Genomic DNA, 288,358 nt, shown 5'->3' on the forward strand with positions numbered 1-288,358 from the left:
TTATTTAAGACCGAAATTAGCTTTGAAAAAAAGCTTTGTGTTCGGTAGTAGGAGAAACCCTTAATTCTTATTGTTCTCTTTTAGAATGGCGCTAAAAACATAACCGTTGCGGTCGAGTGTCAGTAGCACCTTCCGGGTGCCTAATCAGAAAACAGGTCACGTTTTTATGAAATAAAGTTAACGTTAATAACTATTGGGTTGAGGAAAAAGAAATGTCGTATATTGTGAATATATGGCAACACATAAACATATCTTGTGTTGTACTTCATACTATACGGCTATTTAAAGACGACAATCTGTGCTACAAGCGTCGTTTTGATTGTCCTTTTCAGTCTCAAGTTATAACGCGTCAAAGATGGAGTTCACCAATCAAGAAATTCGCCATATTTTACGTTTTTACTACTTGCGAGGTAAAACTGCGACGAAGGCGGCCGAAAAAATTCGTGTTGTTTATGGACCCAATACTGTAACGATTCGCACAGCACAGCGTTGGTTTGATCGATTTCGTTCTGGTGGAGTGGCTGTCAAAGATACACCCGGACTGGTAGGCCAATTGTCGATAAAATCGTTGAAATCATCGAAGTAGACCGGCATGTGAGCACTCGCTAGATTGACCAGGAACTGGGTATAGACCATAAAACCGTTTGGAACCATTTGCAGAAGATTGGATTCCAAAAAAAGCTGGATGTATGGGTGCCAAACGAGTTGACGCAAAAAAATCTTCTAGCCGAATCAACGCTAAGTATGCTAAAGAAAGCGTTAAATTTCGATCAGAAATGCGACATTTCTTTTTCCCCAACCCTATATTTTTGCCGCGAACGGATTTTGGCGATTTATATACCAAACGAATCGGAAATTACCTAAGATTTGTTTGATATGCTATACTAATATGACCAGATGGTCAGAGGTCTAACGCGGGACACAAAAAACAAAACGTTATGTATATACGTTATGTGAACATAAACCATAGTTTAGCGAGTCTAACCTGATCAGTATTATTTCTTTCTGAGTATCGGCACTCAGTTGTGATTTTTCGGTGATTTAGATTTTTTACGCCCGAAAATCACTCGCTCAATCAGAGCATTTACGCCTGGCAAGCACGATTCAAATTCTACAATTTTCTTCAAATTACCGAAAAATTCCAATTCGTTTTCATCGATTTTAGTGTTAACGCATGCATTCAAAAAAATGGACTAATTTCGGATGGCGATGAAAGATAATTTATAGGAACAAATTTTCTTTAAATCTCACGTTTATTAAGTCTACAACAAAAATGATTCAAGGATGTTGATTCCAGCAACAGCACTGTCAAGCAACTTGATGAATTTTCCATACTGCAAGCTCCACTCCACAGTGAAGGAGTTGAACATTCTGAGGCACTTCGCGTCCGCCAGATATAGCCGATCTGGTATTTACAATATCATCTCTTTGCCGCTCCTTAAGCCGGGAGATCGAAGCAACCGGCCAAACGGTGGAGAAAAATAAGGCCAAAATAGACAATTTTATGCGGAAGCGTCAGACGAGACAGGCCGTATCTGAGCAGCAGGCAATCACCCAGATGGAGTAGCTTGAGGTGCTGATGAAAAACTACCTTCCGGCGAAAGAAGTGAAAAACTTCTTTTCGTTCTCATAATGAAAGACGAGATGTACTTGATGCTAGAATTCAACGAATGGCAGGGGACCGGGTACTTTACGTTCCCCAAGTAAGCGATGACGTCGAATATATCATTCACATCAAGTTCTCGAAGAAGGTCCTTCTCTGACAGACGTGAAGGGAATGTCCAAGCCGCTATTCTTTCGAGTCATATGGTGAACGGGGAGATATATAGTACGAAGTGCTTGCCGAAGTTGGGAAGGTGATGTGATCTTTATGCCGAACCTGCGATCAGACCATTATGCCAAAAGATTACTGGAGGATGGATCGGCTGGAGATAAACATTATCGCGAAGACCACCAGCCTTCCCAGCATTCCCCAGCTGCACCCGATAGAAAACTTTTGGCCAAAATAGAGAGACAGACGACCACCACAGCCACGAACACGCCGAAATCCATATATTCATCGGCCATAGTTCAGGTTCCGGCCAACTTCCGTAAGATCGCCTTCATTTACGATAGTTCATCAAACAACACTGCCTCTTCCTGTCGAGTATACACAAGTTTTTCTGGCTTATTTAAAACGTTAAGCCCTGACCGAGCTAGGGGACCAAAGATGAACTTTTCGTCTGACCAACGTTGGTCCCTGCGGATCAATAGGGGACTTTCATAAAAATCATTTTTTTGTTGCTGTCGCTCCCAGTTGACACTCTAAACAAAAGCCCAATGTCGGTGCGATGAAACCAGCTCAACGTATTCATCTTTGGATGCATTAGAAGCGCTCTTGAAAAGTCTGCCAAATAAAAGTTTTTTTTGAGGTTCATCCATTTAAGAAAATCAACATGATCAAATTGTGATATTGAAATATATTGATATCGCGGGACATTTTCGTTTCTATTGCCTAATGCGGGACGTTTCACGGGACAAAATCTTACGCGGGACATTTCGTTGAAATGCGGGACTGTCTCGCGTAACGCGGGACGTCTGGTCAGTTTATGCTATGCATTACAATCCCATAGTCTGTAGTCTGTGTCTGTATATGGTTTAAATTTAAATTTTTAAATTGGAAGCATTCCCACTTCCTCATACATTTGTTCTGACCATTTGTGTGCCTTCCGGAACAGAGCTGTCAATAACGAGCAACGAAGGGGAAATCATAAGATGTTCATTCTTTGTGTGGACACCGACTGGACAACATCGTTGCTGGACGGGCTGGACGGCGAGGGATCGAGTGCCTTTCTCAAGGCAAGAGGGTGCAGGTGGTAGCGCTGAAGTAAATAGAGTAGAGTTTTCAAAGGGCCTTTCTCAAGGCTAGAGACGAATGAACTGCAAAAGTTTAAAGTCTCTATAATACAAGACCTTCCTTCCTTCCTAAGATGTAAATTGAACAAAGGAATAGAAGAAGAACGAAGGGGAATATTTGCCTAGAGTATAAACAATGGATCTCGCTGAGGCAAACTCTCTTCTTCGTGAGAAATCGATTAAACAACATCGTTGCTGGGCGAGCTGAACGGCGAGGGATCAAATGCCTTTCCCAAGGCAGTGGGGATGGAGGAGTAATATGATGTATAAAGTAAAGTTTTCCAAGGTCCGTTTTGGAGGTTAGATACGAATGAACTGAAGAAGTTTGAAGTCTCATGCAAGGAAGGAAGGCAAACTTTCAGTATCTTTCTGTATTCAAAAATGACAATCGCTTGTTCATCCTTGTTTTGCGTCATCACATGTGTTCGATTCGGATTGAGCTGTGGACGCCACCAAATTACTCACTCGCTGATGTCTCTAATCATTGCCATCATTGCATCAAACTGACGCCGTTGCATTAAGGTTCTGAGCTACACAATTGTGTGGGGAATCATCAAGCTAGGCTATCATCAGCTCACTAAGGAAATAAATGTTCTGGAGTTTTGTCAGTGATTTTGTTTCCAATGACGGTAGGCAGACTGTTCAAGAGCGATTCTAGTGCATTCAAAGATTAATACGTTGAGCTGGTTTCATCGCACCGACATTGGGCTTTTTGTTTAGAGAGTGTCAACTGGAAGCGACAGTAACAAAATTGGAAAATGATTTTTATGAAAGTCCCCTATTGATCCGCAGGGACCAACGTGAATCAGACGAAAAGTTCATCTTTGGTCCCCTAGCTCGGTCAGGGCTTAACGTTTTCAATAAGCCGGAAGAACTAGTGTATACTCGATAGGAAAAGGCAGAGTTGTTCGATGAACTATCGTAAATGAAGCGCTGGGCGGTCTTACGGAAGTTGGCCGAAACCTGAACCATGGACGATGAAAATATGTATTTCGGCGTGTTATTTTATCTTTTCGTGGCTTTGGTGGTTGTCTGTCTCTCTATTTTGGTCTTTCGCCCAAAAGTTTTCTATCAGGCTAAGCTGGGAAATGTTGGGAAGGTTGGTGGTCTTCGCGACAATGTTTATCCCCAACCGATCCATTCTCCAGTGATCTTTTGGCATAATGGGCTGATCCCAGGTTCGGCATAAAGACCACATCACCTTCCCAACTCCGGCAAGCACTTCGTACAATATATCTCCCCGTGCACCATATGACTCGAAAGATGCGGAAAGAGCGGCTTGGGCATTCCCTTCACGACTGTCAGAGAAGGACCTTCTTCGAGAACTTGATGTGAATGATATATTCAAGCAATTCAAGCATAAAGTACGTCTCGTCTTTCATTATGAGTACGAAAAGAAGTTTTTAACTTCTTTCGCCGGAAAGAAGTTTTTTAACAGAACCTCAAGCTACTCCTTCTGGGTGATTGCCTGCTGCTCAGATGTGGGGTGGAGCTTGCAGTATGGAAAAATCATCAAGTTGCTTGACAGTGCTGCTGCTGCTGTAAATCAACATCCTTGAAGACTTAATAAACGTAAGATTTAAAGAAAATTTGTTCCTATAAATTATCTTTCATCGCCATCCGAAATAAGTCATTTTTTTTAATGCATACGTTAACATTGAAATCGATTAAAAATTAATTGGAATTTTCGAGCATTCCATTCGATAATTCGAAGAAAATTGTAGAATTTGAATCGTGCTTGCCAGGCGTAAATGCTCTGATTGAGCGAGTGATTTTCGGGCGTAAACAAAATCTAAACCACCGAAAAATCACAACTGAGTGCCGATACTCAGAAAAAAAATAATACTGATCAGTTTAGAATCGCTAAACTATGGTTTATGTTCACATAACGTATATACATAACGTTTTGTTTTTTGTGTCCCGCGTTAGACCTCTGACCATCTGGTCACTTTAATTAAACTGACACTATAGTGAAGCAGGTGTTAAGGTTGCGCTCCAAAAATTTTTTTGTGAAATACCAAAGTATTCAATAAGTTATATTAAGTTATTAATATATTGGGCTCGCGTACCAGTCGCAAAACTGCTTTCAACTAGGATTGTATTGGCGCTAATCTTGATCATAATGAAGCAGTGCTACTCTTTTCAAGGTTGTTATTATATTCACGTGAAAGTATATTTGATGCCATTATGTATGACTCAATTTCTTTTGCATGGCCACCACGGGCACGTATGCAGAAGCTTTCACGTTCACGTTCGATATTCGTACGAAGTTCATCAGTCGTCGCTGGCTTGTTGGCATAGACCATAGCCCCATAGGAAATGAGCCTCATTCGCTGAAGATGATTTTTCGATGATCATTTTCAAGTTGTCCGGATCATTTTCAAGTTGTTGCTCAGTTGTTGCCCAACGCTTGAGAATGACTTGTGAGATTTTGAGGAAGACCCAAATCAGTATCTCTGTGACGTAGTTGTGGCGAATTTTACGAAAAGATATTGGCCTACATCCTTACAAGATCAATTTGACGCAAGAACTGAAGACGCTTGACCACCAGAAGCGTCGTATGTTCGTAAGTTAGGCTGAGCAACAACTTGAAAATGATCCGGATTTTCATCCAAAAATCATTTTCAGTGAACGAGGCTCATTTCTGGCGTGTTATTACACGAAAAGGCCCAATCAGTTGGCCGCTTCGGTCGTGCGATTTGACACCGTTAGACTATTTCCTGTGTGACTATGGTCTATGCCAACAAGCCAGCGACGACTGATGAACTTCGTACGAATATCGAACGTGAAATTGCAGCAGTATCGGCAGATTTATGCTTGAAAACCGTCGAAAATTGGGTCCAGCGGCAGATATTCTCGACACTTCTTTGTCTCACTGGCACAGGAACATTTTGTGCTGTGCCTGTGGATTAAAATTTTACCACTAGACGCTCAATTGTTGATTTTGATGACCAGAAATTGGACGTAGCGCTCTTAATCCTTTCGCTACGAGCGTCGTCTATAGATGACATCCGCGCGACGACCTATGTGTACGTCGATCAATCACATCACAACAGCAATCGATTCGCTGTACCAGCTGATGCAATTCATACAACGGCAACTTCGGCAACCAACAAAGTTAATTACGGCGAAGAAGCATCGACGAATCAAACCTCTATGAAGCAAAAGCTTCCACCGCTAGTAGTGGATTCAATCCCACTGGATAAGCTTAAGCGAACGATGCAAGCGATCAACGTTATAGCAGTGTATCAAAATGGGCATAAAAGTAATCACCTCATCTCGCGAGCACTATAATAAAGCGAAAACGTACCTGACTAAGACGAGTGTACACATCACGCACAATGTTGCAGCAGAAAACTGTAATCAGAGGACTACCATCCACATTGAGGAAATAGTAGCTGAGCTTCGGGAAAAATTTAACCCTTTCGCTACGAGCGTCGGCTATAATCGACATCCGCGCGACGACCTGTGTGTACGAGTGTCGTCTATAGACGACATCTGCGCGATGAGCTGTGTGTACGAGCGTCGCCTTTAGACGACAAGAAAGTGATACTGCACATCGATCACACCAGCGCTAAATGCATACCTTTCGGCGCAGTGCTCCGTTCAACGGTAGCACTCCGGCGGAGAACACTGCCGTATTGAAAGGGGCCATTGATTCCGAATTTCGGTAGTAAATTTTAATAATTTAATAATCTTTCAATAATCGACTCGTTGTTGGATCGTATATCTTTCCATTATAAAATGGCAAATCTTACTGAAAAGAAATGTGCGGGAAAAATATAGCGTCGTCTGTTCCTATCGGTTTACTTTTGTAGCGTTCCTATTGAAATACCCTTTATTTGACCGGACAAACAGTTTACGGCCACCTTTAGTAAACAAAATCCGATTGAGCTGAAATTTTACATGGGATATTTCATTCGCTGGAATCGACATTTTGCGCAAAGTCCGATCCGTAAATTCGAGATTGATGAGCGAATTGGGCAGAACCAACAACCGAGCAACGCAACGGACACAATCCCGACGGACAAGAACCGTGGACTTTCGGATCGCGTGTATGGTAATGAACGAGCTGAATACTTTTCACGTCTTGTATTTGCGAGTAATGAATATGAACTGAATATAAGGTTAGCAATGTGTATGAGAAAGGTATGCACTTTTCGCCCCGCCGTACCACAGATATGTGGAAAGATATCGTACATTCTACAGAGATGACCATTTTCATTGGCACCCTATTGCACGGTCACTTTTCATTGAAAGACTCTCTCCGACTTTTGTAAAGATCCTGGAACCAATTAATAAGAATTGGATATTGTTATCTGTAATTGGATAGTGTTATGTGTCTGCAATTGAACTAAGCTTAATGTTATCATCATTTCAGAAACTCTAAAATTTCTTCTTTAGACAGAATGGTATCCGATTTTATAGATCTGTACTGCGTGGAAATGCTCACTGGTTTAAGTAATGGAATTGTATTGGGACTATTATTTTGAAAATCATCATTAATTGGAAAGGATGTTAGTGGTTCCATAATGTCATTTCTTCTTCGCATGCAGCTTGTCGTTTCGATGTTATCATTCTGTTGTGACCATACACTCGAAATCTGTCTGGGGTACGTTAATGAAAAAGGTATTGTAGTTGTGAGAACTTGGGAGTTGGTTGATATGACCGTCGTTGATATGGTATTCATCCTTGAGGATCTGAAAGAATAAATAAAAGGGTTTATGTTCTGTATTACTATACCTATACCACTATACCAGGTGTACAAATGCGATATTGAACTCAATTAGGTCCCTTTTTGAAGTGAGGAACGCTCACGTAAAAAATATAAATTTAACACATTAAGGACCACTCACGAGTTTCCTCCTGTTTCGTGTCCCGTCTGTTACGGATGGATCACGAAATAACCCGTGTTTTCTACACTTGATGATAAATCCTTGGTCTGCCAAGAATCTAACAAGGCTTATTGTTCCGTTTGCTGGGAACTGTGGGGTGGACTGTTTTTTTGACGTAGAACTACGTCTTTCATTAAGGGTGTCAAATCAGAAAACAGGTCACGTTTTTATGAAATAAAGTTAGCGTTAATAACTATTTTTGCCGCGAATGGATTTTGGCGATTTACATACTAAACGAATCGGAAATTCCCTAAGATTTGTTTAATATGCCATACAACAGAATCCCCTGGTAAGTAAGTGGTTACAATTCATTAAAACTTTAAGTGTTTCTATTTTCCCATACATTTGTTCTGTCCATTTGAGTGCTTTCCCGAACAGAGATATCAATAACGAGCAACTTATCGACGACCAACGGAGGGGAAATCGTAGGATTTAAAGTCTCCGTGAACAAAGGAAAAGAAGAAGAATGAAGGGGAATACTTGCCTAGAGTATAAACAGTGGATCTCGCTGAGGCAAACTTTCATTCGGCATCGGACTGTTGAGCAATCCAGTTCACTTTGCTTTCGCTGCGCTTCGATCTAAGATTGGACCCCACCAGTGGTAATCCAACTTGGATATCGTCGTTTGGTTTTGACGTAGGACTACGTCTAACCGGAAGATATAGGGGGTGAAATGGAAATCTAGGCACTGAACAAGTAGGAAAAAATGCAAGATTTGGAACGCTTATAACTCGAGCATTTCTCAATAGATCGCAAAGGTTTTTGCATCAATTGATAGGAAATATATCTACGCATCTATCATAACGAATAACATTTCATTTTTTCTTGAATTGAATAATTGTGAAATATCAACCATTGTCAAAATGCACTATGTGCCCATTTTTGATTGGTCCATTTTGTGCTCCTCAAATCGTACCGACCAAAACGGGCAACCAGAGCAGCAGCGAAATATAATGACGCACGATTGGAAAGGAAAAAGAAAAAAATGAACGAAACATTGGTCGCAGTCTCACACATGCGTAATTCTCGAGCCAGCCAGTCAGCTTAAAATTCCCCGCTCCGCTGCCGTAACGATCATTCTCATTCAAACCGTACACCACATCGGTTCGCATCACAACACATCAACAAACCAACCCAAGCAGCCATGTCTGGACATGGTAAAGGAGGAAAAGTGAAGGGAAAGGCAAAATCCCGCTCGAACCGTGTTGATCTGGAGTTCCCCGCAAGGGTAGCTAGGCCGAGCGCGTTAGTACCAGTGCACCACTCCACCTAGCCGTCGTTAAATAGTTTCGGCCGCCGAAGTGATCGAGTTAGCTGGCAAAGCTGCTCGCGACGATAAGAAAACCCGCATTCGGAACAGAACACATTCGGTTCGGTGGACATCAAGACAACAGGCAGTTGCAGCGAGTAGCGAGTGCCAAACGCAATCGCAAAACGGCAGCTGGTAGCAGAAGAAAAAAGTTTGTTCTTTATACAATCTGCTTTGGTGGCAAATCCAGAACAAGGCGGCATCAAGGGCGTTCGAAATGTTTTTTTTCAAAACCACGAGTACTAAGTTTTCTAAATTGGAACCATTTCATAAAACAAGGCGCTTTTCAGGGCCATTAAACCTTCCAAAAAAGAGTTTAGGAAATACAGTTCAATGCTTTCTAAAACATTATGCAAAATAATAATAAAACACAAATTGATTTTTTCATCATTTGTTTGCCAGGATCTGATGAGTATGTGAATTTGGCAGTTGTTCTGAGCTTATTGATAGTTGGGGATTTTCCTGATTATTCAATTTTCACCCATTCTTAAATTGTTTTCCAGATTGAAAGTACAGTAATTTACAATTAGTTCGACATTTAGCTAATTGGACGGACATGTAATGCGACTTATTTAGTAAACATTTTTGTAAACATAGAGATCCAAATTATGACCCCACATTGAAAGTCGACACTGTACCACTGTCATCGCAAATGTTCAATTACAGGTTAAAATCGCCTCCAATGCGACACTGAGTGGCGCGTCGGCACGTCGCATTGAATGTAATTTATAGTACAACATGTCACAAAGCTGGATGGGAAGAAATTTTCCAACTGTGAAAGCTGTGGCGAGTGGCAACAAATCGCTAAACAGGAAGGTTTAGCCGAACAAGATGGGGATATCGAGTGATAACAAAGCAATAAACTCTTTAGATTGAAGATAATTTTGTGATCCTGAAAAGGACCCTTTTTAGCCTGCATGTGAATCCAACGAGCGAACAAATCGTAATGAATGTATTTTTTTGCCATCGCTCCCTTTTAACACTCATTGGTTCGTCTCGTTGGACTCGCCCCTCTGGCTGAGTCTGCCGATTTGTCTCTACGCTGTGAGTGTGTACCGCTGGAGTATAAAACACGCGGACCCCAAAAAAATAACTTATTTTCTTTCAAACCGTAAACCCGTGTGGTTGTACGGCATCGGCATCGTGGGCGTAACAAAGGAGGACAAGTTAAGGGAAAGGCAAAGTCTCACTCGAACCGTGCAGGTCTCCAGTTCCCTGTTGATCGCATTCACTGATTGCTCCGCAAGGGTAACTAGGCCGAACGGATTGGTGCCGGAGCACCAGTATACCTAACAGCGATTATAGAGTTTCGGCCGTCGGAGTGCTCGAGTTGGCTTGCAAAGCTGCTCACGACAATTAGAAAACCCGCATCAAGAACAGAGCAGGTTCGGTTCGGCGCTCATCAGGCAACAATTAGTTTCAGTGAGTGGCAAAGTGTTTCTCCGGCACGTCGCATTAAATGTAATTTACTGAACAACATGTCACAAGCTGGATGGGAAGAAATTTTCCAACTGTGAAAGCTGTGGCGAGTGGCAAACGCAATAGCTAAACAGGAAGGTTTAACCGAACAAGATGGGAATATCGAGTGATAACAAAAACACAACACCAAAGGTTCTTTTCAGAACCATCACCATATTCATAAAGAGTAAACAGTAAACTAATCCATTTTTCAGGTAGATAGGTAGGTATTCACATAGGAGAAGAAAATAAAACAATATATTTAAAATATATATTTAACAAAAGCTGTCCCCTTTGTATAGTCCTACGTCACTCCGGTTATGTCCCCGACATTACCCACCCGTCTTTTTCTGTTCGTTTTTTGCGTTATTCGTATCGTGTGTTTTTCTTTCCGCGTCATGAATTGGACGCTTCGCGTAGTGTGCGATGAGCAAGAAGAAGAGGAAGGCAGGCTCGAGCCCTGCAGAAAACGAACGCATTGCCAGGGGCAATAAAATTTCGAGGTAAGCGTCATCTAATGATGCACGCGGTGTTGGTGCAGTGAAAAGCGCTCGCACTGAACCGAGCCTTCGCAAATGTGACACCGCACCGAACAACAGCGAAGTAGGCGATTTCGGCGCGTCGGTCGAAAATGGAAACGCCCAGGCAGCAACCAAAATCAAGCTCCCCCGCTGGTGATGAAGGCAGTCGCTCTTGACAAACTCATCAGCGAATTCGCGTCGATGGGTGTTACAGCCGAGTACAAGCTGTGTGGCATAATTCAGTCTTTTTCCAAGCAGTTAACATTGTTTATTTTCCGTCTTCATAAGGGCTTCGTTGGTGCCTTTGAGAATGCATCAATGCATTAAACTGACGTTATGGCGAAGCAGACGTTAAGGTTGTGCACCAAAAAATCATTTGGGAATACCAAGCATCTTGAATGTCTCACTGGAATGTTATAAGTTATTTGGGTTCGTGTGCCAGTCGCAAAACTGCCATCAACTAGGATTGCATTTGCGCTAATATTGATCATAAAGAAGCACTGCTACTGTTTTCGAGGTTGTTATTAACAAAAAGAGTTTATTTCTCTTGTTTAGTCATCAAGAAAGTAAATGTTCTGAAATTTTGTAAGTGATAAGGTTTCGCTTACCAGTAGCAAAACTTCCTCCACTAAGGGTGACAGCTGCGCTTCTCTCGAGCATGAGAAAGTAATGCAACTGTTTTCGAGGCCAGTAATATTAACAGAAGCGTTTCTTTTGAGAATAGCGCAAAATGATGAGAAATGTTTATATCGCTAGTAGTTTCAAGCCACCAATGTATGGCTCTGTATGCATGCTATGGTGAACGCTTATTTGGCGCTTGGTTTACGCTTAGTTTGTACGAACGATATCTAGAGGTGCGATTCCTTTGAGGCAATACTAAATAACATGTAGCATGATATTTGATACTTGCAAGTGTTGTCATTGTTGTTGTTTACATGCGGTGCCAAAGATATATTGATGTAGTTATGAGATATGGAATAATGGTGCTGGTGCAACATGTATATAATCGACTGTAGCCGAGTCTATGTCAATTTCGAAAAAGGCCACCGGAATAGCCTTCGAGGTAAATTCTCAATGCATTGACATGAAATAAATTGCGACATGCGATTGTTTTGCGAGGGCATGAATGAATCATCAATCAATTATCGTCAACTGATTCTACAATGAAAAAATCATTTCAGATATTATTCTACTAAGCAGTTGTTTCTAAAATTTCACAGCATTATAGAATAATATCTGAAGGTATAAACAAGCGACTTATATAAAATAACAGCGTAGTTCTACGTCAACAATGCGGTCGTATCTTACGTACAACCTCCTATAATTTTTTATGTTGCTCCACTCATGGAGGCAACAGGTGCGTGGAAAGAACCCTCGTGTTCCTCACGCTTTATTCGACGGGTGGGAGCCCCCCTGTGGCTCCGCTCCGTGCTATGAAATGCCTAACCTTCTGGAATATGCTTCGGAAAGGCAAATGCAAAGTGCAAAATTAACTCTTTCGATATGGCAACGTGCTTTGTCGGAGTGTTATCGCTGTACGGAGCACTGCGCCGAAAAGATGTCGTCTATAGACGACGCTCTTAGAGAAGGGGCTCGCCTTCGTCTCATCCACACCGAAGTGTGGATGGAATGGAATGTCGTGGAATCTGAACAAATGAAGTGTACAAGTTTGCCCCAAAACGAGCGGTCATGGCGGTGGAATACTATTCACACTTTGTACATCGTTTAATCTTTACTAAATTTTCCATTATTCGCACGATGTTATGTTGTTGATGATATTTGTACACTTGCAATTTTGCTGCTGTTCTTATGACTACTTTTGCCCTTGCTGATGAGATCGCACTTATGCGATGGCGTTCTTTTGCTGCTTGTGTTGTTGCACTTGTTCTAGACTTGCACTTTTGCTCTCGATGATGGTTGAATGAAGACTGATCTTATCGCGTTCGGGTGACTTCTTTTACTCTCCATCGCTTCGTCTCGAATGAGAAGGGGTGGTACTTAAGATGGGATGTGTTTTCCCCTTCCGTACGTTTCTCGTTTTCTTATCGATGGCTCGCCTTCGTCTCATCCACACCGAAGTGTGGATGGAATGGAATGTCGTGGAATCTGAACAAATGAAGTGTACAAGTTTGCCCCAAAACGAGCGGTCCCAGCCGAATTCTTTGCGATCCTTAATGTGTCAAAACCTCTTGGATCACTCATAACATTGCAAATTGCCGAGAATAGGATCGATGTAAGCTCACACTACATTCTATTCAAATCGGAAGCGGATTTTATTTTCAAACTTATGATATCTTGAATTGTAACGTAGAACGGGGTATGACGGCCACCCTAAGCAGTACAGTCAAGCACAATGAACACAAAATTGAAGCATTTCATTGTGTCAGCAACGATATTTAGGATGTTTTCCACAATCACTTTGATAAGTTTTTTTTTTGTTTGTTTTTGTGAATTATTATTATTGTGAAATATTATTTTAAAAAAAATACTTAGAATATAAGTGCCCATTTTAAAATGGCAGAGGGTAGGGGACCTTCGGATATTCGGATAGTTCACCTACAACAGCAGTAGTTATTGAATTTCTTGAGGAATCATTTGCTCGTTTTGGAATTCCAATCAAAATTGTTTCCGATAATGGTACCCAGTTTACTTCGGATCAATTTCGCTGAATTATGCAGAAAAAACGGAATCAGACATATGCGCACTTCCCCATATCATCTGCAATCAAATGGGCAAGCCGAACGGTTCGTAGATACCTTCAAGAGATCACTGCTCAAGATCAAAGAGGGGAGAAACATCTCTGAATAACTCAATATTTTCCTTCAAGACTATAGAACCACTCCAAGTCGTTTTCTAAGCAGAACAACACCCTCCCAAATGATGATTGGACGAAATGCGCGAACAACTTTAAGCCATCTACAACCACATCAGCCGATTAGTCAAGAAATAAACAATCAACAAAACGATCAGTAAAATTGCAAGCATGGTGCCGTATCACGAGCATTGAAAGCTGGTGATTCTGTTTATGCGAAAATATATCGCAACAATACCAAGTGGTCCTGGGCTTCAGGAGTGATCATTGAAGTCATCGGTCAAGTTAATTATAACGTACTATTGGATAATTGGCATGGTAGACGAAAACTAATACGTTCTCATGCGAATCAAATCAAACGTCAGTTCATTTCGCTATCTGGATAGTGAGTGAAGTGCCCTGCCTGCAAGTGGATAGAGGCTTTCATCCTCGGAAAGCCAAGCATTGGTTTTTGTTTTGTCGCTGCTTCGCCGACATTGGAGATTTCGCCGAGTCATCGTGCCAACAGTGACAGTGCGGGTAAGCTTTCACCGACGACTGTATGTAGTGGTGTCGTAGGCACATTCCCACCACCAACGAGCTTTCAGCACGCTCCCGTTCATCTGCACTGGAGTGCGTTCATAGGTGAATAAGATTGAATATAGTGAGAGAAAATATTTATTAATTATAAGTTTTTTTTTTGTTTGTTTTTGTGAATTATTATTATTGTGAAATATTATTTTAAAAAAAATACTTAGAATATAAGTGCCCATTTTAAAATGGCAGAGGGTAGGGGACCTTCGGATATTCGGATAGTTCACCTACAACAGCAGTAGTTATTGAATTTCTTGAGGAATCATTTGCTCGTTTTGGAATTCCAATCAAAATTGTTTCCGATAATGGTACCCAGTTTACTTCGGATCAATTTCGCTGAGTTATGCAGAAAAAACGGAATCAGACATATGCGCACTTCCCCATATCATCTGCAATCAAATGGGCAAGCCGAACGGTTCGTAGATACCTTCAAGAGATCACTGCTCAAGATCAAAGAGGGGAGAAACATCTCTGAATAACTCAATATTTTCCTTCAAGACTATAGAACCACTCCAAGTCGTTTTCTAAGCAGAACAACACCCTCCCAAATGATGATTGGACGAAATGCGCGAACAACTTTAAGCCATCTACAACCACATCAGCCGATTAGTCAAGAAATAAACAATCAACAAAACGATCAGTAAAATTGCAAGCATGGTGCCGTATCACGAGCATTGAAAGCTGGTGATTCTGTTTATGCGAAAATATATCGCAACAATACCAAGTGGTCCTGGGCTTCAGGAGTGATCATTGAAGTCATCGGTCAAGTTAATTATAACGTACTATTGGATAATTGGCATGGTAGACGAAAACTAATACGTTCTCATGCGAATCAAATCAAACGTCAGTTCATTTCGCTATCTGGATAGTGAGTGAAGTGCCCTGCCTGCAAGTGGATAGAGGCTTTCATCCTCGGAAAGCCAAGCATTGGTTTTTGTTTTGTCGCTGCTTCGCCGACATTGGAGATTTCGCCGAGTCATCGTGCCAACAGTGACAGTGCGGGTAAGCTTTCACCGACGACTGTATGTAGTGGTGTCGTAGGCACATTCCCACCACCAACGAGCTTTCAGCACGCTCCCGTTCATCTGCACTGGAGTGCGTTCATAGGTGAATAAGATTGAATATAGTGAGAGAAAATATTTATTAATTATAAGTTTTTTTTTTTGTTTGTTTTTGTAAATTATTATTATTGTGAAATATTATTTTAAAAAAAATACTTAGAATATAAGTGCCCATTTTAAAATGGCAGAGGGTAGGGGACCTTCGGATATTCGGATAGTTCACCTACAACAGCAGTAGTTATTGAATTTCTTGAGGAATCATTTGCTCGTTTTGGAATTCCAATCAAAATTGTTTCCGATAATGGTACCCAGTTTACTTCGGATCAATTTCGCTGAATTATGCAGAAAAAACGGAATCAGACATATGCGCACTTCCCCATATCATCTGCAATCAAATGGGCAAGCCGAACGGTTCGTAGATACCTTCAAGAGATCACTGCTCAAGATCAAAGAGGGGAGAAACATCTCTGAATAACTCAATATTTTCCTTCAAGACTATAGAACCACTCCAAGTCGTTTTCTAAGCAGAACAACACCCTCCCAAATGATGATTGGACGAAATGCGCGAACAACTTTAAGCCATCTACAACCACATCAGCCGATTAGTCAAGAAATAAACAATCAACAAAACGATCAGTAAAATTGCAAGCATGGTGCCGTATCACGAGCATTGAAAGCTGGTGATTCTGTTTATGCGAAAATATATCGCAACAATACCAAGTGGTCCTGGGCTTCAGGAGTGATCATTGAAGTCATCGGTCAAGTTAATTATAACGTACTATTGGATAATTGGCATGGTAGACGAAAACTAATACGTTCTCATGCGAATCAAATCAAACGTCAGTTCATTTCGCTATCTGGATAGTGAGTGAAGTGCCCTGCCTGCAAGTGGATAGAGGCTTTCATCCTCGGAAAGCCAAGCATTGGTTTTTGTTTTGTCGCTGCTTCGCCGACATTGGAGATTTCGCCGAGTCATCGTGCCAACAGTGACAGTGCGGGTAAGCTTTCACCGACTATTGTATGTAGTGGTGTCGTAGGCACATTCCCACCACCAACGAGCTTTCAGCACGCTCCCGTTCATCTGCACTGGAGTGCGTTCATAGGTGAATAAGATTGAATATAGTGAGAGAAAATATTTATTAATTATAAGTTTTTTTTTTTGTTTGTTTTTGTGAATTATTATTATTGTGAAATATTATTTTAAAAAAAATACTTAGAATATAAGTGCCCATTTTAAAATGGCAGAGGGTAGGGGACCTTCGGATATTCGGATAGTTCACCTACAACAGCAGTAGTTATTGAATTTCTTGAGGAATCATTTGCTCGTTTTGGAATTCCAATCAAAATTGTTTCCGATAATGGTACCCAGTTTACTTCGGATCAATTTCGCTGAATTATGCAGAAAAAACGGAATCAGACATATGCGCACTTCCCCATATCATCTGCAATCAAATGGGCAAGCCGAACGGTTCGTAGATACCTTCAAGAGATCACTGCTCAAGATCAAAGAGGGGAGAAACATCTCTGAATAACTCAATATTTTCCTTCAAGACTATAGAACCACTCCAAGTCGTTTTCTAAGCAGAACAACACCCTCCCAAATGATGATTGGACGAAATGCGCGAACAACTTTAAGCCATCTACAACCACATCAGCCGATTAGTCAAGAAATAAACAATCAACAAAACGATCAGTAAAATTGCAAGCATGGTGCCGTATCAGGAGCATTGAAAGCTGGTGATTCTGTTTATGCGAAAATATATCGCAACAATACCAAGTGGTCCTGGGCTTCAGGAGTGATCATTGAAGTCATCGGTCAAGTTAATTATAACGTACTATTGGATAATTGGCATGGTAGACGAAAACTAATACGTTCTCATGCGAATCAAATCAAACGTCAGTTCATTTCGCTATCTGGATAGTGAGTGAAGTGCCCTGCCTGCAAGTGGATAGAGGCTTTCATCCTCGGAAAGCCAAGCATTGGTTTTTGTTTTGTCGCTGCTTCGCCGACATTGGAGATTTCGCCGAGTCATCGTGCCAACAGTGACAGTGCGGGTAAGCTTTCACCGACGACTGTATGTAGTGGTGTCGTAGGCACATTCCCACCACCAACGAGCTTTCAGCACGCTCCCGTTCATCTGCACTGGAGTGCGTTCATAGGTGAATAAGATTGAATATAGTGAGAGAAAATATTTATTAATTATAAGTTTTTTTTTTGTTTGTTTTTGTGAATTATTATTATTGTGAAATATTATTTTAAAAAAAATACTTAGAATATAAGTGCCCATTTTAAAATGGCAGAGGGTAGGGGACCTTCGGATATGGAGGTCTCTGACTCTAGTTCCCTCCTAAGTGATAAAAAAAAGTCACTCAAACGCGTACCAAATACGGAAGATACTTCTTCTGGGGACGAGTCAGCTAACCCTACCAAGCCTCCCTCCAAAAAACTAGCAAATCTCCCATCTGCCCTTAACGATCCCACTCTACCTTCAACCTCGTCTTCTCCCTCTGTTCTTCCCGCTCCTTCTCAACCTTCGTCTTCCTACTCTCAATCCCCGTCCTCGCCTTCCCCCCTGTTATTCCCACTCCCCGTGTAAAGGTCTATCCAGAAGATGCGCCCGGAACTGGTCCCTGGGTTGTTTTCTTCAGGCCTAAGCCAAATGGAAAGGCGTTGAGAGTCATGCAGATCGCGAAAGATCTGGCAAGGTATACCTCCGTTTCGGAAATTTCGAAGGTTAGACCAAACAAATTGCGAGTTGTCGTGAATGATCGAAAAGACGCAAACAAGATTGTTGTCGATCAGCATTTTACAATTGAGTATCGGGTCTACATTCCCTCTCACATAGTCGAAATTGAGGGTGTGATAACCGAAACGGGCTTGACGTGCGAATACATTACGAGTGAAGGTACCGGCCGTTTTAAAAAACTGCCCTCGACGACTGTTAAGATCTTGGGTTGCCGCCAGCTCGGAACAGTCTCCCATGAAGGAGAAGAAAATAAATTTACGCCGTCCAACTCGTTTCGAGTCACCTTCGCTGGTTCAGCTCTCCCTGACTACGTGATGGTAGATAAATTGAGGTTAGCCGTGCGACTTTTTATTCCAAAGCCAATGACTTGTCTAAAGTGCAAATCAGTTGGTCACACGGCTGCTTATTGTGCCAATAAAGAACGATGTGCCACTTGCGGAGAACAACATGAGGGGAAATCCTGCAGTGCGACTGAGCATAAGTGTCCATATGCGGGGGATCCCCACACGTGCTCTCAGCTTGTGAAACATACAAGGCTCGCTGGGAGAAACAGAAGCGCTCTTTGAGGGAACGCTCTAAACGCACTTTCGCAGAAATTTTGAAGGGCGCTTCTCCACTGGCTCAAGAACAACAACCAATCAATACACACAATGTCTTCGCTACGTTGCCAGTTGATGAAATGGAAGCGGATACAGCTAACGGGGGCACGCCGTTTATTTCTCAAGGGAATCCCCGGCGCAAAAATGTGACCACTCCCAAAGTTCAAGGACAAGTCCCTCCGGTGATACCCCCTGTTAGCTTGCCCAAAAAATCGAGTGCAGCGGATAAGCAAAATCAGGTCCCTCCTGGCCTCCGTGGTAATAGTTCACCTTCGAACGACCCAGCACTCGAGGGGACATCAAAAACCCCAACTGTCCCTGTTTTTCCGTCAAGTTCAACTTCCCAATCGGGATTTATAAAGTTGTCTGACCTTGTGGATCAAATCTTCACGTGTTTTAATGTTTCCGACTCCATCAGAACCATTGTCACCGCAATGCTTCCAGTACTAAAGACAATTTTGCAGCAATTGATGCAAACATGGCCTCTCCTTGCAATGATTATCTCTCTTGATGTCTAATTTAAATAGAGAGGTCGGAGATATCACTGTTTTACAGTGGAATTGTCGTTGTCTTATCCCTAAATTGGATACATTCACTCACTCCTTCCTGAGCTCACTCCTTCCTGAGCCACGATTGCTCACTCCTTCCTGAGCCACGATTGATCTCCTTCCTGAGCCACGTGCTCACTCCTTCCTGAGCCACGATTAATCTTGGGAGACTTCAACTCTCACGGAACTGCCTGGGGGGAACCGTACGACGATAATCGTTCATCGTTGATATATGACCTTTGTAACAGCTTCAATATGACCGTTTTGAACACTGGGGAAACAACACGTGTACCTAAACCTCCTGCTAAACCAAGTGCTCTTGACCTCTCGCTTTGCTCGAATTCACTATCGTTAGATTGCAAGTGGAATGTAATCCAGGATCCCAACGGTAGTGATCACTTGCCAATCAAAATTTCTATCACCAATGGGTTGAATTCTTCTGAATCAATAAACATGGCATACGACCTCACAAGACACATTGACTGGAAAAAATATGCGGACGCGATTGCTCTAGCCATCAATTCCAGAGATGGTTTGCCTCCATTGGAGGAGTATAACTTCATTTCTCGTTTGATCTATGACAGCGCGGTTCGCGCTCAAACGAAACCCATCCCAGGTTCCACTATTCGTCGAAGGCCTCCCAATCCATGGTGGGATGGCCAGTGTTCCAAGCTTTATGGAGATAAATCGAATGCATTTAAAGCTTTTCGGAAACGTGGAACCATTGAGAATTTTCAAACGTATTTGGGCCTTGAAAATCAATTTAAAAACTTGATCAAAGGGAAAAACGTGCTTATTGGCGAAATTTCGTGGGAGGTTTATCACGAGAAACGTCAATGAAAAAATTATGGAAAGTGGCTCGAAACATGAGAAATCGCTCTTCATCCAATGAAAGCGAGGAACATTCACATCGATGGATTTTTAATTTTGCACGAAAGGTTTGTCCCGATTCCGCTCCAGTGCAAAGAATTATTCGAGATATACCACAAGATAGGTGCGATCTTGATTCCGAGTTTTCGATGGTAGAATTCTCTCTTGCTCTCCTTTCATGTAACAATTCTGCTCCGGGATCGGATAGAATTAAGTTCAACTTGCTGAAAAATCTCCCTGATGTGGCGAAACATCGCTTGTTGAACTTATTCAATCGGTTTCTGGAGCATAATATTGTTCCAGATGATTGGAGACAAGTACGAGTTATAGCTATTCAAAAACCCGGAAAACCCGCGTCCGACTTCAATTCGTACCGCCCAATAGCAATGCTGTCTTGTATACGGAAATTGTTGGAGAAAATAATCTTGTTTCGCCTTGATCGATGGGTTGAAACGAATGGCCTACTCTCAGATATACAATATGGATTCCGCAGGGGCAAGGGGACGAATGATTGTCTTGCGTTGCTTTCTTCAGAAATTCAAATGGCTTACGCCGAAAAAAAACATATGGCTTCAGTATTCTTGGACATAAAGGAGGCCTTTGATTCTGTTTCAATAGAGGTTTTGTCAGACAAATTACAATCTCGGGGTCTGCCGCCTCTATTGAATAATATGTTATATAACTTGCTTTGTGAGAAACATTTGAACTTTTCTCACGGAGATTCGGCAGTAAGTCGGGTCTCTTACATGGGACTCCCCCAGGGCTCATGTTTAAGCCCCCTTTTGTACAACTTCTACGTAAGCGACATTGACAATTGCCTTACACAAAATTGCAGCCTAAGACAACTTGCAGATGATGGAGTGGTGTCTGTCGTTGGATCAAACGAATCCGACCTGCAAGAATCCTTACAAGATACTTTGAACAATTTTTCAACCTGGGCCATTGGGCTAGGGATCGAATTCTCCACGGAGCAAACAGAGATGGTGGTTTTTTCTAGGAAGCATAAACCAGCAAAACCAAAGCTTCAACTTTTGGGTAAACCGATCACTCATGCTATGTCATTCAAGTATCTTGGGGTCTGGTTCGACTCCAAATGTACTTGGGGGGCCCATATTAGGTATTTGAGTAAAAAATGTCAACAAAGAATAAACTTTCTCCGTACAATTACCGGCACCTGGTGGGGAGCCCATCCCGAAGATCTTATAATGTTGTATCGAACAACTATTCTCTCAGTGATGGAGTATGGCAGTTTCTGTTTTCAATCAGCTGCCAAAACACACCTCATTAAACTCGAGCGAATTCAGTATCTTTGTCTCCGTATCGCGTTGGGATGTATGGCCTCAACGCATACCATGAGTCTCGAGGTTTTGGCAGGCCTACTCCCACTAAAAGATCGCTTCAATTTATTATCTCTTCGGTTCCTCATCCGGTGTAAGGTTATGAGCCCATTGGTGATCGTAAATTTTGAGCAGCTGATCGAGCTAAATTTTCATTCTGGATTCATGAGCTCATATCATGAATTCGTCTCCATGCAGGTTAATCCTTCTTCGTATATTTCCAACCGTGTTTGTTTTCCTGACTACATCAATTCCTCTGTGCATTTTGATCTGTCCATGAAACAGGATATCCATGGAACATCAGACTATCTTCGATCGAGGATCGTTCCAACGATCTTCGATGCAAAGTATGGGGATATCAATTGTGATAATATGTACTTTACTGATGGGTCCTCTATGAATGAGTCCACAGGATTTGGAGTGTTCAACGAATTTTTTAGCACCTCACACAGTCTTCAGAATCCTTGCTCAGTGTATATTGCTGAATTGGCAGCGATACACTGGGCGCTGGACAGCGTCGCCTCACGACCTGTTGAACACTATTACATTGTAACGGATAGTCTTAGCTCTGTCGAAGCTATCCGTTCAGTGAGGCCGGAAAAGCACTCGCCGTACTTCCTTGAGAGAATACGAGAAATTTTGAGTGCTTTATCCAGACGCTGTTATGTCATTACCTTTGTCTGGGTCCCTTCACATTGCTCAATTCCGGGTAATGAGAGGGCTGACTCATTAGCAAAGGTAGGTGCAATTGAAGGCGATATTTATCAGCGTCAAATCGCCTTCAATGAATTTTATTCTTTAGTCCGCAAAAATACCATAGTTAACTGGCAACGCAAATGGAACGAAGATGAATTGGGCCGGTGCTACCGATACTCCGGACACATCTTCACTCAGCATACTCATAGATGAATTTGGACTGAAACGCAAACCACATCCTCTGGTGAATATCGTTCCAGATCCGACTGAAGCTGAAGGTGAAGCTGATCCTGAAAATTCTTCTGTAGATTACTCAATATAAGAACAACAGCTTCAATCCGATTCAGAAGATCTAGAATTGTCAGCAATAATCAATAGTAATAACCCATCACAAGAGGTGCATCCCGTAGCCCGTTTCGAAGAGGAACCCACTACAGTCATAGCTCGATATGAGGCAACGTCGATATAAAGCAACCTCGATATAACGTAACTTTTTAAGATGTAAAAACAAACAATACAGAAATAGTTTTTGAAGTATAAATTATTTCGAATGAGTGTTTCTAGTCAGTTTTCAAACAAATAAGTACCGTAAAATGGTGTAGCATTGGTAGTTTTCATTTTGGATCTCAATTATATTTTTTGATAAAAACGAGCTTGTGGAAAAGGAATGTACGGATTGTTTTGTATTACAGCCCACGACAATTTCCCTTATGAAGTACGTCTTTCCACTTGGTATTACTATGGCATTTTTTGACGTAGAACTACGTCTTACATTAAGGGTGCCAAATCAGAAAACAGGTCACGTTTGTATGAAATAAAGTTGACGTTAATAACTATTTTTGCTGCAATCCGATTTTAACGATTTGTATATCAATCGCATCGGAAATTTTCTAAGATTTGTTTGATATGCCATATATTACAATTCCATAGTCTGTATATGGTTTAATTTTATAAAAAAAATGGAAGCATTCCAATTTCCCCATACATTTGTTCTGTCCATTTGTTTGCATTTCCCGAACAGAGCTGTCATTAACGAGCAACTTATGCAGCCGCTAGAAAAGAAACAACGAAGGGGGATAGCGGAAAGAGAATATTTGCGAAGTAAGTAAGCTGTCGCTAGCGTATAAATATTGCATCTCCTCTGAGGAAAATTCTCAGAATCTTTCTGTGCCCGAAACAACAAAGGTCACTTATTCTGCTCGTTTTGTGTTTCATGTTTCCCCTCGAGCTGTGAACGCTAGCGAATATTATACTTGAATTTTATCGCTGCAACTGTGTGCATCTGTTAGACGCGTGTTTCATGCTTGTTGTATGGTGATGCACGGAAGATGCCTCTCGTTAAATACTCAGTGCAATGCGTGCATTGATATAAAGAAACAAATTGCGGCATATGACCAAATAGTGTATTGTTCTCGCAAACTTTCTCGCAATCGTTGCTTCTCGAAATGATTCTACAAAACCATGCAAGTCATTGAACCTTTCCAGGGTCCTCGGAGTTTTTTTTACTAAAGAGTTATTTATGAACTTTCGATGTATTCGCAAATAATATCCGAAATGATAAACCAACAAATTAAAAAAAAAAAGATTGCGTAGTTCTCTGTCCTAAGCGGTCGTGTCTCGAATACAACCCCTCGTTTTTTTAACTTTTAGCATAACTTTGAACATGTTTCAAGAACAAAATTCAGAGGAATTTCCATTTGGAGATAAAGTAAGTCAAACATAGAAATTATAATATAAACATTGATACTAGAGATGAAACGGATATCCGGCCTATCCGGCCAGTATTTGCTATCCGACTGGATACCGGATATTGGAAAAAATGTACAATTTCTCATTAACACAACTTAAATAACGGATGGCGCCAGTGGTTCTGTGGGTAAGACCAACAGCCTCACAATCCGATCGGCCTGGGTTCCCAGTTGGAGTCGTTGGGATTTTCTGAGGTAAAAAATCTCTGATCACGTCTTCCTTCGACAGGAAAGTAAAAGAAATTGGCCCGGCTCATTAGTTGTTGAGTCTGATTGGTAGGAATAGATGTAGTCGCCTTCCTGATGTCGATGATTGGCAATGAAGTGGCGGAAGTAGGCCGACAAAAAATAAGCGAAGATAAAAAAACATAATTCATAACAAAAAAAATTAATAAGATAGCTAGCATAGCATAGCAAAATCATTTATCCATAATTAAAAATAAGAGAACAGTCTTCGCTGTACTACTACTGCAAGGAGATGGAAGATAAACTCTAGCAATCCTTGCCCTCGATTGACTGCTTAGAATTTGATGTCCACATTTCGTCGATTTCGTTAGCAACGGGATTTGTTTTCCTGAACGCGACTCTAACTATTATTTTCATTTGCCCCTTCGTTGAAACAGTCCTAAAAGGTGTGTCGTGAGTTTCGTGTATAAGATTTGATTCAGTTTCATCTCTTTTCTTTCATTTACAGGTCTTGAAGACATTCCTCATCGATCAATTGTAAGAGCCGGACGTCTATTGTTCGTGCTCTGTTAGCAATAAATCGAAGCTGTTTTTTTTCCTTTTTCTAAAGTGGTTTTTAGTTGGTTTTTTTTTCTGCTTTCGTCGCAAGTGAAGTGCACCAAAATCAACAGGAAGCGCCTCTCTGGCAAGCCCGGATCGGTGGCCTGTTCATTCGTTCCACTGAACGCCGTCAACAAAACAGAGAAGTACAACAATAGATTTTGCCGTCGCGCTATAGTGTTTACCTTGTAGCGCGCGGCTTTGTATCGCTCTCTGAATAGGGGTGTTTAAGGTTGTTCGGACACTTAAAATTAATATTTTTTTTTTTGAAGAATTTTTTTTTTTTTTGGAAAGTAATTTTAGTTTTGAAATATTTTTTTTAGTTTACGTTAATTTTAAGTCTAAGTTAGTTTTAAGTTGAGTTTTTGCCCGCGCGTGTGTGTGTGTGTGCGTGTGTGTGAGAAAGTTTTTTTTTGTTTTTCATAGACGGTTGCGCACCGTTTGCGCAACCGTTATGGCGTCTGCTGATGCTATTGTTGCGCGGACGCGCTATTACCAACAGTCCTCAAAGGCACCATGGGTTGTTTTCTTTCGGCCCAAGGAGAAATCGTTGAGAACTCTTGACATTTCAAGAGATTTGCTGCGTAAGTATCCGGATGTCTTGATACGTAAAGAGAGACCGGACAAACTGCGTGTAGAAACACCGACTTTTGATGTGGCGAACAAGATTGTTGACCACGAGATCCCACATTTACATCCCTTCTCGAGATGTGGAGATAGAAGGCGTAGTCTCCGATGCGAGTCTGAGTGTTGAAGAATTGAAAAAAGCATCGGGTTGTTTTAAAAACTCCCTAATTGGTGAGCTTGTGAAGATTCTGGATGTTAGGCAACTACATGCAGCATCTTTGGAAGACAACCAAAAAGTCTATAAGTCTTCACACTCGTTTCGGGTGACTTTCGCTGGTTGTGTTCTCCCGAACTATGTGAAAGTAGATAGTGTTTTTTTGACGTAGGACTACGTCTAACCGGAAGATATAGGGGGAGAAATGGAAATCTAGGCACTGAACAAGTAGGAAAAAATGCAAGATTTGGAACGCTTATAACTCGAGCATTTCTCAATAGATCGCAAAGGTTTTTGCATCAATTGATAGGAAATATATCCACGCATCTATCATAACGAATAACATTTCATTTTTCTTGAGATAAATAATTGAATAATTGTGAAATATCAAGCATTGTCAAAATGCACTATGTGCCCATTTTTGATTGGTCCATTTTGTGCTCCTCAAATCGTACCGACCAAAACGGGCAACCAGAGCAGCAGCGAAATAGAATGAAGCACGATTGGAAAGGAAAAAGAAAAAAAGACGGGTGGGTAATGTCGGGGACATAACCGGAGTGACGTAGGACTATACAAAGGGGACAGCTTTTGTTAAAGATATATTTTAAATATGTTGTTTTATTTTCTTCTCCTGCGTGAACCTGAAAATCTACCTGAAAAACGGATCAGTTTACTGTTTACTCTTTATGAATATGTTGATGGTTCTGAAAAGAACCTTTGGTGTTGTATTTTGTTATCACTCGATATTCCTATCTTGTTCGGTTAAACCTTCCTGTTTTGCTATTGCGTTTGCCACTCGCCACAGCTTTCACAGTTGGAAAATTTCTTTGCTTTGCTTTTCAGCTTTGTGACATGTTGTACAGTAAATTACATTCAATGCGACGTGCCGAAGCGCCACTCAGTGTCGCATTGGGGGCGATTTTAACCTGTAATTGAACATTTGCGATGACAGTGGAACAGTGTCGACTTTCAATGTGGGGTCATAATTTGGACCCCGAACTCTATGTTTACAAACATGTCCAACTAAATATGTCGCATTACAGGTCCGTCCAATTAGCTAAATGTCGAGATAATTGTAAATTAATGTACTTTCAATCTAGAAGCAATTAAAGAATTGGTGAAAATCAATAAGCTCAGAACAACTGCCAAATTCACATACTCATCATATCCTGGCAAATAAATTATGAAAAAATCAATTTGTGTTTTATTATCATTTTGGACAATGTTTTAGAAAGCATTGAATTGTATTTCCTAAACTCTTTTTTGGAAGGTTTAATGGCCCTGAAAAGCGCCTTGTTTTATGGAATGATTCCGATTTAGAAAACTTAGTACTCGTGGTTTTGAAAAAAGCCATTTCGAACGCCCTCGATGCCGCCTTGTTCTGGATTTGCCACCAAAGCAGTTTGTATAAAGAACAAACTTTTTTCTTCTGCTATCTGATGCCGTTTTGCGATTGCGTTTGCCACTCGCCACTTGCTGCAACTGCCTGTTGTTGTCTTGATGTGTTCTGTTCTGAATGCGGTTTTTCTTATCGTCGCGAGCAGCTTTACCAACCAACTCGATCACTTCGGCGGCCGAAACTATATAACGAAGGCTAGGTGGACTGGTGCAGTGGTACTAACGCGCTCGGCCTAGCTACCCTTGCTGAGCAATTGGCGGATACACCTACGGGGAACTGCACACCTGCACGGTTCGAGTGGGACTTTTCCTTGCCCTCAACTTGTCCTCCTTTGTTACGTCCACGATGCCGATGCCTTACAACCACACGGGTTTACGGTTTGAAAGAAAATATGATATTTTTTTGGGGTCCGCGTGTTTTATACTCTAGCGATACACACTCACAGGATAGAGATAAATCGGCAGACTCAGCCAGAGGGGCGAGTCCAACGAGACGAACGAATGAGCGTTAAAAGGGAGCGATGGCAAAAAAATACATTCATTACGATTTGTTCGCTCGTTGGATTCACATGCAGGCTAAAAAGGGTCCTTTTCAGGATCACAAAATTATATTCAATCTAAAGAGTTTATTGTTTTGTTATCACTCGATATCCCCATCTTGTTCGGCTGAACCTTCCTGTTTAGCGATTTGTTGCCACTCGCCACAGCTTTCACAGTTGGAAAATTTCTTCCCATCCAGCTTTGTGACAGTAAATTACATTCAATGCGACGTGCCGAAGCGCCGCTCAGTGTCGCATTGGAGCCGATTTTAACCTGTAATTGAGCATTTGCGATGACAGTGGAACAGTGTCGACTTTCAATGTGAGGTCATAATTTGGATCTCTATGTTTACAAAAATGTCCATCTAAACAAGTCGCATTACATGTCCGTCCGATTAGCTAAATGTCGAACTAATTGTAAATTACTGTACTTTCAATCTGGAAACAATTTAAGAATTGGTGAAAATTGAATAATCAGGAAAGTCCCCAAATATCAATAAGCTCAGAACAACTGCCAAATTCACATACTCATCAGATCCTGGCAAACAAATTATGAAAAAATCAATTTGTGTTTTATTATTATTTTGGATAATGTTTTAGAAAACATTGAACTGTATTTCCTAAACTCTTTTTTGGAAAGTTTAATGGCCCTGAAAAGCGCCTTGTTTTATGGAATGGTTCCAATTTAGAAAACTTAGTACTCGTGGTTTTGAAAAAAACCATTTCGATAAGTTTGTATAAAGAACAAACTTTTTTCTTCTGCTACTTGATGCCGTTTTGCGATTGCGTTTGCCACTCGCCACTCGCTGCAACTGCCTGTTGTCTTGATGTCCACCGAACCGAATGTGTTCTGTTCCGAATGCGGGTTTTCTTATCGTCACGAGCAGCTTTGCTAACTCGATCACTTCGGCGGCCGAAACTATATAACGCCGGCTAGGTGGACTGGTGCACTGGTACTAACGCGCTCGGCCTAGCTACCCTTGCGGGGAACTCCAGATCAACACGGTTCGAGCGGGATTTTGCCTTTCCCTTCACTTTTCCTCCTTTACCATGTCCAGACATGGCTGCTTGGGTTGGTTTGTTGATGTGTTGTGATGCGAACCGATGTGGTGTACGGTTTGAATGAGAATGATCGTTACGGCAGCGGAGCGGGGATTTTTAAGCTGACTGGCTGGCTCGAGAATTACGCATGTGTGAGACTGCGACCAATGTTTCGTTCATTTTTTTCTTTTTTCCTTTCCAATCGTGCTTCATTCTATTTCGCTGCTGCCGCTGGTTGCCCGTTTTGGTCGGTACGATTTGGGGAGCACAAAATGGACAAATCAAAAATGGGCACATAGTGCATTTTGACAATGCTTGATATTTCACAATTATTCAATTATTTATCTCAAGAAAAATGAAATGTTATTCGTTATGATTGATGCGTAGATATATTTTCTATCAATTGATGCAAAAACCTTCGCGATCTATTGAGAAATGCTCGAGTTATAAGCGTTCCAAATCTTGCATTTTTTCCTACTTGTTCAGTGCCTAGATTTCCATTTCATCCCCTATATCTTCCGGTTAGACGTAGTCCTACGTCAAAATGAACGAAACATTGGTCGCAGTCTCACACATGCGTAATTCTCGAGCCAGCCAGTCAGCTTAAAAATCCCCGCTCCGCTGCCGTAACGATCATTCTCATTCAAACCGTACACCACATCGGTTCGCATCACAACACATCAACAAACCAACCCAAGCAGCCATGTCTGGACATGGTAAAGGAGGAAAAGTGAAGGGAAAGGCCAAATCCCGCTCGAACCGTGTTTATCTGGAGTTCCCCGCAAGGGTAGCTAGGCCGAGCGCGTTAGTAGCAGTGCACCAGTCCACCAGTGCACCAGTCCACGGCCCCCGAAGTGATCGAGTTAGCAGGCAAAGCTGCTCGCGACGATAAGAAAACCCGCATTCAGAACAGAACACATTCGGTTCGGTGGACATCAAGACAACAGGCAGTTTCAACGTGTGGCGAGTGGCAAACGCAATCGCAAAACGGCATCAGGTAGCAGAAGAAAAAAAGTTTGTTCTTTATACAATCTGCTTTGGTGGCAAATCCAGAACAAGGCAGCATCGAGGGCGTTCGAAATGGTTTTTTTTTCAAAACCACGAGTACTAAGTTTTCTAAATGGGAACCATTCCATAAAACAAGGCGCTTTTCAGGGCCATTAAACCTTCCAAAAAAGAGTTTAGGAAATACAGTTCAATGCTTTCTAAAACATTATCCAAAATAATAATAAAACACAAATTGATTTTTTCATAATTTGTTTGCCAGGATATGATGAGTATGTGAATTTGGCAGTTGTTCTGAGCTTATTGATTTTCACCAATTCTTAAATTGCTTCTAGATTGAAAGTACAGTAATATACACTTATCTCGACATTTAGCTAATTGGACGGACCTGTAATGCGACATATTTAGTTGGACATTTTTGTAAACATAGAGTTCGGGGTCCAAATTATGACCCCACATTGAAAGTCGACACTGTACCACTGTCATCGCAAATGTTCAATTACAGGTTAAAATTACCTCCAATCCGATACTGAGTGGTGGTAATGCGACGTGCCATTGAATGTAATTACTGTAAAATATGTCACAAGCTGGATGGGAAGAAATTTTCCAACTGTGAGGCAAGGCGCAAATTGAGACGCATATAGCGCGAGTAACTTGGCGCGATATAGCGCCTGTTTTTGTGGCTAATGAAAACAGATAGAACGGCGCAAATTGGCCAAATGACGCGAGATGGTGGAGCGCTCGTAAGACACGACTCGCGCGACGCTGTGGCTGAACCACAGTTTCTCGTGCTGGTCATGCCGGTTGTGGTAGTTGTGTTGGTGAACAATCATATAGCGCCGTGGGTTTGACACTGTATGGCTGTACTGGTCGGGTGATTGTGTTAGTAAATAAATATATCGCGCAACTCTTTGTTAATCAGTCATTGTATGCGAGTGGCATGTTATTTACACCAAACTGCGACTCAATATGCGCTCCACCACGCTACGTTCGTGGCACGTATGAGTCGTGTTGGTAGACTCGCGTTCGCTTACGAGCGCTATACGCTTCTCAATTTGCGCCAAGCCTGAAAGCTGTGGCGAGTGGCAAATGCAATCGCTAAACAGAACGGCTTAGCCGAACAAGATGGGGATATCGAGTGATAACAAAACAATAAACTCTTTAGATTGAAGATAATTTTGTGATCCTGAAAAGGACCCTTTTTAGCCTGCATGTGAATCCAACGAGCGAACAAATCGTAATGAATGTATTTTTTTCCATCGCTCCGTTCTAACGCTCATTCGTTCGTCTCGTTGGACTCGCCCCTCTGGCTGAGTCTGCCGATTTGTCTCTATCCTGTGAGTGTGTACCGCTAGAGTATAAAACACGCGGACCCCAAAAAAATATCTTATTTTCTTTCAAACCGTAAACCCGTGTGGTTGTACGCCATCGGCATCGTGGACGTAACAAAGGAGGACAAGTTAAGGGAAAGGCAAAGTCTCACTGGAACCGTGCAGGTTTCCAGTTCCCTGTTGGTCGCATTCACTGATTGCTCCGCAAGGGTAACTAGACCGAAAGGATTGGTGCCGGAGCACCAGAATACCTAACAGCGATTATAGAGTTTCGGCCGTCGGAGTGCTCGAGTTGGCTTGCAAAGCTGCTCACGACAATCAGAAAACCCGCATCAAGAACAGAGCAGCTTTGGTTCGGCGCTCATCAAGGCAACAATTAGTTTCAGTGAGTGGCAAAGTGTTTCTCCGGCACGTCGCATTAAATGTAATTTACTGAACAACATGTCACAAGCTGGATGGGAAGAAATTTTCCAACTGTGAAAGCTGTGGCGAGTGGCAAACGCAATAGCTAAACAGGAAGGTTTAACCAAACAAGATGGGAATATCGAGTGATAACAAAAACACAACACCAAAGGTTCTTTTCAGAACCATCAACATGTTCATAAAGAGTAAACAGTAAACTAATCCATTTTTCAGGTAGATAGGTAGGTATTCACGTAGGAGAAGAAAATAAAACAGTATATTTAAAATATATATTTAACAAAAGCTGTCCCCTTTGTATAGTCCTACGTCACTCCGGTTATGTCCCCGACATTACCCACCCGTCTTTTTTTTCCGGTGCGCTTGTTTGTACCGCGGGTCTATAATTGCACCATCTGTAAAAATTTGGGACATTCTTCCAGCCATTGCGGCAAAAAGTTCCGCTGCGGTAAATGTGGTGAAAAACACAGTGAGGATTCTTGTACACAAACAGTGGAAAAATGTATCCACTGTGGCGAGAATCCTCACGCACTACAGGAGTGCCCAAGGTACAAACAGCACTCCGATAAAGTGAAGCGTTCTATCACAGGACGCTCCAAGCGGACTTATGCTGAAATGCTCAAGGCCGCATCAGCTGCTCATGATGAAAACCAATTTTCGGTTTTGTCAACTCAAGAATTGGACTCTGATTCTGATGAGGATCACACTACGGCTGCACCAGAATCTTCGACAAAGGATGATTCTCAAAAAAGAAAACTCTCTTCACCAATGATGCACCGTAAGAAAGCTAAAATGATCCTCAGAAGATTGTCTAATTCCAAGGATAATGGTAAAAAAACTAATCCGAAGACTCCTTCTCAGCCAATTCCTGGTTGCAGTAAGCATTATACGCCGTTACCCAGAAGAGAGAGAAACAAAAACGCTGCCCCTCGATCTTCTCATAGAAAATTCGCGTCCAATCGAGGATTGATAGCTTTTTCGGACATTGTGGACTTTATATTAAACACCCTCAATATTCAAGACCCCCTTAGAAGCCTTATTTCTGCCTTGCTTCCATCTCTGAAGTCTTATCTTAAGCAATTGACTGTTTCATGGCCCCTCCTTGCATCAATCATATCTTTCGATGGATAATTCACCTAACGTAGTAGGTGATATGATCAATGTGCTACAATGGAACTGCCGTAGTCTATTGCTTAAACTAGACTCGTTCAAATTTTTACTTCAAAATTATGACTGTGATATATTCGCCCTTTCTGAAACATGGCTTTCTTCTGATACAGAACTCAACTTCCACGATTTTAACATTATTCGTCTGGATAGAAATGATTCTTATGGAGGAGTACTTTTGGGGATCAAAAAGTGCTACTCTTTCTATAAAATTCCTCTCCCAGCTCTATCAGACGTCGAAATTGTCGCGTGTCAAATAACGGCAAAGAGTAAAGAACTTTGCATAGCTTCAGTATACGTTCCTCCAAATACTAACATTAGCCGTAGTCAACTTTGGAATCTAGCCTCGATTCTCTCATCCCCAGTTCTAATACTGGGTGACATGAACTCCCATGGTACTGGGTGGGGTGATCCTTATGATGACGCTAGAGCGGCTATTTTTTACGATTTATGTGACGATTTCAATTTGACTATCTTGAACACTGGTGAAGCGACACGAATTCCAAAACCTCCGGCTCGAGAATGTCGACTCGACCTATCTTTTTGCTCAAGCTCGCTATCATTAGATTGTCAGTGGAAGGTCATCAATGATCCCCATGGTAGCGATCACTTGCCAATCAATATATCAATCAAGTGTAGCCCGCAATCCACTGAACCATCTCGAGTTCCAATTGATCTAACAAGGAACATCGACTGGCAAAAATTTGCAACAGCGGTAACAATTGGTGTCGAATCAATAGATATACCATTGGAAGAATATCGATTTTGTAGATTTGATGTATAAAAGCTCATTGGAAGCACAAAAAAGAAAAGTTCCAAGTGCTCCGTTTAAAAGAAAACCAGCCACTCCTGGCTGGGACGACGAATGCACAAAATTGTATTTGAAAAAATCTGATGCTTTCAAAGCTTTTCGTAGACATGGAACATCCACACACTTCGAGGAATATTCAAAGCTTGAAATACAGCTGAAACAATTAATTAAAGCAAAAAAACGCGGTTACTGGCGCAATTTCATTGAAGGTCTTTCTCGTGAAACCTCAATACGTACCTTGTGGAGCGTAGCTCGTAACATGCGTAACCGCTCATCTACTAACGAGAGTGAGGAATACTCCAACCGATGGATATTCGATTTCGCTAAAAAGGTCTGTCCAGACTCAGTTCCAGCCCAACATATTCTTCGAGAAACGTCTCTAAGCGGTGGACCTCTGGACAGACCATTCTCAATGCTGGAATTTTCTATGGCTCTTCTTTCATCGAACAACTCTTCACCCGGAAGCGATATGATTAAATTCGTTCTTCTAAAAAATCTTCCCCATATCGCGAAAAGACGCATGCTAGACTTATTCAATACCCTACTAGAAAACAATATTGTGCCACCCGAATGGAGACAGGTCAAAGTAATAGCAATTCAAAAACCTGGCAAACCAGCGTCTGACTATAACTCATACCGTCCGATTGCTATGCTCTCGTGCATTAGAAAATTGTTGGAAAAAATGATCCTTCGAAGACTCGATCAATGGATCGAGACAAATAATTTGCTATCAAGTACACAATTTGGGTTTCGTAAGAGCAAAGGAACAAACGATTGTCTAGCGTTGCTTTCTACGGATAGTCAACTGGCCTTTGCGCACAAGGCTTCAATATGCTTGGATATTAAGGGAGCTTTTGATTCGGTTTGCATAGAAATTCTGTCAGACTGGAATTTTGAATAACTTCTTGTACAATTTGTTGTCAGAAAAGCGAATGAACTTTACCCTTGGACAACTGACAACTTCCAGAAATAGTTATATGGGTCTACCCCAAGGCTCATGTCTCAGCCCCCTTCTTTATAATTTTTATGTAAAAGATATTGACAGTTGTTTGGCAGAACAATGCACGCTAAGTAAACTGACCAGACGTCCCGCGTTACGCGGGACAGTCCCGCATTTTAACAAAATGTCCCGCGTAAGATTTCGTCCCGCGAAACGTCCCGCATTTGGCAAAAGAAACGAAAATGTCCCGCGTTTCTGTGATATTTCAATATCAAAATTTGATCATGTTGATTTTCTTAAATGGATGAACCTCAAAAAAAACTTTTATTTGGCAGACTGTTCAAGAGCGCTTCTAATGCATCCAAAGATTGATATGTTGAGCTAGTTTCATCGCACCGACATTGGGCTTTTTGTTTAGAGAGTATCAACTTGAAGCGACAGCAACCAAATTGGAAAATGATTTTATTAAAGTCCCCTATTGATCCGCAGGGACTAACGTGAGTCAGACGAAAAGTTCATCTTTGGTCCCCTATCTCGGTCAGGGTTTAACGTTTTAAATAAGCCGGAAGAACTAGTGTATACTCGACAGGAACAGGCAGAGTTGTTTGATGAAGTAACGTAAATGAAGCGCTGGGCGGTCTTACGGAAGTTGAACCATGGTGCCATTGGCCGGAACCGATGAAAAGATGTATATAGGCGTGTTATTTTACCTTTTCGTGGCTTTGGTGGTCGTATGTCTCTCTATTTTGGCCATTCGCCCAAAAGTTTTCCATCGGGCGCAGCTGGGGAACGTTGGGAAGGTTGATCCCAGGTTCGGCATAAAGACCACATCACCTTCTCAACTCCGGCAAGCACTTCGTATTATATATCTCCTCATTCACCATATGACTAGAAAGAAGAGCGGCTTGGACAATCCCTTCACGTCTGTCAAAGAAGGACCTTCTTCGAGAACTTGATGTGAATGATATAGTCGACGTCATCGCTTACCTGGGGAACGTTAAGTACCCGGTCCCCTGCCATTCGTTGAATTCTAGTCACGTCTTTCATTATGAGTACGAAAAGAAGTTTTTCCCTCCTTCGCCGGAAAGAAGTTTTTCACCAGCATCTCAAGCTACTCCTTCTGGGTGATTGCCTGCTGCTCAGATACGGCCGGTCTCGTCTGACGCTTCCGCATAAAAATGTCCATTTAGGCCAGATTCTTCTCCACCGTTTGGCCGGTTGCTTCGATCTCCCGGCTCAAGGAGCGGCGAAGAGATGATATTGTAAATACCAGATCGGCTATATCTGGCGGACACAAAGTGCCTCAGGATGTCCAACTCCTTCGCTGTGGGGTGGAGCTAGCAGTATGGAAAAATTTTCAAGTTGCTTAACAGTGCTGCTGCTGCGAATCAACATCCTTGAATCATTTTTGTTGTAGACTTAATAAACGTAAGATTTAAAGAAAATTTGTTCCTATAAATTATATTTCATCGCCATCCGAAATTAGCCCATTTTTATAATTGCATAAGTTAACACTAAAATCGATGAACAATGAAATGGAATTTTCGAGCATTACATTCGGTAATTGAAGAAAATTGTAGAATTTGAATCGTGCTTGCCAGGCTTAAATGTTCTGATTGAGCGAGTGATTTTTGGGCGTAAACAAAATCAAAACCACCGAAAAATCACAACTGAGTGCTGATACTCAGAAAGAAACAAAACTGATCAGTTTAGACTCGCTAAACTATAGTTTATGATCACAAAACGTATATACATAACGTTTTGTTTTTTGTGTCCCGCGTTAGACCTCTGACCATCTGGTCACTTTAACGCTAAGACAACTTGCAGATGATGGTGTGGTTTCCGTCAGAGGTCCCCATGCCGAAAACTTGCAAAGACCATTGCAAAATTCCCTAGGTAACTTGTCTTCCTGGGCAAGGAACTTAGGATCGAATTCTCGCCGCAGAAAACAGAACTGGTAGTGTTTACTCGAAAGCGGTTCCCAGCCCAACTGCAACTCAAGTTTTTGGGCAGAAGCATTACCCAATCATTGACCAGACCTTGGTGTCTGGTTTGATTCAAAATGCACTTGGAATACCCACATTACATTACGTGAAGCAAAAATATCAAAAGAGGGTCAACTTTCTCCGTTCGATTTGCGGCACGTGGTGGGGAGCTCATCCGGGAGATCTCATAACGCTTTATAAAACAACTATTCTATCTATTCTGGAGTATGGCTCTTACTGCTTTCTCTCAGCAGCTAAAAGTCACCTTCTAAAATTGGAACGAATTCAATATCACTGTCTGCGTATAGCCCTTGGCTGTATGCACTCAACGCATAACATGAGTCTCGAGGTTCTGGCAGGAGTAATTCCTCTACAGAACCGATTCTGGGAACTTTCTCTCAGAATACTGGTGAAATGCGGAGTCACGAACACACTTGTGATTGAAAACTTTGAAAAAATTCTTCATCTAAATATACAATCTCGGTTTATGAGAATTTATTACCACTATATTTCGTCAGATATTTGTCTTCCATCGTTTACTCCAGATCGTGCTCACTTCACCATCAGCAGTTCCTCAATTGAATACGATCTGTCGATGAAACAAGCAATACTTGGGATTTCAGATCAGCTTCGACCAACTTTCATTCCCCGTATTTTTAACCGAAAGTACCAAAAAGTCAATTGCATGAAAAGATACTTCACTGATGGGTCTCGCCTCAATGGATCCACTGGCTTCGGTGTTTTCAATGAAAATTCGAGCGCCTTCCGTAAACTGCAGGAACCTTGTTCCGTTTATGTTGCTGAGCTGGCAGCAATCGACTTCGCATTGGGGATGATCTCCAACAAGCCTGCAGACCATTACTTCATTTTCTCGGATAGTCTCAGTTCGCTTGAGGCTCTCCAGTCGATGAAAACTAGTAGGCAGCAGATGAGTGCACTGATCGAAAGATCTTATAAGTTAACCTTTGTATGGGTCCCCTCTTATTGCTCAATTCCTGGCAATGAGAAAGCGGACACTCTCGCAAAGGTGGGTGCCCAGGAAGGCGAATTGTTTGATAGACAGATTTCATACGATGAATTTTTCCAATTACTGCGTCAGAGTTCCCTCTTGAGTTGGCAAACTGATTGGAACACTGGAAGTCTTGGGCGGTGGTTATATTCAATTATTCCAAATGTTTCTTCGAGAGCGTGGTTCAAAGGTCTGGACGTAAGTCGGGACTTCATTCGTGTAATGAGTAGACTTATGTCCAACCACTACTCGCTAGATGTGCATCTCCACAGAATAAATCTTGTACAAAGCAACGTCTGTCGGTGTGGAAACGGTTACGATGACATCGATCACGCTGTTTGGCAATGTACGGAAAATTACGCAGCCAGAGAGTACCTTTTGAATGCCCTTAGGGCCCAAAGAAGACAACCCTATGTTCCTGTTAGAGACGTGTTGGGAACTCGCGACATCTGCTATATGCAGTTGATCTATATGTTTGTGAAACGGACTAGCATAAGAATTTAATGCTTTTGTGTGTTTTTTTTTCTTTTTCGTTATTAGTTTGTTTGTCTTGTCCCCTCATCTCACCGTCGCCCACCCTCGACAGATAGTCGAACACCAGATGCTATCCCTGGTCTTTATGCACAATGCTACAGTGCGTGCGGCAACTCTCGGTTGAGACAACGATACCTCATATCCATATCCCTAACCTGATCCATCCCACAAAAATTGTTGCCCCTCTAACCTCGAGTAAACCGCGAGTAATCGGTCGAAACCTACTAAACATAGATTTAAGTTGAAATTCTGTAAAAACAAATCATGAATTAGTGGCTCCGCAAAGCACATGCGATTGAGCCTTACAAATGAATGAACTGGAAAAAAAAGGTCTTGAAGACGATTATGAGCTGTTACTCTCAGAAGATTCGTCGCAGGATATTACATGTACTACAATAACATTGCAGGCAAGACTGTTTACGTTTCAAGAACTCCTAAATAGTCTGACTTGATCCTCAGGTCTAAAAAGGTTGTGAATAAGTAATTCTGATCTTCTCCTAAGTAGTTGAATCCTTATCAGAAAAAAAAACCCTGTTGAAGATTACTTGCAGAAAACTTGGATTTCTATTAAAGGATATCCACGGAAACGGGAAATTTATTCATAGTTAATTATTTCAGTGTTTTTTTTATAGTGTTTATTTCTTCTAAAATGTAATCCGTTATTCGTTTCATGCAGTGTCATCCAGTTTCGTATTCGCGAATAAAAGCCGAATATCCGACTGCCGGATATCCAGCTATCAGGCCTTGAAGCTATCCGGTATCGGGTCAAACTACTATCCGTTTCATCACTAATTGATATTAATTTCACTTCAATTTTTTCAGACCTTTTCCTTTACTGAAAACTGATCATGTTTGTCTACGAAAATTATCTTAAATAAGCATAAGAAAGATTTATAAATACTGCCGGGTGATAGAAAATTAGTTTTTGCGCATTTTTGTGTAATCATAAACATTTTTGCATCAATAAAAAAAAGACGGGTGGGTAATGTCGGGGACATAACCGGAGTGACGTAGGACTATACAAAGGGAACAGCTTTTGTTAAATATATATTTTAAATATATTGTTTTATTTTCTTCTCCTACGTGAATACCTACCTATCCACCTGAAAAATGGATTAATTTACTGTTTACTCTTTATGAACATGTTGGTGGTTCTGAAAAGAACCTTTTGTATTGTGTTTTTGTTAACACTCGATATCCCCATCTTGTTCGGTTAAACCTTCCTGTTTAGCTATTGCGTTTGCCACTCGCCACAGCTTTCACAGCTGGAAAATTTCTTCCCATCCAGCTTGTGACATGTTGTACAGTAAGTTACATTCAATGCGACGTGCCGAAGCACCACTCAGTGTCGCATTGGAGACGATTTTAACCTGCAATTGAACATTTCCGATGACAGTGGTACAGTGTCTACTTTCAATGTGGGGTCATAATTTGGACCCCGAACTCTATGTTTACAAAAATGTCGTATTACAGGTCCGTCCAATTAGCTAAATGTCTAGCTAAATATAAATTACTGTACTTTCAATCTAGAAGCAATTTAAGAATTGGTGAAAATTGAATAATCGGGAAAGTCCCCAACCATCAATAAGCTCAGAACAACTGCCAAATTCTCATACTCATCATATCCTGGCAAACAATATATAGAAAAACTTTTTCCTTCTTCTACCTGCTGCCGTTTTGCGATTGCGTTTGCCACTCGCTGAAACTAGTTGTTGCTTTGATGAGCGCCGAACCGAAGCTGCTCTGTTCCTGATGCGGATTTTCTGATTGTCGTGAGCAGCTTTGCAAGCCAACTTGAGCACTCCGACGGCCAAACCTCTCTAATCGCTGTTAGGTATACTGGTGCTCCGGCATCAATCCGTTCGGCCTAGTTACCCTTGCGGAGCAATCAGTGAATGCGACCAACAGGGAACTGGAGACCTGCACGGTTCGAGTGAGACTTTGCTTTTCCCTTAACTTGTCCTCCTTTGTTACGTCCACACGTCCACGTTGCTGCTTGTTTTCTTTTTATGATGTGATGCGATGCGATGTTAAACGATGCCGTACAACCACACGGGTTTACGGTTTGAAAGAAAATAAGATATTTTTTTGGGGTCCGCGTGTCTTATACTCTAACGGTACACACTCACAGGATAGAGACAAATCGGCAGACTCAGCCAAAGGGGCGAGTCCAACGAGACGAACGAATGAGCGTTAAAAGCGATGGCAAAAAAATACAAAAATAAAGAAGAAGAAGAAGAAGAAAAATACATTCATTACGATTTGTTCGCTCGTTGGATTCACATGCAGGCTAAAAAGGGTCCTTTTCAGGATCACAAAATTATCTTTGATCTAAAGAGTTTATTGTTTTGTTATCACTCGATATCCCCATCTTGTTCGGTTAAACCTTCCTGTTTAGCGATTTGTTGCCACTCGCCACAGCTTGCACAGTTTGAAAATTTCTTCCCATCCAGCTTTGTGACATGTTGTACAGTAAATTACATTCAATGCGACGTGCCGAAGCACCGCTCAGTGTCGCATTGGAGGCGATTTTAACCTTTAATTGAACATTTCCGTTGACAGTGGTACAGTGTGGACTTTCAATGTGCGGTCATAATTTCGATCTCTATGTTTACTAAAATGTCCAACTAAATATGTCACATTACTGGTCCGTCCAATTAGCTAAATGTCGAATTAATTGTAAATTACTGTACAATTTAAGAATTGGTGAAAATTGAATAATCAGGAAAGTCCCCAACTATCAATAAGCTCAGAACAACTGCCAAATTCACATACTCATCAGATCCTGGCAAACAAAATATGAAAAATCAATTTGTGTTTTATTATTATTTTGAATATTATTTTAGAAAGCATTGAACTGTATTTCGTAAACTCCTTTTTGAAAGGTATAATGGCCCTGATAAGCGCCGTGTTTTATGGAATGGTTCAAATTTAGAAAATTTAGTACTCGTGTTTTTGAAAAAAACTGGATTTGCCACCAGAGCAGATTGTATAAAGAACAAACTTTTTTCTTCTGCTACCAGCTGCCGTTTTGCGATTGCGTTTGCCACTCGCCACTCGCTTCCTCCTTTGCCATGTCCACACATGGCTGCTTGGGTTGGTTTGTTGATGTGTTGTGATGCGAACCGATGTGGTGTACGGTTTGAATGAGAATGATCGTTACGCCAGCGGAGCGAGGATTTTAAGCTGACTGGATGGCTCGAGTATTACGCATGTGTGAGACTGCGACCAATGTTTCGTTCATTTTTTTTCTTTTTCCTTTCCAATCGTGCTTCATTCTATTTCGCTGCTGCTCTGGTTGCCCGTTTTGGTCGGTACGATTTGAGGAGCACAAAATGGATCAATCAAAAATGGGCACATAGTGCATTTGGACAATGCTTGATATTTCACAATTATTCAATTATTTATCTCAAGAAAAATTAAATGTTATTCGTTATGATAGATGCGTAGATATATTTCCTATCAATTGATGCAAAAACCTTTGCGATCTATTGAGAAATGCTCGAGTTATAAGCGTTCCAAATCTTGCATTTTTTCCTACTTGTTCAGTGCCTAGATTTCCATTTCACCCCCTATATCTTCCGGTTAGACGTAGTCCTACGTCAAAAATTGTTTTGCTTCGATATAGCGTAACTCGATATAACGTAACGAGAAAAAAAATAAAGTTGGCTTATATCGAGGTATAACTGTACTAGTCGACCAGAGCGAATGATCCAGATGCCATCAAGACTAGAACCTTTCCCGGTATTCTAGAAGAAGGGAGGAATGTTGCATATCACATAGTAGCCAACCAACCACTGTCTCGATGTGTTGACAACCACCCTGGCAACCACGCATGGATAGAACTGACGACCCAAGCAACTACGACTATAAAAGGATGACACCAGCGCTTTTCATCTCCACCATTCTTTGTGTGGATACCGACTGGACAACATCGTTGCTGGACGAGCTGGACGGCGAGGGATCGAGTGCCTTTCTCAAGGCAAGAGGGTGGAGGTGGTAGCGCTGGAGTAGAGTAGAGTTTTCAAAGGGCCTTTCTCAAGGCTAGAGACGAATGAATTGCAAAAGTTTAAAGTCTCTATAATACAATACCTTACCTTACCCTTTTCATTTCATTCTGTATTTGGAAGTCATAGAATAAAGAACTCCTATAGTAATATAGAAGCCGTTTTGACGTAGGACTACGTCTAACCGGAAGATATAGGGGGTGAAATGGAAATCTAGGCACTGAACAAGTAGGAAAAAATGCAAGATTTGGAACGCTTATAACTCGAGCATTTCTCAATAGATCGCAAAGGTTTTTGCATCAATTGATAGGAAATATATCTACGCATCTATCATAACGAATAACATTTAATTTTTCTTGAGATAAATAATTGAATAATTGTGAAATATCAAGCATTGTCCAAATGCACTATGTGCCCATTTTTGATTGGTCCATTTTGTGCTCCTCAAATCGTTCCGACCAAAACGGGCAACCAGAGCAGCAGCGAAATAGAATGAAGCACGATTGGAAAGGAAAAAGAAAAAAAATGAACGAAACATTGGTCGCAGTCTCACACATGCGTAATACTCGATCCATCCAGTCAGCTTAAAATCCTCGCTCCGCTGGCGTAACGATCATCATTCATCCATTCGCTCCACTCCCGTGTTAATCGGTAGCTTTTCTAGTGAGCTCGTGATTTTTAATACAGTTAGTTTTGTTGTTGTGTGCGTGGCGCGTTGCATTCGGCAAGTGCATTTACCCTCGATATGGGAAAACAACGCTCTAATAAAGAGCAACCAAACACTGCGAAGAGGACTCGCTCTCAGGCAGAACTAAGTGATGAACAGTCTGAAGAAACACAACAGCTGCTTGCAAATAATAAATTTGCGGCGCTTTCAGTGGAAGATGGCGGAATTATAACCAAAAAAGAAAAGATGCCACCGTTTTATACAAAAGGTTTTCCGGACAAATTCCGCGAGCAAATTAAATTGCTCATCTCTAAGGGCCTTCAACTTAAATATAGCCTATGTACTGATGGTTATAAAATAATGGTTCCGGGATTGAACCATTACAGGGCAGTTCAGGAATATCTGAAAAGAAAAGGGGTGGAATATTTCACTCATGATATAGTGGCAAACAAACCATTCAAGGTTGTTCTTCGTGGACTGCCGGATTGGGAAACCAAAGAAGTGCAAGATGGTTTGACCGAACATAACCTGAAAGTGATTGCAGTACATAAAATAAATAGACGGAATAAAAACATCACATATCGCGATCAGCTGTATCTTATCCATCTCGAACGAGGCTCCATCAACATGGCTGGGTTGAAAGAAATCAGATACGTAGAACATATGGCCATTAAATGGGATCGATACAATCCCGTTCATCGCGATGTTACTCAGCGTACGAACTGTCTGAACTTCGGGCATGGTGCCAAGAACTGCTTCATTAAAAGTAGATGCAACTTATGCAGCGGTAATCATTACACGAGTGCATGTATGAAGGAGGATGCAACCACAAAATGCATACACTGTGGCGAAGAACACTCATCTACTAGCCGTGTTTGCCCTAAGCGGGCAGAGTTCATAGAGAAACGTAAAAATATATCGATGAATAATAACTCTATTCGGAGAAGTTCACACATCCACCATACGGTTCCACAGCAAACTAATACACGGAGACCCATTCCTGTTCTTGAGCCTCTTCCGCTCTCCGCCGTGGAGAAAAACAAAAAGGTCACTCTATCAAACCGAATTCCAAATACGCCGGATCTGTAAACATCGCGCGCCCCTCCTCCTGGAATAATGAGCTTTGCTCAGGTAGTAGCTGGCGCTACTCAATCAACAGCAGCAGATTCAGAGGATCTGTATACCGGCGAGCAAATCAGTGCCCTTTTTCTCGAATTTTCGCGTCAGTTTCGTGCCTGTAAAACCAAACAGGACCAAATCACCGCGATGATGAATTTCCTGTACCAGTATGGCCAACCATCCAACCAATCTTAAAATCATCACGTGGAATGCCTGCTCGCTTGCAGCAAAACAGATGGAGCTCGCAGAGTTCCTTAGAAACTATAAGATCGACATCGCAACTATCACCGAATCTCACCTTAAACCCAACATCAACTTCCACCTGCCTGACCATACTATTGTTCGACTGGATCGCTCCACAACACGAGGGGGTGGTGTCGCTGTAGCAGTTAGGCGAGGTCTGAAGTTCCTTTCATTAAGAAGCTTCAACCTCAAAATTATTGACGCTATCGGCATCGAACTTATAACAACAACAGGGTCAATCAACATCATTGCAGCGTACTGCCCCTACCAAGTGAAGGAAGGAGACGGCTCCAGTCTGCTGTTACGCAGAGACCTCATCGCACTTACCCGGAATCGTGGCAAATTTATCCTAGCTGGAGATTTGAATGCCAAACATGAAGCCTGGGGGAATCTTCGACGAATAATGAATGGCAGAGTTCTCTTTAGTGATCTTCCTTGCGGGCACTACAACATCCGAGGAGGCAGCATACTTTTCTCCGGCTGGGGTTCCATCAACTCTCGACATTTTTGTCACAAATTTGACCAACATCCAGCAGCCAACGGTGGTGCACGAGCTAAGTAGTGACCACTACCCGGTAATGATAGTTCTTGGTGAACAGGTGGAGACCAGGAGGTTGCAGCGCAGGAATTACCATCGAGTCAACTGGCCAGCTTTCCAGCAACTGGTCGACGCTGGCGTGATTTTTGACCATTCGCTGCATACCAAGGAAGACATCGATAGTGCGCTGAGTGGCGTAGAAGAGGCACTGTGTGTAGCTCGCGAGCAGCATGTCCAACAAGTTCCGTGTGTAAGTAGTTTTCTCGAAATTGATGATCTAACCAAACAACTTATCAGATTGCGAAACATCTCTCGAAGGCAGTTTCAGCGAACTCGCCTTCTAGAAAAGAAGTTGGCGGCGAATCAGCTTTCCAGAGTGGTCCAAGCCAGAATCTTGGATCTCAAAAACAAATTTTTTTCTCAAAAATTGAACCAGCTCCCATCCCATTCCCGTCCCTTCTGGAAACTGTCAAAAATACTAAAAACCAAACCCAAACCTATACCTCCTTTAAATCCCTATGCTCCTGGTCCTGATCTTTTAATAACTCCTGCTGAGAAAGCTGATGCGTTGGGCCATCACTTTTGTAATTCACACAGTCTTGGGCAAGCCATGCTCAGTCCCCGGGAGGCTGATGTTGCGGAAGCTGTGGCTGAGGTTGATCGGACCCAACCAACTTTGGATGATGAGCAGAGAATAACCGCTGAAGAGGTTGAGGCTAAAATTAAAGCCTCGAAAAATATGAAGGCCCCCGGCTTTGATAATATCTTCAACCTGGAGCTGAAACACCTAAGCTCCAGGTTATACGGACATTTAGCATCGATCTTCAATCGATGCTTACAACTTGGTTACTTCCCCTCGAGGTGGAAGTTAGCTAAAGTTGTACCCGTCCTAAAGCCGGGGAAAGAAGCATCCTTAGCCGGAAACTATCGCCCAATCAGCTTATTGTCTGCTCTCTCCAAAGTTTTTGAGAAACTGATCAGCTCCAGGCTCACAGTTTTCGCCATAGATAATAATGTTCTCCCTGACGAGCAGTTTGGATTCAGGAGAGGTCGATCAACAATCCATCAGCTCGTCAGGGTAACGAACACCATCAGGCGGAACAAAACTGTCGCCAAATCAACTGCAATGGCATTATTGGATGTCGAAAAGGCATTCGATAATGTCTGGCATGATGGTCTGGTGTATAAGTTGCATCAGCGTCATTTTCCAGTGTTTCTGATTAAAATAATCAGAAATTATCTTTCAGACAGAACATTCAGGGTCTCACTGAATAATATCTGCTCAGAGGAACTGAACATCATGGCAGGGGTGCCCCAAGGCAGCATCCTGGGACCCTTGTTATTCAATATATACACGTCGGATATTCCTCCCTTACCAGATGATGGTAAGTTATCTCTGTTCGCAGATGATACGGCCATTATCTATAAGGGACGAATAACACGTGCTCTGACGGAGAAGCTTCAGCGAGGTCTTGATGTCCTGTCTGAATATTATAACAACTGGAAGATTCGCGTGAATGCGACGAAAACCCAGACCATCTTTTTTCCATATTCGAAATCCCCGCGACTTGTTCCGCCTGAAAACCTCAGGATCAGCTTGGGAAATAATGCCTTAAACTGGTCCAATGAGGTAACATATCTTGGGCTCACCTTAGACAACACATTGATAAAATAGTGACTAAGTGTGGTATAATGATCAGATCATTGTACCCACTCATAAATAGAAAGTCTTCTCTGTGTCTGAGTAACAAACTTGCTGTCTACAAACAAATCATCTTTCCGGTGATTGAGTATGGCTTGCCTATTTGGAGTACCTGTGCCCAGACGCATCGGCTCAAACTCCAGCGAATACAAAATAAAATCCTCAGAATGATCCTCAATCTTCCCCGCTGGACAAGAATAACAGAGGTCCATGATCTGGCTGAGTTTGAAACACTGGAAACCAGATTCGCCACCAAATTAAATAAATTTCGAGAGGACTGCTTACACTCGGAACAAACCATTATAAACAACCTGTATAGGTGATTAGTTTAGGTAGAGTTTCTCATTTATGTAAATAGTTAGGATAACAAATTTTATTATTTCTTTTCTTCTCCAAAAAAACAATAATGACTGCGACTGCGGTTAATGTAGAATAGTTATCCATAACAGAAAAACAAAAATCAAACAAAACGAAAATCTTAATTTTGAAACGAAGCTGAAAAGAATGTTTTGACGTAGGACTACGTCTTTCATTTCTATACCGGTGTGTAAAATCAAAGTTTCGAAAACGAAAGCGTTACGCCGGAGACCGAGATTTTGAGCGTTAATAGCTCCTAAACAGCTGAACGAAATGGTATGATTAACACTTCATTCGAAAGATAAAATGTCTACGCGTTATATACTTGTTACTTTTTGATCCAAAAACTTGTTTCAATAGTCTTAAAATTGCTTTCAAAACAGGCTATTGAAATCACCAATCGGTATATAAGCGAGCGCCACTCGGAAATTCACTCAGTTATAATTGAACAGTGATTGGAGCATGTTGTCGCTGTTGTGGTGAAGCTCTTCGTTTATCATGAAAGCGCGGATGAACGGTGTCACCAAGAGACTGTTTGTGCACCTTAGGCCGAAAGGGAATCCATCAGGAGGAGAGTGATGCCACAAACGGTTCCGCTTGAAACATCGGAGCAGCCAACACACACACATACACGCGCGGAACTATTTTCGTTTGGATGCCATTCAGCATCGAGAAATTTCAGGAAAGATGCAACCGTTGTTGAAAAATAATCTGCCAGTTCCCCTGAGAACTGAAAAATACATTCATGCGAAAGAGTTCATTTTAATGTTTTTTATCCATGTAACACTGCGACCAAATATTTTTTCAATTAAGTGCTATTAACAGGTGGTTATTGAGTTAGCATTAACCACTGGTGGGCTTCGAGTATCGAGAAAAATCAGGAAAGAACTAATCGTTGCTGAAAAATACTCTGTCAGTTCCTCTGGGAATTTAAAAATACATTGATGAGAAAGAGTTTATTCTAATGTTTTCTATCCATATAACAATGCAACCAAATACATTTGGTTTTGTGATTTTTTCAATTGATCGCAATTAACAGGAAAGCTTCTGAAAATTATTCTTTTTCGGCGAGGAATCAAGGGATCGAGGGATTCATTACCTAGCCTGACCTGACCTGAAAGACATGCAGTTTGTTTGGAACTGTGAGGGAGGGCAGAAAAGCCAGGAGGCAGGAGGCAGGAGAAGAAGAGAAGGTGACCAAGAGAGTATCAGCACCGAAAAACGGTTCCGATTGATACATCGGAGCAGCCACCACACACAAATACACGCGCGGAACTATTTTTGTTTGGTTGTCATCCAGCATCGAGAAGATTCCGGAAAGATATTATCGTTGCTGAAAAATAATCTGCCAGATCCCTTGGGAATTGGAAATTACATTCAAGCGAAAGAGTTTATTTTAACGTTTTCTATCCATATAATACTGCGACCAAATACAATTGATTTTGTGGTTTTTCAATCATGTGCAATTAACAGGTGGTTATCGAGTTAGCATTAACCACTGGTGGTGGACTTCGAGAAGAATCCGGAAAGATATCGTTGCTGCAAAATAATCTGACAGTTCCTCTTGGCATTGAAAATAACATGCAAGCGAAAGAGCTCTCGTTTTCGAAGTGCCTCAAATATTCATTTGGTCATTCATTCAGAATGGATTCAGATTCAACTTCAAACAAATGATCACTGAATCAACGATAGTCCTACGTCACCATTGCAGTTATACCATAGATATAACCCACTTCCTGTTTTTTCTGTATCACTCCTACTGTAAATTATAGCTTAGCTCTAAGATTTCTGAATAAAACAAATTTTAATGCAACAACAAAAAATGCGTAACGATCATTCTCATTCAAACCGTACACCACATCGGTTCGCATCACAACACATCAACAAACCAACCCAAGCCACACCCAAGCCATGTGTGGACATGGCAAAGGAGGAAAAGTGAAGGGAAAGGCAAAATCTCGCTCGAACCGTGTTGGTGTGGAGTTCCCCGCAAGGGTAGCTAGGCCGAGCGCGTTAGTACCAGTGCACTAGAGGTGTGCAAATCAGCTCATCATGATGAACAGCTCTGATCATATCAGCTCATCTAAATGAGCTGTTCTTTATGAACAGCTCTTCAGCTCAGTTGTCAGTGCCGACTTTCAATTTGGGTCCCAAACTCGATAGCCACGAAGCCAGTTTGAAAATGTTAAAATTCAAATGAAATTTTTCACACCATATTATTAATTACTTGAAACACGTATTCCAGACTATTATTTACAACAGACTCGGCGAGTACAACATTTCCGACATTTTTACTGAGGCTTTACATTACAATAGAAAGTTTTCTTCAAAAAAAAAAATCTTATGAGATTTTTGCACCGCCTGCAAACAAAGTGTTTTTCATTGAAATAGAATACTCATTTGATACACAGAAGTTAATTTTCATTAATAATTTGAATTTTAAAAACGTGTTCATTCTGCCTGAGAGCCAATTATTATTTTTGGCGCCCCCTAAACTGGTAAACAAAGCTCAATGCCGTCAACGCGAATATAACAGTTGAAAAGACGAGGGACAAATGAAACTAAACTGATGTCTTAACACGAAGAGCGAGAGACGGTCAGTTCATTTGAATCTTACAGCTCAAACACTCTCTTCAATTCTACAGCTCTTTTCTCTCCTTCATCATCATCAAAGTGAGCTGAAGAGCTGTTTGATTTTTTTTGCGAGCTGTTCCGCGTCAACTCACTTCAAAGAGTCGATTCTTCGGAACAGCTCATGAGCGGATGGCACATCTCTACAGTGCACCAGTCCACCTAGCCGGCGTTATATAGTTTCGGCCGCCGAAGTGATCGAGTTAACTGGCAAAGCTGCTCGCGACGATAAGAAAACCCGCATTCGGAACAGAACACATTCGGTTCGGTGGACATCAAGACAACAGGCAGTTGCAGCGAGTGGCGAGTGGCAAACGCAATCGCGAAACGACAGCTGGTAGCAGAAGAAAAAAGTTTGTTCTTTATACAATCTGCTCTGGTGGCAAATCCAGTTTTTTTCAAAAACACGAGTACTAAATTTTCTAAATTTGAACCATTCCATAAAACACGGCGCTTATCATGAAAGCGCGGATGAACGGTGTCACCAAGAGACTGTTTGTGCACCTTAGGCCGAAAGGGAATCCATCAGGAGGAGAGTGATGCCACAAACGGTTCCGCTTGAAACATCGGAGCAGCCAACACACACACATACACGCGCGGAACTATTTTCGTTTGGATGCCATTCAGCATCGAGAAATTTCAGGAAAGATGCAACCGTTGTTGAAAAATAATCTGCCAGTTCCCCTGAGAACTGAAAAATACATTCATGCGAAAGAGTTCATTTTAATGTTTTTTATCCATGTAACACTGCGACCAAATATTTTTTCAATTAAGTGCTATTAACAGGTGGTTATTGAGTTAGCATTAACCACTGGTGGGCTTCGAGTATCGAGAAAAATCAGGAAAGAACTAATCGTTGCTGAAAAATACTCTGTCAGTTCCTCTGGGAATTTAAAAATACATTGATGAGAAAGAGTTTATTCTAATGTTTTCTATCCATATAACAATGCAACCAAATACATTTGGTTTTGTGATTTTTTCAATTGATCGCAATTAACAGGAAAGCTTCTGAAAATTATTCTTTTTCGGCGAGGAATCAAGGGATCGAGGGATTCATTACCTAGCCTGACCTGACCTGAAAGACATGCAGTTTGTTTGGAACTGTGAGGGAGGGCAGAAAAGCCAGGAGGCAGGAGGCAGGAGAAGAAGAGAAGGTGACCAAGAGAGTATCAGCACCGAAAAACGGTTCCGATTGATACATCGGAGCAGCCACCACACACAAATACACGCGCGGAACTATTTTTGTTTGGTTGTCATCCAGCATCGAGAAGATTCCGGAAAGATATTATCGTTGCTGAAAAATAATCTGCCAGATCCCTTGGGAATTGGAAATTACATTCAAGCGAAAGAGTTTATTTTAACGTTTTCTATCCATATAATACTGCGACCAAATACAATTGATTTTGTGGTTTTTCAATCATGTGCAATTAACAGGTGGTTATCGAGTTAGCATTAACCACTGGTGGTGGACTTCGAGAAGAATCCGGAAAGATATCGTTGCTGCAAAATAATCTGACAGTTCCTCTTGGCATTGAAAATAACATGCAAGCGAAAGAGCTCTCGTTTTCGAAGTGCCTCAAATATTCATTTGGTCATTCATTCAGAATGGATTCAGATTCAACTTCAAACAAATGATCACTGAATCAACGATAGTCCTACGTCACCATTGCAGTTATACCATAGATATAACCCACTTCCTGTTTTTTCTGTATCACTCCTACTGTAAATTATAGCTTAGCTCTAAGATTTCTGAATAAAACAAATTTTAATGCAACAACAAAAAATGCGTAACGATCATTCTCATTCAAACCGTACACCACATCGGTTCGCATCACAACACATCAACAAACCAACCCAAGCCACACCCAAGCCATGTGTGGACATGGCAAAGGAGGAAAAGTGAAGGGAAAGGCAAAATCTCGCTCGAACCGTGTTGGTGTGGAGTTCCCCGCAAGGGTAGCTAGGCCGAGCGCGTTAGTACCAGTGCACTAGAGGTGTGCAAATCAGCTCATCATGATGAACAGCTCTGATCATATCAGCTCATCTAAATGAGCTGTTCTTTATGAACAGCTCTTCAGCTCAGTTGTCAGTGCCGACTTTCAATTTGGGTCCCAAACTCGATAGCCACGAAGCCAGTTTGAAAATGTTAAAATTCAAATGAAATTTTTCACACCATATTATTAATTACTTGAAACACGTATTCCAGACTATTATTTACAACAGACTCGGCGAGTACAACATTTCCGACATTTTTACTGAGGCTTTACATTACAATAGAAAGTTTTCTTCAAAAAAAAAAAATCTTATGAGATTTTTGCACCGCCTGCAAACAAAGTGTTTTTCATTGAAATAGAATACTCATTTGATACACAGAAGTTAATTTTCATTAATAATTTGAATTTTAAAAACGTGTTCATTCTGCCTGAGAGCCAATTATTATTTTTGGCGCCCCCTAAACTGGTAAACAAAGCTCAATGCCGTCAACGCGAATATAACAGTTGAAAAGACGAGGGACAAATGAAACTAAACTGATGTCTTAACACGAAGAGCGAGAGACGGTCAGTTCATTTGAATCTTACAGCTCAAACACTCTCTTCAATTCTACAGCTCTTTTCTCTCCTTCATCATCATCAAAGTGAGCTGAAGAGCTGTTTGATTTTTTTTGCGAGCTGTTCCGCGTCAACTCACTTCAAAGAGTCGATTCTTCGGAACAGCTCATGAGCGGATGGCACATCTCTACAGTGCACCAGTCCACCTAGCCGGCGTTATATAGTTTCGGCCGCCGAAGTGATCGAGTTAACTGGCAAAGCTGCTCGCGACGATAAGAAAACCCGCATTCGGAACAGAACACATTCGGTTCGGTGGACATCAAGACAACAGGCAGTTGCAGCGAGTGGCGAGTGGCAAACGCAATCGCGAAACGACAGCTGGTAGCAGAAGAAAAAAGTTTGTTCTTTATACAATCTGCTCTGGTGGCAAATCCAGTTTTTTTCAAAAACACGAGTACTAAATTTTCTAAATTTGAACCATTCCATAAAACACGGCGCTTATCAGGGCCATTAAACCTTTCAAAAAGGAGTTCAGTTAAATACAGTTCAATGCTTTCTAAAATAATATTCAAAATAATAATAAAACACAAATTGATTTTTTCATATTTTGTTTGCCAGGATCTGATGAGTATGTGAATTTGGCAGTTGTTCTGAGCTTATTGATAGTTGGGGACTTTCCTGATTATTCAATTTTCACCAATTCTTAAATTGTACAGTAATTTACAATTAGTTCGACATTTAGCTAATTGGACGGACCAGTAATGTGACATATTTAGTTGGACATTTTAGTAAACATAGAGATCGAAATTATGACCCCACATTGAAAGTCGACACTGTACCACTGTCAACGGAAATGTTCAATTAAAGGTTAAAATCGCCTCCAATGCGACACTGAGCGGTGCTTCGGCACGTCGCATTGAATGTAATTTACTGTACAACATGTCACAAAGCTGGATGGGAAGAAATTTTCAAACTGTGCAAGCTGTGGCGAGTGGCAACAAATCGCTAAACAGGAAGGTTTAACCGAACAAGATGGGGATATCGAGTGATAACAAAACAATAAACTCTTTAGATCAAAGATAATTTTGTGATCCTGAAAAGGACCCTTTTTAGCCTGCATGTGAATCCAACGAGCGAACAAATCGTAATGAATGTATTTTTCTTCTTCTTCTTCTTCTTTGTTTTTAAGAGGCTTTAAACATTGCAGTTCATTCGCCTCTAATGTATTTTTTTGCCATCGCTGCCTTTTAACGCTCATTCGTTCGTCTCGTTGGACTCGCCCCTTTGGCTGAGTCTGCCGATTTGTCTCTATCCTGTGAGTGTGTACCGCTAGAGTATAAAACACGCGGACCCCAAAAAAATATCTTATTTTCTTTCAAACCGTAAACCCGTGTGGTTGTACGGCATCGTTTAACATCGCATCGCATCACATCATAAAAAGAAAACAAGCAGCAACGTGGACGTGTGGACTTAACAAAGGAGGACAAGTTAAGGGAAAGACAAAGTCTCACTCGAACCGTGCAGGTCTCCAGTTCCCTGTTGGTCGCATTCACTGATTGCTCCGCAAGGGTAACTAGGCCGAACGGATTGATGCCGGAGCACCAGTATACCTAACAGCGATTAGAGAGGTTTGGCCGTCGGAGTGCTCAAGTTGGCTTGCAAAGCTGCTCACGACAATCAGAAAATCCGCATCAGGAACAGAGCAGCTTCGGTTCGGCGCTCATCAAAGCAACAACTAGTTTCAGCGAGTGGCAAACGCAATCGCAAAACGGCAGCAGGTAGAAGAAGGAAAAAGTTTGTCTATATATTGTTTGCCAGGATATGATGAGTATGAGAATTTGGCAGTTGTTCTGAGCTTATTGATGGTTGGGGACTTTCCCGATTATTCAATTTTCACCAATTCTTAAATTGCTTCTAGATTGAAAGTACAGTAATTTATATTTAGCTAGACATTTAGCTAATTGGACGGACCTGTAATACGACATATTTAGTTGAACATTTTTGTAAACATAGAGTTCGGGGTCCAAATTATGACCCCACATTGAAAGTGTCTACTTTGTCTGTCTTTGACTTTGTGTCTACTGTACCACTGTCATCGGAAATGAACAATTGCAGGTTAAAATCGTCTCCAATGCGACACTGAGTGGTGCTTCGGCACGTCGCATTGAATGTAACTTACTGTACAACATGTCACAAGCTGGATGGGAAGAAATTTTCCAGCTGTGGAAGCTGTGGCGAGTGGCAAACGCAATAGCTAAACAGGGAGGTTTAACCGAACAAGATGGGGATATCGAGTGTTAACAAAAACACAATACAAAAGGTTCTTTTCAGAACCACCAACGTGTTCATAAAGAGTAAACAGTAAATTAATCCATTTTTCAGGTGGATAGGTAGGTATTCTCGTAGGAGAAGAAAATAAAACAATATATTTAAAATATATATTTAACAAAAGCTGTTCCCTTTGTATAGTCCTACGTCACTCCGGTTATGTCCCCGACATTACCCACCCGTCTTTTTATCTCTTTCTTGAAGAATACAACATACTGTATTTCAAAACATGATTATAGCCGTATAGAGGATTATCGTTTCCTGAAAAATTGTACAAATATCAAGGCCATTGTACTATAGATCAAGTGTGACCAGAGTGCAGAGACGTCTCGTCCGCCTGTTCAAACTGTTCATAGGACAGGTAGGCAATCTCAGAATAAAATGTATATTATTTCACATTTGTAACATGTATGAGGAATTATCGAAGGTAATTTTTTTTTGTGATTTCCATGTTATTCCGAATATCCTTATTATATTTTCTTTTTTGGTGGAACTCAAACCCACCGTGAAGAATGTAATCTGATAATTACATTTGAATACACCCCAACCTGGCGCAACACAGCTTCAACGCTACGAAATAAGCAGTAATGACTACCGGGTTCAAACCATTCATCTGAACCCGGTTATTCGGAATTATAATGATGACTGTGGAAAAAAAATACCTTAATGACATAAGGCAGATGTCTTTATTTTATGAGGAAATCATTGATAAGTTTGCGCTCATAGTTGACCGTAGGATTCTTTTGTTATACAGGCAAACCTGTTTTAGTTCCGGGTAATAGGGACAGCACAAAAAAAATCGTGTTTGTTAAACAATTTGAAAAAAAACTTTTTGTTATGTGATGGATAGGGACCGCATGAAAAAAATTTCCTTAAGAAAAAAACGGAACTGTGAAAAGTATTTGTTAGGGTGTTCTTTACAAAGTTTGAAATGCCGAGAGGAAAAAAGACGGGTGGGTAATGTCGGTGACATAACCGGAGTGACGTAGGACAAAGGGGACAGCTTTTGCTAAATATATATTTTGAATATATTGTTTTATTTTCTTCTCCTACGTGAATTCCTACCTATCTAACTGAAAAATGGATTAGTTTACTGTTTACTCTTTATGAACAAGTTGGGGGTTCTGAAAAGAACCTTTGGTGTTGTGTTTTTGCGTTTTTTTACTTGATTCTTTATTTTTTTCTGAAGGCTTTGTACTTATTAAATGTTCAACGTCGGGCATCTTTCGGCGTATACACATATCGTACAATCAAAATTATGGCTGTGATAGGGAATGCACAGGTGGTCATCAGCTCGTTCACTATCATATATTTCACTATTGAGCACATTACCGTACATTAAGCTGTGGTTTCGGAGACGAATGAATTGTAAGATTTGTAGTCTCCGCAAACAAAGTAAATAAAAATGAAAAAGAACTGAGATTTTGGAGACGAACTCTACGATCTGTCGAGAAATAAACGAAATAAGCGTTCTGAAAAACCAACAGTAAATACAGGGACGGATGACCTTCGGATTAAAGTCCTTTAAAATAAGAACAGAGCAGCAGGAAATACATAGCTCATCGTGTTGCTCCTTAGTTATTTCTCTATGCAATGCAGATGTAACGTCAGTCAATTTTCAACATCAGTTATCATCAGTTATCTCTATAATCGCTGTTAGGTATACTGGCACCAATCCGTTCGGCCTAGTTACCCTTGCGGAGCAATCAGTGAATGAGACCAACAGGGAACTGGAGACCTGCACGGTTCGAGTGAGACTTTGCCTTTCCCTTAACATGTCCTCCTTTGTTACGTCCACACGTCCACGTTGCTGCTTGTTTTCTTTTTATGATGTGATGTGATGCGATGTTAAACGATGCCGTACAACCACACTGGTTTACGGTTTGAAAGAAAATGAGATATTTTTTTGGGATCCGCGCGTTTTATACTCTAGCGGTACACGCTCACAGGATAGAGACAAATCGGCAGACTCAGCCAGAGGGGCGAGCCCAACGAGACGAACGAATGAGCGTTAAAAGGCAGCGATGGCAAAAAAATACATCATACTGATTTTAACCTCCGACCGAGAAGGTCGCTTTTATTTTCAGCTCAGCAGTTTGACGTTTTGAACAAGCGGACTAGGACGTCTCTCGTTGGCGAGTTTTGAAGGAGCATCGTTTCGATTATTGCAGGGCGGCAGCAGAAGAAGAAGCAGATAGCAACGGCTAGTGTTGACCGTTAGGAGCGGGCGCTTGCCGGCAAACCGGAAAAGCGCGCGCTTTTCGGCGTCACCAAAGCCACGCCCCCTTTTTTCTTTTGGGCAGTGTTGGCAGTTTAATTGTAGCGAGTAGTGATCTTAAATTAAAATATAATTTAAAAAGAAGACGTGCGCATACGGACAGTGAAGTGACTGATGAAAAGCAATTTCAATAGCGTATTCGCGATATTGGTGGTTTTTCAAGTGCTTTTGTATAAAAAGTAGTATTTTCTGGGAACATATCCCCAAGTGTCAAGCCCCCACAAGAATTATTCAGTGCTTTAGTGTAAAGTTAAACCCACTTGTCGGCTATACCTAGGGTGTAGCCAGACAACAAAATGGCTTCCAGTAGCTCCGGGCCTCCTAAAGGCCAGGCTACAAACCTGTACGAAGGGAAACCTACCCAACGTACCTCTCCAAAGTGGGCCGACCCACTCAACGGCAATTTGCAGATTCTGCTCCTTCGTGCAACAGGAGAGAACGTGATCCCTTCCAATCCGTTCATAGTTAGTAAAACTATCTCCAACGTTGCGGGGGATAAATTTAACAGCGCGAGACCACAACGAGACGAAAAAAAGAGGACGCAGTATATTCTTACAACCAAGGACAAGGATATTATTGGTAAGCTCCTTTCAATAACTAAATTGATAGATGAAACCCCTGTTGAAGTTATCTTTCACCCAACATTAAATCAACGCAAATGCGTTGTCACTTGCCGTGATGTCATTGACATCAAAGAATCTGAACTGGTTACTGAGCTTTCCGATCAAGGTGTGATCGATGTCAAGCGTATTACCAGGAAGGATAACAACATCGTTGTCCCAACGGCAACTCAAATTTTGACCATTCGTGGAACGGTTGTTCCCGATTTCATTTATTTCGGGTTCATTCGAGCCGGGACTAGAAACTTCTATCCTAATCCCATGCAATGCTACAAATGCTACAAATTTGGGCATACGACCAAACGATGCAAACGAAAAAATCCGCTTTGCAGAAACTGCGGTCAAGAACACCTGGAACAACAAACAGAAGCAATCAAAGTATGCAATGCTTCAGCTTTTTGTGTCAACTGCCAAGGGAACCACTCCTCTTCCAGTAGGAATTGTCCCGTATGGCAAAATGAAAATAAAATTACCAGAATAAGAATCGATAATGGTATTTAACACAAAGAGGCAAAGGAACAGTTTCAACTTCAAAACAATGGCTCTTCATTCGCAAGTGTTCTGCAAAACAGACTCACCAACTTGCAAAAGCAGCACCCACATGTAACTGCAAATGTAACTGCGCCTCGGCCGCTTCGGCCTCTTCTAGCCGCGAAAGCACCCCTCCAATTGACACCACATTCGATACAACCATGACAGATTCAACAACTGGTAGGTCATCAACTGAATCTGAAAACGAATCAGTTGTCTCTATGGATACGTCTGATGTTCCAAACAAAAACAAAAACAAAAGAAAAATAACTAAAGGATCATCCCAGAGTCAGATCAAAAATCTGAAGATGAGACCCAAACAAACAAGGACAAGAAAAGAACTAAGAATGAACAAAGACAGACACCAACAACAAATAACAATACAACCCCAACAGAAAACAACAACAACAACAACACACATCAAACAAAAAACAACAATAACAACAACAGCAACGCACATTCAACAAAAAACAACACAAACACAACAAACACTCCAAAGACTTCTACACCAAACAAAAACAACACCAAAACCTCAAAGAAAGCTTCTCTTTCCAAGGGTAAAGGACCATCGAACTAATTCTCTTTCAATAGTTCAAACATACACACAATTAAGACTTAGGAATTAGAGTTAAAAACACCAACACATTCACTCCAACACAGAAATTCGGGATACAATTGAACATCAGAAGTATCCAACAAAATATTCTAGAATTGAAAATGCTTATTTCGAACTCTAATCCCACAGTCATAGCCCTTCAAGAAACTATGACACCAAACAATTTCAATAAACACTTATCTAAAAAAAATAACATATTTCAAAGAGGGTCCCAACTTCTCAAAACACGGAGTTGCAATCGCAATCAAGGATGGCACTCCACATGATCTTCTTCCCATTACCACCGACCTTCAGGCAGTGGTAGTGCGCATTAAACACCCCTTTCCAATCACCGTCGTTAGCATCTACATCACTAATGATTCCGATCCGAACACTCTACGCGGCCAACTGGACCATCTGTTCGCCCAACTTCCCGCCCCAATCATGCTTATGGGTGATTTCAACGCCCACTCATACGCCTGGGGAGGTGCATACCTCGATCGAAAAGGATCCATCATTGAGGATTTCATACCCGACCATTCTCTTCTCCTTCTTAACAACGGCCAACACACCAGAATCCATTATTCTGGTACTACTTCAGCCATCGATCTCACTATAGTATCAGACAAACTATCTTCAAAACTTTCTTGGAACATCCACGATGATACTTGCGGAAGCGATCATTTTCCAATCTTCACTTCCTTCGGCCAAACTTCTCCAGAGTTTTCAACAAGGCCAAGATGGAAATTTGAATACGCTGACTGGGCTGGCTATCAGTTTGACATTGAAAACCGCCTCTCCGCTAAACGAGATTGGACAGCCGAGGAATTCTCCAAAGTTGTCCTAGAAGTTGCAATGGTGCACATCCCCAGAACCAGTGGCATCCCTGGCAGGAAATGAGCCGAAGGCAGCGATCAAAGGTCGACGTAAGGCCTTACGCAAATTAAGAAAGGCCCATCCGGACAGCCCACTGAGGCCCACTCTGCTTACAGAGTTTCAAAGGGCTCGCAAAGAAGCTAAGACTGTTATCAACACAGCCAAGCACAACAGTTGGGTTAAATTTGTCAGCGAAATTAATCCCAACTCGTCAACAAAGGAGTTATGGAGTAAGATTGGCAGGCTTCATGACAAGAAAAGGAGCAAAGAATATAATCTTCTAATTAACGGTCAATACACCAATGACCGGAAAACCATCGTCGAGGCGTTTGGAGATTTCTTTGCATCCGCCTCCTCCAATCAAAACTACGACCAAACCTTTCTAACCCACAAAACGGAATGCGAAAGAATTCCCATCGATTTTCATACCGATGTGGAATTTGACTTCAACAAAAACCTCTCCCTCAAAGAGCTCGATTGGGTACTGAACAAAGTCAAACAAGGATCCACAGGACCTGATGACATCAGCTACCCTATGCTTAAGAATCTACCCCATCTCGGGAAAAAAGCACTTCTGAAGCTCCTCAACAAAGTCTGGGACAGTGGAACCCTCCCCAGTTGCTGGAAAGAGGGTTTAATGATCTGTATCCCGAAACCAGACATGAACAATCATCTTCTTGACAATTTCCGCCCCATCACTCTCCTAAGTTGTGTTGGGAAAGTCTTGGAAAAAATGATCAATCGACGCTTAACGACTTTTCTAGAGTCAAATAAGCTGATTGATCCCAGACAATTCGCCTTCCGTGCGGGAAAAGGTACAGAAGATTGCCATGTAGCAATCGAAAAAATCCTAGACGACGCAACTGAAAAATTACACCACATTGATATTGTTTCCCTGGATTTATCCAAGGCCTTCGATCGGGCATGGAGGAACCCAGTGCTGAAAAGCCTTTTCAACTGGGGGATTCGTGGGAGATTAGGTCTCTTCATTAAAAGTTTTCTAGAACACCGGTCTTTCAAAACCGTTATTAACAACCACCAATCTTCTCTAAAAATCCCAGAAAACGGCTTCCCACAAGGCTCAGCACTTTCACCAACCCTCTTCAACATTGCCATGCAATCTCTGTTCGAGATTATCCCGGACCATATAAAGATCATAGTCTATGCAGATGACATCACTCTTATCTCTACGAGCTGCTTCGGCTTAATTCAGAGAAAGAGGCTTCAAAAAACCTTAGACTCCATCCAAAACTGGGCCCTAAAACCAGGTTTCATAATTTCCCCGGAGAAATCCAAACACATACATATCGGAAAAGCTCTCAGAAGGAGAACCTATCTTCAGCTCAACAAAATCCCGATCCCTACAATGAGGACATTGAAAATACTAGGGGTCACTTTCGACAAGAAACTCAACTTCCTATCACATTCCCAAAAGACCAAAATAGCCACCAGAAAGAAACTGAACATCATCAAGGCTATCGCAGGCTATCGCAAGACTATCGCAAGCCTCTGGTCATAGAAAAACGCTGCTAAATGTTGTAAATGTTTGGTTGGTCCCACAAATCCTGTACGGAATAGGCACCTTCAACCGTGGAGGGGACAGGGTGTTAAACACCATTCAACCAATTTTCAATAAAGCAATTAGGCTCGCAATTGGCGCTTTTCCCTCCAGTCCTACTCTTGCTATAATGGCAGAAAGTAGGCAACTTCCCTTCACCCACCTGGTAACAAAAGCCATCACCAATAAAGCCATCCGTCACTTGTCACTCCCCGAAAGCGACCACAATGTCCCATTAATACATAGGGCTAAAACATGGTTCAAAAATCTCACGAACAAAGATCTTCCCGATATATGCAACGGGAAGAAATTGGAACGTCAAACCGCCGAACATTAACCTTGAACTTCTCAAGGCAGTTCGGGCGGGAGACCCTTCTCCAAAAGTCAAAGCCTGCTTCAATAACCTCGTTGCATCCAATTTTCAAATTAATCACCAGGTATACACAGATGGTTCAGTCAGTGCCGATGGAGTTGGATGTGGAATCTTTGAGAGTAGTTACACTGGTAGCTTTTCTCTTCCACCGCAATGCTCCATCTTCAGTGCGGAAGCTTTCGCCCTTTTAATAGCTACCCAAGAATGCACCCATGATTTCCTTCCTACCACAATATTCTCCGACTCAGCTAGCTGTCTCCACGATCTTCTGAGTGGAAACAGCAAACACCCATGGATTAAGCAAACAGAAGAGGCTGCTTCAAATAAAAACATCTCCTTCTGCTGGGTTCCTGGTCACTCAGGAATCCGCGGAAACACAGCCGCCGACATACTGGCCGTCAAGGGCGGCAAAATAGAACCCCAAGCCTTGCCCTGTCCTCCATCTGACATTGTCCGCTGGGTAAAAAAGCAAGTCCGTGAAAGTTGGGACATAGGCTGGATAAACAGCCGTCCCACTCATCTTCATATAATCAAAAATTCCACTCTCCCTTGGGAGGACCGTCTCAATAGTAGGGAAAGGCAAGTCCTTACCCGTCTTCGAATTGGGCACACTAACTTCACCCACTCACACTTGTTCTGCAGAGCCGAAAAACCCCAATGTGCTTGCAACGAAGCTAAGGTTTCCGTTAGCCATCTTTTACTTGAATGTCAACATACCAAAGATGCTCGAGTCCGACACAACATAGGTCAGAGTCTCCGAGATATCCTCAGTAGAGACGAGACCCAAGAAACCAATTTAATTGCGTTTCTGAAAGAAACCGACTTCTTTGGTAAAATCTAAATCGAAATACTAAATACCTTGGAAATTGCTTATTAAAGTTCGCCACTTTACAGTCATGTATGCGTGTTTATGTGTGTATACACGCGTTCAATAATAATAAATAACAAATAATATAATATATACTTTCATACTCACATCTATCTTCTATCCATTACATTATACTTTAATCAACTTCCTATTCCTACAGCCAAACTCACCAAGGAGGATAAATTCATTAAATAAACCTCTCCATTTTTCAGCTCTACTATATACCATTAAATTCAAACCCACTATATTTTATTATCTATTCAAACTGTATTTCATTTCATTTCACCACACCCACTCCTCCCCTCTTTCCTTCCCATACCACTCCCACCCCCTTCCACTCCACTAATCCCACCCAAATCCTTTCCACTCCTTTCCTTCCTATCCTCCTGAAGGGGGCCTTTTTGTTTTTTTTTGTTTTTGGATCGCGCCTTTCGCTGGGTCACTTGTGCTCCGTTACCGCTTTGGTCCTCGGATCATTAAATATTTACTTCCCTTTACAGCTTATATTAAATACCTTATGAAGCATAGGATCCCTTCCTACCTTCTTCTTGATTCGAAAATCGAGCGGACAGATCTGATGGATGTTATTTTGTTTTTGGTCTCCCTTTCGCCAGTCCCCTCTGGGCTGGTCTTATTGTGGCTCTTCACTGGGCTAGAGGCGAATGAACTGCAAAGTTTAAAGCCTCTTAAAAACAAAGAAGATAAGATAAGATAAAAATACATTCATTACGATTTGTTCGCTCGTTGGATTCACATGCAGGCTAAAAAGGATCCTTTTCAGGATCACAAAATTATCTTCAATCTAAAGAGTTTATTTTTTTGACGTAGGACTACGTCTAACCGGAAGATATAGGGGGTGAAATGGAAATCTAGGCACTTAACAAGTAGGAAAAAATGCAAGATTTGGAACGATTATAACTCGAGCATTTCTCAATAGATCGCAAAGGTTTTTGCATCAATTGATAGGAAATATATCTACGCATCTATCATAACGAATAACATTTCTTTTTTCTTGAGATAAATAATTGAATAATTGTGAAATATCAAGCATTGTCAAAATGCACTATGTGCCCATTTTTGTTTGGTCTATTTTGTGCTCCTCAAATCGTACCGACCAAAACGGGCAACCAGAGCAGCAGCGAAATAGAATGAAGCGCGATTGGAAAGGAAAAAGAAAAGAATGAACAAAACATTGGTCGCAGTCTCACACATGCGTAATTCTCGAGCCAGCCAGTCAGCTTAAAAATTCCCGCTCCGCTGCCGTAACGATCATTCTTTGTGTGGACACCGACTGGACAACATCGTTGCTGGACGGGCTGGACGGCGAGGGATCGAGTGCCTTTCTCAAGGCAAGAGGGCGGAGGTGGTAGCGCTGGAGTAAAGTAGAGTAGAGTTTTCAAAGGGCCTTTCTCAAGGCTAGAGACGAATGAACTGCAAAAGTTTAAAGTCTCTATAATACAAGACCTTCCTTCCTTCCTTCCGTAACGATCATTCTCATTCAAATCGTACACCACATCAGTTCGCATCACAACACATCAACAAACCAACCCAAGCAGCCATGTCTGGACATGGTAAAGGAGGAAAAGTGAAGGGAAAGGCAAAATCCCGCTCGAACCGTGTTGATCTGAAGTTCCCCGCAAGGGTAGCTAGTCCGAGCGCGTTAGTACCAGTGCACCAGTCCACCTAGCCGGCGTTATATAGTTTCGGCCGCCGAAGTGATCGAGTGGCTGGTAAAGCTGCTCGCGACGATAAGAAAACCCGCAATCAGAACAGAACACATCAAGACAGCAACAGGTAGTTGCAGCGAGTGGCGAGTGGCAAACGCAATCGCAAAACGGCATCAGGTAGCAGACGAAAAAAGTTTGTTCTTTATACAAACTGCTTTGGTGGCAAATCCAGAACAAGGCGGCATCGAGGGCGTTCGAAATGGTTTTTTTCAAAACCACGAATACTAAGTTTTCTAAATTGGAACCATTCCATAAAACACGGCGCTTATCAGGGCCATTAAACCTTTCAAAAAAGAGTTTACGAAATACAGTTCAATGCTTTCTAAAATAATATCCAAAATAATAATAAAACACAAATTGATTTTTTCATAATTCGTTTGCCAGGATCTGATGAGTATGTGAATTTGGCAGTTGTTCTGAGCTTATTGATTTTCACTAATTCTTAAATTGCTTCTAGATTGAAAGTACAGTAATTTACACTTATCTCGACATTTAGCTAATTGGACGGACCTGTAATGCGACATATTAAGTTGGACATTTTTGTAAACATAGAGTTCGGGGTCCAAATTATGACCCCACATTGAAAGTCGACACTGTACCACTGTCATCACAAATGTTCAATTACAGGTTAAAATTACCTCCAATCCGATACTGAGTGGTGGTAATGCGACGTGCCATTGAATGTAATTTACTGTACAATATGTCACAAGCTGGATGGGAAGAAATTTTCCAACTGTGAAAGCTGTGGCGAGTGGCAAATGCAATCGCTAAACAGAAAGGTTTAGCCGAACAAGATGGGGATATCGAGTGATAACAAAACAATAAACTCTTCAGATTGAAGATAATTTTGTGATCCTGAAAAGGACCCTTTTTAGCCTGCATGTGAATCCAACGAGCGAACAAATCGTAATGAATGTATTTATTGCCATCGCTCCCTTTTAACGCTCATTCGTTCGTCTCGTTGGACTCGCCCCTCTGGCTGAGTCTGCCGATTTGTCTCTATCCTGTGAGTGTGTACCGCTAGAGTACTTTCTTTCAAACCGTAAACCCGTGTGGTTGTACGGCATCGGCATCGTGGATATAACAAAGGAGGACAAGTAAAGGGAAAGGCAAAGTCTCACTCGAACCGTGCAGGTCTCCAGTTCCCTGTTGGTCGCATTCACTGATTGCTCCGCAAGGGTAACTAGGCCGAACGGATTGGTGCCGGAGCACCAGTATACCTAACAGCGATTATAGAGTTTCGGCCGTCGGAGTGCTCGAGTTGGCTTGCAAAGCTGCTCACGACAATCAGAAACCCCGCATCAAGAACAGAGCAGCTTCGGTTCGGCGCTCATCAAGGCAACAATTAGTTTCAGTGAGTGGCAAAGTGTTTCTCCGGCACGTCGCATTAAATGTAATTTACTGAACAACATGTCACAAGCTGGATGGGAAGAAATTTCCCAACTGTGAAAGCTGTGGCGGGTGGCAAACGCAATAGCTAAACAGGAAGGTTTAACCGAACAAGATGGGGATATCGAGTGATAACAAAAACACAACACCAAAGGTTCTTTTCAGAACCATCAACATGTTCATAAAGAGTAAACAGTAAACTAATCCATTTTTCAGGTAGATAGGTAGGTAGGTATTCACGAAGGAGAAGAAAATAAAACAATATATTTAAAATATATAGTTAACAAAAGCTGTCCCCTTTGTATAGTCCTACGTCACTCCGGTTATGTCCCCGACATTACCCACCCGTCTTTTTTGTTATCACTCGATATCCCCATCTTGTTCGGCTAAACCTTTCTGTTTAGCGATTGCGTTTGCCACTCGCCACAGCTTTCACAGTTGGAAAATTTCTTCCCATCCAGCTTGTGACATATTGTACAGTAAATTACATTCAATGGCACGTCGCATTACCACCACTCAATGTCGGATTGGAGGTAATTTTAACCTGTAATTGAACATTTGCGATGACAGTGGTACAGTGTCGACTTTCAATGTGGGGTCATAATTTGGACCCCGAACTCTATGTTTACAAAAATGTCCAACTAAATAAGTCGCATCACAGGTCCGTCCAATTAGCTAAATGTCGAGATAAGTGTAAATTACTGTACTTTCAATCTAGAAGCGATTTAAGAATTGGTGAAAATCAATAACCTCAGAACAACTGCCAAATTCACACACTCATCAGATCCTGGCAAACAAATTATGAAAAAACCGATTTGTGTTTTATTATTATTTTGGATATTATTTTAGAAAGCATTGAACTGTATTTCGTAAACTCTTTTTTGAAAGGTTTAATGGCCCTGATAAGCGCCTTGTTTTATGGAATGGTTCCAATTTAGAAAACTTTGTACTCGTGGTTTTGGAAAAAAAACCATTTCGAACGCCCTCGATGCCGCCTTCTTCTGGATTTGCCACCAAAGCAGATTGTATAAAGAACAAACTTTTTTCTTCTGCTACCAGCTGCCGTTTTGCGATTGCGTTTGCCACTCGCCACTCGCTGCGACTGCCTGTTGTTGTCTTGATGTTCACCGAACCGAATGTGTTCTGTTCCTAATGCGGGTTTTTTTATCGTCGCGAGCAGCTTTGCCAGCTAACTCGATCACTTCGGCGGCCGAAACTATATAACGCCGGCTAGGTGGACTAAGGTGGACTAACGCGCTCGGCCTAGCTACCCTTGCGGGGAATTCCAGATCAACACGGTTCGAGCGGGATTTTGCCTTTCCCTTCACTTTTCCTCCTTTACCATGTCCAGACATGGCTGCTTGGGTTGGTTTGTTGATGTGTTGTGATGCGAACCGATGTGGTGTACGGTTTGAATGAGAATGATCGTTACGGCAAGGAGCGGGGATTTTTAAGCTGACTGGCTGGCTCGAGAATTACGCATGTGTGAGGCTGCGACCAATGTTTCGTTCATTTTTTTTTTCTTTTTCCTTTCCAATCGTGCTTCATTCTATTTCGCTGCTGCTCTGTTTGCCCGTTTTGGTCGGTACGATTTGAGGAGCACAAAATGGACCAATCAAAAATGGGCACATAGTGCATTTGGACAATGCTTGATATTTCACAATTATTTAATTCTTTATCTCAAGAAAAATGAAATGTTATTCGTTATGATAGATGCGTAGATATATTTCCTATCAATTGATGCAAAAACCTTTGCGATCTATTGAGAAATGCTCGAGTTATAAGCGTTCAAAATCTTGCATTTTTTCCTACTTATTCAGTGCCTAGATTTCCATTTCACCCGCTATATCTTCCGGTTAGACGTTGTCCTACGTCAATAACCCAAATCCTAATGATTCCATTCGTGATCAACGTTCGATTTCCTTTTTTCACTCTCATAAGCGCCCTACTCGCTTGCGCAGATCATAAAATCAGTTCTTTGCTCCTACTGACACCTTAAAACAAACAAAACAAAAAATGAGAATGGGAACTAACTGACACAGTCCCTATGTAGAGCGATAAAATAAAATAAAAGATAGAAAAAAATGGGTGGGTCAGTATCTAGATGCACCTGTGAGCAGGCGGTTGTTCGTTTTTCCGTTGTTCGAGAAGCTACTTGGCTCATTATAAAAACGTTCCCAAAGCAGTATTATCTAAATTATTTGAAAATTGTTGTTGACCGGGGAAATTGTGTTGTCGCGGAATTCACATAACTGCGAAAGAATTAAGTGAATAAAAAGTGAAGTCTTTCGAATTATAATCGGACTTTGTTTCGCGAGTATTTTACTCTTTTATATCGAGTGTCGGCAGAAAAACAAAACCCAACGGTAGCCGTCCAACATGGCAACGGGGGGTTTTCCCCCCCTCAATCCTCATGAGGATCCTGGGGATCCCGGCCCAACAAACAAATTTGAAGGGTCATATACGGGACGTACCTTTCCCGAGTATGGTGGTTCCAATGGCGATTACGGTGAAATGCAAATACTGCGACTGGAGGGTGTGTCAAAAGCACTCCCTAAAAGACCTTTCGAGATACGCAAATCAGTAGAGACATTCTTGCGCACCAAAATTGTTGACGCGAGGCCCGAAAATAGAGGGACTTCCTACATCATAAAAATGCGGAATCAAAAGCTTATCGATACCATTAAAACAATGACCAAACTTATTGATGGAACGGAAATAAAAATAAACGACCACCCCACACTGAACCAATGTAGATGTGTCGTCTACTGCCCGGAAACCACTAGCTATAATACGGAAGAGATAAAAAAAGAGCTACAAGATCAAAGAGTTAAAGACGTCCGAAGAATCACCAAAAAAGAAGGCGACATGGTAGTACCTACACCCACTTTGATCCTGACTCTCAGTGGAACCGTGGTACCGCAAACCATCAATTTTGGTTGGATCAGAGTTCGAACCCGGCCATACTATCCAACACCAATGTTGTGCTACGGTTGCTATGATTACGGTCACCCTCGAAAGCGTTGTCCTATCGAAATTCCAGTATGTGGCATATGCTGCGGTAATCACCCAATTACTCCAGAGACCCCATGCAAAGCTAATCCCTACTGTAAACACTGCTCAAGCAACTCACACGCGGTAAGTAGCAGGAAATGTCCAGTTTACATGAAAGAGTTCGAAATTCAGCACCTCATGGTAGACCAGGGTATCGGCTACCCAGCCGCTAGAAGAATGTACGACTCGTCCCATTGAACTAAGACCACTGCTGCCGTAGTCACCGAAAGCAACGATGCTCGCTTTGCAGAACTCAACACTAAATTTGAACGATTACTTTCCGAAACTATGAAAAAGGACCAACAAATTAAACTCCTCCAACAGGAAGCTACGAAACGCGATAAGAAAATGGATGCCCTCATAACGGCAATGAAAGCAAAATTCGAACAAATCGCCGAGAAGGATGCGCGGATTGCTGAGTTGGAGGCCGTCCTAAATGCCACCAATACACTTACTTCAACCCCCAAAATCATAACTGCCTCGAAAAAACAGAGTACACCAACGACGAAAGAATCCAAAAAGGAATTAGTTTCAATTGAAAAAACCTCGACCAGCAACATCACTAGTAACCTGATAACATCCAACCGCAGATCACGATCCCGATCTTCTCAACGATCAAACTCGCAGAAGCGTGGCAAGGAAGGACGTCGGACCGACGAAAATTCCAATGCGGAAAGACCTCCAGAGCTCGCTTCTTGCAATAATGGTACCACACAAAACAATTCATCGTTCAACAAACCCGCCCCCAAAAAGCACAAGAAATGCACATCTCCTGCAGCCGACCAGGCCATACAAATCTCTGACGAAGAGGCAGAAAACTCTCAATCAGTCAGACATTTCGGCATGGACTTCAACGTCTCTTCTGATGATCCAGAAGACGATGAAACACGGGAACATATAGAGATTTTGCCGTAACTTGCAGTAGGAATGTCCTCTCCAGTCAATAGAAAGACAATAGACCACAATTGAGCAATCATCAATGGTCCTCACACGTAACATAGCGAAAAGCCACACTAGAGAGCACAGAGAGGACAATGCACACACCCAAACCGACGAAACGAACTCCCATTTCACCACTGGCAACACAACCTTGGGTAGCCGAGGCCCTGCCAGTGCGGAAGTCTTTGGAGGACCGGAACTGACAGACAATCCTCGACACCCAACGGAAACAAGCGAGACGGACAAGCGGGTTTTACTCCCGTATTCCTCGCAGGACAGCGAGGGAAACATGAATATACAAATCGAAAGCGAGACGGACAAGCGGGTCTCAATCCCGTATTCCTCGCAGGACAACGAGGGAAGCTTCAGTAAACAGATCGGAAGCGAGACGGACAAGCGGGTCCATCTCCCGTATTCCTCGCAGGACAACGTGGGACAAAATAAGAGATACGTAGTCCCGGTCAGCCGGAGCGCTCCTAGCGCAGAAGTCACAGAAACCAAACCACCCCTCCGACGACCTGTGAGAATTACGGGGTGGAATACCATGCCACCAGACGCAACAGTTGATGCCAAAAAGTACGACCAATGGAGGGCAACTATCGGAAACTACACAACACCAGTTCCTGGACCTTCACGAGTACTTTCAACTTTCTCCGCGGCTCCCTCACCTCTGCCGGTAGCGGGGTCTTCCTGGACTGCTTCCATCGGTGGAGCTCTGTCGGGGTCCGCAACTCGTTCGACAAGCCACAATATATGGCGAGCCATAGAAAGCGAGACGGACAAGCGGGTATCACACCCGTATTCCTCGCAGGACAGCGAGGGAAGCTCCTATGAAAGCGAGACGGATAAGCGGGCCACACCCCTGTATCCCTCGCAGGACAACGGGAAACACATCAGGAAGAACACAGTCCTGGGTAGCCGAGGCCCCCCCTAGTGCGGAAGTTATAAACAAACCGGAACTAGGGACCACCCCCCGGCGCCCGGTGGACTTTCTCGAATCATCGAAAGCAGAGTCTAAAAAACCCCTCCGACGCTCAGCAAGAATTGCGGAGCGAATGACCGCTACAGTAGATAAACGGAAACACAACTCGCGACAGGCAAAGACCGGCAATTCCACAACACCTTCAAAACCATCAACACTTCTTTCTGCGGCTCCCTCACCTCTGCCTACAGCGGGGTTCAATCAGACTGCTTCTGTCGGGGTCCGCAACTCGCCTAACAAGCTCGAACGTCCAATCGCCAAGCTCACAGCGGAACCTCAGAAACAGCCACCTTACAGGCTCAACGCTAGCCATCCAATGGAACATGAACGGCTACTTCAACAACTACTGCGATATTGAACTTCTGGTTCAGAAGTACTGCCCAATTGTGTTCACAAAGTCCACAAAGCCGATACCATCAAACTTAACAGATCCCTAGGTGGCCGATACAGATGGGTCCTAGGGGTGCACCCCAATTTTTACCATTCCGTCGCAATAGGAATTCGTCAACCGTTTCAGTTCACCGAAGTGAGTCTATACACAGAGCTTCCAGCGGTTGCAGTGAAAGTTCACCAACCATTTCCGGTGACTATCGTTTCACTATATTTACCAAATCCGAGAATCCTCAACCTACGAAATGAGCTCATTAACACACTGCGCAATATCACCGGTTCAACCCTCGTCCTAGGAGACTTTAACGGACACCACGAGACGTGGGGAAGTCCCAACCACAACCAGCGTGGAGTTACCATCACAGAAGCCATGGAGGAGGTGGAACTCGTAGTGTTAAATGACGGGTCTCCTACCTTCGTACACGGTCGTATCGAAACAGCCATAGACCTAAGCTTTTCTAGCCGAAATCTTCTTCCCCGCCTATTGTGGCGAACACACTCTGACCCGATGGGGAGTGATCACCACCCGATTATCATTCGGACTGATGACAAACCCTCAGTGCTCACCAGGCGGCCACGGTGGCAGTATGACCAAGCGGATTGGACAGCCTATCAAACCAACGTCGAAAGTTTCCTGGATCAACTCAACCGGGAGCCCGGCCCAACAACCATGAATCAACTCTCGAAAGGTTTGTTTAACGCAGCTCTCACATCCATACCGAGAAGCAGCTCAGTCCCTGGCAGGAGGGCAACCCGATGGTGGTCCCCCGATGTAAAAGCAGCAGTTAAATCAAGGAGGAAGGCTCTACGGGCGGCAAAACGAATACCCGTTGGGCACCCCGACAAAATGAAGGCGGTAGAACTCTATCGGACAGCTCGGAACGAATGCAGGAAAACGATACGCAACGCAAAAACAAACAGCTGGCGAGAGTTCATCGACGGTGTGTCTAGTGAAAGCACATCGGCTGAGCTATGGCGACGAGTTAACGCCCTCTCAGGGAAAAGGAAATGCAAAGGCATCACCCTGTCCGTGATGAACGAGACTACCACTGATCCACTCGTAGTCGCAAACGCGCTGGGAAACCACTTCCATACTATATCAGCGTTGGAGGGCTACTCTGAAGACTTCAAAAGAAAAAACGATGTCAAGACAGACTCAATACGGAGATACAAAATACCAGACATAGACCCAAACCTGAATCTCAACCAACCATTCCACATCCGCGAACTTAACCTGGCGCTGGCCGTCGGAAAGGGCAAATCAGCGGGACCGGACGATGTTTGTTACCCACTCCTTGAGAAACTCACCGCAACAGGCAAGTCGAAATTGCTGGAGGTTTTTAACCGGATCTGGACTGAGCGCAATTTCCCTCGAGAATGGTCCAGCAGCTTGGTTGTCCCGATTAAAAAGCCAAACAAAACCGGACACTCGCCAAAGGACTATCGTCCCATATCACTGACATGTTGCGCCTCCAAGGTCATGGAGAGAATGGTGAACCGACGACTGACTCAACACCTATCCGAAAACCATCTGCTAGACTTCCGACAACACGCGTTCCGATCTGGCTGCGGGACCAACACATATCTGGCCATCCTGAGCCATGCTCTAAAAGAGGCAAGGACGGAAAACCTGCACACTGAACTAGCGGCACTGGACATTGCCAAAGCATATAACCGAGCTTGGACCCCGGCAGTTCTGCAGCAGCTGTACAGATGGGGCATCGCAGGCCACATGCTTCACTTCGTGAAGGGTTTCCTGAGCCATCGTTCTTTCCGAGTAATAGTTGGAAATCAAAAATCGAGAGAATTCGCCGAAGAAACCGGAGTTCCCCAAGGGTCCGTGTTAGCCGTGACACTTTTACTGGTAAAAATGAACAGCATTTTCGAGAACCTACCAAGGGGCATCCGTGTTTTCGTATACGCGGACGACGTGATGCTAATGGTAATGGGCGCCTCCATCAAGCTTGTTAGACGGAAGCTCGCCCAAGCCATTTCATGGGTGGCGAAGTGGGCCTCCTTAGTGGGCTTCCAACTATCTCCATCTAAGAGCGAGTTTACCCACATATGTAATACAAATCACAGAATTAGTAACACCCCGATCCGGATCCAAGGAACAATCATCCCAAGACGAAAAACAATCCGGATTCTCGGAGTCACCGTAGACCGTAAATTGTCTTTCAGCCAGCACTGCGATAGAGTCAAAAATGGTTGCCAAAGTCGTATCAACTTACTTAGATACCTTGCCGGTCGACACACGAACTCTAATCGGAAAACGAGGATGAACGTCTATAATGCTATAGTAAACTCCCGCCTATCCTAACGGTATTGGGTATCCAGACCCTACTGGACAAATTCGATCCCACATACAATCGCGCCATCCGCACTACCTCCGGTCTTCTCCCGTCTACCCCCGCAGACGCAGCTTGCGCTGAGAGTGGCATACTCCCGTTCCGGTTCTATATAAGGAAAACATTATGTCACCGTGCGATCGGATTTATAAATAAGACAGAAGGATCGAACGGGGAAGGTTTTCTCCTTGTCGAGGCTAACCGCCTCCTCCAGGAAACAACCGGTCAGAAACTTCCGCCGATATTCGGAATCCAATGGAATGGATCGAGAAGCTGGAATATGAAACGATTAAAAATGGATACAACGATAAAGGACCACTACAAGGCCGGTTCTAACCCCATAGCCGTTCGGAAACATACTGCGGAACTTTTAAATACCCGGTACGCGGAACACACTGTTCGCTACTCGGATGGCTCCAAAGCCTCAAAAAGAGTCGGGATAGGAGTGACAGGTCCAGACATATCTACCTGTCATCGCCTTCCAGACGCTTGCAACGTCTTTTCAGCAGAGGCGGTCGCAGCGTACATTGCTGCAACCCATCCATCGGACAGTCCCGTCCTGGTGCTGTCCGACTCGGCCAGTGTGATATCAGCGATTGACTCGGAAAGACCGACACACCCGTGGATTCAACAAATCCTCATGGACACACCTCCAGATACCACATTCATGTGGATACCGGGCCACTCTGGACTACCCGGGAACGAAGAAGCGGATCGTCTTGCAGCATCGGGTCGACGAAGGGCACACTTCACAAGTCTAGTTCCGGCAGATGACGTGAAAACATGGGTGTCCAAACAAATTGAGCAGAGATGGGCTCAAGAATGGTACGACGCTGGTCGACGTGGAACTCGGGAATTCTTTCTACGCAAGATTAAAGCGACAATCTCTAAATGGGAGGATCCCCGGGGACACCGCGATCAGCAGATTATTTCCAGACTCAGAACCGGGCATGCCGCTTTTGCCTACAACATGGGCGGAAACAGAGACAGCTTCCGAATTCAATGCGGTTTGTGCCGCAGTCACCAGTCAGTAGAACATGTTTTATGTCACTGTCCACAATACGATGGGTCAAGAACACTACACGGGGTCCCTGGAAATATCAGAGACGCTTTAGGCAATGACACATCCACAATTGCTGCAGTGATTGCATACTTAAAAGATAACAACATGTACAACCGGACGTAAATCACACCACCAAACACACACCACGCGAATGGAGGAGGGTGATGGCCCGACCGGCAGTAGACTCCTCTGTGATGCCACTTGTAGACACGATAAACGGAAAGGCAACGACGGCTCAATAAAATGAAGACGAGACATGAACTAGAACAACGAGAACGGAGACAAGTTTCAATGGATAAGCACGACGACGCGAACAATAGAAAGGACACGCAAAGGAAACAGCAACAACGAATCTACAAGGCAAAGACCAGGCATGGACTACGACAACGAGAACGGAAACCAATATAAAAATAGAAAATATGAAAATTTGATGTCCCCAATTCATAGGTCTAGCCCACTCATGGCTCCATGTTTAGGGTGTAACATAATAAGGGGTACAATTACCCACTATTTGGGAGAGTCCCCTCAGGCCTCTCCACTCTCTCGTTTAGAGATGAACCAGCCTTTGGCTGAAAATCTCTTTAATAAAGAAAGAAAAAAAAATATGGGTGGGTTATATCTATGATATTACCGCAAGGTTGTCGTGGGACTATCTTAGCGTAACAATCATTTGCTTGTATTGATTAAACTTTTGATTGAATGAAACAATTCCCGAATTCAATTGAATTCAATATATTTGTTTTGTGAGTAAAAAGATTGTATAATTCCATATAAGGTCAATTCATGCATTGTGATAGATTATGTTCTTCGTTACAAGTAAATTTAATGACAATCCTTTTACGTTTGGTATGATGCCTAGGACAAAACAAGTGAGCGGAAGAATTATCAAACGATTATTTTATTTAACGTTTCCTTCTGAAGTTTGCATCTCTCAAGTGTACGTGCGAATTTGCTTGATTTGATGAACTTCAGACACTTAGTTTCGATTTTGACATGTACGTCGAACGCATATTGTTGAACCAATAGGCATCATCGCAAGCAATTGGTTATCAACATCTTGCCTGATCATCAAATGGTATGCGTAGAAATTCAGTGAGCAGAAGATATGAAGGCATATCCTTTAATGCAATCTTGAATAACCGAGCCAAAGCGTGGTGTTCGTACCCGCTTTTGTAATCCGTGTTAGGAAAACACTTTTCGGAGTACAAAAAAAACATGCGAGTGCAGAAGTACCCCCGGAAGACCGTTTTGAGGAAACATACTCTAGTTTGCACAAAGGTAAGCGAGTACAAAAGTACTCGCAGTTTGCATTTATTTGCTGAGCCGATTTCACATTTCAGTCGGAACAAAAATGCCCCCGACTTGCATGAATTTGCAATGCCAATTTCCTCAGACACCTTGGTTCTAAAGTCTGTGTTGGGGAAACACATTTCAGTCGGAACAAAAATACCCCCGACTTCCATGTATTTGCAATGCCGATTTCCCCACGCTCCATGGATTTGAAGTCTGTGTTAGGGAAATAAATTTCAGTCGGAACAAAAAAAACCCCGACTTACATGTATTTGGAAGGCCAATTTCCCCACGCTCCTTGGATTTGAAGTCTGTGTTAGCGAAACACATTTCAGTCGGAACAAAAACACCCCCGTCTTGCATGTATTTGCAATGCCAATTTCCCTAAGCTCCATGTATTTGAAGTCTGTGTTAGGGAAACACATTTCAGTCGGAACAAAAATACTCCCGATTTCCATGTATTTCCAATGTCGATCTCTCCAACGCTCCAACGCTCTCTTGAAGTCTGTGTTAGGGAACATATTTCGGTGAGAACAATGGTCCCATACTTTCATGTATTTGCAATGCCGATTTTCCCAAGGCTGCTTGGTTTTGATGGCTGTGTCAGGGAAACCGTAGATCGGGCCAATCAAAATGAGGCAGTTAGGGCGTTTAGATAGCGCTTTACATTTTAAAGCTATTCAATTGTTTATCTACTGAAAAATAACATTTTATTAATTGCGATAGAAGTGTAGAAATATTCCCTATCAATTGATGCAAACATCTTTCCGATCCAGTAAGAAATGTTCGAGTTATAGGCATTCGGAATCTTTCATTTTTTCCTGCATGTTCTGGGTTTTCATTTTACCCCCCATATACTCCGGTTAGACGTAGTCCCACGTCAAAAAAATGAGCGATTACTTCATTTTCTTTCAAATAGCGCACAAAAAAGTCGCACCAAAAATTCGCACAAAAACTGGTTTTACTGTATATATAAGTGTAGAAATATTCCCTATCAATTGATGCAAACATCTTTCCGATCCAGTAAGAAATGTTCGAGTTATAAGCATTCGGAATCTTTCATTTTTTCCTGCATGTTCTGGGTTTTCCTGTTGGTAGCTCAGTTGGTCACGCGTCGCCACTGCCAGAGTGGGAGGTGTTATTTTCCCTGAATTACGTATAAAGTGCTTAATACGCAACCCATATTATAATAAAACATTATTATATGTGGCATCTGAAAGCAAATTTATCATGAATGCCCGTGAGTTATGCAACAAACAATACAAGAAGAGTCATTTTCACAATGAATTCGTCAATTAACTGCGTTCAAAAGATATCTTTGACGGCGCCAGTGGTTGTATGGTTAGCGTAACAGCCTCACAATCCGATCGGCCTGGGTTCAATCCCAGCTGGCGTCGTTGGGATTTTCTGAGGCGAAAAATCTCTGGTTACGTCTTCCTTCGGAGCGGAAGTAAAAGAAGTTGGCCCGGCTCATGAGTTGTTGAGTCTGATAGATAGGAACAGGTGGAGTCGCCTCCCTGATGTCGGTGATTGGCACTAAAGTGGCGGAAATAAGCGAAGATAAAAAAAAAAAAAAAAAGATATCTTTTATGGCAAATCACATCTCTTACAATAGTGGCCGTCTTAACCCAGGTATGAATAGAACAAAATTGCCTCAATAATTCTATTAAATGCTTGAAAAACATGCCGTTTTCTATATTAATACACTTAACAGATCTGTTTGTTTACTTTTATTACATTGGTTTTACGAGACATGTACTTTTCACCACTGAAACACTAACTTCCCAGCGCGCAAAATAATAAATCGGTGCTCGTCGTCAACTGAAAATTTTATTTTTGTTATTTGCTCATAACGTTACACCTATACACACACACAAATGCCACAATGAATATACATAATTGAGGGTAATGCGATATACTAAAATAATGTATTATAACTGTCTAATAGTTGATTGTTTCAATAATCTAGAGAGTGGACATCTTATCCCGGGTTATCCCCGCCTTCCCCTAATTGTGAACAGGTGTCAACACATAACAATTCACCATCGATAGACTTTCAATCTTTTGTATTAACTATTAATGTTTGAATTTCGGTTTCATATTTATGAGTTGAAATTTTCCAGTGAAGAATACGGCGGGTGCGTCGACGTTAACAGTTTTTATTGTATATTTTGCAGCTTTAGCGGCGTGCGTTGTCATGCTGTAATATAACTTTACCGTGTCTCTGGGACCATTCCGTATTCGTGTATCTTTTCCATCAATGAAAATTTCAAATTTATTTTTTGTTGTTGGTGGCGATCTGTATTCATCGTTTTATCCGGTTTTAGTAGCTCAAATCAGTGACGCCGAACCGTTTTCTCCCACCGTCGGGTCAAGTGAACGAACGCTGGATGAGACTTACTCCCAGTTGACCCTTGTATTGTTTGTTGCATAACTCACGGCGCATTCATGATAAATTTGATTTGCTTTCAGATGCTCCATATAATATTTTATTATGATATGGGTTGCGTATTAAGCACTTTATGTGTAATTCAGGGAAATAAAACCTCCCACTCTGGTCACACTTGATCTATGAACGAACGCTGGTTGAGACTTTTACTCCCAGTTGCCGCGAACCGCTGTTTCGTTCGACAACATCGCATATCGTTGCCACTGCGATCCATCAAGCTACCAACACAACACCATCCACAGTTGATGTCCCAATCCGTCCAATGATGTCCCAATTCCCCAACGAATCTAACCACGTTTTCTCGGCTGCTTACGGGTGGAAAGGCGCTTCACCGGGAATCGTAGCATCCAGTACCACTACACCTCTGATTCCCTATCACATCGCCCATCAGCAGCAAAGTATGTCCACAAACCTCGCTCTGTAATAAAACATCATTGGGCTGTACAACAACTTGGGAGAGCTGGAGATCCTTGACTGAGAGCTATGTTCGTCCATCTTCGCACTCCAACAGATAAAACGAGTTTCCCAAACAAATATACAGAAAAATGTCGGGGGTAAATTCCACTGGCACACGTTAGGGCACTGGGCACGTTAGAGTGGAACAAAGCCGACTGCATCAGCTTCAACGACCCGCCGCCGCTCACGACTCGCAGACCCAGATGGATCTTCGAAATAGCTGACTGGACAGCTTTTCAAACATTCTCCCACCATTGCCACTTTCAAGAAAGCCATTTTGGAGGCGGCCGAAGCCTCCATCCCAAGAACGAAAACCACTCCGGGGGAAAAAGCGCTGCATTGGATGAAATCAAAGAGAACGTCAAGAAGCGCAGAAAGTTTTTGCGTGCGGCCAAACGATTACCAGTTGGATACCCAATGAAGGAAGCTGCCATGAACAGGTATAGAGGCCATCACATCAGGGTACGGCGATCAATCCGGAATGAGAAGAGAAGGCCACACAGCCTCATTCTTCAAGCGGATGGTATACCACAGCGATTCCGTAGATACTTCGAACACGCTCGGGGAATATCTTGCGAGATTGTCCTCAATCTCCGAATATGAGCCCGATTTCATCCGTCGACAGGGTATCACTTCGGTCAACAACTTTGTGGTGCCTGTGAGTCGTCCTAATAATCCTCTCAACCGGAACTTCACCATCGAGAAACTTCTGTCGCTCTACGTTCCGCCAAAGGTGAGTCAACTGACCCTGACGGTATCGGCTATAAGATGCTGAAACACCTGTCCCTGGAAAAGGCTCTGCGAAACCTTCATGGAATCAGCGGGAGTGTAAGAGACATCTTGAGGGACGATTCAGCAAGAGTAGTAGCGCTTTTCTGCAACCTAAAAGATACCGAACTATTTTTCAAGATCTAACGTTTGAACAATAGATCTGTTCGGATATTGAACTAATTTTTTGTAGCAGCCCGTGATTTATGGCAGCTCAAACTGTAATTTTATATTTCACAATTATTCAATTTTATATAATTTTATACTCATAACTTACAAGAAGTAGTTCACTTCACCCTCTTGCGCGCTACGGTATCCTTTTCCCTATTTCCGCGATTCCTCAATTATCGTTGAGTTTTCTCGATCTACACCTGAATTTCAATAATAATTTCTCTTTTTTCTCAATTTTCAGGTTGGAACGTTGAATGGACTTTTCGTCGCCGGTAGACTTTCTATCTGTCTTTAGAATTATTCGAAGATTTTTTCTAATCTCTTTAACCCTTTTGTTGATTCGAGCTGTTTTGGTTTGTATTTGTTTTTGTTTTTCTTCGCACTGTTCGTACTGACATGGAGCAAGGATGCTATGACCGAAGATACGGTCATTACAACTTTGTCATTGTATTGGGTTTGCTGTCAGCGGTGTTAACAAGATCAGTCAAGAAAATCCTTGTCTCCACGATGAAGGGGAATAATAACACTTCGGCATCTTCAACGTCACGGTTTCCTTTCCGAGGACAACCACAGAGCATCGTCTTTAGGCCGAAACAATTTGTGGAAGGGCCGACTTCTCCAGGTAAAAGAAGTGATGTTTTAATCCCCGGTGACATTCCGATGCAAACTCAAATTTCTTTGATACCTTTGAAGATAGATTTCATAAATGGTTTAGCGATGTTCCATTTGTCTACCGCTCAATTTGTGTGGCACCTTATTCCGAGTTTCAGGATCTGGTCTGGTTTTCAAACGATGGCCAATTGCTGTTTGGGACACATACAGTGTTTCTGCCTATTTTTGTTGTGCTTGAGATGGATTCAAATTAAAAAACAGGAAGTGGGTTATATCTATGGTATAACCGCAAGGGTGACGTAGGACTATCGTTGATTTAGAGATCATTTGTTTGAAGTTGAATCTAAATCCATCCTGAATGAATGAATAAATAAATATTTGGGTGACTTCAAAAATGAGAGTGTTACTTTGAAGACTCAAGGTTTTATGCATCCAATATTGGATACAAAAAACCTTGTTCTGAAGAATAATCTTCAGAAGCTTTCCTGTTAACTGCACTTGATTGACAAATCACAAAACCAAATGTATGTGGTCGCAGTATTATATGGATAGAAAACATTAAAATAAACTCGCTTGAATGTAATTTTCAATTCCAAGGGGAACTGGCAGATTATTTTTCAGCAACGATCATTTTTTTCCAGGTTTCCTCTCGATAACCAGCAAACGAAAAGAGTTGCGCGCGTGTATGTGTGTGTGGCGGCTGCTTCTATGTCTTCCCGAGGAACCGTATTGCTGATACTCTGTTGGTCACATTCTCTTCTCCTTCTGATCGATCGGCTTTTCTGCGCTCCCTCACAGTTAAAACAAACTGATTGCATTTCAGGTCAAGTCAAGCCAGGTAATGAATACCTCGATCCCTCGCCGTTCAGCTCGTTCAGTAACGATGTTGTCTTGTCGATGTCCTCAGGCGTCGTGCACAAATTACGTAACGCAAAAATCCGGATTTTGAACCTCCCCCCCTTTCGTAACGCAATTTCCTATCTCTAATAAACAGAAAGTAACGCAACATCTAACCCCTCCCCCCTTATCGCGTTACGTAATTTGTGCACGACGCCTCACGAAAAATTAATGGGTTTCACCACCAGAATATCATTTCAGTATGCTTTTCGTGCGTGATTGAATCGAGAGAAGGTGTGGTTTACGATGGCAATTTGGAAGGCAAACTAGAGGAGAATGAACTCTCTGAGTATGAAAATTTCGGCGACTGAGCAATAATCGATTGAAAATTATATAATTTTGGCAATACGAAACATTTTCCGTTTTTCATGTTATGCATCCATTATTGAATACGAAAATATCCTACTGATGGGAAAGAATAATCTTCAGAAGCTTTCCAGCTAATTACACTTGATTGAAAAATTACGAAATCAAATGTATTTGGTCGCTGTGTTCGCCATATAATTAGAAAACATTAAAATAAACTCTTTCGCATGGATGTATTCTTCAATTCCCAGGGAACTGGCAGATTATTTTTCAGCAACGATTAGATCTTTCCGGAATTTTCTCGATGCTGTATGGCATCCAAACGAAAATTCTCATTTCAGTTTGGCCTGCAAAAAACTTTTCTAAACTCTAATCCATCAAATTTGGAGCCCTGAAAAGGGCCGTTGATTATATGCTAAGCTAATATAGCACCCTCTCCTTGGATTCGACGGGCCAGCTGAATGTCCTTGGGCATGATGTGACGCGTTTTACGTGGATAGCACACAAATTTGTATCTTCGAATAAGCCTCCTGCAGCGTCATAACCGCGGAACTTTGGAAGCGCAAGTCGGTTTTGAAGTCCTGAGCAATTCCACGATCCAAAAGCTGCAAAGGTAGCTTGCGGATCAGCAATTCGGTCGACTTCCGATAGCGATGAATTTCACGCAAAGTTCCCGGTCGATAGCGATGTGGCTTCTTCACCTATCCTGCGGCTGGTGCGCTTATCCGAGCTGCTTTCGTGTGCCTTACCACTGAAAGACTAACCTGCTATCTGCTTGGTCCCAAACAAACGAGTCGTCACGGTGCGAGAGTAGAGTAAGAAATGAACGAAAGCAAAGGAAGCGTCATTTTATAACCTGTTTTCGAAGCTATCATTAAGCTATTGAAACAATTTTCCAACTCAATAAATAGCAATCATATAACTCTTGGACATTTTATCTTTTGTATGAAATGATTATCACTGTTCCGTTGATCCGAAGCAGAATGAATCACGCTTAAAGAAGGAATGGATTTTTTCTTGGAATTTACTCAGCAAAAATAATGCCCTTTCCCAACACTTGAAAACGACAAACGGTAAACAGTTTCATCAAAGTGATTTCTTCGATATGGGGATATATTCACTACATCATATCATGTATTTCATATTCTTCATTATGAAATCCATATCCATGGCACCTATCGGTATCGAATTATCATCGACACCACGATTTTCGCTAAATGCTCCTTTCAGTTCGGTCTGTAAAAAACTTTTCTGAACTCTAATCCATCAAGTTTGGAGCCCTGAAAAGGGCTGTTGATTATATGCTAAGCCAATATAGCACGCTCTCCTCGGATACGATGGGCCAGCTGGATGTCCTTGGGCATGATGTGACGCGTTTTGCATGGATAGCACACAAATTGGTATCTTCGAATAAGCCTCCTGCAGCGTCATAACCGCGGAACTTTGGAAGCGCAAGTCGGTTTTGAAGTCCTGAGCAATTCCACGAACCAAATGCTGCAAAGGTATCTTGCGGATCAGCAATTCGGTCGACTTCTGATAGCGACGAATTTCATGCGAATTTCCCGGTCGATAGCAATGTGGCTTCTTCACGCTTCCTGCGGCTGGTGCGCTTATCCGAGCTGCTTTCGTGGTGCCTTACCACCGAAGGACTAACGAGCTGTCTGCTTAGTCCCGATGAAACGAGTCCTCACGGTGCGAGAGTAGAGTAAGAAATGAACGAAAGCAAGGGAAGTGTCATTTTATAAAACATAACAGAATCGAATGTAAACCCCACCCTCTTTATTATATAAGCTTACTGTATACTCACGAATATAATAAGGATGGGATTTAGATTCTATACTTTTATGGTTTATAAAATGACGCTTCCTTTGCTTTCGTTCATTTCTTACTCTACTCTCGCACCGTGAGGACTCGAGCTCGTTAGTCTTTCGCAGACAGCTCGTTAGTCATTCGGTGGTAAGGCACACGAAGTCAGCTCGGATAAGCGCACCAGTAGCAGGATAGGTGGAGAAGCCACATCGCTATCGACCGGGAACTTTGCGTGAAATTCATCGCTATCAGAAGTCGACCGAATTGCTGATCCGCAGCTACCTTTGCAGCATTTGGATCGAGGAATTGCTCAGGACTTCAAAACCGACTTGCGCTTCCAAAGTTCCGCAGCTATGACGCTGCAGGAGGCTTATTCGAAGATACCAATTTGTGTGCTATCCATGCAAAACGCGTCACATCATGCCCAAGGACATCCAGCTGGCCCATCGTATCCGAGGAGAGCGTGCTATATTAGCTTAGCATATAATCAACGGCCCTTTTCAGGGCTCCAAATTTGATGGATTAGAGTACAGAAAAGTTTTTTACAGGCCGAACTGAATGGAGCATTTAGCGAAAATCGTGGTTTCGATAATAAATCGTTACCGATAGGTGCCATGGATATGGATTTCTTAATGAAGAATATGAAATACATGACATGATGTAGTGAATATATCCGAAGAAATCACTTTGGTGAAACTGCATTATAAAATTATTTGTGTACGAATGCCGCAATCGATAGTCGACTCTAATTTGCGCTGGGTAATTTCCTCGGAGAACTCGATTCCTCCTTTGAACATTAATAATCTCTTTCTGGCCAAACGATGTGGTATGAATCACATTATTTGAATGATAGAATGAAGAAGTTTTCTGCCAATTTCCTTCAACCTCCAAACGTATCTTTCTCCCGTTTGTCGTTTTCGCGTTCGCTAATCCTTTCTCACAACACCCATTTCTCGTTTGAGAAATTGTTGAGTAAACATTGTTTGCCAGTGCGCGTAGAGCGGGAATTCCTAAAGATTCATTGCACCTCTAATAAATTGCCGAAAGACGTGGTCTTACGTTGATCGCACTTGATTGAAAAAATCCAAAACGAAATGTATTTGGTCGCAGCATTATATGAGTAGAAAGCAAATAATCGCTCGAAAATGATTTGATTTTCGCGATGTGAAACATTTTCCGTTTTTCATATTATGCATCCAATATTGGATACGAAAATTTCCACTGATGGGGAAAAAAATATTAAGAAGCTTTCCTGTTAATTGCGATTGATTGAAAAATAACAAAACCAAATGTATTTGGTTGCAGTGTTATATGGATAGAAAACATTAAAATAAACTCTTTCGCATGAATGTATTTTTCAATTCGCAGGGGAACTGGCAGATTATTTTTCAGCAACGATGATAGCAACGAGAATTCCGCGCGTGTATGTATGTGTGTGTGGCGGCTGCTCCGATGTTTCAAGCGGAACCGTGGCATCACTCTCCTCCTGATGGATTCCCTTTTGGCCTTAGGTGCACAAACAGGCTCTTGGTGACACCGTTCATCAGCGTTTTCATGATAAACGAAATTAGCTTCACAACAACAGCGACAACATGCTCCAATCGCTGTTCAATCATAACTGAGTGGGTTTACGAGCGGCGCTCGCTTATATACCGATTGGTGATTTCAATAGCCTGTTTTGAAAGCAATTTTAAGACTATTGAAACAAGTTTTTGGATGAAAAAGTAACAAGTATATGACGCGTAGACATTTTATCTTTCAAATGAAGTGTTTATCATACCATTTCGTTCAGTTGTTTATGAGCTATTAACGCTCAAAATCTCGGTCTCCAGCGTAACGCTTTCGTTCTCGAAACTTTGGTTTTACACCCCGGTATAGAAATGAAAGACGTAGTCCTACGTCAAAAAAGGAGCAATTCCTCGTCTTCAAATCGTTTCGCTACACCAGGATGGTCTATGTCTTTCAGATCGAAATCACCACCGCGCTCATATGTTTTCAATGCTGGAGCATTTACACCATAAGCATCCACAAGCAAACGATGTGCTTCGATCGCTTTTTCTTCGAATGAGACAAAAAAAACGAAAGCAGCAAATGCCGCAAATGTTATACGTTATACGAAACGAAACTCGACATTTTTTATACGCTGAATAACCAAGTTTAATGTCAATGAAAAAAAAGACTTATGCTAAATTGAAAGACAACCTTGCCAACAATATCTAAAACATCAACCGGACAATTTTTAACTCGCACACCTGGTATATTCAATTTTCTACTTACTTGTCTTCATTATTGTTGACTTTATTCTTTGGGAAGATACATCCATCTATATTTTTCACGAGTATCGAATTTCTGAATTCTTTTGTATCATTTTTGGCATCGTCGATAGGGCTTTCTATCGCCGCGGGTGGCATTATTCCTAGTTGCACCGAATCATCCTTTATATGTAATTGCTGAAGTTTATTCATATGTTCAACCTCCACTTTCTTTGATAGTTCGTTCATAAAGGTTACTATAGAGCCATATTGCTGTAACGTGAGCCCGTTTTGTATCGATAGAGGCCATAGAAATGGCAAAACTTTGTTGGCACAAAACTCTTTCGGAATCCCAAGCAATTCGTGATGAGATGCAATTTTGTAAATACCTGCAATTAATATATGTACTGTACTGGAATTATGTAATAGAGCGACAGAAAAAGAGCAAAATAATCTATATATATATACATCCATTCCATGCAAAACTAGTATAGTGGTTCCCAGATTTTCATGAGAAATTGTAGTAAGATATTAGACCTGTTTTTGTGCGGTTTTTTTGTGCGGTGTGTGAAAAGAAGCATATTTGACGAAGTTATCGCCCATTTAGTTTTGTTTTCGATGATTTATATGAATTTCAGTGCGAAGAAAGCATATTTGCGTCTCGTTTATCCACTTCTGAAATCATTTCCCGCCTCCCATCAAATGCTCTAAGTTTTTCTAAGTTTGCGCATGACATGATTTCTAACAGCAACACGTTTCGACATGCAACTAAAAGTACAAAACAGCCACGCGCAAACGGAAAGGAAAACTGTCTCATCGCAAAGGAGGGAAACAAAAGGAAATTGAACGGTGAACGGTGGGATTTGAGTTATTTTCTTGAGAGAAACTTTTTTTATGCGGTCCCTATCTACCGCACAAAAAAAGTTTTTGACGTAGGATTACGTCTTTCGGGAACATATTGGGGTACAAATTGAAAATCGAAAATCGAGCACATCGTGAAAATTGTCTAATTTCAAACGCTTATTGCTCAGTCATTTCATGATGGATTGATGAAATTTTTACGTCAACCGACTATGGCACTCCATAACATTTTTTTAAATTGAATAGAATAATATATGTCATGAAATTAACTATCGAACAATTGAAAAATCTCAACCCCTATTCTAACGGAAATATCCACTTCTAATTGGTCGAGATTGACGGCACATGCACATTCCTAACAGAGACCTCAAAACCAAGCTGCCTGGGGGAAATCGACATTGCACATACATGAAAGTAGGGGGAACTTTTGTTCCTGTTGAAATGTGTTCCCTAACAGACATTAAAACCAAGCTGCATGGGGGAAATCGGCATTGTAAATATATGCAAGTCGGGAGCATTTTTATATTGCAAGTATGGTGAGTGATACGATACGAAATAAAATTTAAATGTTCGTGAAATTTTTAATCAATGACCAATAGTGTATTGTGAAAAATTCAGCATAAGTGTAATTGTAAAATTGTATATGGTAGCAGTTGTGTTAAAAATGACTTTATATATGAAACTATTTATTTCAATTTTCATAAATAAAAACCAAGGTGTGTTCCCGCTCGAGAACGGGTCGTTCAGTTAAAGCTGTCTGTTTTGTTGTGTTCCTTTTCACCCAAGGAATGTTCATGCGGCGAGAAAAAATTGCAGAAAGTGATATGCTCTAAATATATTAGGTGTTGTTAGTCCAATCAAAATTCGCATTGGGTTGAACAAACGCTCAGAATGTAAAAATTATAAAACAAAATTACCTTTTCCATTTCAAATATGTTTTCTCTATTTTAAAGTAACATGTTTTTACTGATGAAAAAATTGATAATTGAGTTCGGTATTGATAATTATCTTATATTCCAACAAACAATACCCAACTACCAAACAAAATTGCCCTTCTCAGGGCCACCAAACCATTATCAAAGAGTTTAACGATGTAATCCTTCAAACATAATAATCAAATCAACAGAAAGCCTAACGGAATCCTACGTCAACTATGCGGTCGTGTCTCGGACACAACCACCCTGTGACTTTTTTCGAGTGTTTTCGAGTGCCATAAATTTCCTATGCGCTTATTTGCGCTTCATTAACATTATTTATATTTGTCATTGCCGGCCCCACTTATCTGGGTTCGTAACAGGTAGAAACATGTTATTTGCAAGTGATTGAAGAGTCTTGAACGAGAATTGTGAATATTATAATGACGAGTTTTGGTAGAAGTACTAGGAAACTTATAGTAAAAGGAAATTGTAAAGGGTCAATTGAACGTTGAACGGTCGTTTATCAACACTTTGATGTCCGCACGATTTGTAAAAAAAAATTCGCTTGGCGCCGGCAGCGCTAATACGGATTACTTGGCTTGCGCCGCCCGCTCTTGACATTATCGGGAAATTGTTAAATTGTTAAGTTTTACTAATCTCATCGTTAGTTTTCAAAAGTTCTCAACCCTGTTCCCCTACTTTCATGACATTTCGATGATATACATACAAATATTACATAAATATTACAAGACTGTCCATATTCCCCCACTATATGTTCATGCGGGTAATCATCGAAAAAATGTTCTACTTTTCGGTGTTTTGATTTGGGTAAAAACATTGAAAAACATTCAGTCGATTAATTCAATGCAAGAAACTGCAATTAACCCTTTCGTTACGAGCGTCGTCTATAGACGATATCCGCGCGACGTCCTGTGTACTAGTGTCGTCTATAGACGACATACGCGCGATGAGCTGTGTGTACGAGCGTCGTCTTTAGACGACATGAAATTCATACTGCTCTTCGATCACTCCAGCGCGATGTGCATACTTTTCGGCGCAGTGCTCCGTACAGCGGTAGCACCCCGAAGCGCACTGCCGTATTGAAACCGAATAATGCCGAATTACCGAATATGCAAATTCAGGCAGCTCGCGCACCCTTTTAAAATCGAGCCTATGAGAGAACGCGTTCGAAGAATAGCTCCGAAGAATAGAATACAACGAACGAGATGCAAGGAACACTGTATGAGTAACGTACATTGGACCACTTTATGAGCAAGTGTCATTTTACCGACCAATTGCACCAAAAGGACCTCTTTTTCCCTGAAAAAAAGGGATTATGAAACCCTACATATGTGATTCATTAGGTGTCGGTGGCTCATCGCGGTATTTAGATTTAGCCATCTTGTTGAAACAGAAGTTTGAAATCAACAATGAAACATTACAGGTAGATCTGATTAGGAAAAGCATATCCAAACACCGAAACATTGCCAGAATATTCGATTGGCATCGCCCAAGAAATATGTTAAATAAATAAATCTTTTATTTATTTATATCTTAAAACATCACAATGGTTTGGTCATAATCGTGACTGTGTCAGGTGTCCTGATTTTCAATTCCTACCAGATGGTATCCCTAGATAACAAGAATACACCTCTTGCATTTTTGAGCCAGTACAGACATTTCATGCCAAACCGATATAGTGGTTCTCTGATTTAGGCGAAAATTAGTATTTTTGTTCCTTATCGCGAAATATTGGACCCGTATTGGACCCGGACCCATTTCAATTTTAGTACGTGGTCCAAAAAACCGATTATTTTCACATTTTTTCAAAAATGACTTTTTTCAAAAAATTATAACTTTTGAACCGCTGAACCAATTCAGACAATCGACATATCAAATTTATCTTACAAAAACAAACTCCAACTTCAAACAATTGAAATCTCGCGTAACTTTTGAAAAGGTCCTATGTAACAAATGTAAACAAATCGAGTTAATGGATGCACGCTATTAGTCTTCAATCATTGAATGCATTACAAAAACAATCGTTCACGTATCTATTTTCTTCATCTTTTTATCGCCGATACAAAAAATATCCAATTTTTTTTCCAAAATATATATTTTTATCAAGGCTCATATGGCGTTAGCCTGGCGGGGCCGGAAAAAATATCCAATGTACAGATTCGGATTTTAAGCACCCGGCTGTTACTTCGGACGCCACTTTCCTCCGATGCCCGAAACGTCCGAAGTAACAAAGCAGTCAAAACTACACGAAGTCGTACTTCGGTCGTTTTGAGTTTTTGTTTCTTACAGTAGTTGTTATCGATTTCAGTTCAATTCAACGGGTGATAACAATAATAATCTGTCTTTAGAACGAAATGCTGATTTTTGGATTGTTGTTTAGTAGTTAGTTTCAAATTCTTATCGTGCAACGTAATATGTCCAATGTGCAAACGCAGGCAGTCAAAACGTCCAAGTGTAACATTTTCGCTCCTTGGCTTCAACTTTAAACTCAAATCACGGAACAACAGCTACGATTGGTTTTGGAGAGCTATTCTTGATCGCTAGTGGTGAGAGGAGCGATAAAGATCGATAACTTTTAAGACAATTCGCGGAATAATGTTCGGGTCTTAAACTTCGTTTTCTCGAGTTGACGAAAATGTTACATTGGACCTTTTCAAAAGTTACGCGAGAAATATTCTTCAAAAAAACATCAATTTGATATGCTGATGATCACAATCGGTCAGCCAGTTCTGTTATAACTCAAAAACCAAAAAACGCTTCTTTAATTTTTGGATATGTTTGATAAAACATTTTTACAGTTGCGATAAAACAAAATAAAACATTTTTACAGTTGCGATACGTTTTCATAAAAACTAGCTTTAAATTGATATGTCGATCATATGAATCGGCTTCGTAGTTCAAAAGTTATGATTTTTTGAAAAAAGTTATATTTCGGACCATCCCCCTTATGAAAAAAATAATAAATACAGACAAACCTTTTTGTGCGGGGGATAGGGACGGCACAAAAAAAACGCATAAAAAAATCGTGCGAAACTTCACCAGTAGCTTTAAAAAATCGTGTTCGGTACACATTTTGAAAAAAAAAAGTCACAGGGTGGTTGTGTCCGAGACACGACCGCATAGTTGACGTAGGATTCCGTTAGGCTTTCTGTTGATTTGGGACATGTTTGAAGGAATACATCGTTAAACTCTTTGATAATGGTTTGGTGGCCCTGAGAAGGGCAATTTTGTTTGGTAGTTGGGTATTGTTTGTTGGAATATAAGATAATTATCAATACCGAACTCAATTATCAATTTTTTCATCAGTAAAAACATGTTACTTTAATAGAGAAAACATATTTGAAATGGAAAAGGTAATTTTGTTTTATAATTTTCACTTTCTGAGCGTTTGTTCAACCCAATGCGAATTTTAATTGGACTAACAACACCTAATACTATATTTAGAGCATATCACTTTCTGCAATTTTTTCTCGCCGCATGAACATTCCTTGGGGGAAAATGAACACAACAAAACAGACAGCTTTAAAAGCTAATATAAAGTCATTTTTAACACAACTGCTACCATATACAATTTTACAATTACACTTATGCTGAATTTTTCACAATACACTGTTGGTCATTGATTTGAAATTTCACGAACATTTAAATTTTATTTGCTAGAATTAATCGTATCACTCATCATACTTGCAATATAAAAATGCTCCCGACTTGCATATATTTGCAATGCCGATTTCCCCCATGCAGCTTGGTTTTAATGTCTGTTAGGGAACATATTTCAATAGGAACAAAAGTTCCCCCTATTTTCATGTATTTGCAATGTCGATTTCCCCCAGGCAGCTTGGTTTTGACGTCTCTGTTAGGAAACCGCTGCATGTGTCGTCAATCTCGACCAATTAGAAGTGGATATTTCCGTTAGAATAGGGGTTGAGATTTTTCAATTGTTCGATAGTTAATTTCATGACATATATTATTCTATTCAATTTAAAAAATTGTTATGGAGTGCCGTAGTCGGTTGACATAAAAATTTCATCAATCCATCATGAAATGACTGAGCAATAAGCGTTTGAAATTAGACAATTTTCACGATGTGCTCGATTTTCGATTTTCAATTTGTACCCCAATATGTTCCCGAAAGACGTAATCCTACGTCAAAATAATCACCAATGCCAGATGCGGCCATGTGGCTCACCGTTTTTTCATTCCTTCTCTATGCATTGTTTAGCTTCCAACAAGTTTATTAGGTCTCGATCTTTATCGCATAAGTGCGAAGGTCGGAGAAAGAAAGGAAACGAACACAGAACATTACGTCACTAGCACGATCCTCGAAATGGATCAAGTGCGGCCCAGATAGTGCGCCAGACGAAAATAATAAATATTTATTGACGGCAATTGGCCAAGTTTAGGTTCGTCCCTGAATGTGCGAAGGGCCGAAAACGGAAAAAGGCGAGTAAGCCAGAATGTTTATTTAGGTTCCTACGCGGGTGGCGTAGAGATTAGATGTTTTGTCGACTATAGTTAGATAGTGAAAATTTATTGGACCCCTTTAGCGAGAGCGAAGTAGGGAATAGGTATAGGACCGCAGAGATAAGCGGATAGTATTTACATGTAGGAAATAGCAGGCAGATAATCGATATGGGCTCGGTTGTCTGAGAAGGAAAGAGAGATCTTTTCTCTCCTTTATAGTTTTAACGCCTAGGTATGAATTCTTGCGTATATATACTAGGAATTCTGGCCTAGGAATTTAGTTCAATTTCAAATTCCAAAAGTTCATTTCAAAAATCCAAATCGAAGATCAATTCGACAGTTCAACACCTATAAGTTCAACAAAAGTTCAAGTCTATGTCTATGTTCAAGTCTAAGTTTTTTTTTTAAATAAATCAGTGTAAATCCACTTCTACAAACTTTAATCCGAAGGAACCAGGAGACCAGGCAGCCATCGCAAACAAAAAAGGTATAACCAAAACGACCAAACCCAAATTTTCCCATCTGAAAATAGTTACGAGTTTCACTCGGACGGACCAATCTGGAGCCGTCTGATTCTGAAACGTATTCGTGATTACGGGAATTTTGGAAGGGGCTTAGCCCGTAAGAGACTATCAAAGCGAGATCAGGGAAATAGGTTCTCTGGCTCAGGCATATTCGGAAGATCCATTCTTGGACGGAAATACGTGATTCTTAGGCCTCAATTGCCGACATCTAGGGAAATAAGTTCCCTAGATTAATCACGAAGCGCTCGAGAGAGGACGAGCGAAAAGTCTTGCCTTCATAGCAAGCATCTAGGGAATTTCGAGTTCCTTATGGCGGGTTTACATTAGGGAGATCTATAGCTATAGATGGATCTATTCACGTGAAATAGGTGTAAACGGGTGAAAATAAATATGATACACTTATTCGAGGTATATATAACTTGAATAAATTCAGCATATGTAAACGCTTGTGAATTTCTCACTGGTGAGAAATCACTAAAGTTGGATGCAGTTCTACTTCAGGTGAATAAATTCACCGAAAATATGAATATATTCATTATAGAAGTTCACGCTAGTGTAAACGGTTGATGCGATTTCTATAAATCTCATCATATTTCTTCATATGAATATATCACTAGTCTAAACCCACCCTTAGATTACATTTTGGTGGCTCCAGAGAGGAGTCTAAAACTCACACCTTTGCAGTAATAACAGCACGAGCCCTCGCGACTGAGCGAGTGATTGAACGAAGAGAGGCCCGGCAAGAGAGGAAAAAACTCACACGAACCTTCGCGTTAAAAGCACGAATTTGAACGATTTGATCAAACTGAACTCCTGTTTGAATTGATTTGCGCCCGTCGGAGTACGGATGAGGTTCGGTCTTGTAAAGACGAACAAGGTGAGGCTGTCATGAGGATACACCTAAAAGCCAAGAGGCATAATAGCGCATATCTCAGGAAACAGTAGATCGGTCCTGCAAGACGGACAGATCACCAAGGCAACAAATAAACAGTAATTTTGTCCTGCAAGACGGATACATAGCCAGTCAGGCAATAAAAATTCCCGGCTTTGAAAAGCGGATAAACGGCGGAGGCAAACAGGTGCCTCGCCAATTATTACCCTGTCACGAGGACCGGTAAATGATTAATTTTACTATTGGAATCCGAGCTTCGGGCTCAATTAAATAAGCGCAGACATCCAGGCGCCTTATCAACAATTAAAGTAAAAATGGCATCCCACAACGAAATTAAAATATTGCCATCCGTTGAACTAGCTCGTTTATCCATCAAATGTCTAAGACTTCTGGATAACGAATGCCAGGCCGAAAAAGTCGCGCTTTATGCTAGATGGAAACAGCATGATGAAGAGTATGCGGCAAGACATGAGCGAGGATGGATGGCCGAAGATGATCAATGGAAAGCTGAGGTGGAGACAGGAGAACACGCAAAGCAGAACGAACTCGAAGAGCGAAGTTCGAAATATAAAATTGTAATCGATGAAATAGCAGCAGCTCATGGTATCCAACTGCCTCTGATCAGAATGTATGCAGTAAAGGGTCCATTAGAGCCTGTCAAAGATATTAAATCGGTAAACATTGTGGCAGATAAAACTATTGAAACAGAGGAAGCTCTTAGTGAATCGGCCACAGGTGAAAGAACTGTGGCGAATGAAAAAGAGTCGTGTCAGATAAGCGACACCACTCCAATAAGAAAAGTTGCCAGTAAGAATGTGGACAGGCCCACTAAGGAACGGGCTATGACGTCAGATAAAGAACAATTGATCAATGAAATAAGTCCACATAAAGACTTCCGCATTAAATAAGAAATCGGTTGCAGTACAAGTCGATGAACAAATATTGGAATCTATGAGAAATGAATCGCCGTTTGTGATTAATGAAAATAATAACATCAGATCAGGCAAGCCCGACGCGTAGAAGAAAACGTAGAAACAAAATTATAACAAAGGGCGTCTCTTCACATTGGCTCAATGTATCGAAACTAATGAAATTAATGATGATGTTCGTAATGTCGTTCACCCTGATCAACGCTATGTCAATAAAACCGATCGACACTGACGGATTGATGTTTAATCACCAAGGACCGTACTTACTGCATAGAGACACAGGGCTAACACATATACAAACGAACACAATTCCCGGTGATGAGGACAACCGTAGCGAGATTAACCGAAATATGTTGTATGACGGAAATATGGGCACCTTTGAAATTTTTTGTACCCTTCGTAAGAAGCGAATTAAGAAGTCGGTGGATCAGCCGAATACTTTGGAAAATAGTGATGAGATGCAGGAAATCCATATAGACGGCATTTATCAAATGAAGGATCCGATTGGAAGCTATTGTATGCAGAAGAAGAAAATGCTAAAATTGAATCAAAAGTTTGTGGAGAATTTCCTCGAAGATTTGAATACTAAGTTATATTTATATTTGTCCGAGATTGTTGTGTATCTGTATGGGATGGATAAGCTCGATGAATGTGGCATTGAATTGGTAGAGGATTCAATCAATGAAGTGGTAAAATGGGAGCAACCATCTGAAGCAAAAGGAGTAGTTATACATTGCGACAACGTAGATTGACTCAGATGAAAAATGAATAAGGCTGAAGCAAACTAGCTCATCCTTTAAGATTAAGGATACAGTTGCCGAAACGCCCACACAGGAATATGAGGGCCGGCGTATTGAAAAATGAAGTTCCCAAGATGGAACCGAGGGATTTGGGACCACCCAAATCATATTTGCTTAGAGAAGATTGCAAAATAACAAGACTAAGGGAGAACTCCAGAAAATGTTCATGGAGGAAAGTAGCAGACCAAGGAGGTCCGAGCTCGCTGCCAGAGCATCGTATCCGAAAGTAGCAGACCGAGGAGGACAAGCTGCCATCTCAGCGTCAAATCCGAAAGAAGCAGCCAATAGATGTTAGCTCACGTGAGAGCCAATGCACGATAAAGAACCAAGGACCAAGCATTGAGATGGACAATCGATGGAATCAGGCACATGCCGAAGAAAGAATAAAAGTGTTTATAAACTCTGTTAGTATATAAGCGTATCGAATGTAAAATAAATTGAAAACTCCGAAACAATGTAACAAATCTATATATAAGATACAGATAGCATTCAGAAATTTTATAAATCGAGCAAGTAGATTTATCAGGGCCGGAATGTTACGGACCCAGATAAGCGGGGCCGGCAATGACAAATATAAATAATGTTATTGAAGCGCAAACAAGCGCATAGGAAATTTATGGCACTCGAAAACACTCGAAAAAATAATCACCAATGCCAGATGCGGCCATGTGGCTCACCCTTTTTTCCTTCCTTCTTTATGCATTGTATAGCTTCCAACAAGTTTATTAGGTCTCGATCTTTATCGCATAAGTGCGAAGGTCGGAGAAAGAAAGGAAACGAACACAGAACATTACGACGTCCCTAGCACGATCCTCGAAATGGATCAAGTGCGGCCCAGATAGTGCGCCAGACGAAAATAATAAATATTTATTGACGGCAATTGGCCAAGTTTAGGTTCGTCCCTTATCGCATGAATGGTGAAGGGTCGAAAACGGAAAAAGGCGAGTAAGCCAGAATGTTTATTTAGGTTCCTACGCGGGTGGCGTAGAGATTAGATGTTTTGTCGACTATAGTTAGATAGTGAAAATTTATTGGACCCCTTTAGCGAGAGCGAAGTAGGGAATAGGTATAGGACCGCAGAGATAAGCGGATAGTATTTACATGTAGGAAATAGCAGGCAGATAATCGATATGGGCTCGGTTGTCTGAGAAGGAAAGAGAGATCTTTTCTCTCCTTTATAGTTTTAACGCCTAGGTATGAATTCTTGCGTATATATACTCGGAATTCTGGCCTAGGAATTTAGTTCAATTTCAAATTCCAAAAGTTCATTTCAAAAATCCAAATCGAAGATCAATTCGACAGTTCAACACCTATAAGTTCAACAAAAGTTCAAGTCTATGTCTATGTTCAAGTCTAAGTTTTTTTTTTAAATAAATCAGTGTAAATCCACTTCTACAAACTTGGCATTTAATCCGAAGGAACCAGGAGACCAGGCAGCCATCGCAAACAAAAAAGGTATAACCAAAACGACCAAACCCAAATTTTCCCATCTGAAAGTAGTTACGAGTTTCACTCGGACGGACCAATCTGGAGCGGTCTGATTCTGAAACGTATTCGTGATTACGGGAATTTTGGAAGGGGCTTAGCCCGTAAGAGACTATCAAAGCGAGATCAGGGAAATAGGTTCTCTGGCTCAGGCATATTCGGAAGATTCATTCTTGGACGGAAATACGTGATTCTTAGGCCTCAATTGCCGACATCTAGGGAAATAAGTTCCCTAGATTAATCACGAAGCGCTCGAGAGAGGACGAGCGAAAAGTCTTGCCTTCATAGCAAGCATCTAGGGAATTTCGAGTTCCTTAGATTACGCTACCTTTCATGGAATACAAGCTTGATATAAAAATATAATAAAATAAAGATAGCTCAAATCGGACGATTCCTTTTTCGATTTTTGCGCTTACCAACACATTTGGCCATCCATTTTTATTTATATAGACATCAAACATCACATGGACTAACAACGCTTATCACGATATAATTGTAGAACATGGAAATTAAATTTTCCGAAAACTTTCATTTGTCATGTTTGGTTTGAATAAATTTTTGATATTTTTATGGGACCTCCTTCCTTTTCCAGAGAATGGAAGAGTGCCATACCATCATAGGAATATTTATTGTACTGTAACGTCCGCACATTACAATTTTGGTTCCATTTGTTTGATTAGTTCTCGAGTTATGCAAAAATTTTAGTTTCATTTATATGGCAGCCTCTTTCCTCTATCGCGAAGGGGAGGAATGTCGAACCACCAGAGAAACAATTATTACCCTCTAAAACATCCACATACCAAATCTGGTTCCGTTCACTTGATTAATTTTTGAGTTACAAAACCCCCTCCCCCTTTTGAGAGGGGGAAGAGTGTCCTATCACCATAAAAACTTTTGTTGCCCCCTAAAACCGTATACAAATTTGATTCCATTTGCTTGATTAGTTCTCGAGTTATGCAAAAATTTGTTGTTTGTATGACATTCCCCCTTACAGAGAGGAAGGAGTATTGAACTGCCATAGAAACGTATCGTTCCCTCTAACGCCTCCACATGCCAAAATTGGCTCTATTTGCTTGATTAGTTCTCATGAAATTTGTGTTTCATTTGTATGGCAGTATCCCCTTATAGAATAGGGAGAAGTCTCGAACTACCATATAAACGTTCCGTGCCTCCTAGAACCTCCACATGCCAAATTTGGTTCCGTTTTATTGATTAGCTCTCGAGTTTTGCATTCTAGATTCGAGCAAGCTTATCCGGCAGCTGTTGATGCAATCGTTGAAAGGCATTACGTGGACGATGTGCTAGTGAGCGTAGAGTACGTGAAGAAAGCAGTCCAACCGGTTCAGGACGTGAAAAAACATGCAGCATGCTTCCTTTTCCTTTTCCTTCCCTTATCTTGACATTGGTAAAAAGAATACAACTTGGTGCTTGGCTTGAGGTGGGACACCTCAAGGGATTACTTTACCTCTTACGATACGAACGGGACCTCGTTTCAGGAAATCGAAGAGAGATTCTTCGAATTCTAATAACGGATTTTGATCCGTTGGGATTAATCGCGCACGTCTCGATGGTCCTGAGGGTGTTGTTCCTGTAGATCTGGCGTACTCAGATTGGCTGGGACGATCTCATCGAAGATGCGCAATACGACAAATGGCTTTCGTGGTTGATATTTTTTCCCGCTCTGCCCCCGAACTGGACTTCATCGACGCAGAAAGTCATCTATTTAGCTGCGCTCAGTCCATCGCCTTCGCAGAGGTGATAGTGAATAAGAATAAGAGCGCTAAAAATCCAATGAAAAAGATTCCCAGATCAAGTCTGTTGTACCAGTGGAAGGTATTTCTTGATGAAAACAATGTGTTTCGTATCAAAGATCGAACGAAGGCATACGCGTTCATCGTTCGCGATGTAGCCGAGCCGATATTTCTTGTGGGATCACCCTGTAACTCGCCTTATCATCTCTACCACACAGGAGCGGTTCCCTCATCAAAAACATTAGACGGTAATCAATGAAATTCTTCAACGTTACCGTATTCCTCGACTAAAAGCAGTATGCTTGACCGCTCGCGCCATCCACCTGCAGATCGTTTACACATTGACAACCGACTCCTACGTAATGGCAATCCGGAACATCATGGCCAGGATGGAGATTTCGTTGGGCGCTGGACAGCGTCGCCTCACGACCTGTTCAACACTATTACGTTGTAACGGATAGTCTTAGCTATGTCGAAGCAATCCGAAGCTAGGCCGGAAAAGCACTCGCCGTACTTCCTTGTGAGAATACAAGAAATTTAGAGTGCTTTAACCAGACGCTGTTATGTGTCACCTTTGTCTGGATCCCTTCATATTGCTCAATTCCGGGTAATGGGAGGGCTGATTCATTAGCAAAGGTGGGTGTGATTGAAGGCGACATTTATCAGCGTCAAATCGCCTACAATAAATTGTATTCTTGACGTAAAAATACCATCGTTAACTGGCAACGTAAGTGGAACGAAGATGAATTGGGCCGATGGCTTCACTCGATTATCCCTAAGGTTAGCCTCAAACCATGGTTCAAAAGTCTGGACTTGAGTCGGGACTTTATCCGCACCTTCTCCCGACTCATGTCCAATCACTGTTCGTTAGACGCGCTACTCTTTCGTTTTAATCTTGTCGATAGCAATATCTGTGCTTGTGGCCAAGGTTACCACGACATTGAACACGCTGTTTGGTCGTGCGAGGAGTTGTTGTCAGATCGAGGTTTCTAAAGAAAGCTGTCTTCGGGCTAGAGGAAGTCAGTCCAATGTGCCGGTGAGAGATGTGTTGGCTATATTAGACTTTGATGTCTTCCTGAAAGTTATCGATCTTCGTGGCTGATTGTCCTTATATACCTATATTCTCCTTTTCCTTTGCCAGAAATCAAATCTCTTATTACTAACAATAGAATAAGGTGAAATGTAAATACATATTAGATATAAGATAGGCTAAGAATTGAGTGTGATGAATGTGAGTGCGAACATAATCAACATATCCTTATATCCCTTCCTTTTTCTGAAAAAATATGTCACCCTTCTAAACTCGAGTAGACCGCGAGTAATCGGTTTTATACATCATTAACATTAGAATTAAGGAAAAATGTTTTTATATACTTGTAACAATACAGTGAGTAGTTTGGCTCCTTTAAACTTACGTAACTGAGCCTGTAAAAATAAACGATTAAATAAAAAAAAAACAAATTATTAGTTCATCTATCTTTTAACAATAAAAAAATGGGTGGGTTGTATCTAAGATATAACCGCAAGGTTGACGTGGGACTACCTTAGCTTAGCAATCATGTGTTTGTATTGATTAAATTTTTGATTGAAAGAAACAATTTCCGAGTTCAATTGAATCAAATATATTTGCTTTGTGAGTAAAAAGATTGTATGATGCCATGTAAGGTGCAATGTGATAGATTGTGTTCTTCATTACAAGTAAATTTAGGACTGTCATCTTTTTACGGTAACGTAAACGTTGAGGTAAACGTTGCGCAGATTGTGGAGAGAGCCATGATGAGAATCCTTGCGCGAAAGAGCACAAGTGTCTTCATTGCGGCGGGACTCCTCATGATCTTATTCAATGCCCGGTGTACAAACAACGAGGGGAAAAACTCAAGCGTTTCTTGAAGGAACGTTCCAAGCGGACTTTTGCAGAAATGCTTAAGAGTTCCGTGCCAACGACACAGGACAATCCCTACTCCATTCTGCAGAACGACGAGCCTGTTGCTGACGCTCCCAATGCCGGATGTTCCGGTACATCGCATGGTGCCATCAGGAAAAGAAAAATTACTTCTTTTCCATCACTCCCCAGAAAGAATACCGAAACTTCCCAAGTTGGAATGAAGCCTCGAACTGAACGTGCTGAGAATAGGCCGAAGCAAGTACCTCCCGGTTTACGTGGTCATGCTACCAACCAGGGGTCCTCAGCATTTCCCGGAACAACAACGAACACGTCTGTTCCATTTTCGCGGTCGAAGCAACAGTCACTACCTGGCCTGCTTGCGCTTTCAGACCTTGTGGATAACATTTTAAATGCTTTAAATATAAATGATCCTCTTAAAAGCATAGTATTATGTTTGCTTCCGGTTGTGAGAACATTTTTGAAAGAAAAATGTGGTTTTTTAGCAGCGTTCATTTCCCTCGATGCCTAATTCATCGCAAGAGGTCAAGGATTTGACCACTGTCATACAGTGGAATTGCAGAAGCATCATCCCTAAACTAGACCAATTTAAATTTTTAGTTCACAGTTCTAACTGTGATGTATTTTCTCTCTGTGAAACATGGCTTTGTTCAGCCGACGAGCTGAATTTTCACGATTTCAACATTATTCGCCTAGATCGTAACGACTCGTTTGGTGGCGTACTATTGGGGATCAAAAAACGTCACTCCTTCTATAGAGTCACTATCCCATCGATTACAGGCATTGAAGTTGTCGCTTGCCAGATACAAATCAATGGCAAAGAACTCTGCATTGCTTCGATATATATTCCTCCCAGGACTACTGTAGGCCGCCATCAGTTTTTTGATATTATCGAGGCATTGCCGGAGCCGCGGTTAATCTTAGGTGACTTCAACTCCCATGGAACAGCATGGGGGTCACTCTACGATGACAACCGTGCCACGTTGATTTATGATCTGTGCGACATCTTCAACATGACAGTTTTAAATACTGGGGAAGCAACTAGGATAGCCAACCCTCCTGCACGGGCAATCATGCTAGACATATCTCTCTGCTCTTCTTCATTATCCCTGGATTGCACATGGAAGGTAATCCAAGATCCCCACGGTAGTGATCACCTACCAATAATTTTATCGATCGCCAATGAATCAAAATCTAGTGAGTCAGTCGATATTGCGTATGACCTCACGAAGAATATTGACTGGAGAAAATTTGCAGAATTAATATCTGAAGCAATCATTTCGATGCATGAACTTCCTCCCCTTGAAGAGTATAATTTTATATCAAGTTTGATTTACGATAGCGCACTTCAAGCTCAAAAGAAACGTGTACCGGCTACCACTTTCCGACGTCGTCCTCCATCACTTTGGTGGGACAAGGAGTGTTCAAAGGTCTACCTTGAAAAATCATCCGCTTTCAAAAAATTCAGGAAAACTGGATCAGTGGAATGGTTTCGAAAGTACCAAGCTCTAGAAGCCAAACTAAAAGGTCTGATTAAAGCAAAAAAGCGTGGATATTGGCGGAAATTCGTCAATGGTTTGTCAAGGGAGACCGCTATGAGTACTCTTTGGAATACGGCTAGGAGAATGCGTGGCTGGAACCATACCAATGAAAGTGAGGAATACTCTGACCGTTGGATTTTCAAATTTGTAAGGAAGGTTTGTCCCGATTCTGTTCCTGCACAAAGCGTCGTACGCGATATTCCGCTCCAATGCGATTATGAGAATTTTTCGATGGTGGAATTCTCAATTGCCCTCCTCTCATGTAACAATTCAGCTCCGGGGTCGGACAAGATTAAATTCAACTTGTTGAAGAATCTTCCCGACTTGGCAAAACAGCGTTTGCTGAACTTGTTCAACAAGTTTCTGGAGCTGAATATTGTCCCGCATGACTGGAGACAAGTGAGAGTGATAGCCATACGGAAACCCAACAAGCCGGCTTGCGATCACAACTCGTATAGGCCGATTGCAATGTTATCCTGTATTCGCAAATTGTTAGAGAAAATGATTCTACTTCGTTTGGACAAGTGGGTTGAAGCGAACAATTTGCTGTCAAATACGCAGTTTGGCTTCCGCCGAGGTAAAGGGACGAATGATTGTCTCGCGCTGCTATCTTCTGAAATCCAAATCGCATTTGCTCGCAAAGAACAAATGACTTCCGTTTTTCTCGATATCAAAGGGGCATTTGATTCAGTTTCCATGGAAATTCTCTCAGAGAAGCTTCATAATCGTGGACTTTCACCAATTCTGAATAATTTCCTGTACAATTTACTGTCAGAAAAGCACATGTTTTTCAATCATGGCAGCTTGAAATCTTCTCGATACAGTTTTATGGGCCTACCGCAAGGCTCCTGCCTAAGCCCCCTCTTGTACAGTTTTTACGTCAATGATATGGATGATTGTCTCACTAGAGACTGCACGCTGAGACAACTTGCAGACGATGGAGTTATTTCCATCATGGGTACTAATCCCGTCGCTCTGCAAAAGTCGTTGCAAGATACCCTGAACAATCTGTTCACGTGGGCCCTCAAGCTGGGTATCGAATTCTCTACGGAGAAATCTGAAATGGTCGTTTTTTCTAGGAAGCACGAACCCGCCCAATTCCAGCTTTACCTATCCGGCAAAACGATCCAACACTCTATGTTTTTCAAATACCTGGGTGTATATTTTGATTCTAAATGTACCTGGGGGAGACACATTGCGTATTTGAAACAGAAATGCCAGCAAAGAATCAATTTTCTCCAAACAATAACCGGAACATGGTGGGGCGCCCATCCAGGAGACCTCATTCAGTTGTACAAAACAACGATATTGTCAGTGTTAGAATATGGCAGTTTTTGCTTCCGATCAGCTGCCAGGATTCATATTCTCAAGCTGGAGAGGATACAATATCGTTGCTTGCGTATAGCCATGGGGTGTTTGCATTCGACACATACGATGAGTCTCGAAGTTTTGGCAGGAGTACCCCCGCTTACTCTTCGGTTCACAGAATTATCCTACAGATTTCTCATCCGTTGCAAGATCATGAATCCATTGGTGATTGATAACTTCGAAAATCTACTCCAACTGACTCCTCAGTCAAGTTTTATGTCTTTATACCATGAGTACCTTACCCACGACGTGCACCCTTCACCAGGCATCTCCAACCAAGTTTGCTTCCCATACTTTTGCAATTCCTCTGTCATTTTTTATCTGTCCATGCGACAAAAAATCCATGGAATACCAGATCACCTACGCTCCAATGTTATTCCGTCGATATTTTCGGAAAAATATTGGAAAGTTGGATCTGATAAAATGTTCTTTACTGACGGTTCATACATAAACGGGTCCACTGGCTTCGGCATCTTCAATGAAAATTCCAGTGCCTCTTTCAAACTCAAAGATCCTTGTTCCGTGTATGTCGCAGAAATGGGTGCGATATACTATGCTCTAGGGATCATTCAAACACTGCCCATCGACCATTATTTTATTTTTTCAGACAGTCTCAGCTCAATAGAGGCAATCCGCTCAATGAAGGTTGATAAACGCTCATCTTATTTCCTAACAAGAATAAGACATCTATTGAGTGTTTTGGTCGAAAAATTATTCAAGATTACCTTAGCATGGGTTCCCTCTCATTGCTCGATTTCGGGGAATGAGAAAGCGGACTCGCTAGCTAAGGTGGGCGCTTCAGAAGGCACACTTTTTGAAAGGCAAATTGCCTATAATGAATTTTTTCACATTCCTCGTCAGGACACACTCGTTAGTTGGCAGCGCATGTGGAGTGAAGATGAGTTCGGTCGTTGGTTACACACGATTATCCCTAAGGTCTCGACGAGTGCATGGTTCAAGGGATTGAATGTAGGTCGTGATTTCATTCGCGTGATATCTCGGCTTATGTCCAATCACTACAACCTAAACGCGCATCTCTATCGCATTGGGCTCGCAGCAAACAATCTTTGTGATTGTGGCGATGGCTACCACGACATCGAGCATCTTTTTACGTTTGGTATGATGACATCTTTGTTTTGAAGTCTTTGTTAGGCAAACACAGTTCAGTCGGATCAAAAATGCCCCCGATTTTCATGAATATGCAATGCCAATTTCCCCAGGCACCTTGGTTCAGATGTCTGTATTGGGGAAACACATTTTAGTCGGAACAAAAATGCCCCCGACTTACATGTAGTGATCCCCGATAATCGTTGATTAATCGATTAATCGAATACTTGCTACAGAAATCGATTATTAATCGAACGAATAATTTACATCGATTCATCGATCCAAACCCAGAGAAAAAAAACGTACGGCCGCTGCAGATTGATCCTGAAATTCAATTATTATCTTTGACGCTCCCCTAAACTTGTAAAAGAAGCTCAATGCCGTCAACGCGAATTGAGATTCGTTAACCATTTTAGGGGAGCGTAGAAGATAATAATTGATTTTCAGGCAAAATGAACACTTTTTTGATTCCAGATGGCTTTCTATGACGATGAGAAATGTTGAAATGAGAAATATTAGTATAACTAATTATTTTTCTCAATGTAACGATTAATCGATTATTTGGGGCGATTAATCGTATCGAATAACAAACTGCTGAAAAGTATTCGATTAGCTAATGAACGATTAATTTAAAAAATCGGGGATCACTACTTACATGTATTTTCAATGCCAATTTCCCCACGCTCCATGGATTTGAAGTCTGTGTTAGGGAAACACATTTCAGTCGGAACAAAAATACCCCCAACTTTCATGTATTTGCAATGTAGATTTCCCCAAGGCTGCTTGGTTTTGATGGCTGTGTTGGGGAAACCGTGAATCGGGCCAATCAAAACAAGGCAGTTAGGGCGTTTTGATAACGCTTTACATTTTACAGTTATTCAATTGTTTCTCTAATGAAAAATAACATTTTACTAATTGCGATAGAAGCGTAGAAATATTTCCTATCAATTGATGCAAACATCTTTCCGATCCAGTAAGAAATTTCGAGTTATAAGCATTCGGAATCTTTCATTTTTTCTGCATGTTCTGTGTTCAGGTTTTCATTTTACCCCCCATATACTCCAGTTAGACGTAGTACCACGTCAACAAAAATTTAACGGAGAAAAAAATCATAACTAGGATAGTTAAGAGCTGATGAAGTGAGAGGGTTAAAAAACAGGAAGTGGGTTATATCTATGGTATAACCGCAAGGGTGACGTAGGACTATCGTTGATTTAGAGATCATTTGTTTGAAGTTGAATCTAAATCCATTCTGAATGAATGAATAAATAAATATTTGGGGGACTTCGAAAACGAGAGCGTTACGTTGGAGGCACAAGGTTTATGTATCCAATATAGGATACGAAAAACCTTGTTCTGAAGAATAGTCTTCAAAAGCTTTCCTGCTAACTGCACTTGATTGACAAATCACAAAACCAAAGGTATTATATGGATATTTTATGGATAGAAAACATTAAAATAAACTCTTTCGCTTGAATGTAATTTTCAATTCCAAGGTGAACTGGCAGATTTTCCAGCAACGATCAGATATTTCCACATTTTCCTCGATACTGGAAGCCCACCAGTAGTTATTACTAACTCGATAACCACCTGTTAATAGCACTTGATTGAAAAATATTAGGTCAAAGTGTTACATGGATAGAAAACATTAAAATAAACTCTTTCACATGAATGTATTTTTAAATTCCCAGAGGAACTGGCAGATTATTTTCCAGCAATGATTATATCTTTCCGGAACTTTCTCGATGCTGAATGGCATCCAAACGGAAAGAATTCTGCGCGTGTATGTGTCGATCCTTAGCCTTGTCGATGTCCTCACGAAAAACGAATGCGTCTCACCACCAGAATATCGCTTAAGTATGTTTTGTGTGTGTGTGATTGGATCGAGTGAAGGTGTGGTTTACGATGGTGATTTGGAAGGCAAACTAGAGGGGAATTAACTCTCTGAGCTCGAAACTTTCGGCGACTGAGCAGTAATCGATTGCGTGCGCATACAATATTGGATACTGAACAATCCTACTGATGGGGAAGAATAATCTTCAGAAATTACACTTAGTTGAAAAATTACAAAATCAAATGTATTTGGTCGCTGTGTTATATGGTTAAAAAACATTAAAATAAACTCTTTCACATGAATGTATTTTTAAATTCCCAGAGGAACTGGCAGATCATTTTCCAGAAATGATTAGATCTTTCCGGAACTTTCTCGAAGCTGAATGGCATCCAAACGAAAAGAATTCTGCGCGTGTATGTGTCTCCTCCAGCACGTTAGGCAACGATGTTATCTTGTCGACGTCCTCACGAAAAATGAATGCGTCTAGTGATCCCCGATAATCGTTCGATTAATCGATTAATCGAATACTTCCTACAGAAATCGATTATTAATCGAACGAATACTGCAAAATCAATAATCGAAGCGAACGAATAATTTACGTCGATTAATCGATCCAAACTCAGAGAGAAAAAAACGTACGGCCGCTGCAGTTTTATCCTGAAAACAAATCAGTATCTTTGACGCTCCCCTAAGTTCGTAAACGAAGCTCAATGCCGTCAACGTGAATTGAGCTTCGTTTACGACTTTAGGAATGAGTAAAAGATAATAATTGATTTTCAGGCGGAATGAACACTTTTTTGATTCCATATGGCTTTCTAGCAAATCAGAAATATTAATCTAACTAATTATTTCTCTCAGTTTGACGATTAATCGATTAATCGATTATTTGGGCCGATTAATCGTATCGAATAACAAACTACTGAAAACTATTCGATTAGCTGATGAACGATTAATTTCAAAAATCGGGGATCACTAAATGCGTCTCATCACCAGAATATCGCTTAAGTATGCTTTTTGTGTGTGATTGAATCGAGAGAAGGTGTGGTTTACGATGGTAATTTGGAAGGCAAACTACAGGGGAATAAACTCTCTGAGCTCGAAACTTTCGGCGACTGAGCAATTATCGATTGCGTGCGCATACAATATTGGATACGGAAATATCCTACTGATGGGGAAGAATAATCTTCAGAAGCTTTCCTGCTAATTACACTTGGTTGAAAAATTACGAAATCAAATGTATTTGGTCGCTGTGTTATTTGGTTAGAAAACATTAAAATAAACTCTTTCACATGAATGTATTTTTAAATTCCCAGAGGAACTGGCAGATTATATTCCAGAAATGATTAGATCTTTCCGGAACTTTCTCGATACTGAATGGCATCCAAACGGAAAGAATTCCGCGCGTGTATGTGTGTGTGTAGCGATGTCTTCCCGGAGAACCGTTTGTGGCATCACTCTCCTCCTGATGGATTCCCTTCTGGCCTAAGGTGCACAAACAGGCTCTTGGTGACACCGTTCATCCGCGCTTTTATGATAAACACGAAGAGCTTCACCACAACAGCGACAACATGCTCCAATCGCTGTTCAATTAGAACTGAGTGGATTTCCGAGCGTCGCTCGCTTATATACCGATTGGTGATTTCAATAGCCTGTTTTGAGAACAAATTTAAGGCTATTGAAACAAGTTTTTGGATCAGAAAGTAACAAGTATATAACGCGTAGACATTTTATCTTTCGACTGAAGTGTTTATCATACCATTTCGTTCAGTTGTTTAGGAGCTATTAACGCTCAAAATCTCGGTCTCCGGCGTAACGCTTTCGGTTTCGAAACTTTGTTTTTACACCCCGGTATAGAAATGAAAGACGTAGTCCTACGTCAAAAAGTTGTGCCATGGCGTACCAGTCCTTCGGTTATATGAAACAAAAAAATCGAACAGATTCTGAATCAGTAAAGATGCCGCTAGGAAAAAACAAGAAAAAAATACCAGAACCAACAACTACCAATCTATCAACCGACCGTCTCACAACAGGCCGCTTCGCAACCATCTGCTTCATATATAATAATACCAAATACAAATCGAACAATCCCAAATTATCTAAAATTTGACCCTAGTCTGAAGACCAAGACTTCCAAAAGTAACAAACAGCAAAATTAATTTCTAATATACCTCTTTCCTCATTAATCACTTCTAATACACTCTCACACCAAACACTCAAACCCTTCAAGAGCCTCCACAATGATCCACACAAAAACAGTACACCTGTGGCCCAAGATTTGTCATCCAACCGAAAACTTGCAATTCAATGGAATTTGCGTAGGCTTAGTAGGTCAATGGATGAAATTAAATTAGTGTTAGCTGAGGAGAAACATCTCCCACTAGAAGCCAGAGTGACAAAGAATACACCGAATTTTGACCTTTCACTACAAGGTAAATACAAATGGTACTTCCGTGAGGGACTATCATCATACCAGGGTGGAGTATGCTTCGCTATTTTGAGCCATCTTCCACATACCCTCATCCAAATTTAATCACATATAACAATTACCACATCCGTTCATTATTATGGGTGATTTTAACGCCTCCCATACTGTATGGGGTGGCAAAAAATATAATTTAAGAGGCAAAATGATTTTAAAAATCGTTGAACAACTAAACCTCATCATCATAGATTCCTCGTCGATTATTTGCAAGAGACGGACACACATTGTCCGTCCTCCGCTACAATATCGAAGCTGGAAAGTTTTTTTCCCCTCCGCCAAAGTGATTTTTGGTTGTTGTTTTTTTTTCTTTCGCCCATTGGTGACAAGTTAAGTGCCAACGCATCCGGAACAGCGAGGAAGCAGCACCTCTCCAGCGACGCTGGACCGGTGTTCTGTGAATTGGTTCCATTGAGCGTCACATTTGTATCTTCACCAAACATCAAACAGAGAAGTACAATAGAATAGTTTTTGCCGTCTCGCTATTGTGCTTATACCGTAGCGTGCAGCGTTGTATAGCTCCCTGAATAGGGTTGTTCAAGTTGTTCGAACTCATCAGACTAAATTTTTTTATTGAGTTTTTATTTATTAAATTTTTTTTTTACGAAATTATTGTTTTTGACGTGGGACTACGTCTAACCGGAAGATATAGGGGGTGAAATGGAAATCTAGGCACTGAACAAGTAGGAAAAAATGCAAGATTTGGAACGCTTATAACTCGAGCATTTCTCAATAGATCGCAAAGGTTTTTGCATCAATTGATAGAAAATATATCTACGCATCTATCATAACGAATAACATTTCATTTTTCTTGAGATAAATAATTGAATAATTGTGAAATATCAAGCATTGTCAAAATGCACTATGTGCCCATTTTTGATTGGTCCATTTTGTGCTCCTCAAATCGTACCGACCAAAACGGGCAACCAGAGCAGCAGCGAAATAGAATGAAGCGCGATTGGAAAGGAAAAAGAAAAAAATGAACGAAACATTGGTCGCAGTCTCACACATGCATAATTCTCGAGCCAGTCAGTCAGCTTAAAAATCCCCGCTCCGCTGCCGTAACGATCATTCTTTGTGTGGACACCGACTGGACAACATCGTTGCTGGACGGGCTGGACGGCGAGGGATCGAGTGCCTTTCTCAAGGCAAGAGGGCGGAGGTGGTAGCGCTGGAGTAAAGTAGAGTAGAGTTTTCAAAGAGCCTTTCTCAAGGCTAGAGACGAATGAACTGCAAAAGTTTAAAGTCTCTATAATACAATACCTTCCTTCCTTCCGTAACGATCATTCTCATTCAAACCGTACACCACATCGGTTCGCATAACAACACAACAACAAACCAACCCAAGCAGCCATGTCTGGACATGGTAAAAGAGGAAAAGTGAAGGGAAAGGCAAAATCCCGCTCGAACCGTGTTGATCTGGAGTTCCCCGCAAGGGTAGCTAGGCCGAGCGCGTTAGTATCAGTGCACCAGTCCACCTAGCCGGCGTTATATAGTTTAGGCCGCCGAAGTGATCGAGTTGGCTGGTAAAGCTGCTCGCGACGATAAGAAAACCCGCATTCGGAACAGAACACATTCGGTTCTGTGGACATCAAGACAACAGGCAGTTGCAGCGAGTGGCGAGTGGCAAACGCAATCGCAAAACGGCATCAGGTAGCAGAAGAAAAAAGTTTGTTCTTTATACACACTGCTTTGGTGGCAAATCCAGAACAAGGCGGCATCGAGGGCGTTCGAAATGGTTTTTTTTTCAAAACCACGAGTACTAAGTTTTCTAAATTGGAACCATTCCATAAAACAAGGCGCTTTTCAGGGCCATTAAACCTTCCAAAAAAGAGTTTAGGAAATACAGTTCAATGCTTTCTTAAACATTATCCAAAATAATAATAAAACACAAATTGATTTTTTCATAATTTGTTTGCCAGGATCTGATGAGTATGTGAATTTGGCAGTTGTTCTGAGCTTATTGATAGTTGGGGACTTTCCTGATTATTAAATTTTCACCAATTCTTAAATTGTTTCCAGATTGAAAGTACAGTAATTTACAATTAGTTCGACATTTAGCTAATTGGATGGACATGTAATGCGACTTATTTAGTTGGACATTTTTGCAAACATAGATATCCAAATTATGACCCCACATTGAAAGTCGACACTGTACCACTGTCATCGCAAATGTTCAATTACAGGTTAAAATCGCCTCCAATGCGACACTGAGTGGCGCTTCGGCACGTCGCATTGAATGTATTTTACTGTACAACATGTCACAAAGCTGGATGGGAAGAAATTTTCCAACTGTGAAAGCTGTGGCGAGTGGCAACAAATCGCTAAACAGGAAGGTTTAGCCGAACAAGATGAGGATATCGAGTGATAACAAAACAATAAACTCTTCAGATTGAAGATAATTTTGTGATCCTGAAAAGGACCCTTTTTAGCCTGCATGTGAATCCAACGAGCGAACAAATCGTAATGAATGTATTTTCTTGCCATCGTTCCCTTTTAACGCTCATTCGTTCGTCTCGTTGGACTCGCCCCTCTGGCTGAGTCTGCCGATTTGTCTCTACCCTGTGAGTGTGTACCGCTAGAGTATAAAACACGCGGACCCCAAAAAAAATATCTTATTTTCTTTCAAACCGTAAACCCGTGTGGTTGTACGGCATCGGCATCGTGGACGTAACAAAGGAGGACAAATTAAGGGAAAGGCAAAGTCCCACTCGAACCGTGCAGGTGTGCCGTTCCCCATAGGTGTATCCGCCAATTGCTCAGCAAGGGTAGCTAGGCCGAGCGCGTTAGTACCAGTGCACCAGTCCACCTAGCCGGCGTTATATAGTTTCGGCCGCCGAAGTGATCGAGTTGGCTGGTAAAGCTGCTCGCGACGATACGAAAAACCGCATTCAGAACAGAACACATCAAGACAACAGGCAGTTGCAGCGAGTGGCGAGTGGCAAACGCAATCGCAAAACGGCATCAGGTAGCAGAAGGAAGGAAGGTCTTGTATTATAGAGACTTTAAACTTTTGCAGTTCATTCGTCTCTAGCCTTGAGAAAGGCCCTTTGAAAACTCTACTCTATTTACTCCAGCGCTACCACCTCTACCCTCTTGCCTTGAGAAAGGCGCTCGATCCCTCGCCGTCCAGCTCGTCCAGCAACGATGTTGTCCAGTCGGTGTCCACACAAAGAATGAGGTAGCAGAAGTAAAAAGTTTGTTCTTTATACAAACTGCTTTGGTGGCAAATCCAGAACAAGGCGGCATCGAGAGCGTTCGAAATGTTTTTTTTTTCAAAACCACGAGTACTAAGTTTTCTAAATTGGAACCATTCCATAAAACAAGGCGCTTTTCAGGGCCATTAAACCATCCAAAAAAGAGTTTAGGAAATACAGTTCAATGCTTTCTACAACAATATCCAAAATAATAATAAAACACAAATTGATTTTTTCATAATTTGTTTGCCAGGATATGATGAGTATGTGAATTTGGCAGTTGTTCTGAGCTTATTGATTTTCACCAATTCTTAAATTGCTTCTAGATTGAAAGTACAGTAATTTACACTTATCTCGACATTTAGCTAATTGGACGGACCAGTAATGCGACATATTTAGTTGGACATTTTTGTAAACATAGAGTTTGGGGTCCAAATTATGACCCCACATTGAAAGTTGACACTGTACCACTGTCATCGCAAATGTTCAATTACAGGTTAAAATTACCTCCAATCCGATACAGAGTGGTGGTAATGCGACGTGCCATTGAATGTAATTTACTGTAAAATATGTCACAATCTAGAAAAATTGGTTTTCATTTTGAGCGGCTGCGGGAAGCGGGAAGAAATTTTCCAACTGTGAAAGCTGTGGAGAGTGGCAAACGCAATAGCTAAACAGGAAGGTTTAACCGAACAAGATGGGAATATCGAGAGATAACAAAAACACAACACCAAAGGTTCTTTTCAGAACCATCAACATATTCATAAAGAGTAAACAGTAAACTAATCCATTTTTCAGGTAGATAGGTAGGTATTCACGTAGGAGAAGAAAATAAAACAATATATTTAAAATATATATTTAACAAAAGCTGTCCCCTTTGTATAGTCCTACGTCACTCCGGTTATGTCCCCGACATTACCCACCCGTCTTTTTGACGTAGGACTACGTCTAACCGGAAGATATAGGGGGTGAAATGAAAATCTAGACACTGAACAAGTAGGAAAAAATGCAAGATTTGGAACGCTTATAACTCGAGCATTTCTCAATAGATCGCAAAGATTTTTGCATCAATTGATAGGAAATACATCTACGCATCTATCATAACGAATAACATTTCATTTTTCTTGAGATAAATAATTGAATAATTGTGAAATATCAAGCATTGTCCAAATGCACTTTGTGCCCATTTTTGATTGGTCCATTTTGTGCTCCTCAAATCGTACCGACCAAAACGGGCAACCAGAGCAGCAGCGAAATACAACGAGGCACGATTGGAAAGGAAAAAGAAAAAAATTAAGAAACATTGGTTGCAGTCTCACGCATGCGTAATTCTCGAGCCAGCCAGTCAGCTTAAAAATCCCCGCTCCGCTGCGGTAACGCTCATTCTTATCCAAACCGTACACCACATCGTTTTGTATCACATCACATCAACAAACCAACACAAGCAGCCATGGTTGGTTATGGCAAAGGAGGAAAAGTGAAGGGAAAGGTAAAATCCCGCTCGAACCGTGTTTGTCTGGAGTTCCCCGCAAGGGTAGTTAGGCCGAGCGTGTTAGTGCAGCAGTGCACCAGTCCACCTAGCCGGCGTTATATAGTTTTGGCCGCCGAAGTGATCGAGTTAGCTGGCAAATCTGCTCGCGACGATAAGAAAACCCGCATTCGGAACAGAACACATTCGGTTCGGTGCACATCAAGACAACAGGCAGTTGCAGCGAGTGGCGAGTGGCAAACGCAATCGCAAAACGGCAGCTGGTAGCAGAAGAAAAAAGTTTGTTCTTTATACAAACTACTTTGGTGGCAAATCCAGAACAAGGCGGCATCGAGGGCGTTCGAAATTGTTTTTTTCAAAACCACGATAAAACACGGCGCTTATCAGGGCCATTAAACCTTTAAAAAAAGAGTTTACGAAATACAGTTCAATGCATTCTAAAATAATATCTAAAATAATAATAAAACACAAATTGATTTTTTCATAATTTGTTTGCCAAGATCTGATGAGTATGTGAATTTGGCAGTTGTTCTGAGCTTATTGATAGTTGGGGACTTTCCTGATTATTCAATTTTCACCAATTCTTAAATTGTTTCCAGATTGAAAGTACAGTAATTTACAATTAGTTTGACATTTAGCTAATTGGACGGACATGTAATGCGACATATTTAGTTGGACCTTTTTGTTAACATAGAGTTCGGGGTCCAAATTATGACCCCACATAGAAAGTCGACACTGTACCACTGTCATCGCAAATGTTCAATTACAGGTTAAAATTACCTCCAATCCGACACTGAATGGTGGTAATGCGTCGTGCCATTGAATGTAATTTACTGTACAATATGCCACAAGCTGGATGGGAAAAAATTTTCCAACTGTGAAAGCTGTGGCGAGTGGCAAACGTAATCGCTAAACAGGAAGGTTTAGCCGAAAAATATGAGAATATCGAGTGATAACAAAACAATAAACTCTTTAGATTGAAGATAATGTTGTGATCCTGAAAAGGACCCTTTTTAGCCTGCATGTGAATCCAACGAGCGAACAAATCGTAATGAATGTATTTTTTGCCATCGCTGCCTTTTAACGCTCATTCGTTCGTCTCGTTGGACTCGCCCCTTTGGCTGAGTCTGCCGATTGGTCTCTATCCTGTGAGTGTGTACCGCTAGAGTACAAAACGCGCGGACCCCAAAAAATATCTCATTTTCTTTCAAGCCGTAAATCAGTGTGGTTGTATGGCATCGTTTCACATCACATCGCATCAACGGATTGATGCCGGAGCACCAGTATACCTAATAGCGGTTATAGAACTTCGGCCGCCGGAGTGCTCGAGTTGGCTTGCGAAGCTGCTCACGACAATAAGAAAACCAGCCTACAGAACAGAGCACATTCGGCTCGGTGGCAACAACTAGTTTCAGCGAGTGGCAAACGCAATCGCAAAACGGCAGCAGGTAGAAGAAGGAAAAAGTTTGTTTATACAGACTGCTTTGGTGGCAAAACCAGCCACCGTAAAACACGGCGCTTTTCAGGGCCATTAAACCTTTCAAAGAAGAGTTATTAAAAGTTTTTTACAATACCAATGCATTCTAAAGTGACATAATATGACATATAATATAAACTGATTTATTTTGGTTATGCTTGTTCTTGAACTTATTGGTGGTTGGGGTCTTTTAAATTGATCATTCAGTTTTCACAAACCCATGCATGGTTTCCGAATTAAAAGTGGCTTCACATTGTATGCAGGATGGCATTAACGAATTTTCTCGGTAGCAAGAACTGCTTTCTTTGGTTGATAACTGATGTTGAAAGTTGACTGACGTTACATCTGCATTGTATAGAAAAATAACTAAGGAGCAACATGATGAGCTATGTATTTCCTGCTGCTCTGTTCTTATTTTAAAGGACTTTAATCCGAAGGTCATCCGTCCCTGTATTTACTGTTGGTTTTTCAGAACGCTTATAGCTCGTTTATTTCTCGACAGATCGTAAAGTTCGTCTCCAAAACCTCAGTTCTTTTTCATTTTTATTTACTTTGTTTGCGGAGACTACAAATCTTACAATTCATTCGTCTCCGAAACCACAGTTTAAGGTACGGTAATGTGCTCAATAGTGAAATATATGATAGTGAATGAGCTGATGACCACCTATGCATTCCCTATCACAGCCATCAGTTTGATTGTACGACAAAGCCTTCAGAAAAAAATCAAGAATCAATTTTGTAAAAAAAAAACGCAAAAACACAACACCAAAGGTTCTTTTCAGAACCCCCAACATGTTCATAAAAAGTAAACAGTAAAGTAATCCATTTTTTCAGGTAGATAGGTAGGTATTCACGTAGGAGAAGAAAATGAAACAATATATTTAAAATACATATTTAGCAAAAGCTGTCTCTTTGTATAGTCCTACGTCACTCCGGTTATGTCCCCGACATTACCCACCCGTCTTTTTTTTCAAGAAGATTTTTGATTTGAGCTAGTTTTTAGTTTAAGTTAGTTTTTAGTCTAAGTTAGTTTTAAGTTGAGTTTTTACGCGAGTGTGTGCGTGTGAGTTGTGTGTGTGCGTGCGAGTTTTTTTTTCGTTTTCATAGACGGTTGCGCACCGTCTGCGCAACCGTTATGACATCTGCTGATGCCAATGTTGCGCGGACGCGTTATTATCAACAGTCCTCGAAGGCACCATGGGTTGTTTTCTTTCGGCCCAAGGAAAAAGCTTTGAGAACTCTTGATATTTCAAGAGATTTGCTGCGTAATTATAAGGGCGTCTCGATACATAAAGAGAGACCGGACAAACTGCGTGTAGAAGCACCGACTTTTGATGTGGCCAACAAGATTGTTGACCACGAAGTTTTTAACAGGGAGTATCACATCTACATCCTTTCTCGAGAAGTGGAGATAGAAGGCGTAGTAACCGACGCGAGTCTGAGTGTCGATGAACTAAAACAAGCGTCGGGTTCCTTCAAAAACTCGATGATTGGAGATCTTGTAAAGATCCTGGATGTTAGAAATCTGCATTCAGCATCTTTGGATGAAAATAAAAAAGTTTATAAGCCCTCGCACTCTTCTCGAGTTACTTTCGCAGGTTCTGTTCTCCCAAACTATGTGAAAGTAGAAAATGTTTTTTCCCCAGTGCGCCTGTTTGTACCGCGGGTTTATAATTGTACCAAATGTAAAAAGTTGGGACACTCGGTTAGCCACTGCGGCAACAAATTTCGTTGCGGCAAATGTGGCGATAAACATAGTGAGGATTCTTGCACTCAAACAGTGGAAAAATGTATTCACTGTGGCGAGAATCCTCACCCTCTACAAGAGTGCCCAAGGTACAAACAGCACTCCGATAAAGTGAAGCGTTCTATCGCTGGACGCTCCAAGCGGACTTATGCTGAAATGCTAAAGACGGAATCAGCCGCTCAAAATGAAAACCAATTTTCGGTTTTGTCATCTCAAGAATCGGATTCTGATTCTGATGAGGGTCATACTTCGGCTGCACCAGAATCTTCAATAAAGGATGAATCATCAAAAAGAAAGCTCTCTTCACCAATGGTGCACCGTAAGAAAGCTAAAATGACCCTCGGAAGATTGTCTAATTCCAAGGGTAATAGTCGCAAAAAAACGAATCCGAAAGCTCCTTCTCAGCCAGTTCCTGGTTGCAGCAAGGATTTTACGTCATTACCCAGAGAAGAGAGAAATAAAAACGCTGCTCCTCGATCTTCTCGTAGAAAATTCGCGTCTAATCGAGGATTGATAGCTTTTTCGGACATTGTGATCTTCATACTAAACACGTTCAAAATTCAAGACCCCCTCCGAAGCCTTATTTCTGCCTTGCTTCCATCTTTAAAGTCTTATCTTAAGCAATTGACTGCTTCATGGCCCCTCCTTGCATCAATCATATCTTTCGATGGATAATTCATCTAACGTAGTAGAAGATATGATCAATGTGCTACAATGGAACTGCCGTAGTCTAGTGCCTAAACTAGACTCGTTCAAATTTTTACTTCAAAATTATGATTGTGATATATTCGCTCTTTCCGAAATATGGCTCTCCTCTGACACAGAACTCAACTTCCACGATTTTAATATTATTCGCCTGGATAGAGATGATTCCTATGGAGGAGTACTTTTAGGGATCAAAAAGTGTTACTCTTTCTATAAAATTCCTCTCCCAGCTCTATCAGACGTCGAAATCGTCGCTTGTCAAATAACTGCAAAGAATAAAGAACTCTGCATAGCTTCAGTATACGTTCCCCCGAATACTTCCATTAGCCATAGTCAACTTTGGAATCTAATTTCGATTCTCTCAACCCCAGTTCTAATTTTGGGTGACATGAACTCCCATGGTACTGGGTGGGGCGATCTTTATGATGACACTAGGGCGGCTATTTTTTACGATTTATGTGACGATTTCAACTTGACTATCTTGAACACTGGTGAAGTGACACGAATTGCAAAACCTCCGGCTCGGGAAAGCCGACTCGATCTATCTTTGTGCTCAAACTCGCTATCATTAGATTGTCAGTGGAAGGTCATCAATGATCCCCATGGTAGCGATCACTTGCCAATCAATATATCAATCAAGTGTAGCCCGCAATCCACTGAACCATCTCGAGTTCCATTTGATCTAACAAGGAACATCGACTGGCAAAAATTTGCAACGGCGGTAACAATCGGTGTCGAATCAATAGATATACTTCCACCATTGGAAGAATATCGATTCTTCGTCGATTTATTGTATAAAAGCTCACTGGAAGCACAAAAAAGAAAAGTTCCAAGTGCTCCGTTTAAAAGAAAACCAGCCACTCCTGGCTGGGACGATGAATGCACAAAATTGTATTTGAAAAAATCTGATGCTTTCAAAGCTTTTCGCAGACATGGAACATCCACACATTTCGAGGAATATTCAAAGCTTGAACTACAGCTGAAACAATTAGTTAAAGCAAAAAAATGCGGTTACTGGCGCAATTTCATCGAAGGTCTTTCTCGTGAAACCTCAATACGCACCTTGTGGAGGGTAGCTCGCAACATGCGTAACCGCTCATCTACCAACGAGAGTGAAGAATACTCCAACCGATGGATATTCGATTTCGCTAAAAAGGTCTGTCCAGACTCAGTTCCAGCCCAACATATTCTTCGAGAAACGTCTCCGAGCGGTGGACCTCTGGACAAACCATTCTCAATGCTGGAATTTTCTATGGCTCTTCTTTCATCGAACAACTCTTCACCCGGAAGCAATATGATTAAATTCGTTCTTCTAAAAAATCTTCCCGATATCGCGAAAAAACGCTTGCTAGACTTATTCAACACTCTACTAAAAAACAATATTGTGCCACCCGAATGGAGACAGGTCAAAGTGATAGCAATTCAAAAAAACCAGCGTCTGACCATAACTCATACCGTCCGATTGCTATGCTCTCGTGCATTAGAAAATTGCTGGAGAAAATGATCCTTCGAAGACTCGATCAATGGATCGAGACAAATAATTTGCTATCAAGTACACAATTTGGGTTTCGCAAGAGCAAGGAACAAACGATTGTCTAGCGTTGCTTTCTACAGATATTCAACTGGCCTTTGCGCACAAGGAGCAACTGGCTTCAGTATTCTTGGATATTAAGGGAGCTTTTGATTCAGTTTCCATAGAAATTCTGTCAGACAATCTGAACAGATGTGGACTTCCTGGAATTTTGAATAACTTCTTGTACAATTTGTTGTCAGAAAAGCAAATGAACTTCACCCTTGGACAGCTGACAACTTCCAGAAATAGTTATATGGGTCTACCCCAAGGCTCATGTCTCAGCCCCCTTCTTTATAATTTTTATGTGAAAGATATTGACAGTTGTTTGGCAGAACAATGCACGCTAAGACAACTTGCAGATGATGGTGTGGTTTCCGTCAGAGGTCCCCATGCCGAAAACTTGCAAAGACCATTGCAAAATTCCCTAGATAACTTGTCTTCTTGGGCAAGGAACTTAGGGATAGAATTCTCGCCGCAGAAAACAGAACTGGTAGTGTTTACTCGAAAGCGGTCCCCAGCCCAATTGCAACTTAAGCTTTTGGGAAGAAACATTACCCAATCATTGACCTTCAAGTACCTTGGTGTCTGGTTTGATTCAAAATGCACTTGGAATACCCACATTACGTATTTGAAGCAGAAATGTCAAAAAAGAGTCAACTTTCTCCGCTCGATTTGCGGCACGTGGTGGGGAGCTCATCCGGGAGATCTCATAACGCTTTATAAAACAACTATTCTATCTATTCTGGAGTATGGCTCTTTCTGCTTTCTCTCAGCAGCTAAAAGTCACCTTCTAAAATTGGAACGAATTCAATATCATTGTCTGCGTATAGCTCTCGGCTGTATGCACTCAACGCATAACATGAGTCTCGCGGTTCTGGCAGGAGTAACTCCTCTACAGAACCGATTCTGGGAACTTTCTCTCAGAATACTGGTGAAATGCGGTATCACGAACACACTTGTGATTGAAAACTTTGATAAAATGCTTCATCTAAATATACAATCTCGGTTTATGAGAATTTATCATCACTATATTTCATCAGATATTTGTCTTCCATCGTTTACTCCAGACCGTGCTCACTTCATCATCAGCAGTTCCTCAATTGAATACGATCTGTCGATGAAACAAGCAATACTTAGGATTTCAGATCAGCTTCGACCAACTTTCATTCCCCGTATTTTTAACCGAAAGTACCAAAAAGTCAATTGCATGAAAAGATACTTCTCTGATGGGTCTCGCCTCAATGGATCCACTGGCTTCGGTGTTTTCAATGAAAATTCAAGCGCCTTCCGTAAACTGCAGGAACCTTGTTCCGTTTATGTTGCTGAGCTGGCAGCAATCGACTTCGCATTGGGGATGATCTCCAATAAGCCTGCAGACCATTACTTCATTTTCTCGGATAGTCTCAGTTCGCTTGAGGCTCTCCAGTCGATGAAAACTAGTAGGCACCCATCTTATTTCCTCACAAAAGTGAGACAGCAGATGAGTGCACTGATCGAAAGATCTTATAAGTTAACCTTTGTTTGGGTCCCCTCTCATTGCTCAATTCCTGGCAATGAGAAGGCGGACACTCTCGCAAAGGTGGGTGCCCAGGAAGGCGAATTGTTTGATAGACAGATTTCATACGATGAATTTTTCCAAATACTGCGTCAGAGTTCCCTCTTGAGTTGGCAAACCGATTGGGACACTGGAAGTCTTGGGCGGTAGTTATATTCAATTATTCCAAAGGTTTCTACGAGAGCGTGGTTCAAAGGTTTGGACTTAAGTCGTGACTTCATTCGTGTAATGAGTAGACTTATGTCCAACCACTACTCGCTAGATGTGCATCTCCACAGAATAAATCTTGTTCAAAGCAACGTCTGTCGGTGTGGAAACGGTTACGATGACATCGATCACACAGTTTGGCAATGTACGGATAATTACGCAGCCAGAGAGTACCTTTTGAATGCCCTTGAGGTCCAAGGAAGACAACCCTATGTTCCTGTTAGAGACGTGTTGGGAACTCGCGACATCTGCTATATGCAGTTGATCTATATGTTTGTGAAACGGTCTAGTATAAGTATTTAATGCTTTTGTGTTTTTCTTTTTCGTTATTAGTTTGTTTGTCTTGTCCCCCCATCTCACCGTCGCCCACCCTCGACAGCTAGTCGAACACCAGATGCTATCCCTGGTCATTATGCACAATGCTACAGTGCGTGCGGCAACCCTCGGTTGAGACAACGATACCTCATATCCATATCCCCAACCTGACCCGTCCCACAAAAATGTTGCCCTTTTAACCTCGAGTAAACCGCGAGTATTCGGTCGAATCCTACTAAACATTGAAACTTTGTATAAACAAACCTTGAATTAGCGGCTCCGCAAAGCTTATGCGATTGAGCCTTACAAATAAATGAACTGGATAAAAAAAAATAAACCTCATCATCCTGAACTATCAACTATCAACTATCAACACACTCGTATGGATGAACACTCTGGCTCTACTTCTGCAATTGATTTCACGATTACCTCATGGAACCTTGCGCCCAGAGTCAGATGGTTTGTCGATGATGATCTATGAGGAAGCGATCATGTACCAATTTGCCAACTGGGATTGTTAAATTATAGCGAAAGCTAAACAGAACAGCTAAACAGCTGGCTTGAATTTCTTGATAGCTTTTGCCCTCAGACAACTTCTAGTGAACTGTGGAGCAAGGTTAATTTTTTCAGCGGCAAAAGAAGATCGCGAGGCTATTCCATAGTTATCAATGGTACCCCTACCGATGATCCCGGAATCATTGCTGACCTTTTAGCTGCCATCTCAAATTACAAAAGCGTTTTCAAAGATCGGAAAGCTGCCACGGAAACCACAGAGTTTCCCTCGGACTCAGGGGAACCTCATAGTTACAATATTAGTTACATCACCCTTCTCAATTGCCTAGGTAAGGTCTTTGAGAGAATGATCAAACGGAGATTGATGACGAATCTTGAGAAACGTCATCTCCTGGATCCTCGACAACATGCTTTTCGTCAAGGCAATGGTACCAATACATATTTCAGCCAACTTGATTAAAACCTTCACGTGATCACGCGAGACCACCTCCTCGGGACTCACTTTGTTGGACATATCTAAGGCCTACGTTACAACCTGGAGATATAATATCCTGGACCAACTTCATCAATGGGGTATCGAAGGTTCCCCAAATTTGTTCGAGATAGATCGCAGTTTTCTACAAAATTGTGAATTCAAAGTTCTTCTCAGAGGAGTCACCTCCACCAGTAAACTGCTAGAAAATGGAGTGCCACAGGGTTCTGTGCTATCGTTTGCTTTATTCCTGATAGCGATGTATTCAATATTCGATGACATACCCCAAAACATTGACGCTTTGATATACGCAGACAATATTCTGCTTATTTAAAAAAAATCGTTTCCAGAACTAACAAGAAGAAGACTTCGGGAAGGAATCTCGTCTGTTGATAACTAGGCGAATTCAGTGGAATTTAGGATCTCAGCTGAAAAATCTCAAGTTCTTCATTGCTGCAACGATAAGCGTCATAGGAAAAAATCACGTACACATCTTTTGAACGGTAATTCCAGTAAACGAGTTAATTTAGCATCAGCATGAGCAAGTTGCACAATATAGTAGGTGGTACGAATTCAGAACTGTTAAGTCAAAAACTAGCCCACATCCGTTGCTGTAAGTCCAGTAAACGAGTTAATTCGGCACAAATTCTCGGTGTAATAGTGGACAAACAACTCACTTTCAATAAGCATATTAGAGTACAATATCGGACATTAAAAACCGCCTTAACTTAGTTAGGGTTATAAACGGTCGAAATCGAACAGGATCCCGCAAAACTATCCTCACGAGATTCTATAGGACGCGCGCGATATGAACGCTTGAGAGACATCCAATAATTGAATTCTCCTCTGTCTCGCGTTACTTGCTTCCGAAATTCAGACGACCTTTGGTAATAAAAAACAGATGGCTTCTATATTCTTAGACATTAAAGGGGCGTTTGACTCAGTATCAATAAGAATTTTATCCGATAAACTTCACAACCATGGATTTTCACCAATTTTAAACAACTTTTTGTTTAATCTGTTATCCGAAAAGCACATGCACTTTTCTCATGGAAATTGTGCCGTTTCTAGGACAAGCTACATAAGTCTCCCTCAAGGTTCTTGCTTAAGTCCTCTTCTGTATAATTTCTATATTAATGATATAGATGATCATCTTGCAGATGGATGTACTTTGAGGCAACTGGCAGATGATAGTGTTGTATCCATATCAGGTACTAGAACTATTGATTTGCAAAGACCGCTGCAAATTTCCTTAAAAAATTGATCTACATGGGCTGTGAATCTAGGTATTGAATTCTCACCTGAGAAAACAGAAATGATTGTATTTTCTAGGAAGCACCAACCTCCCGAAATTCTGCTTCAATTGTTCAACTAAACCATCGTTCAATCCACAAGCTTCAAATATCTTGGAGTTTGGTTTGATGCTAAATGTACATGGGGAAAACATATTGCGTATCTAAATATAAAATGTCAACAGAGAACAAATTTTCTCTGGACAATTTGGAACATGGTGGGGTGCTCATCCAGAAGACCTAATACGGCTGTACAAAACTACAATACTGTCAGTCATGGAATATGGTTCGTTTGGTTTCCGTTCTGCTGCTAAAACCCACATCAATAAACTGGAGAGGATACAGTGTCGTTGCTTGCGTTTAGCCTTAGGGTGCATGCAATCAACACACAACATGAGCCTTGAAGTCTTGGCAGGTGTTTTACCATCGCAGGTTCGGTTTTGGGAACTGTTCCATCGCTTCTTAATCCGAAGCGAAATCATGAACCCATTAGTAATTGAGAATTGTAATAAGCTTCTCGAGTTGAACCAACGGTCGAGATCCATGGATCTGTACTCTCATTACATTTCTCAAGAAATAAAACCTTCAGCAGACATCTTCAATAATGTTAGCTTTCCGAACTTTTGCAGATCTTCCGTTGACTTCGATCGTTCTATGAAGGACGAAACTCAAGACACTTCAGATCATCTTCGATCATCATTAATCCCTAATATTTTCGCTTCAAAATATAACCATATCAATTTTTCAAGAATGTTTTTCGCTGATGGTTCAAGAATCAATGGATCCACTGGTTTTGGTATCTTTAATAAACATTACACTAGCTTTCATAAACTTGAAGACCCTTGTTCAGTGTATGTTGCCGAACTGGCTGCAATATATCTTGCAATTAAGACCATTGATTCCTTACCACCTGATCACTATTTTAATTCTCCGGATAGTCTTAGCAGTATACAAGCCATTCAATCCTTGAAACAACAGACGAAAGCATCATATTTTTTTATTAAAATTAGGAATGCATTGAATTTTCTTGTTGATAAAAGTAATGAGAAAGCGGATACACTCGCAAAGATAAGTAGTATGCAGGGCACAGTTTTTGAAAGACAAGTAGCGTATCGGGAATTCTTCTCCATTTCCCGACAGCAGTCACTTACCAGTTGACAAAACCAATGGAACAGAGATGAGCTTGGGAGATGGCTATACCCTATTATCCCCAAAATTTCAACGAAGGCCTGGTTAAAGGGTTAGATCTTGACAGAAATTTTATTAGAACTAGGTCCAGATTGATGTCCAATCATTCCGCGCTAAAAGCGCATCTCTTCCGCATAGGTCTTGCTACTAACAATTTATGCAATTGTGGTCAAGGATATCATGACATCGAGCACGTTGTTTGGCCATGTAATGAATTTTGCAATGAAAGAATTAAACTTATTATTAAACCGATTTAGAGGCTCAAGGAGTACACTTACGCATGCCAGTTCGCGATACCTTAGCTACTCGCGACCCTAATTTTATGTTCCCTATATATGTCTTCCTAAGAAGCGCTAATGTTATTATTTACGTCACATCTCCTTCTCCCACTGTCCATTCCTTTCCTATTACACAAGCAGAACTTAGTACCCGTTGAGAGCTATTAACATAACAAGGAGGCACTCACTACCAAAGGATACCGTTGCTACATCAACTGGTGATGTAGCTGTTACGACCCACCACAGGCACTGTTCCAGACAAGGATAATACCGACGAGGCAACGAAGGAATAAATTATATTTTTTTATATTGCACTGTAGTTTCAACTAAATAGACTTAAGTGAATAATTATGTAGTTATAATATATTCAAATAGTTTTAAAATGTATTGCTTGATGGTGGCTCTTTATCCATTTGAGCCTAATTAAATCAATAAAGGAAAAAAAATTGAATCCTCTCTTGTGAGAGTGCAGTTGTTGCAGGACACCTGCCGAACCACCCTTCCAACGATTTTACCAATTCCCATTATCAACCATCGACCATGGTATAAACGAGAACCTCAAATTGATTGGACAATTAAAAACTCTGTGCGAGCTGGGATAGTTTTGGCCATCTTCAACAACCACATCCACAGCAAATATTTTCTTCACCACAAGATATTTACAGATGGATCCTTTAATGGCATACAAGTAGGAATCGGCATTTTTGCAAATAACCTGCAAGTAAATTTCCAACTCCCAAATATCGTGTCGGTATTTCAGCAGAATTAGCTGCACTTATCGCTACATCGAAGTGCGAACACAACAGAAAGAAAGTTATTTTCATCAATTCTGCCAGTGCGCTTCTTGCTCTTGAGAGCGGAAGTAACAAACATTCATGGGTACTCGCAATTGAAGAGAAATGTGCCCAAAATGATATCACTTTCTGCTGGATCCCAGGTCACTGTGGAATCCGCGGTAACTAACAGGCTGATCGCCTAGCCAAAGAAGGGAGAACATTTGAACTATGGAGCACAAGAGTCCAATCTGAAAATTAAAGACACTACCCATCCTTGGATGGATTGAAACCAGAGACTTTTTCAAGTATGCCTAATACGTCTTCGTATTGAGCATACCAAATTAACTCACAAGTTATTGGTTGAAAAAACCGAACCACCCATTTGTATTTCTTTAAAAAAATATAAAAAAATAAACATTTATATACCCCATATCCATATCATATTTCAAGCACACAATCCTCCACACACACAAACACACACACACACACACACACTCACACGGCGGAACGGAACATGTAGCTAAAGACTGTAGCAGGCCACCGAAATGTATGCTCTGCAATGCTGAAGAAAGGAATGACCACTTTACAGGAGGCCCAAGATGCCCGGTCTTCAAAGAGGCATTGGTTGACAGAAGAAAATGGAAGTAATCAAAATCAACCTTAACCACTGTGACACGGCACAACAATTGCTTTGGCAAGCCGTAGTGGAAACGAAGTGCGACCTAGCAATCATAGCCGAACCGTACAGGGTGCCCCCCGATGACAGAAACTGGCTGGCCGATAAGGCGGGACTGTCAGCTATAATGACTACGGGAAAATACCCCATTCAAGAAAAGATATCCAGGGCACATGAGGGGTTCGTGATTGCCAAAATCAATGGAGTCTTTGTGTGCAGCTGCTACGCACCCCCGAGGTGGACGATAGAACAATTTGACCTGATGCTCGACAAGTTAACAGAAGAGCTCATTGGTCGAAAGCCCCTCGTCATCGGCGGAGACTTCAACGCCTGGGCAGTGGAGTGGGGGAGTAGACTCACCAATACGAGAGGTTTTGATCTAATAGAAGCTCTTGCGAAACTAGAAGTGAAACTAGCCAACGAAGGCACAACCAGCACTTTCCACAGGAATGGTCGAGAATCGATCATCGACGTCACTTTCTGTAGTCCGATGCTAGCGGTGAATATGAATTGGAGGGTGTGCGACGACTACACTCACAGTGATCACCAAGCCATTCGATATAATCTCGGCAGTCGAAAGTCATCATCAACTCGAAGGCCAAGGCCCAGAGAACGGAGGTGGAAGATTAAGAATTTTGACAAAGATCTCTTCATCGAAGCACTTCGTGTACAAACTCCGCCCAACATGAATGCAAGCGAACTGACCGATACTGTGACAAGAGCCTGTGACACTGCCATGCCACGAATGCTACAACCAAAAAACGTACGCCAATTAGTTTACTGGTGGAGCGAAGAGATTAACTCTCTACGCGCTAGCTGTCTTCGAGCTAGGCGGAGCATGCAAAGAGCTAGGTCTCCCGCAGACAGAGAAGAACGCAGGGAAGCACTTAGAGTGGCGAATTCTTCACTAAAACGTGAAATCAGGCTCAACAAGAGACGATGTTTTAAAGAACTCTGCCATGACGTTGATGCAAACCCTTGGGGAAACGCGTATAGAGTTGTGATGGCAAAAATCAAAGGCCCGTCGACCCTCACCGAACAGTGTTCGGAAAGGATAAATAGCATTATTGATGGGCTCTTCCCGCAGCATGCACCGACGAGTTGGCCACGTCCACCATACAGCCAAGAACGAGAAGGAGTCGAAATAGTAACCACGGAAGAACTATTAGCTGCAGCAAAAAGATTGAAGGGAAATAAATCCCCAGGCCCTGACGGAATCCCCAATGTGGCGTTAAAAGCGGCCATACAAGCGAACCCGAATATGTTCAGAGAAACTCTGCAAAATTGTCTGAATGAAGGAGTCTTCCCCGATATATGGAAGAGGCAGAAACTCATACTACTGCCGAAGCCGGGGAAAACACCAGGAGAGCCGTCATCATACAGGCCTATTTGTCTTCTAGATACACTTGGTAAGCTGCTGGAGAGAATTATACTAAACAGGCTGACGAAGTGTACAGAGAGCGAACATGGACTCTCATCGTCGCAGTTCGGGTTCCGGAAGGGTAGATCGACTGTGGATGCTATTATGCGCGTCATCGAAATAGCCGAGAAAGCTCTGAAACAAAAAATACGGGGCGACCGGTTCTGCGCCGTAGTAACAGTGGACGTAAAAAACGCGTTCAATAGTGCCAGCTGGGAAGCCATTGCAAAGGCGTTACACAGGATGTTGGTACCGAACTACCTGTGTGCGATCCTGAAGAGTTACTTTGAGAACAGAATCCTGCTCTACAACGCAGGAAAGGCAGAAAAAGTGTTCAATATAACTGCAGGTGTCCCCCAGGGCTCCATTCTGGGCCCAACTCTTTGGAACGGGATGTACGATGGAGTGTTAAAGCTAAAATTGCCAAAAGGCGTCAACATCATTGGATTCGCAGATGACATCTCTCTAACAGTAACGGGCGAGACACTGGAGGAGGTGGAAATGCTGGCTACCGAGGCGATAAGAACGATAGAGAGCTGGATGCTCGAGGCAAAACTGCAGATAGCGCATCACAAGACGGAAATTATACTGGTCAGCAACTGCAGGGCTGTACAAAGAGCGGAAATCACTGTGGGGGACCACACCATTACCTCCAAACGGGAACTTAAGTACTTGGGTGTGATCATAGACGACCGACTTAACTTCAGGAGTCATGTCAGCTACGCCTGCAAGAAGGCGGCAAAGGCCATAACGGCGATAGCCAGAATCATGCCGAATAATGACTGGAATAGTAGCAGTAAAAGGCGACTTCTGGCTTGCGTATCCACATCGATACTCAGATATGCTGGTCCAGCCTGGGTGGCAGCGATCAACAATAAACAAAACAGAACGCTGCTGAACAGAACCTACAGAGCTATGGCGATGAGAGTAGCGAGTGCATATAGGACCATAGCCATGGAAGCTGTATGTGTCATAGCGGGAATGATTCCCATCGATATTGTTCTGGCGGAAGACAATGCGTGCTATAAAGAGCGTGCTTCAACTGGACGGAATACCAGAGATGCTCGAAAACGAGCAAAAAGTGACTCGTTGAGGAAGTGGCAGCAAGAGTGGAACAATACCTCAAAAGGAAGATGGACCCACAGGCTGATTCCAGACATAACCAAGTGGATTACCAAAAATCACGGAGAAACGAACTTCCAGCTGACGCAGTTCCTGTCAGGTCATGGTTGCTTTCGGGAATATCTCCACAGATTCGGACATGCGAATTCGCCCCACTGCCCCCAGTGTGCACACATAGTGGAAACTCCGTTCCACGTAGTGTTCGAATGTCCTCGATTCGTCCAAGAACGTTCTGAAATGCTCGCATCTGATGTCGAAATCAACGAGAGTAATGTGACCCAAAAAATGTGCCGCGACGAGAGTACGTGGAATGCAGTAACAAAAGCGATTACGCTGATAATGTCAGAGCTTCAACGCAAATGGAGAGAAGACAAGAGAATGGCCCAATGAAATGAGTGCGTGAGCACTGCCTCCCCCTGAAGTAATACCAATGGGTGGTTCCGGGGGGGAAAAAAGGCACAGCGCATAGGAGGTGGTTTTAGTGAGTAAGAATCTCACACTACCCAGTCAACATGACGACTGGGTGTCTATGAAGATCTCCACCTTCTTCAACAAAAAAAAAAAAAACACACACACACTCACACACACACACACACACACTGTGACGGGGCGCGCGTCAAGTTGGAGGGCGCTTCCTAATCGGTGCACGTCTCGACAGGTAACCGGATACTGCCACGGAGAAGAGCAAAAATGCCTGCCTGGCAACGCCTGATCGTGGCCTGGATGGAAAAACACTGCGAACGTTTCGAAGGAGCGAGCATCAAGGATGAAACCATGATCAAAATGGTGCATACCCCACGAGAGTAGCTGTGACGGAGTGCGCGTCATGTTGGAGGGCACTACCTAATCGGCGCTCCGCTGGGAGAGAAATCCTGCGAGGGTGACTGTGACGGGCGCGCGTCAAGTTGGAGGGCGCTTCCTAATCGGTGCACGTCTCGACAGGTAACCGGATACTGCCGCGGAGAACAGCAAAAATGCCTGCCTGGCAACGCCTGATCGTGGCCTGGATGGAGAAACACCGCGAAGGATGAAGCCGTGATCAAAATGGTGTATACCCCACGAGAGTAGCTGTGACGGAGTGCGCGTCATGTAGGAGGGAACTACCTAATCGGCACTCCGCTGGGAAGAGAAATCCTGCGAGGGTGATTGTGACGGGGCGCGCGTCAAGTTGAAGGGCGCTTCCTAATCGGTGCACGTCTCGACAGGTGAGAAATCCCGCGAGGGTGACTGTGACGGGTTGCGCGTCAAGTTGGAGGGCAATTCCTAATCGGTACACGTCTCGACGGGTAAATGGATGCCTGCGAAGAGGATATAAGCGCAGTGGAATGAAAAGCGAATAGAGAGAAAAAATGTTGAGAAAAAGGGAAGGACAACGCTAGTCAGCGTTGAAAACTCGAAGAGTGCATGAGCACAGCCGCCCCCTGAAGTAGTCGCCTAGATGTGGTCCCAGGGGGAATAAGGCAACGAGTAGAGGGCTTGGTTTTTGTGGGTGCGATCCCCACTCGACGTCTGGGTTAACCCTTCCCAGATAAGGCTGGTAGAGCGTTCCTCACCTCTATAAAAAAAAAAAAAAAAGAAAAAAAAAAGCGAGCGAGCGGCCAGCGGCTGGAGGGCGATTTCAAGAATGTTTTTCGCTGATGGTTCAAGAATCAATGGATCCACTGGTTTTGGTATCTTTAATAAACATTACACTAGCTTTCATAAACTTGAAGACCCTTGTTCAGTGTATGTTGCCGAACTGGCTGCAATATATCTTGCAATTAAGACCATTGATTCCTTACCACCTGATCACTATTTTAATTCTCCGGATAGTCTTAGCAGTATACAAGCCATTCAATCCTTGAAACAACAGACGAAAGCATCATATTTTTTTATTAAAATTAGGAATGCATTGAATTTTCTTGTTGATAAAAGTAATGAGAAAGCGGATACACTCGCAAAGATAAGTAGTATGCAGGGCACAGTTTTTGAAAGACAAGTAGCGTATCGGGAATTCTTCTCCATTTCCCGACAGCAGTCACTCACCAGTTGACAAAACCATTGGAACAGAGATGAGCTTGGGAGATGGCTATACCCTATTATCCCCAAAATTTCAACGAAGGCCTGGTTAAAGGGTTAGATCTTGACAGAAATTTTATTAGAACTAGGTCCAGATTGATGTCCAATCATTCCGCGCTAAAAGCGCATCTCTTCCGCATAGGTCTTGCTACTAACAATTTATGCAATTGTGGTCAAGGATATCATGACATCGAGCACGTTGTTTGGCCATGTAATGAATTTTGCAATGAAAGAATTAAACTTATTATTAAACCGATTTAGAGGCTCAAGGAGTACACTTACGCATGCCAGTTCGCGATACCTTAGCTACTCGCGACCCTAATTTTATGTTCCCTATATATGTCTTCCTAAGAAGCGCTAATGTTATTATTTACGTCACATCTCCTTCTCCCACTGTCCATTCCTTTCCTATTACACAAGCAGAACTTAGTACCCGTTGAGAGCTATTAACATAACAAGGAGGCACTCACTACCAAAGGATACCGTTGCTACATCAACTGGTGATGTAGCTGTTACGACCCACCACAGGCACTGTTCCAGACAAGGATAATACCGACGAGGCAACGAAGGAATAAATTATATTTTTTTATATTGCACTGTAGTTTCAACTAAATAGACTTAAGTGAATAATTATGTAGTTATAATATATTCAAATAGTTTTAAAATGTATTGCTTGATGGTGGCTCTTTATCCATTTGAGCCTAATTAAATCAATAAAGGAAAAAAAATTGAATCCTCTCTTGTGAGAGTGCAGTTGTTGCAGGACACCTGCCGAACCACCCTTCCAACGATTTTACCAATTCCCATTATCAACCATCGACCATGGTATAAACGACAACCTCAAATTGATTGGACAATTAAAAACTCTGTGCGAGCTGGGATAGTTTTGGCCATCTTCAACAACCACATCCACAGCAAATATTTTCTTCACCACAAGATATTTACAGATGGATCCTTTAATGGCATACAAGTAGGAATCGGCATTTTTGCAAATAACCTGCAAGTAAATTTCCAACTCCCAAATATCGTGTCGGTATTTCAGCAGAATTAGCTGCACTTATCGCTACATCGAAGTGCGAACACAACAGAAAGAAAGTTATTTTCATCAATTCTGCCAGTGCGCTTCTTGCTCTTGAGAGCGGAAGTAACAAACATTCATGGGTACTCGCAATTGAAGAGAAATGTGCCCAAAATGATATCACTTTCTGCTGGATCCCAGGTCACTGTGGAATCCGCGGTAACTAACAGGCTGATCGCCTAGCCAAAGAAGGGAGAACATTTGAACTATGGAGCACAAGAGTCCAATCTGAAAATTAAAGACACTACCCATCCTTGGATGGATTGAAACCAGAGACTTTTTCAAGTATGCCTAATACGTCTTCGTATTGAGCATACCAAATTAACTCACAAGTTATTGGTTGAAAAAACCGAACCACCCATTTGTATTTCTTTAAAAAAATATAAAAAAATAAACATTTATATACCCCATATCCATATCATATTTCAAGCACACAATCCTCCACACACACAAACACACACACACACTCACACACACACACACTCACACACACACACTCACACACACACACACACACACACACAGCACCGTGGAGTTGCCGGCCTAGAATAGCACTTCGAGTCTTGGTCCCTGTCCCTGTCGTATGAGGCGACTAATCGGGTGACAACGCGAGTAAGGGCGCGGTAAAGCCTATTGGAGATTGCACGGGGGAAATACCGTGTACAGGAGCCACGAAACGAGTGCCAAGCACATCAGGATTGACGCCAGTAAGATCCTGATTACGACATACTGGTTACGACATAGAAAACGGACACGATACGGAAACGATTTCAACACGACGTTAAAGGCTGACAGTCGTACTATCCTGTTCCCTGAGTAAGGAAGGGTGACACCGTCCTGAAATGGCGTTTGGGCTAATAGTGCGGTTGCCCCCGTCCCGGTAATAACTTGGCAAGTCTTCGGGTACGTTCGATGCTCGTCTAGGCCCAGGCACTAGGTACTAGGCGTCAGATGTCACATTCCTGACTTGCGCTGATCTGGCTCTGAACACGGTCCCCATGAAGGACCGTGTCAACCCCTGCATGGCCTCACTGCTTGCATAGATAACCATGGGATCACTGGTAGCGACTATGTACAACGAGCGGAGATAGCGGCCCGAAGTTGGGACCCAGAAAAATATGAATAGTTGCAATAACACACCAACAAACGATGGAGAGGAGAATGTGTTCGCGAGAAGCGGACGAATGCTGAGGTCACCTGTCACTCGAGTAGCCACAACGAGTACAAGCAACACAAAACCACAAGAAGTGTTTGCTGCCCAAGCATTTCAAGGAGATCTTGGCTCCGTACAGAGCCAGTTGTTTACGCTGACCTCAAGCGCATCCCAAGAAGGGCAACTTGGGAGGCTCAGCATCACGGACGTTAGGAAAAAGGTCAACGAACTTTACGAGTTCGTAAAGGACAAAAACAATGTCCACTTAAAAATAAAACATCTGGTGACGAGCATCAGATCGGTCGTCATGGTTGCTGAACGCGAGCATAAGGAGCTGCAGATGAGAGCAGAGGGTGCTGAAAAGGCTCTGCTCGAGGCGAATGAGAAACCCGTCGAGATACTTGAGACGCCGAAGGGTCCTCTGAACACACGATCGGACAAGAGAAGGAGGGACACCCCAGGAGAAGAAGAAGAGCTGAAAAAGGCCAAGAACGATCTGAGTAACGCGAAAGGAGGTGAAAGCAGTGAATGGCGTACTGTCGATAACCAGGCAGAAAAACGCAAAAAACAGAAGGAGAAGAAGAAAAAAGTTGAGCAGGAAAAGAAGAAACTCGGACCTCGAGTGGAGCGAATCAAGGGCGATGCTTTGATCGTTGAAGTGTCAGCGGGAGTATCGTATGCAGCTATCCTTCGGAAAGTGAGAGACGATCCGGAGTTGCAGACACTGGGCGAGAACGTCGTGAAAACTAGGCGCACGCAGAAAGGCGAGATGCTCTTCGAGCTTAAAAAAGATCCAGCGGTTAAGAGCTCTGCTTTCAAACAACTCATTGAGAAGTCACTAGGGGAGGAGGCGAAGGTGAGAGCTCTCTCTCAGGAATCAACCATCGAGTGCCGGTATCTGGACGAGATCACGACTGTTGAGGAATTGAGAACTGCGTTACAGTCACAATGTGACCTTGGCGATGTGCCAATGACAATCCGGCTGAGAAAGGCATACGGTGGGACACAAACGGCCTCGATACGGCTCTCGAAACAAGCTGCGAATAAACTGGTGGAGAAGGGTAAAATAAAAGTGGGGTGGTCCGTGTGCCCGATGAAAGCTCCCCCTCGTATGGCCAAGCAAATGGAGAGATGCTTTCAATGCATGGGCTTCGGTCACCAGGCGAAAAACTGCGGTGGTCCTGACAGATCGAAATTGTGCAGGAAGTGCGGGACGGAAGGTCACGTTGCTAGAGACTGCACAAAGCAACCGAGGTGCATGTTGTGCAAGGAGGAGGACGGAAACGACCACGTCACAGGTAGCTTCAAATGTCCGGCGTACAAAAAGGCGATTGCGGGTTCGCAGTAATGGAGGTTACCCAGCTCAACCTCAATCATTGCGACATAGCACAGCAATTGTTGTGGCAGTCAACAACTGAAACTAAATGCGACGTTGCAATGATCGCAGAACCGTACCGAGTTCCTCGCGATAACGGAAAATGGGTGGTGGATAAAGCAGGGATGGCTGCAATACTAGTGATGGGAAGGTTCCCCATCCAAGAAGTGGTGGAAAGCTCACAGGAAGGTTTCGTGATCGTCAAAATCAACGGAATCTTCATGTGTAGTTGCTATGCACCCCCAAGATGGTCAGCGGAGCAGTTTCACGAGATGTTGGACGTACTCACGGATAAGGTCAGCGGCCGCAAACCAGTCATCATCGGAGGAGACTTCAACGCCTGGGCTGAGGAGTGGGGAAGCAGATGCACCAACGCCAGGGGGTACAGCCTACTAGAAGCCTTCGCAAAACTAGACGTCACACTTCTGAACGAAGGCACTAGCAGCACCTTTCGAAGGGACGGCCGCGAATCCATCATCGATGTAACTTTCTGCAGTCCATCACTGGCGGCTAATACGAAGTGGAGAGTGTCGGAGGGATACACACACAGCGACCACCAGGCAATCCTGTATAGTGTCGGCCAACGGAATCCCGCAGCGGTACGGAATACAAAAACCTTTGAGCGGAAGTGGAGGACAAAGGTTTTTGACAAGGAGCTTTTCGTCGAAGCACTACGCATAGACAGCAGAACTCTTAATCTGAGCGCCGACGGGCTGACAGGAAGATTGGTGAGGGCATGCGATACAGCGATGCCGAGAAGACTGAACCCGACGAATGAACGACGTCCAGCCTACTGGTGGAACGAGACACTCAGCATCCTCCGCGCTAACTGTCTACGAGCCAGAAGAAGAGTCCAGAGGGCACGAACCGATGTAGAGAGAGAGGAGCACCGCGCGTCTTTCCGAGCGACCAGAGCCGCCTTGAAACGAGAGATACGTAGGAGCAAATCGAACTGCTATAGGGAGCTGTGTCGAGACGTCGACGCAAATCCTTGGGGTGAAGCATATCGAATCGTGATGGCAAAATTCCGTAGTTCAACGACTCCCATGGAATTATGTCCGGAAAAACTCGAGGTCATTGTGAATGGACTCTTTCCGCAGCACGACCCACCGACGTGGCCACCCACACTGTACGGTGAGGACGAAGCAGAGAACGCACAAGTCACCAACGAAGAACTCATCGCGGTGGCAAAAGGTCTAAAGTTGAAAAAAGCACCCGGCCCCGACGGAATCCCCAATGTGGCCCTGAAATCGGCGATCCTTGCTTTCCCCGACATGTTCAGGGTGGTGCTGCAGAAATGCCTGGATGACGGTCTCTTCCCTGCGGAATGGAAGATACAAAAGTTGGTGCTGCTCCCGAAACCAGGAAAGCCACCTGGAGATCCAGCGTCGTATAGGCCTATTTGTTTGTTGGATACTTTGGGAAAGCTCTTGGAAAGGGTTATTCTCAACAGACTGGTGAAATGCACGGAGGATGACCACGGATTGTCGAAAATGCAGTTCGGGTTCCGGAAAGGAAAGTCGACAGTGGACGCTATTCGGACAGTTATCGAGAAAGCTCAGGTCTCGCTTAAACAAAAACGAAGAGGCGACCGTTACTGCGCGGTGATTTTGATTGACGTGAAGAACGCCTTCAATAGTGCCAGCTGGGAGGCCATCGCCGAGGCGCTACACAGATTGAAGGTCCCTAGCTACCTGTACAGGATACTGAGGAGTTATTTCCAGAATCGGATCCTGGTATACAACACAGACAGGGGACAGATAGTGAAGAATATCTCGGCGGGAGTTCCACAAGGTTCCATCCTAGGTCCTACGCTTTGGAACACGATGTACGACGGTGTTCTAAGGCTGAAGCTACCCAGAGGTGTGGAGATCGTGGGCTTCGCGGACGACATCGTAACAACGGTAATCGGCGAGACGCTTCAGGAGGTGGAAATGTTGGCGACTGAGGCTGTAGACATGATCGGTAGTTGGATGGACAGCGTAAAGCTCCAGATGGCACATCACAAAACCGAGGTGCTGTTAGTGAGCAATCGTAAGGCAGTGCTGCGGGCAGAGGTATCGGTCGGAGGACATACCATCGTTTCGAAGCGGGCGGTGAAGTACCTCGGAGTCATGATCGACGACCGGCTGAACTTCAACCAGCACGTCGACTATGCATGTGGGAAGGCGTCAAAGGCCATCAACGTGGTGGCGAGGATCATGCCAAATAGCTTTGGCCCAAGCAGCAGCAAGAGGCGTCTCTTGGCAAGTGTATCTTCGTCGATACTGAGGTATGGTGGCCCTGCCTGGTTGGCGGCTCTGGAAACCCACCGAAATCGGAGGAAGCTGAACAGCACATTCCGACTCATGGCCATGCGAGTCGTAAGTGCTTATAGGACCATTTCGACAGAAGCTGTGTGTGTAATCGCCGGAATGATTCCCATCTGCATCACTCTGGCGGAAGATAGCGAGTGCTACAAGCGACGGGAAAGCAGAGGTATCCGGAAATTGATGAGAGCGGAGTCGTTGGACAAATGGCAGTATGAATGGGATACGGCAGAAAATGGTAGATGGACGTACAGGCTGATACCGGTACTTTCGACCTGGTTGAACAGGAAACACGGTGAAGTTAACTTTTACTTGACGCAGTTTCTGTCTGGGCATGGCTGTTTCAGGCAATATCTACACCGGTTCGGGCACGCAGTTTCACCCCTCTGTCCGGAGTGTGGAGATATGGAGGAAACACCGGAGCACGTCGTTTTTGTCTGTCCCAGGTTCACCGAAAGGCGCGAGGGGCTGCCTGCACTTCATGTCGGGAATATTGTGGAGGAGATGTGTCGCGACGCGATGATCTGGAATGCCGTGAGCAGTGCAATCACACAAATCATGTTGGAGCTGCAGCGAAGGTGGAGGGCTGACCAAAGTGCTGACAACGTCCGACGGTGAAAGGTGAACAACGGCGACGGCTGTTGCAAGAGATGGTACCTCACGAGAGTAGCTGTGACGGGGTGCGCGTTGTGTTGGAGGGCACCACCTAATCGGCTCTCCGCTGGGAAGAGAAATCCTGCGAGGGTGACTGTGACGGGGCGCGCGTCAAGTTGGAGGGCGCTTCCTAATCGGTGCACGTCTTGACAGGTAAACGGATGCCGATTTAATAACTACGACGGAGTGAGTGTCAAGGAGGGCGTCTTCAAACTGGTGTATACCCCACGAGAGCTGCTGTGATGGAGTGCGCGTCATGTTGGAGGGCACTACCTAATCGGCGCTCCGATGGGAAGAGAAATCCTGCGAGGGTGACTGTGACGGGGCGCGCGTCAAGTTGGAGGGCGCTTCCTAATCGGTGCACGTCTCGACAGGTAAACGGATACTGCCGCGGAGAACAGCAAAAGGCCTGCCTGACAACGCCTGATCGTGGCCTGGATGGAGGAACACCGCGAACATTTCGAAGGAACGAGCATCAAGGATGAAGCCACGATCAAAATGGTGAATACCCCACGAGAGTAGCTGTGACGGAGTGCGCGTCAGGATGGAGGGCACTGCCTAATCGGCGCTCCATTGGGAAGAGAAATCCTGCAAGGGTGACTGTGACGGGACGCGCGTCAAGTTGGAGGGCGCTTCCTAATCGGTTCACGTCTCGACAGGTGAGAAACCCCGCGAGGGTGGCTGTGACGGGTTGCGCGTCAAGTTGGAGGGCAATTCCTAATCGGTTCACGTCTCGACGGGTAAATTCAAAATGCCTGCGAAGAGGACATCAGCGCAGTGGAATTAATAACGAATGGAAAGAAAAAAATATTGAGAAAAAGGGAAGGACAACGCTAGTTAGCGTTGAAAACTCGAGAAGTGCATGAGCACAGCCGCCCCCTGAAGTAGTCGCCTAGATGTGGTCCCAGGGGGAATAAGGCAACGAGTAGAGGGCTTGGTTTTTGTGGGTGCGATCCCCACTCGACGTCTGGGTTAACCCTTCCCAGGTAAGGCTGGTAGAGCGTTCCTCACCTCTTTAAAAAAAAAAAAAAAAAAAACACACACACACACACACACACACACTGTGACGGGGCGCGCGTCAAGTTGGAGGGCGCTTCCTAATCGGTGCACATCTCGACAGGTAACCGGAGAAGAGCAAAAATGCCTGCCTGGCAACGCCTGATCATGGCCTGGATGGAGAAACACTGCGAACGTTTCGAAGGAGCGAGCATCAAGGATGAAACCATGATCAAAATGGTGCATACCCCACGAGAGTAGCTGTGACGGAGTGCGCGTCATGTTGGAGGGCACTACCTAATCGGCGCTCCGCTGGGAGAGAAATCCTGCGAGGGTGACTGTGACGGGGCGCGCGTCAAGTTGGAGGGCGCTTCCTAATCGGTGCACGTCTCGACAGGTAACCGGATACTGCCGCGGAGAACAGCAAAAATGCCTGCCTGGCAACGCCTGATCGTGGCCTGGATGGAGAAACACCGCGAAGGATGAAGCCGTGATCAAAATGGTGTATACCCCACGAGAGTAGCTGTGACGGAGTGCGCGTCATGTAGGAGGGCACTACCTAATCGGCACTCCGCTGGGAAGAGAAATCCTGCGAGGGTGATTGTGACGGGGCGCGCGTCAAGTTGGAGGGCGCTTCCTAATCGGTGCACGTCTCGACAGGTGAGAAATCCCGCGAGGGTGACTGTGACGGGTTGCGCGTCAAGTTGGAGCGAGTGGGGCACGCGAATCAGCACCAGTGGAGGCCACAGTACAACAACCCCCTGAGCCGGAAGATCCACTGCCAGATCAACAACTACTACGCGATCTGGTCTTCCATTACGACGAGGCGATCTCACAGTTCCGCGACACGGACCCTTTGTCGCGCCCCAGGATCCCGAAGTTGCAGCATTCCCGCAGGCTGACAAGTGCAGTAAAGCTCATGAACGAGCACGTTCTTCCGCTGCACTTGGTTGATGCTGAGAACATGGAGGAGCTGCAACTGAAAGTTTACTGTGCTGCTGTGGCGACCGCCAAAAGTTTAGGATACCGTATTAGGCCAAGAGGCGGACTGCTCCAACATCTCCGTGAAAGGCGTGAGCCTCCATGGCGAAGGAGATTGGAGCAACGGATCCTAAACAAGCGCGCCGCAATTGGAAGACTGATGGCGTACAAAAGAGGCAGCAGATCGGTGAAATTATGTCGCCAAGTTGCTGTAATCGTGCGGCCTACTGAACTTCGCCAGCTGGGAGCTCACCAGCTGACGGAAAAACTCGACACACTGGTACAGCAATTGAGCGTCCTAACTAAACGGCTGAAACGTTACTATGACTCTGCAAAGCGCCAGGAACAAAATCGGATGTTCAGAGATAACGAGAAAGCGTTCTACGACCACATTAGCGACGAGAAGCCCGACTACCGCGATGTGACAGCGATGTGACGAACTTCTGGGCTGGTATTTGGGAAACCCCAGTACAACATCGCGAAGGGCAAATGTGGTTAAGACGGGAGGAGGAGAGTTGTGGTGAAATTGGAGAGATGCCAGCTATCATCGTCGGAGAGAACGATGTCCGCGAAGCCTCGCGGTACCTGAGGAACTGGGCAGCACCGGGCCCCGATGGTGTCCAGAACTTTTGGCACAAGAAGCTGACCGTCGCACATCCAAAGATAGCTGAGTGCTTCAACAAGGTGCTACGTGACCCACACAACCTTCCTGAATTCGCCACCCGTGGCGTCACCTTCCTCCTCCCGAAAGACAGCAACACATTGAACCCATCAAAGTACAGACCGATAACGTGCCTATCGAGTCTGTACAAAATACTGAGCAGCATAATTACCGCCAAAGTTTCTGCTCACTGCGAACAGCATCACATCATCGCAGAAGAGCAGAAAGGATGCAGGAAAAATACGCATGGCTGCAAAGACCAGGCCATCATCGACACAGCCATAGTCGGCCAGGCGGTATATAACCAGCGGAACCTAAGTATGGCCTACATCGATTACAGGAAGGCTTATGACTCCATACCTCACTCGTTTCTCGTCCGGGTATTGGAGCTCTACAAAATTGATCCCATCGTCGTTAGGTTCCTGCAGCATGCGATGAGGCAGTGGAGTACGTCTCTGCACCTCAGTGATGGGGAAAATGTGTTGCAGTCTAGAACGCTGCAGATAAAGAGGGGGATATTCCAAGGCGACTCTTTCAGCCCGCTTTGGTTTTGTCTGGCACTGAACCCCCTCAGTAGGACGCTCAATAGAAACGGTCATGGCTATAAAATAAGGTATGGCGACGGCGCCCACGAAGAAGTGACCCATACCTTCTACATGGATGATCTCAAGGTCTACGCTGATTCACGTCAGCGTCTAGGTGTAGCTATCCGGGTTGTCGAAGAAATAAGCAGGGACATCTGTATGGAGTTCGGCCTCGACAAGTGTCGCTGGTCCACCTGCTGAAAGGACAACTTACCGAATCCGGAGGCTACGAGGTCTATGACGGCGAGTTTATAAGAGACATGGTTCTTGGCGAATCCTATAAATATCTAGGATTCCGACAGCTCACCGGGATTCGCCACTCCGACATCAAGACGGAGCTGCGAGACAAGTTCTTGAGTCGAGTGAACTGTGTCCTGAGGACTTTCCCCAACGCGGGGAACAAGGTACGCGCGATCAACACATTCACGATTCCCCTGCTGACCTTCAGTTTTGGTGTAGTCAAATGGAGCAAAACTGACCTAGAGGACCTTGAGAGGAGGATGAGGAAAGCATTCAAAGAGGCCGGAATGCACCATCCTCAATCGGCACTGGAGAGAGTTTCACTACCACGCAAAGAAGGGGGACTTGGAATCGTCGACATTTCTGCACTGTGTGTTGCCCAGGTACGACAACTGCGTGAGTACTTCGCAGAACACGCCAACTAAAACGCGCTATACCGGGCTGTCTGCGCCGCTGACAGAGCATACAGCGCTCCGCACTTGGCGCAAGCGGAGTACCAACTAAACTGCAATCTGCAGACAGTGGAGAAGATTGCAGCTTGGAAGCAGAAGGCAGTGCATGATGCCCACCCCCATCAACTGGACCGGCCACACGTCGACAAGGCCGCATCTAATCTGTGGCTAACGCGTGATGAACTCTCTTCAGTAGTAGAAGCCGACATGATAGCCATCCAGGACAGGATAATGCCGACGAGAAACTGCAGGCGGTACGTCTGGCATCAAGACGTTGATGACATTTGCCGGATGTGTCATCAACCAGGTGAAAACATAGAGCACATCATGGGAGGCTGTCCCGTTTTGGCCAACGCAGCCTACACCTAGCGCCACAACAACGTGGCCCGTATTGTTCATCGACAACTGGCGCTCCAATGTGCTCTACTGGAAGACAACGTACCAAACTACCGGTACCTGCCTGCACCTGTCCTGGAAAATGACCGTTTCAAGCTGTACTGGGATCCTGTTCTGACCGACCTCTCGATCCACCACAACCGCCCAAAAATAATGGTTTACGACAAGAGCGACCGCAAAGTCACCATCATCGATGTCGCTATTCCACTGAACCAGAATCTGGAGGAGACCCACGGTCGCAAAATCTGCAAGTACCGACCATTGGCCGTGGATCTCAAGGAACTGTGGGGGCTAAGGGAGGTCCCAAGAATTGTTCCAGTCGTTCTCTCTGGAACTGGAATTATCCCGAAGACACTTCTGGAAGCGCTAAAGGTGTTGAACATCGAGAAGGAATTGGCCGGCATCCAAAAGTCGGTCATCCTTAGCACCTGCGCGATTGTCCGACAATTCCTCGGTCAGGACTAAAACAGCACGAACATGCAGATACGTGCATTCCGCAGAGTCTAGTCCCCCTTTGGTATTCAGAAGCCCGGGGGCAGGTGAAAATTCTGGCTAGGTTCGCCTAGTTAAGAAGTGAGATAAGTCTGCCAAAAAAAGCACACACACACACACATAGCCGTGGAGCTGCCGGCCTAGAATAGCACTTCGGGTACTGGTCTCTGTCCTTGTCGTAGAAGGCGACTAATCGGGTGACAACGCGAGTAAGGGCACGGGAAAGCCTATGGAGATTGCGCCGGGGAAATACCGTGTACAGGAGCAACACAAGGACTGCTAAGCACATCAGGATCGACACCAGTAAGATCCTGATTATGACATACTGGTACGACACGGAAAACGAACATGTTAAGGATGACATTTACATTCGACGCAAAAGGCTGACAGTCGTGCTATCCTATTCCCTGAGTAAGGAAGGGTGACACCTTCCTGAAACGGCGTGTGGGCTAATAGCGCGGTTGCCCCTCGTCCCGGTAATAACTTGGCAAATCTTCGGGTACGTTCGATGCTCGTCTAGGCTTAGGCACTAGGTACTAGGCGTCAGATGTCACATTCCTGACTTGCGCTGATCTGGCTCTAAAAACGGCCCCCATGAAGGACCGTGTCAACCCCTGCATGGCCTCACTGCTTGCATAGACAACCATGGGATCACTGATAGCGACTATGTACAACGAGCGGAGATAGCGGCCCGAAGTTGGGACCCAACAGACATGAATACCATCGAACAATTCAACAGACGAAACGACGGTAATGAAGACACATCAACGGAAGAGACGAGCATGTTCGCATGTAGCGGTAAGCTCCAGAGATCACCAATTCACAACCAGACAGCCTTAGCGAATCCTATAGGACACCTACCGGATATACAAACAAGGAGAGACTAGCCTGATACAAGTGCTAACGCATAAAGCCAACACAACCACTTCCTTAGAAGGTCGGGAGGTCAAGCTTGATGGAGGTCAAGAAAAAAGTGAACGAGCTCTACGAATTCATTAAGGACAAAAACAATGTCGATACTAAGATCAAACATTTAGTCACAAGCATCAAATCGGCCGTTACGGCTGCTGACCGCGAAGGAGATGATCACGCTAGCAGAGGTTGTTGAAAAAGCACTCGCTGAAGCAAGGAAGAAGATGTCCGTCGAGATACAGGAGACGCCTAAGACGCCACGAAATCCACGATTGAACAAAAGGAAGAGGGATACCCCAGGGGATGAAGCAGACCTGGAGAAGGTTAAAAAGACGGGTGGGTAATGTCGGGGACATAACCGGAGTGACGTAGGACTATGCAAAGGGGACAGCTTTTGTTAAATATATATTTTAAATATATTGTTTTATTTTCTTCACCTACGTGAATACCTACCTATCTACCTGAAAAATGGATTAGTTTACTGTTTACTCTTTATGAATATGTTAATGGTTCTGAAAAAAACAGGAAGTGGGTTATATCTATGGTATAACCGCAAGGGTGACGTAGGACTCTCGTTGATATAGAGATCATTTGTATGAAGTTGAATCTGAATTCATTCTGAATGAATGAATATTTGGAGAACTTCGAAAACGAGAGCGTTACGTTGGAGGCACAAGGTTTTATGCATCCAATATTGGATACGGAAATATCCTAATCTGAAGAATAATCTTCAGAAGCTATCCTGTTGATTGCGATTGATTGAAAAACCACAAAACCAAATGTATTTGGTCACAGTGTTACATGGATAGAAAACATTCAATTAAACTCTTTCACATGAATATATTTTGAAAATTCCCAGAGGAACTGGCAGATTATTTTCAGTAACGATTAGTTATTTCCACATTTTCCTCGATACTGGAAGCCCACCAGTGGTTAATTCCAACTCGATAACCACCTGTTAATAGCACTTGATTGAAACATATTTGGTCACAGTGTTACATGGATAGAAAACATTCAATTAAATTCTTTCACATGAATATATTTTGAAAATTCCCAGAGGAACTGGCAGATTATTTTCAGTAACGATTAGATATTTCCACATTTTCCTCGATACTGGAAGCCCACCAGTGGTTAATGCCAACTCGATAACCACCTGTTAATAGCACTTGATTGAAACATATTTGGTCACAGTGTTACATGGATAGAAAACATTCAATTAAACTCTTTCACATGAATATATTTTGAAAATTCCCAGAGGAACTGGCAGATTAATTTCAGTAACGATTAGTTATTTCCACATTTTCCTCGATACTGGAAGCCCACCAGTGGTTAATACCAACTCGATAACCACCTGTTAATAGCACTTGATTGAAACATATTTGGTCACAGTGTTACATGGATAGAAAACATTCAATTAAACTCTTTCACATGAATATATTTTGAAAATTCCCAAAGGAACTGGCAGATTATTTTCCAGCAATGATTAGATCTTTCCGGAACTTTCTCGATGCTGAATGGCATCCTAACGAAAAGAGTTCTGCGCGTGTATGTGTCGATCCTTCGCCGTCCACCTCCTCCAGCACGTTAGGCAACGATGTTGTCTTGTCGATGTCCTCACGAAAAATGAATGTGTCTCACCACCAGAATATCGCTTAAGTATGCTTTTTGTGTGTGATTAAATCGAGAGAAGGTGTGGTTTACAATGGCAATTTGGAAGGCAAACTAGAGGGGAATGAACTCTCTGAGCTCGGAACTTTCGGCGACTGAGCAATAATCGATTGCGGGCGCATACAATATTGGATACGGAAATATCCTACTGATGGGGAAGAATAATCTTCTGAAGCTATCCTGTTAATTGCGATTGATTGAAAAACCACAAAACCAAATGTATTTGGTCACAGTGTTACATGGATAGAAAACATTCAATTAAACTCTTTCACATGAATATATTTTGAAAATTCCCAAAGGAACTGGCAGATTATTTTCAGTAACGATTAGATATTCCCACATTTTCCTCGATACTGGAAGCCCACCAGTGGTTAATGCCAATTCGATAACCACCTGTTAATAGCACTTGATTGAAACATATTTGGTCACAGTGTAACATGGATAGAAAACATTCAATTAAACTCTTTCACATGAATATATTTTGAAAATTCCCAGAGGAACTGGCAGATTATTTTCAGTAACGATTAGTTATTTCCACATTTTCCTCGATACTGGAAGAAGCCCACCAGTGGTTAATGCCAACTCGATAACCACCTGTTAATAGCACTTGATTGAAACATATTTGGTCACAGTGTTACATGGATAGAAAACATTCAATTAAATTCTTTCACATGAATATATTTTGAAAATTCCCAAAGGAACTGGCAGATTATTTTCAGTAACGATTAGATATTTCCACATTTTCCTCGATACTGGAAGCCCACCAGTGGTTAATGCCAACTCGATAACCACCTGTTAATAGCACTTGATTGAAACATATTTGGTCACAGTGTAACATGGATAGAAAACATTCAATTAAACTCTTTCACATGAATATATTTTGAAAATTCCCAGAGGAACTGGCAGATTATTTTCAGTAACGATTAGATATTTCCACATTTTCCTCGATACTGGAAGCCCACCAGTGGTTAATGCCAACTCGATAACCACCTGTTAATAGCACTTGGTTGAAACATATTTGGTCACAGTGTAACATGGATAGAAAACATTCAATTAAACTCTTTCACATGAATATATTTTGAAAATTCCCAAAGGAACTGGCAGATTATTTTCCAGCAATGATTAGATCTTTCCGGAACTTTCTCGATGCTGAATGGCATCCTAACGGAAAGAGTTCTGCGCGTGTATGTGTCGATCCTTCGCCGTCCACCTCCTCCAGCACGTTAGGCAACGATGTTGTCTTGTCGATGTCCTCACGAAAAATGAATGTGTCTCACCACCAGAATATCGCTTAAGTATGCTTTTTGTGTGTGATTGAATCGAGAGAAGGTGTGGTTTACGATGGCAATTTGGAAGGCAAACTAGAGGGGAATGAACTCTCTGAGCTCGGAACTTTCGGCGACTGAGCAATAATCGATTGCGGGCGCATACAATATTGGATACGGAAATATCCTACTGATGTGGAAGAATAATCTTCTGAAGCTATCCTGTTAATTGCGATTGATTGAAAAACCACAAAACCAAATGTATTTGGTCACAGTGTTACATGGATAGAAAACATTCAATTAAACTCTTTCACATGAATATATTTTGAAAATTCCCAAAGGAACTGGCAGATTATTTTCAGTAACGATTAGATATTTCCACATTTTCCTCGATACTGGAAGCCCACCAGTGGTTAATGCCAACTCGATAACCACCTGTTAATAGCACTTGATTGGAACATATTTGGTCACAGTGTAACATGGATAGAAAACATTCAATTAAACTCTTTCACATGAATATATTTTGAATATTCCCAGAGGAACTGGCAGATTATTTTCAGTAACGATTAGTTATTTCCACATTTTCCTCGATACTGGAAGCCCACCATTGGTTAATGCCAACTCGATAACCACCTGTTAATAGCACTTGATTGAAACATATTTGGTCACAGTGTAACATGGATAGAAAACATTCAATTAAACTCTTTCACATGAATATATTTTGAAAATTCCCAAAGGAACTGGCAGATTATTTTCAGTAACGATTAGATATTTCCACATTTTCCTCGATACTGGAAGCCCACCAGTGGTTAATGCCAACTCGATAACCACCTGTTAATAGCACTTGATTGAAACATATTTGGTCACAGTGTTACATGGATAGAAAACATTCAATTAAACTCTTTCACATGAATATATTTTGAAAATTCCCAAAGGAACTGGCAGATTATTTTAAGTAACGATTAGATATTTCCACATTTTCCTCGATACTAGAAGCCCACCAGTGGTTAATGCCAACTCGATAACCACCTGTTAATAGTACTTGATTGAAACATATTTGGTCACAGTGTTACATGGATAGAAAACATTCAATTAAACTCTTTCACATGAATATATTTTGAAAATTCCCAAAGGAACTGGCAGATTATTTTCCAGCAATGATTAGATCTTTCCGGAACTTTCTCGATGCTGAATGGCATCCTAACGGAAAGAGTTCTGCGCGTGTATGTGTCGATCCTTCGCCGTCCACCTCCTCCAGCACGTTGGGCAACGATGTTGTCTTGTCGATGTCCTCACGAAAAATGAATGTGTCTCACCACCAGAATATCGCTTAAGTATGCTTTTTGTGTGTGATTGAACCGAGAGAAGGTGTGGTTTACGATGGCAATTTGGAAGGCAAACTAGAGGGGAATGAACTCTCTGAGCTGGGAACTTTCGGCGACTGAGCAATAATCGATTGCGGGCGCATACAATATTGGATACGGAAATATCCTACTGATGGGGAAGAATAATCTTCTGAAGCTATCCTGTTAATTGCGATTGATTGAAAAGCCACAAAACCAAATGTATTTGGTCACAGTGTTACATGGATACAAAACATTCAATTAAACTCTTTCACATGAATATATTTTGAAAATTCCCAAAGGAACTGGCAGATTATTTTCAGTAACGATTAGATATTTCCACATTTTCCTCGATACTGGAAGCCTACCATTGGTTAATGCCAACTCGATAACCATCTGTTAATAGCACATGATTGAAACATATTTGGTCACAGTGTAACATGGATAGAAAACATTCAATCAAACTCTTTCACATGAATATATTTTGAAAATTCCCAAAGGAACTGGCAGATTATTTTCAGTAACGATTAGATATTTCCACATTTTCCTCGATACTGGAAGCCCACCAGTGGTTAATGCCAACTCGATAACCACCTGTTAATAGCACTTGATTGAAACATATTTGGTCACAGTGTTACATGGATAGAAAACATTCAATTAAACTCTTTCACATGAATATATTTTGAAAATTCCCAAAGGAACTGGCAGATTATTTTAAGTAACGATTAGATATTTCCACATTTTCCTCGATACTGGAAGCCCACCAGTGGTTAATGCCAACTCGATAACAACCTGTTAATTGCACTTGATTGAAACATATTTGGTCACAGTGTAACATGGATAGAAAACATTCAATTAAACTCTTTCACATGAATATATTTTGAAAATTCCCAGAGGAACTGGCAGATTATTCTCAGTAACGATTAGATATTTCCACATTTTCCTCGATACTGGAAGCCCACCAGTGGTTAATGCCAACTCGATAACCACCTGTTAATAGCCGCGCGTGTATGTGTGTGTAGCAATGTCTTCCCAGGGAACCGTTTGTGGCATCACTCTCCTCCTGATAGATTCCCTTCTGGCCTATGGTGCACAAACAGGCTCTTGGTGACACCGTTCATCCGCGCTTTCATGATAAATAAAGAGCTTCACCGCAACAGCGACAACATGCTCCAATCGCTGTTCAATTAGAACTGAGTGGATTTCCGAGCGCCGCTCGCTTATATACCGATTGGTGATTTCAATAGCCTGTTTTGAAAGCAATTTTAAGACTATTGAAACAAGTTTTTGGATCAAAAAGTAACAAGTATATAACGCGTAGACATTTTATCTTTCGAATGAAGTGTTTATCATACCATTTCGTTCAGTTGTTTAGGAGCTATTAACGCTCAAAATCTCGGTCTCCGGCGTAACGCTTTCGTTTTCGAAACTTTGATTTTACACCCCGGTATAGAAATGAAAGACGTAGTCCTACGTCAAAACCTTTGGTGTTGTGTTTTTGTTATCACTCGATATTCCCATCTTGTTCGGCTAAACCTTCCTGTTTAGCGATTTGTTGTCACTCGCCACAGCTTTCACAGTTGGAAAATTTCTTCCCATCCAGCTTGTGACATATTTTACAGTAAATTACATTCAATGGCACGTCGCATTACCACCACTCAGTGCCGGATTGGAGGTAATTTTAACCTGTAATTGAACATTTGCGATGACAGTGGTACAGTGTCGACTTTCAATGTGGGATCATAATTTGGATCTCTATGTTTACAAAAATGTCCAACTAAATAAGTCACATTACATGTCCGTCCAATTAGCTAAATGTCGAACTAATTGTAGATTACTGTACTTTCAATCTGGAAACAATTTAAGAATTGGTGGAAATTGAATAATCAGGAAAGTCCCCAACTATCAATAAGCTCAGAACAACTGCCAAATTCACATACTCATCAAATCCTGGCAAACAAATTATGAAAACATCAATTTGTGTTTTATTATTATTTTGGATAATGTTTTAGAAAGCATTGAACTTTATTTCCTAAACTCTTTTTTGGAAGGTTTAATGGCCCTGAAAAGCGCCTTGTTTTATGGAATGGTTCCAATTTAGAAAACTTAGTACTCGTGGTTTTGAAAACAACCATTTCGAACGCCCTCGATGCCGCCTTGTTCTGGATTTGCCACCAAAGCAGTTTGTATAAAGAACAAACTTTTTTCTTCTGCTACCTGATGCCGTTTTGCGATTGCGTTTGCCACTCGCCATTCGCTGCAACTGCCTGTTGTCTTGATGTCCGTCGAACCGAATGTGTTATGTTCCGAATGCAGGTTTTCTTATCGTCGCGAGCAGCTTTGCCAGCCAACTCGATCACTCCGGCGGCCGAAACTATATAACGCCGGCTAGGTGGACTGGTACACAGGTACTAACGCGCTCGACCTAGCTACCTTTTCCGGTGCAATTGGCGGATACACCTACGGGAAATTGCAAACCACCACGGTTCGAGCGGGATTTTGCCTTTCCCTTCACTTTTCCTCCTTTGCCATATCCAACCATGGCTGCTTGTGTTGGTTTGTTGATGTGAGGTGATGCGAAACGATGTGGTGTACGGTTCGGATGAGAATGATCGTTACGGCAGCGGAGAGGGGATTTTTAAGCTGACTGGCTGGCTCGAGAATTACGCATGTGTGAGACTGCGACCAATGTTTCCCTCATTTTTTTCTTTTTCCTTTCCAAGGATATCATTCTATTTCGCTGCTGCTCTGGTTGCCCGTTTTGGTCGGTACGATTTGAGGAGCACAAAATGGACCAATCAAAAATGGGCACATAGTGTATTTGGACAATGCTTGATATTTCACAATTATTCAATTATTTATCTCAAGAAAAATGAAATGTTATTCGTTATGATAGATGCGTAGATATATTTACTATCAATTGATGCAAAAACCTTTGCGATCTATTGAGAAATGCTCGAGTTATAAGCGCTCCAAATCTTGCATTTTTTCCTACTTGTTCAGTGCCTAGATTTCCATTTCACCCCCTATATCTTCCGGTTAGACGTAGTCCTACGTCAAAATGATAACCTGGGAAACAAAAGGGAAGGTGAAGACAGTGGATGGCACACTGTCGAAAAACAGACGGAGAAACGGAAGAAGAAAAGAAGAAAGGGGAGCAGGAGACAAAAAAAACCTAGGCCCCGACGCGAGCGAAGTAAGAGAGAGGCCCTGATCGTCGGGGTGAAGGAAGGAGTGACTTACGCATCACTCCTGCGGAAAGTGAGAGACGATCCGGAGTTGAAAGAACTGAGAGAGAATGTGGTGAAAACCAGGCGCACCCAGAAAGGAGAGATGCTCTTCGAGCTCAAGGCGGATCCTGCGGTCAAAAGTACAGCCTTCAAGGAACTGGTTGCGAAGTCGCTCGGTGAGGAGGCGAAGGTGAGGGCTCTATCCCAGGAAGCAGTGGTCGAATGCAGAAATCTGGACGAAATCACGACAGACGAGGAGTTAAGGCGCGAGTTAATAGAACAGTGTAAGCTGGACAATACACCAATGACGATCCGTATGAGGAAGGCGTATGGTGGTACGCAGACGGCTTCGATCTGGCTCTCAACAGTCGCAGCCAATAAGATGGTAGAAACGACCAAAATAAAAGTTGGCTGGTCGGTTTGTTCGCTGAAGATGGTGCCCCGGGTGACCAAACGGATGGAGAGATGTTTCCAGTGCATGGGCTTTGGACATCAGGTAAGAAGCTGCACAGGCCCCGACAGGTCTGAACTGTGCAGGAGATGCGGTGAGAAAGGGCATGTTGCGAGAGACTGCACGAAGCTACCGAAATGCCTGCTCTGCAAACCAGAGAACGACAGCGACCATGCGACAAGAAGCTTCAAGTGTCCCTCGTATAAGAAGGCGTTAGCAGAATCGCAGTAACGGAGATAATACAGATCAATCCGAACCATTGCAACACAGCTCAGTAACTGTTGTGGCAGTCGACAACAGAGACAAAATGCGACGTTGCAATCATAGCGGAGCCGTATCGAGTACCCCGTGATAACGGCAGCTGGGCGACGGATTGTTTAGGGATTGCTGCAATACAGGTGATGGGCAGATATCCTTTTCAGGAAGTGATTGTAGGTTCACATGAAGGTTTCGTAATCGCCAAAATTAATGGAATCTTCATGTGTAGTTGCTATGCACTTCCGGGATGGACAACTGAGCAATTCCACCAGATGCTAGACGCAATGACCGAGGAACTAATCGGTAGAACACCGGTCGTCATTGGAGGCGACTTCAACGCTTGGGCGGTGGAGTGGGGAAGTAGATGTACCAACATCAGAGGGTACACTCTACTGGAAGCTCTAGCAAAGCTGGAAGTAACGTTACGGATCGAAGATACCACCAGCACTTTCCGGAAAGACGGACGCGAATCCATCAAATACGTTACTTTTTGGAGTCCGTCGCTGTTGGCGAGTACGGAGTGGAAAGTGTGCGAGTCGTATACGCACAGTGACTACTAAGCGATCCGGTATAGAAACCACGAACCAAGCGATCGGTCAACGAAACCACGTGCTAGTGGACAACAAGCTGTGAGAGGAAATGGAAGACGAATGCTTTCGACAATGGCCTTTTCGTCGAAGCTCTTCGTCTAGTTAGCGGAGCTTCAGATTGGAACGCAGAAAAGTTGACAGAGCTATCTTCAAGCCAGCTGTCTTCAAGCCAGAAGACGCGTTCAGAGAGCACGAAATAGCGCTGATAGAGAGGAACGTAATACGGTGTACCGAGCTGTGCCGAGATGCAGATGCCAACCCATGGGGCAACGCATATCGAGTCGTGATGGCGAAGATCAGAGGACCTGTGACGCTCGTCGAATCGTGTCCCGAGAAGCTGAAGGTCATTGTGGAGGGTTTATTTCCGATGCATGATCCTACGATATGGCCACCGACACCGACACGGAATCCCCAACGCGGCCTTGAAGACGGCGATTCAGGCGTTCCCGGACATCTCCAGGATAGTGCCACAGAAATGCCTGGATGATGGTCACTTTCCTAAGAAATGGAAGATCCAAAAGTTAGTGTTGCTGCCAAAACCAGAAAACCCCCGGGGGTACCAACATCCTATAGGCCTATATGCCTGCTGGATACTCTTGGGAAACTTTTGGATAGGATTATCCTCAACAGACTGACGAAATGTACGGAGAGTGACCATGGTCTGTCGAAGATGCAGTTTGGAATCCGGAAAGGTAGGCCCACCGTTGATGCTATCCGGACAGCGGTTGAAAAAGCAGAGAAGGCGTCACAGCAAAAGCGGAGGGGCGACCGATATTGTGCTATAGTAACGATCGACGTGAGGAATGCTTCCAACAGCGCTAGCTGGGAAGCCATTGCCGAGTCCCTACACAGTATGAAGGTTCCTGGGTACCTGTGCAGAATTCTAGGAAGCTACTTTCAGAACCGCGTCTTAGTTTACGAGACGAGCATAGGGCAGACAACGTTGAATATAACGGCCGGAGTACCACAAGGCTTTATCATGGGCCCAACGCTCTGGAACGTAATGTATAACGGTGTACTGAATCTGAAGCTTCCCAAAGGCGTGGAGATCGTGGGCTTCGCGGATGATATCGCTCTCACAGTGGCAGGCGAGACACTCGAAGAGGTGAAGATGCTTGCAACCGAGTCTATCGTCTCAGTAGGGAACTGGATGCAAGCAGCGAAACTGCAGATTGCTCATAATAAAACGGAAGTATTGTTGGTGAGTAACTGCAAAGCCGTGCAGCGAGCGCAAATCACAGTCGGGACACGTGATAACTTCTAAGCGTAGGTTGAAATACTTGGGAGTTATGATCGACGACCGGCTGAACTTCAACAACCACGTCGACTACGTGTGAAAGCGGAGAAGTCCATTAGCGCGATAGCGAGAATAATGCCGAATAACGCAGGACCTTGCAGTAGTAAAAGGCGTCTCCTGGCTGCTGTATCCTCGTCCATACTGCGGTACGGAGCACCTGCCTGGTCTGTGGCTCTCGAAACCCACCGGAATCGTAGAAAACTGGACCGTACGTATCGGCTCATGGCGATGCGAGTTGCGAGCGCGTATAGGACGATCTCGTTGGAGGCAGTCTGTGTTATCGCCGGCATGATCCCGATTGGCATCACTCTGGCAGAAGACACAGATGGAAGGAAATCAGAGGTATCCGGAGAACAGCGAGAGTAGAATCACTCTTGAAGTGGCAGCAGGAATGGGACACGGCGGTGAAAGGTAGGTGGACGTATGGGCTCATACCGGTACTATCGACCTAGCTGAACAGGAAGCACGGGGAGGTGAATTTTCATCTGACACAGTTCCTGTCTAGACATTGCTGCTTCATGCAATATTTGCACGGGCGACGCAACGTAGCCACTCTGTCCGGAGTGTGAAAACGTGGAGAAAACACCAGAACACGTGGTATTCGAGTGTCCCAGGTTCACCGCAAGACGCGAGGGGCTGCCTGCCCTTCATGACGGGAACATAGTGGAGAAAATGTGTCGCGACGAGGGCACCTGGAACGCTGTGAACAGTGTAATCATACACATCATGTCCGAGCTACAGCGGAAGTGGAGGGCGAACAGCGTGGTGATAACCCCTGACCATAGAAGAGAAACAACTGCAAGGGCTGCTGCTATGGATAGTACCTCACGAGAGTCGCTGTGACGGAGTGCGCGTTATTTTGAAGGGCACTGCCTAATCGGCGCTCCGTTGGGAAGAGAAATCCTGCGAGGGTGGCTGTGACGGGGCGCGCGTCAAGTTGGAGGGCGCTTCCTAATTGGTTCACGTTTCGACAGGTGAGAAACCCCGTCAGGGTGGCTGTGACGGGTTGTACGTCAAGTTGGAGGACAATTCCTAATCGGTACACGTCTCGACGGGTAAAAGAAAGTCTGTGCAACGGATGTGCGTGGCGGGGTACAACGGAATCGTAAATGAGATGTATAGAGAAAAAGGGAAGGATCAACGCTAGTTAGCGTTGAAAACTCGTGAAGTGCATGAGCACAGCCGCCCCCTGAAGTACTCGCCTAGATGTGGTCCGGGGGGAATGATACTGCGAGTAGAGGTCTTGGTTTTTGTGGATGAGATCCCCACTCAACGTCTGGGTTATTCCTTCCCAGATAAGGCTGGAAGAGCGTTCCTCACCTCTATAAAAAAATGGTGGGTTATATTAAGATATTACCGCAAGGTTTACGTGGGACTACCTTTGTCTCAGTAAGCATATGTATTATATTGAAATACATTTCGGTGGGAACAAGAATACCTCCGACTTGCATGTATTTGCAAAGCGGATTCCCCCAGGCACATTAATTTTGAAGTCAGTGTTAGGGGAACACATTTTGATGTGAACAAAGATACCCTCTTCTTGTATGTATTTGCAAAGCAGATTCCCACAGGTACATTGATTTTGATGTCTGTGTTGGGGAAACCGCAAAACGGGCCTATCAAAACTTGGCAGTAAGGGCGTTTATATAACGCTTGACGTTTTACAGTTATTCGATTGTTTATTTCATGAAAAATAACAATTCTTTAATTGTTAGAGACGCGTAGAAATATTTCCTATCAATTGATGCAAATATCTTCCCGAACTATTAAGGAATGTGCGCGTTGTAAGCATTCGGAATCATTCATTTTTTCCTACATGTTGTGTGTTTAGATTTTCATTTCAACCCCATATACTCCGGTTAGACGTAGTCCCACGTCAAAAAAAAAAACAAACGCACACACACTAACACGCACACAGCCATGAAGCTGCCGGCCTAGAATAGCACTTCGGGTCTTGGTCCCTGTCGTAAGAGGCGACTAATGGGGTGACAACGCGAGTAAGGGCGCGGTAAAGCCTATGGAGATTGCACGGGGGAAATACCGTGAGCAGAAGCAATGGAAGGAGTGCCAAGCACATCAGGATCGACGCCAGTAAGATCCTTATTACAACAAACTGGTTATTATATGGAAAACGGACATGATATGGAAACGAGTGAGATTTGATGTTAAAGATGACAGTCGTGCCATCCTGATCCCTCAGTAAGGAAGGGTGAAACCTTCCTGAAATGGCGTTTGGGCAGGCCTTCGGGTACGTTCGATGCTCGTCTAGGCTCAGGCACTAGGTACTAGGCATCAGATGTCACATTACTGACTTGCGCTGATCTGGCTCTGAACACGGTCCCATGAAGGACCGTTTTTTTTTTCTTTTTTTTTTTATAGAGGTGAGGAACGCTCTACCAGCCTTACCTGGGAAGGGTTAACCCAGACGTCGAGTGGGGATCGCACCCACAAAAACCAAGCCCTCTACTCGTTGCCTCATTCCCCCTGGGACCACATCTAGGCGACTACTTCAGGGGGCGGCTGTGCTCATGCACTTCTCGAGTTTACAACGCTGAATAGCGTTGATCCTTCCCTTTTTCTCAATATTTTTTTCTCCATTTCTTTCCACTTATGTCCATTTCATAGGCATCAATTTACCCGTCGAGACGTGAACCGATTAGGAATTGCCCTCCAACTTGACGCGCAACCCGTCACAGCCACCCTCGCGGGGTTTCTCACCTGTCGAGACGTGAACCGATTAGGAAGCGCCCTCCAACTTGACTCTCGCCCCGTCACAGCCACCCTCGCAGGGTTTCTCCTCCCAACGGAGCGCCGATTAGGCAGTGCCCTCCAACATAACGCGCACTCCGTCACAGCAACTCTCGTGGGGTACACACCGATTCGATGATGCTCTCCTAGGCGCGAAACGTTCACAGTGTTCCTCCATCCAGGTCACGATCAGGCGTTGCCAAGCAGGCATTTTGCTGTTCTCCGCGGCAGTATCCGTTTACCTGTCGAGACGTGCACCGATTAGGAAGCGCCCTCCAACTTGACGCGCGTCACAGCCACCCTCGCAGGGTTTCTCTTCCCAACGGAGCGCTGATTAGGCAGTGCCCTCCAACATAACGCGCACTCCGTCACAGCGACTCTCGTGGGGTACTATCCATTGCAACAACCCTTGCAGTTGTTTCTCTTCTATGGTCAGGGATTATTACCATGCTGGTCGGCCCTCCACTTCCGCTGTAGCTCGGACATGATGTGTATGATTACACTGTTCACAGCGTTCCAGGTGCCCTCGTCGCGACACATTTTCTCCACTATCTTCCCGTCATGAAGGGCAGGCAGCCCCTCGCGTCTTGCGGTGAACCTGGGACACACAAATACCACGTGTTCTGGTGTTTCCTCCACATCTTTACACTCCGGACAGAGCGGCGACGTTGCGTGCCCGAACCAGTGCAAATATTGCCTGAAGCAGCCATGTCCAGACAGGAACTGTGTCAGATGAAAATTCACCTCCCCGTGCTTCCTGTTCAGCCAAGTCGATAGTACCGGTATGAACCCATACGTCCACCTGCCTTTCTCCGCCGTGTCCCATTCCTGCTGCCACTTCAAGAGTGATTCTACTCTCGCTGTTTTCCGGATACCCCTGATTTCCTTTCGTCTGTAGCACTCTCCGTCTTCCGCCAGGGTGATACCAATTGGGATCATGCCGGCGATAACGCAAACTGCCTCCAACGAGATCGGCGCTCGCAACTCGCATCGCCATGAGCCGAAACGTACAGTCCAGTTTTCTACGATTCCGGTGGGTTTCGAGAGCCGCAGACCAGGCAGGTGCTCCGTACCGCAGTATGGACGAGGATACAGCAGCCAGGAGACGCCTTTTGCTACTGCAAGGTCCTGCGTTATTCGGCAATGTCGGTCGCCCCTCCGCTTTTGCTGTGACGTCTTCTCTGCTTTACAACCACCGTCCGGATAGCATCAACGGTGGACCTACCTTTCCGGAATCCAAACTGCATCTTTGACAGACCATGGTCACTCTCCGTACATTTCGTCAGTCTTTTAAGGATAATCCTTTCCAAGAGTTTCCCGAGCGTATCCAGCAGGCATATAGGCCTATAGGATGTTGGTACCCCCGGGGGCTATCCAGGTTTTGGCAGCAACACTAACTTTTGGATCTTCCATTTCTTAGGAAAGTGACCATCATCCAGGCATTTCTGTAGCACTATCCAGAAGATGTCCGGGAACGCCTGAATCGCCGTTTTTAAGGCCGCGTTGGGGATTCCGTCGGGGCCGGGCGCTTTCTTTACCTGCAGTCACTTCGCCACTGCTACCAGTTCTTCATTGGAAACTTGAGAACATTCGGTAACTATTTCGGCGTAGGGTGTCGGTGGCCATATCGTAGGATCATGCATCGGAAATAAACCCTCCACAATGACCTTCAGCTTCTCGGGACACGATTCGACGGGCGTCACAGGTCCTCTGATCTTCGCCATCACGACTCGATACGCGTTGCCCCATGGGTTGGCATGGGTTCCATTTTTTGGAACTTTCCTCGGCATGGTAGTGTCGCATGCTCTCACCAGTAGATCTGTCAACTTTTCTGCGTTCCAATGTGAATCTCCGGTAGCTAGACGAAATGCTTCGACGAAAAGGTCCTTGTCGAAAGCATTCGTCTTCCACTTCCGCTCACAGCTTGTTGTCCTCCGAACTAGCACGTGGTTTCGTTGACCGATTCTATACCGGATCGCTTGGTGGTCACTGTGCGTATACGACTCGCACACTTTCCACTCCGTACTCGCCGGACTGCAAAAAGTAACGTATTTGATGGATTCGCGCCCGTCTTTCCGGAAAGTGCTGGTAGTACCTTCGTGCAGTAACGTTACTTCCAGCTTTGCTAGAGCTTCCAGTAGACTGTACCCTCTGATGTTGGTACATCTACTTCCCCACTCCACCGTCCAAGCGTTGAAGTCGCCTCCAATGACGATCGGTGTTCTACCGATTAGTTCCTCGGTCATTGCGTCTAGCATCTGATGGAATTGCTCAGTTGTCCATCTCGGGGGTGCATAGCAACTACACATGAAGATTCCATTAATTTTGGCGATTACGAAACCTTCATGTTAACCTCCAACCACTTCCTGGATAGGATATCTGCCCATCACCTGTATTGCAGTAATCCCTAAACTATCCGGCGCCCAGCTGCCGTTATCACGGGGTACTCGATACGGCTCCGCTATGATTGCAACGTCGCAATTTGACTCTGTTGTCGACCGCCACAACAGTTACTGAGCTGTGTTGCAATGGTTCAGATTGATCTGTATTATCTCCGTTACTGCGATTCTGCTAACGCCTTCTTATACGAGGGACACTTGAAGCTTCTTGTCGCATGGTCGCTGCCGTTCTCAGGTTTGCAGAGCAGGCATTTCGGATGCTTCGTGCAGTCTCTCGCAACATGCCCTTTCTCACCGCATCTCCTGCACAGTTCAGACCTGTCGGGGCCTGTGCAGCTTCTTGCCTGATGTCCACAGCCCATGCACTGGAAACATCTCTCCATCCGCTTGGTCACCCGGGGCACCATCTTCAGCGAACAAACCGACCAGCCAACTTTTATTTTGGTCGTTTCTACCATCTTATTGGTTGCGACTGTTGAGAGCCGTATCGACGCCGTCTGCGTGCCACCATACGCCTTCCTCATACGGATCGTCATTGGTGTATTGTCTAGCTTACACTGTTCTATTAACTCGCGCCTTAACTCCTCGTCTGTCGTGATTTCGTCCAGATTTCTGCATTCGACCACTGATTCCTGGGATAGAGCCCTCACCTTCGCCTCCTCACCGAGCGACTTCGCAACCAGTTCCTTGAAGGCTGAACTTTTGACCGCCGGATCCCTCTTTAGCTCGAAGAGCATCTCTCCTTTCTGGGTGCGCTTGGTTTTCACCACATTCTCTCCCAGTTCTTTCAACTCCGGATCGTCTCTCACTTTCCGCAGGAGTGATGCGTAAGTCACTCCTTCCTTCACCTCGACGATCAGAGCATCTCCCTCACTTCGCTCGCCTCTGGGCCTGGGTTTTTTGACGTAGGACTACGTCTTTCATTTCTATACCGGGTGTAAAACCAAAGTTTCGAGAACGAAAGCGTTACGCTGGAGACCGAGATTTTGAGCGTTAATAGCTCTTAAACAACTGAACGAAATGGTATGATAAACACTTCATTTGAAAGATAAAATGTCTACGCGTCATATACTTGTTACTTTTTCATCCAAAAACTTGTTTCAATAGTCTTAAAATTGCTTTCAAAATAGGCTATTGAAATCACCAATCGGTATATAAGCGAGCGCCGCTCGTAAACCCACTCAGTTATGATTGAACAGCGATTGGATCATGTTGTCGCTGTTGTTGTGAAGCTAATTTCGTTTATCATGAAAACGCTGATGAACGGTGTCACCAAGAGCCTGTTTGTGCACCTAAGGCCAAAAGGGAATCCATCAGGAGGAGAGTGATGCCACGGTTCCGCTTGAAACATCGGAGCAGCCGCCACACACACACACACATACACGCGCGGAATTCTCGTTGCTATCATCGTTGCTGAAAAATAATCTGCCAGTTCCCCTGCGAATTGAAAAATACATTCATGCGAAAGAGTTTATTTTAATGTTTTCTATCCATATAACACTGCAACCAAATACATTTGGTTTTGTTATTTTTCAATCAATCGCAATTAACAGGAAAGCTTCTGAATTTTTTTTCCCCATCAGTGGAAATTTTCGTATCCAATATTGGATGCATAACATGAAAAACGGAAAATGTTTCACATCGCGAAAATCAAATCATTTTCGAGCGATTATTTGCTTTCTACTCATATAATGCTGCGACCAAATACATTTCGTTTTGGATTTTTTCAATCAAGTGCGATCAACGTAAGACCACGTCTTTCGGCAATTTATTAGAGGTGCAATGAATCTTTAGGAATTCCCGCTCTACGCGCACTGGCAAACAATGTTTACTTAACAATTTCTCAAACGAGAAATGGGTGTTGTGAGAAAGGATTAGCGAACGCGAAAACGACAAACGGGAGAAAGATACGTTTGGAGGTTGAAGGAAATTGGCAGAAAACTTCTTCATTCTATCATTCAAATAATGTGATTCATACCACATCGTTTGGCCAGAAAGAGATTATTAATGTTCAAAGGAGGAATCGAGTCCTCCGAGGAAATTACCCAGCGCAAATTAGAGTCGACTATCGATTGCGGCATTCGTACACAAATAATTTTATAATGCAGTTTCACCAAAGTGATTTCTTCGGATATATTCACTACATCATGTCATGTATTTCATATTCTTCATTAAGAAATCCATATCCATGGCACCTATCGGTAACGATTTATTATCGAAACCACGATTTTCGCTAAATGCTCCTTTCAGTTCGGCCTGTAAAAAACTTTTCTGTACTCTAATCCATCCAATTTGGAGCCCTGAAAAGGGCCGTTGATTATATGCTAAGCTAATATAGCACGCTCTCCTCGGATACGATGGGCCAGCTGGATGTCCTTGGGCATGATGTGACGCGTTTTGCATGGATAGCACACAAATTGGTATCTTCGAATAAGCCTCCTGCAGTGTCATAGCCGCGGAACTTTGGAAGCGCAAGTCGGTTTTGAAGTCCTGAGCAATTCCACGATCCAAATGCTGCAAATGTAGCTGCGGATCAGCAATTCGGTCGACTTCTGATAGCGATGAATTTCACGCAAAGTTCCCGGTCGATAGCGATGTGGCTTCTCCACCTATCCTGCTACTGGTGCGCTTATCCGAGCTGACTTCGTGTGCCTTACCACCGAATGACTAACGAGCTGTCTGCGAAAGACTAACGAGCTCGAGTCCTCACGGTGCGAGAGTAGAGTAAGAAATGAACGAAAGCAAAGGAAGCGTAATTTTATAAACCATAAAAGTATAGAATGATGATGATGATGTTGAATTAAAGAGGCTTTAAACTTTTCAGTTCATTCGCCTCTAGCCTTGAGAAAAGCCTTGGGTTTTTTTTTTTAAATCAAATTTCGCGCATGCTTCCTCTGCTCTCGTTTCCGGTGAATCATGTATATAGTGTAATAATTGTATAACATATGCTGGAAGAGAAGTACGTTAGTAATGGGAGGCATATTTGGTCACCTGGTAGTAGAAATAAGAAATAATTATATCAAACACGCTGAAAGAAAATAAAATGAGAAATGATGTCTAGCCCAGGAAGCTGAAAGTGAATTATATGGTAATTAAAAGATGTTAATTGACTTGTGTGCCATCCACGCAAAATTTGAATTCGTATGTCGGAAAAGAGCCTTTTTTTTTACAAAAAATTAAAATCTGTGTATTTTGTTGTGAGTGTGTGTCTAAGTGTGTGTGTGGGTGTGTTTGGTTTGTGATATCTAACTACATATCTAACTAATTTTTTTTTTTTTTTGTTTTTTTTTTTTTATATATATATTTATTAATTATTTTTTTTTTTTTTTATAAATAAAATGTGTGTGACCTAACATATGTAATACGTTGGTAACACATATATTAGCTCACAAGCATTAGGTGTTAGTATGAATGATGTGGTTAAGTCTGTAACATATAGTAAATAATTGTATAATGGTTAAATAAGCTCCAAAAGATCCGTCTCCTTCAGGAAATGCAGTAATTTGTCCTCCTCCAAGTTATCTCTTGCTAGGGCTGTCCTTGGGTTGTCAGCTATCTGAAACTTAGTTCTCATAAGGTTGTAACGTGGGCAGACAAGTAGAAAATGTTCTACGGTCAGCCTGACGTTACAGGTATTACAAATGGGTGGTTCGGTTTTTTCAACCAAGAACCTGTGCGTTAATTTGGTATGTCCAATACGAAGACGTGTTAGACATACTTGAAAAGATCTTTGGTTTCTATCCATCCAAGGATGGGTAGTGTTTTTAATTTTTCTCAAAAAAGTATCTCTGCAGATGTTCCATTCGTTCTCCCAGCACGTCATCAGAGATGAGTTAACCCATCTGGTTATATCATCAGATGGGACGCTTGTGCTCCATAGTTCGGATGTTCTCCCTTCTTTGGCTAGGCGATCAGCCTCTTCGTTACCGCGGATTCCACAGTGACCTGGGATCCAGCAGAAGGTGATATCATTTTGGGCAGTTTTCTCTTCAATTGCGAGTACCCATGGATGTTTGCTACTTCCGCTCTCAAGAGCAAGAAGCGCGCTAGCAGAATCGGTGAAAATAACCGTCTTTCTGTTGTGTTCGCACTTTGATGTAGCGATAAGAAGTGCCGCTAATTCAGCTGAAAATACCGAACAGATATTTGGGAGTTGGAACTTAACTTGCAGGTTATTAGCAAAAATGCCGATACCTACTTGTAAACCATCAAAGGATCCATCTGTAAAGATCTTGTGGTGAAAAAGGTATTTACTGTGGATGTGGTTGTTGAAAAAGGCCAAAACTATGCTGCTGTTTTCACCAGCTCGCACAGAGTTTTTAATTGACCAATCAATCTGAGGTTCCCGTTTATACCATGGTCGAAGGTTAATAATGGGAATTGGTGCAATCGTTGGAAGAGTGGTTCGGCATGTATTCTGCAACCAGTTATTCACTCTCACAAGTGAGGATTCAAATGTTGGATGTTTCTCGAGCGTTCGTATCGCGCGCGTGCTGTAGAATCTCGTGAGGAACAATTTGAAAGGTAAATTGCCTGACTCAGCGAGTAACGCTTTACTTGGGCTAGTTCTAAAGGCCCCTGAAGCTAGTCTTATTATCTTTTGATAGCTAGGCCTCAGTTCTTCAAGCGTTTTCCAGGTGGCACGGCTGAAGAGTTCAATACCGTAAGTAAGTTTGGAATAGACTAAGCTTCTTCCAATGTTGAAGATAGTTTTGCGGGATCCTGTTCGGCTTCGACCGCTTATAACGCTAACTAAGTTAAGGCGGTTTTTAATGTCCGATATTGTACTCTTTATATGTTTATTGAACGTGAGTTTTTTGTCCACCATTACACCGAGAATTCGTGCAGAATTGACTCGTTTAATGGAACTACCGTTCAGAAGATAAGAACGTAGTTTTTTCCTGTGACGCTTATTGTTGCAGCAATGAAGAACTTGAGATTTTTCAGCTGAGATCCTAAATCCCACGGAATTCGCCCAGTTATTAACAGACGAGATTCCTTCCTGAAGTCTTCTTCTTGCTAGTACTGGGAATGGGTTTTTTGAAATTAGCAGAATATCATCTGCGTATAGCAAAGCGTCAATATTTTGGGGTATGGCATCAAATAATGATTGCATCGCTATCAGGAAAAGAGCTACCGATAGCACAGAACCCTGTGGCACTCCATTTTCTTGCAGTTTACTGGTGGAGGTGACTCCTCCGAGAAGAACTTTGAAGCTACGATTTTGTAGAAAACTGCGAATTATCTCGAACAAATTACCTTCGATACCCCATTGATGGAGTTGGTCCAAGATATTATATCTCCAGGTTGTATCGTAGGCTTTGGATATGTCCAACAGAGCGAGTTCCCCGTGGAGGTGGTCTCGCGTGATCACGTGAAGGTGTTGATCAAGTTGGCTGAAATACGTGTTGGTACCATTGCCTTGACGAAAAGCATGTTGTCGAGGATCCAGGAGATGACGTTCTTCAAGGTTCGTCATCAATCTCCGTTTGATCATTCTCTCGAAGACCTTACCTAGGCAATTGAGAAGGGTGATGGGACGAAAACTAGTGGCTAGTGTTTCTCCATCGGTTTAGGGATGGGGATGACTAGCCCTTCCTTCCATGAGTCGGGGAAACATTTGCTAGCCCAAAGGTTATTATAAATTTGGAGCAGCGACGTTTTGACGTGGAAAGGTAATTTTTTTAACATGCTGTATTCTATTTCGTCTGGTCCGGCTGATTTGCCTTTGGACTTACTAATGGACCACAACATTTCTTTCATAGAGAACCTGATATTGTAAATATGAGGTTCCCCTGAGTCCGAGGGAAACTCTGTAGTCTCCGCGGCAGTTTTACGAGCTTTGAAGTCGCTTTTGTAGTTGGAGGTGGCAGAAGTACTAGCAAAATGGTCAGCTAAATGTTCAGCAATAGTTCCGGGATCATCGGTAGTGGTACCATTGATCATAATGGAATAGCCTCGCGATCTTTTTTTGCCACTGATTGCATTAACCTTGCTCCACAGTTCACTAGAAGTTGTCTGAGGGCAAAAGCTATCTAGAAATTTAAGCCAGCTATTTTGTTTAGCTTCCGCTATAATTTTCCTTGCTCTAGCTCTAGTGGATTGAAAATCAGCTAGGGCAAGTACTTTTGTCTCACTACCGTCCAGTTGTCTTCTAAGCTTCCTCAGCGCTTTTCTTCTGGATTTAATGGCCTGTTTGACATCATTATTCCACCATGGGACTGCCTTCCGGCCGGAGATACCACTAGTGCGGGGTATATTAGCTTCCGCAGCTGCGAAAACGGCTTGGGAAAACTCCTCTACTGAATAGTTACCCTGTGCAGGTAACAGATGCGAAATGGTTGATTCGAAACCATCCCAGTCGGCAAATTGGTACAACCATCTCCTTCGCAGGAGGATTTTTGGATTACTGGTCAGTGTTCGGATGTGAATGGGAAAATGATCACTTCCTCTTAGATCATCATCGACACACCATCTGACTCTGGGCGCTAGGTCCCATGAGGTAATCGTTAAATCAATTGAAGAAGTAGAGCCAGAGTGTTCATCCATACGAGTATGTTGGAAGTCGTTCAGGATGATGAGGTTAAGTTGTTCAACTATTTTTAAAATAATTTTACCTCTTAAATTGCATCTTTGGCCACCCCATACAGTATGGTAGGCGTTAAAATCTCCCATGATTATGAAAGGGTGTGGTAATTGTTGAATGGCATTGTTCATTTCTGCTTCCAAATTACTGTTACTATGCGTTGGGGAAATGTATATAGAAGCGAGGGTTAACCGTAACGGTCCCGTGAGTTGGATTGCGCATATCTGTAACTGTGATGAAATTTGGATGAGGGTATGTGGGAGATGGCTCAAAACAGCGAGGCATACTCCACCCTGGCGTGAGGTAAGTACCTCACGGAAGTACCACTTGTATTTACCTTGTAGTGAAAGGTTAAAATCGGGTGTAATCTTAGTCACTCTGGCTTCTTGGAATGCAAGTGTTAGTGGGAGATGTTTCTCCTCAGTTAACATTAATTTAATTTCATCCATTGACCTACTAAGCCCACGCAAATTCCATTGAATGGCAAGTTTTCGGTTGGATGTTGAATTTTGGACAACAGGTGTACTGTTTTTGTGTGGAGTGTTGAACTTGAAAAAATATTATGGAGGCTCTTGAAGGGTTTAATTAATGTGGAAGGAGGTATAACTGAAATTATTTAGACTGTTTGTTACCTTTGGAAATCTTGGTCTTCCGTCTAGGGTCAAATTTTAAGTAATTTGGTATTGTTCTATTTGTGTTGGGTACTGTTTTGTGTGAAGTAGATGGTTGAGGGTCGGCCAGTTGTGGGGCGGCCGGTTGAGATATTTGAAGTTGTTGGTTTTTGTACCTTTTCCTTGTTTTTTCATTAACGCGGAAATTTTCATCTTCAGATGATTTCAATTCATCTGAAGTTGTAGTTTTAATATTTTTAATTTTTCGTTTGTTTAATTTTGCTGATTCAGTTTCCATGGGAATTTCTGAATCAGTTTCGGAATCGGAAGTGGAGATGGTATATTCCATGTCTGGTAGATTAACTATCGGTGTGGAAACCGTTGGAATGATTGGGGTAGGGTTGGATTGCGTGCAGTTGCACTTGCAGCGATTGCATCCTGTACTTTGGGCTACATTAAGTCTCTCTTGGACTTTGCTTGCGTAAGAGGATCCATTTATCTTGGCCTGGTAGCTTAGTTTGGCTTCCTTGTAGGATATGCCTTGGTCAACTCTCACTTTGGTGATGTTGTTTTCCATGACCCATGCAGGGCATTTTCTATTAGTAGAAGGGTGGTTGCCACTGCAATTTACACAGTAGGCAGGAGCGTTGCAAATAAAGCTCTTGGCAGTTTCTTCATTGCCTAGTTCTGGGTGTGCTTGTCCACAGTTTCGGCATAATTGGATCTTGGTCCTACATTTTTTCGAAGTGTGTCCGAATTTGTAGCAGCCGAAACACTGCATCGGATTCGGATAAAAATTACGAGTGGGGGCGCGGATAAAGCCAAAATTGATGTATTCAGGAATTACAGTACCTCTGATTGTCAAAATCAAGGTTGGAGTTGGAATTAATTCCTTCTTGGTTGGGTCCATACGGGAAATTCGTTTGATTGCTATGACTCTTTGGTCAGCAAGCTCTTTTAAAAGTGCAGCTTCTGCCATATCAATAACATCCCTACACGATACTACGCATTTGCGCTGGTTCAAGGTAGGGTGAAAATTTATCTCCACAGGGGTTTTGTCAATTAATGACTTAATACCCAGGAGTGCATCCACATATTCTTTGTTGCGAATATGGATAACATATTGTAAATTGTTATTTTCATCTCGCTGTGGTCTCGCGTCCTTAAAATCGCGATCCGTAACAGCTTGGATGGTTTTGGAAACTACGAAAGGGTTTGATGGTAGAGTATTCTTGCCAGTTGCTCTAAGTAATAAAATTTGGAGCTCCCCGCATAGGGGGTCAGCCCAGAAAGGAGAGGTGCGTGTGGTGGGCACGCCATTATATAGGTTTGTTGACTTACCGGTGCCGGCTCGGATAAGCGCACCAGCCGCAGGAAGCGTGAAGAAGCCACATTGCTATCGACCGGGAACTTCGCATGAAATTCGTCGCTATCAGAAGTCGACCGAATTGCTGATCCGCAAGATACCTTTGCAGCATTTGGTTCGTGGAATTGCTCAGGACTTCAAAACCGACTTGCGCTTCCAAAGTTCCGCGGTTATGACGCTGCAGGAGGCTTATTCGAAGATACCAATTTGTGTGCTATCCATGCAAAACGCGTCACATCATGCCCAAGGACATCCAGCTGGCCCATCGTATCCGAGGAGAGCGTGCTATATTAGCTTAGCATATAATCAACAGCCCTTTTCAGGGCTCCAAACTTGATGGATTAGAGTTCAGAAAAGTTTTTTACAGACCGAACTGAAAGGAGCATTTAGCGAAAATCGTGGTGTCGATGATAATTCGATACCGATAGGTGCCATGGATATGGATTTCATAATGAAGAATATGAAATACATGACATGATGTAGTGAATATATCCCCATATCGAAGAAATCACTTTGATGAAACTGTTTACCGTTTGTCGTTTTTAAGTGTTGGGAAAGGGCATTATTTTTGCTGAGTAAATTCCAAGAAAAAATCCATTCCTTCTTTAAGCGTGATTCATTCTGCTTCGGATCAACGGAACAGTGATAATCATTTCATACAAAAGATAAAATGTCCAAGAGTTATATGATTGCTATTTATTGAGTCGGAAAATTGTTTCAATAGCTTAATGATAGCTTCGAAAACAGGTTATAAAATGACGCTTCCTTTGCTTTCGTTCATTTCTTACTCTACTCTCGCGCCGTGACGACTCGTTTGTTTGGGACCAAGCAGATAGCAGGTTAGTCTTTCAGTGGTAAGGCACACGAAAGCAGCTCGGATAAGCGCACCAGCCGCAGGATAGGTGAAGAAGCCACATCGCTATCGACCGGGAACTTTGCGTGAAATTCATCGCTATCGGAAGTCGACCGAATTGCTGATCCGCAAGCTACCTTTGCAGCTTTTGGATCGTGGAATTGCTCAGGACTTCAAAACCGACTTGCGCTTCCAAAGTTCCGCGGTTATGACGCTGCAGGAGGCTTATTCGAAGATACAAATTTGTGTGCTATCCACGTAAAACGCATCACATCATGCCCAAGGACATTCAGCTGGCCCGTCGAATCCAAGGAGAGGGTGCTATATTAGCTTAGCATATAATCAACGGCCCTTTTCAGGGCTCCAAATTTGATGGATTAGAGTTCAGAAAAGTTTTTTGCAGGCCAAACTGAAACGAGAATTCTCGTTTGGATGCCATACAGCATCGAGAAAATTCCGGAAAGATCTAATCGTTGCTGAAAAATAATCTGCCAGTACCCTGGGAATTGAAGAATACATCCATGCGAAAGAGTTTATTTTAATGTTTTCTAATTATATGGCGAACACAGCGACCAAATACATTTGATTTCGTAATTTTTCAATCAAGTGTAATTAGCTGGAAAGCTTCTGAAGATAATTCTTTCCCATCAGTAGGATATTTTCGTATCCAATAATGGATGCATAACATGAAAAACGGAAAATGTTTCGTATCGGCAAAATTATATAATAATCAATCGATTATTGCTCAGTCGCCGAAATTTTCATACTCAGAGAGTTCATTCTACTCTAGTTTGCCTTCCAAATTGCCATCGTAAACCACACCTTCTCTCGATTCAATCACGCACGAAAAGCATACTGAAATGATATTCTGGTGGTGAAACCCATTCATTTTTCGTGAGGCGTCGTGCACAAATTACGTAACGCGATAAGGGGGGAGGGGTTAGATGTTGCGTTACTTTCTGTTTATTAGAGATAGGAAATTGCGTTACGAAAGGGGGGGAGGTTCAAAATCCGGATTTTTGCGTTACGTAATTTGTGCACGACGCCTGAGGACATCGACAAGACAACATCGTTACTGAACGAGCTGAACGGCGAGGGATCGAGGTATTCATTACCTGGCTTGACTTGACCTGAAATGCAATCAGTTTGTTTTAACTGTGAGGGAGCGCAGAAAAGCCGATCGATCAGAAGGAGAAGAGAATGTGACCAACAGAGTATCAGCAATACGGTTCCTCGGGAAGACATAGAAGCAGCCGCCACACACACATACACGCGCGCAACTCTTTTCGTTTGCTGGTTATCGAGAGGAAACCTGGAAAGAAATGATCGTTGCTGAAAAATAATCTGCCAGTTCCCCTTGGAATTGAAAATTACATTCAAGCGAGTTTATTTTAATGTTTTCTATCCATATAATACTGCGACCACATACATTTGGTTTTGTGATTTGTCAATCAAGTGCAGTTAACAGGAAAGCTTCTGAAGATTATTCTTCAGAACAAGGTTTTTTGTATCCAATATTGGATGCATAAAACCTTGAGTCTTCAAAGTAACACTCTCATTTTTGAAGTCACCCAAATATTTATTTATTCATTCATTCAGGATGGATTTAGATTCAACTTCAAACAAATGATCTCTAAATCAACGATAGTCCTACGTCACCCTTGCGGTTATACCATAGATATAACCCACTTCCTGTTTTTTTGTCTCCTGCACCCCTTTCTTCTTTTCTTCTTTCTTCTTCCGTTTCTCCGTCTGTTTTTCGACAGTGCGCCATCCACTGCCTTCACCTTCCTTTTTGTTTCCCAAGTTGTCATTTTTAACCTTCTTCAGGTCTTCTTCATCCCCTGGGGTATCCCTATTCCTTTTGTCCGATCGTCGAGATGACGTTCTTCAAGGTTCGTCATCAATCTCCGTTTGATCATTCTCTCGAAGACCTTACCTAGGCAATTGAGAAGGGTGATGGGACGAAAACTAGTGGCTAGTGGTTTTTTCTCCATCGGTTTAGGGATGGGGATGACTAGCCCTTCCTTCCATGAGTCGGGGAAACATTTGCTAGCCCAAAGGTTATTATAAATTTGGAGCAGCGACGTTTTGACGTGGAAAGGTAATTTTTTTAACATGCTGTATTCTATTTCGTCTGGTCCGGCTGATTTGCCTTTGGACTTACTAATGGACCACAACATTTCTTTCATAGAGAACCTGATATTGTAAATATGAGGTTCCCCTGAGTCCGAGGGAAACTCTGTAGTCTCCGCGGCAGTTTTACGAGCTTTGAAGTCGCTTTTGTAGTTGGAGGTGGCAGAAGTACTAGCAAAATGGTCAGCTAAATGTTCAGCAATAGTTCCGGGATCATCGGTAGTGGTACCATTGATCATAATGGAATAGCCTCGCGATCTTTTTTTGCCACTGATTGCATTAACCTTGCTCCACAGTTCACTAGAAGTTGTCTGAGGGCAAAAGCTATCTAGAAATTTAAGCCAGCTATTTTGTTTAGCTTCCGCTATAATTTTCCTTGCTCTAGCTCTAGTGGATTGAAAATCAGCTAGGGCAAGTACTTTTGTCTCACTACCGTCCAGTTGTCTTCTAAGCTTCCTCAGCGCTTTTCTTCTGGATTTAATGGCCTGTTTGACATCATTATTCCACCATGGGACTGCCTTCCGGCCGGAGATACCACTAGTGCGGGGTATATTAGCTTCCGCAGCTGCGAAAACGGCTTGGGAAAACTCCTCTACTGAATAGTTACCCTGTGCAGGTAACAGATGCGAAATGGTTGATTCGAAACCATCCCAGTCGGCAAATTGGTACAACCATCTCCTTCGCAGGAGGATTTTTGGATTACTGGTCAGTGTTCGGATGTGAATGGGAAAATGATCACTTCCTCTTAGATCATCATCGACACACCATCTGACTCTGGGCGCTAGGTCCCATGAGGTAATCGTTAAATCAATTGAAGAAGTAGAGCCAGAGTGTTCATCCATACGAGTATGTTGGAAGTCGTTCAGGATGATGAGGTTAAGTTGTTCAACTATTTTTAAAATAATTTTACCTCTTAAATTGCATCTTTGGCCACCCCATACAGTATGGTAGGCGTTAAAATCACCCATGATTATGAAAGGGTGTGGTAATTGTTGAATGGCATTGTTCATTTCTGCTTCCAAATTACTGTTACTATGCGTTGGGGAAATGTATATAGAAGCGAGGGTTAACCGTAACGGTCCCGTGAGTTGGATTGCGCATATCTGTAACTGTGATGAAATTTGGATGAGGGTATGTGGGAGATGGCTCAAAACAGCGAGGCATACTCCACCCTGGCGTGAGGTAAGTACCTCACGGAAGTACCACTTGTATTTACCTTGTAGTGAAAGGTTAAAATCGGGTGTAATCTTAGTCACTCTGGCTTCTTGGAATGCAAGTGTTAGTGGGAGATGTTTCTCCTCAGTTAACATTAATTTAATTTCATCCATTGACCTACTAAGCCCACGCAAATTCCATTGAATGGCAAGTTTTCGGTTGGATGTTGAATTTTGGACAACAGGTGTACTGTTTTTGTGTGGAGTGTTGAACTTGAAAAAATATTATGGAGGCTCTTGAAGGGTTTAATTAATGTGGAAGGAGGTATAACTGAAATTATTTAGACTGTTTGTTACCTTTGGAAATCTTGGTCTTCCGTCTAGGGTCAAATTTTAAGTAATTTGGTATTGTTCTATTTGTGTTGGGTACTGTTTTGTGTGAAGTAGATGGTTGAGGGTCGGCCAGTTGTGGGGCGGCCGGTTGAGATATTTGAAGTTGTTGGTTTTTGTACCTTTTCCTTGTTTTTTCATTAACGCGGAAATTTTCATCTTCAGATGATTTCAATTCATCTGAAGTTGTAGTTTTAATATTTTTAATTTTTCGTTTGTTTAATTTTGCTGATTCAGTTTCCATGGGAATTTCTGAATCAGTTTCGGAATCGGAAGTGGAGATGGTATATTCCATGTCTGGTAGATTAACTATCGGTGTGGAAACCGTTGGAATGATTGGGGTAGGGTTGGATTGCGTGCAGTTGCACTTGCAGCGATTGCATCCTGTACTTTGGGCTACATTAAGTCTCTCTTGGACTTTGCTTGCGTAAGAGGATCCATTTATCTTGGCCTGGTAGCTTAGTTTGGCTTCCTTGTAGGATATGCCTTGGTCAACTCTCACTTTGGTGATGTTGTTTTCCATGACCCATGCAGGGCATTTTCTATTAGTAGAAGGGTGGTTGCCACTGCAATTTACACAGTAGGCAGGAGCGTTGCAAATAAAGCTCTTGGCAGTTTCTTCATTGCCTAGTTCTGGGTGTGCTTGTCCACAGTTTCGGCATAATTGGATCTTGGTCCTACATTTTTTCGAAGTGTGTCCGAATTTGTAGCAGCCGAAACACTGCATCGGATTCGGATAAAAATTACGAGTGGGGGCGCGGATAAAGCCAAAATTGATGTATTCAGGAATTACAGTACCTCTGATTGTCAAAATCAAGGTTGGAGTTGGAATTAATTCCTTCTTGGTTGGGTCCATACGGGAAATTCGTTTGATTGCTATGACTCTTTGGTCAGCAAGCTCTTTTAAAAGTGCAGCTTCTGCCATATCAATAACATCCCTACACGATACTACGCATTTGCGCTGGTTCAAGGTAGGGTGAAAATTTATCTCCACAGGGGTTTTGTCAATTAATGACTTAATACCCAGGAGTGCATCCACATATTCTTTGTTGCGAATATGGATAACATATTGTAAATTGTTATTTTCATCTCGCTGTGGTCTCGCGTCCTTAAAATCGCGATCCGTAACAGCTTGGATGGTTTTGGAAACTACGAAAGGGTTTGATGGTAGAGTATTCTTGCCAGTTGCTCTAAGTAATAAAATTTGGAGCTCCCCGCATAGGGGGTCAGCCCAGAAAGGAGAGGTGCGTGTGGTGGGCACGCCATTATATAGGTTTGTTGACTTACCGGTGCCGGCGATGCCAGAGCTACTGGAAGCCATGATTGTGGCTGGCTATACCAGGGGGTACAGCCAGGAAGAACGGTGAAAATTTCACAAAATATCTAGAAAAAGCACTGGTACTACTAGAACAAAAAATCACTATCTTCGGAAATGGTATAGAAAAAATTTAGAAATGCACTGTACTTATTGCTTCAACACTACTGAAATGTCCTTATAATCACTATTGCCTTGGGAGGCTATGGGTAGAAAGATACTGTTTATAAATCACTTGCACTAAGTACAGCTGCTGGGGGGAAAGCCCCCCGCACCGGAGAGAAGGTAGTGTGGCAACACCACTAATCCGCAGCGCAGGAAACAACACCAGCTGTAAAGAAAAAACCACCACCAAATATAAGTATAACAATATAAACAGTTAGCGATATACGGTAGAAAAAATAAGCAAGCTATAAAGCGCGCCAAAAACAGGGACCGACGCTAGGGGCAGTGAAAACTGCCGGTATCGAAAGCCACCAACCGTCTAGGCTATTCGGTGGCCTCCTCCTTGTCCTCGTCTTGTACACCTGTGGGAGAAAACTTTATTTAGGACTGATTAGAGCCTCAAGGAATTTCCTTTAGCATAGAACCAGTTGTATGAGGAGAAAACTTCTATTTTCGCTACTCTTTTCAAAGGGGCGCTACAAACATGACCGTCTCGGTTGAATGTCAGAAGCACCGTGAAGTATAGAATCTAAATCCCACCCTTATTATATTCGTGAGTATACAGTAAGCTTATATAATAAAGAGGGTGGGGTTTACATTCGATTCTGTTATGTTTTATAAAATGACACTTCCCTTGCTTTCGTTCATTTCTTACTCTACTCTCGCACCGTGAGGACTCGTTTCATCGGGACTAAGCAGACAGCTCGTTAGTCCTTCGGTGGTAAGGCACCACGAAAGCAGCTCGGATAAGCGCACCAGCCGCAGGAAGCGTGAAGAAGCCACATTGCTATCGACCGGGAACTTCGCATGAAATTCGTCGCTATCAGAAGTCGACCGAATTGCTGATCCGCAAGATACCTTTGCAGCATTTGGTTCGTGGAATTGCTCAGGACTTCAAAACCGACTTGCGCTTCCAAAGTTCCGCGGTTATGACGCTGCAGGAGGCTTATTCGAAGATACCAATTTGTGTGCTATCCATGCAAAACGCGTCACATCATGCCCAAGGACATCCAGCTGGCCCATCGTATCCGAGGAGAGCGTGCTATATTAGCTTAGCATATAATCAACAGCCCTTTTCAGGGCTCCAAACTTGATGGATTAGAGTTCAGAAAAGTTTTTTACAGACCGAACTGAAAGGAGCATTTAGCGAAAATCGTGGTGTCGATGATAATTCGATACCGATAGGTGCCATGGATATGGATTTCATAATGAAGAATATGAAATACATGACATGATGTAGTGAATATATCCCCATATCGAAGAAATCACTTTGATGAAACTGTTTACCGTTTGTCGTTTTTAAGTGTTGGGAAAGGGCATTATTTTTGCTGAGTAAATTCCAAGAAAAAATCCATTCCTTCTTTAAGCGTGATTCATTCTGCTTCGGATCAACGGAACAGTGATAATCATTTCATACAAAAGATAAAATGTCCAAGAGTTATATGATTGCTATTTATTGAGTCGGAAAATTGTTTCAATAGCTTAATGATAGCTTCGAAAACAGGTTATAAAATGACGCTTCCTTTGCTTTCGTTCATTTCTTACTCTACTCTCGCGCCGTGACGACTCGTTTGTTTGGGACCAAGCAGATAGCAGGTTAGTCTTTCAGTGGTAAGGCACACGAAAGCAGCTCGGATAAGCGCACCAGCCGCAGGATAGGTGAAGAAGCCACATCGCTATCGACCGGGAACTTTGCGTGAAATTCATCGCTATCGGAAGTCGACCGAATTGCTGATCCGCAAGCTACCTTTGCAGCTTTTGGATCGTGGAATTGCTCAGGACTTCAAAACCGACTTGCGCTTCCAAAGTTCCGCGGTTATGACGCTGCAGGAGGCTTATTCGAAGATACAAATTTGTGTGCTATCCACGTAAAACGCATCACATCATGCCCAAGGACATTCAGCTGGCCCGTCGAATCCAAGGAGAGGGTGCTATATTAGCTTAGCATATAATCAACGGCCCTTTTCAGGGCTCCAAATTTGATGGATTAGAGTTCAGAAAAGTTTTTTGCAGGCCAAACTGAAACGAGAATTCTCGTTTGGATGCCATACAGCATCGAGAAAATTCCGGAAAGATCTAATCGTTGCTGAAAAATAATCTGCCAGTACCCTGGGAATTGAAGAATACATCCATGCGAAAGAGTTTATTTTAATGTTTTCTAATTATATGGCGAACACAGCGACCAAATACATTTGATTTCGTAATTTTTCAATCAAGTGTAATTAGCTGGAAAGCTTCTGAAGATAATTCTTTCCCATCAGTAGGATATTTTCGTATCCAATAATGGATGCATAACATGAAAAACGGAAAATGTTTCGTATCGGCAAAATTATATAATAATCAATCGATTATTGCTCAGTCGCCGAAATTTTCATACTCAGAGAGTTCATTCTACTCTAGTTTGCCTTCCAAATTGCCATCGTAAACCACACCTTCTCTCGATTCAATCACGCACGAAAAGCATACTGAAATGATATTCTGGTGGTGAAACCCATTCATTTTTCGTGAGGCGTCGTGCACAAATTACGTAACGCGATAAGGGGGGAGGGGTTAGATGTTGCGTTACTTTCTGTTTATTAGAGATAGGAAATTGCGTTACGAAAGGGGGGGAGGTTCAAAATCCGGATTTTTGCGTTACGTAATTTGTGCACGACGCCTGAGGACATCGACAAGACAACATCGTTACTGAACGAGCTGAACGGCGAGGGATCGAGGTATTCATTACCTGGCTTGACTTGACCTGAAATGCAATCAGTTTGTTTTAACTGTGAGGGAGCGCAGAAAAGCCGATCGATCAGAAGGAGAAGAGAATGTGACCAACAGAGTATCAGCAATACGGTTCCTCGGGAAGACATAGAAGCAGCCGCCACACACACATACACGCGCGCAACTCTTTTCGTTTGCTGGTTATCGAGAGGAAACCTGGAAAGAAATGATCGTTGCTGAAAAATAATCTGCCAGTTCCCCTTGGAATTGAAAATTACATTCAAGCGAGTTTATTTTAATGTTTTCTATCCATATAATACTGCGACCACATACATTTGGTTTTGTGATTTGTCAATCAAGTGCAGTTAACAGGAAAGCTTCTGAAGATTATTCTTCAGAACAAGGTTTTTTGTATCCAATATTGGATGCATAAAACCTTGAGTCTTCAAAGTAACACTCTCATTTTTGAAGTCACCCAAATATTTATTTATTCATTCATTCAGGATGGATTTAGATTCAACTTCAAACAAATGATCTCTAAATCAACGATAGTCCTACGTCACCCTTGCGGTTATACCATAGATATAACCCACTTCCTGTTTTTTTGTCTCCTGCACCCCTTTCTTCTTTTCTTCTTTCTTCTTCCGTTTCTCCGTCTGTTTTTCGACAGTGCGCCATCCACTGCCTTCACCTTCCTTTTTGTTTCCCAAGTTGTCATTTTTAACCTTCTTCAGGTCTTCTTCATCCCCTGGGGTATCCCTATTCCTTTTGTCCGATCGTGGGTTTCGTGGTGTCTTAGGCGTCCTCTGTATCTCGACGGACAACTTCTCCCTTGCTTCAGCGAGTGCTTTTTCAACAACCTCTGCTCGCGTGATCATCTCCTTCTGTTCGCGGTCAGCAGCCGTAACGGCCGATTTGATGCTTGTGACTAAATGTTTGATCTTAGTATGGACATTGTTTTTGTCCTTAATGAACTCGTAGAGCTCGTTCACTTTCTTCTTGACCTCCATCAAGCTTGACCTCCCGACCTGCAGCCCTTCTAAGGAAGTGGTGGTGTTGGCTTTATGCGTTAGCACTTGTATCAGGCTAGTCTCTCCTTGTTGTGGATGCTGTTGGTGTCCTATAGGATTCGCTATGGTTGTCTGGTTGCGAATTGGTGATCTTTGGAGCTTACCGCTCCTTGCGAACACGCTCGCCTCTCCCGTTGGTGTGTCTTCATTACCGTCGTTTCGACTGTTAAATTGTTCGATGGTATTCATGTCTGTTGGGTCCCAACTTCGGGCCGCTATCTCCGCTCGTTGTACATAGTCGCTATCAGTGATCCCATGGTTGTCTATGCAAGCAGTGAGGCCATGCAGGGGTTGACACGGTCCTTCATGGGGACCGTGTTCAGAGCCAGATCAGCGCAAGTCAGGAATGTGACATCTGACGCCTAGTACCTAGTGCCTGAGCCTAGACGAGCATCGAACGTACCCGAAGACTTGCCAAGTTATTACCGGGACGGGGGCAATCGCACTATTAGCCCACACGCCGTTTCAGGAAGGTGATACCCTTCCTTACTCAGGGAACAGGATAGTACGACTGTCTGCCTTTAGCGTCGTGTTGAAATCGTTTTCGTATCGTGTCCGTTTTCTATGTCGTAACCAGTATGTCGTAATCAGGATCTTACTGGCGTCAATCCTGATGTGCTTGGCACTCCTTTCGTGGCTTCTGTACACGGTATTTCCCCCGTGCAATCTCCACTAGCATGCGAGGAACTTTACGAATATATCAAGCGTCGCAGTAATGTCCACGCCGTGATAAGAAACCTTACGATACAAATCAAATCAGTGCTTGAAGCAGCTGATCGAGATCATCTCCTTCTGTTCGCGGTCAGCAGCCGTAACGGCCGATTTGATGCTTGTGACTAAATGTTTGATCTTAGTATGGACATTGTTTTTGTCCTTAATGAACTCGTAGAGCTCGTTCACTTTCTTCTTGACCTCCATCAAGCTTGACCTCCCGACCTGCAGCCCTTCTAAGGAAGTGGTGGTGTTGGCTTTATGCGTTAGCACTTGTATCAGGCTAGTCTCTCCTTGTTGTGGATGCTGTTGGTGTCCTATAGGATTCGCTATGGTTGTCTGGTTGCGAATTGGTGATCTCTGGAGCTTACCGCTCCTTGCGAACACGCTCGCCTCTCCCGTTGGTGTGTCTTCATTACCGTCGTTTCGACTGTTAAATTGTTCGATGGTATTCATGTCTGTTGGGTCCCAACTTCGGGCCGCTATCTCCGCTCGTTGTACATAGTCGCTATCAGTGATCCCATGGTTGTCTATGCAAGCAGTGAGGCCATGCAGGGGTTGACACGGTCCTTCATGGGGACCGTGTTCAGAGCCAGATCAGCGCAAGTCAGGAATGTGACATCTGACGCCTAGTACCTAGTGCCTGAGCCTAGACGAGCATCGAACGTACCCGAAGACTTGCCAAGTTATTACCGGGACGGGGGCAATCGCACTATTAGCCCACACGCCGTTTCAGGAAGGTGTCACCCTTCCTTACTCAGGGAACAGGATAGTACGACTGTCTGCCTTTAGCGTCGTGTTGAAATCGTTTCCGTATCGTGTCCGTTTTCTATGTCGTAACCAGTATGTCGTAATCAGGATCTTACTGGCGTCAATCCTGACGTGCTTGGCACTCCTTTCGTGGCTTCTGTACACGGTATTTCCCCCGTGCAATCTCCAATAGCATGCGAGGAACTTTACGAATATATCAAGCGTCGCAGTAATGTCCACGCCATGATGAGAAACCTTACGATAAAAATCAAATCAGTGCTTGAAGCAGCTGATCGTGAGCAGCAATCTTGGAGAGCTAGAGCTAGTCGCTTATTTATACCTTCGGATATTATTCTAAAATGCTGTGAAATTTTAGAAACAACTGTTGCGTTGTTGATGAAAGTTGCATTACTTTCTCATGCTCGAGAGAAGCGCAGCTCTCACCCTTAGTGGAGAAGTTTTGCTACTGGCAAGCGAAACCTAATCACATACAAAATTCCAGAACGACATTTACTTTCTTGGTGACTAAACAAACGTAATAAACTCTTTTTGTTAATAACAACCTCGAAAACAGTAGCAATGCTTCATTATGATCAATATTAACGCAAATGCAATCCTAGTTGAAGGCAGTTTTGCGACTAGCACGCGAACCCATTCAAGATGCTTGGTATTCCCCAAATATTTTGACGTAGGACTACGTCTAACCGGAAGATATAGGGGGTGAAATGGAAATCTAGGCACTGAACAAGTAGGAAAAAATGCAAGATTTGGAACGCTTATAACTCGAGCATTTCTCAATAGATCGCAAAGGTTTTTGCATCAATTGATAGGAAATATATCTACGCATCTATCATAACGAATAACATTTAATTTTTCTTGAGATAAATAATTGAATAATTGTGAAATATCAAGCATTGTCCAAATGCACTATGTGCCCATTTTTGATTGGTCCATTTTGTGCTCCCCAAATCGTACCGACCAAAACGCACAACCAGAGCAGCAGCGAAATAAAATGAAGCACGATTGGAAAGGAAAAAGAAAAAAAATGAACGAAACATTGGTCGCAGTCTCACACATGCGTAATTCTCGAGCCAGCCAGTCAGCTTAAAAATCCCCGCTCCGCTGCCGTAACGATCATTCTCATTCAAACCGTACACCACATCGGTTCGCATCACAACACATCAACAAACCAACCCAAGCAGCCATGTCTGGACATGATAAAGGAGGAAAAGTGAAGGGAAAGGCAAAATCCCGCTCGAACCGTGTTGATCTGGAGTTCCCCGCAAGGGTAGCTAGGCCGAGCGCGTTAGTACCAGTGCACCAGTCCACCTAGCCGGCGTTATATAGTTTCGGCCGCCAAACTGATCGAGTTAGCTGGTAAAGCTGCTCGCGACGATAAGAAAATCCGCATTCGAAACAGAACACATTCGGTTCGGTGGACATCAAGACAACAGGCTGTTGCAGCGAGTGGCGAGTGGCAAACGCAATCGCCAAACGGCAGCTGGTAGCAAAAGAAAAAAGTTTGTTCTTTATACAAACTGCTTTGGTGGCAAATCCAGAACAAGGCGGCATCGAGGGCGTTCGAAATGGTTTTTTTTCAAAACCAAGAGTACTAAGTTTTCTAAATTGGAACCATTCCATAAAACAAGGCGCTTTTCAGGGCCATTAAACCTTCCAAAAAAGAGTTTACGAAATACAGTTCAATGCTTTCTAAAACATTATCCAAAATAATAATAAAACACAAATTGATTTTTTCATAATTTGTTTGCCAGGATCTGATGAGTATGTGAATTTGGCGGTTGTTCTGAGCTTATTGATAGTTGGGGACTTTCCTGATTATTAAATTTTCATCAATTCTTAAATTGTTTCCAGATTGAAAGTACAGTAATTTACAATTAGTTCGACATTTAGCTAATTGGACGGACATGTAATGCGACATATTTAGTTGGACATTTTTGTAAACATAGAGATCCAAATTATGATCCCACATTGAAAGTCGACACTGTACCACTGTCATCGCAAATGTTCAATTACAGGTTAAAATCGCCTCGAATGCGACACTGAGGGCGCTTCGGCACGTCGCATTGAATGTAATTTACTGTACAACATGTCACAAAGATGGATGGGAAGAAATTTTCCAACTGTGAAAGCTGTGGCGAGTGACAAACGCAATCGCTAAACAGAAAGGTGTAGCCGAACAAGATGGGGATATCGAGTGATAACAAAAACACAACACCAAAGGTTCTCTTCAGAACCATCAACATGTTCATAAAGAGTAAACAGTAAACTAATCCTTTTTTCAGGTAGATAGGTAGGTATTCACGTAGGATAAGAAAATAAAACAATATATTTAAAATATATATTTAACAAAAGCTGTCCCCTTTGTATAGTCCTACGTCACTCCGGTTATGTCCCCGACATTACCCACCCGTCTTTTTTTTTGACACAGCTTCGCATTCTCAAAGGCACCAACGAAGCCCTTATGATGACAGAAAACAAACAATGTTAACTGCTTGGAAAAAGACTGAATTATGCCGAGATGAAGAATAGAAGGTGGGAAAATTCACGGGTTTTGGTTGTGTTAAACTTTGATTGTATTAGTAGCCAGGAAGATAGAAAGTTCACATACCAGGCATACCAGTCAGTTACTGAAATGGTACAAAATTGAATGTGTCAATGAATAACGTTGAAAGACGATATGCTGAAACATATCACGAACTAAAATATTTAATTTTTTCTTTTATTTCTTCTCATATCAGAAGTAGTATTATAATGTCAACTATGTTCGGATTTTAGAGCAACTTCATGGAAGTTTATCTTTTGTCAGCAATTGTAATTACTTTTTTCACAATTAGGGTGCTGAAAACTTCATTCGTCTAAAACTGAGATGCGAGCGGAAAACTTTTCGTCTCAATCTAGGTCAAACGGAGTCAATTGAATTCAATTTTCAAGTGCATTTTACATGAATAAAACATGCAACTCTTTTTTCCATGCACTGTTAAATGTTTATCCGTCAAAGGAACAAAATATTCTGTGACTCTGTCTTTGTTCATTTACGTTTTTGGTCGACGTAACGATAAGTAAAATTGAATTGAAATTAAGTTTAGAACATCTCAAAAATACTAAAATTTCAGTTACTGCTAAAATGTAAGTTGGGCCCTTATGATTTTAAGCGCTACCATTTAAGGAAAAAAAACTAGTTCGTTCATTTCATATGCTTATTTTTACTTTTCATTACAACACATTTCCTATGTAGTGGACTATTATAAAGGCTGATTTAGACGATGCCAGTCAGCGCTCTAGTTGAAGTATCCAGTGAACAGAGAACAGACACTCTGTTCATGTTACTTTTACCAGTATCGAACAAGTAATTGGCCTCTAACTTGAACAGAGTGTCTGTTCTCTATTCACTGGATACTTCAACTAGAGCGCTGACTGGCATCGTCTAAATCAGCCTTAAGAAAAGTAACACATAAACAAAATTTGTGACGTCATAGATTTAAAAATCTTCCCATATTTCATTTTCCATCTCGGAATGATGCCACATAGCTTGTTCCGTCTGCTGGGAACTGTGGGGTGGACTGTATTTTTGTTATGTTGTTCCACTCATGGAGACAACGGGTGCGTGGAAGAAACCCTCGTGTTTCTCACGCTTTATTCGACGGGTGGGATCCCTTGTGGCTCCGCTCCGTGCTGTGAAAGGCCTAACTTTTTGGGATGTGCTTCGGAAAAGGTTTGAGCAGTGCAGAATGACATGGTGTTTGAGTACTATTTACACTTTATTCATTATAATCATAATCACTGAATACTAATATATACACTTTATATACTTTATTTACACAGGAAAAGGAGTGGGGACTTACGATTTAAGTTTTTCCCCTCTCTCTTTCTCTCTTCAGTACGTTAGACGGACTGAACATAGCTTGTACTCTGCCCATCGATGCCGAAATCGCCTACTTCGCTGTTGTTCGATGCGGTGTCACACTCGCGAAGGCTCGGTTCAGTGCGAGCGCTTTTCACTGCACCAACATCGCGTGCATCATTAGATGACGCTTGCCTCGAAATTTTATTGCTACTGGCAATGCGTTCGTTTTTTGCAGGGCTCGAGCCTGCCTGCTTCTTCGTGCTCATCACACACTACGCGAAGCGTCCAATTTATGACGCGGAAAGAAAAACACAATACGAATAACGCGAAAAACGAACAGAAAAACCAAACGACGATATCCAAGTTGGATTACCACTGGTGGGGTCCAATCTTAGATCGAAACGCAGCGAAAGCAAAGTGAACTGGATTGCTCAACAGTTCGATGCCGAATGAAAGTTTGCCTCAGCGAGATCCACTGTTTATACTCTAGGCAAGTATTCCCCTTCATTCTTCTACTTTTCCTTTGTTCACGGAGACTTAAAACCCTATGATTTCCCCTCCGTTAGTCGTCGATAAGTTGCTCGTTATTGACAGCTCTGTTCGGGAAAGCACACAAATGGACAGAACAAATGTATGGGAAAATGGAAACACTTAAAGTTTTCATGAATTTTAACCATTTACAAACCAGGGGATTCCAATGTATAGCATAATAAATAAATCTTACGGAATTTTCGATTCATTTAGTGTGTAAATCGTCAAAATCCGTTCGCGGCAAAAATAGTTATTAACGTTAACTTTATTTCATAAAAACGTGACCTGTTTTCTGATTTGGCACCCTTAATGAAAGACGTAGTTCTACGTCAAAAGACAAGTAAAGAAGCAGAAGAGGCCAGCGAAGGTACTAGTAGAGAAAATAGTGACAACAACCAAAATCCTGATTAATGGTCAGCTGCATCCCAATAGGAAGTATCCCGTGTCGGGCACACGTACAGAGCATTGGAGACAGCAACATCCCAATTACGAGAACACTTGTAATACTAACCTCGAGCCGCGAGTAATCGGTTACATATTACTAACATAGATAATAAGAAAAACTGTCAAAATATTGAACTCCGGCCCCGTCAGGCTAACGCCATATGAGCCTTGATAAAAAAAACCAAAATCCTAACGAGTGGCAGGAAGTTGAGAAAAAAACAAAAGGAGAGAAAGCGAAAGAGAAGCCGAAACCCCGAAAAGAAAGGCAGAAACCAGATGCTCTGATTGTTTCAGCAGCAGGCGCTACAACCTACGCTGATATTCTGAAGAAAGTGAAAGGCGATCCGACCTTGAAAAATCTGGGTGAGAATGTGGCTAAAGTGAGGCGCACACAGAACGGTGATATGTTGTTCGAGTTGAAAAGAGATCCGACAATTAGGAGCTCAGCCTATTAAAGATTTGGTAGAGAAATCGCTAGGAGAAACGGCAAAAGTTAGAGCACTATCACAAGAAACCGTGAGATTAAGAATTTTGACAAAGATCTTTCATCGAACTCGTGTACAAACTCCGCCCAACATGAATGCAAGCGAACTGACCGATATTGTGACAAGAGCCTGTGACACTGCCATGCCCCGAACGCTACAACCATAAAACGTACGCCAATCAGTTTAGTGGTGGCACTAACGCGCTAGCTGTCTTCGCAGAGGACTAGCTCTCCCACAGACAGAGAAGAACGCAGGGAAGTACTGGCGTGGCGAAATATAGTAACCACTTAAGAACTATTAGCTGCAGCAAAAAGATTGAAGAGAAATAAATCCCCAGGCCCTGACGGAATCCCCAATGTGACATTGAAAGCGGCCATACAAGCGAACCCGAATATGTTCAGAGAAACTCTGCAAAATTGTCTGGATGAAGGAGTCTTCTTACTGCCGAAGCCGGGGAAAACACCAGGAGAACCGTCATCATACAGTGTTCGGGCGGTTAAATAACGCGCTGACAAAATAGTTTTGGACCAATTCACACTTGCTGGTTATCGAATCACAAAATGGTAGGTTATAAAAGTTCTCAATATATTTCTCTACTATAATGGTTTGGGTTCACATTCACGTTTTGACGTGTTCACTTCGCGTTCGGGTTTCTTCTAATCCGCTGCAGAAATGTCGGGTAATGCACCAAAGGGTCACTCGTCGAGGTGATGTTACTGCGTTGATGTTGCTGCTGTTGGTTTTCTCTGCTATCCTTCCTTTTTTCTCATCGGTCGGATTATTTCGGCTTCGGTTGTCGTTCGTATCTCGGTGGTCGAATGAAACTGTATGAATATGCGTGAGTCGCGCTGGTCTTATTGAAAATATGTTTTATGTTATTTCTTCGTTCGTGATTTCTAATTGGAAGAGCAAAAATACAATCTCTTTTCCGTTGAAGACGGAACATACAGGCCTATTTGTCTTCTGGATACACTTGGTAAGCTGCTGGAGAGAATAATACTAAACAGGCTGACGAAGTGTATAGAGAGCGAACATGGACTCTCATCGTCGCAGTTCGGGTTCCGGAAGGGTAGATCGACTGTGGATGCTATTATGTGCGTCATCGAAATAGCCGAGAAAGCTCTGAAACAAAAAATACGGGGCGACCGGTTCTGCGCCGTAGTAACAGTGGACGTAAAAAACGCGTTCAATAGTACCAGCTGGGAAGCCATTGCAAAGGCGGATGTTGGTACCGAACTACCTGAGCGCGATCCTGAAGAGTTGCTTTGAGAACAGAATCCTGCTCTACAACGCAGGAAAGGCAGAAAAAGTGTTCAATATAACTGCAGGTGTCCCCCAGAGCTCCATACTGGGCCCAACTCTTTGGAACGGGATGTACGATGGAGTGTTAAAGCTAAAATTGCCGAAAGGCGTCAACATCATTGGGTTCGCAGATGACATCTCTCTAACAGTAACGGGCGAGACACTGGAGGAGGTGGAAATGCTGGCTACCGAGGCGATAAGAACGATAGAGAGCTGGATGCTCGAGGAAAAACTGCAGATAGCGCATCACAAGACGGAAATTATACTGGTCAGCAACTGCAGGGCTGTACAAAGAGCGGGAATCACAATGGGGGACCACACCATTACCTCCAAACGGGAGCTTAAGTACTTTTTTTTTTTTTTATCCAAAATATATATTTTTATTAAGGCTCATATGGCGTCAGCCTAACGGGGCCGGGAGTTCAATTTTTCTACAATGTTTGCTTACAACTATGTTAGTAATATGTAACCGATTACTCGCGGTTGGCTCGAGGTTAGTATTACAAGTGTTCTCATAATTGGTATGTTGCAGTCTTCGATGCTCTGTACGTGTGCCCGACACGGGATACCTGCTATTGGGATGCAGCTGACCATTAATCAGCAACGCCCCCCTAGTCTGTACCCCATATCTAGCGTGGTGCGTCTTTCTCGACTCGAGGAATCCAGGATAGAATGGTCACTAGCCGGCGCAATCATCAGCTTGTGTAGAGTTGTCGTAAGCGGTACAACCTTTGGCTCTTGTTGAATGATCAGTGGACTGCACAACCTTTAGCCCGTGTATCTGTAAAGAGTGTGTGTATGTATTGCCGCGACTAAGTAAAAGTTTATCGTTTGGATAGGAGGGATATGAAACGGGGACACAACGAAGGAAACATCATTAAACGTTGACATCGGCGTTTCTGAGGAACAGGTATAGATGAAGCAGAAGATCAGGATCACGGCTACCTAAGATATCCCGGACGGGGATATCCGATTGTCTGCCTTGTGCTCTCAGTACTCTAGAGAGCTGAGAGCGAGCAGCATGGAACCGGATACACGACCAGACAACATGCTCGATGTCGTGGTAGCCATCGCCACAATCACAAAGATTGTTTGCTGCGAGCCCAATGCGATAGAGATGCGCGTTTAGGTTGTAGTGATTGGACATAAGCCGAGATATCACGCGAATGAAATCACGACCTACATTCAATCCCTTGAACCATGCACTCGTCGAGACCTTAGGGATAATCGTGTGTAACCAACGACCGAACTCATCTTCACTCCACATGCGCTGCCAACTTACGAGCGTATTCTGACGAGGAATGTGGAAAAATTCATTATAAGCAATTTGCCTTTCAAAAAGTGTGCCTTCTGAAGCGCCCACCTTAGCTAGCGAGTTTCTTTCTCATTGAGCAATGAGAGGGAACCCATGCTAAGGTAATCTTGAATAATTTTTCGACCAAAACACTCAATAGTTGTCTTCTTCTTGTTAGGAAATAAGATGAGCATTTATCAACTTTCATTGAGCGGATTGCCTCTATTGAGCTGAGACTGTCTGAAAAAATAAAATAGTGGTCGATGGGCAATGTTTCAATGATCCCTAATGCGTAATATATCGGGGATCATTGAAACATTGCCCATCGACCACTATTTTATTTTTTCAGACAGTCTCAGCTCAATAGAGGCAATCCGCTCAATGAAAGTTGCTTAAGTACTTGGGTGTGATAATAGACGACCGACTTAACTTCAGGAGTCATGTCAGCTACGCCTGCAAGAAAGCGGCAAAGGCCATAACGGCGATAGCCAGAATCATGCCGAATAAAGGGCGAACACGAAATTATTGCGACACATTCAACAGGGCATAACTTTTTTACCATTGGGTAAAAATCAACCAAATTTTGCACACTTTCTCATTGATGTATATTGTCTACATGCTGTCAAACTCGAAGTCGTGTTTTCCGATTCAACGAAAATTGAGGTGAACCAACGCGAGTCGAGAAAACAAATTCTTTCCAAACACCTGGATTTTCCTGACCTGTCGTACCGGCAGTTGGGAAAAATGTTGAACATTCACCATTCAACCGTCTCCAGTGTGTTGAAGCGGTTCCAGGAGCGGTTGACGTTGGACCACGGCAAAGGAGCTGGAAGAAACCCGGGACCGGAGAACAAAAAGACAGAGCGAATGGTGAAGCGGATGATTAAAGCAAATCCCGACGTCTCAAGCCGTGATTTGGCTAAAAAGATCGGCATGTCGCAGAGCTACGTCCAGAATGCAAAGAAGAGAGCTGGACTACATACATACAAGGCACAGAACTTCCCAACCCGCGATGAGCGACGGCTAAAACTCGGGCACGGAAGCTCTACGAGAAGATGCTGACAAAATATGGCTGCTGTGTGATGGACGACGAAACGTATATAAAAGCCGATTTTAAGTAAATTCCGGGGTTGGAGTTTTTCACCGGCAAGAGCAAGTTCGATGTGGATGACAAATTTCAGAAGAAGAAAATGTCGAAGTTCGCCTCCAAATATCTCATTTGTCAGGCCATCTGCTCTTGCGGAATGAGGAATGAGCCTTTCGTGACAAAGGGCACAGTAAATGGCGAGATCTACAAATCTGAGTGCCTCGAGAAGCACCTTTTGCCGTTCTTGCAGCAGCACGACAAAGCTCCGCTATTTTGACCAGAGTTGGCATCATGCCACTATTCTAAAAGTGTCCTGGAGTGGTATGAGGCCAATTCTGTCCATTTTGTTCCAAAGGACATGAACCCGCCAAACTGTCCGGAGCTGCGCCCGGTGGAGCAGTACTGGGCAATAATGAAGCGGGAACTTGGAAGAGCAAGAAGACAGTCAAAGACGAGAAGGACATGTTAAGAAAATGGAAAAAACAGGAAGTGGGTTATATCTATGGTATAACCGCAAGGGTGACGTAGGACTATCGTTGATTTAGAGATCATTTGTTTGAAGTTGAATCTAAATCCATTCTGAATGAATGAATAAATGAATATTTGGGGGACTTCGAAAACGAGAGCGTTACGTTGGAGGCACAAGGTTTTATGCATCCAATATAGGATACGAAAAACCTTGTTCTGAAGAATAATCTTCAGAAGCTAACCTGCTAACTGTACTTGATTGACAAATCACAAACCCAAATGTATTATATGGATATTTTATGGATAGAAAACATTAAAATAAACTCTTTCGCTTGAATGTAATTTTCAATTCCAAGGGGAACTGGCAGATTATTTTCCAGCAACGATTAGATATTTCCACATTTTCCTCGATACTGGAAGCCCACCAGTGGTTAATACTAACTCGATAACCACCTGTTAATAGTACTTGATTGAAAAATATTTGGTCACAGTGTAGATAGTGGATAGAAAACATTCAAATAAACTCTTTCACATGAATGTATTTTTAAATTCCCAGAGGAACTGGCAGATTATTTTCCAGCAATGATTAGATCTTTCCTGAACTTTTCGATGCTGAATGGCATCCAAACGGAAAGAATTCTGCGCGTGTATGTGTCGATCCTTCGCCGTCCACCACCTCCAGCACATTAGGCAACAATGTTGTCTTGTCGATGTCCTCACGAAAAATGAATGTGTCTCACCACCAGAATATCGCTTAAGTATGCTTTTTGTGTGTGATTGAATCGAGAGAAAGTGTGGTTTACGATGGCAATTTGGAAGGCAAACTAGAGGGGAATGAACTCTCTGAGCTCGGAACTTTCGGCGACTGAGTACTAATCGATTGCGGGCGCATACAATATTGGATACGGAAATATCCTACTGATGGGGAAGAATAATCTTCAGAAGCTATCCTGTTAATTGCGATTGATTGAAAAACCACAAAACCAAATGTATTTGGTCACAGTGTTACATAGATAGAAAACATTCAAATAAACTCTTTCACATGAATGTATTTTTAAATTCCCAGAGGAACTGGCAGATTATTTTCCAGCAATGATTAGATCTTTCCTGAACTTTTCGATGCTGAATGGCATCCAAACGGAAAGAATTCTGCGCGTGTATGTGTCGATCCTTCGCCGTCCACCTCCTCCAGCACATTAGGCAACAATGTTGTCTTGTCGATGTCCTCACGAAAAATGAATGTGTCTCACCACCAGAATATCGCTTAAGTATGCTTTTTGTGTGTGATTGAATCGAGAGAAAGTGTGGTTTACGATGGCAATTTGTAAGGCAAACTAGAGGGGAATGAACTCTCTGAGCTCGGAACTTTCGGCGACTGAGTACTAATCGATTGCGGGCGCATACAATATTGGATACGGAAATATCCTACTGATGGGGAAGAATAATCTTCAGAAGCTATCCTGTTAATTGCGATTGATTGAAAAACCACAAAACCAAATGTATTTGGTCACAGTGTTACATAGATAGAAAACATTCAAATAAACTCTTTCACATGAATGTATTTTTAAATTCCCAGAGGAACTGGCAGATTATTTTCAGTAACGATTAGATATTTCCACATTTCCTCGATACTGGAAGCCCACCAGTGGTTAATACTAACTCGACAACCACCTGTTAATAGTACTTGATTGAAACATATTTGGTCACAGTGTTACATGGATAGAAAACATTCAAATAAACTCTTTCACATGAATGTATTTTTAAATTCCCAGAGGAACTGGCAGATTATTTTCCAGAAATGATTAGATCTTTCCGGAACTTTCTCGATGCTGAATGGCATCCAAACGGAGAGAATTCCGCGCGTGTATGTGTGTGTAGCGATGTCTTCCCGGGGAACCGTTTGTGGCATCACTCTCCTCCTGATGGATTCCCTTCTGGCCTAGGGTGCACAAACAGCCTCTTGGTGACACCGTCCGCGCTTTCATGATAAACGAAGAGCTTCACCACAACAGCGACAACATGCTCCAATTGCTGTTCAATTAGAACTGAGTGGATTTCCGAGCGGCGCTCGCTTATATACCGATTGGTGATTTCAATAGCCTGTTTTGAAAGCAATTTTACGACTATTGAAACAAGTTTTTGGATCAAAAAGTAACAAGTATAGAACGCGTAGACATTTTATCTTTCGAATGAAGTGTTTGTCATACCATTTCGTTCAGTTGTTTAGGAGCTATTAACGCTCAAAATCTCGGTCTCCGGCGTAACGCTTTCGTTTTCGAAACTTTGATTTTACACCCCGGTATAGAAATGAAAGACGTAGTCCTACGTCAAAAAACCTAGAAACTGGTACCGGATGACACTGTAAAGACTTTGATGGAGGGCATCAAGCTAAAATGCGTTCAATTTTACACTCAAGGCTCCATCGATCAACATTTCTTTTGATTTTTGAAGTAAATATATGTATAAAACTACCCTAAAATTTTGTTTCGATTCTAAATATTATAAGAAAATTGGCATGACATTTTCGGTATCGCAATAATTTCGTGTTCGCCCTTTAATGACTGGAATAGTAGCAGTAAAAGGCGACTTCTGGCTTACGTATCCACATCGATACTCAGATATGCGTGTCCAGCCTGGGTGGCAGCGATCAACAGAACGCTGCTGAACCTACAGAGCTATGGCGATGAGAGTAGCGAGTGCATATAAGACCATATCCATGGAAGCTGTATGTGCCATAGCGGGAATGATTCCCATCGATATTGTTCTGGTGGAAGACAACGCGTGTTATAAAGAGCGTGCTTCAACTGGACGGAATACCAGAGATGCTCGAAAACGAGCAAGAAGTGACTCGTTGAGGAAGTGGCAGCAAGAGTGGAACAACACCTCAAAAGGAAGATGGACCCACAGGCTGATTCCAGACATAACCAAGTGGATTACCAGAAATCACGGAGAAACGAGCTTCCAGCTGACACAGTTCCTGTCAGGTCATGGTTGTTTTCGGGAATTTCTCCCCAGATTCGGACATGCGAATTCACCCCACTGCCCCCAGTGTGCACTCATAGTGGAAACTTCGTACCACGTAGTGTTCGAATGTCCTCGATTCGTCCAAGAACGCTCTGAAATGCTCGCATCTGGTGTCGAAATCAACGAGAGTAATGTGACCCAAAACAAGTGCCGCGACGAGAGTACGTGGAATGCAGTAACAAAAGCGATTACGCTGATAATGTCAGAACTTCAACGCAAATGGAGAAAAGACCAGCCCAATGAAATGAGTGCGTGAGCACTGCCTCCCCGCATAGGAGGTGGTTTTAGTGAGTAAGAATCTCACACTACCCAGTCAACATGGCGACTGGGTGTCTATGAAGAACTCCACACACACACACACACACACACTTCAGTATGAATCTTTAAATAAAGGCTCCCACTCTTTTGTTTCTATCTTTCTACATCGATTTTTTGTTTCGTGGATGGCACACAAGTTATGCCTATGTAATTCACTTTCAGCTTCCTAGATTACACATTATTATTCTATTTATATTCTTTCAGCATACTTTATATGATTACTTTTTCCTATCACCAGGTGACCAAATATGCCTCCCATTACTAATATTACTTCCAGCATATGATATAGGATTATTACACTATATACATATTTTACCAGAAACGAGAGTAGAGGATTCAAGCGCGAAGAGTAGAATGAAGAAAAAAACCAAAGGCCTTTCTCAAGGCTAGAAGCGAATGAACTGGAAAGTTTAAAGCCTCTTTAATTCAACATCGTCGTTGTCATTGCTAATCGCAAAATTCGAAGAAGGAAAGGTCCCTTTGTTATGATGAAAAAAAGTTTAGAAATTTGTTCTAAAAAATTCAGATCAAAACAATAATTTTGGGCGGGACGAAGTTCGCCGAGTGAGCTAGTTGATAATAAAAACACAGAACGGACAATGTATGCATCTATTACTCTCGATGCAACATATTTTTTTCTTCTCTTTTTATAGTGACTTTCAACACATTTCGGCTGGTTCGTCACTTTTACTTCCATTTTTGGAAGAATGTCGGGAGTGAGAATTGAACTCGTGATGAGAGGTATGGATGTTACCACTACGCCAGATCGCCTCCAGATGCAACATATTCTGTTTGTATTTCCTCACATTGATTTTGGATCTCATGGAAAATAACATTTTATTGATTGTGATAGACGCGTACAAATATTTGCTATCAATTGATGCAAATATCTTCCCGATTTATTAAAAAATGTTCGAGTTATAAGCATTCGGAATCTTTAAATTTTTCTTGCGTGTTTTTTGTTTAGGTTTTCATTTCACCCCCATATACTCCGGTTAGAAGTGGTCCCACGTCAATAATAATGGATCGCCGAATGTGTTGATAAGAGCAAAACTCTAGGAAGGAATTGTCCTTCATTCGATCATATTTTCTGTATTAAACATTTATTCCATGTAACGAAAAAAAGTTATTTGTAAGTGGTTAAAAATATGAACGAGAATTGTGTCTGAAAATAATCCGATAGACGAGTTTTCGTAGAAGTACCTGGAATTTTATAGTAAATAGTGATTATAAAGAGTAGATTAGAGTAGACAGTTCTGCGATTGGACCCATGAACGTGCGCTTAGTAAGAAAACGTGAATGTCATAACGAAAAATGATTTTTGGGCAGGACTAAGTTTGCCGAGTCAGCTAGTTGATGTATAAAAGAGCGAACTTTAACCTGAATAAACCTCATCATTCTTTTTGTGGACACCGACCGGACAACAGCTGGGCGAGCTGAACAACGAGGGATCGAGTGCCTTTCTCAAGGCAATGAGGGTGTAGTGCAGGAGTAAATTTTTCCAATGGCCTTTCTCAAGGCTAGAGATGAATGAACTGAAAAAGTTTAAAATCTCTATAATCAAAACCAAACCAAACCACAAACCAAATAAACCACTCTCTCATTTGGACCAAAAGCGAAAACATCGTGTGAAGCAGGAAGGACGCCACCAAGTAAAAACCAGAATCGAAACTTGGAAAAATATTAAGAAATTGAAATAACGTACATACCTATTATCGCCATTATGACCGCCGGTTCGCGAGCAGTTATGGTTGGGAGAAATGACAGGATGTCATCTAGAACTGTCCATTTATCTAAATATGGAAGAAGCTGACCGATGCACAATAAACAATTCACACGAACAGAGTTGTGAGATGTATCTGCACACAATTTTTTTATGCGCGTCAAAACACAATTTTGCATTGTAGTATGATTCACCAGTTTGGCGAACGAAGGAATGATTGCCAGACATAATTCTTGAATTTGTTTGGAATTAGATTCGAGTGCATTGTACACCAGTGGTAGAACATGCAAAGTCACATCACTAGTAGGAGTTAGTTTCAGTAAAAGCTCCATATTCTGCATGAAAATCAGTAGAATTTGTATTGGTTCTTGGATGGTCATGATGGGTTTCAATTGCATGAACACAAACTTGTCAAACTCCGCCTGTGTGCATATCTTCGCGATGAGAAACACATTTGGTAAAACGAATGGTATCATCGTTGGGTTCACAAATTCCTTGAAAAGGCATGGCAATACCATAAGCAGATTCACATGATGAGGTAGTTGATCAATAATCCGAGTAAAGGCTCTGAAAAACTTGGCTTTCTCCTGATTGTCTCTTTGGAAAAGTGTCTCAAGAAAACTGAGGCTTTTCACACAAATATCATCAAAATAAATTGACTGAAATAAAAAAAAATATTTTTTTGCTCTGATTGGTTACGAAACAAAAATATACCTTAGAGAATTGAATCACATCCTGTCGCAACGATGGGTTGGCTGTCAATAAGCTTTTAACAGATTCCCTGATTTCCGCTGGTACTTCCAATAATACGGTGTTTTCTAATTCCCGCATTGTCATTAGAAAAGCTTTAAATGTAGGCATTCCCATATCTATGGTTTTGAACGGATAGCATTTATTCGTATATATCGCACATATGAGTATACCTGAAGAAAAATCAAAATTAATAACTGTCTATTACAAATCAAATCAAAAAACCTAATGAGTAGTAATCTGCACTGATTGAGACTTGATTATTTAGTACGCATTCAGGTGCCGTATATTCCAAGCATGGGTATGTGAGAATACTTTGATGAGGATTGATGTCATAGCGGAGTATCTCCTGGTTATCTTGACTGTAATCAAATCCAAATATTTTCCATACTCCATTTGAGTTTAGCACGACGCTGTACGGATTGATATTTCTATGTACTAATTTCGCTGTTTTATGAATGAATTGAATTCCTTGAAAAAGGTGTAGTAAACCATATTTGATCTCAACTTCATGCAAATTATGCCTGATCAATTGCTTTGTCGCAGAAGGAGGAACGTTTGTGGTGTCCCCTAGTATATTTGCGAGACTTGCATAGACTGGTTCCGAAGCAAAAGCAAAACTCTCCCGGCTTTCCTCTAAGGGATATTGAACTGTAAGCACTTGAGGATGACGTATTTTCGTGAGATGGATAATTCCGCTTCTTACAATATTAAACATTTCTTCTTTGTCTTCCTTCGAAAACTTTTCAAATTGTTTCTTGTCCAAAACAAAAATCGAAGCCTCTTGTCGAGTAGATTTTTTGAATCCGGAGTAAATTTTCCACATACAAGCTAGAATTTGTTTCAAACAATTAATATTTAATAAATTCCCATTTGTGCCCATTCTTACATCTACCAGCGCTTGCAATATGATCAGTTACATCATATTCCCTCATAACTGGATTTCCTGGTAGAACAGAAGACACCGTCTGTGTTACAGACGAGTAAAATTTATTGATAACATCCATAACAAAGTTGATTAAATCAAATCAAATAAATTTAGATTGTCCCCAAAACGTTTGTGCAGCCAATTTTCACTGGTTGATTCATAAACAAAGCTAGCAGATGGAAACAGAGATGCCAGATTTAAATATATGTCTTCATTTTCACGATAAATACAATACGGTACCGCGACCAAGATATATATATATATATATATATATATATATATATATATATATATATATATATATATATATATATATACTAAAGGTGTGACTGTGTCGTTGATAAGTGCGCGAGGGGAAACGGTATAAATCTGAGAGAGGAGCCAGCTCGCGTTTGTTGTGATCACCCTTATGTCAGCGCGAACAAGTCATGGTGTAGGGGAAGGGGAAGTATTGAAATATGCAGAAAATTTTAATGACATTTTTTTCCAAGACATTTTACGTGAAATTGTCACCCTTCTAATCTCGAGCTCACCGCAAGTAATCAGTTTCTCACATTACTAACCATAGATTTAAGAAAATTGTTTATATATATATATATATATATATATATATATATATATATATATATATATATATATATATATATATATATATATATATATATATATATATATATATATATATATATATATATATATATATGTATATATATATATATATATATATATATATATATATATATATATATATATATATATATATATATATATATATATATATATATATATATAGTTTTTAAAAATATATTTAAGAATTCGGCTCCTTTAAACTTATGTAATTGAGCCTGTAAAAATAAACGAATTAATAAAAAAAAATATGTGAAAATAATTTTGACGTCAGACTACATCTTTCATTTCTATACTAGAGTGTAAGTTCGAAGCTTTTATGTTAACAGTGAACTTTTCTTAGGGTGCTCATACACGAAGCCAAATATTTGACTCTTTTTGACAGATAAAATTTGGTCAACGTGTACTGTTCAAATATTTTCTACACAAAACACGACAAGCAAATATTCAATTATTGGATGTCTAAAATATTTTTTCAGTCTGTTCTTCGAACCTGTCGGTATGTACCGACATTTGTGGTTAGGTTACCTTGAATATTTCAGTTGATTTTTTCCATGTTTGATGTTCGATATTGTTTACTACTGTTGAAAATTAAAGAGTGGCAAACAAAATAGTGTTTGTAGAAATATCAAATCAAACCTTATCTGTCAAAAAATATCAAATATTTGACCTCCGGGCAAACAGTGTACGGCTTTACACTCAAAAAATTGCACCGACTTGCACTGACAACTGAATGATATTGTCGATTTGTGCGAGATGCCTCAAAACAGCTGGGAATAAATATAGTTCACATATACAGTAAGTTACATTTAATGCGACATTTAGATAATTGGACGGACCATGATTTGGATATTTGTATCTCTTATTGGACATTTTTGTAAACATTGAATTCGGGGCCCAAATTATGTCCCCACATTAAAAGTTGCCATCAGACATAGACACTGTACCATTCACATCGTCAAGGTCCAATTACAGGCCAAAACCGTCTCCAATGAGACACTGAGTAAGTTACTGTATTATATTGTTATTTATGTTCGCATCATAAGCAACAAACTCACAACTAGAGATGGGCAAATCAGCTCATCGTGGTGAGCGGCTCAGAGCCGTTCAGCTCATACAAGTGAGCTGCTCATTTGGAACAGCTCTTCAGCTCAGTTGAATTTTGCAGTTGTCCACACAATTGCATATGAAACGTAATCACCATGGGACATTGCATAGTGTGCATTTTTTTAATAGACGGAAAGCAAAAAATAAACGAATTTAATTCGTAATTGTACAAAAACTAAAACTGATATGAATTCTAATAATATAATATACAACAAATACCTAATGCTGAAATCCAACATAGAAGATGCTTAGGATATGCTGAACTTAAACAACAGAAAAACCAGCAGTAGCCAAAATGAATGCCTCCAGGAATATTGGCCGAGACAACGTTTTTTGAAAAAAAAACCATCGAGATTTTTTTTTTGCATCCGAGGATATAAAAATAAATCCACTAATAGGTACAACGAGAAATAATTATTCGCGATCACAAAGGTAACAAAAGGACCAGTCAGACCGACCATCAATCATCAACATTTATGCCGGGTGGTTTTCTTAATTGTTTTGATTCAGCACGCGGAAATAAATGTATGTGTTTCCACAGTAATGTTTAAATAACAATGTAATATATTAAATTTATTTACAAGCATATAATAATGTGTATTATTTTATTTGGCCATATAAGAAAAATTTAATGAAGTAACGAACGATTGAATTGCCCATCTTCAAAACAAAAACCTTTTTTCCTATCTGGCATCTCTGCTAAAGCTAAAGTACGAAGAGGGATACACGAAAACAAACTGACGTCATGCCATGAAGCGCGGGAGACGAAAAATCCTTTCGCGTCTCGCAATTCACACTCTCTGCAGCTTTTGCGCTCCACAGCTATGCAGCTCAACAGCTTAACAGCTCAGCAGCTCAACAGCTCAACAGCTCAACAGCTCTTCAGCTCAACAGCTCATCAGCTCCAGCTCCGTAATGAGCTGATGAGCTGCGTTTTTTTGATTGCGAGCCGATCCGAATCCGCTCACTATGATGAAGCGATTCGAATGAACAGCTCATGAGCGGATGGCACATCTCTACTCACAACAGTATTCACGACATTACTGCCCAGCAAACATCAAATCGTATAATCTGCGTAGTAGAGCCAGTCGCATCGGGAGGGGGCGGATAGCCTCCGGGTGCACGATGTTAGGGGTGCAGAATGAACCGAATTTATATGAAGAAATTAAATGAATATGATTTCTGACGGGGAGAGGGGGGTGCGATTCTTCCTTGTGTGCAAATGTTTCTACTTTTCTGGTGAAAGGGGGTGTATAGCGGAAAATGTTCGTGATAATTATAATAACTATTATAAATTTTTGTAAATATAGATTTTTGTCATTTAATACGACATTTTGCTAATTGGACATTTTTGTAAACATCGAGTTTGAAAGTCGCCACCAGACGTCGACACTGTACCACTCTCATCGGAAAAGTCCAATTACAGGTCAAAATCGCCTCCAATGCGACACTCGGCATGTCGCATTAAATGTAAATTACTGTACATGTATGTTTGGAATATTACATTAAAAAATATTTTTAGGTCCGAATATTTCCGGTTTCAAGAAAACTGAAAGTTAATGTTGCTTTTTTATTTTTAACTTATAAGAACGAAAGATGATCTGTTTGCCGGTCTTTTGCGTTTTGATATACATAGTGACGAAAATAAATTAGTTCAACTTCGTCATTCAGTTGCATTTAACTCAAAACATAAGATTATGAACTTGACAAACCAAGCTGCCAAGCAATGCCATCCCAGCAAACATTAAATCGTATGACTATCGTATATAGAGCATAGAATATCCGATATTTTGGGTGATATATGATGCGCCCAAATAGCATATACATTAAATTACCTCTAATTCAACAAACGGAGGCACTATTCAGTGTCACGTTAGAAGTGATTGTGACCTGTAATTGGACATTCACGATGACAGTGATACGGTGTCGACGTCTGGTGGCGACTTTCAATCTGGGGTCATAATATGGGTCCTAAACTCGATGCTTACAAAAATATCCAATTAGAGAAGAAAATGTCCAATTACAGGTCTGTCCAACTAACTAGATGTCGAGTTAGAGGTAACTTACCTTACAGGATATTAGGCAATATCAAATAACCTAATAGGTCTGTTATCACTCGACTATACCATTCATCACTGGTATAAAAAAATGGGCGGAAATGTTAAAGTAAAATGTTCAGCCCCGGGAATCACCATTTTTGTATGTATATAGAACCTTTACAAACATTTGTGTTTGTACAAATAGGATTTAATCAATTGACTTTTAGGGATATAAATGTTTGGTATGAGCGGTGTTTTAGTGGAAATATCGCAAAATTTATATAGAAACCTTTAAAAAAAGTTCAGTACTACATGTTTCAAGTAATCAAATAACATAAGGCCAAAAATTTCATTCATATTTTAACAATTAAAAACTGCCTTCAGGCCTGTCCAGCAAACATTGAATCGTAAAAAATCTAAAATTGAAGGCGATATACATACATCCAAGACACATTACTTGTATGATGTGTATAACTGGCATATGCATACGAAATTGGAGGTCATATTCATGTATATGGGGTATATGATGTTATATAAACGATAATTATACGATTTATTTTGCTGGGATGTATGTATATCGCCTCCACGTTTGCATGTATGGGCTGACTAGGCGCATCATATACATGCAATTTATATTTGTCATACTTGTATGTTATTCACAAACGAAAAAAAAAACCAAAATTAAATCATTACACTAAACCATTGTTTCAAACAACTTATACAGTAACAAAATCACGCAATAAACATCAAGAATTGCTCGAAAACTCTTATCAACATTTGTTCAAATTTGTGCTCTAGTTTGATAGTTTTTACTTGATTTAGCTGGTTCTTTCGACGCAGCTTGGGTCGTCTGTTGAGGGATCTCTGGGGAAACTTCGAACAATAACTCGCGACGCGGAACACGGAACAAAATGGTGGAAAAGCACAATTATAACACTTTTTATCGTCGGCGGAAAACAAGACTTGCTACGTAAAACCTAACAAACAAAGGACACCGCGGTTTGGATGGCCACACAATTCACGCTTAAAAAATAAATTGATTTTTATACATGTATTTTTTTTGTTTTATTACAAATTTCGGTTTTTTTTTATGGCTCGAGCTCACCGGTTTCGTTGCGGCCGTTCACTGCGTTGGTCGACTTCCGGTTCTTCTTCGAGGGCTGGAACAGGCGATGGCGGGAACGGGACGGCTTCGGCAGGACTCAGGGACGGTCACACGACGATGGGGGATCAAACTTATTTCTCACGTCGCACGGCCGGATGTGACGATGGCCGGCGACACTAGTCGGCCAGAGAGTTGAGACGGCTTGTAATTTTTTCACACACGGTTCTGGAACCACTTTTTAAGAGCCTAGCAAAATTGCTATGCTAGCTCACGAGCACGGATAACCGGATCCCTTTTAGGTGGCGGGATTCTTTTAAAGTTTCAGCAGCGATAACAACTGCCTCCGTGCTGTTCCAAATCTTCGCGAAGACTCCCGGATCCTCGCTAATTTCCTCCTCTCAACGCTTTTCTTTCCTTTTTAAATTCTTTGCTCGTCTTTTGAAATTCTTTCAACCTATTGAAGCTCTCGACCCTATTCAGGTTCCCTGGTATTTTTCCACTAAGGTTCGTTTCCAATTCATACACCGAGCCATCCCCCTTTCGATGCGATAACAGAGAAGGCGTCGACTACTCCGACAATACAAACACAACTTAAAACTATTGGTTTCGGTTGGTGTCACGACCAGTGCTTGGAAATATCTGTATCACATCAATCTTTTCAGCTGAATTTCCGGCCACATTCGATCATTATACCATTGCATTCGGGATACCGAAAATGAACCAACGCCAAACCTCACAATCACAGCAAGCCACTCACAGTTGATTCATCCAGTTTTTTTCATTCTGTTTTTCGTTCTGTTCTGCGTTCACGGAATGTGAGCAAAACAAAATATCCCTAGTTTTGTCATTCATTGACATTAACATACCAGTTCATTCACTTTCAGCATCGTTCTCGGACACTGACGAAACGGAGAAATTCGTTGAGGAAGATAAGAAAGTACAGAATGCTCATAATAGTGACAATAAATTGAATTGTTCAAGCATGCAAGGTTTCCGTCTCAGTTAAATTGCTTTCATTTTACATAGTGAATATGCAGTTCCAAATCCACTTGTCAGAAATGCTTCAAAAGCCAACATCCAGCTTTGGCTGACACAGTTTGCATTCGCTGCTTGGATCGATTCTGCAGAATGCCCCCTCGCCGTCCAAGCCTAAGCAACCCTTAACTGTGAGTGTGCATGCAGATCTTGCTCTTTTGTTGGTATTTCCGCTTGCGCCACCGATTTGCGTTGCCCTTTCGGGAACTTCAAAAACAACTGAATAAGCAAATCAATTGATAATTAATATGACTAATATATATTACATGTAACATATATTAACAACACATTCACTTATCTGATAACGGGTTTGGACTCAATGAGAAAATCACACACATATCAGGATATTGAAAATGAACAGTCACAACATTCCTGACAGTTCAATGGCAATGAATAAATGTGAATGAATTCTCATGACTCGAGCTTTAAGGAAAGCTCAGAGAGCACAGAATGAATATGAATGAACACAGTTGTAAATTTGTTTGCCGTCGAATGAATGACAGTAGCATCGGCAAGCAAAATAAACGCGTTACACTGATAAAAATATATTTTCAATGTTGCTTAACAAGCTCAATATTTCCAAGCTCTGGTCACGACTAATAAACTAAGTGGTGCGGACTCAATCCACTTCATTTTCAAGCAAATTCATGCATTTTTTCAAGCGATTTCTTGCAATAAATTCTCAGACCACCAGAGATGCCAGATTTACATATATGTTTGTAAATTTACAGACATATCTGTAAAATACTTTTGACATGGGGCTATGTCTTTGATTTTTATATAGGGGGTTCACTCTACAAAAAATATAATGATTCATTAAGTGTTTTCAAACGCATAATACTCAAAATCGTTATTGTGACATATATTGTGTTATATACCATTAAACAGGAAATTTATCCAGTATTTTATTGCTTGAAATAAACAAATATAGCAAAACAATTTGACTATTAAAATGGTTATGTTTTTTCGATTGCACTAACCACTCGCTTTCCTCCCCGACTGCTACATTCGGGCGTTAGCTCACAATGTGAGTCGGGCGTATCACAAGCTATTCTCCATTTTCGAACAAACAGGCATTTATTGTTGGCAGAATCAATGAAAGTATAATCTTGGAAGATAGTTTTACTCTATTATCCTCAAAGTTCAATCAATTCGGGCTCAATTAACGTCTTTATCGTGTAGGTCTTGCTACTAACAATTTATGTGATTGTGGTCAAGGATTTCATAATATCGAGCATGTTGTTTGGTTACGTAAAAAATACAATAAATGAATTTAACTGGCTGATGATTCAGAAATTCGAAAGGGTACACTCACGCATATCAGATTATAACATCTTGAGTAGTCGCGATCGTAATATTATGTTCTCTATATATGTCTTCCTTAGAAGCTCAAATGCACTTGCCCATTCTCCTTTCCCTTTTCTATACTTAAGCAGAACTCAGCATCCACTGAGATCAGTTCACTACAGCAACTACACGAACTTCCCAAGAGAGCACCCAATAGGATACTCAATATACATCACCTGGCCATAATGTTATTACAACCCCCTACAAATAATGGTAACGTGACAACGAAGGAGTAAATGCTATTATTATCCTTAACACATTTTTGTAGTCATAGATTTACTTGGATTAGGCTTATATTTATGAAGATCTTAACTATTTAGACTTGTGTTTAAAAATGATAAATGATGATGTGCACATTATTGAATAGAATGTGGTTTTGGATTCTACCACGTTATCTCATCTAATCCGTAAAGGATACAAGTTCAGTTTCAGGGCTTCCATTTGGTGTATCCAAATAGAAAAAAATACAAATTTTGAACAATAAAAAAAATCAATTCAAATGCAATTACTACACACAAACACAGGCCTATGTCAAGATCCCGTCCTTGCCCCTAGGCTCAGACCCATCAATGTTTTATTTTTGTTGCAGACTTTTTGGATATAACAATATTTCACAGGTTTCTGAAAAATGAGAGGCTCTACCCAGCAAACATTAAATCGTATAATTATGCACGTGCCAAGTCTTACAAGAAATCCGAATAAATCATAATCGCATATAATATCAATCAAAGTATGCATCGTGTATATTTGAAATCGCATAAAATGCAAAAACTCGATTTTATATACCATTATCAAATTAAGTCGCAATTCGCAACATCAATTTTATGATGTACATTGTCGTAAAATATATTTAATCCGCATCATATGCGTATATTACGCTGATGCAGTTTGTGTGTCGTATAAGCGTATAATTTAAATCGATTCAGTACTGTAGTAAATCGTGTTGCATGCTGAAGAAAATCATGAAACAGTAAATCATATTAGATCCTAAGAAAGAACATTTTACATCATATTGAAATGTCAATGAAATGCTGATGCACTCGAAAGTTTTAACCGCTGTTGAATTAAATTTCAGATAGCCGCGCGATACAGCTGGTGGATGATAATTCAGACGACCGGAGTTCGAACCCACATCGGAGCAGTTTTCACCAAACATCAATCTGTGCCATTTTAAACATTCATATTCTACTCCCAACACAAGTCAATCAAATAATTATTATTTCTACAAACATAAATACTCATATATAAAAATGGCGATTTGTGAGGCTATAATAAACATTTCACGAAAATATTTTGGGCCATTTGTTTTTGTTTCTATGTCTTTAATAAATCGTATATGAGTATGGCAAAAGTCGTATTTGGTGCTTTGACAATTCATGAATATATTCATACTAGATCGCAATTCAATTTCAACATAATCGCTATTATAGCCGGTCAAAGTTGCATATTCATCCAAACAAATTCGGTGAGCATTTGTCATGTATGTATATGGCCTCCACTTTTGCATGCATATGCCAACCAAATTTTAGGGCATATGATGTTATATATACGCTTGTTATGCGATTTAATGTTTGCTAGGTATTCATCAAATCACAATATTTTACTCACTGTATGACATTTTTCATAGTTTTAATACATAAAAAGTTTTTATATTCAGTTTATATCAATACACATGACGTTAGTCCTATTTTTTGAGTCATTCATTATCATTTTGCCGCCCGGCGTAACGACAGTGGTTATGTGCTCAAAATAGGTCGCACCGCAGTGATGTCGTGAGCATAGCATCGCTCAGTGGCCGATGACAGTACTTCGTATCTTTTGCATTCTGTTGGTGTTTTGTTCGGTAACAATAGCCTGTACACGTCCTTGTACACAAACCAAGTAAACCGAATTAGCGCTGCCGGCGCCCAGCAAATCATTTTCTAGCAAATATGCGGATGGCACATGTTGCTAATTTCCTTAAAAATGACTCTCCTAGAGGGGTATCTTTTGAGCAAACGACAATGAGTTGATTCTCAAAGCCCTAACTGAACATCTTTGAGAAATATTAAGATTGACTACATCCAAGCGATAACGGAGACCGTTTCTTCCCAGTCCTTAAGCATCCCTTCAACCTCGCACTGTTAGCCTATATCTATCTATATAAATAAAAATGGAGGCCAAATCTATTCGTAAGCGGAAAACCCGAAAAAGGGATGGTCCGATTTTAGCCTTTATTTTTTTGTATTCATCTCTTCCCGTAGATCAATATAGTGGAGAGCAAAATCGGAAAATTTTCGGAAAACTCTGAAGGAATGTCGGAAAATTGAATTCCCATATGACCGAAAATTACAGCGTGATAAGCGTTGTTAGTCCATTCGATATTTGCGCTAGCGAAGTTGATCTTTGTTCAAAAGTGGAAATGGTTTTTCAGGCAAAACAACGAATTCCCATATCTTCTATCTATCCATATATCTATATAAATAAAAATGGAAGGCCAAGTGTGTTGTTAATCGCCAATTCCGATTAAGGAAAGGTCCCTTTTGAGTCGTCCCGACATTTTGTTGTATTTGTTGTATTCTGCCCATAGAACAATGCTATGATAAGAAAAAGTTTAGGAATTCGTTTTAACGAATTCATATCAAAACAATAATGTTGTGTGGGACGAAGTTAGCCGGGTCAGCTAGTATATATACAGCCATTCCATGTCAAATCGATAAAGTGGTTCTCAATGGGAAACATGATTTTTCGGACCACCGGTTAACTTTGAAAAACTATATCTCAAAAATGAAAAAATACTGTCTCTGAAACCGAAATATGTCATGTAAAACATCCTCAGCTTTCTAGAAAAATATGAAAAAATATAGAACCCTCTAGTCCAAAGCCACGAAAACAGTAAAAAACAACTACAATCGATCATTACGAAAATAAAATCCATTTTTTTTGCGAGTTCAATATTTTTTTAATAAAGAGCTAGCTAATTGGCTTCAATTAGATGTGTCGATAATCGGTTCAGTGGGGAAAAACAAAAGATTTTTCGGACCACCCTAAAATGGAAATGGTCATCCTAACGAAAAAATTAAAAAATACGGGTCTAATATTTTGCGATAAAGAACAAAACTACCACTTTTCATCATAATCTGAGAACCACTATATCGATTTGACATGGAATGGCTGTATATATGCAAAATACACATATACAAAGTATACAAGAATATACAAAAAACAATCTTACGTGCATTGCGATGTACAAAGTATTAATGAATCTGTGAGAATCAACGTTAAGAGACATTTCTACAGATCCGTAACTTTAACAGACATTTCCACATTTTTAACAGACTTTCACATATGTTTACAGATATTTTTTTAAAAATCATCTGGCAACTCTTCGTTCCACTTTTCATCGAATGTTTTCAAAACGCAGGAGTAAACATTTACGTGACTGTGACTTCGTTTGTTTTTATTTCGTTCGGAAAAATATTATATCTGGGAAAGTGGACATTAAAAATGCGTTACTCAGTGAAGGCTGCCTGAATACGAGTGAAACGTTTTTACAAACGCGTTCAGAAACGTTTTTACAGACGCGCTGGGTCGATTTTTGCGGAGATGACAAACTAGTTCCGAATAATGGTTTCCGTTTCTGTGGAGTAAGTACGATATTTGAATTATTGAAAACCAAAAGTGTAGCAAACCTTTCGTACATATTTTCAGGATTATTTTGATACAAATACATCGTTACATTTCAACCGGAAAGGAAACCTCGTGAGAAACCGTAATGCCTTCTCCACTATTAAGCCGGTAGTTGACTCAGAAGATTAAGTCCAATATCAACACGAAGCGCAGATTGCTTCACCGTTACATTAATCACCAGCACTAGCGGATCATAATTACGTGGATTTCATTTGGCCAGCTTCATTAGCAAAGCTGTTTTCACCGACGTTAGAAAAAAAACGTCCCCAAAACATTTCACTATTGATATGTATGTATGTATCAAAACTCGCCAATGTCGAATTTGGCTCCCACATTAAAATCTTGGAGTGAACTAAGCGTTATTCGTAGGTTATGATATTATGTCAAGTTCTGATGCCTTGCAATATGAGATGCTCTTTCAGAAATGCAATGGTCGATTAAACAATTGACGGAAAAATGTAATTCGTTCATCTTAAAAGTTTAATTATTTTTGCCTTTGATAACAATACCTTTTTTATAGTGTTGATTATCATAAGAAAAATAACACTCCTGATCGTTGGATCTTTTTTGACATTTCAATTGGATCTTTTTTGACAGCCGTTTTGATTCAGTCCGCACTACCTAGCTAATAAATAAACATTTAAGGTAGCATGCTATACCTGGACAATTAAACCTAGCACTTGCTTTCCGCATATAAATGAATAAATAAACAATGAACTGAATAAACCAAACACGCAATTGTAAATAAACTTTGAATGTATAAATAAATAAATAAATAAATAGATAACTAAATAAATAGCATCACCTGGCCATAATGTTATTACAACCCCCTACAAATAATGGTAACGTGACAACGAAGGAGTAAATGCTATTATTATCCTTAACACATTTTTGTAGTCATAGATTTACTTGGATTAGGCTTATATTTATGAAGATCTTAACTATTTAGACTTGTGTTTAAAAATGATAAATGATGATGTGCACATTATTGAATAGAATGTGGTTTTGGATTCTACCACGTTATCTCATCTAATCCGTAAAGGATACAAGTTCAGTTTCAGGGCTTCCATTTGGTGTATCCAAATAGAAAAAAATACAAATTTTGAACAATAAAAAAAATCAATTCAAATGCAATTACTACACACAAACACAGGCCTATGTCAAGATCCCGTCCTTGCCCCTAGGCTCAGACCCATCAATGTTTTATTTTTGTTGCAGACTTTTTGGATATAACAATATTTCACAGGTTTCTGAAAAATGAGAGGCTCTACCCAGCAAACATTAAATCGTATAATTATGCACGTGCCAAGTCTTACAAGAAATCCGAATAAATCATAATCGCATATAATATCAATCAAAGTATGCATCGTGTATATTTGAAATCGCATAAAATGCAAAAACTCGATTTTATATACCATTATCAAATTAAGTCGCAATTCGCAACATCAATTTTATGATGTACATTGTCGTAAAATATATTTAATCCGCATCATATGCGTATATTACGCTGATGCAGTTTGTGTGTCGTATAAGCGTATAATTTAAATCGATTCAGTACTGTAGTAAATCGTGTTGCATGCTGAAGAAAATCATGAAACAGTAAATCATATTAGATCCTAAGAAAGAACATTTTACATCATATTGAAATGTCAATGAAATGCTGATGCACTCGAAAGTTTTAACCGCTGTTGAATTAAATTTCAGATAGCCGCGCGATACAGCTGGTGGATGATAATTCAGACGACCGGAGTTCGAACCCACATCGGAGCAGTTTTCACCAAACATCAATCTGTGCCATTTTAAACATTCATATTCTACTCCCAACACAAGTCAATCAAATAATTATTATTTCTACAAACATAAATACTCATATATAAAAATGGCGATTTGTGAGGCTATAATAAACATTTCACGAAAATATTTTGGGCCATTTGTTTTTGTTTCTATGTCTTTAATAAATCGTATATGAGTATGGCAAAAGTCGTATTTGGTGCTTTGACAATTCATGAATATATTCATACTAGATCGCAATTCAATTTCAACATAATCGCTATTATAGCCGGTCAAAGTTGCATATTCATCCAAACAAATTCGGTGAGCATTTGTCATGTATGTATATGGCCTCCACTTTTGCATGCATATGCCAACCAAATTTTAGGGCATATGATGTTATATATACGCTTGTTATGCGATTTAATGTTTGCTAGGTATTCATCAAATCACAATATTTTACTCACTGTATGACATTTTTCATAGTTTTAATACATAAAAAGTTTTTATATTCAGTTTATATCAATACACATGACGTTAGTCCTATTTTTTGAGTCATTCATTATCATTTTGCCGCCCGGCGTAACGACAGTGGTTATGTGCTCAAAATAGGTCGCACCGCAGTGATGTCGTGAGCATAGCATCGCTCAGTGGCCGATGACAGTACTTCGTATCTTTTGCATTCTGTTGGTGTTTTGTTCGGTAACAATAGCCTGTACACGTCCTTGTACACAAACCAAGTAAACCGAATTAGCGCTGCCGGCGCCCAGCAAATCATTTTCTAGCAAATATGCGGATGGCACATGTTGCTAATTTCCTTAAAAATGACTCTCCTAGAGGGGTATCTTTTGAGCAAACGACAATGAGTTGATTCTCAAAGCCCTAACTGAACATCTTTGAGAAATATTAAGATTGACTACATCCAAGCGATAACGGAGACCGTTTCTTCCCAGTCCTTAAGCATCCCTTCAACCTCGCACTGTTAGCCTATATCTATCTATATAAATAAAAATGGAGGCCAAATCTATTCGTAAGCGGAAAACCCGAAAAAGGGATGGTCCGATTTTAGCCTTTATTTTTTTGTATTCATCTCTTCCCGTAGATCAATATAGTGGAGAGCAAAATCGGAAAATTTTCGGAAAACTCTGAAGGAATGTCGGAAAATTGAATTCCCATATGACCGAAAATTACAGCGTGATAAGCGTTGTTAGTCCATTCGATATTTGCGCTAGCGAAGTTGATCTTTGTTCAAAAGTGGAAATGGTTTTTCAGGCAAAACAACGAATTCCCATATCTTCTATCTATCCATATATCTATATAAATAAAAATGGAAGGCCAAGTGTGTTGTTAATCGCCAATTCCGATTAAGGAAAGGTCCCTTTTGAGTTGTCCCGACATTTTGTTGTATTTGTTGTATTCTGCCCATAGAACAATGCTATGATAAGAAAAAGTTTAGGAATTCGTTTTAACGAATTCATATCAAAACAATAATGTTGTGTGAGACGAAGTTAGCCGGGTCAGCTAGTATATATACAGCCATTCCATGTCAAATCGATAAAGTGGTTCTCAATGGGAAACATGATTTTTCGGACCACCGGTTAACTTTGAAAAACTATATCTCAAAAATGAAAAACAGGAAGTGGGTTATATCTATGGTATAACCGCAAGGGTGACGTAGGACTATCGTTGATTTAGAGATCATTTGTATGAAGTTGAATCTGAATTCATTCTGAATGAATGAATATTTGGAGAACTTCGAAAACGAGAGCGTTACGTTGGAGGCACAAGGTTTTATGCATCCAATATTGGATACGGAAATATCCTACTGATGGGGAAGAATAATCTTCAGAAGCTATCCTGTTGATTGCGATTGATTGAAAAATCACAAAACCTAATGTATTTGGTCACAGTGTTACATGGATAGAAAACATTAAAATAAACTCTTTCACATGAATATATTTTGAAAATTCCCAAAGGAACTGGCAGATTATTTTCCAGCAATGATTAGATCTTTCCGGAACTTTCTCGATGCTGAATGGCATCCTAACGGAAAGAGTTCTGCGCGTGTATGTGTCGATCCTTCGCCATCCACCTCCTCCAGCACGTTAGGCAACGATGTTGTCTTGTCGATGTCCTCACGAAAAATGAATGTGTCTCACCACCAGAATATCGCTTAAGTATGCTTTTTGTGTGTGATTGTATCGAGAGAAGGTGTGGTTTACGATGGCAATTTGGAAGGCAAACTAGAGGGGAATGAACTCTCTGAGCTCGGAACTTTCGGCGACTGAGCAATAATCGATTGCGGGCGCATACAATATTGGATACGGAAATATCCTACTGATGGGGAAGAATAATCTTCTGAAGCTATCCTGTTAATTGCGATTGATTGAAAAACCACAAAACCAAATGTATTTGGTCACAGTGTTACATGGATAGAAAACATTCAATTAAACTCTTTCACATGAATATATTTTGAAAATTCCCAAAGGAACTGGCAGATTATTTTCAGTAACGATTAGATATTTCCACATTTTCCTCGATACTGGAAGCCCACCAGTGGTTAATGCCAACTCGATAACCACCTGTTAATAGCAATTGATTGAAACATATTTGGCCACAGTGTAACATGGATAGAAAACATTCAATTAAACTCTTTCACATGAATATATTTTGAAAATTCCCAAAGGAACTGGCAGATTATTTTCAGTAACGATTAGATATTTCCACATTTTCCTCGATACTGGAAGCCCACCAGTGGTTAATGCCAACTCGATAACCACCTGTTAATAGCACTTGATTGAAACATATTTGGTCACAGTGTAACATGGATAGAAAACATTCAATTAAACTCTTTCACATGAATATATTTTGAAAATTCCCAGAGGAACTGGCAGATTATTTTCAGTAACGATTAGATATTTCCACATTTTCCTCGATACTGGCTCCAATCGCTCCAATCTGGCTCCAATCGCTGTTCAATTAGAACTGAGTGGATTCCCGAGCGCCGCTCGCTTATATACCGATTGGTGATTTCAATAGCCTGTTTAGAAAGCAATTTTAAGACTATTGAAACAAGTTTTTGGATCAAAAAGTAACAAGTATATAACGCGTAGACATTTTATCTTTCGAATGAAGTGTTTATCATACCATTTCGTTCAGTTGTTTAGGAGCTATTAACGCTCAAAATCTCGGTCTCCGGCGTAACGCTTTCGTTTTCAATTAGAACTGAGTGGATTCCCGAGCGCCGCTCGCTTATATACCGATTGGTGATTTCAATAGCCTGTTTAGAAAGCAATTTTACGACTATTGAAACAAGTTTTTGGATCAAAAAGTAACAAGTATATAACGCGTAGACATTTTATCTTTCGAATGAAGTGTTTATCATACCATTTCGTTCAGTTGTTTAGGAGCTATTAACGCTCAAAATCTCGGTCTCCGGCGTAACGCTTTCGTTTTCGAAACTTTGATTTTACACCCCGGTATAGAAATGAAAGACGTAGTCCTACGTCAAAAATACTGTCTCTGAAACCGAAATATGTCATGTAAAACATCCTCAGCTTTCTAGAAAAATATGAAAAAATTTAGAACCCTCTAGTCCAAAGCCACGAAAACAGTAAAAAACAACTACAATCGATCATTACGAAAATAAAATCCATTTTTTTTGCGAGTTCAATATTTTTTTAATAAAGAGCTAGCTAATTGGCTTCAATTAGATGTGTCGATAATCGGTTCAGTGGGGAAAAACAAAAGATTTTTCGGACCACCCTAAAATGGAAATGGTCATCCTAACGAAAAAATTAAAAAATACGGGTCTAATATTTTGCGATAAAGAACAAAACTACCACTTTTCATCATAATCTGAGAACCACTATATCGATTTGACATGGAATGGCTGTATATATGCAAAATACACATATACAAAGTATACAAGAATATACAAAAAACAATCTTACGTGCATTGCGATGTACAAAGTATTAATGAATCTGTGAGAATCAACGTTAAGAGACATTTCTACAGATCCGTAACTTTAACAGACATTTCCACATTTTTAACAGACTTTCACATATGTTTACAGATATTTTTTTAAAAATCATCTGGCAACTCTTCGTTCCACTTTTCATCGAATGTTTTCAAAACGCAGGAGTAAACATTTACGTGACTGTGACTTCGTTTGTTTTTATTTCGTTCGGAAAAATATTATATCTGGGAAAGTGGACATTAAAAATGCGTTACTCAGTGAAGGCTGCCTGAATACGAGTGAAACGTTTTTACAAACGCGTTCAGAAACGTTTTTACAGACGCGCTGGGTCGATTTTTGCGGAGATGACAAACTAGTTCCGAATAATGGTTCCCGTATCTGTGGAGTAAGTACGATATTTGAATTATTGAAAACCAAAAGTGTAGCAAACCTTTCGTACATATTTTCAGGATTATTTTGATACAAATACATCGTTACATTTCAACCGGAAAGGAAACCTCGTGAGAAACCGTAATGCCTTCTCCACTATTAAGCCGGTAGTTGACTCAGAAGATTAAGTCCAATATCAACACGAAGCGCAGATTGCTTCACCGTTACATTAATCACCAGCACTAGCGGATCATAATTACGTGGATTTCATTTGGCCAGCTTCATTAGCAAAGCTGTTTTCACCGACGTTAGAAAAAAAACGTCCCCAAAACATTTCACTATTGATATGTATGTATGTATCAAAACTCGCCAATGTCGAATTTGGCTCCCACATTAAAATCTTGGAGTGAACTAAGCGTTATTCGTAGGTTATGATATTATGTCAAGTTCTGATGCCTTGCAATATGAGATGCTCTTTCAGAAATGCAATGGTCGATTAAACAATTGACGGAAAAATGTAATTCGTTCATCTTAAAAGTTTAATTATTTTTGCCTTTGATAACAATACCTTTTTTATAGTGTTGATTATCATAAGAAAAATAACACTCCTGATCGTTGGATCTTTTTTGACATTTCAATTGGATCTTTTTTGACAGCCGTTTTGATTCAGTCCGCACTACCTAGCTAATAAATAAACATTTAAGGTAGCATGCTATACCTGGACAATTAAATCTAGCACTTGCTTTCCGCATATAAATGAATAAATAAACAATGAACTGAATAAACCAAACACGCAATTGTAAATAAACTTTGAATGTATAAATAAATAGATAGATAACTAAATAAATAGGATTCTTCGGCATAAGCTTCGAGTAACCGGTCGTGTGTTATGAGCGTCTCTGAAGCATTGTTTTCGGTTACCGTTGGCTGTTATTATTTTTTTTTGTCGCCCGGGTGTGCTTTTTTCGCGCGTTTTCGAATTGTTCGAGATATCGTGGAACGCAGTGTGAACTCGGAATTGGTGAGAAAGGCTGAATCGTCAAAGCCTGGCAAGGCCAGCCGGCTTTCAGTTATCGCCGATTTGTCGCCATCGCAGTCGAAGTCGGACATCGGTGGTCAGTTGCACGCACACAATACCAGCGCGATTTGCTGCTAACTTACAGCAGTGTGAAGGAGAGCATCACTTCTTAGTGGTGTGTGATAGTGCCGAGCGCTCAAGCGCTCCGATTGAGAAGCAAGCAGCGGTTGCCAGTTCATCAGCACTGGGGTGCATTGTGGTGAATAGAAATAAATAAGATATAAGATTTATTTTTTTTAAAATTTTTTTTTAATTATTATTATTATTATTAAAAACAAATTATTAGAATATAAGTACCAATTACAGAATGGCAGAAGGAGGGGGAGGATCTCCAGATATGGAGATCTCTGATGATGACTCCCCTCTGGTTGAAAAAAGTTCTAATAAAGGAACAGCGAAGACACTTAAACGCGTTCCTACATCAGAGGATGTTTCGTCCGGGGACGAGTCTGCTAACTCTAGCAAGCCCCCCTCTAAAAAACCTGCAAATACCTCCTCTCCAACCCCCCTCGCTCCTACAACAGCTCAGATTTCGCCTCCCCATCCTGTTGTCCCCGATCCCCTTCAATCCTCGTCATCTCCTTCTCCTCCTGTAGTCTTCTCTCCACGTGTCAAGGTCTATCCTGAAGATGCACCTGGAACTGGTCCGTGGGTTGTTTTCTTCAGGCCTAAGCCAAACGGAAAAGCACTTAATGTTATTCAGATCATGAAAGATCTGGCAAGATACTCCTCCGTGACAGAAATTTCGAAGGTTAGACCGACCAAACTGCGTGTTGTCGTAGCTGATCGGAAAGACGCAAACGGTATTGTCGTCGACCAGAGGTTTACCCTGGAATATCGTGTCTACGTGCCTTCCCATGACGTAGAAATCTCGGGGGTGATAACCGAAACGGGTCTGACGTGCAAATCAATTATGGGAGGAGATGGCAGATTTAAAAAGCTGCCTTTGATTAAGGTTAAAATCTTAGAATGCCGACAACTCGGCAAAGTCTCCCAGGAAGGGAAAGAATCGAAATTTACGCCGTCCGACTCGTTTAGAGTCACTTTTGCTGGCTCCGTCCTCCCTGACTACGTTATGGTGGACAAATTGAGGCTACCGCTGCGACTCTTCGTGCCAAAGCCCATGACTTGCCTGAAATGCAAGTCAGTTGGTCACACAGCAGCTTACTGCGCCAACAAGGAGCGCTGTGCCACTTGCGGAGAGCAACATGTGGACAAATCCTGCAGTGTGATTGAGCAAAAGTGTCCATATTGCGGAGGAACTCAGCACGTGCTCTCGGCTTGTGAAACTTACAAGAGTCGCTGGGAGAAGCAGAAGCGCTCTTTAAAGGAACGCTCGAAGCGCACTTTTGCGGAAATTTCAAAGGGCGCTTCTCCATTGGCCCAACAGCAACAACCTTTAACCGCAAACAATGTCTTCGCTTCGCTGCCAGTTGACGAAATGGAAGCGGATACAGCTAACGAGGGCACACCGTACATCTTCCAAGGGAATCCCCGGCGCAAAAATGTGACCACTCCCAAAGTTCAAGGACAAGCCCCTCCGGTTATACCCTCTGTTAGCATGCCTAAAAAATCGAGTGCAGCGGACAAGCAAAATCAGGTTCCTCCTGGCTTCCGTGGGAATAATTCACCTTCGAACGACCCAGCACTCGAAGGAACATCAAAAACCCCAACTGTCCCTATTTTACCGTCAAGTTCAACTTCCCAATCGGAATTTATAAAGTTGACTGACCTTGTGGCTCAAATCTTCACATGCTTTAATGTTTTCGACTCCATCAGAACCATTATCATATCAATGCTTCCAGTATTAAAGACAATTTTGCAACAATTGATGCAAACATGGCCCCTCCTTGCAATGATTATCTCTCTTGATGTCTAATTCAAATAGAGAGGTCGGAGATATCACTGTTTTACAGTGGAATTGTCGTAGTCTTATCCCTAAATTGGATACATTCAAATTTTTAATTCATAAGTTCAATTGTGATGTTTTTGCTCTGTCCGAAACTTGGCTTTCTTCGCGAGATGATCTCTCTTTCCACGATTTCAATATTATACGCTTGGACCGTGATGACAGATACGGAGGGGTGCTATTGGGGATCAAAAAGTGCCACTCATTTTTTCGAATTGACCTTCCACCTATTGGAGGGATTGAAGCTGTTGCTTGTCATGCAAACATCAGAGGAAAAGACCTCGGTATTGTCAGCTTGTATTGGCCTCCGAGAGCTGCGGTTAGCCGCAAGCAACTTGTTGACATGTGCTCACTCCTTCCTGAGCCACGATTGATCTTGGGAGACTTCAACTCTCACGGAACTGCCTGGGAGGAACAGTACGACGACAATCGTTCACTGTTGATATATGATCTTTGTAACAGCTTCAATATGACACTTTTGAACACTGGGGAAACAACACGTGTACCTAAACCTCCTGCTAACCCAAGTGCTCTTGACCTCTCGCTTTGCTCGAATTCACTATCGTTAGATTGCAAGTGGAATGTAATCCAGGACCCCAACGGTAGTGATCACTTGCCAATCAAAATTTCCATCACCATTGGGTCGAATTCTTCTGAATCTATAAACATGGCATATGACCTCACAAGACACATTGACTGGAAAAAATATGCGGACGCGATTGCTCTAGCCATCAATTCCAGAGATGGTTTACCTCCATTGGAGGAGTATAACTTCCTTTCTCGTTTGATCTATGACAGCGCGGTTCGCGCTCAAACGAAACCCATCCCAGGCTCCACTATTTGTCGAAGGCCTCCCAATCCATGGTGGGATAGCCAATGTTCCAAGCTTTATCAGGATAAATCGAACGCATTCAAAGCTTTTCGGAAACGTGGAACCATTGAAAATTTTCAATCGTATTTGGACCTTGAAAATCAATTTAAAAACTTGATCAAAGGGAAAAAACGTGCTTATTGGCGAAATTTCGTGGGAGGTTTGTCACGAGAAACGTCAATGAAAAAATTATGGAAAGTGGCTCGAAACATGAGAAATCGCTCTTCAACAAATGAAAGCGAAGAATATTCCATCGATGGATTTTTAATTTTGCACGGAAGGTTTGTCCTGATTCCGCTCCTGTGCAAAAAATTGTTCGAGATATACCACAAGATAGGTGCGATCTTGATTCCGAGTTTTCGATGGTAGAATTCTCTCTTGCTCTCCTTTCATGTAACAATTCTGCTCCGGGATAGGATAGAATTAAGTTCAACTTGCTGAAATACCTCCCTGATGTGGCGAAACATCGCTTGTTGAATTTATTCAATCGGTTTCTGGAGCATAATATTGTTCCAGATGATTGGAGACAAGTGAGAATTATAGCTATTCAAAAACCCGGAAAACCCGCGTCCGACTTCAATTCGTACCGCCCAATAGCAATGCTGTCTTGTATACGGAAATTGTTGGAGAAAATGATCTTGTTTCGCCTCGATCGATGGGTTGAAACGAATGGCCTACTCTCAGATACACAATATGGGTTCCGCAGGGGCAAGGGGACGAATGATTGTCTTGCGTTGCTTTCTTCAGAAATTCAAATGGCTTACGCCGGAAAAAAACAAATGGCTTCAGTATTCTTGGACATAAAGGGGGCCTTTGATTCTGTTTCAATAGAGGTTTTGTCAGACAAATTACACTCTCGGGGTCTGCCGCCTCTATTGAATAATATGTTATATAACTTGCTTTGTGAGAAGCATTTGAACTTTTCTCACGGAGATTCGGCAGTAAGTCGGGTCTCTTACATGGGCCTCCCCCAGGACTCATGTTTAAGCCCCCTTTTGTACAACTTCTATGTAAGCGACATCGACAATTGCCTTACACAAAATTGCAGCCTAAGACAACTTGCAGATGATGGAGTGGTGTCTGTCGTAGGATCAAACGAATCCGACCTGCAAGAACCCTTACAAGATACTTTGAACAATTTTTCAACCTGGGCCATTGGGCTAGGGATCGAATTCTCCACGGAGAAAACAGAGATGGTGGTTTTTTCTAGGAAGCATAGACCAGCAAAACCAAAGCTTCAACTTTTGGGTAAACCGATCACTCATGCTATGTCATTCAAGTATCTTGGGGTCTGGTTCGACTCCAAATGTACTTGGGGGGCCCATATTAGGTATCTGAGTAAAAAATGCCAACAAAGAATAAACTTTCTCCGTACAATTACCGGCACCTGGTGGGAAGCCCATCCCGAAGATCTTATAATGTTGTATCGAACAACTATTCTCTCAGTGATGGAGTATGGCAGTTTCTGTTTTCAATCAGCTGCCAAAACACACCTCATTAAACTCGAGCGAATTCAGTATCTTTGTCTCCGTATTGCGTTGGGATGTATGCCCTCAACGCATACCATGAGCCTCGAGGTTTTGGCAGGCGTACTCCCACTAAAAGATCGCTTCAATTTATTATCTCTTCGGTTACTCATCCGGTGTAAGGTTATGAACCCATTGGTGATCGGAAATTTTGAGCAGCTGATCGAGCTAAATTCTCACTCTGGATTCATGAGCCCATATCATGAATTCATCTCCATGCAGGTTGATCCTTCTTCGTATATTCCCAACCGTGTTTGTTTTCCTGACTACATCAATTCCTCTGTACATTTTGATCTGTCCATGAAGCAAGATATCCATGAATATTCAGATTATCAACGATCGAGGATCGCTCCAACGATCTTCGATGCAAAGTATGGGGGTATCAATTGTGATAATATGTACTTTACTGATGGGTCCACTATAAACGAGTTCACAGGATTTGGAGTGTTCAACAAAATTTTCAGCACCTCCCACAGTCTTCAGTTTCCTTGCTCAGTGTATATTGCTGAATTGGCAGCGATACACTGGGCGCTGGACAGCGTCGCCTCACGACCTGTTGAACACTATTACATTGTAACGGATAGTCTTAGCTCCGTCGAAGCTATCCGTTCAGTGAGGCCGGAAAAGCACTCGCCGTACTTCCTTGAGAGAATACGAGAAAATTTGAGTGCTTTATCCAGACGCTGTTATGTCATTACCTTTGTGTGGGTCCCTTCTCATTGCTCAATTCCGGGTAATGAGAGGGCTGACTCATTAGCAAAGGTAGGTGCGATTGAAGGCGATATTTATCAGCGTCAAATCGCCTTCAATGAATTTTACTCTTTAGTCCGTAAAAATACCATCGCTAACTGGCAACGCAAATGGAACGAAGGTGAATTGGGCCGGTGGCTCCACTCGATTATCCCTAAGATTAGCCTCAAACCATGGTTCAAAAGTCTGGACTTGAGTCGGGACTTTATTCGCACCTTCTCCCGACTCATGTCCAATCACTGTTCGTTAGACGCGCTACTCTTTCGTTTCAATCTGGCCGGCAGCAATATCTGCGTTTGTGGCCGAGGCTACCACGACATCGAACACGTTGTTTGGTCGTGTGAGGTGTATCTTGTTGCCAGATCGAATTTAGAGAACTCCCTTCGGGCTAGAGGAAGGCAGCCCAATGTGCCGGTGAGAGATGTGTTGGCTCGGTTAGACCTTGATTACATGTCCCATATATATGTTTTCCTTAAATCTATCGATGTTCGTGTGTGATTATCCTTATATCCTTATACCCTCCATTTCTTCCTTTATGAGTAATTGGTCCGCTTGCTATAAACAGGAGAATGAAATGTAAATTCACAATAGATGTACGAATAGATTTAAGAATTGAGTGTGTGTGATTATCAACATTGTAATAATTTCCTTATACCCCATCCTTTTCCTGAGAAAAATATGTCACCCTTCTAATCTCGAGTTCACCGCGAGTAATCGGTTTCCCACATTACTAACCATAGATTTAAGAAAATTGTTCATATATATAGTGTTAAAAATATATTTAAGATTTCGGCTCCTTTAAACTTATGCAACTGAGCCTGTAAAAATAAACGAATTTATAAAAAAAAACTAAATAAATAAGTAAATAAATATATAAATAAGTAAATAAATAAATAAATATCTCTCTTCCCTACTACTAAATAAATAAATACAAAAAAAACTAACTAACGAAAAAATTAGCTATTTGTGATACACCAACCTGGGGGTCTGCGATTAACTGTTTATTTGGTTTATTGCAATAATTGGACTCATACGTCATCTTTTCTACGACAGTTAATCACAGACTCCCAATACTACTTTTTTTTTATTGTCATATGAGAAATAATTTTTTATTGTCATATGAGAAATAACAAGCCAAACACAATATGTGGACATGAACTGTAAATTTCTCAAATGACAAGACGGCACAAATTAGGGGGTCTCCGTAGCCACTTGGTTACGCGTTCGCTTACCAAGCGATCGATCGTGAGTTCAAACTCAGGGCCCTCAATTGACCATCTTTGTGTTGTTATAGAATAACTACGTCCACGCAACCATCATCAGCGATGGAAATCGATCCACGGTGGAACAAAGATCGATTCATCCATACAACTGCTCTGCTCTACAAGAAACATCGGGCTGCTGTTCTATAAATAACCCAACAATGATCAATATCAACTGTCTCCGCTGTCCGGTCTGCTGAACAATGGAAGATCAGAAAGAATACCCTTACGCCTAAATGGCTACTACTGTGTAATTTACCATAATGTAATGGAACAGAAAAACTTAACGCCTAAATGGCTACTATTAACTACTGTGTAATTCACAATTTATAGAAACATAAACATATGTACATGTACACGATTAAACCCGGCTCTGTTACAGCTAAATGCTATTGAGCCTAATAAATAAATGGGATAAAAAAAAAGACGGCACAAACAAATATTTTACAAAATGTATTTACAATGTTGCTGAGGTCCAAACAGACGGTTGGCCTTCCCACCAAATTTTGCATTGTAACCCAACGTTTGGTTACAAGTTTTGTTGACAATTTTTATGCATTCAATTCAAATCGTACGATAATTCATATATAAACATATACATTCCCACCTGTCAACCTTCATTAAACACCTCGGAGTAGAAATCTGTCATTATGCAAAAGGCGGTATAATAAGGTGGAACGTCATGTCAGAACTGCTGTTCAGCCATTACTTGAGTTCGAATAGACAGTGGCCAAACGAATAGCTGATTTACACATTGACCAGTAATTGGCGCCAGTCAACGGCACGCCATATTTAGATCACCAGTTGACTGGTGCTGTGCGTTCATACACATTTTCAGCAACTGGACACCTTGGCTGTCACTTTATCCTCGATGACGAATGACAGTGTCGACGTCTGGTGGCGATAACCATTTTGGGAGGCAAATTAATCTTTATCGGTTTTGTAGGCCCGGAGGCAATTTTAAATTGTCAAAATTTGAATGAAAAATTTTACTTCTTGTTAATTTACTAATTAAAACACGTCGTACTGAACCTTCATCAGCTGTTTTTATATAAATTTCCTGATATTTCCATGATTTCATTGTCTATTATTATTTTCGCTTCACAAATCGAACACATGAAGCACAATGCCGTCAACGCGAATGAAGATTCTTCTGGGCACCTTACACGATCAAACTGATGACAATAAGTGTCTTCAATATCGTGACAGCTAGGCTTTCGACATCCGATCTAACCTCAATCAATATTTTGCCACCTTACACGGTCAATATCGCCCTCAACCCGAGACAACGAAAATATCCGCGATGGCTAGTGGTGACATTCGAGTTTGGGATCCAAACTATCAGATTAGAAGGCTAAATTGCAATTTTCAATTGGTAAAATTTGAATGAAAATATCTACTTGGTATTGAAGCGCGTAGTCCTAACTCTAACTTAACCTATTTTCTATGAATTTTCAGATATTCCTACTAAAATTTATTATTATTATATAACGTCAGTTTCAGATACAATTTTTGTATGGGGTTTTCTCACCACTTGCGGAAAAAAAGTGATTTGCATTCACATAGAATACTAATTTGATTTGGAAAAGTTCTAATTCATAATTTACACTTTAAAACTCGTTTTTCCTTCTCAAAAACACATCATAATACTCGCTTCACAAATGCAGACTGATCCTTTCAGTTTCAGGGATGCCAGATTATTTTAGATTGTGAAAATATATGCAAATTATATTATCTGCAAGCAAATGTTTTTATTCGATAAATAAGACTATGCCAGTAGAACCCCGATTATCTGTATCTGTATCTGTACCCCGATTATCTGTACCTGTATCTATTTTTGTATTGATAAAAAATAGTTTCTATGTTAAAAAACAGGAAGTGGGTTATATCTATGGTATAACCGCAAGGGTGACGTAGGACTATCGTTGATTTAGAGATCATTTGTTTGAAGTTGAATCTAAATCCATCCTGAATGAATGAATAAATAAATATTTGGGTGACTTCAAAAACGAGAGTGTGACGTTGGAGACTCAAGGTTTTATGCATCCAATATTGGATACAAAAAACCTTGTTCTGAAGAATAATCTTCAGAAGCTTTCCTGCTAACTGCACTTGATTGACAAATCACAAAACCAAATGTATGTGGTCGCAGTATTATATGGATAGAAAACATTAAAATAAACTCGCTTGAATGTAATTTTCAATTCCAAGGGGAACAGGCAGATTATTTTTCAGCAACGATCATTTCTTTCCAGGTTTCCTCTCGATAACCAGCAAACGAAAAGAGTTGCGCGCGTGTATGTGTGTGTGTGGCGGCTGCTTCTATGTCTTCCCGAGGAACCGTATTTCGATGCTGATACTCTCTTGGTCACGAGAGTATCAGCATCGGCTTTTCTGCGCTCCCTCACAGTTAAAACAAACTGATTGCATTTCAGGTCAGGTCAGGCCAGGTAATGAATCCCTCGATCCCTCGCCGTTCAGCTCGTTCAGTAACGATGTTGTCTTGTCGATGTCCTCAGGTGTCGTGCACAAATTACGTAACGCTAAAAATCCGAATTTTGAACCACCTCTCCCCCCCCCCCTTTCGTAACGCAATTTCCTATCTCTAATAAACAGAAAGTAACGCAACATCTACCCCCTCCCCCCTTATCGCGTTACGTAATTTGTGCACGACGCCTCACGAAAAATGAATCGGTTTCACCACCAGAATATCATTTCAGTATGCTTTTCGTGCGTGATTGAATCGAGAGAAGGTGTGGTTTACGATGGCAATTTGGAAGACAAACTAGAGGAGAATGAACTCTCTGAGTATGAAAATTTCGGCGACTGAGCAATAATCGATTGAAAATTATATAATTTTCGCGATACGAAACATTTTCCGTTTTTCATGTTATGCATCCAATATTGGATACGAAAATATCCTACTGATGGGAAAGAATAATCTTCAGAAGCTTTCCAGCTAATTACACTTGATTGAAAAATTACGAAATCAAATGTAGTTGGTCGCTGTTTTCGCCATATAATTAGAAAACATTAAAATAAACTCTTTCGCATGGATGTATTCTTCAATTCCCAGGGAACTGGCAGATTATTTTGACGTAGGACTACGTCTAACCGGAAGATATAGGGGGGTGAAATGGAAATCTAGGCACTGAACAAGTAGGAAAAAATGCAAGATTTGGAACGCTTATAACTCGAGCATTTTTCAATAGATCGCAAAGGTTTTTGCATCAATTGATAGGAAATATATCCACGCATCTATCATAACGAATAACATTTCATTTTTCTTGAGATAAACAATTGAGTAATTGTGAAATATCAAGCATTGTCCAAATGCACTATGTGCCCATTTTTGATTGGTTTATTTTGTGCTCCTCAAATCGTACCGACCAAAACGGGCAACCAGAGCAGCAGCGAAATAGAATGAAGCACAATTGGAAAGGAAAAAGAAAAAAATGAACGAAACATTGGTCGCAGTCTCACACATGCGTAATTCTCGAGCCAGCCAGTCAGCTTCAAAATCCCCGCTCCGCTGCCGTAACGATCATTCTCATCCAAACCGTACACCACATCGGTTCGCATCACAACACATCAACAAACCAACCCAAGCAGCCATGTCTGGTAAGGAGGTAATGGTAAAGGAGGAAAAATGAAGGGAAAGGCAAAATCCCGTTCGAACCGTGTTGATCTGGAGTTCCCCGCAAGGGTAGCTAGGCCGAGCGCGTTAGTACCAGTGCACCAGTCCACCTAGCCGGCGTTATATAGTTTCGGCTGCCGAAGTGATCGAGTTAGCTGGCAAAGCTGTTCGCGACGATAAGAAAACCCGCATTCGGAACAGAACACATTCGGTTCGGTGGACATCAAAACAACAGGCAGTTGCAGTGAGTGGCGAGTGGCAAACGCAATCGCAAAACGGCAGCTGGTAGCAGAAGAAAAAAGTTTGTTCTTTATACAAACTGCTTTGGTGGCAAATCCAGAACAAAGCGGCATCGAGGGCGTTCGAAATGGTTTTTTTCAAAACCACGAGTACTAAGTTTTCTGAATTGGAACCATTCCATAAAACACGGCGCTTATCAGGGCCATTAAACCTTTCAAAAAAGAGTTTACGAAATACAGTTCAATGCTTTCTAAAATAATATCCAAAATAATAATAAAACACAAATTGATTTTTTCATAATTTGTTTGCCAGGATCTGATGAGTATGTGAATTTGGCAGTTGTTCTGAGCTTATTAATAGTTGGGGACTTTCCTGAAAATTCAATTTTCACCAATTCTTAAATTGTTTCCAGATTGAAAGTACAGTAATTTACAATTAGTTCGACATTTAACTAATAGGACGGACATGTAATGCGACATATTTAGTTGGAGATTTTTGTAAACATAGAAATCCAAATTATGACCCCACATTGAAAGTCGACACTGTACCGCTGCCATCGCAAATGTTCAATTACAGGTTAAAATCGCCTCCAATGCGACACTGAGTGGTGCTTCGGCACGTCGCATTGAATGTAATTTACTGTACAACATGTCACAAAGCTGGATGGGAAGAAATTTTCCACCTTTGAAAGCTGTGGCGAGTGGCAACAAATCGCTAAACAGAAAGGTTTATCCGAACAAGATATCAAGTGATAAGTGAGTGAGTGCATGTAGATCTAACGAGCGAACAAATCGTAATGAATGTATTTTTCTTTCTTTCTGTCTTTGTTTTTAAGAGGCTTTAAACTTTGAAGTTCATTCGCCTCTAGCCCAGTGGAGAGCCACAATAAAACCAGCCCAGAGGGGACTGTCGAAAGGGAAACCAAAAAACGCAAAAACACAACATCAAAGGTTCTTTTCAGAACCACCAACATGTTCATAAAGAGTAAACAGTACACTAATCCATTTTTCAGGTAGACAGGTAGGTATTGACGTAGGAGAAGAAAATAAAACAATATATTTAAAATATATATTTAACAAGAGCTGTCCCCTTTGTATAGTCCTACGTCACTCCGGTTATGTCCCCGACATTACCCACCCGTCTTTTTCAGCAACAATTAGATCTTTCCGGAATTTTCTCGATGCTGTATGGCATCCAAACGAAAATTCTCGTTTCAGTTTGGCCTGCAAAAAACTTTTCTAAACTCTAATCGGATCATCGGATCAGCAATTTGGTCGACTTCCGATAGCGATGAATTTCACGCAAAGTTCCCGGTCAATAGCGATGTGGCTTCTTCACCTATCCTGCGGCTGGTGCGCTTATCCGAGCTGCTTTCGTGTGCCTTACCACTGAAAGACTAACTAGCTATCTGCTTGGTCCCAAACAAACGAGTCGTCACGGTGCGAGAGTAGAGTAAGAAATGAACGAAAGCAAAGGAAGCGTCATTTTATAAACCATAAAAGTATAGAATCTAAACCCCACCCTTATTATATTCGTTGCCTACCCTGAGAGAGAAACGAATAACATCGAAGTAAGTATACAGTAATGTATTTGAATCCGGACACTTTGCGTTACATTTATTTACAGTATGGTATTACCGCAGCCACAACATTTTCTGCATGTTGAATTAATGCGATTGATAAGTAACTATCAAGAAACTATCAGTAACTATATTAGCAACTATTAATCGCATAAATTCAACATGAAAAAAATGTTATGGCTGTGGTATGATATTGAATGTAATGCAAAGTGTCCGGATTCAAAAGCATTACTGTAAAAAAGAGTTAACTCGACTGAAATTTTTTCGGTTCGGCCTGCAAAAACGAAATTAAGAGCCCCCGCCGACTGCAGACTGACTTGTCGACCGATAGTTCGGTCGGCTTCTTAATCAGTACGGAGAAAAAAAGTCTGTAGTGTTAAGCTATTGAAACAATTTTTCGACTCAATAAATAGCAATCATATAACTCTTGGACATTTTATCTTTTGTATGAAATGATTATCATACTGTTCCGTTGATCCGAAGCAGAATGAATCACGCTTAAAGAAGGAATGGATTTTTTCTTGGAATTTAGTCAGCAGAAATAATGCCCTTTCCCAACTTAATTGTACGACAAACGGTAAACAGTTTCATCAAAGAGATTTCTTCGATATGGGGATATATTCACTACATCATGTCATATATTTCATATTTTTCATTATGAAATGCATATCCATGGCACCTATCGGTATCGAATTATCATCGACACCACGCTAAATGCTCCTTTCAGTTCGGCCTGTAAAAAACTTTTCTGAACTCTAATCCATCAAATTTGGAGCCCTGAAAAGGGCTGTTGATTATATGCTAAGCTAATATAGCACGCTCTCCTAGGATACGATGGGCCAGCTGGATGTCTTTGGGCATGATGTGACGCGTTTTGCATGTATAGCACACAAATTGGTATCTTCTAATAAGCCTCCTACAGCGTCATAACCGCGGAACTTTGGAAGCGCAAGTCGGTTTTGAAGTCCTGAGCAATTCCACGAACCAAATGCTGCAAAGGTAGCTTGCGGATCAGCAATTCGGTCGACTTCTGATAGCGACGAATTTCATGCGAAGGTAACCTAACCATATACCGACAGGTTCGAAGAACAGACTGAAAAATTATTTTAGGCATCCAATAATTGAATATTTGCTTGTCGTGTTTTGTGTAGAATATATTTGATCAGTACACGTTGACCAAATTTTATCTGTCAAAAAGAGTCAAATATTTGGCTTCGGTCAAACAGTGTATGAGCACCCTAAGTAGTGTGTTTCTTCACACTCCGCTATAAAATTTGGAGAATGAGAAGATCTGGTAAAATCACAGGTGGTAATTCAAGTTACAGTAGAATCCCGATTATCCGTGAATAGTTGGGATGATTTTGACGTAGGACTACGTCTTTCATTTCTATACCGGGGTGTAAAACCAAAGTTTCGAGAACGAAAGCGTTACGCTGGAGACCGAGATTTTGAGCGTTAATAGCTCTTAAACAACTGAACGAAATGGTATGATAAACACTTCATTTGAAAGATAAAATGTCTACGCGTCATATACTTGTTACTTTTTCATCCAAAAACTTGTTTCAATAGTCTTAAAATTGCTTTCAAAACAGGCTATTGAAATCAAAAATCGGTATATAAGCGAGCTCCGCTCGTAAACCCACTCAGTTATGATTGAACAGCGATTGGAGCATGTTGTCGCTGTTGTTGTGAAGCTAATTTCGTTTATCATGAAAGCGCTGATGAACGGTGTCACCAAGAGCCTGTTTGTGCACCTAAGGCCAAAAGGGAATCCATCAGGAGGAGAGTGATGCCACGGTTCCGCTTGAAACATCGGAGCAGCCGCCACACACACACACATACACGCGCGGAATTCTCGTTGCTATCATCGTTGCTGAAAAATAATCTGCCAGTTCCCCTGGGAATTGAAAAATACATTCATGCGAAATAGTTTATTTTAATGTTTTCTATCCATATAACACTGCAACCAAATACATTTGGTTTTGTTATTTTTCAATCAATCGCAATTAACAGGAAAGCTTCTGAATATTTTTTTCCCCATCAGTGGAAATTTTCGTATCCAATATTGGATGCATAACATGAAAAACGGAAAATGTTTCACATCGCGAAAATCAAGTCATTTTCGAGCGATTATTTGTTTTCTACTCATATAATGCTTCGACCAAATACATTTCGTTTTGGATTTTTTCAATCAAGTGCGATCAACGTAAGACCACGTCTTTCGGCAATTTATTAGAGGTGCAATGAATCTTTAGGAATTCCCGCTCTACACGCACTGGCAAACAATGTTTACTCAACAATTTCTCAAACTAGAAATGGGTGTTGTGAGAAAGGATTAGCGAACGCGAAAACGACAAACGGGAGAAAGATACGTTTGGAGGTTGCAGGAAATTGGCAGAAAACTTCTTCATTCTATCATTCAAATAATGTGATTCATACCACATCGTTTTGCCAGAAAGAGATTATTAATGCTCAAAGGAGGAATCGAGTCCTCCGAGGAAAATACCCAGCGCAAATTAGAGTCGACTATCGATTGCGGCATTCGTACACAAATAATTTTATAATGCAGTTTCACCAAAGTGATTTCTTCGGATATATTCACTACATCATGTCATGTATTTCATATTCTTCATAAGGAAATCCATATCCATGGCACCTATCGGTAACGAATTATTATCGAAACCACGATTTTCGCTAAATGCTCCTTTCAGTTCGGCCTGTAAAAAACTTTTCTGCACTCTAATCCATCAAATTTGGAGCCCTGAAAAGGGCTGTTGATTATATGCTAAGCTAATATAGCACGCTCTCCTCGGATACGATGGGCCAGCTGGATGTCCTTGGGCATGTTGTGACGCGTTTTGCATGGATAGCACACAAATTGGTATCTTCGAATAAGCCTCCTGCAGCGTCATAACCGCGGAACTTTGGAAGCGCAAATCGGTTTTGAAGTCCTGAGCAATTCCACGAACCAAATGCTGCAAAGGTAGCTTGCGGATCAGCAATTCGGTCGACTTCTGATAGCGACGAATTCCATGCGAAGTTCCCGGTCGATAGCGATGTGGCTTCTTCACGCTTTCTGCGGCTGATGCGCTTATCCGAGCTGCTTTCGTGGTGCCTTACCACCGAAAGACTAACGAGCTGTCTGCTTAGTCCCGATGAAACGAGTCCTCACGGTGCGAGAGTAGAGTAAGAAATGAACGAAAGCAAGGGAAGTGTCATTTTATAAAACATAAAAGAATCGAATGTAAACCCCACCCTCTTTATTGTATAAGCTTACTGTATACTCACGAATATAATAAGGGTGGGATTAAGATTCTATACTTTTATGGTTTATAAAATGACGCTTCCTTTGCTTTCGTTCATTTCTTACTCTACTCTCGCACCGTGAGGACTCGAGCTCGTTAGTCTTTCGCAGACAGCTCGTTAGTCATTCGGTGGTAAGGCACACGAAGTCAGCTCGGATAAGCGCACCAGTAGCAGGATAGGTGGAGAAGCCACATCGCTATCGACCGGGAACTTCGCATGAAATTCGTCGCTATCAGATATCGACCGAATTGCTGATTCGCAAGCTACCTTTGCAGCATTTGGTTCGTGGAATTGCTCAGGACTTCAAAACCGACTTGCGCTTCCAAAGTTCCGCGGTTATGACGCTGCAGGAGGCTTATTCGAAGATACCAATTTGTGTGCTATCCATGCAAAACGCGTCACAACATGCCCAAGGACATCCAGCTGGCCCATCGTATCCGAGGAGAGCGTGCTATATTAGCTTAGCATATAATCAACGGCCCTTTTCAGGGCTCCAAATTTGATGGATTAGAGTGCAGAAAAGTTTTTTACAGGCCGAACTGAAAGGAGCATTTAGCGAAAATCATGGTTTCGATAATAATTCGTTACCGATAGGTGCCATGGATATGGATTTCCTTATGAAGAATATGAAATACATGACATGATGTAGTGAATATATCCGAAGAAATCACTTTGGTGAAACTGCATTATAAAATTATTTGTGTACGAATGCCGCAATCGATAGTCGACTCTAATTTGCGCTGGGTAATTTCCTCGGAGGACTCGATTCCTCCTTTGAGCATTAATAATCTCTTTCTGGCAAAACGATGTGGTATGAATCACATTATTTGAATGATAGAATGAAGAAGTTTTCTGCCAATTTCCTGCAACCTCCAAACGTATCTTTCTCCCGTTTGTCGTTTTCGCGTTCGCTAATCCTTTCTCACAACACCCATTTCTAGTTTGAGAAATTGTTGAGTAAACATTGTTTGCCAGTGCGTGTAGAGCGGGAATTCCTAAAGATTCATTGCACCTCTAATAAATTGCCGAAAGACGTGGTCTTACGTTGATCGCACTTGATTGAAAAAATCCAAAACGAAATGTATTTGGTCGAAGCATTATATGAGTAGAAAACAAATAATCGCTCGAAAATGACTTGATTTTCGCGATGTGAAACATTTTCCGTTTTTCATGTTATGCATCCAATATTGGATACGAAAATTTCCACTGATGGGGAAAAAAATATTCAGAAGCTTTCCTGTTAATTGCGATTGATTGAAAAATAACAAAACCAAATGTATTTGGTTGCAGTGTTATATGGATAGAAAACATTAAAATAAACTATTTCGCATGAATGTATTTTTCAATTCCCAGGGGAACTGGCAGATTATTTTTCAGCAACGATGATAGCAACGAGAATTCCGCGCGTGTATGTGTGTGTGTGTGGCGGCTGCTCCGATGTTTCAAGCGGAACCGTGGCATCACTCTCCTCCTGATGGATTCCCTTTTGGCCTTAGGTGCACAAACAGGCTCTTGGTGACACCGTTCATCAGCGCTTTCATGATAAACGAAATTAGCTTCACAACAACAGCGACAACATGCTCCAATCGCTGTTCAATCATAACTGAGTGGGTTTACGAGCGGAGCTCGCTTATATACCGATTTTTGATTTCAATAGCCTGTTTTGAAAGCAATTTTAAGACTATTGAAACAAGTTTTTGGATGAAAAAGTAACAAGTATATGACGCGTAGACATTTTATCTTTCAAATGAAGTGTTTATCATACCATTTCGTTCAGTTGTTTAAGAGCTTTTAACGCTCAAAATCTCGGTCTCCAGCGTAACGCTTTCGTTCTCGAAACTTTGGTTTTACACCCCGGTATAGAAATGAAAGACGTAGTCCTACGTCAAAATCATCCCAACTATTCACGGATAATCGGGATTCTACTGTAACTTGAATTACCACCTGTGATTTTACCAGATCTTCTCATTCTCCAAATTTTATAGCGGAGTGTGAAGAAACACACTACTTAGGGTGCTCATACACTGTTTGACCGAAGCCAAATATTTGACTCTTTTTGACAGATAAAATTTGGTCAACGTGTACTGATCAAATATATTCTACAGAAAACACGACAAGCAAATATTCAATTATTGGATGCCTAAAATATTTTTTCAGTCTGTTCTTCGAACCTGTCGGTATATGGTTAGGTTACCTTGAATATTTCAGTTGATTTTTTTCCATGTTCGGTGTTTGATATTGTTTACTACTGTTGAAAATTGAAGAGTGGCAAACAAAATAGTGTTTGTACAAATATCAAATCAAACTTTATCTGTCAAAAAATATCAAATATTTGACCTCCGGGCAAACAGTGTACGACCACCTTTAGACTAAAGTGGCTGCCCCGCTCGCTAGCGCAAAGAATGACCGAGTCGTTGACGTTGTTAATTTTCATTCACTCTCTCACCATCACATTGTCAGTTACGCGAAAAGTACTGTATTTTGCTATTTTAGGTACAGTAATTTACATTTAATGCGACATTTTTCTAATTGGACAGACCTGTATGCGACACGTTTAGTTAGACATTTTTGTAAACATCGAGTTCGGGCCCAAATTATGGCCCCACATTGACATTCGCCGCCAGACGTCGACGCTGTACCACTCTCATCTTCAATGTCCAATTACAGGTCAAATCGCCACCAATGCGACACTGAGTGGTTCTCCGGCATGTCGCATTAAATGTAAATTACTATATCAGTTTTCCAAACCAAAAGCTTTCATTTATGATTCCTACAATTTCAGAAGTTTATAAATTTTAATTGCAATCGCAAAAAAGACTAACAAATATTAAATGTCCGCTTGCAAATCTGGCAACTCAGTCTGGAAGTCCGTGAGGTAAAACGTCAACATCATGCTTCCATACGAAATGTCACGATATTGATGCCCGAAAATCAGAAAATCCGGATTTCTGCGTTGTCGGCCATGTTTAGCTGTCATTATGCTCTCAAATGTCATCATATTGTCAATAAATTTGACCGTGTAAGGTCCGCTTTCCATGTATACGTTGAGGGAATTGAATTTGATGTTCCTTGTACAAGCCCCGGGCAAGGGGATATGATCCGCGAGTCAAGATGTGCTACAAATTTAGCTGTCATTGCCAAACCTATCAAATTACTCGGCGAACTCAAGGCAAATCTATGGAACAAGGTGCGCCCATTCGCTAACTAAAAAAAGAATTGTTTTTTGAAAAAAAAATTTATGTGTAATGTAATGTAGATTTTTAAGTTATTCGATTACTTAAAACACGTAGTCCTGACGCTTACTTAGCCATTTGGTTGTATATTTCCAAATATTTTACAACACAATAATCACAAAAACTCACCATTATAATATAAAATCAGCATCAAACACAATTTAAGTTTCATATTATTTCACAATTTTCGAGGAAACGTATTACTCTATTACATAGAATACATATTGAATACAGAAAAGTAAATTTTCATTCATTATTTTTTGTTCTAGAAGTGTGTTAATTTCGTCCTTAATTTCGTTTTCCAAATGGCGCAAATCATTATGGTGCCTTCAACGCAAAGACAATAAATGAAACGCTTGCAGCGTAAAACGTAATGAATATAATGAATATAGCAATGAGTATTTAATAAAGTATCAGTATATTCCACAAATTGTGCTCAATCGTCTTAATTTACTTTTGTGTATTTTTTAAATGGCTGCAGAAAACCACTTCACGTTTTGACCCACCTGGTAGTATGTTAAGTGCCTTGTTTTACACCAGCTTGAGAGTTTGGCAGTTCTCGCGAGTGACAGTGGTCGCAAATTGCATTTGCGACCCGGACATGTTTGACGCTGTCAAATCCTATGTGCTAGTATACGGATGCCCTCAGGCTGTCCTTGTACCATCGAACCATCCAGTGTTGGCAAATGTACAAATTTATCCGGAAAGGTATATTTTTTCAGTTTTGTTTGTTTTGTTCTGTACGGTAAGAACACAGATTTTTCTCATAAAGCACCGATAGGAACTGTATTTAAACGGTTTTATTTAGCTTACCCTGTAATTTGTATGTTTGTATGTTTGTACGTTTATATGTTTGCAACATGTTTGTCTGTAGCGCTTTACCACATGAATAGAAATTTGAGCCCCTTCCTGTTGACCGATTGATCTGAAATTTGGAACACACCTTTATCTCTGCAGTCACTATAAAACTGGGTATTTCATTATTTTAAAACTCCAAGATGGCTGCCGCTACAAAATGGTTGATTACATATTTTCGCAAACTCCTTCAATATGGGTATTAAATGAAAGGGCTTGGCTAGTAGAACACAATTATTCATGAGGAATGCAAATCCAAAATGCCATTTTCTAGCGGCGGCCAAATCAAATTTTCCATGAACAAGGAATACGCAGTTTTATAATGACAGTAGAATTAAAGGTATGTTTCGATGTTTGTTGGAATTTTTCATGATCTACTGTGTTCTACCAGTCGAGCACCTTCATTTGATACCCATATTGATGGGCTTTGAAAAAACATGGCGCCATTTTATGATGGCGGTCATTTTGGATTTACATTTTTCATAATTTTCCATAAATTTCTGAAAATATGTAATCCGCCATTTTGTAGTGGCCGCCATTTTAGATTTGTATTTTTCATAAATAACTGTATTCTACTAGTCAAGCCCTTTCATTTGATACCCATATTGATAGGGTTTTGAGAAAATATGTGATCCGCCATTTTATGGTGGCGACCATTTTGGATTTGCATTTCTCATGAAAAACTGTGTTCTAAAGGGTATGTCACATCAAATTGCATCACGGAAAAATCGCTGTAGAAATTCGCCCAGTAGACCGATCCGTTTGAAAATTTTAGACAGTAAAATAAAAGCTATTAAACAACTTTTGGCATTTTCTTTTTATTCATACTTCGAGCCCAAGCCCGTATGCTCGCACCTTCCTCTTTACCCCGTCCACAAGGTTCTGTACAACGTCAGGTTGTAGTTTTGACGTAGGACTACGTCTAACCGGAAGATATAGGGGGTGAAATGGAAATCTAGGCACTGAACAAGTAGGAAAAAATGCAAGATTTGGAACGCTTATAACTCGAGCATTTCTCAATAGATCGCAAAGGTTTTTGCATCAATTGATAGGAAATATATCTACGCATCTATCATAACGAATAACATTTCATTTTTCTTGAGATAAATAATTGAATAATTGTGAAATATCAAGCATTGTCCTAATGCACTATGTGCCCATTTTTGATTGGTCCATTTTGTACTCCTCAAATCGTACCGACCAAAACGGGCAACCAGAGCAGCAGCGAAATAGAATGAAGCACGATTGGAAAGGAAAAAGAAAAAAATGAGGGAAACATTGGTCGCAGTCTCACACATGCGTAATTCTCGAGCCAGCCAGTCAGCTTAAAAATCCCCGCTCCGCTGCCGTAAGGATCATTCTCATCCAAACCGTACACCACATCGGTTCGCATCACAACACATCAACAAACCAACCCAAGCAGCCATGCCTGGACATGGTAAAGGAGGAAAAGTGAAGGGAAAGGCAAAATCCCGCTCGAACCGTGTTGATCTGGAGTTTCCCGCAAGGGTAGCTAGGCCGAGCGCGTTAGTACCAGTGCACCAGTCCACCTAGCCAGCGTTATATAGCTTCGGCCGCCGAAGTGATCGAGTTAGCTGGCAAAGCTGCTCGCGACGATAAGAAAACCCGCATTCGGAACAGAACACATTCGGTTCAGTGGACATCAAGACAACAGGCAGTTGCAGCGAGTGGCGAGTGGCAAACGCAATCGCAAAACGGCATCAGGTAGCAAAAGAAAAAAGTTTGTTCTTTATACAAACTGCTTTGGCGGCAAATCCAGAACAAGGCGGCATCGAGGGCGTTCGAAATGGTTTTTTTTTTTTTAACCACGAGTACTAAGTTTTCTAAATTGGAACCATTCTATAAAACACGGCGCTTATCAGGGCCATTAAACCTTTCAAAAAAGAGTTTACGGAATACAGTTCAATGCATTCTAAAATAATATCCAAAATAATAATAAAACACAAATTGATTTTTTTATAATTTGTTTGCCAGGATATGATGAGTATGTGAATTTGGCAGTTGTTCTGAGCTTATTGATGGTTGGGGACTTTCCCGATTATCCAATTTTCACCAATTCTTAATTTGCTTCTAGATTGAAAGTACAGTAATTTATATTTAGCTCGACATTGAACTAATTGGATGGATCTGTAATGCGACATTTTTGTAAACATAGAGTTCGGGGTCCGAATTATGACCCCACATTGAAAGTCGACACTGTACCACTGTCATCGGAAATGTTCGATTACAGGTTTAAATCGCCTCAAATGTGACACTGAGTGTTTCTCCGGCACGTCGCATTAAATTTAATTTACTGACCAACATGTCACAAGCTGGATGGGAAGAAATTTTCCAACTGTGAAAGCTGTGGCGAGTGGCAAACGCAAAAGCTAAACAGGAAGGTTTAACCGAACAAGATGGGGATATCGAGTGATTAAACAGTAAACTAATCAATTTTTCAGGTAGATAGGTAGGTATTCACGTAGGAGAAGAAAATAAAACAATATATTTGAAATATATATTTAACAAAAGCTGTCCCCTTTGTATAGTCCTACGTCACTCCGGTTATGTCCCCGACATTACCCACCCGTCTTTTTTTTTGAACAGAAATCCATTTTCTCTTGAAGTCCGCCTCCGATTTGACAACTTTTGGGTTCTTCCAGAGAGCCTGCTTCATAATCGCTCAATATTTCTCTATTGGGCGAAGCTCCGGCGCGTTGGGCGGGTTCATTTCCTTTGGCACGAAGGTGACCCCGTTGGCTTCGTACCACTCCAACACGTCCTTTGAATAGTGGACGAAGCGAGATCCGGCCAGAAGATGGTCGGGCCCTCGTGCTGCTTCAATAGTGGTAGTAAGCGCTTCTGTAGGCACTCCTTAAGGTAAACCTGCCCGTTTACCGTGCCGGTCATAACGAAGGGGGCGCTCCGCTTTCCGCAAGAGCAGATCGCTTGCCACACCATGTACTTTTTGGCAAACTTGGATAGTTTCTGCTTGCGAATCTCCTCCGGAACGCTGATTGTCCTCTGCGGAGAAGAACAACAGGCCCGGCCGCTGACGAAATTCCGCTTTGACGTAGATTTCGTCGTCCATTACCAGGCAATGCGGCTTCGTCAGCATTTCGGTGTACAGCTTCCGGGCTCGCGTCTTCCCCACCATGTTTTGCCTTTCGTTGCGGTTAGGAGCCTTCTGAACCTTTTTTTTGCCGTTCTTCACCATTTTTGCCGTTCTTCACCTTCCGGTCGATGGTTAGGTTCTCGAAGTATCGTTTTAGTACTCAGCTGACCGTGGATTGGACGATTCCCAGCATCTTACCGATGTCTCGATGTGACAACTCCGGATTCTCGAAAGGAGTGCACAGGATTAATTCACGACGCTCTTTTTCGTTCGACGACATTTTTCCAAATTTACGAAAAATTGACAGTGAAGCATGGCCAACGTGATCTATACACTCTTATCTGATTATAAGCGAAAGCTGAAGATATGATTCCTAAAAATTAAATTTCTACAGCGTTTTTTCCGTGATGCAATTTGATGTGACACACCCTTTACTAGTCAAGCCCTTTCCTTTGATACCCATGTTGATGGGATTTTGAGAAAATATGTAATCCGCCATTTTATAGTGGCGGCCATTTTGGATTTGCATTTCTCATGAATAACTGTGTTCTACTAGTCAAGCCCTTTCATTTGATACCAATATTGACCGGGTTTTGAGAAAATATGTGAACCACCGTTTTGTTGAGGCGATTTTGGATTTGCATAACTCATGCATAACTGTGTTCTACTAGTCAAGCCCTTTGATTTGATACCCATGTTTTTTGGGTTTTGAGAAAATATGTAATCCGCCATTTTGTAGCAGCCGCCATCTTGGATTTTTTAAATAATGAAATACCCAGTTTTATAATGATTGCAGAGATAAAGGTGTGTTCCAAATTTCATACCAATCGGTCAACAGGAAGAGATAAATTTCTTTTAATGCGGTAAAGCGCTACAAACATACAAACATACAAATTACAGAGCAAGCCAAATAACACCGTTTAATAATTGTCTTCACCATAGCCGAAAAAGATTTTTCCCCTTCCAGTACAAATAAATATGTGGCAACACTGAAACTACCTGGCATTTCGATTTCACACAAATGTTTAATATGACGCACTGTTTGGAAGTAATAGCTGATTTAAGCCGGGTTCAGACGGTGCGAGTAAGCATACGAGTCGGTCTAGTCAGTTACTGCAGTACAGCTACTCACACCGTGTGAACACATCATGCCAGTTAGTGTCATGTGTGATTCGGCGTGCGAGCTACTTCAAATTTTTTTGAATTTAAGGCCCATTTATACGTTGCTAGTAGCTGGCTTCACAATGAGCAGCTACTGACCCGGTGAACTCGCTTGACAAATGGTTGACTCGCCTTGTCCGTTCACACAATGTGAGCTGCTGGCAAGAAACTAGATACTACGGCACAGGTTTTCCAGAGATGCCAGGCGGTTTTTCAAATGTCCATCAAATCGTCAGAAACAGCAATCAGATCCGAATTTGTCAGATGATTGATCCGAAATCGACTTCTTTATTGGCAGTTTTCGTCTTAGATTTTCAGTTGAATTTATCATTACACAATTTTATCGCTAAACACACACTGGCCGTGTTTAAAAATACTTTGTGCTGAATTTCTTTGAACTGAAGGTACTATCCGGAAAAAGCAGAAAGAAAAAAGGATTCGGTCCAGGAATTGGATGCAAAAAAAAGGAGCAACAAATACAATATTGAAGTAACTCTACGATGATGATCCCCGAGAGTACAGAGCAGTGTTGAGAATAACACCTGAAAAAGTGAAAAAACTGTTGGATTTAATTGCTCCACAAATACAACGCAAGATACACTCATGAGGGATGCTATACCTACATAAGTGAAACTAGAAATGTTGTACCTTTCTTCTGGAATATCGTTCAGATTATTGTCGAAAATTGTGCCCGATAATGATTTTATATTTAGAATCCCAAGAAAACTATCTCAAAAAGAAAACGTGCCCCACCAGCGTGCAAAACAAAATAAAATGAGTAAAAAAACTTTTTAAGTTAAACGGTTTATTTGTGATTAAACATAATAATGTACTAAAAGCTAGAGAAAATAATTAGGCAAGTTGCAGTTAGTAGTTATCACACCTCTCCTTCATTAGTCTAGGGCATTGATAAGACTAAAATAAAATAGTGGGACATATGATGAAATCACTAATTGTGGATAATGAAAATGAATGGATTTTATAATTTAAAAAGTTTTTGTTTACTCATTTTATTTTCTAGTTTTTAGTACATTATCTGTTTCATTAGAATATTTCTCTACAATAAAGGCATTGTACTGTATTCTATCAGTCAAAAAATTTCATTTGATACCGATATTGAGTAGATTGCAGAAAATACATAGTGTGTTCTCCAAGTCAAGTTCGTTGGTTTGATACACATATCTCAATCAACCTTTTTTTTGAGATGATATGGAATCAGCGATTTTGAGCGGAGGCCAAATTGGATTTTTCAAGATAAGCAGTTTTAAAATGACAGCAGTTCCTATCCGGTCAGTTCCTATTGGTCAAATTTCTATTACTGTGGGACAATCCTACAGACATACATACATACATACGAACAGTTCAAGCTAAATAAAACCGTTTAATAAAGTATATTGCTATTTTGTGATTGCGGCCATCTTGGATTTTAATTTTTCATGATCTACTGTGATCTACTATTCAAGCCCTTTCATTTGATACCCATATTAATGGTGTTTTGACATAATATGTAGTCCGCCATTTGGTAGAATTTTGATGGATTTGCATTTTTCACAAATAACCGTGTTCTGCTAGTCAATCCCTTTCATTTGATACCCATTGTTACGGGGGTTTCGGAGGTTCTATTCAGCACGCGTTTTTATCAATGTATAGCGAGCTCAAAGCTGTATTTATTAAGAGAAACAATAATTAAACAAGAACTTTACATTATTAGGTTTTACCTACATTTGATCTCCTCGTTTTAAATTCAAAGCACGACAGGATGATTCAATTATTTAACAATTTGGGAATTCAACTTTATTTTGGGTTCTATCTCTACTCCTTTTTTGTGATTAGCAAAGAATGTGTGGTACGAGAGAAGTTTTCAGAATGACAGTGATGACAGCTAGCTGTCAATGATTGTCTGGGTGCGTCATGGAGTGGCACCGTCCGGATGCGCAGGTTCAGATCAAGTCATCAGTGGCGTAGTTTGCTTCCCCCCAACACCCATATTAATGAAGTTTTGGGAAACTATGTAGTCCGCCATTTAGTAGTGGCAGCCATCTTGGATTTGCATTTTTCTTAAATAACTGTATTCTGCTAGTCAAGCCCTTTCATTTGATACCCATATTGATGGGGTTTTGGAAAACCCACATTGATGAGGTTTTGAGGAAGAAAGGGATCCGCCATTTTGTAGCGGCCTCTATCTTGGATTTACAAGATAATGAAATACGCAGTTTTGTAATGACTACAGAGATAAAGGTGTGTTCCAAATTTCAGATCAATCGGTCAACAAGAAGGGGGTCAAATTTCTACTAATGTGGGACATGTTACAAACATACAAACAGATTACAGGGCAAGCTAAATAAAACCGTTTAATAACAACGATTCCGCTTAGAAACTATGAGGGTTTTATTTGTTTTTTCAATAATTTTCAAGTCTATAATAATCTTCGCATATTTTCAAATATCTTAAAAATAGAGACATGTAAAGACAATGTAAAGATTTGGCATCCCTGATTCGAGCGCTAAATTCTGTTTTTGACGTTTTGAGGGATGCGAGTGCGAGTAAATTCAAAAAAATTTGAAGTAGCTCGCACGCCGAATCACACATGACACTAACTGGCATGATGTGTTCACACGGTGTGAGTAGCTGTACTGCAGTAACTGACTAGACCGACTCGTATGCTTACTCGCACCGTCTGAACCCGGCTTTAAGGCCCATTTATACGTTGCTAGTAGCTGACTTGACAATGAGCAGCTACTGACCCGGTGGACTCGCTTGACAATTGGTTGACTCGCCTTGTCCGTTCACACAGTGTGAGCTGCTGGCGAGAAACTAGATACTACGGCACGGGTTTACCAGGGATGCCAGGCGACTTTTCAAATGTCCATCAAATAGTCAGAAACAGCAATCAGGTCCGAATTTGTCAAATGATTGGTCCAAAATCGACTTCTTTATTGGCAGTTTTCATCTTAGGTTTTCAGTTGAATGTATCATCACACAATTTTATAGCAAAACAAACGCTGATCGTGTTTAAAAATACATACTTTGTGCTGAATTTCTTTGAACTGAAGGTACTATCCGAAAAAGCAGAAAGAGAAAAGGATTCGGGCCAGGAATTAGATGCAAAGAAAAGGAGCAACAAATACAATATTGAAGGAACTCTACGATGAGGATCCCCGAGATTACAGAGCAGTGTTGATAATAACACCTGAACAAGTGAAAAAACTGTTGGATTTAATTGCTCCACGAATACAACGCCAAGATACAGTCATGAGGGATGCTGTACCTGCAAGAGTTAAATTAGAAATGACATTGATGTGCCTTTGTTTTGGAATATCGTTGGGATTGTTGTCGATATTTTTTAGAATCTCGAAAACATCCATAGCTCAGATAATTCCGAAAGGATGTGATGTTATAAATGGTAGTCTAAAAGATTTTTTTTTAATTTTATTTATTTTGTGAAATGAAAATGATAGTCGATTTGCAGGTGCAATAAATACGCTTCAAAAATTTTAATAATGAATGAAAATGTACTTTTTTAAATCGAATATGTATTCTGTTTCTTAGAACAATACTTTTTTTTGTAAGTTGTGATCTGATAATGATTCTATATTAGAGATTCTCAAGAAAACTATCTCAAAAAGAAAGCGTGCCCCGCCAGCGTGCAAAACGAAATAACAATTATTTCGTTTAGAAACTATGAGGGTTTTATTTGTTTTTCCAATAATTTTGAAGTCTATAAATATCTTCACATATTTTCAAATATCTTAAAAATAGAGACATTTCATTACATTTGGCATCACTGATTCGAACGCTAAATTCTGTTTTTGACGTTGTGAAGCATGCAAGTGCGAGTAAATTCAAAAAACTTTGAAGTAGCTCGCACGCCGGATCACACATGACAATAACTGGCATGATGTGTTCACACGGTGTGAGTAGCTGCACTGCAGTAACTGACTAGACCGACTCGTATGCTTACTCGCACCGTCTGAACCCGGCTTTACTCGCACTCGCATCCCTCAAAACGTCAAAAACAGAATTTAGCGCTCGAATCAGGGATGCCAAATCTTTACATTGTCTTTACATGTCTCTATTTTTAAGATATTTGAAAATATGCGAAGATTATTATAGACTTGAAAATTATTGAAAAAACAAATAAAACCCTCATAGTTTCTAAGCGGAATCGTTGTTATTAAACGGTTTTATTTAGCTTGCCCTGTAATCTGTTTGTATGTTTGTAACATGTCCCACATTAGTAGAAATTTGACCCCCTTCTTGTTGACCGATTGATCTGAAATTTGGAACACACCTTTATCTCTGTAGTCATTACAAAACTGCGTATTTCATTATCTTGTAAATCCAAGATAGAGGCCGCTACAAAATGGCGGATCCCTTTCTTCCTCAAAACCTCATCAATGTGGGTTTTCCAAAACCCCATCAATATGGGTATCAAATGAAAGGGCTTGACTAGCAGAATACAGTTATTTAAGAAAAATGCAAATCCAAGATGGCTGCCACTACTAAATGGCGGACTACATAGTTTCCCAAAACTTCATTAATATGGGTGTTGGGGGGAAGCAAACTACGCCACTGATGACTTGATCTGAACCTGCGCATCCGGACGGTGCCACTCCATGACGCACCCAGACAATCATTGACAGCTAGCTGTCATCACTGTCATTCTGAAAACTTCTCTCGTACCACACATTCTTTGCTAATCACAAAAAAGGAGTAGAGATAGAACCCAAAATAAAGTTGAATTCCCAAATTGTTAAATAATTGAATCATCCTGTCGTGCTTTGAATTTAAAACGAGGAGATCAAATGTAGGTAAAACCTAATAATGTAAAGTTCTTGTTTAATTATTGTTTCTCTTAATAAATACAGCTTTGAGCTCGCTATACATTGATAAAAACGCGTGCTGAATAGAACCTCCGAAACCCCCGTAACAATGGGTATCAAATGAAAGGGATTGACTAGCAGAACACGGTTATTTGTGAAAAATGCAAATCCATCAAAATTCTACCAAATGGCGGACTACATATTATGTCAAAACACCATTAATATGGGTATCAAATGAAAGGGCTTGAATAGTAGATCACAGTAGATCATGAAAAATTAAAATCCAAGATGGCCGCAATCACAAAATAGCAATATACTTTATTAAACGGTTTTATTTAGCTTGAACTGTTCGTATGTATGTATGTATGTCTGTAGGATTGTCCCACAGTAATAGAAATTTGACCAATAGGAACTGACCGGATAGGAACTGCTGTCATTTTAAAACTGCTTATCTTGAAAAATCCAATTTGGCCTCCGCTCAAAATCGCTGATTCCATATCATCTCAAAAAAAAGGTTGATTGAGATATGTGTATCAAACCAACGAACTTGACTTGGAGAACACACTATGTATTTTCTGCAATCTACTCAATATCGGTATCAAATGAAATTTTTTGACTGATAGAATACAGTACAATGCCTTTATTGTAGAGAAATATTCTAATGAAACAGATAATGTACTAAAAACTAGAAAATAAAATGAGTAAACAAAAACTTTTTAAATTATAAAATCCATTCATTTTCATTATCCACAATTAGTGATTTCATCATATGTCCCACTATTTTATTTTAGTCTTATCAATGCCCTAGACTAATGAAGGAGAGGTGTGATAACTACTAACTGCAACTTGCCTAATTATTTTCTCTAGCTTTTAGTACATTATTATGTTTAATCACAAATAAACCGTTTAACTTAAAAAGTTTTTTTACTCATTTTATTTTGTTTTGCACGCTGGTGGGGCACGTTTTCTTTTTGAGATAGTTTTCTTGGGATTCTAAATATAAAATCATTATCGGGCACAATTTTCGACAATAATCTGAACGATATTCCAGAAGAAAGGTACAACATTTCTAGTTTCACTTATGTAGGTATAGCATCCCTCATGAGTGTATCTTGCGTTGTATTTGTGGAGCAATTAAATCCAACAGTTTTTTCACTTTTTCAGGTGTTATTCTCAACACTGCTCTGTACTCTCGGGGATCATCATCGTAGAGTTACTTCAATATTGTATTTGTTGCTCCTTTTTTTTGCATCCAATTCCTGGACCGAATCCTTTTTTCTTTCTGCTTTTTCCGGATAGTACCTTCAGTTCAAAGAAATTCAGCACAAAGTATTTTTAAACACGGCCAGTGTGTGTTTAGCGATAAAATTGTGTAATGATAAATTCAACTGAAAATCTAAGACGAAAACTGCCAATAAAGAAGTCGATTTCGGATCAATCATCTGACAAATTCGGATCTGATTGCTGTTTCTGACGATTTGATGGACATTTGAAAAACCGCCTGGCATCTCTGGAAAACCTGTGCCGTAGTATCTAGTTTCTTGCCAGCAGCTCACATTGTGTGAACGGACAAGGCGAGTCAACCATTTGTCAAGCGAGTTCACCGGGTCAGTAGCTGCTCATTGTGAAGCCAGCTACTAGCAACGTATAAATGGGCCTTTACACATTGACCAGTAATTGGCGCCAGTTACTTGAACGTCAACGGCACGCCATATTTAGATCACCAGTTGACTGATGCTGTGCGTTTATACACATTTTCAGCAACTGGACAGCTTGGCTTTCACTTTATCCTCGATGACGAATGACAATGGCGACGTCTGGTGGCGATAACCATTTTGGGAGTCAAATTAATCTTTATCGGTTTTGTAAGCCCGAAGGCAGTTTTAAATTGTCAAAATTTGAATGAAAAATTTTACTTCTTGTTAATTTACTAATTAAAACACGTCGTACTGAACCTTCATCAGCTGTTTTTATATAAATTTCCTGATATTTCCATGATTTCATTGTCTATTATCATTTTCGCTTCACAAATCGAACACATGAAGCACAATGCCGTCAACGCGAATGGAGATACTTCCATGTATCGAACCATCGAACCATCCAGTGTTGGCAAATGTACAGATTTATCCGGAAAGGTATATTTTTTTAACTTTTTTTTGTTTTGTTCTGTACAGTAAGAACACAGATGTTTCTCATAAAGCACCGATAGGAACTGTTTTTAAACGGTTTTATTTAGCTTGCCCTGTAATTTGTATGTTTGTACGTTCATATGTTTGTAACATGTTTGTCTGTAGCGCATTACCACATCGATAGAAATTTGAGCCCCTTCCTGTTGACCGATTGGTCTGAAATTTGGAACACACCTTTATCTCTGCAGTCATTATAAAATAGGGAATTTCATGATTTTAAAACTCCAATATGGCTGCCGTTACAAAATGGCGGATTACATATTCTCCCAAACTCCTTCAATATGGGTATCAAATGAAAGGGCTTGGCTAGTAGAACACAATTATTCATGAGGAATGCAAATTCAAAATGGCAGCCACCACAAAATGACGGATTACATATTTTCCCAAAACCCCATCAATATGGGTATCAAATGAAAGGGCTTGACCTAGGTAGTGCGGACTGAATCAAAACGGCTGTCAAAAAAGATCCAATTGAAATGTCAAAAGAGATCCAACGATCAGGAGTGTTATTTTTCTTATGATAATCAACACTATAAAAGAGGTATTGTTGTCAAGGGCAAAAATAAGTAAAATTATAAAATGAACGAACTACATTTTTCCGTCAATTGTTTAATTAACCATTGCATCTCTAAAAGACCATCTCAGCCTTTCACTGAGCAACGCATTTTTAATGTCCCCTCTCTTTGTCATAACGTTTTTCCGAACGTAATAAAAACAAACAAAGTCAGAGTCACGTAAATGTTTACTCCTGCGATTTGGAAATATTCGATAAAAAGTGGAAGGGAGAGCTGCCAGATGATTTTTAAAAAAAGTCTGTAAAAACATGTGAATGTCTGTTAAAAATGTGGAAAAGTCTGTAAAAGTGTGCAGATCTATAGAAATGTCTTTTAACGTTAATTTTCACTTATTCATTAATACTTTGTACATCACGATGCACGTAAGATTGTATTCTGTATATATATATACAGCCATTCCATGCCAAACTAATATAGTGGTTCTCAGCTCTTCGTCAAAATTGGTAATTTTGTTCTTTATCGCAAAACATTAAACTCGTATTTTTTTAATTTGTCATTAGGGTGCCCATTTCCATTTTAGGGTGATCCCAAAAATCATTTTTTCCACTTTTTCCCAAAATGACTTTTTTCAAAAATTTATAACTTTCGAACCACTCAACCGATTTAGATGATCGACATATCAAATTTAAGCCAATGAGCTTTAATTGAGAAATATTTAACTTGCATATAATATGGATCCTATTTTTAATATGGATTGAAAGCTGAGAACTTTTGCATAAAATATCTCGATATCAGAGATGCTATTTTTTTCGTTTTTGAAATATGATTTTGCAAAACTAATCGATGGTTCGAAAAACAATTTTTCCCCATTTTTCCCACTACAAAAAGTCATAACTTTCGAACTATTGGACCGATTCATATCATCGACATATCAAATTGAAGCTTACGAGATATATTTTTAAAAAAAATATTACTTTTGCGAAAAAATTGAATTTTGTTTTTGTAATTATGGATTGAGTTAGTTTTTCATAGTTTTCTCGGTTAAAGATAGGAGCGCTATATTTTTTTATATTTTTTATGGAAAGCTGAGGAGTATTTACTTAACATATCTCGATATCAAAGATGCTATAATTATCGTTTTTAAGTTAGAATTTTGTAAATTTAACATGTTTTAAGTCTTCGATCAATATTCATATGTGACTAAACTAGACCTATGCTACTAGAATCCAATCTTCCCGCAAGTGTGAGTTTTGCTTATTGGCTTCAATTTAATATATCGATCATCTAAATCGGTTCAGTAGTTCAAATGTTATGATTTTTTGCAGAAAGTTATTTTTGGACAAATGGGGAAAAATGATTTTTTTTTAAATCATATCTAAAAAACGAAAAAATAGCAACCCTGATATCGAGATATGTTGTGTAAAAAATCCTCAGCTTTCAAGAAAAAATATAAAAATATATAGCGCCCTCTAGTCCAAAGTCATAAAAAAAATAAAAAACGACTACAATCAATAATTACTAAAATATAATTATGTATTTCGCAAGTTAAATATTTTTTTATAAAAGGCTAGGTCAATTTTATATGTCGATCATCTAAATCGATTCAGTGATTCAAATGTTATTAATTTTCATTTGTCATTTTTGGGAAAAAGTGGAAAAAAATGATTTTTCGGACCACTTAATAACTTATGTGCTGTAAGTGTGTTTAAATGTTTCAACGATCTACACATACATATACATACATACACATACATACACAAACATACGTGTTGTTAATTTTTATAAAACACAGTATTTCTCCGTTGATATATTGGACATCCACCAAGGCTTGCGGTCTTGTCGTTTTTATTTAAAAAAAAATGCAGTGTATATTTTCCATCCGCCATGCAAGGCTATACAAGTTTTAGACCACCACACGGCCATGAACCATGTCTGTCGTAACAATATCGAACAGTAACCCATATTTCGTCATAAGCACACCCGAAAGCAAATGTAAGTTGTTGAAAATAGAATGAAAATTTTTATTCGATGTTGTTTAAATACATAGGTTGCATAGTCCTGACCCTAACTTAACTATTTTTCAATAAATCTCCTTGCATTTCAGCAAAACAATCTTGTCTAGAACAGAAAATAATTATCAGAGACAATTTTCGTTCAAGATTTTTCCTTACCTGCAGAGAATGCAATTCTCGCGTAACTTTTGAAAAGGTCCTATGTAACAAATGTAAACAAATCGAGTTAATGGATGCACGCTATTAGTTTTCAATCATTGAATGTATTACAAAAACAATCGTTCACGTATCTATCTTCTTCATCTTTTTGTCGCCGATACAAAAAATATCCAATGTACAGATTCGAATTTTAAGCACCCGGCTGTTACTTCGGACGTCACTTTCCTCCGACGGCCGAAACGTCCGAAGTAACAAAGCAGTCAAAACAACTCGCAGTCGTACTTCGGTCGTTTTGGAATTTGTTTCTTACAGGTGTTGTTATCGATTTCAGTGCAATTCAACGAGTGATAACAATAGTAATCAGTCTTTAGAACGAAATGCTGATATTTGGATTGTTGTTTATTAGTTAGTTTCAAATTTTTATAGTGCAACGTAATATGTCCAATGTGCAAACGCGGGCAGTCAAAACGTCCAATGTAACATTTTTCGCTCCGAGGCTTCAACCTTAATCTCAAATCACGGAACAATAGTTACGATTGGTTTTACGAAGTTATTCTTGACAGCTAGTGGTGAAAACAGTGATAAAGATTGATAGCTTTTAAGACAATTCGCGAAATAATGTTCGGGTCTTCAACTACGTTTTTCTCGAGTTGGCGAAAATGTTACATTGGACCTTTTCAAAAGTTACGCGAGAATTGTTCATTAATTGTGAATAACCGTATCCTCTTTTTCGTCTGCAATGATGTCAAGGCAAAAGTACTTATGTGTATGAGTTCCAAACATTATACACAACAGATGGGCCAACAAGAAGGACTGCCGGGCCGCAGGTTGAGTATCGCTGGTCTAACGTCATGTGTATTGATATATACTAAATATAATTACTTTTCTGTATTAAAACTATGGAAAAATGTCATATGGTGAGTCAAATATTTTTGATGTGATGAATAGATGTGATGAATGTTTTACAGATATGTCTGTAAATTTACAAACATATTTGTAAATCTGGCATCTCTGGTGGTCTGAGAATTTATTGCAAGAAATCGCTTGAAAACATGCAAGAATTTGCTTGAGAATGAAGTGGATTGAGTCCGCACCACTTAGGGCTTGACTAGTAGAACACAGTTATTCATGAGAAATGCAAATCCAAAATGGCCGCCACCACAAAATGGCGGATTACATATTTTCTTTAAACTCGATCAATATGGGTATCAAATGAAAGGGATTGACAGTTATTTATAAAAAATGCGAATCAAAAATGGCCGCCACCACAAAATGGCGGATTACATATTTTCTTTAAACCCGATCAATATGGATATCAAATGAAAGGGATTGACTAGTAGGACACAGTTATTTATGAAAAATGCGAATCAAAAATGGCCGCCACCACAAAATGACTGATTACACGTTGTCTCAAAACCCCATCAATATGGGTATCAGATAAAAGAACTTAACTAGTAGAACACAGTTATACATGAGAAATGCAAATCCAAGATGGCAACCTCTACAAAATGGCGGATTACACATTTTATCAGAACCCCATCAATATGTATATCAAATGAAAGGGATTGACTAGTAGAAGACAGTAATTTATGAAAAATGCAAATCCAAAATGACCGCAGTCCCCAAACAACTAATTACTTTTTAAATGGTTTCATTCAGCTTGACCTGTTTGTATGTATGTTTGAATGTTTGTAGGGTTGTCTCATATTAATAGAAAATTGCCCCGTTCCTATTGACTGATTGATCTGAAATATGGAACATACTTTCAATTCTACTGCCATTATCAAACTACGTATGCTATGACCTTGAAAAATTTATTTTGGCCTTCGCTAAAAATGGCTGAATGACTTGGCATGAAAAACACGAAACATAATAAACAACATAAATTCAAAAAGGTCGCCGCCACTAAATGGTCGACTGTGTATCTTTGCAATTCCCTCAATATCGGTATCAAATAAAATGATTTGACTAATAGAATACAATACATCATGAAAATATTCCGAAGAAAATTAGGTAAGAAATAAACGTTGGATTTCCATTATCCACAGTTAGTTGTTTCATCATATACCCCACGATGTTATTTTAGTCTCATCATTGCCCTAGATCAATGAAAGAACGGATGTGATAATTACTAACAGCTACTTGTCAAATTATTTTCTAGCTCTTAGTACATTAAACCGTTTAACTTAAAAAGGTTTTTTTACTTATTTTATTTCCTAGTTTCTCTACATTAAAACCATCCAAAAAATTTGTGTTTTTTCAATTTTTGTTTCTTACCTAACTTTCTTCGGAGTATTTCGATGGTGTACTGTATTCTATTAGTGAAATCATTTCATTTGATACTAATATTGAGGGGATTGCAAAAAATACATAGTGGACCAATTTATGGCGGTGACCTTTTCGAAATTATGTTGTTCATAATGTAGTGTATTCTCCAAGTCAAGCCATTCAGCCATTTTTTAGCGGCGGCCAAATCAAATTTTCCATGAACATGAAATACGCAGTTTTATAATGACAGTAGAATTAAAAGTATGTTTCGTTGTTTGTTGGGATTTTTCATGATCTACTGTGTTCTACCAGTCGAGCATCTTCATTTGATACCCATATTGATGGGCGTTGAGAAAAACATGGCGCCATTTTATGATGGCGGTCATTTTGGATTTGTATTTTTCATAATTTTCCATAAATTTCTGAAAATATGTAATCCACCATTTTGTAGTGGCCGCCATTTTAGATTTGCATTTTTCTTAAATAAATGTATTCTACCAGTCAAGCCCTTTCATTTGATACCCATATTAAAAGGGTTTTGAGAAAATATGTGAACCGCCATTTTATGGTGGCGGCCATTTTGGATTTGCATTTCTCATGAATAACTGTGTTCTACTAGTCAAGCCCTTTCATTTGATACCCATATTGATGGGGTTCTGAGAAAATATGTAATCCGCCATTTTGTAGTGGCCGCCATCTTGGATTTGCATTTTTCATGAATAACTGTGTTCTACTAGTCAAGCCCTTTCATTTGATATCCATATTAAAAAGGTTTTGAGAAAATATTTGATCCATTAATTTGTGGTGGCGGCCATTTTGGATTTGCATTTCTCATGAATAACTGTGTTCTACTAGTCAAGCCCTTTCATTTGATGCCCATATTGATAGGGTTTTGAGAAAATATGTGATCCGCCATTTTGTGGTGGCGGCCATTTTGGATTTGCATTTCTCATGATAAACTGTGTTCTACTAGTCAAGCCCTTTCCTTTGATACCCATGTTGATGGGATTTTGAGAAAATATGTGAACCGCCATTTTATGGTGGCGGCTATTTCGGATTTGCATTTCTCATGAATAACTGTGTTCTACTAGGCAAGGCCTTTCATTTGATACCCATATTAAAAGGGTTTTGAGAAAATATGTGATCCGTCATTTTGTGGTTGCGGCCATTTTGAATTTGCATTTCTCATGGATAACTGTGTTCTACTAATCAAGTCCTTTCATTTGATACCCATATTGATAGGGTTTTGAGAAAATATGTGATCCGCCATTTTGTGGTGGCGGCCATTTTGGATTTGCATTTCTCATGAAAAACTGTGTTCTACTAGTCAAGCCCTTTCATTTGATACCAATATTGACCGGGTTTTGAGAAAATATGTGAACCACCCAGCAAACATTAAATCGCATAACATGCGTATATATAACATCATATGCCCTAAAATTTGGTTGGCATATAATGCGCCTAACTGGCATATGCATGCAAAAGTGGAGGCCATATACATACATGACAAATGCTTACCGAATTTGTTTGGATGAATATGCAACTTTGACCGGCTATAATAGCGATTATATTGGAATTGAATTGCGATCTAATATGAATATATTCATGAATTGTCAAACCACCAAATACGACTTTTGCCATACTTATATACGATTTATTACAGACATAGAAAAAAACTAATGGCGCAAAATATTTTCGTGAAACGTTTATTACAACCTCACGAATCGCCATTTTTACATATGAGTATTTATGTTCGTAGAAATAATAATTGTTTGATTGACTTGTGTTGGGAGTGGAATATGTTTAAAATGCCACAGAATGATGTTTGGTGAAAACTGCTCCTATGTGGGTTCGAACTCCGGTCGTCTGGATTATCATCCACCAGCTATCTCGCGCGGCTATCTGAAATTTAATTCAACGGTTAAACGGTTAAAACTTTCGAGTGCATCAGCATTTCAATGACATTTCAATATGATGTAATATGTTCTTTATTAGGATTTAATATGATTTACTGTTTCATGATTTTCTTCAGCATGCAACACGATTTACTGCAGTACTGAATCGATTTAAATTATACGCTTATGCGACACACAAACTGCATCAGCGTAATAAACGCATATAATGCGGATTAAATATATTTTACGACAATGTACATCATAAATCTGATGTTTGTTGCGACTTGATTTGATAATGGTATATAAAATCGAGTTTTTGCATTTTATGCGATTTCAAATATACACGACACATACTTTGATTGATATTATATGCGATTATGATTTATTCGGATTTCTTGTAAGACTTGGTACGTGCAAAATTATACGATTTAATGTTTGCTGGGCACCGTTTTGTGGAGGCGGCCATTTTGGATTTGCATTCCTCATGCATAACTGTGTTCTACTAGTCAAGCCCTTTGATTTGATACCCATGTTGATAGGGTTTTGAGAAAATATGTAATCCGCCATTTTGTAGTGGCCGCCATCTTGGATTTGCATTTTTCATGAATAACTGTGTTCTACTAGTCAAGCCCTTTCATTTGATACCCATATTAAAAGGGTTTTGAGAAAATATTTGATCCGTTAATTTGTGGTGGCGGCCATTTTGGATTTGCATTTCTCATGAATAACTGTGTTCTACTAGTCAAGCCCTTTCATTTGATACCCATATTGATAGGGTTTTAAGAAAATATGTGATCCACCATTTTATGGTGGCGGCCATTTTGGATTTGCATTTCTCATGAAAAACTGTGTTCTACTAGTCAAGCCCTTTCCTTTGATACCCATGTTGATGGGATTTTGAGAAAATATGTAATCCGCCATTTTATGGTGGCGGCCATTTTGGATTTGCATTTCTCATGAATAACTGTGTTCTACTAGTCAAGCCCTTTCATTTGATACCAATATTGACCGGGTTTTGAGGAAATATGTGAACCATCGTTTTGTTGAGGCGATTTTGGATTTGCATTCCTCATGCATAATTGTGTTCTACTAGTCAAGCCCTTTGATTTGATACCCATGTTGATATGGTTTTGAGAAAATATGTAATACGCCATTTTGTAGCAGCCGCCATCTTGGATTTTTTAAATAATGAAATACCCAGTTTTATAATGACTGCAGAGATAAAGGTGTGTTCCAAATTTCAGACCAATCGGTCAACAGGAAGGGGGTTAAATTTCTTTTAATGTGGTAAAGCGCTACAAACAAACATGTTACAAACATACAAATTACAGAGCAAGCCAAATAACACCGTTTAATTATTGTCTTCACCATAGCCGAAAAAGATTTTTCCCCTTCCAGTACAAATAAATATATGGCACCACTGAAACTGTCTGGCATTTCGATTTCACACAAATGTCTAAAGCGGACCTTACACGGTCAACTTTATTGACAATATGATGACGTTTGAGAGCATAATGACAGCTGAACATGGCCGACGACGCAGAAATCCGGATTTTCTGATTTTCGGGCATCAATATCGTGACATTTCGTATGGATGCATGATGTTGACGTTTTACCTCACGGACTTCCAGACTGAGTTGCCAGATATGCAAGCGCACATTTAATTTTTGTTAGTCTTTTTTGCGATTGCAATTAAAATTTATAAACTACTGAAATTGTAGGAATCATAAATGGAAGCTTTTGGTTTGGAAAACCGATACTTTGAATAGCAAAATACGGTACTTTTCACGATACAAATCAAAACTTCAAAGTAAACTGACAATGTGATGGTGAGAGAGTGGATGAAACTTAACAACGTTTTAGGAATTTTTTAACGTTGAACTCGGTCATTCTTTGCGCTAGTGAGCGGGTTGTGTGTTTCTTCACACTCCGCTATAAAATTTGGAGAATGAGACGATCTGGGAAAATCACAGATGAAAAAACATCATGTGTTAATTCAAGCTACAGTAGAATCCCGATTATCCGCGGAGTAGTCGGGCAAACTCACCGCGATTAACGAATATCCCGATGACCCATTAAAGGACAAAAAAATGCAAACACGAAAAGAGATGTTTCAACATAAAAACTATGTTCTATCAATACAAAAATCAATCAACTATCCATCTATAAGGTCGTGTACACCAGTGGCTAAATAATGTAAAAGCCATGACCACAACAAAAGAGCATGGGCACTAACAAATTCCGGAAAGGCCTATTGATTTACTATGGAACTCGCAGTCACGAATAATCCGCAGGGCGGATCACCCGCTCGCGTTTAATCGGGGTTCTACTGTCATAGTCTCATTTATGGAATAAAAACATTTGCTTGCAGATAAAATAACTTGCATATATTTTCGCAAACTAAAATAATCTGGCATCTCTGAACCTGAAAGGAACAGTCTGTATTTGTGAAACGAGTATTATGATGTATTTTTGAGAAGAAAAACCGAATTCTAAAGTGTAAATTATGAATGAAAATTAACTTTTACGAATCAAATTAGTATTCTATGTGAATGCAAATCACTTTTTTTCTGCAAGTGGTGAGAAAATCCCATACAAAAATTATGTCTGAAATTGACGTTTTATTATAATAATACATTTTAGGAGGAATATCTGAAAATTCAGAGGAAGTAGGTTAAGTTAAGGTTAGGACTACGCGCTTCAACTAATTAAATAATACCAAGTAGATATTTTCATTCAAATTTTACCAAATGAAAATTGCCTTTTAGCCTTCTAATCTGACAGAGAATAGTTTGTGTTACGGACAGCTGAGGCTTATCGCGAATCGAGTTAGAGATCCATAAGATAAGCACTATTTGAGATTATATTTAGAAAAGACCTCCAAGCGAGGTATAGAAACGTTTAGAAAGGACCAATGTAAGGCAATTAAAAGATGTAAGAGCTCAAGTGTTTTGTTAGGCTAGAAAACGCTTGTAGTTCGAAATTATTGCCGGTCATAAATTCAGAATGGACGAATATTTAAATAGCGTCCGGTAAACAATTTAATGCATGCATCATTTAGGATGCATTTTTATTACCCTTTTCCATCCCTAGCTGCGCTCAGCCAGATACACCAGCAGGGTGTAATAAAATAAAAGGATGTTATTTAGAGCGAAGGATGGAAAGGGGAAATCCAAGAATAAGATAGGCGCACCGACGAGGTGCTATAAACTTAAGGTATTTTCTTAGGGTAGTGCAGCCGTCTCAGACTGCACGTTACCATACGCTAGAAGAAGGGACAAGGAAGGTAGATGATCTAAACGAAACCGATATGTTATCGGTTTTCAAGAGAGAGAGAGGAGATGTTCCTCGTCAATCTTAGTTTAAGGAACCATGTATATATTGTGAAACTTTTGAATAAATTTTTTAGTATTGTAACAGAACTCACGCGAAAGCGTTAAAATTTTTCTTTCAATAGAGAAATTTTTCATGGTGGCTCCAGAGAGGAGCAAGTTTTTCCTTTTATTTAAGTACAAAATGTGTTAATTTGCGAACTCTTCTCGGCAGTGGATGCCAGAGGTGATGTTCGTGAAATCTTCTCAGCAGTGAATGCGAGAAGTGTGAATTTGTGAATTCTCAAAGGCAGTGGATGCCTAAAAAGTGCATTTCTTTCGTGAATTTTATCAAAAGGCAGTGGATGCCTAAAAAGTGTATTCGTTTCGCGAATTTTCCTAAGGCAGTGGATGCCTAAAGAGTGTATTATTTTCGCGAATTTTCCTAAGGCAGTGGATGCCTAAAGAGTGTATTATTTTCGCGAACTTTCCTAAGGCAGTGGATGCCTAAAGAGTGTATTATTTTCGCGAACTTTCCTAAGGCAGTGGATGCCTAAAGAGTGTATTATTTTCGCGAACTTTCCTAAGGCAGTGGATGCCTAAAGAGTGTATTCTTTTCGCGAACTTTCCTAAGGCAGTGGATGCCTAAAGAGTGTATTCGTTTCGCGAACTTTACTAAAGCAGTGGATGCTATATACACACATAAATATATGTTAATTCAAGTACCAGAAGGCAGTTATTATAAATATGACCAACTGCCGCAGCAGCACGTGGTCGTGGAGTTAGAAGCAAGAGGTAGCAGCAGTATCCTCGGCACAATCGGAGAGACCATCGCTAGAGATACCAGGAACTGTCAACCAGCGGAACCAGAAGCAAGCGGTGGCATTAGATGCAGCAGCACCAGCATTGGCACTATCAGAAGTGACAAGAACAATCCGAGCCAGAAGGTTTGGACCACTCAAGAACCAGTCGGCACCAGCAGCAGCAGTAGTATCCCAGCACCAGATGAGTTAATCGAAAAACAGGTATAGAATTAATCTATATTAAGAATTATAGGGGTTGCGATAGCAACCATGGGAGTTTTTAAAATAGGGGCCAAGAGAGCAAAGAAATGATAAAGGAATAAATTCGTACGGTCAAGTGAGCCAACATTAAAATATAAACAATAAAATTAGTAGGAATATGGAAAACACATACAAGATGATTACCACTAAATACTTCACACGTAATGTGAAGGGTCACTGTCACCTATGTCACGAGTCTGATGAGGAACAGATGATTTATTGTTGCGAGTGTGAGCGATGGTTCCACTTGAGTTGCACTAATCTAAAGCAAGCCCCTCTAACGGGTGATCGGTGGATCTGTGTCAAATGCACAGATCTAGAATATAATTATTCGAAGAAAGTGCGAATAAGTGACTTAATAGGAATACTCGCTACTAGCATATATCCTAGTGGGTGGGGAAATTATTATAAGGAGGATATGCCAACCAAGCCGCCTCCATTTAGGGTAATTAGTGAATTGCATAGGCGAGTAAATGGCAATTCTGAATCTGAGTTTAGAAACTCAGAGGAATGCCATCAATTAAAAATGCCTCCTCCTTGGAATCCTGATCTAGTTGATTGCAGGAGGAAAGGTAATGATTCAGATGACAAAGTATTTGAATCATCTAAAGTAACCAGATTAATTGCACCTCCTCCGTGGAACCCTAAGTTGGCTAGGTATATGAGGAGGAAAAATGACAATTCATCTGAGTCAGAAGATTCAGATGATGAAGACAAACTTGAAGTGATACAAGTTGAAATGAATGAAAAACTAGGAGATGTTAGTCCTCAGAGCGGTGAAGATGGCTGCTCATTCCCAGTGAGGAAAGAGCCATTTAAAACCATATCAGTCGCAAAACGCGAATCTGATTATGAGAATAGTTTGCCCGCAATAGGCAAAACGGGTATCATCACAGATGTATGGGCTGTGATAGAAGAAAATACGAAAACCTCCACAGAAAGAGGAATTATGGCGGAAAAGAAAAAACCATGCGTGATGCATGAAGTCAGGGCGGATGAGATATCTGCAAATAAAGAAATAGCGGATTCCAATAATGGAAACGCTAAAAATTTTAAGATAGAAAAACTATCTATCAACCTTCAAGATCCAGAATGGGAAAGGCCAGCTACTGGATTAATTAAGAATTCTGTTGCAACACTGATTGTTGAACAGAAAATAAAATACCCAACTGAAAAACGGTTTGAAGAAATAGAACCACCTGTAGCAGTAGAGGAAGTAGTCCTCAGAAATAGAACAAAAATATTAGCAAAATTTTATTTGAAGACGAAAGCCTGGCGTGAAGGTTTTAAAAAATTCCTTAGAAGTGCAAAGTTCATCCCAAAAATTGGGAGCCAATGTAAAACCAAAAGTGTTATCATCAAGATGGATGATTCATCACAAGATGCTAACATACAATTTGAAAACTCAACAAATATAGAGATTTGTGTTATTGAGCCTCCGAGGAAGGTAGCGCCAGAAATAACACCAAAGGAATTGTTTATAAATGAATCTTCATTTCTTCCAAGGAGAAATAATTCCCACAATAGAAAATCATATTCAGTCGATAATTATAGTATTGGAAATCTCGATAAATACTGTACCCCAGATTACCAGTATCCTCGACGTCGTATCAAAAACGACTTCCACTCTGTAACCGCGAGTTACACTATTGTACCATCATTAACGAAATATGATGAATATTCTATTTTGCAAAATTTGTGACATGTTGACAATATTTAGTCATAGGGCAACACATATAAAATAATGCGATCGTTATAGTTAAAAGCCATAGATTCGTATAAAATAGGACTACTTATAACCAAAAAAATTATGGCTCTGAATAACTTTCAAATCTTTAGAAGACTGTTTCCTAAGTATTAGGGGCGTCTATTTACCTGTATGACAACGAGAGCAATACATCTTGAGTTAGCGCAAGATATGAGTTCGGATTCTTTCATTATATGTTTCCGCAATTTGCAAAATTATGGCCCAGATAGGGAAATTATTACCGTAGATCAAAACTATAAACTCTCTAATATAGAGGTTGGAAAGTTTGTTTTTCAACGTTTGTAATATGTAGATATTCTTTATATCTATATAAAGTATAGAAAATCTTAAGCTTGATAAAATATAAAGACGAAAATCTTAAAATGGAAATTTAACAAAACTGTTAACTGAATTAATTAGAAAATATTTTTAGGCAAATGATTTGTTTGAAGTTCAGCAAGTGAGCTGCTGAAAGACTTTAATACAATTTAAGATACAATTGTTTCGTTATAAAATGGACCCAATAAAATGATAACTTGTAAGGTCCAAAATATCAATTAGAGCAAAAAAGAAGAGACTGTCTGGTCAAGCGTCAAGCATTTGGAATGCTCAAAACATTACTCTGATGGGTTAAAAGTATAGCAAGTATTCTGCTGAAAAATATACATTGACCACTAAAGAAAAAATTATGGCGCAGCAAGTGATATGCTGAAGCCAGTTTCTATACGAATGATTGGCTCAAAGCTCAGTAAGTGAATTGCTGAAAGGAGCGATATCAACTGTAAATTAGTTGATGGTAGAAAAAATTAAAAATACAGCTATGAAGAATTTGGAAGACTGATTTGTTAGCAAGTGGATTGCTTAACCTTCAGCAAGTGATTTGCTGAAGGGGTCAAAACCAAAAGTTTCTTTTTTAAGCAAGTGAATTGCTTAAAACTCAGCAAGTGGATTGCTGAGAGTAACAACATCACCAGTAAGTCGGTTGATGAAATACAGCATGTGAGATGCTGAAGAAAGATTTTTTAAACAAGTGGTTTGCGAAGCTCAGCATGTGAGTTGCTGAGAATATGATCAATGCATTATTCAAATGAATATTAAAAGCATAGCTTCCAGTCTTAACTGAGGGAAAGATTGGAGATGGTTAACTATACAATGTAGATGACATTATGAGTTATTTGAATACAAGTAACAGGAAAAAAAATTGAATGAAATTTTTAAATGTATTTCAAAGTATATCACACTATGAGAGCATGAGTTGCATGCATAAAGAAAACGACTTGAAAAAGTTTATGTGAGCTACGATCAGTCGTATTATATGATTAGTCGGAACAGTTACATGAGAACTGAGGCTTTAAAATTGGATTTAGTATTCAGAGACAAACTTTAATGTTAATACTTGCTGAAGGAACGGTAATTGTACTACCAAAAGATTAGCACATTGACTAATTATTTCAAAAGGATGTTTTGAGAAAAACAATATCAGCAATGTAACAAGACAACTAGCAAAGGGATGTTGGATTCAAGATTCCTTTCTTGGCAACGAGATAACTTAGCATTAAAATAGAACGTTGTGTTTGATGAAAGAAAATCTTATAAGAGAAAAGAAAATGTAATTTGCATTTCCTTTAATGGAAAATATTATATAACACTGAACCTCAATGAATAATTTTCCAAAAAGAAACTTGAAGTTAGTTTATATAATTAACGGTTATATCAAATTACTAGTGAGAGCAATTATTCGAAATTTACGAATGTTTACGATTAGTTTGCATAACTGTATGCAGAAATAAAAATGAAACAAAAAATACTATTATTAATAAAACAAATAATAAGTTATGTTTTCTAGTATAAACTTGTAAGTGTAAGTGTAAGGAAAAGATAATAATGTGAGTGAAATCAAATCACACAATAAAACACAGAATAAAGCGATACAGCTACAGATGGAAATATGTTCAAGCAAATGTATATGATTTAGAACATGTAGAACGACTATCAAAAATTTAAATTAAAATGTAGAAAAGAATGATAATACTGAAGAATTTGGTAAATCTATGTAGTAGATTTACGGAGTCCGGAATGTTACGGACAGCTGAGGCTTATCGCGAATCGAGTTAGAGATCCATAAGATAAGCACTATTTGAGATTATATTTAGAAAAGACCTCCAAGCGAGGTATAGAAACGTTTAGAAAGGACCAATGTAAGGCAATTAAAAGATGTAAGAGCTCAAGTGTTTTGTTAGGCTAGAAAACGCTTGTAGTTCGAAATTATTGCCGGTCATAAATTCAGAATGGACGAATATTTAAATAGCGTCCGGTAAACAATTTAATGCATGCATCATTTAGGATGCATTTTTATTACCCTTTTCCATCCCTAGCTGCGCTCAGCCAGATACACCAGCAGGGTGTAATAAAATAAAAGGATGTTATTTAGAGCGAAGGATGGAAAGGGGAAATCCAAGAATAAGATAGGCGCACCGACGAGGTGCTATAAACTTAAGGTATTTTCTTAGGGTAGTGCAGCCGTCTCAGACTGCACGTTACCATACGCTAGAAGAAGGGACAAGGAAGGTAGATGATCTAAACGAAACCGATATGTTATCGGTTTTCAAGAGAGAGAGAGGAGATGTTCCTCGTCAATCTTAGTTTAAGGAACCATGTATATATTGTGAAACTTTTGAATAAATTTTTTAGTATTGTAACAGAACTCACGCGAAAGCGTTAAAATTTTTCTTTCAAAGAGAAATTTTTCAGTTTGGATCCCAAACTCGAATGTCGCCACTAGCCATCGCGGATATTTTCGTTGTCTCGGGTTGAGGGCGATATTGACCGTGTAAGGTGGAAAAATATTGATTGAGGTTAGATCAGATGTTGAAAGCCTAGCTGTCACGATATTGAAGACACTTATTGTCAATCCGGTTGATCGTGTAAGGTGCCCATAATATGACGCACTGTTTGGAAGAAATTGTCATTTATCTATTGGCGCCAGTATCTAGAAAATTTTCTATTCGCTGGCGTGGCCAATTACTTGTGCGATACTTGCGCAAGTAACTGGAGCCGGGTGTTTACATGGCTCTAATAACTAGACTCTAGTGATTGGATTCTTCTACTAGCGCGTTGACTGGCACCGTCTAAATCAGCCTGAACGGCTAGAGTTTTCCGAGAAAGAGGATAACAAATGGCATGCAATGAGGAGTGCATGCCGCTATGTGTTTGCTGCGCATAAATGTTGGTTTTGTTTACGCTGTTGGCATCATTGTAGTGTTTCGGTGACTGCTGCAAGTTATTGTCTGCATTGCTGTTCTACGGGACGTGAGGGTTGTTGCCGTTGCTGCTGGAATTGGAAACTCAGCGATTGTGGGAGCTTTGCTAGTGGGTATATAAAAGAGGTGGCTCTTAATAACCGGTGGGCTTGTGCCGTACTGCTTTAGCTGGAGACGCGCCTGATCGTTCGGGTTGTGAGACACAACAGCACAACCTGTCAATTCCAGCTCCTTGGTATGCATAATCAAGGAGCTGGAATTGACAGGTGGTTCGTTTTCGACAGTATGAGGATAAAGCCGGGTTCAGACGGTGCGAGTAAGCATACGAGTCGGTCTAGTCAGTTACTGCAGTACAGCTACTCACACCGTGTGAACACATCATGCCAGTTAGTGTCATGTGTGATTCGGCGTGCGAGCTACTTCAAATTTTTTTGAATTTACTCGCACTCGCATCCCTCAAAACGTCAAAAACAGAATTTAGCGCTCGAATCAGGGATGCCAAATCTTTACATTGTCTTTACATGTCTCTATTTTTAAGATATTTGAAAATATGCGAAGATTATTATAGACTTGAAAATTATTGAAAAAACAAATAAAACCCTCATAGTTTCTAAGCGGAATCGTTGTTATTAAACGGTTTTATTTAGCTTGCCCTGTAATCTGTTTGTATGTTTGTAACATGTCCCACATTAGTAGAAATTTGACCCCCTTCTTGTTGACCGATTGATCTGAAATTTGGAACACACCTTTATCTCTGTAGTCATTACAAAACTGCGTATTTCATTATCTTGTAAATCCAAGATAGAGGCCGCTACAAAATGGCGGATCCCTTTCTTCCTCAAAACCTCATCAATGTGGGTTTTCCAAAACCCCATCAATATGGGTATCAAATGAAAGGGCTTGACTAGCAGAATACAGTTATTTAAGAAAAATGCAAATCCAAGATGGCTGCCACTACTAAATGGCGGACTACATAGTTTCCCAAAACTTCATTAATATGGGTGTTGGGGGGAAGCAAACTACGCCACTGATGACTTGATCTGAACCTGCGCATCCGGACGGTGCCACTCCATGACGCACCCAGACAATCATTGACAGCTAGCTGTCATCACTGTCATTCTGAAAACTTCTCTCGTACCACACATTCTTTGCTAATCACAAAAAAGGAGTAGAGATAGAACCCAAAATAAAGTTGAATTCCCAAATTGTTAAATAATTGAATCATCCTGTCGTGCTTTGAATTTAAAACGAGGAGATCAAATGTAGGTAAAACCTAATAATGTAAAGTTCTTGTTTAATTATTGTTTCTCTTAATAAATACAGCTTTGAGCTCGCTATACATTGATAAAAACGCGTGCTGAATAGAACCTCCGAAACCCCCGTAACAATGGGTATCAAATGAAAGGGATTGACTAGCAGAACACGGTTATTTGTGAAAAATGCAAATCCATCAAAATTCTACCAAATGGCGGACTACATATTATGTCAAAACACCATTAATATGGGTATCAAATGAAAGGGCTTGAATAGTAGATCACAGTAGATCATGAAAAATTAAAATCCAAGATGGCCGCAATCACAAAATAGCAATATACTTTATTAAACGGTTTTATTTAGCTTGAACTGTTCGTATGTATGTATGTATGTCTGTAGGATTGTCCCACAGTAATAGAAATTTGACCAATAGGAACTGACCGGATAGGAACTGCTGTCATTTTAAAACTGCTTATCTTGAAAAATCCAATTTGGCCTCCGCTCAAAATCGCTGATTCCATATCATCTCAAAAAAAAGGTTGATTGAGATATGTGTATCAAACCAACGAACTTGACTTGGAGAACACACTATGTATTTTCTGCAATCTACTCAATATCGGTATCAAATGAAATTTTTTGACTGATAGAATACAGTACAATGCCTTTATTGTAGAGAAATATTCTAATGAAACAGATAATGTACTAAAAACTAGAAAATAAAATGAGTAAACAAAAACTTTTTAAATTATAAAATCCATTCATTTTCATTATCCACAATTAGTGATTTCATCATATGTCCCACTATTTTATTTTAGTCTTATCAATGCCCTAGACTAATGAAGGAGAGGTGTGATAACTACTAACTGCAACTTGCCTAATTATTTTCTCTAGCTTTTAGTACATTATTATGTTTAATCACAAATAAACCGTTTAACTTAAAAAGTTTTTTTTACTCATTTTATTTTGTTTTGCACGCTGGTGGGGCACGTTTTCTTTTTGAGATAGTTTTCTTGGGATTCTAAATATAAAATCATTATCGGGCACAATTTTCGACAATAATCTGAACGATATTCCAGAAGAAAGGTACAACATTTCTAGTTTCACTTATGTAGGTATAGCATCCCTCATGAGTGTATCTTGCGTTGTATTTGTGGAGCAATTAAATCCAACAGTTTTTTCACTTTTTCAGGTGTTATTCTCAACACTGCTCTGTACTCTCGGGGATCATCATCGTAGAGTTACTTCAATATTGTATTTGTTGCTCCTTTTTTTTGCATCCAATTCCTGGACCGAATCCTTTTTTCTTTCTGCTTTTTCCGGATAGTACCTTCAGTTCAAAGAAATTCAGCACAAAGTATTTTTAAACACGGCCAGTGTGTGTTTAGCGATAAAATTGTGTAATGATAAATTCAACTGAAAATCTAAGACGAAAACTGCCAATAAAGAAGTCGATTTCGGATCAATCATCTGACAAATTCGGATCTGATTGCTGTTTCTGACGATTTGATGGACATTTGAAAAACCGCCTGGCATCTCTGGAAAACCTGTGCCGTAGTATCTAGTTTCTTGCCAGCAGCTCACATTGTGTGAACGGACAAGGCGAGTCAACCATTTGTCAAGCGAGTTCACCGGGTCAGTAGCTGCTCATTGTGAAGCCAGCTACTAGCAACGTATAAATGGGCCTTAAGGCATGGATGATGCGAGAGGGGATGAAAAATGACAGCGGCTTTTTTGTTTATAAACAAAGTAGATCAAATCTTTATGCTACATAGCGGTCCCCACCAACATATACCTACGCTGGGCTGGTTTCAATCATGTTGTGTCTCACAACCCGAACGATCAGGCGAGTCTTCAGCTAAAGCAATACGGCACAAGCCCACCGGTTATTAAGAGCCACCTCTTTTATATACCCACTAGTAAAGCTCCCACAATCGCTGAGTTTCCAATCCCAGCAGCAACGGCAACAACCCTCACGTCCCGTAGAACAGCAATGCAGACAATAACTTGCAGCAGTCACCGAAACACTACAATGATGCCAACAGCGTAAACAAAACCAACATTTATGCGCAGCAAACACATAGCGGCATGCACTCCTCATTGCATGCCATTTGTTATCCTCTTTCTCGGAAAACTCTAGCCGTTCGTTTGGCCGCTGTCAATTCGAACTCAAGTAATGGCTGAACAGCAGTTCTGACATAACGTTCCACCTTATTATACCGCCTTGATGCATACACTCTCCCAAGGCGCTTGTATAAATGTATAGCAGGTGAAGCAAAATCATCGATTTGTGGAGCGGGGGTTGTTTGTTTTGTTATTGCTAGGATATGCCATTTTTGCATTTTCACATGCGTGAGTAGTGGATATGAGAATGAAATTCTACAAAATCATTCTTTCTTTTTCACATAAATTCGCGAAACCCGAACATAGTAGGCATCGTTCGAATAAGCGTCGTAGCAGTTTGTATAGAGCCGCCGGCACCGTTCTGATGCTGTTTGTAAACAATACCGACAGCATTTCCAATATGGCTGAAACTGCATTTCATATGATTGTTTCACCTGGTACATATAGAGGCGCCTTGCACTCTCCTACACTCTCAGGAAAGATTGGTATATATGATGAATTTTTTGGTAAATATTACCAATGGATAGTAAATTTTTGCAATACGAATCATTCGTACATATTACGCGATAACATTGGTAAACAAATGTCAAATCGGCCAGTATAACCCAGTATAAGCATCGGTTCAACGTTGATTTAACATACACCCTAAACATGGTCGAAATGATTCATAATAAACTACATTTATTGTTGATACATTTTTTTTATTATTAATTATTATCATTTCCATGACAATCTTTTGGCTAATAAACAATAAATAAAATTATTTATACTCATTTGCAAACAATTGCCATCAGATGCAAAATTCCATCCCTTCCACTTCGACGCGGCTCTGGTTCTTAAAAAGTCTCTCCTCCACCACGAGCCAATCGATGATACCATCTTGGGGCGAGAACCAGTGGCGGAATTCGTCTTCGTCGAACGCAGCTTCCCGTATTTTGCGGGCGTTTGCGTATCGTCCGGCAGTTTATAGTTTGATCATTCCCTGCATCGTCATGTTCCGTGAGAGATGAGAAAATTTAATCAGCAAAAATTTGATCATTAAGCTAATGTGTGAAAAATGTCTCAAGCAAAACCAAATTTACCTCAACCAGCTTCATCGGGTTTATAGCGACAAAAAGCGAGCGGTTTTGGAAGCACAACATCAGCCGTATGGACCGCTTGAAAGATCTCAGTACGATTCATCCTTCTGGAAATTGGAACCAAAAGTTTCGAGCGCAATGTTTTTAACAAATACATTATTTTCGCGGTTGCCAGAATGATAATCGTCAAAGTTACGAACACTATATAGTAAAATGTACCAATCGTTGGTACTGATGTGCATTGCATCTGACATCCATTTTACATACGATTACACTGGAGAAATAGTTTAGTAAAAGCAGCTACCAAATCTTTAGTAGCAAAAACATTGGTAAAATATACACATTTTTTGTAAATATTACTATAATTGCGTAAAAAAGATGTCAGACGCAATGAATGTTCCTATCAGGATTTCGTATATTTTACTTCATATCATTAGTAAGTTTGTTTTTATCGTCATACCTAACAACTGTGATGTGCGCACTTTGTCTTTTGTCTTTTGGAGACGAAGCGATTCGGAGGTAAGCACTTTGTTTTTATTGAATTCAATTATGTATTCATCTCCCCCGAGAATTTGTTTTCGTCTTTTCGGCGGGGAAAATATCACAAGAAATTTTGATCCATATTAACATAATTGACCTAATACCATTTTTTTCTTTTTTAGTTGGCCTTAAAATTATATGCAGTTCAATCATTCATCATAAACAAATCGGAGATAAGTATTCGTTTTTTTACATCATTACATCAGTCACCTCGGTCGGGAAACTATTTTCATATTCCCGCCAAGGATAAACATCAGTTATATTCTGTACATTACAACACTATTGACCTTTTTCCTTGTCTTTACAGCTGGCATGATCCCAGACTCGTAATACTTGTTTACCAAAAACCATCCAAGCTATGGGATTGAAGGTAACGGCGAGTTTGTCGCTAAGATTGGAATCTTTCTTCAACACATCATCGACCGTAAAAAACTTAAGGTGAACATACATAATTTATTGCATATTTAATATCATTAACATATGTATTTCTTTTCTTCATAGGGACACGAGAGAACAAAATACGGATGAAAAGTGCTAATCCTACCGTCAGTCTGCTAATCAGCTAATGCAAATAAGAGCGATGCAGCAGGAAGAGGAACGGGAACTTGCTTTGGAAATGCTCATCAAATTGAGGTGGTTGAGGCTGCGATTAAAATTTGCCTCTTGTACGCAGTTGTTAGAATGATTCCAACGAGAATTATTGATGTTGTTTATAGAATAAGTTATTAGTATAATGTATTCTAAGTATGTAGGTAGTATGTATGTAAACGCAATCAAATACAATTTTTTAAATTAAAAATAATTATTAAAAATTTTGTCATTATCCCTGATGATTACCTCTCACAAATATGAAGCAAAATTTTCACTGTTATTGCACCAATGTTGGACCAACAATTTGTAGATTGTTTGACATATGTGCCTACCTTTTTTTTGTAACATGTACCAATGATTAGTAGTAGCCATTCCTCGTCGATTATTTGCAAGAGACGGACACACATTGTCCGTCCTCCGCTACAATATCGAAGCTGGAAAGTTTTTTTCCCCCTCCACCAAAGTGATTTTTGGTTGTTGTTTTTTTTTCTTTCGTCCATTGGTGACAAGTTAAGTGCCAACGCATCCGGAACAGCGAGGAAGCAGCACCTCTCCAGCGACGCTGGACCGGTGTTCTGTGAATTGGTTCCATTGAGCGTCACATTTGTATCTTCACCAAACATCAAACAGAGAAGTACAATAGAATAGTTTTTGCCGTCTCGCTATTGTGCTTATACCGTAGCGTGCAGCGTTGTATAGCTCCCTGAATAGGGTTGTTCAAGTTGTTCGAACTCATCAGACTAAATTTTTTTATTGAGTTTTTATTTATTAATTTTTGACGTAGGACTACGTCTTTCATTTCTATACCGGGGTGTAAAATCAAAGTTTCGAAAACGAAAGCGTTACGCCGGAGACCGAGATTTTGAGCGTTAATAGCTCCTAAACAACTGAACGAAATGGTATGATAAACACTTCATTCGATAGATAAAATGTCTACGCGTTCTATACTTGTTACTTTCTGATCCAAAAACTTGTTTCAATAGTCTTAAAATTGCTTTCAAAACAGGCTATTGAAATCACCAATCGGTATATAAGCGAGCGCCGCTCGGAAATCCACTCAGTTCTAATTGAACAGCGATTGGAGCATGTTGTCGCTGTTGTGGTGAAGCTCTTCGTTTATCATGAAAGCGTGAATGAACGGTGTCACCAAGAGCCTGTTTGTGCACCTTAGGCCAGAAGGGAATCCATCAGGAGGAGAGTGATGCCACAAACTCTTCCCCGGGAAGATCTCGAAGCAGCCGCTACACACACACACACACACACACACACATACACGCGCGGAATTCTTTCCGTTTGGATGCCATTCAGCATCGAGAAAGATCCGGAAAATAATTTGCCAGTTCCTCTGGGAATTTTCAAAATATAATCATGTGAAAGAGTTTAATTGAATGTTTTCTATCCATGTTACACTGTGACCAAATATGTTTCAATCAAGTGCTATTAACAGGTGGTTATCGAGTTGGCATTAACCACTGGTGGGCTTCCAGTATCGAGGAAAATGTGGAAATATCTAATAGTTACTGAAAATAATCTGCCAGTTCCTTTGGGAATTTTCAAAATATATTCATGTGAAAGAGTTTAATTGAATGTTTTCTATCCATGTTACACTGTGACCAAATATGTTTCAATCAAGTGCTATTAACAGGTGGTTATCGAGTTGGCATTAACCACTGGTGGGCTTCCAGTATCGAGGAAAATGTGGAAATATCTAATTGTTGCTGAAAATAATCTGCCAGTTCCTCTGGGAATTTTCAAAATATATTCATGTTAAAGAGTTTATTTGAATGTTTTCTTTCCATGTAACACTGTGATCAAATACATTTGGTTTTGTGGTTTTTCAATCAATCGCATTAATTAGCTTCAGAAGATTATTCTTCCCCATCAGTAGGATATTTCCGTATCCAATATTGTATGCGCCCGCAATCGATTATTGCTCAGTCGCCGAAAGTTCCGAGCTCAGAGAGTTCATTCCCCTCTAGTTTGCCTTCCAAATTGCCATCGTAAACCACACCTTCTCTCGATTCAATCACACACAAAAAGCATACTTAAGCGATATTCTGGTGGTGAGACACATTCATTTTTCGTGAGGACATCGACAAGACAACATCGTTGCCTAACGTGCTGGAGGAGGTGGACGACGAAGGATCGACACATAAACGCGCAGAACTCTTTCCGTTAGGATGCCATTCAGCATCGAGAAAGTTCCGGAAAGATCTAATCATTGCTGGAAAATAATCTGCCAGTTCCTTTGGGAATTTTCAAAATATATTCATGTGAAAGAGTTTAATTGAATGTTCTCTATCCATGTAACACTGTGACCAAATATGTTTCAATCAAGTGCTATTAACAGGTGGTTATCGAGTTGGCATTAACCACTGGTGGGCTTCCAGTATCGAGGAAAATGTGGAAATATCTAATCGTTACTGAAAATAATCTGCCAGTTCCTTTGGGAATTTTCAAAATATATTCATGTGAAAGAGTTTAATTGAATGTTTTCTATCCATGTTACACTGTGACCAAATATGTTTCAATCAAGTGCTATTAACAGGTGGTTATCGAGTTGGCATTAACCACTGGTGGGCTTCCAATATCGAGGAAAATGTGGAAATATCTAATCGTTACTGAAAATAATCTGCCAGTTCCTTTGGGAATTTTCAAAATATATTCATGTGAAAGAGTTTAATTGAATGTTTTCTATCCATGTAACACTGTGACCAAATACATTTGGTTTTGTGGTTTTTCAATCAATCGCAATTAACAGGATAGCTTCAGAAGATTATTATTCCCCATCAGTAGGATATTTCCGTATCCAATATTGTATGCGTCCGCAATCGATTATTGCTCAGTCGCCGAAAGTTCCGAGCTCAGAGAGTTCATTCCCCTCTAGTTTGCCTTCCAAATTGCCATCGTAAACCACACCTTCTCTCGGTTCAATCACACACAAAAAGCATACTTAAGCGATATTCTGGTGGTGAGACACATTCATTTTTCGTGAGGACATCGACAAGACAACATCGTTGCCTAACGTGCTGGAGGAGGTGGACGGCGAAGGATCGACACATACACGCGCAGAACTCTTTCCGTTAGGATGCCATTCAGCATCGAGAAAGTTCCGGAAAGATCTAATCATTTCTGGAAAATAATCTGCCAGTTCCTTTGGGAATTTTCAAAATATATTCATGTGAAAGAGTTTAATTGAATGTTTTCTATCCATGTTACACTGTGACCAAATATGTTTCAATCAAGTGCTATTAACAGGTGGTTATCGAGTTGGCATTAACCACTGGTGGGCTTCCAGAATCGAGGAAAATGTGGAAATATCTAATAGTTACTGAAAATAATCTGCCAGTTCCTTTGGGAATTTTCAAAATATATTCATGTGAAAGAGTTTAATTGAATGTTTTCTATCCATGTTACACTGTGACCAAATATGTTTCAATCAAGTGCTATTAACAGGTGGTTATCGAGTTGGCATTAACCACTGGTGGGCTTCCAGTATCGAGGAAAATGTGGAAATATCTAATTGTTGCTGAAAATAATCTGCCAGTTCCTCTGGGAATTTTCAAAATATATTCATGTTAAAGAGTTTATTTGAATGTTTTCTTTCCATGTAACACTGTGATCAAATACATTTGGTTTTGTGGTTTTTCAATCAATCGCATTAATTAGCTTCAGAAGATTATTCTTCCCCATCAGTAGGATATTTCCGTATCCAATATTGTATGCGCCCGCAATCGATTATTGCTCAGTCGCCGAAAGTTCCGAGCTCAGAGAGTTCATTCCCCTCTAGTTTGCCTTCCAAATTGCCATCGTAAACCACACCTTCTCTCGATTCAATCACACACAAAAAGCATACTTAAGCGATATTCTGGTGGTGAGACACATTCATTTTTCGTGAGGACATCGACAAGACAACATCGTTGCCTAACGTGCTGGAGGAGGTGGACGACGAAGGATCGACACATAAACGCGCAGAACTCTTTCCGTTAGGATGCCATTCAGCATCGAGAAAGTTCCGGAAAGATCTAATCATTGCTGGAAAATAATCTGCCAGTTCCTTTGGGAATTTTCAAAATATATTCATGTGAAAGAGTTTAATTGAATGTTCTCTATCCATGTAACACTGTGACCAAATATGTTTCAATCAAGTGCTATTAACAGGTGGTTATCGAGTTGGCATTAACCACTGGTGGGCTTCCAGTATCGAGGAAAATGTGGAAATATCTAATCGTTACTGAAAATAATCTGCCAGTTCCTTTGGGAATTTTCAAAATATATTCATGTGAAAGAGTTTAATTGAATGTTTTCTATCCATGTTACACTGTGACCAAATATGTTTCAATCAAGTGCTATTAACAGGTGGTTATCGAGTTGGCATTAACCACTGGTGGGCTTCCAATATCGAGGAAAATGTGGAAATATCTAATCGTTACTGAAAATAATCTGCCAGTTCCTTTGGGAATTTTCAAAATATATTCATGTGAAAGAGTTTAATTGAATGTTTTCTATCCATGTAACACTGTGACCAAATACATTTGGTTTTGTGGTTTTTCAATCAATCGCAATTAACAGGATAGCTTCAGAAGATTATTATTCCCCATCAGTAGGATATTTCCGTATCCAATATTGTATGCGTCCGCAATCGATTATTGCTCAGTCGCCGAAAGTTCCGAGCTCAGAGAGTTCATTCCCCTCTAGTTTGCCTTCCAAATTGCCATCGTAAACCACACCTTCTCTCGATTCAATCACACACAAAAAGCATACTTAAGCGATATTCTGGTGGTGAGACACATTCATTTTTCGTGAGGACATCGACAAGACAACATCGTTGCCTAACGTGCTGGAGGAGGTGGACGGCGAAGGATCGACACATACACGCGCAGAACTCTTTCCGTTAGGATGCCATTCAGCATCGAGAAAGTTCCGGAAAGATCTAATCATTGCTGGAAAATAATCTGCCAGTTCCTTTGGGAATTTTCAAAATATATTCATGTGAAAGAGTTTAATTAAATGTTTTCTATCCATGTAACACTGTGACCAAATATGTTTCAATCAAGTGCTATTAACAGGTGGTTATCGAGTTGGTATTAACCACTGGTGGGCTTCCAGTATCGAGGAAAAGGTGGAAATAACTAATCGTTACTGAAAATAATCTGCCAGTTCCTCTGGGAATTTTCAAAATATATTCATGTGAAAGAGTTTAATTGAATGTTTTCTATCCATAAAATATCCATATAATACATTTGGGTTTGTGATTTGTCAATCAAGTACAGTTAGCAGGTTAGCTTCTGAAGATTATTCTTCAGAACAAGGTTTTTCATATCCTATATTGGATGCATAAAACCTTGTGCCTCCAACGTAACGCTCTCGTTTTCGAAGTCTCCCAAATATTCATTTATTCATTCATTCAGAATGGATTTAGATTCAACTTCAAACAAATGATCTCTAAATCAACGATAGTGCTACGTCACCCTTGCGGTTATACCATAGATATAACCCACTTCCTGTTTTTTTTACGAAATTATTGTTTTTTTTCAAGAAGATTTTTGATTTGAGCTAGTTTTTAGTTTAAGTTAGTTTTTAGTCTAAGTTAGTTTTAAGTTGAGTTTTTGCGCGAGTGTGTGCGTGTGAGTTGTGTGTGTGCGTGCGAGTTTTTTTTTCGTTTTCATAGGCGGTTGCGCACCGTCTGCGCAACCGTTATGACATCTGCTGATGCCAATGTTGCGCGGACGCGTTATTATCAACAGTCCTCGAAGGCACCATGGGTTGTTTTCTTTCGACCCAAGGAAAAAGCTTTGAGAACTCTTGATATTTCAAGAGATTTGCTGCGTAATTATAAGGGCGTCTCGATACATAAAGAGAGACCGGACAAACTGCGTGTAGAAGCACCGACTTTTGATGTGGCCAACAAGATTGTTGACCACGAAGTTTTTAACAGGGAGTATCACATCTACATCCCTTCTCGAGAAGTGGAGATAGAAGGCGTAGTAACCGACGCGAGTCTGAGTGTCGATGAACTAAAACAAGCGTCGGGTTCCTTCAAAAACTCGATGATTGGAGATCTTGTAAAGATCCTGGATGATAGAAATCTGCATTCAGCATCTTTGGAAGAAAATAAAAAAGTTTATAAGCCCTCGCACTCTTTTCGAGTTACTTTCGCAGGTTCTGTTCTCCCAAACTATGTGAAAGTAGAAAATGTTTTTTTCCCAGTGCGCCTGTTTGTACCGCGGGTTTATAATTGTTCCAAATGTAAAAAGTTGGGACACTCGGTTAGCCACTGCGGCAACAAATTTCGTTGCGGCAAATGTGGCGATAAACATAGTGAGGATTCTTGCACTCAAACAGTGGAAAAATGTATTCACTGTGGCGAGAATCCTCACCCTCTACAAGAGTGCCCAAGGTACCAACAGCACTCCGATAAAGTGAAGCGTTCTATCGCTGGACGCTCCAAGCGGACTTATGCTGAAATGCTAAAGACCGCATCAGCCGCTCAAAATGAAAACCAATTTTCGGTTTTGTCATCTCAAGAATCGGATTCTGATTCTGATGAGGGTCATACTTCGGCTGCACCAGAATCTTCAATAAAGGATGAATCATCAAAAAGAAAGCTCTCTTCACCAATGGTGCACCGTAAGAAAGCTAAAATGACCCTCGGAAGATTGTCTAATTCCAAGGGTAATAGTAGCAAAAAAACGAATCCGAAGGCTCCTTCTCAGCCAGTTCCTGGTTGCAGCAAGGATTTTACGTCATTACCCAGAGAAGAGAGAAATAAAAACGCTGCTCCTCGATCTTCTCGTAGAAAATTCGCGTCTAATCGAGGATTGATAGCTTTTTCGGACATTGTGGACTTCATACTAAACACGTTCAAAATTCAAGACCCTCTCAGAAGCCTTATTTCTGCCTTGCTTCCATCTTTAAAGTCTTATCTTAAGCAATTGACTGCTTCATGGCCCCTCCTTGCATCAATCATATCTTTCGATGGATAATTCATCTAACGTAGAAGAAGATATGATCAATGTGCTACAATGGAACTGCCGTAGTCTAGTGCCTAAACTAGACTCGTTCAAATTTTTACTTCAAAATTATGATTGTGATATATTCGCTCTTTCCGAAACATGGCTTTCTTCTGACACAGAACTCAACTTCCACGATTTTAATATTATTCGCCTGGATAGAGATGATTCCTATGGAGGAGTACTTTTAGGGATCAAAAAGTGCTACTCTTTCTATAAAATTCCTCCCCCAGCTCTATCAGACGTCGAAATCGTCGCTTGTCAAATAACTGCAAAGAATAAAGAACTCTGCATAGCTTCAGTATACGTTCCCCCGAATACTTCCATTAGCCGTAGTCAACTTTGGAATCTAATTTCGATTCTCTCAACCCCAGTTCTAATTTTGGGTGACATGAACTCCCATGGTACTGGGTGGGGCGATCTTTATGATGACGCTAGGGCGGCTATTTTTTACGATTTATGTGACGATTTCAACTTGACTATCTTGAACACTGGTGAAGTGACACGAATTGCAAAACCTCCGGCTCGGGAAAGCCGACTCGATCTATCTTTGTGCTCAAACTCGCTATCATTAGATTGTCAGTGGAAGGTCATCAATGATCCCCATGGTAGCGATCACTTGCCAATCAATATATCAATCAAGTGTAGCCCGCAATCCACTGAACCATCTCGAGTTCCATTTGATCTAACAAGGAACATCGACTGGCAAAAATTTGCAACGGCGGTAACAATCAGTGTCGAATCAATAGATATACTTCCACCATTGGAAGAATATCGATTCTTCGTCGATTTATTGTATAAAAGCTCACTGGAAGCACAAAAAAGAAAAGTTCCAAGTGCGTCATTTAAAAGAAAACCAGCCACTCCTGGCTGGGACGATGAATGCACAAAATTGTATTTGAAAAAATCTGATGCTTTCAAAGCTTTTCGCAGACATGGAACATCCACACACTTCGAGGAATATTCAAAGCTTGAAATACAGCTGAAACAACTAGTTAAAGCAAAAAAACGCGGTTACTGGCGCAATTTCATCGAAGGTCTTTCTCGTGAAACCTCAATACGCACCTTGTGGAGGGTAGCTCGCAACATGCGTAACCGCTCATCTACCAACGAGAGTGAAGAATACTCCAACCGATGGATATTCGATTTCGCTAAAAAGGTCTGTCCAGACTCAGTTCCAGCCCAACATATTCTTCGAGAAACGTCTCCGAGCGGTGGACCTCTGGACAGACCATTCTCAATGCTGGAATTTTCTATGGCTCTTCTTTCATCGAACAACTCTTCACCCGGAAGCGATATGATTAAATTCGTTCTTCTAAAAAATCTTCCCGATATCGCGAAAAGACGCTTGCTAGACTTATTCAATACTCTACTAGAAAACAATATTGTGCCACCCGAATGGAGACAGGTCAAAGTGATAGCAATTCAAAAGCCTGGCAAACCAGCGTCTGATCATAACTCATACCGTCCGATTGCTATGCTCTCGTGCATTAGAAAATTGCTGGAGAAAATGATCCTTCGAAGACTCGATCAATGGATCGAGACAAATAATTTGCTAACAACTACACAATTTGGGTTTCGCAAGAGCAAAGGAACAAACGATTGTCTAGCGTTGCTTTCTACAGATATTCAACTGGCCTTTGCGCAAGTTAGCAACGATCCCGATCACCTACATTCTTACACCAGCGGCATGACGTACCACATGTTGAAAACATCAACAACCCGGACCACCAACATGCACCGAGCACCAACCACCACCGAGCCAGCGACGCGACGCACCACATGCTGATGTTAGCATTACTGAATTTGGGCAGCATGTGTTTACAAACATGTGTTGTTTTTCATTCTCAGACCGATCCAGGACAATAGGCCACTTTGTTTAGCATAAATAATCTACATTTGAAAACGAACTGTACCTTTTTAAACTCAGACAAGAAATAAAGAATCAGAGTTATTTTGTGACCCGAACTGTATAGATGTTTAACTGGAGGCTCCGGCGAGATTCCACATCGGGAATAGTATAAGTGATTTGTGTTTCAAAAATTCTAAAAAAGTGCTTAGTGCATTGTAACTGTGGTGGAAGGAGCCACGGAACCAAGAAGATCACCAAGCGAGGAGACGGACACTGTGGATTTCACCCGATCGATAGGAGGGCCCTTAGTAGCAGAAGCAGCAACAGCAGCGGAGCAAACAGGATCATCCCGGACTATCTGCCGCTTCTCCCCCGATAGTGGACGCCGCCAAAAAAGTCCGGATTCATCAATGCCGGCCGAATCAAGGACACGGTCCTATATGTAAGTGAAATTTTTTTTCTCTTTCTTTCAAAGTGAATAAGTGAACAAAAGTGAATAAATAAAATTTAAAAAATAACAAATAATAAAGTAATTTAAAAAAAAAAATAAATAAAAAATAAAATAAAATCATAAAAGATTTTGAAAACCCAAAAAGTCCACACACTGGCATTTGTAGAATAATTTAGTGAAAATCTTTAGTGAAATAAAGTGCCGTTTCCTTCCATTGTTGATTCTAACATTGTGGAAGTTTTGATGTTTTGACGTAGGACTACGTCTAACCGGAAGATATAGGGGGTGAAATGAAAGTCTAGGCACTGAACAAGTTGGAAAAAATGCAAGATTTGGAACGCTTATAACTCGAGCATTTCTCAATAGATCGCAAAGGTTTTTGCATCAATTGATAGGAAATATATCTACGCATCTATCATAACGAATAACATTTCATTTTTCTTGAGATAAATAATTGAATAATTATGAAATATCAAGCATTGTCCAAATGCACTATGTGCCCATTTTTGATTGGTCCATTTTGTGCTCCTCAAATCGTACTGACCAAAACGGGCAACCAGAGCAGCAGCGAAATAGAATGAAGCACGATTGGAAAGGAAAAAGAAAAAAAATGAAGGAAACAATGGTCGCAGTCTCACACATGCGTAATTCTCGAGCCAGCCAGTCACCTTAAAAATCCCTGCTCCGCTGCCGTAACGATCACATTCTTTGTGTGGACACCGACTGGACAACATCGTTGCTGGACGAGCTGGACGGCGAGGGATCGAGTGCCTTTCTCAAGGTGGTAGCGCTGGAGTAAATAGAGTAGAGTTTTCAAAGGGCCTTTCTCAAGGCTAGAGACGAATGAACTGAAAAAGTTTAAAGTCTCTATAATACAAGACCACCTTCCTTCCGTAACGATCATTCTCATTCAAACCGTACACTACATCAGTTCGCATCACAACACATCAACAAACCAACCCAAGCAGCCATGTCTGGACATGGCAAAGGAGGAAAAGTGAAGGGGAAGGCAAAATCCCGCTCGAACCGTGTTTAGTTTCGGCCGCCGAACTGATCGAGTTAGCTGGTAAAGCTGCTCGCGACGATTAAAAAAACTGCATTCGGATCAGAACACATTCGGAGGACATCAAGACAACTGGCATTTGCAGCGAGTGGCGAGTGGCAAACGCAATCGCAAAACGGCAGCTGGTAGCAGAAGAAAAAAGGTTGTTCATTTTAGAATCTGCTTTGGTGGCAAATCCAGAACAAGGCAGCATCGAGGGCGTTCGAAATGGTTTTTTTCAAAACCACGAGTACAAAGTTTTCTAAATTGGAACCATTCCATAAAACAAGGCGCTTATCAGGGCTATTAAACCTTTCAAAAAAGAGTTTACGAAATACAGTTCAATGCTTTCTTGAATAATATCCAAAATAATAATAAAACACAAATTGATTTTTTCATAATTTGTTTGCCAGGATCTGATGAGTATGTGAATTTGGCAGTTGTTCTGAGCTTATTGATAGTTGGGGACTTTCCTGATTATTCAATTTTCACCAATTCTTAAATTGTTTCCAGATTGAAAGTACAGTAATTTACAATTAGTTCGACATTTAGCTAATTGGACGGACCTGTAATGCGACATATTTAGTTGAACATTTTTGTAAACATAGAGTTCGGGGTCCAAATTATGACCCCACATTGGAAGTCGACACTGTACCACTGTCATCGCAAATGTTCAATTACAGGTTAAAATCGCCTCCAATGCAACACTGAGTGGTGCTTCGGCACGTCGCATTGAATGTAATTTACTGTACAATATGTCACAAGCTGGATGGGAAGAAATTTTCCAACTTTGAAAGCTGTGGCGAGTGGCAAACGCAATCGCTAAACAGGAAGGTTTAGCCGAACAAGATGGGGATATCGAGTGATAACAAAACATTAAACTCTTCAGATTGAATATAATTTTGTGATCCTGAAAAGGACCCTTTTTAGCCTGCATGTGAATCCAACGAGCGAACAAATCGTAATGAATGTATTTTTTTGCCATCGCTGCCTTTTAACGTTCATTCGTTCGTCTCGTTGGACTCGCCCCTTTGGCTGAGTCTGCCGATTTGTCTCTATCCTGTGAGCGTGTACCGCTAAAGTACGAAACGCGCGGATCCACTGAAAAATATGTCATTCTCTTTCAACCCTTAAATCAGTGTGGTTGTATGGTATCATTTCACATCACATCGCATCAACGGATTGGTGCCGGAGCACCAGTATACCTGATAGTGATTATAGAATTTTGGCCGCCGGAGTGCTCGAGTTGGCTTGCAAAGCTGCTCACGACAATAAGAAAACCCGCCTACAGAACAGAGCACATTCGGTTCGGAGGCAACAACTAGTTTCAGCGAGTGGCAAACGCAATCGCAAAACGGCAGCAGGTAGATGAAGGAAAAAGTTTGTTTATACAGACTGCTTTGGTGGCAAAAGCAGCCACCGTAAAACACCGCGCTTTTCAGGGCCATTAAACCATTCAAAGAAGAGTTATTAAAAGTTATTCACAATACCAATGCATTCTAAAGTGACATAATATGACATATAATATAAACTGATTTATTTTGTTTATGCTTGTTCTTGAACTTATTGGTGGTTGGGGTCTTTTAAATTGATCATTCAGTTTTCACAAACCCATGCTTGGTTTCCGAATTAAAAGTGGTTTCAAATTACAACACATTGTATGCAGGGTGGCATTAACGAATTTTCTCGGTAGCAAGAACTGCTTTATTTGGTCGATAACTGATGTTGAAAATTGACTGACGTTACATCTGCATTGTATAGAAAAATAACTAAGGAGCAATATGATGAGCTATGTATTTCCTGCTGCTCTGTTCTTATTTTAAAGGACTTTAATCCGAAGGTCATCCGTCCCTGTATTTACTGTTGGTTTTTCAGAACGCTTCTAGCTCGTTTATTTCTCGACAGATCGTAGAGTTCGTCTCCAAAACCTCAGTTCTTTTTCATTTTTATTTACTTTGTTTGCGGAGACTACAAATCTTACAATTCATTCGTCTCCGAAACCACAGTTTAAGGTACGGTAATGTGCTCAATAGTGAAATATATGATAGTGAATGAGCTGATAACCACCTACGCATTCCCTATCACAGCCATCATTTTGATTGTACGATATGTGCATACGCCGAAAGATGCCCGGCGTTAAACATTTGATAAGTACAAAGGATTCAGAAAAAAAACAAGAATCAAGTTTGTAAAAAAACGCGAAAACACAACACCAAAGGTTCTTTTCAGAACCCCCAACATGTTCATGAAGAGTAAACAGTAAACTAATCCATTTTTTTCAGGTAGATAGGTAGGTATTCACGTAGGAGAAGAAAATAAAAAAATATATTCGAAATATATATTTAGCAAAAGCTGTCCCCTTTGTATAGTCTTACGTCACTTCGGTTATGTCCCCGACATTACCCACCCGTCTTTTTATAAGAAATTTTAGTTTTCTTGTTTTACGGTTGAAACATCATGGCTCAGCCAGCCGAACAGAATGAATATGTTCCTGAGCAGGAAACCACACCAGCTCAGAGATACGCACTTGACAATTTTTCCACAGTCGGTAAACTTTCCGATTTTGTGAAAGACTTAGGGAAATTCGACGGTAAACCAACGGAATTGATAAGTTGGATTGCAGATGTTGAAGGAATATTTGATCTGTATAGAGATCTTCCCAGAACATCGGTCGAGTATGGAATTTTGATACGCAGCATACGTCGAAAAATTGTAGGCGAAGCATTAGATGTGCTGAACGCCAACAATATTCTATACGATTGGCAGGGAATAAAGAACACTTTACTTCTTTATTACCGTGACCAAAGAGATATTCAAACATTGGACTTCGAATTGACCACTGTGAAAAAAACGCATAATGAAAGTCTAAGCTCTTATTTCAGCAGAGTCAACGAACTTCTTTCATCCATAATTGTTCAGATTCAAGTGGATGAGACTATGCAAAAAAATGCAGCGCCGCATATTGACTATTTTAGGAAAAAAGCACTAGACTCATTTATTAGAGGATTAGAAAAACCCTTGAACATATTGCTCAAATCCGCCAATGTGCAAACCCTAAGCAAAGCTTATCAATTTTGCTTAGAATATCACAATATGGATTTACGTTCAGCACCATTCAGGAACGAACATAGCAACCATCCAATTCCAAAACCTAGGGATTTTAATACACCTAACCCTCCACCCAGACCGCCGATAAGGAAACCGCACACAGCTCCAACATTTACGCAAACAAATCGATATCAAACTCCCTTCCCACCTCCCAGAAACTATTCAACACCTCAAACAATTTTCTATAGACCACCACCACGGCCAACTTTTCAACAAAGAAGCTACCAAAACAGTCACAATTATAACCCAATACACCAACAACAGCAAACTAATAATCTGAGACCATTTCCTAACCCAGAACCCATGGAGGTCGATCAGAGTATTAGATCTCGAAGGGTGAATTATGGTAATCGGCCAATTTTAAACATACAACAAGCTCAGAATGTTAGGAGGTCAGCAAACCCTGTAGTGTTCAGTTCTGAACCCCAAAACTATGAAGTTCATAATGACTATTACGATCAGCACGACGAACAAGACGACATACATTATTCTTACCAAGAGACACCATATGAACAAATAGATAATTGTTCTTTACCAACCGAAGAAGAGAATTTAGGAACTAACGAGCAGCCATCCACCTCAAATGAATCTAGTTCAAACCAGGCTAATTTTTTAGAGTGGAATATGAGTTGGTAAAGCCAACTCTGCCATATATAAATCTGAAAACAACAATTGGAAACTTCCCATTTTTAATCGACACGGGAGCAAATATCAATCTTATAAACCCAAAACTTGCATGGACTTGCAAAAATAATAAACCATACAACTTCTCAGCGGACCAAATCGCTAGCGCCAACGGGAAATTTAATGCAACCTCAGCTATCGATTTGAATTTTTTCAGTCCCAAAATAAATCATCAAGCTCAGTTTTTATTACACAATTTCCATCCCTTCTTTAAAGGCATTATTGGAACTGGAATCCTAAATGCACTCAATGCAATAATAGACCTCACTAGCGGCATGTTTTACCTCTCAAAGAGAAACGAATTTTTAAATATCCCACTTGAACATTATTGCCCAAGACAAAACGCATCCAATAATTTATCCCAAGGAATGACACACAACGAAAACCATTCACACCACACATTCAAATCCGACCTACCTCAAGAAAAGGGAAACAACTCAAACGATGACCCACAACATACATTTAGGACGTCTCATCTTTCAACGAGTGTAAAAAACAGTTACTTGAAGTGCTGAACAAACATGAAAAAGCATTTCACACACCCGACTCAAAATTAACTTGCAGCACCGTAGTAGAGTGTGCCATAAATACGACCGATAATATTCCCGTTCATCAAAAAGTGTACCCATATCCAGCAACATATGCTGAGGAGGTAAATAAACAAATAAGCGAACTGCTTCAAAACGGAATCATACGACCTTCACGTTCTGCCTGGACTTCACCAGTGTGGATCGTACCGAAAAAAACTGATGCTTCAGGCAAAAAGAAATTTCGCATGGTAGTGGATTACCGTAAATTAAACGAAAAAACTGTTTCAGACAGGTACCCGATGCCAGAAATTAATTATGTAATTGATCAATTACGAGGTCAACATTTTTTCACCACCCTCGATTTAGCATCTGGTTTTCACCAGATAAAAATGAAAGAATGTGATATTGAAAAAACTGCTTTTTCGATCAACAGCGGTAAATACGAGTTCACACGTATGCCGTTCGGTCTTAAGAACGCTCCTGCTATATTCCAGCGAGCGATTGACGATGTTTTAAGAGTATTTATTGGAAAAATATGTTACGTCTATATTGATGATGTAATCATATTCGGAAAAACTTCAGAAGAAGCTTTACAAAATCTTTCAACAATTCTAAAAGCACTGGACGATGCTAACCTAAAAATTCAGTTGGATAAATCAGAATTTTTACACAACGAAATTGAATTCCTTGGTTATATTATTTGTGCTGATGGCATAAAACCAAACCAGAAGAAAATTGAGGCGATTAACAAATACCCAGAGCCCAAAAATATTAAAGAACTGCGAGGATTTTTAGGAATGATGGGTTATTATCGTAGATTTGTCAAAGATTTTGCAAAAATTGCAAAACCATTAACAAATCTCTTAAGGGGGGAGAGAAATCCCAAATCAAACAGAAAACTTTCACTCAACGACGTAGGAAAACAATGTTTTCTGAGAATGAAAAGCTTACTTTCGTCATCCGATATACTCATTTACCCCGACTACAATAAACCTTTTATTTTGACAACAGATGCTTCTGATTTCGCAATCGGTGCAGTTCTGTCTCAGGGAGAACTAGGAAAAGACAAACCCATCCATTTTGCTTCCAGAACACTTTCAAAAACTGAAGAAGGTTATTCAGTGCCGGAAAAGGAAATGCTTGCCATTTTCTGGTCATTGCAAACCTTTCGAAATTACCTATACGGAGCAAAACTACAAATTCTAACCGATCACCAACCACTTACGTTCGCCTTATCCCCTAAAAACACAAATGCCAAACTAAAACGATGGAAGGCATATTTAGAAGAACATGACTATAAGATTGTATATAAACCGGGAAAATCAAATGTTGTGGCGGATGCACTTAGCAGAATCGTATGCTCCATGACAGGAACACAACATTCTACTGATACTAGTGACGATTTTTGCATAATATCCACAGAAGCACCACTTAATGTGTTCAAACACCAGGTGGTCATCAAACGAGGACCAGACAAAATAATTACGGAAAAACCATTTCCAGGCTTCACAAGAATAACTATACAAGTAAACGAGATTAACGATTCTTCTCTATTTCAGATTTTAAAAACTCATTTCGATCATACAAAGGTCAACGGATTATTAACGCCAGAAAATATCATGGGAAAGATTCAAGAAGTCTTTAAGGAGAAATTTGGAAGTAGTAGAGCGTTAAAAATCCGTTTCACACAAAACCTTTTACAGGATGTAGTAGAGGAAAATCAGCAATGGGATGTTATCAAAAACGAACATCTTCGAGCCCACAGAGGAGCAGAGGAAAACAAGCAACAGATTCTCAGGAAATTCTACTTCCCGAGAATTCAACAAAAATTAAAGGAATTCATCGCATCCTGTCGTATATGTCATGAATGCAAATACGATAGGAAACCGATTGATTTTCCCCTCCAAAAAACCCCTATTCCCACCGGTCCTTTCCAAATTGCTCATATCGATATCTTTTTCCTAGAGAATCTTTATTTTCTGACATACATCGATAAATTTTCAAAATTTGCGCAAATTAAATTAATCGAATCAAGAGCTGCCATCGATTTAACTCCAGCTATAAAAGATATTCTTCTAAAATATCAACCACCAAAAATCTTGGTCATGGATAATGAAAAGTCATTCATGACAGGAGAACTCATTAACTTTTATAATACATACAATATTGAACCGTACATCACAGCAACCGGTCGCAGCGAGATGAATGGAATCGTCGAGAGATTACATTCCACATTTTTGGAAATTTATCGAATACAAAAAATGGAAAACCCCGAAAAAACAGTAATTGACCTTGTTTACATGTCTGTTCACAAATACAATTCGACAGTCCACTCTAGTACAAAATTCACCCCATATGAAGTAATACTCCCATCTAGCAGATCTCAGACAATAGTCGAGAGAACCTTTAAAAACCTTACTACAAAACAAGCAAAGGATTTGTCCTTTCACAACAAAAATAAAAAGAACATATTAATTGACAATGATATAGACGCTTTTGAAAGGACTCGACGAAGAGTCAAACACAGCAACCGATACAAGAAAATCAATATTTCAAAGGTTAATAAAAGTACAGTTGAAACTAACGACGGACGACGTATTCACAAAAATGATATCAAAATCAGGAATACCTAAATTTTATCCTCTTCATCTACTTTTCAGACTCCTGCTACTATTCATTATTCGACCCGTAGTGCTGGAAACAAAACATGACGTGAAAATTCATCTACAGAACTTAGGACGACAACCTATCCTGATATTTCACCAAGGAGAAGGACGACTCAGACTGGACTACAAATATTATATACACCATTTTAATCTCACCATCATTAGAACACAAATCAAAGGCCTCAGAGATCAATTTGATAACTTTAGCAAAAACCAGTTCACGGATTTAATAGTTGAAAAATTTTACGAAATAGATTTCGCTTTAAAAAGCATAGACCCAATTAGAAGACATAAGCGCTGGGATAGTTTAGGTACGATTTGGAAATTCTTAGCTGGTAGCCCAGACGCCAACGATTTGAAAATTATAAATTCATCCATAAATAATCTCATCATTAATAATAATGAACAAGTAAAAATAAATCGCGAAGTTAATTTACAACTAAAAGAGGCTATATTTCAAACAAAAAAAGCAATACAGTTATTTAACGTTAGATCAATAGAAATGTACTGTACTAAACTCTTATTTCACTTGAATTTCTTGTCTGAAAAACTAAATCAAATTATTAATACTATAATGCTAGCTAAATTAGGATTAGTTAATGAACAAATTTTAAGCCAAAGAAAAATTGACATTTTAATTACAGACTTAGCTAGGGAAAATATTACAGTTCACACTGCTGTGGAGGCAACAAATTATGCGACGACGTCGGTAGCATCGAATAACTTAGAGATTGCCCTTATCATCAAGATGCCAAAGCTAGACCCAAGGATTTTCAACAAGATACGTCTATACCCCATCATACACAACAATAAGAAAGTACATACACTCCATCAGCTTTATCTAACCCACGATGATGAAATTTACCGAATAGGTTCAATCGAACCAACCATATTCGCTACATACGAAATTCAGCTGGATAATACAAGTTGTATACCGAAATTGTTAAAAGGAGAACCTGCGACTTGCAATTACACATCAAACCCAATCGAAGAAGAAGTCCTTTACCTTGACGAGCGACATATACTTATAAACACGATGAAAAATTTCACTTTATCATCTAACTGCGGAATAACTCAAAGGAATCTTTCAGGATCATTTGTTATATTCTTCAGCAACTGTCAACTATACGTCAACAACGTTTTATACACATCGAGAGTACAAACCTTACCAGGTAATCCAGTTCAACTTCATTTGGATGGAGTCGAAATCAAAATGCAACAAGAAATCTTGAACATTAGTGTGGAACATCTTCACAAGCTTCAGTTAGAAACTCGAAAGGAATTGGAATTGCTTCGTCTAAACAACACCAGTCTGCATTTTCCACATTGGAGTATCTTCGGAGGAATGGCCATTTCGCCATTCATAATCGGTTCCCTACCTTTTTTATGTTTTCTCATCTACAGAAACAGAACAATACAAGTCAATCTTAACAACTCTCATCCCAACAACTCATCTCAAGACCAGAATACATCAATGAAACCGGAAGCAGTACAACTACCATTGGACAACATCCGACCCACGTTCAGGACTTTGTCAATCAGAGACGTGATTCAGATGGAACCGAATCACTAAAGGGGGACGAGTTAGCAACGATCCCGATCACCTACATTCTTACACCAGCGGCATGACGTACCACATGTTGAAAACATCAACAACCCGGACCACCAACATGCACCGAGTCACCAACCACCACCGAGCCAGCGACGCGACGCACCACATGCTGATGTTAGCATTACTGAATTTGGGCAGCATGTGTTTACAAACATGTGTTGTTTTTCATTCTCAGACCGATCCAGGACAATAGGCCACTTTGTTTAGCATAAATAATCTACATTTGAAAACGAACTGTACCTTTTTAAACTCAGACAAGAAATAAAGAATCAGAGTTATTTTGTGACCCGAACTGTATAGATGTTTAACTCGCACAAGGAGCAACTGGCTTCAGTATTCTTGGATATTAAGGGAGCTTTTGATTCAGTTTCCATAGAAATTCTGTCAGACAATCTGAACAGATGTGGACTTCCTGGAATTTTGAATAACTTCTTGTACAATTTGTTGTCAGAAAAGCAAATGAACTTCACCCTTGGACAGCTGACAACTTCCAGAAATAGTTATATGGGTCTACCCCAAGGCTCATGTCTCAGCCCCCTTCTTTATAATTTTTATGTGAAAGATATTGACAGTTGTTTGGCAGAACAATGCACGCTAAGACAACTTGCAGATGATGGTGTGGTTTCCGTCAGAGGTCCCCATGCCGAAAACTTGCAAAGACCATTGCAAAATTCCCTAGATAACTTGTCTTCTTGGGCAGGGAACTTAGGGATAGAATTCTCGCCGCAGAAAACAGAACTGGTAGTGTTTACTCGAAAGCGGTCCCCAGCCCAATTGCAACTTAAGCTTTTGGGGAGAAACATTACCCAATCATTGACCTTCAAGTACCTTGGTGTCTGGTTTGATTCAAAATGCACTTGGAATACCCACATTACGTATTTGAAGCAAAAATGTCAAAAAAGAGTCAACTTTCTCCGCTCGATTTGCGGCATGTGGTGGGGAGCTCATCCGGGAGATCTCATAACGCTTTATAAAACAACTATTCTATCTATTCTGGAGTATGGCTCTTTCTGCTTTCTCTCAGCAGCTAAAAGTCACCTTCTAAAATTGGAACGAATTCAATATCATTGTCTGCGTATAGCTCTCGGCTGTATGCACTCAACGCATAACATGAGTCTCGAGGTTCTAGCAGGAGTAACTCCTCTACAAAACCGATTCTGGGAACTTTCTCTCAGAATACTGGTGAAATGCGGTATTACGAACACACTTGTGATTGAAAACTTTGATAAAATGCTTCATCTAAATATACAATCTCGGTTTATGAGAATTTATCATCATTATATTTCATCAGATATTTGTCTTCCATCGTTTACTCCAGACCGTGCTCACTTCACCATTAGCAGTTCCTCAATTGAATACGATCTGTCGATGAAACAAGCAATACTTGGGATTTCAGATCAGCTTCGACCAACTTTCTTTCCCCGTATTTTTAACCGAAAGTACCAAAAAGTCAATTGCATGAAAAGATACTTCACTGATGGGTCTCGCCTCAATGGATCCACTGGCTTCGGTGTTTTCAATGAAAATTCAAGCGCCTTCCGTAAACTGCAGGAACCTTGTTCCGTTTATGTTGCTGAGCTGGCAGCAATCGACTTCGCATTGGGGATGATCTCCAACAAGCCTGCAGACCATTACTTCATTTTCTCGGATAGTCTCAGTTCGCTTGAGGCTCTCCAGTCGATGAAAACTAGTAGGCACCCATCTTATTTCCTCACAAAAGTGAGACAGCAGATGAGTGCACTGATCGAAAGATCTTATAAGTTAACCTTTGTTTGGGTCCCCTCTCATTGCTCAATTCCTGGCAATGAGAAGGCGGACACTCTCGCAAAGGTGGGTGCCCAGGAAGGCGAATTGTTTGATAGACAGATTTCATACGATGAATTTTTCCAATTACTGCGTCAGAGTTCCCTCTTGAGTTGGCAAACCGATTGGGACACTGGAAGTCTTGGGCGGTGGTTATATTCAATTATTCCAAAGGTTTCTTCGAGAGCGTGGTTCAAAGGTTTGGACTTAAGTCGTGACTTCATTCGTGTAATGAGTAGACTTATGTCCAACCACTACTCGCTAGATGTGCATCTCCACAGAATAAATCTTGTTCAAAGCAACGTCTGTCGGTGTGGAAACGGTTACGATGACATCGATCACGCAATTTGGCAATGTACGGATAATTACGCAGCCAGAGAGTACCTTTTGAATGCCCTTGAGGTCCAAGGAAGACAACCCTATGTTCCTGTTAGAGACGTGTTGGGAACTCGCGACATCTGCTATATGCAGTTGATCTATATGTTTGTGAAACGGTCTAGTATAAGTATTTAATGCTTTTGTGTTTTTCTTTTTCGTTATTAGTTTGTTTGTCTTGTCCCCCCATCTCACCGTCGCCCACCCTCGACAGCTAGTCGAACACCAGATGCTATCCCTGGTCATTATGCACTATGCTACAGTGCGTGCGGCAACCCTCGGTTGAGACAACGATACCTCATATCCATATCCCCAACCTGACCCGTCCCACAAAAATGTTGCCCTTTTAACCTCGAGTAAACCGCGAGTATTCGGTCGAATCCTACTAAACATAGAAATTAGTTGAAACTTTGTATAAACAAACCTTGAATTAGCGGCTCCGCAAAGCTTATGCGATTGAGCCTTACAAATAAATGAACTGGATAAAAAAAAAATGATTAGTAGGGTAGAAAATGACTAGAGAATTGGTAACATGTACCAAAAAAATCGTCATATTTACTAAATTTTCCTCTCAGTGTAGTAATATGTACAAAAAATATGTACATTCTACCAATGTTTGCATTACCAAAAATTTGGTAGCTTCTTTTCGTAAGGGTTTTTCTGGGTGTACGAAACATATAGCTAATTCGTTTTTAAAACTGATTCAGTGCCAAACTGACTCTGTAACGTTTTCAGTTTTACGAATGCGGTGGTTTGTTGGTGTGCGTTATATAGTCTGATTTGTTTAGATTTGCGACGACAAATGTACGGTGTCGACGTCTGGTGGCGATATTAGTGGTTGGGAAATAAATTATTCTCTATCAGATCAGCAGGGCCAAGTGCAATGTAAAAATATAAAAGTTTGAAGCAAAATTTTTACTTCATATTGTAGTTCCTTCATACCTAACACATGTAGTTCTGACACTCACTTAATAATTTGTCGATGCATTTCCTGTTTGTTCCACAAATAATTACTATTATAATATAAAATCATCATTAGACACAGTTTTCGTTCAATATGTTTCCGCGATATCGAAAAAAACGTCTTATTTCATCACATAAAATAAATATTCGATACGTTAAAGTAAATTTTCATTCATAATTTTAATTTTGAATGCAGGTTTATTCCACCTAAATATCCATCATTATTTTCGCCTCCCAATGAAAGCACACGTAGCTTAATGCCGTCTACTCGAATATACTCTTCAAAATCAGAATCCGGATTGGATTACGATTCCAATAATACAAAAGCAAAAGCATCAGGTTTTCCATTTTCATAGTCTTTATTTTTAGATTTTCCAGAACAATACTCGGAACTTGACAGTTCAGTATAGTTGTATTGGTGAACCCGAGTGCCAACCCGTGAAACATCTCAGTGCGAAACTAACAGCTTTCGGGGCGAACCAGTGCGACACTGAGTGCGAAACTGAGTGAATAAAAGACGGGTGGGTAATGTCGGGACATAACCGGAGTGACGTAGGACTATACAACGGGGACAGCTTATTCTAAATATATATTTTAAATATGTTGTTTTATTGTCTTCTCCTACGTGAATACCTACCTCTCTACCTGAAATATGGATTAGCTTACTGTTTACTCTTTATGAACATGTTGGGAGTTCTGAAATGAACCTTTTGGTTGTGTTTTTGCGTTTTTTTTGTAAAAAATTTCTCATTTTTTTCTCATTGTCTTATATTTGATTCTTGATTTTTTTTCCGAAGGCTTTGTACTCATTAAATGTTCAACGCCGGGCATTTTTCGGCGTATGCACATATCGTACAATCAAAATGATGGCTGTGATAAGGAATGCATAGGTGGTCGTCAGTTCATTGAGCACATTACCGTACCTTAAACTGTGGTTTCGGAGACGAATGAATTGTAATATTTGTAGTCTCCGCAAACAAAATAAATAAAAATGAAAAGAACTGAGGTTTTGGAGACGAACTCTACAATCTGTCGAGGAATAGACGAGCTATAAACGTTCTGAAAAATCAATGTGAATACAGGGATGGATGACCTTCGAATTAAAGTCCTTTAAAATAAGAACAGAGTAGCAGGAAATGCATAGCTCATCATATTGCTCCTTAGTTATGTTTCTATACAATGCAGATGTAACGTCAGTCAATTTTCAACATCAGTTATCAACTAAAGAAAGCAGTTCTTGCTACCGAGAAAATTCGTTAATGCCATCCTGCATACAATGTGTTGTAATTTGGAGCCACTTTTAATTCGGAGACCATGTATGGGTTTGTGAAAACTGAATGATCAATTTAAAAGACCTCAACCACCAATAAGTTCAAAAACGAGCATAAACAAAATAATTCAGTTCATATTATATGTCATATTATGTCACTTTAGAATGCATTGGTATTGTGAATAACTTTTAATAACTTTTCTTTGAATGGCTTAATGGCCATGAAAGGCGCCGTGTTTTACGGTGGCTGGTTTTGCCACCAAAGCAGTCTGTATAAACAAACATTTTCCTTCTTCTACCTGCTGCCGTTTTGAGATTGCGTTTGCCACTCGCTGAAACTGATTGTTGCCACCGAACCGAATGTGCTCTGTTCTGTAGGCGGGTTTTCTTATTGTCGTGAGCAGCTTTGCAAGCCAACTCGAGCACTCCGGCGGCCGAAATTCTATAACCGCTATTAGGTATGCTGGTGCTCCGGCACCAATCTGTTGATGCGATGTGATGTGAAATGATGCCATACAACCACACTGATTTACGGTTTGAAAGAGAATGATATATTTTTCAGCGGATCCGCGCGTTTTGTACTTTAGCGGTACACGCTCACAGGATAGAGACAAATCAGCAGACTCAGCCAAAGGGGAGAGTCCAACGAGACGAACGAATGAGCGTTAAAAGGGAGCGATGGCAGGTGTTTCTAACAAACACGAAGGCACCGAAGACTAGTGGAATAGTGGAAAAGCCGCCAAAAAGTTCGGCACGGCGCAGAAGAATATCTCGGAAACCGACAAGAAGAAGGAGAAGGAAGCAAACGCTAAAAAGGGTCCTTTTCAGGTCCACAAAATCATCTTTAATCTAAAGAGTTTATTGTTTTGTTATCACTCGATATCTCCATCTTGTTCGGTTAAACCTTCCTGTTTAGCGAGTGCGTTTGCCACTCGCCACAGTTGGAAAATTTCTTCTCATCCAGCTTGGGACATGTTGTACTGTAAATTACATTTAATGCGACTTGCCGAAGCACCACTCAGTGTCGCATTGGAGATGATTTTAACCTGTAATTGAACATTTGCGATGACAGTGGTACAGCTTTCACAGTTGGAAAATTTCTTCCCATCCAGCTTGGGACATGTTGGGTCATAATTTGGACCCCCATAGAGTTTACAAAAATCCAATTAGCTAATTATCGAACTAAAATTACTGTACTTTCAATCTGGAAGCAATTTAAGAATTGGTGAAAATTGAATAATCGAGAAAGTCCCCAACCATCAATAAGCTCAGCACAACTGCAAAATTCTCATACTCTTCATGTCCTGGCAAACAAATTATGAAAAATCAATTTGTGTTTTATTATTATTTTGGATAATATTTTAGAATGCCTTGAACTGTATTTCGTAAACTCTTTTTTGAAAGGTTTAATGGCCCTGATAAGCGCCGTGTTTTATGGAATGGTTCCAATTTAGAAAACTTTGTACTCGTGGTTTTGAAAAAAAAACCATTTCGAACGCCATCGATGCTGCCTTGTTCTGGATTTGCCACCAA

At 41.0% G+C, this 288,358-nt stretch overlaps 2 protein-coding genes and 1 long non-coding RNA gene across 5 annotated transcripts; 2 read left to right on the top strand and 1 right to left on the bottom strand.

Moving 5' to 3' along the window:
* Nucleotides 1–6,972: 6,972 nt before the first annotated feature.
* Nucleotides 6,973–193,223, bottom strand: LOC129763375 (SCY1-like protein 2). Of its 3 annotated transcripts, none has more exons than XM_055762378.1 (6): nt 193,020–193,223; nt 192,356–192,961; nt 192,095–192,249; nt 191,367–192,039; nt 84,584–84,947; nt 6,973–7,595 (listed from the first exon to the last, which is right to left on the bottom strand). In XM_055762378.1, the coding sequence occupies exons 1-6, from the start codon at nt 193,135–193,137 to the stop codon at nt 7,268–7,270; spliced, it is 2,244 nt and encodes a 747-aa protein (XP_055618353.1). In that variant the 5' UTR covers nt 193,138–193,223; the 3' UTR covers nt 6,973–7,267. The 3 variants fall into 3 exon arrangements, with proteins under 3 accessions (XP_055618353.1, XP_055618352.1, XP_055618354.1); XM_055762377.1 differs by having other exon boundaries at nt 192,095–192,303; XM_055762379.1 differs by lacking the exons at nt 191,367–192,039; nt 192,095–192,249; nt 192,356–192,961; nt 193,020–193,223 and adding an exon at nt 171,410–171,724.
* A 69,390-nt stretch (nt 193,224–262,613) lies between these two features.
* Nucleotides 262,614–263,611, top strand: LOC129763103 (uncharacterized). The gene is made up of 3 exons (XR_008740792.1): nt 262,614–262,844; nt 262,988–263,303; nt 263,367–263,611. It is a non-coding gene; the product is annotated as an uncharacterized LOC129763103 (long non-coding RNA).
* An 8,680-nt stretch (nt 263,612–272,291) lies between these two features.
* On the top strand, nt 272,292–282,605 carry LOC129762961 (uncharacterized). The gene is made up of 2 exons (XM_055761601.1): nt 272,292–272,763; nt 280,797–282,605. Exons 1-2 carry the CDS (start codon nt 272,732–272,734, stop codon nt 282,373–282,375), a joined length of 1,611 nt encoding a protein of 536 aa, XP_055617576.1. The 5' UTR covers nt 272,292–272,731; the 3' UTR covers nt 282,376–282,605.
* The last annotated feature ends 5,753 nt before the right edge of the window (nt 282,606–288,358 follow it).

This window comes from Toxorhynchites rutilus, chromosome 1 (assembly GCF_029784135.1).
Source record: "Toxorhynchites rutilus septentrionalis strain SRP chromosome 1, ASM2978413v1, whole genome shotgun sequence".
NCBI classification, from domain to species: Eukaryota; Metazoa; Arthropoda; class Insecta; order Diptera; family Culicidae; genus Toxorhynchites; species Toxorhynchites rutilus.

Bases quoted from the DNA above. Each gene is read 5' to 3' on its own strand.
- LOC129763375 (XM_055762377.1), bottom strand. From the start codon at position 193,137: ATGGATGTTATCAATAAATTTTACTCGTCTGTAACACAGACGGTGTCT. The intron at 192,962-193,019 runs GTAAGAATGGGC...AACAAATTCTAG, and splicing joins TATTGCAAGCGCTGGTAGAT to CTTGTATGTGGAAAATTTAC. The intron at 84,948-191,366 runs GTATGTACGTTA...TATTAATTGCAG, and splicing joins GGTCATAATGGCGATAATAG to GTATTTACAAAATTGCATCT.
- LOC129762961 (XM_055761601.1), top strand. From the start codon at position 272,732: ATGCCGGCCGAATCAAGGACACGGTCCTATAT. The intron at 272,764-280,796 runs GTAAGTGAAATT...TCTACTTTTCAG, and splicing joins TCAAGGACACGGTCCTATAT to ACTCCTGCTACTATTCATTA.